The sequence below is a fragment of the Bubalus kerabau genome, chromosome 3 (genome assembly GCF_029407905.1).
Source record: "Bubalus kerabau isolate K-KA32 ecotype Philippines breed swamp buffalo chromosome 3, PCC_UOA_SB_1v2, whole genome shotgun sequence".
Taxonomy (NCBI): domain Eukaryota; kingdom Metazoa; phylum Chordata; class Mammalia; order Artiodactyla; family Bovidae; genus Bubalus; species Bubalus kerabau.
In genome coordinates this window covers 160,463,481-160,698,782 of record NC_073626.1, presented here as the reverse complement: position 1 = coordinate 160,698,782, position 235,302 = coordinate 160,463,481, and the positions used below count along the sequence as shown (strand labels likewise).

Genomic DNA, 235,302 nt, shown 5'->3' with positions numbered 1-235,302 from the left:
AAGATTAGGAGGCACTAAAGTTTAAACTGTGCTGATTTCATATCTTACTTCATAGAGGCTGTTTCCCATGCTTGTCTTATTCTTCTGTTTCCACTCCTCCAACGTTGTCCTGTCCTTATTTTTCCATACTAGCCCTTCCACACTCCCCTTCTACACTCCAGGATTTTTTTTTTTTAATTTGGCTACTTTGGGTCCTAGTTGCAGCCTGGGAGATCTTTGCTGCATCATGTGGGATATCTCATGGATTCTCATGATCATAATCTCATGATCAGCTCATGGACTCTCTGGTTGTGGCACATGGGCTTAGCTGCTCCATAGCACATGGGATCTTAGTTCCCTGACTAAGGATCGAACCCAAGTACCCTGCATTGCAAGGCAAATTCTTTTTCTTTTTCTAAAAAATTATTTATTTTTATCTTTGGTTGTGCTGGGTCTTTGTGGATGTGCACGGGCTTTCTCTAGTTGCAAAGAGCAGAGCCTACTCTTGGTTGTGGTGTGTGGGCTTCTCATGGTGGTGGCTTCTCTCGTTGTGGAGCACAGGCTCCAGGCGGGCAGGCTTCAGTGGTTTCAGTTCACAGGCTCTAGAACATGTGGGTTGAGTAGTTGTGGTGCAGGGGCCTAGTTGCCCCGCAGCAGGTGGGATCTTCCCAGACCAGAGATTGAACCCATGTCCCCTGCATTGACAGGTGGTTTTTTATCCACTGAACCACCAGGGAAGTCCATACACTCCAGGAGTATACATATGGTTTGCCTCTCTGAGTCACTATTTGCCTCACCTAGTTGCAGCACAACCTCATACTCTTCTGGGTGTTCTGTGAGAGGTGTTATCACTCCTCCTGGATTTTCTGATGGAGTTCAAATCTCAAACATTCTGTTTCAGTGTTCTTATAAGCACCCCAGATTATGTATTCTGATTTTGGGGAAAGCCATTAGAAAACCTTCACAAGGTTACTGTGGCTCCAAGGAATGACTTAGAAGACAGGTCCACTGCAGGATCTCCTTCAGATCCAGGACAGAAGCAGGCAGACAGGGCCCTGAGCACAGGAGCTGTCCATCTGGTTTAGTTGCTCCTCTTTCCATAATGATCCTGTCCCATCCCCACACTCTTGTCTATTATTAACAGATGCAGAAACCTGATCAGGGCAGCAGCAGCAGCAGAGGGATTTTCTGGGAACCATGCCCAGGAAAGGCCTAGAAGCCCTAAATTGAAATGAAGGGGCAGCTGGCAAAGAGGAAGACCTAAACAGTGTACCCTGACACTGCTGCACAGGCAAGCCTAGGCTCTCCTCCTGACTCCCAGAGGAGACGCCTTAAACTTCTCTGCTTCAGGGCTGGGGTTTCAGAGACTTACTTCCCAGACCATCCAATCTAACTTCTCACACTTCTGAAATAAAACTCCCCTTTCTCATTGGTCAAAAAGGAATACTTAAAGTATTGTTTCACCTAAAAAATAATCTGTGAGACCACTTGTTGATTTGGACTTCCCAGGTGGCACTAGTGGTAAAGAACTCACCTGCCAATGCAGGAGACACAAGAGACTTGGGTTCAATCCCTGGGTTGGGAAGATCCCCTGGAGGACAGCATGGCAACCCACTCCGGTATCCTTAGCTGGAGAATCCTATGGACAGAGGAGCCTGGCAGGCTACAGTCCATGGGGTCATGAAGAGTCGGACATGATTGAAGTGACTAAGCACACCTGTTAACTTAAAAGCCAGGATATATAACTTTGAAAGATAAGAGAATATACAGACACTTCCATTCCAGAGAAAACACTCACAAAAACCTCCAAAATAACCCCCCTTCCCCAAAAAAATCAAGGTGGGGGGGGGGGGCAAGGAGGTATAAGAGAAACAAGAGATCAGATGATAGAGATTAGAATTTAAAATGCAAAAGCCAGGGCTTCAGTGGTGGCTCAGTAGTAAAGAATCTGCCTACCAATGCAAGAGACATGTGTTTGATCGCTGGTCCAGGGAGATCCCACAAGCCTCAGAGCAGCTAAGCCTGTGCACCACAAGAGAAGCCATAATGAGAAGTTAGCGTGTTGCAACTAGAGAGTAGGCCCCACTCACAACTAGAGAAAAGCCTATGCAGCAGTAAAGACCCAGCACAGCCAAAAAGAAAATCTACAATGCAAAGGGTATAATATACCACTGTGAGAGATAAAAGTTTCAGAAAAGTTCACAAAATAAAATACAACTGTATGCTATTTATAAGTCATGTCTCAGGAAGGTGGGTCTAAAAGGTTAAAGGAGGGTATCTGGGTGTGGAAGGACTCCAATCTCATTTTTCTGTCTTGGCTGTTTTGGCACTATCCATTTCCATGAAATAAAAAAAAAGTTAATTTTATTTATTCACTTATTTTTGGCTGAGCTGGGTCTTCATTGCTTTGCTCGGGCTTTTCTCTAGTTCCATGCAAATTTTAGAATCACCTTGTCAATCTTCACAAAAATAAACCTGCTGGGATTTTACTTAGAAGAAGTCTTGAACTCCGGAAGGAAATGGATATTAAAGTTGGTGGTAAAATGTTTCAAGTTTTATCTCTTCATTTATGGAAGCCTCTCCCACACCAGTACTAGGTTCTGGCCACTACAGCCAGGAGTGAAGTTCTGTTAAGCAAGACACTTTATCAGAAAAAAGATGCCACCCCAGCCTCCCAAACAGTTTTTACACATCAGTAAGACTCTTCCAAAGGACTTAGCCACAGAGGAACCATCACTGCCCTCTCGGCAGGACAGTGCATGTGTGTAGGTGCACAGAGGTAGAGAGGCAAGGTTGACGAGGATCATCTGACCAAAGTGCCTAGATACCTCCACATTGACAAAATCCAATCTCCATAGTTTAAAGGAAAAACTATTGTTACAAAAACAGAAGCATTTTTATTTCAGTCCTGTTGAGAGAGTGAGAGGGACAGAACACACAAAGTGAGGGGAGGGGGTCTCTTTATTCACACACGACATCAGGACCAACTACAAGGAACAATACCCATTTCCACCCCTCCCCCCAACTCCTACGTGGGGTCCAAGGCCCGCTGAGATTAGATGGTACAAGAATTAAGACACTATTGGCACAGTACAATGGCCAATGCACCGAAAGATGGAGAAGAGAATTTCTCAGGGAGCATGGCCTGGGGCCTGGGGCCTCAACTGCTTCCCCAAAGGAGAGGGAATGAGAAAACTTTGGCTCAGCAGGAAGGCGGTTGGCAAAAACCAGGGTTAACCTAGCTGGAGTCTGCAGGAAACTGTGGGCTGAAGGGAGTCAAGACGTTTATCTAGTCCATGCTGCTCTCTGCTTTCTCCAAGGCTTCTTCTCCTCAGGCTTGAGCTTAGTGAGAGCTGGTCTGGTTCTCCTCTTCATTTTTGAAAGCTGCGGAGTAAGTGCTTATTCTACCCTTCCTACATCTAGGCTACTTCATTACTACTTTCTTGGCTCTAGAGAGACAGAAGCCAACTAATAAGGCCGGCTCCCTTTGTGAAAGTCGGCTTGAAAGAGCCCTTGGGTTGGCAAAACTGCCCCTGCAAAGGTTTTTCTGAGCCTGCCCCCTGTAACTCTCCTCAAATGTGTTCAGACTCACCTTCAACTGTGTAAGATGTGGACTGAAAATATTTGGTCTCTCTAGTTGGGTTATAAATTCCATCTCTGATTGCAGATGGGGATTAGAGAGACAGTAGGTAATGGTAGGTGGAAGGACTGGGGGAAAGCAAGGCAATTTAATTTACATTGGACTGCAGATTCAAACCTCTAGATTATGAACAGAGTCATTTAAAGATCCACAGAAGAAACGGAGAGTCTCTGACACAGTACGAAAAAGTGAAAAATATTAGAGAGACAATCTCATAATTCCCACAGACAATAAGGGAATGTGTCCAAAACAAAAGAAAAAAACCAAAAAAAACAAAAAACCCAACAAGACTGAGCAAGCCGAGTCCAGTGCTCTAGCTTAAATCTGAATAAAATTAACTCATTCAGTTAATACTGCTTCAAGTACAATCATGAAGACACTTGGAATTGTAGATTCACACCAAAGCAAAGAATAGGATCAAGGAGCCTATCATCGTAAGCCCAGATAACCTTCCTTTTAAAAGTCATCCAGGAAATGTCTCTGAGGACTTGAACTGAAGGTGACATTCATCATCTCCTCTCAATACAATATCCTTCCAGGACAGTCTGGTGAATTAAGACGCCTGTTTTAAGTTTAGGAAAGTGAACAAGGGAAGAGCACTGAGATTTGGAAAAGCTAGCAGCGAAAGCCAGAAGCAAGGTTAAGGTCCTTGTGGCATCCAGAACTGGGGGTAGAAGAATGGAGAAGGGAAGGGAAATAGGTGGTGGGTTCCTGCTGTCCTTTGGCTTCATATTCTTCCCCTGCCTCCCATTCCCCCCAACAGCTCACGCAGCTATTGGCCTCCTAGAGGGGATGTAATGCCCAGACCAACTTTTTATTGAGCTTATGCAGCTAACAGACTTGTAAACAGTGCCAACTGACAAAGGTTTGCTGAATATTACAGCTTGTGTCCACTAAACACACCTCTCTCTAAGATTAAAAACAAAAAACCAAAGTAAACAAATACTGAGAGAGAGGATGAAGTGACACATCTTGAGTCTTCCAGGAAGGCAAAATAAGAAAACGCCACATGGTTTGGTCCCAGGCGTTCACCGTGCCTAGAGCGCTGCTGCTGCCACCAGTCTTCCCTCCCGCCAGTGGCTGGGTAGAGGTGAGGGAGAAGGGTCATCGTGGGCCTGCTGCAAATACAGCATTTGCTGGTGTTGACACCCTCCTTGGCTATGGTGGCAGACTGCTGTGTCAGGAACCCGTTTCCTGGGAGTAGCAGAGGGAGCCCAGGTCCTCAAGGCAGCCTGAGATGGCAGCTCATACACCTCAGCGGGGGTACCGTGCCCCTTTTCTCCAGTGCAGTTCAGCATTGAGGTCGTCTATTCCCAGTCGGCGATAAAACCTGAGCTGTTTTCCTTGCAGGTTTCCCCTCCCTCCCCCAACTTGGGGGGAGTAGTGGGAGGGGATGGGGGAGGATCACTGAGGGGGCAGGGGAATCCCCCGGGGATCAGTGACCTGACCCTCTTGCAGGTTCTTCACCAGTTGTGCAAGCCAGCGTTTGGTGGTGGTGTCATCTTTTAGCACCTGGGCGAAGGTCGTATCCTTCAGCTGGTCAGGGAGGCACTGCCTGAGTGCTTCACGTGCCCTACATCAAAAACAAACCAACCAACCAGGGAGACCAAACAAATAAACCCATATTGGGGGACAGGGAAGAGCCCTTTTCTTAGATATAAATATAAAGAATCCCGGGAATCTATGGCTCTGTCAAGTACTTTAATAAGCCATTAAAATTATCTAAAGCTTATATTAGACATAGGCTTAGAGACCTCCAGGATCTGTTGTCTGTAAACATTTTCAGAATGTTTCCCCTACATTGAACTTTGTGACAAAGCAAATAGAATAAAATGATGCAACAATTTACCTCAATTCAAACTACTTTCTGATTTATTACAGTTGTCAAAATACTCATGTTAAAAATACATGGGTGATAGTAAATGAAACATTCCAAAATCAGAACAATAACAGGGGATATGACCTGATTCATAGTAGGATAAGTTAATGAACTTTTAACTCTAAACTGATAAAAATTTGTGTCTTTCCAAAAACAGCTTCAGTTTTATGTTAAAACTCTTAAGAGATGAGCAGTAAAACTATCATAAAGTTATTATCAGATGAACTTTCCAATATTTCATTTTCTTTAAAATATTACCAGTAAAAGTCAAATCTGAAAACTCATTAAGGTAAATTAACTATTTATAAGGCTGTTTTTTTTTTTTTTTTTTTTAAAGTTATGGCTTTTGTACTTAGCCTAGTTTCTTTTACAAGGAGAGTTTTAAATAAACGTATTTTCAAACTTGGTGAAATCAGGAACCACTAAAGAACAGGAGAAAATGGTCAAAGAAATACTTAGGGCTTAAATAACCTCAGTGGCAGGAGTTCACATTAATCAAGTTATCCCCATTCCTAGGAACACAGAAATCATCCCATTATGTGGTTTAGCAGAATATGAGCAAGTGGCTTTCAGCATGAATTATGGATTTACAAAGCAAAAGGTCAAATTTTTCTAAAATGCACTGTATCTACAATGTATGATTTCTGGCAGAAAGAAATACGGAGGTAAAATAATTAGCTAAAGGACTTTACAGGAATCAAGAGGAGAACTAGAGATACAATTCAAGAGCCCTCTGGGCTTGTTCCTTTCTTAAGAGATCTTTGAAAATATACTTTTCTTTCTGACTGCCTAGAGTAGAACAGAAAGCTCAAACCACAGGAGTAATGGATCATGAGATTCACTATCTGAACTCTCGGGAATTTTAGAGTAGGGTACAGAGTTTTGGTGGGGAGACAACACTGATGGATTTTTAAATTTAGCATTTCAGATTTTAAAAGAAATTAATCAAGGTCTGTCTCAGACGACCTGAAGTTTTATCCCTTCCCTGTCCTAAAGATACAGAAGCCATGACATGAAATGGGGCAGACGCTCATCAGAGTATTTCCCCAAAGTCCTCTAAATTCTATAAATGTTTACCTGGGGTTATCTGAGAGTCGAAGGTAACATCTTACTACATGCTTCAGCAAACGGGCGGAAGGTTCTTTGGATAGCTGCAGGACCATCTTACCCTGTTTTCCGCAAAACAAGGTGGGGTAGGAGAGAACATACAAAACACAACATAATCCTAGTTGGTATCAGAGACCAGATATTGCAAGAACTGTTATACAAGGTTTCATGGTTGTTGTTTCCTGTTGGGAGACTGAAGTAGCTCAATGTCGACTGCAAAGAAACTAAGTTGTGTGATCAGAAGCCCTGGTGGTCCAGTGGTTAAGAATCCTCCTTGCAATGCAGGGGAACTCGGATTCAATCCCTGGTTGGGGAACTAAGATCCCACATGTCCTGGGGCAACTAAGCCTACACAACTACTGAGCCTGTGAGCTCTAAAGCCCGGGTGTCACAACTAGAAAGAAGCCTACGCGCCGCAACAGAGGATCCCCCATGCCACAACTAAGACCCAACATGGCCAAATAAATAAAAAAGGTAAAGGAAAGAACTCACCAAGATCATGGCGACATGGGAGAAACGCTCATATGTCTGACATATATAAGCCAAACCAGTGTCATCTAAAAGGATCTTCTGGAGGATAAATGTGGCAACCTGGAGTAAAACAAAATTAAGGAGTCTAAAACATTGTTCAGACTTGTCTTCCAACTGTCTACTCCTCTCCTAGGAATAACCATGAAGCAGAAAACTAAGAAAATACCCCTGCATTCTAGATAACTTAATTATGACAACTTATGCACAGTACAAAAAAATTAATAAATGTTACCATATTCAACTTTATGTGCCAGAATTTTTCCTAAAGCTGTAACATGTCTTATCTTATTTTCACAACAAACCTATGAGGTAGGTACCATTGTTCTTTTACTTAAAAAGAGCAGGTAATCATCAGAGTCTAAAAACAGAGAGGTTTTCTTAGTTATTGAACACCTATGTGCCAGGTATAACTGTTAATCAATCAATAACTTGCCAGGTTAAGATCCCAAGCAACAAAGTGACTAAATCAGAGTTGAGATCCAAACCTAGTTAAACACAGAGCTTCCCAGTTTTCCATGGGCCAAGATGATTTCAGAAATGCAGCCATGCCTCATCTCTTCCAAATGAGTTAGGTAAGATTTTTCCTATTCTTAAAAGACCATTAAGAAAATAAGATTTTTAAGCCTCCCTTCAAAAACTTCCAACAGTAATAAAGAGTACACTCAATTTAAGCTTGATTTAAGCTCATTAACTCTTACACAGATGGGGTTAAAAAAGTTTTAATTCAAGTCAAATGATTATTATAATGATTCTCTTCCTTAGCTGCTCATCAGAATCAACTGTGGGAATTATTTGTTTTATTTTACTATTTTACTGGTGTATAACATTGTGGTCAGCTAAATAATGGCCCCCGAACATATCCAGGTTGTAATCACTAAACCCTGGGGATGCTACTTCATAAGGCAAAAGGTACTTTGCAGATGTGATTGTTAAGAATCTTGGGGGGATTAACCATCTTGGATGATCCAGGTGGGCCCTAAAGGTCATTATCACAAGGGTTCTTATAAAAGGCAAGTGGAGGGAGATGTGACCATAGAGAAGGTGATATGACAGATGCAGAGATTTGAACATGCTACACTGCTGGCTGTCAAGATGGAAGAGGGAGGAATAGCCAAGATGTGCAATTCTAAAAGCCGAAAAAGGCAATTCACCTGCCAATGCAGGAGACACGGGTTTGATCCTTGATCTGGGAAGATCCCACATTTCTCAGAGCAACTGGGCCAATGTACAACTACTGAGCCTGTGCTCTGAAGCCCAGGAGCCTCAACTATGGAAGCCTAAGCCCTAGAGTCCATGCTCTGCAACAAGAGAAACCACTGCAATGAGAAGCCTACACACTAAAACTAAAGAGGAGTCCCCACTCGCCGCAATTAGAGAAAGCCCGTGTGTAGCAACAAAGACCCAGCACAGCAAAAAATAAACAAATAAAATCATATACATATATATATATAGAAAGAAAGAAAGAAAGCTGAAAAAAAGCAAGGGAAGAGATTCACTCCTAGAGTCTCTAGAGGCAATGCCATCCTTACGGGCGCCCTGACTTAAGCTGGTTAAACTGAATTTATGGTTTCTGGCTTCCATAAACTGGTGGTGTTTTAAGCCACCGAGCTTGTGACAATCTTTTATAGCACCAATAAGAAAATCAAACAAACATATACACAGTAAAATGTGTTAAGCGTACTAATCTTAAGTGTATTTTGATTTTTACTTATTCCACATCTGTGAACCACAACCAGATTAAAATACAGAACATTAGGAAGTTGGGATTTACATATACACAATACTATAAGCTGACTCATTAGAAAAGACCCTGATGCTGGGAAAGATTGAAGGCAGAAGGAAAAGGGGACTACAGAGGATGAGATGGTTGGATGGCGTCACCGACTCAATGGACATGAGTTTGAGCAAGCTGTGGGAGATGGAAGCCTAGTGTGCTGCAGTCCATGGAGTTGCAAAGAGTCAGACACAACTGAGTGACTGAACAACAACAATATAAACAGAGAACCAACAAGGACCAATTGTATAGCATAGGGAACTATACTTAGTATTTTGTAATAATCTACAGTGGAAGAGAATATATATCTATATATTCTATATATAGAGATATATAAAGAATATATATATATGAATCACTTTGCTGTACACCTGAAACTAACACAATATTGTATAAGTCAACTATAAACTATACTTTAATAAAAATAAAATAAAAATTTTAAATATAGAACATTTTCAGCACTCCAGAAGATCCCCGTGTGCCTTTCCCCAGTCATATCCTTCCCTGAGAGGGAGTCACTATTCTGATTTATCCTCACTGACTGGTTTTGACCACTCTGGACTTTCACATACATGGTCATACAGTATGAACTCATATGTGCCTGGGTTCTTTCATCTGATGTAATATCACCTATGCTGCATATATCAGCAGTTCATTCTTCTTAACTACTGTGTAGTTTATTTTGTAATATACTACAGTTCTATCTTTCATGAGCAAAAGTGCCATAAACACTCCTATACATGTTCTGATGGCCCATAAGAGCTCATTTTTTGGGTGTGTGTGTGTGCCACGTGCCTTGTGGGACTTTAGTTTCTCGACCAGGGATTGAATCTGGGCCCTTGGCAGTGAAGGCATGGAGTCCTAAACGCCAGGGAACTCTGTAGAGCTCATTTTTCTTGGGTATATATGCAGGAGTGGGACTGCTGAGTCACAGGGTAGACTTATGTTTATAGTGGGTACCACTAAACAGCTTTCCAAAATAACTTACATACTATACACTTATCCAGAGGGATTTAAAAAAACAACAAAAAAAAAACACAAAAATGTCCATACTTTATCACTCTGGACAATGGTTCAGTAGGTCAGAGATGGAACCTGGACACTGATGTTTTTAAAACACTTGACAGGTGATCATGTCACACAGCCTTGATTGAGAACCTCTGTTTCACCTGATGCCTACTATGACAAGGCCTGAGACTAAGGATTTGTACATGAAAAGTTAACACGACAAGGTCTTTACTTGCATGGACCAAAAGAAGACAGACATGCCAGGAACTGACTACAAACCATGTTATAAGGCAGGATAGGAGAAGCATTCTAGTTGAAGTGTAAAGGTTGATGGGAACTTCTAAACATCAAGGATGAGTTAATTTTAGTAATGGGCAAGGAATGAAAACGGAGGGATTGTTAGGATGGGGGCTCCTGGAAGAAATGTCACAAAAGAAGAAAACTGTCCCAGCCATAAGAAGCCAACTTGAAAAACACCTATTCACAGGCAACTACGAATTTAAAAACAACAGAATACAGTTGTACCCATTCCAATCCTGTCCCAGAAATCCACTGAAATTAACAAAATAAATAAAATTAAGGAAGAAATGAGAAAAGAAAAGCATGAACACAGATCACATGTCACTTATCCTTTGTGTGTTTAGTAGAAAGTTGAAGGCAGAGGTATAAATCCTCCCTAAAACACACACCCTAGACTGGCAGGCTGGGTGGAAAAGTATTCAGAGGCAAAACACTTGACTTAAAAACTGCCAACTTCAGCTCACAACATCTCTCTTTCCATCCATTATTTTTAAACAAATAGCAATCCTGGATAGAAAGACTCCCACAGGGAAACTTTTATAGAGATATAACCCAAGAAACGGTAGCAAGTAATACTTATCTGCATTTTCAAGGAAACTGAAGCTAATATGAACTTTAAAAAAACATTTTTAAAAAGTTAAAAGAAAATACAAAATTCAAAGAAGAGCTGAAACAGGAGAAGTGAGAAGCACAGACTAGAGGAAAAAAATTAATACAAAAATTAATACAATACAATTTGTATTAATACAAAAATTAACACAAAATTAATACAAATTAATAAAAATTAATACAAAATTAAACTGCTACATGTATACATAAAATATTTATGGAAAGATTCTACAAGAAAGTAGTAATACTGGCTACTACTGAGAAGAACTGAGAGGTAAGGTAGAAGACTTACATTTATTTGCTTGTATACCTATTTGTAGTAGCATATGAATTTTTACTTTATTTGTATTGCATATTCACAACAAACAAACTTTAAATCATTACATCTGCTTATATCCAACTCAGCAATACTTACCTAATTAAAAATTAAAGTGAATAGTCAATATGACCAGATATACTTTAGAAGCAGAGGTTAGATATTGCTAAAAATAGCAACATGGAAAAGTAGCCTTGAGAAAAATCACATTATATGAAATTAAAGATAGAAAGTAATTAGAGGGTAAGAAGAGACACATGAAAAATAGACAATACAGCATAACTGATGTTGCTTAAGCAAGAGGCCAAAACAAAGAGGAAACTATAAAAATTAACAACAACAAAAAAGACACAATGAGTAGGCTCTTTCAGAAAAAAATCTGACAAAGAAAATATCAGGCTGACTCAAGATTTCACTACAACATTCAGTACCAGAAGACAACATGGCTATGATAATAGAGTTCTGAGAGGGAAGACAGAGGTGAGAATTCTATAACCAGTTACATTATCATCCATGGTTAAAATACAAAGCAGGCAGAAGCTTAAGTATATATATATATATATACATACTTGATTATGTATAAAGAATGTCTGGAAAAATATACCTGTGGAGTCAGAAGGGGGTTCAGATAAAAGGGAGAAATTTAATATTTAACTTAATATATTCTTCTGATGGTTCTAGGTTCTTAAATCATCATTATATAACAATTTTTATTCAAAAGAGAAAAAAACATTCACGAAAGTTTCAAAACCTTGAAGGTAGGCAGAAAAAGATAACTCAACCACGAAGTAGTCCAACAGTCAACACAACATAGAATCTAAGATAAAAACACACACCGTTTTAGAAAGTTCACTTCCAGATTCCATAATTCGCAAACACAAAGGGATAATTTCTGTTGTCAATAGAAAGTTGATTACTTCCTGCTCATCTGTTTTCACCAGAGCCCCTAAAGAAAATATGGACAAACGAAATTACTTCAGAGTCAGGGTTTCCAACTAAAATTGTTCATCCGTCTAGTTGTGGAACTTAATAACATACAACACAAACTGTGGTTTATATGTCAGAGAATCAGATTCAAACCCTGGCTTAAAAAAAAAAAAAAGGGAGCAAGAAAAGCACAGGTTGACTGTTGACACTAAAAGATCAGGTACAAAGTTTGGTCCATCACATAGTTAGCATCAGTTCAGCTACTTAAGTAATTATTCTATCACTTTGGTAGACAATCACACAATAATATCACCATCTCTTCTCCATGTACTTTAGGTAAGAGAGAATTCTTGTCATCATTGTTGTCTTAGTTTCTTAATCATGTTGGACTCTGCGACCCCGTGGACCACAGCCCACCAGGCTCCTCTGTCCATGTGATTTCCCAGGCAAGAATATTGGAGTGGGTTGCCACTTCCTTCTCCAGGGGATCTTCCTGATCCAGGGATCATATCTGCATCTCCTGCATTGGCAGGTGGATTCTGTGCCCCTGAGCCACCAGGGCAAAGTAGTGAAGTATTAGTCGCTCAGTCATGTCCAACCCTTTGTGACCCCGTGGACTGTACAGCCTGCCAGGCTCCTCTGTCCATGGAGTTCTTCAGGCAAGAAAACTGGAGGGGGTTGTTATTCCTTTCTCCAGGGGATCTTTCCACCCCAGGGATCGAACCCAGGTCTCCTGCATTGCAGGCAGATTCTTTACAGTCTGAGCCACCAGGGAAGCCCTGGTGAGAGAAGTTCTATATCAGTATTAAAGCATACTCTCAGGTACAAAGAAACAATGCCCTCTGAATCCTACTCACAATATGTATAAATGACTTCCTGGTTATTTAATTGCCCCTCTTTCCCCAAAAAGCAAAACACTGTAGGGCATACCTAAACAAGAAACACATACCTAGATTCTAATTCTGGTTCCACCGAAGTTTGATAAAGTTACCTTCACTTTGCAAGCCTCTGCTATTTTAATAAACAAGAGCTGCTGCTGCTGCTGCTAAGTCGCTTCAGTCGTGTCGGACTCTGTGCGACCCCATAGACGGCAGCCCACCAGGCTTCCCCGTCCCTGGGATTCTCCAGGCAAGAACACTGGAGTGGGTTGCCATTTCCTTCTCCAATGCATGAAAGTGAAAAGTGAAAGTGAAGTCGCTCAGTCGTTCCCGACTCTTAGTGACCCCATGGACTGCAGCCTACCAGGCTTCTCTGTCCATGGATTTTCCAGGCAAGAGTACTGGAGTGGGGTGCCATTGCCTTCTCCGAAATAAGAGCTAGACAAATAATTTCCAAAATTATCCCAATTCTACTACTCTGCTGGTTTCTAAACTGACACCACTGACCAGATGACAGACACAGTTCAGTGATATCCTCTTCATTCTGTATACAGGGAGTCAAAGTCCCATTAAACAAATGACTGTTCCCTGAGTGGTCCAATGCTTTGCTAGCTTTTGTATCAAAGGCCTTAGTTAACTCGACCTGTAATAACTATAGTCAATTACTTCAAAAGAGAGTGGTATCATTTGCTTTAATCAGAACTGGCAATCTACAAATACTACATCTTTAAACAGCACAAACCAAAACTAACTAACATGGCCTACAACAGATGTCAAATTACTATCTCATTTAGACTTTCTACATGTGGGTCTAAAATCCATCTTGAATTAATTTTTATAGAGTACAAGATATGGGTCATGGTTCATTGCTTTACATATGAATATCCAATTGTTCTACCACCATTTATTGAAAAGACTATCCTTTCTTCACTAAATTCTCTTTGTGCCTTTGTCAAAAATCCAATTGACCTTATTTGTGTGGGTTTATTTCTGTACTCTCCACTCTGCTCTGTAAGTCCTTATTTTCTCCAACACCACAATATCTTGACTTTTGTAGTTTCCCAGTAGATCTGGAAATTAGGTAGACTATATCTTCCAAGTTTATATCCTTCTTTTTAAAAAATGGATATTCTAGTTCATTTGCCTTTTCAGATACAATCTTAGGATCACCAAGGGCTTCTCTTGTGGCTCAGCTGGTAAAGAATCTGCCTGTAATGCGGGAGACCTGGGTTTGATTCCTGGGTTGGAAAAATCCCCTGGAGAAGGGAAAGGCTACCCACTCCAGTATTCAGCCTGGAGAATTCCATGGCTCACATAGACTCGGACACGACTGAGAGACTTTCACTAGGATCACCAATTTCTATTAAAAACTTCTACTGGAATTTTGTTAGAATTGCTCTAAAACTATACATCATTTGTGGGCAGAATGACATCGTAATATTGAATCACTGATATACCAACTGATAAACATGGTTTATCTCTACATTTATTTAGGTTTTCTTTGATTTATTTTATCACTGCTTTATAGTTTGTAACTACAGACTTTGCACATATTTTGTAAAATTTACACCCAAGTTTTTCAAATATTTTGGTAAAATTTCAATTTCTATTTAGCTCAAGCATACCAAAATATGACTAACTTTTATGTACTAACTCTGTATCCTACAACCTTATTAAGTTCACCAGTACTAGTAGCTTTTTTCTGTCGATTCTTCAACACAGGCTGTCTATGAATAGATAATCTTATTCTTGCTTCTTTTAAAAAAATTTTAACTGAAGTTTTCATTATCAGAGTATTGCTGTCTTCATCAAGAGTTGAGAAGCCCCCTCTGCACGTTCTGGAAAAGTCTTAAACATTTTTTCTTTTTAAGTGCACTTTAGAAGACTGTATTTTTCAAAGAATTTGTCATTTCACCTAGGTGGTCAAATTTATGGACAGAGAGTTATTAGCAGTATTATCTTATTATCCTTTTGTCTGAGGAGTCTTACACAATGTATCCCCTTCCATTTATCACATTTGCCAATTTGTGTCCTTTTTTTTCCTCGTCTGTCTGGTTAGAGGTTTATTAATTTCATTGTTTTTTTCAACAAAAAATTGGGGATGGATGAAATGGGTGAAGGTGGTCAGAAGGTATAAACTTTCAGTTACAGGGTAAGTAAGATCCAGAGATATAATGTATCGCATGGTGACTACAGTAACAACACTGTAGTGTATGTCTGAAGGCTGCTAAGAGAAATCTTCAGTTCAGTTCAGTTCAGTCGCTCAGTCGCATCTGACTCTTCGCGACCTCATGAATCACAGCACGCCAGGCCTCCCTGTCCATCTCCAACTCCCGGAGTTCACCCAGACCCACGTCCATCGAGTCAGTGATGCCATCCAGCCATCTCATCCTCTGTCGTCCCCTTCTCCTCCTGCCTTCAGTCTTTCCCAGCATCAGGGTCTTTTCAAATGAGTCAGCTCTTCGCATGAGGTGGCCAAAATACTGGAGTTTCAGCTTCAGCATCATTCCTTCCAAAGAAATCCCAGGGCTGATCTCCTTCAGAATGGACTGGTTGGATCTCCTTGCAGTCCAAGGGACTCTCAAGAGTCTTCTCCAACACCACAGTTCCAAAGCATCAATTCTTCGGCACTCAGCCTTCTTCACAGTCCAACTCTCACATCCATACATGACCACAGGAAAAACCATAGCCTTGACTAGACGGACCTTTGTTAGCAAAGTAATGTCTCTGCTTTTGAATATGCTATCTAGGTTGGTCATAACTTTCCTTCCAAGGAGTAAGCGTCTTTTAATTTCATGGCTGCAGTCACCATCTGCAGTGATTTTGGAGCCCAGAAGAATAAAGTCTGACACTGTTTCCACTGTTTCCCCATCTATTTCCCATGAAGTGAAGGGACTGGATGCCATGACTTCGTTTTCTCAATGGTGAGCTTTAAGCCAACTTTTTCACTCTCCTCTTTCACTTTCATCAAGAGGCTTTTTAGTTCCTCTTCACTTTCTGCCATAAGGGTGGTGTCATCTGCATATCTCAGGTTATTGAGATTTCTCCCGGCAATCTTGATTCCAGCTTGTGTTTCTTCCAGTCCAGCGTTTCTCATGATGTACTCTGCATATAAGTTAAATAAATAGAATGATAATATACAGCCTTGACGTACTCCTTTTCCTATTTGGAACCAGTATGTTGTTCCATGTCCAGTTCTAACTGTTGCTTCCTGACCTGCATACAGGTGGTCTGGTATTCCCATCTCTTGAAGAATTTTCCACAGCTTATTGTGATCCACACAGTCAAAGGCTTTGGCATAGTCAATAAGCAGAAATACATGTTTTTCTGGAACTCTCTTGCTTTTTCCATGATCCAGCAGATGTTGGCAATTTGATCTCTGGTTCCTCTGCCTTTTCTAAAACCAGCTTGAACATCAGGAAGCTCACGGTTCACGTATTGCTAAAGCCTGGCTTGGAGAATTTTGAGTATTACTATACTAGCATGTGAGATGAATGCAATTGTGTGGTAGTTTGAGCATTCTCTGGCATTGCCTTTCTTTGGGATTGGAATGAAAACTGACCTTTTCCAGTCCTGTGGCCACTGCTGAGTTTTCCAAATGTGCTGGCATATTGAGTGCAACACTTTCACAGCATCATCTTTCAGGATTTGGAATAGCTCAACTGGAATTCCATCACCTCCACTAGTTTTGTTCGTAGTGATGCTTTCTAAGGCCCACTTGACTTCACATTCCAGGATGTCTGGCTCTAGGTCAGTGATCACATCATCGTGATTATCTGGGTCATGAAGATCTTTTTTGTATAGTTCTTCTGTGTATTCTTGCCACCTCTTCTTAATATCTTCTGCTTCTGTTAGGTCCATACCATTTCTGTCCTTTATCGAGCCCATCTTTGCATGAAATGTTCCCTTGGTATCTCTAATTTTCTTGAAGAGATCTCTAGTCTTTCCCATTCTGTTGTTTTCCTCTATTTCTTTGCACTGATCACTGAGGAAGGCTTTCTTATCTCTTCTTGCTATTCTTTGGAACTCGGCATTCAGATGCTTATATCTTTCCTTTTCTCCTTTGCTTTTCGCTTCTCTTCTTTTCACAGCTATTTGTAAGGCCTCCCCAGACAGCCATTTTGCTTTTTTGCATTTCATTTCCATGGGGATGGTCTCGATCCCTGTCTCCTGTACAATGTCACGAACCTCAGTCCATAGTTCATCAGGCACTCTATCTATCAGATCTAGGCCCTTAAATCTATTTCTCACTTCCACTGTATAATCATAAGGGATTTGATTTAGGTCATACCTGAATGGTCTCATGGTTTTCCCTACTTTCTTCAATTTCAGTCTGAATTTGGTAATAAGGAGTTCATGATCGGAGCCACAGTCAGCTCCTGGTCTTGTTTTTGTTGACTGTATAGAGCTTCTCCATCTTTGGCTGCAAAGAATATAATCAATCTGATTTCGGTGTTGACCATCTGGTGATGTCCATGTGCAGAGTCTTCTCTTGTGTTGTTGGAAAAGGGTGTTTGCTATGACCAGTGCATTTTCTTGGCAAAACTCGATTAGTCTTTGCCCTGCTTCATTCCATATTCCAAGTTCTTATCACAAGGGGAAAACAAGTTTTTACTATGTAATGACGGATGTTAACCAAACTTACTGTAGTGGTCACTCTGCAATATATACATATACCAAATCATCATATTGTATACCAAAAACTAATACAGTGTTTTTGTCATGTCTCAATAAAAAAACACCTGCTATTGGTTTCACTGATGTCATCTATTGATTTTCTGTTCCCATTTTTATTGATAGCTAGTCTTTATTATTTCCTTCCTTTTGTTTGCTCTGGTTAAATTTGCTCCTTTTTCTAATTTCTTAAAGAAAAGCTTAGCTCACTGATTGAAGACCTCTTTCTTTCTAGTATAAGCATTTAATGATACAAATTTTCCTCTAAGCTCTGCTTAAATCTGGATGCTACAAATTTTGATGTTTTATTTTTATTTTTACTCAGTTTCAGGTATTCTCTAATTTATGCTATTTATCACTTCATTTATATTCAAACTGATCTGATAAGCCTTGAATTGTAGGAAAGAGTCTAGGCACAAACATTCACCTTCTGCTTGTTCTTTCAAATGACTTGGGAGAAACTGAGTTTCTAAAAATATATGCAAGGATAGACAACTAACTTAATACCATCCAACTATTTTTTCCCACACCTCCCCACTATCAACCTTTATCCTAACATAAATGCAGCATCCAACCATAGCAGTAGGATGATCTGAATTAGAATAATGAACATAAATGTTTCCTTTGGCTAGAATCATGCTGATGTTTCAAAGCCTACATGAGAAGCTTTTATATCTTAAAAGCAGAAAAGAATATACTGGGAAAAAAGTTTCTAATTAGAGGACTTCTTAGGAGAAGATGTAAAAAACCATAACATTCATAACAGATACTCCTTCAAAGTAGAATAAAATGTTTTTGAGAAATACCAAACTTTCAAATTATACCTCCTGATTCATGGTTTACAATCATAAGGATGAAAGACAGGTTCAATATAAAAATAATAATTTAACAAAACAAAGCTTCTATAATTGATGTTCTTATTACTTGGTTATTATGTCAAGCAAAAACTATGAGAAAAAGACACTGAAAAAAGGAAGGGCCAATTTAAGAAAGAAATTTTCCTGACTGTATTTACATTTCACAAATCTACTGATTTTACTATCGAGGAGCCTGAGATATGAAATAGCTAATATATAATTTGCTTGAGTAAAAAATATTTTAGATACATGTCCAATAATAAATGCATATGAAAACATTAACTTGAACATGCAAAAATTCAACAAGGTAAAATAGAAGGTAAATCCCTGGAATTAGGGGAGAACAGCCTAGAAGTGAGAAAGATGAAAAATCAAATGAAAATAACAAACTAAAACTCTTATTCCTGTAACAATATTCTTTGTTGATTAATGCTCTTTTATGTTACTTTTCCTACAATTAATAAACATTTCTACATATACACTGAATTTAATCCCAAATGTTGGGCCTCATAGCCTTACACTCAGAATGGTACTTGGTAAGAACGACCATGTTCCTGATATTCATTAGTAAAAACTTTTATTAGACTCAACCCCAAAGACAAAAATAAACAATAGGTAAACAAAAGCTATAAAAGACCAGACAAAACACCTAAGCCAGGACCACTATTATGAATGATGATGATTCCAGGCTTGCAGAATGATCCTAATAACTTACCAATAACTCCAAGACTGGTTAGCCGAAGATACTCAAAGGGTCGTGTTTTGCTGACAGTGTGCAAAAAGGGGTACAAAAAAAGTGGGATGTGTGCTGCAAGAAATGCTGACCTGAAAGAAAAAAAGAATTGCATTCTGAGCTTAGAGCTAATTTATAAGGATTCTGAACATTCAAATTTCCAGGTGGTTAATTTTGTAAGGCCTTTAATATTGCTTGACCGAGAAATCTCTAGGGAAGACCATTACTGGTTTTTAATTTAGCCCAGTGGTTCTCAGCTGGGGTAATTTTGACCCCCTGGGTCATGTGGCAGTATCTGGAGATATTTTTAGTTGTCACAGCTGAAGCGACTGACATCCACTGGGCAGACACTGGGATACTGCTAAAAAATTTTTACAGTGCACAGGACAGTCCCATTTTCCCCCTCCTCCTACCACAAAGACTTAATCCAGCCCAAAATGTCAACAGTGTCAAGGCTGAAAAACCCTAGCCTAGGCCAATGGTTAAAAGAACACAAAATTTCCCCTGAAACCAGTACCAAGTACTTAAAAACTGATAAAATATCCAATTGCAAATTTTAAAAATAGGTCATAAAATGTACTTAAGTGCACAAGAGATTCTCCTATATGTCTTCTCTCACCTAATTTATGAGTGAATAACAATATTAATAATATTCACAGGTACAAGCTGACAAAGCCTTATAAACCAAGACAACAAAATAAAGCAGCCACTATCAAGGTTTTATCTGTTACACTTAAATATACTTCTTTGTTAGAGCTTTCAGATAAACCAAGTATCCTAGAAACACTTTTATCTGCAGCTGGACTGCAAGGAGATCCAACCAGTCCATTCTGAAGGAGATCAGCCCTGGGATTTCTTTGGAGGGAATGATGCTGAAGCTGAAACTCCAGTACTTTGGCTACCTCATGCAAAGAGTTGATTGATTGGAAAAGACTCTGATGCTGGGAGGGATTGGGGGCAGGAGGAGAAGGGGACGACAGAGGATGAGATGGCTGGATGGCATCACTGACTCGATAGACGTGAGTCTGAGTGAACTCCGGGAGTTGGTGATGGACAGAGAGGCCTGGCGTGCTGCGATTCATTGGGCTGCGAAGAGTCGGACACGACTGAGCGACTGAACTGAACTGAGAATGTTCAGCAACTAATATGGAATCAGTGTATTACTTTATATAATTTATAACTGTTACACCTTACAGGAGAGTCAATACTCCAAAATTTTAACCAAATACTCTTGTATTTTTCTTAAGTACTTAAAAGTAATTTTCTTAGCAAAGTTTCTAACGTTCCAAAAGGTCAGTGCTAATCCAGCACTCAGATTTTATAAGGAAAACCTGACAAAGAGAGGAAAGGCTTTAATAAGATGACTATTAAGCACCTTAAGTCCATAAAAGCCACAGAGCAGATTTCTGAACAGAATCTCCCCTTTCTTGTCAGATATAGCAGCAAGGCAAAAATTTCTCAACTTGCGTATCAGTTCTCATTTATGACAGAGGTTGACTAGAATCCTGTGTTCAAAAAGGTTCTGAAGCCAAATCTGGCTTACTATGTGAGAAAAAGTGCTGAGTACAGACACTGAATTCCTACTAAATACAATGCACTGTGCCTCATGCATGGCATAGTGATGCCTACCATGGATTCAGGAGCAAGTAGTAGCTGTATACTTGACTTCCTGAGAGGTGATCACCACTGCTTTAAAGTTACTTACTAATAACAGGCAAAAAGTAAATGAGACAATGGAATATTATTCAGCCTTAAAAAGGAAGGAAATTCTGACATATTCAACAGTACTGATGAACCTTGAGGACATTAAGTGAAATAAGCCAATCACAAAAAGGCAAATACTATATGACTCCATTTATAATGAGGTATTCAGAATAGTCAAAATCATAGACAGAAAGCAGGACAGTGGTTGCCAGGAGCTAGGGGACAGGGGGATGGGAAGTTATTGTTTAATGGGTATAGAGTTTCAGTTTTACAGGATGAATAGAATTACAGAAATGGATGCTGGTGATAGTGGCACATTATTAACGTATTTAAAACTACTGAACTGAACACTTAAAATCGGGACTTCCCTAGTGGTCCAGTGGTTAAGAATCTGCCTTGCAATACAGGGGATGTGGGTTTGATTCCTGGTTGGGGAAGTAAGATACCACATGCTGCAGGACAATTGGGCTCATGTGCCACAACTATTGAGCCCATATGCCACAACTAGAGAGAAGCCTGCAAGCCACAATGAAAATCTTGCATGTTGCAACTAAACCCAACACAGCCAAAAACAGATGAATAAATAAAAATAAAATGGTTCAAATGATATATTTTATGTTATTTATATTTTTTTACCACAATTTAAAAAATCAATTGTAAAAGAACATGTTACTATGGTTGATTCATGTTGATGTTAGGCAGAAACCAACACAATACTGTAAAGCAATTATCCTTCAAGTAAAAAAAGAAACACACAACATGTTAAACAATACCATATTGCCACTACACCAAAATTTGGTGAAATTAGAAACCAGAAATTCTTCAGGAAAAAAAAAGTAGGAATCCTGAAGATCCATACCCACACAGGTGCACCCTCCTGCAAGCCCCTCCTCTCATCATTCAGAAGTTTTAGGACCACATTCAATACAAACCTCTACCCACACATCCATCCAAAGTATTTACCTGGTTTCTGGGTGTGACGCCACACATTGCAGTAATGCTAGAGCATTGCAAACTCTGTTAGACTGGTGTGCTGTCAAGGTGGGTGGGTTGATAGATGGATAAATATTTACAATTTCCTAAAAAATGGAAATCAACACCCTATGAGCACGGAATAACTTTAATTCCCATGGTATGAAAGCCAACAATTTTAACTCTGTATACCCAATAAGAACAGAACCATCAAAGAGGGGGCAGAAATAAACAATATTCCTTTCATCACAAATATACCTGACTGAGACTATTTGAAACATATATTATCCCTAGGAAGATTTCTAAGGAGGTAACTATGGTTACCCATACTTTTCCCTATATTCTGTATCATCTGTTGAGGCTTTCACTTGAGGGACTCCCCTTCCCCCACCTTTGTCAACACCCTATTTAGGTTGTAGTGATGAGACACTTGGCCAGAAAATGTCAGTAAATCAACCACTTTAACTCATAAAGTTTCTGTTTGGTCATGCAGCAAGTGCAAAAAGGGGGAGATAAGAAAGTGCGTATATGTGTGGGGATATGTACAAACAGCAGAGAACATACGTATTCTCTGTCAAAAGGTGATGATTTGCTGAACACAATTCCATTTATCTTAACTGTAAAATTTTTACACATAAGAAAGACTAGTTTCCTGGGTACATGCAGTATACATAGAATATGAATTTACTCAACAGATTTTAAAAATTAATCTAATTATTAGGAATGTGGACAATACTTTAGAAGATGATCACATCTTGGTTCTTAGGACTACATCATATCAATTTATTCCCCGGAAATGACTGTTCTAGTCAGAATCAAATATTAGTTATTTATTCTTTAATGTACAAGAATACCCACCTTTACTCCTATGGCTGTTATGTCTTTACCCTAGCATTTTCTTTACCCAGAATATACCTTTCAGTTCTTATACCTCTCTCCCCACCACCATCCCCAGTCCACCTTGTCATGCAGTATTATTTTACAGTACTCCTAAAGCTGTGTTTCTCAAAGTGCAGTTCTTACATCACCTACATCAAAATCATCTGGGAGTAGGAGCTGCTTGTTAAAAATACAGATTTTTCATTTTAGACTAAATAAATCAAATCTCCTGGGTAGAATCCAAGAATTTCATTTTAATGAGTATCTTAGATTTTTCTAAAACAAGATTCTTACAAATGTTAACACTTAAAAAAAAAATACTTACCAAAGTTTTCAAAATCATTTGTACAAAGGCAGAGAGATACAATTGCGATAATTAGGAATGAAATGCAACTCATGGATATATACACCCACCTGTAAAAGTGCTGCAATAGTACCAAATGAATGCCACAGCATGGGTGCAAGGTCAGGAACAGATTCTCGCTTCTTACTTAACTCCAGCAACGCATTTTCCCTCGTCTCAGGACTGGACAGCTCGTTGATCCACTGATAGATCTTTTCTCTATCCACCTGAGCCAGTGCAGTAGGCACAGGCTGCAAGTGAAAGTAAGAAAAGTAAAAGGAAACATGTGCGTTTCATTAGCATCAAACCAAGTCTAACTCTGCTGTAGCCTTTAGAGGGAATATATTTTTTGTAAATAAGAGGGCATCTTTTCTAGAAACATATATTTGATGTAAACTAATTCAATAAAACACACACACTCCTTAATAATACCATATTTAGACATTTACCCTACAGGTATACTTGGGTTGTACTGAAGACATATCAGAATGTTTACTGTTGTACTATTTTAAAAGCAGAAAACTTGAAATCTATAAACATCTATCAAAAAAGAACTGGTTAAATATTATGGGTACATCTTTATTTGGAATACTACATAGCCCTTTAAAAAAGTTATCTCTATACTGTGCTGATACTAAATAAGAAGCAAAAAAAACAAAGAGTATAAAATAGCTTACGTGCTTCCATTAACACACACATGTATTCCTATATATTTACATACAACATTTCTAGAAGGACACATAAAAAACTGCTAACAGTAGTTACCTTTAAGGTTAGAATCTATATGGGAGACTTATTTTTATTGTACACAATAAAATCTTTTACATACAGTTTAAATTTTTTTAACCATGTGACTATCATGGTGTTTGAAAAAAAAAGTCACCCCCCAACTGCTCTTCATTCCCCAGTAACTCCAGCATCCCCCTCCATTAAGGAGAAAACTTTCATAATTTGGAAAAGCTCCCTCCTCTAATGATTCTTATACAGACTCTACCTCCATCCCTTGGAGATTTACTCACTTCTTACTCATGTATAAACTATATAAAGAATCTTTCATTACTGTGCTATAAAGAATCTCAATATTCCAATAAAAATTTGAGCACTTCTATAATTCTTCACATTTTCAAATAGGCTTGGTTAAGTTCCTTAATTATTCTTACCTGGAAAGTAAGATGAAACACTAGAAAAATGATTACCATTGCTACTTCAGGCTCTGAAGTCCTAACAAATTCATAGCTATTTCTATCCCTAGCCCAATATTGTTTCACTTCATTCCCCGCACCCCCCAACCATGAGGATTAACAGAGTAGGTAGATAGAAAAGAGATCTACACTTGTAGATTAGACTACGAATGCTCAGAGGAATCAACTTGCTCAGTTCACACAAGTACAAAGTTGCATATTCTCATCTTTCTTGAACCATATTACACAGCTTCTTATAGTATTTATTTGTTCCCATAACACCTTAGTGTGATAGAATAATGATCGACCCATCCCACATGATATAAAGATGAGGAACAAAAAGCACAACTGTCTTCGCTGAAAAACAGAATGAAGTCTAAGGTGGACTTTGAGGAGTACTCACATTTACTCTACTCAAGCTGAACAATCGCCTTCTATAATTAGAAGCTCAATTAGAAGCTTTCAGCTTAATGTTTATCATTTCTCTTGTGTGCTAGAGTGAACCACAAAGTGTTCTGCTAAATGGACTATATACCCTGCAACTTAAGTCCTCCTTAAGTGTCTCAGAGTAATCTGCTAAAAGCTGTTTTGTAATTCCCATCACTGATGCTCAAGAAAACATGAGGTTCCTAAATGATGTAGAAGGAATAGGGTAGTTTTCTGATCCCCATTCCCAATAGCAATAACAGTATGTTCCATGCATCTGCCTTTTCTATGCTGCCACAGATAGGCCTTCAACTTTAAAAATTATTTTTGGAAATGTAATTCCGCAAGAAGATAGGGTATATTTATTTAGAGTATTACATCACCTTAAAAGCTCAGTGAAAACAAGGGCTAAAATTGTAGCTTTGGGTTTCCTGCCCAGAATCCCTTGGATGACCTACAATCCTAAAGAGGGCCCCACGACAATGTTCTAGCGATATAGCATCTATCCTGATTAGTCATTACTCACTCTTAGAGGCCTGCCATCCAGATACTACCATCAGTAAGCTCCACCATCCTCTCCAGAGTCAACCTATGACTTGTATCCAGCACTCCTATACCCTATCCCATCCCAGGGAACTCTAGGTGAACACCACCAGGCTGCAGTGGTAGGTACCAGCTAGCATATAATGGATTTGGGACTGTAGGCCTGGTCTCCACATATTCCCATTTCCAGAGCTGGTTTGACTCCAACAGAGAAGACTGTGCCCCTGGAGTGATATTGGCACTCTAAAGGGCCAGTGTCTGGTGCTCCCTACGGCCATGACCACTGGCTGCTAGTAATACTCCACCTTTTGAAACTACTCGTGGAAATTTTAGCCTCTATGAGACTTTGGTTCTAAGAGAGCTAGGGAGGTCAGTGAGTTCAGTTGCTCAGTCATGTCCAACTCTTTGTGACCCCATGGACTGCAGCACACCAGGCTTCCCTGGACATCACCAATTCCCAGGGCTTGCTCAAACTCATGTCCACTGAGTCAGTGATGTCATCCAACCATCTCATCCTCTGTCGTCCCCTTCTCCTCCTGCATTCAATCTCTCCCAGCATCAGTCTTTTCCAATGAGTCAGTTCTTCACATCAGGTGGCCAAAGTATTCGAGTTTCAGCTTCAGCAACAGTCCTTCCAATGAATATTCAGGATTGATTTCCTTTAGGATGGACGGGTTGGATCTCCTTGCAGTCCAAGGGACTCTCAAGAGTCCTCTTCAACACCACAGTTTAAAAGCATCAATTCTTCAGTGCTCAGCTTTCTTCACAGGCCAGCTCTCACATCCATACATTACTGGAAAAACCATAGATTTGACTAGATGGACCTTTGTTGGCCAAGTTATGTCTCTGCTTTTTAATATGCTCTCTAGGTTGGTCATAGCTTTTCTTCCGAGGAGCAAGTGTCTTAATTTCATGGCTGCAGTTACCATTTGCAGTGATTTTGGAGCTCCCCCCCAAAATAAAGTCTGTCACTGTTTCCATTGTTTCCCCATCTATTTGCCATGAAGCGATGGGACTGGATGCCATGAACTTCGTTTTCTGAATGTTGAGTTTTAAGCCAGCTTTTTCACTCTCTTCTGTCACTATCATCAAGAGGCTCTTTAAGTTCCTCTTCACTTTCTACCATAAGGGTGGGGTCATCTGCATATCTGAGATTATTGATATTTCTCCCAGCAATCTTCATTCCAGCTTGTGCTTCATCCAGCCCGGCATTTCGCATGATGTACTCTGCACATAAGTTAGATAAGCAGGGTGACAATATGCAGTCTTGACGTACTCCTTTCCCAATTTGGAATCAGTCTGTTGTTCCATGTCCGGTTCTAACTGTTGCTTCTTGGCCTGCATATAGATTTCTCAAGAGGCAGGTCAGGTGGTCTGGTATTTCCATCTCTTTCAGAATTTTCCACAGTTTGTTGTAATCCACACAGTCAAAGGCTTTGGCGTAATCAATAAAGCAGTAGATGTTTTTCTGGAACTCTACTGCTTTATCTATGATCCAACAGATGTTGACAATTTGATCTCTGGTTCCTCTGTCTTTTCTAAATCCAGCTTGAACATGTGGAAGCTCACACACAGTTCACATACTGTTGAAGCCTGGCTTGGAGAATTTTGAGCATTACTTTGCTAGCATGTGAGATGAGTGCAATTGTGGGGTAGTTTGAACATTCTTTGCAATTGCCCTTTTTCGGGACTGGAATATGAAAACTGACCTTTTCCAGTCCTGTGGCCACTGCTGAGTTGTCCAAATTTGCTGGCATATTGAGTACAGCACTTTGACAGCATCATCATTTAGGATTTGAAATAGCTCAACTGGAATTCTGTCACCTCCACTAGCTTTGTTTGTAGTGATGCTTCCCAAGGCCCACCTGACTTTGCATTCCAGGATGTCTGGCTCTAGGTGAGTGATCACACCACTGTGGTTATCTGGATCATGAAGATCTTTTTTTAATAGTTCTTCTGTGTATTCTTGCCACCTCTTAATATCTCCTGCTTCTGTTAGGTCCATACCATTTCTGTCCTTTATTGTGCCCATCTTTCCATGAAATGTTCCCTGGTATCTCTACTTTTCTTGAAGAAATCTCTAGTCTTTCCCATTCTATTGTTTTCCTTTATTTCTTTGCACTGATAACCAAGGAAGGCTTTCTTATCTCTCCTTGCTATTCTTTGGAACTCTGCATTCAGATGCTTTATCTTTCCTTTTCTCCTTTTCCTTTCACGTCTCTTCTTTCCTCAGCTATTTATAAGGTCTCCTCAGACAACCATTTTGCCTTTTTCCATTTCTTTTTCTTGAGGGTGGTCTTGATCACTGCCTCCTGTACAGTGTTACGAACCTCTGTCCATAGTTCTTCAGGCACTCTATCAGATTTAATCCCTTGAATCTATTTCTCACTTCCACTGTATAATCATAAGGGATTTGATTTAGGTCATACCTGAATAGTCTAGTGGTTTTCCCTACCTTCTTCAATTTAAGTCTGAATTTTGCAATAAGGAGTTCATGATCTGTGCCACAGTCAGCTCCAGGTCTTGTTTTTGCTGACTGTATAGAGCTTCTTCATCTTTGGCTGCAAAGAATATAATCAATCTGATTTCGTTATTGACCATGTGTAGAGTCTTCTCTTGTGTTGTTGGAAGAGGGTGTTTGCTATGACCAGTGCATTCTCTTGGCTTCATTCTGTACTCCAAGGTCAAATCTGCCTGTTACTCCAGGTGTCTCTTGCTTTCCTACTTTTGCATTCTAGTGCCCTATGATGAAAAGGACATATCTTTTGGGGATTAGTTCTAGAAGGTCTTGGGGGGTCAGGTGGGTAGTAATGTGGCCCTCAGGTACAAGCTTAGAGAGGAGTTCTGCACCCACTCTAACAAGGAGAAGGAGGCAGTGAGGGCAGTTTGGTACCAGAAAATAGCTGAGGTAGGGACTTTCTTTTTCATCACCCCTGGTGAATTCTGCCCCAGATTTTAACAGCAGAAGTTAGTTTAAACCCACTGAATACCTATTTGTTATGGGATGAATAGTTATTTTTTAAAAGTGGGAGTTCACATACATAGCGCTTACTCTATTAGGCACTTTCTTAAATAAATGTTTATTATCACAGTCATTTTTTAGATGAAGAAACTGAGAAGTTACTTAAAGGTTAAGTGGCAAAGCTCAGGATTTGAGTTCAGGTGGTCGGGCATCAAAGTCCATACTCTTAACTGCTTTGCGAATGCTGCTTCTTACTTCCTTAAAGATCAGGTCTAATCTAAAAACAACTTTCCAAAAAAACTACTTCCTGTGACCCTGTGACGATAGAAATAGGGAATACATAAAAATCGCAAACAAAAATGAAAATACTACTGTTGTTAGTTCAGCAGAATCTGATAAACAACCAGCACCCAATATCACTGATCCCAATATCAAAATTGAGAAATTTTCTTCTTAATGAGATTTGAGGTACTTAATAACCATCATTGTAATGGGAAGGGTCAATTAAATCGTTTGACATAATTCCCTGTATCAAATCAAGGCTCAGATGGGCATAATTTAGCTAGTGCTAGCCACCAACACCCACCCACACACAAACATACATACCCCTTCCCTACTTCTACCAATATATCAACAAATAATTTTGTAACAAACAAGGAAATTTAGGTTTTTGGAGAATAAAAATATTACAACCCTTTTTTTTTTGACCCTGAGGCTTGCAGGATCTTTAGTTCTCTGACCAGGGATTGAATCTAGGACCTGGAAGTGAAATTGCTGGGTTCCAATCACTGGACTGCCAGGGCATTCCCTACTTTTTACATTTTGAACTATGCACTGATTTCCATATTAATTTATATTACTGGACAATTGATAAAATACTTTGTACATCATCCCTGAATAAAACCCCAAGGCACAACTCTAGCATCTCACTAGATCTTTAATTTTATTTATTTTTGGCTGCACTGGGTCTTTGTTGCTTTGAAGGGCTTCCCCTAGTTACAGTGAGTAGGGGCTACTCTTTGTTGCAGTGGGCAGGCTTCTCATTGCAGTGGAGCTCTAGGTGTGTGGGCTTCAGAAGCTGTAGTATGCGGGCTTGGTAGCTGTGGCTCACAGGCGCAGTCCCTTCACAGCACGTGGAATCCTTCAGGACCAGGGATCAAACCAGTTTCCTTTGCACTGGCAGGCAGATTCCCATCCACTGTGCCACCAGGGAAGTCCTCACTTGATCTTGATGGCCATATTAACTAAAAGCCCGATGCATCTGCCTCTTCTTCTGAAGTCCAAAGACTATTTAGGTACACCTTTCACAAAAATACTAGAATCTGAAAATTGATGACTTCCTAAAAGGGAATGGGATGTAAAAGAGAAGGTAGGGTAGATGAGGAAAGAGAGGGTAACTGTATTGTACTTTTATTTATTTTTTAATTAATTTATGTACTTAGCCTGTGCTGGGTCTTTGTTGGCTGTTCGTGAGCTTTCTCTAGTTATAGGGTGGGGGCTTCTCATTGCCATGGCTTCTGTTTCAGAACACAATGTCTAAGGCACTTGGGTTTCAGTAGTTTCAGCATGTGGGCTCAGGACTTGTGGTACCTGGGCTCTAGAGCACAGGCTCAACAGTTGTGGCACACTAGCTGTGGGCCTAGCTGCTCCTTGGCATGTGAGATACTCCTGGATCAGTTATCAAACCTGGGTCTTCTGCATTGGCAGGCGGATTCTTTACCAGTGAACCACGAGGAAAGCCCTGAATTGTACTCTTTAAAACATGGTTTCACTGAATGATCACAGCATCATGGTATCACCCTCATTTTACAGCTGATGGAACTATGAGTAAACAGTGGGCAGATTTCTGCCCTCTTCCAGTTCTCTATTTAAAGATCACCTCTAAAGATTCTTAGTTCAGTTGCTACAATTCTAATTTATAATTTACTAATATACCTCTGAGGCTGTGGCTGATACAAACTCAATCTACTTGCACATACCATCCAGTGACAAAGAAGCAAATTCATCTAATTTACCTTTTGGAAACTGAGGCTTCCCTGGTGGCTCAGATGGTAAAGAATCTGCCTGCAATGCAGGAGACCCAGGTTCAATCTCTGGGTTGGGAAGATCCCCTGGAGAAGGGAATGGTTACCCACTCCAGTACTCTTGCCTGGAGAATTCCATGGATATGGGAGCCTGGCAGGCCACAGTCCATGGGAACACAAAGAGTTGGACACCACTGAGCGACTTTCACTTTCACCTTTTGGAAACCACCTAACTTAAACACACTAACAGCAGAACACTACCACATGAGCAGAGGTTAGCAATTTCTGAATCAAATGAAATTTCTAGATCATTTCCTCAGAAAAATAAACAACTGTAAACTGTCTTGCATGTAATTTACATTTACCCTAAAATTTACAAATAATTCCAGGGAATTCATAGAGTCTACCTGTAATCCATTAATAGACCCAGGATTAAGAAACTGTTTATCAGGTTTAAGAATAGGAAAGACCCTGGGACTTCCCTGGTGGTCCAGTAGTTAGAGGACTCTGCACTTCCACTACAGGGGGCCCAGGTTCAATTGTTGGTTGGATTGAGTCTTGTGTGTGGCCAAAAAAAGTTAAAAAAAAAAAAAAAATCAGAAAGACCTCAATTAGCAAGTAACAACACAAGTACCTAACTGGAATGCACACTAGATTGGGAGCTAGAAGTGGTTTCAAAACGGTTTTGCCATTTCTATAATTGCGCAACCTAGAATAAACCATTTACTTTTCTGAGCCTCAATATTCACTGGTTAGATGAGAGAACTATATTAAATAATTAAGTTTTAGTTGCTTCTAAAATCTCAGAACTTTCTTTCTTTAGTTAAAAGTGAGAGACTAAATGGCTACCAAACAATTTTATTGAGGCATAATTTGCATACAATAAAACTTTTACATGTACTCATTTAAGTATACATGTCAATGAATTTTGAGATATCTATATACCAGAGTAACCACCACTACAATCAAGATACATTACTGGACACTCCATTATCCCCCCAAATTCTCTATACTTCTTTCAGTAAACCCCACATTCAGCCCTCCATAGACTAGGTTTGACTTTTCTAGGAACTTTTAATAGGAGGCAATATTTACTGAACATACTAAGTGCCAGTCCCTGTTGCTGCTGCTGCTAAGTCGCTTCAGTCGTGTCCGACTCTGTGCAACCCCATAGACGGCAGCCTACCAGGCTCCCCCGTCCCTGGGATTCTCCAGGCAAGAACACTGGAGTGGGTTGCCATTTCCTTCTCCAATGCATGAAAGTGAAAAGTGAAAGTGAAGTCGCTCAGTTGTGTCTGACTCTTCGTGACCCCATGGACTGCAGTCTACCAGGCTCCTCCATCCATGGGATTTTCCAGGCAAGAGTACTGGAGTGGGGTGCCATTGTGAATACAAAATAGAATTTTGTATTCTAGACTGTATCCTGACTGAAATAGAGATTATTTTCCAAAGTCTGGAGAAGGCTCAACACATGGCTTTCAGTGTCCATATAATGATGATACAATAAGAAAACTCACTTTCTTAACAGCGCCAAAGGGAAATATCAAATTAGCTTAATATTTTTATCTTCATAAAAGACGGGCCAGAACGTTCTTCAAAATAACTTTTTAAAAATGGAAGTGAATAAACAAAGAAAATTTGGTCAACTTGCTTAAAACTTCAAAAGGAGACAAAGAAGGAGATAGTGTCTAAATTAGATACTTCAGAGTGCATAATGTTCTTTTTACTTGCCAAAGAGGAGGGTATCTGGGAGTCCAGCACTGCTTCAACAGAGATATGAAATAACTAATGCAGCTGCTAGTTACATAGTGAGGGAAAAACAAGGGTTTAAGGATGTTAGAACTGCCACTGGAAATTTTTAAAAAAGCATATACAGTGCATTTCCTAAAGGCTTACCTTTGGCTGTTTTAGATCACTAGCATAACATTTGTTACAGAAGATCCATGGTATATGTGAAAATTTGTGGTTCTATTAAGCTGAAGCAAACTTCAAGGTCCATAGTAAGTGATTTGCTACTTTGCTGATGCAAGAATTAAGAGTCCGAAGGCTAAATTCTGGGAGTAAGTCATTTAACCAGTGAATGAACCCAGTCAACCACTTAGCACTTTCTTATTCTTATTTAATACAATCCTGTGTGGTACTTCTGTTTTTATTTGTTAGATTTGAGAACGTAACTATATTCTGTGATGGCAATAATGAAGACGTTAGGACGAAGTATTCTGTAAAGAATGAAAAGAGTCTGATCTACTTGAAATTATTGGCATAATAAAATATTAAAAGAGTGAAAATTTAAGATATCCCAAATGATCTCAATTCCTCCAGTGAATAACATACTGCATTCATATGCGATCACATTCTCCTTTGATACTACTGTCTCCCTAGATGAAGTCATTATTTATTTGCAATTTAAAAAAGAAATAAAGGTATACACAAATACAAATTTTCATCATTAGACAAAAAGTAAGCATCTTCTCAAGCAGTTTAGATTATTGCAGGCACTGTTGCATGTCTTATTGACACAATTTTTAGTGAGGAATATACACCATCAGAGGATGAGATGGCTGGATGGCATCACCGACTCAATGGACACGAGTTTGAGTAAGCTCAGGAGTTGGTGATGGACAGTGAGGCCTGGCGTGCGGCAGTCCATGGGGTCGCAGAGTCAGACATGACTGAGCGACTGAACTGAACTGATACACCATCAGTGTCCCTTTACCCAGATGAGAACAATACAGTCAGTTTAGCCTAAAGGAAGGCACTAAGGATTGGGAAAGGGGTGGCTCAACCTTTTTTCGCTTCAGTCTCTTCATTAACCAAATATTCCAGTGAATAAATGGTACAAATGAACTTAGAGCTTTTGTGTAGTCCAAACAGAAAAATGGGTGAAAAAAACACCAAAAGTTCAATTTCCTAATAAAGGTAATTCACTGTAAATCTAATTGAAGAAACATGCATTGAATATTTTAAGTAATGAACCAGAGCTCTAATGGCTGTTTCAAAGATGTATTAGGGAGCAACTGCAAAGAAAAGTTGAATAGGTAGAGACTGAGGAGGCACAGGGGAAACAGCAGCTTGGTATCAAAACCTAGAGAAGTCACAATCAGATTCTGAGACATAGACAAGCCAACCTTAGAATTCTTTGTTTAAACTGTCCCCTCCAACCAGCAGCAACCTCATTTTCTGACTGGCTTCTTCTCATGTTAGTCACTGAGTCCTGTCCAACTCTTTGCAACCTCTCTGTTCATGGAATTATCCAGGCAAGAATACTGGAATGGGTAACCATTCTCTTCTACAAGGGGTCTGACCCAGGGATCAAACCCAGGTCTCCTGCACTGCAGGCAGATTCTTTACTGTCATATTACATGTAGAACGTGGAATAAACAAAAAAGCTGGAGAAACTGCAGTCACCGAGTTAAGAGATTATATAAAAAGTACCTCACCCCGTGAAGTTTCAAACATTTTAGAAAGAAGGTGCCAGGAGGCAGAGATGCCACTAACCCGGGAAATGACAAGGCTGTCTGTAACCTAGTCACACCCAACTCACTTTTAAACTTTAAATTTAACTTTTGTCCTCTACTGAGGATTTATGTCATTTTATCTGGTAATGCAACTTCAGTATATTATTCTCTCTTTAAGCCACTTCGCCTTGATGCAACTGAAAAAAGTTGGATGAGCATTCAGAAGAGTATGCTCAAATCACATGATACTGTCTGCCCATCACGGCTATTTGCTCTCAGTGGTCACCGCCCTCATCAATACCCCGGCATTCAGCAAAAATATTTGAGCTCTTACTTGGTGCCAGGAACGGTCCTGGCACTGAAGTAATCATGTAAACAGGATCTACATGATCCCTGTCTCTGACCTCAAAAGGGGGACAAATAAGAAACAAGTAAATGAACCAAAACTTGGGAAAAGCTTAAGCAGAAAAGATGGAACGGCGGCCAGTTGTAGCTGGAGCCTGCAAAGCAATGTGATAGAAGACGAGACTGAAAACAGGGGTAAGGAACATTAACGCTCAGGGAGGGCCTTGTAGGCAATGCAAAGTGTTTGGGTTTTACCTCAACAAAACGGGAAACCGCAGGATTACTTTAGCTAGGTTGTGTGTGTGTTTGTCGCTCAGTCGTGTCCGCCACTGTGCGACCCCACGGACTGTAGCCTGCCAGGCTCCTCCGTCCATGGGATTTTCCAGGCAAGAATACTGGAGTGGGTTGTCATCTCCTTCTCCAGGGGATCTTCCCGACCCAGGGATCGAACCCAGGTCTCCCGCATTGCAGGCAGACTCTACCCTCTGAGCCACAGTGGATGGTTATTAGGAGTTTACACTGTTTTTCTTGGTCAAAAATCACGCTGGTAAAACGAGATGTATGAAAAAAGGTTTTAAACGCAGAGAACCGTAAGCCAGACATCCTAACTAGTCACTTGTTTAGGTTTCGGATTTTGTATCTTTGTAAAGCAAGTGGTTTGAGCTAGAAGCCATTTCCTCCCCGCCGCGATGTGGCTAGGCAGGGAGGGTCAGATGCACCTCGGAAGTCCCCTCGCCCCCGCCAACGCCAAGCACGCAAACGGCGGCCTAAAACTGTTGGTAGAGCAATGAATCAATGAATGGACCCTCTGGGCCGCAAGGGAGGCGGTCCAGCCGCGCGACCAGGCCCCGGGGCCGGAAAAGTACGCGCTACACGGAGCCAGAGGCCGCGAGAGCCGGCCGGCGGGGAGAGTGGGGGCCGGCTCTGTCACAGCCAAGCTCAGCGAGGAGCGGGGCCGGGTGCTCGCAGGTTGAGGGCTGGAGGACTCTCAGCCTGCCACAGGGAGCTAGGAGAGAAGGCCGAAACGCGGGGCTGAGAAGAGGTTTGGGGCCCAAGCCGGGGGCCCAGTCACTTACCGCAGCCGTCGCCAGACTGTGCATGTTGGGAGCGGACGCCGCTCTCCTCCCACTGCCGGACGCACCAAGCCGCGTCCCAGCTTCAGCACCTCAGCTGCCGAAGATGATGACACGCCGCAGCCGCCATCCGCCTCCGGCTCGCTCCGCCCCCTCCGCAGCCCTCTGACCTTTCACCTCTGACACCGCCCACACAACCTCTTCCCGCCCCCGCCCCCCCCCCACAGCTTCTGGAGTTAATCCTCGAGTCTGTTTTGTCCCATAAGTTTCAGGACCGGAAGGACACCCGCCTCCTGCTAGTCTTCCCCATCCCCGGCTTGGAGCAGGTATCTCCAGAGAGGGGCGTGAACTCTGACCTTCCTCCGGAGGCCAGTGAAGGGCGGGAAAAACCAGGCAGTCCGGGAGGACAACTAGTGCGCATGCCCAACTGGACTCTGTAGGAGGGAAATGGTAGGAAAGCGAAAAAGGGCGTGAAGTAGAAAGTGCGCGTGCGTACTACGGTCAGGGCAGGGGCGGGGCTACCTCGGCGTGATTTCGCCCGGTACTGGGGCGGGGAGAGGGCGTAGAGGGGGCGGAGTTTCCAGGATTGCGCGCACGCGCTTCTCCTGGTCGCGTCGGGTGTGCGTGCGTGCGTGCGTGTTTGCGTGTGGTCACAGTTCCCGCCATCAGCCGCTCTCCCTAACTGGGGGAGTGAGCGGCCCCTCTCCGTACCCGGTATCCCTTCCTTCGTGACCCCCAGCTCCTCCCCCTCCACGCGGACTCCGTGCTTCCGGCAGGCCTGTCCAAAGCTCCGACTCGCAGGTACAGGTAAGGCGGGCCCGGCGAGCGTCTCAACGGAGCCGTTTTACCCTGCCCCCCCCCCCCCCCCCGCCCCTCACTTCTCGCCCCGTGCGGTCCGCCCACTCGGCGTTCACTCTTCTGGAGTTCACCGGCTGCGGTTCAGCCCGCCCCCATTCCCGCGACGCCGTCTGTCGCCGCACAGGTACTCCACTTGGGTGTTCCCCCAGGCTTTTCCTCTTCTTTGACCGGGTCTTTACTGTCACTCGCTCCCCCCGTGACCCGAACCTGGCCCCTCTTTGCTGGGGGTTGTCGTTGTCCGTCACTCGCACCTTAGCGAGGCCTGCTATCTCTTCAGGTGACTTCCGTTGCCGCATGTCCATCGGGCCTTGGGATATGATACTGTTTCACTTTCTTGGCTCTTCTTCACCTCTATCCTAGTCATCTTTCACTCTAAGGCATGGATTATATAGTTTTTTCGTGCCTTTGGTTGTTCCCCATCTCTAGCCATCAAATCAGGTTGTCACGTTTACCTATTTTAGGTCATGATCTGTGAAAGGAAATAATAATTGATGACAAAATCCTCTGTCTAGAAAGTTGGTCTGTGGGTGGTTTTGTAATCCTTTCAAAATTTAGGCTCTGTGTAAATGCCTCTTGGGGGTGGCAGTGTCTGACATGACTCTAACTGGAAGAGCTGTCTGAACAGAGGATGTCAAGTAGGCAATTGGATTATACTGGGGTTGGAGCTTAGTTGTAAGCTGGATGCATAGATAAATATGTGTGTGTGTGTGTGTGTGTGTATATATATAGACATCATCTGCCATGTTGATAGTAATTGAAGCCATGGATGTGGATGAAATTGCCTGAGGAGAGTGCATTGCTAAAAAGGAAAGGGACCTAGGATGGAGCGCTGAGAGATTCTTGGTGTTTAGTACCTGATAGAGGAGTACAAGTTTTGCAGAAAAGGTGAAAGAAGTTGTCAATAATGTTGAATTCTGTTGAAAGATAAATGAGGACTGAAAAGCCTGTTGACATCAAAGTAATCGATGATGATAGTGAGAGATGTTTGATGGAATAAAATGGATATCTGGGTGCAGTCTTGTTCTCCTTTTACTGTTCCCTTCCACCCTAAGCTTTAGATTCTACCTGTATGTTGATGGTGAAGGACAGGGAAGCCCAGTGTGCTGCAGTCCATGGAATCGCAAAGAGTTGGACACAGACTTAGTGACTTAACAATAATAGATGACTTGAGAAGTTTTATTTCCAGTGTGTTTCCTCTGTTTTCAGCTCAAAGTCTAAATAGCTAACTGTCTGCTGGACATCTTAATTTGATTTTTTTTTCCTTAGGAGTTTCAGAAGAACAAACCTGAAACCAGTCTCCTCTCCATACCTAAATGTGTTATCTTCCAGTATCCCATTTTATTAAGTGGTATTTCCATTTACGTAGTCTAGAACCTTGAAAACCATTCTTGACTTCTCGTCATCCCATGTATCTATACCCTCTTCAGGTTCCCTTTATTGTATTTCCATTATGTGTCTTGGATCTATTTCTGTACATTTTCATTATCACTTTTGTAATTCAAGCCACAACACTTTTTCACCTGGACTTAATGTTCCTTATATTCTCATTTGTAAAATGGGAATGATCACCTTGTTGGACTGCTATAAGGATTAAATGAAATAACCATGGTAAGCACATTACATAAAGTAAATAGCCAGTGAGTATTAACTATTATTGTAATTGTTGTTATAAGCGGAATCACTTCAATACTGTCCTGTCTGGTTCTAATTTCTTTCATTCTTGCTTCTGTCACTCTCCTTCCCAAACCCAAGCAAAACACATCACTTTTCCATTTAGCAGTAACATGTAATTTGTCTGCTTAAAAACCTTCAGTGGATTTCCCATGACTAAATATTTATTACATTAGGGTAAAATTCAAAATGTTTACTACAGTGTGTAAGATTCTGCATAACCTGATTCTTTCCCACTTCATCTTGCACCATTCTCTTTTCCCTCACTAAACTCCAGCCACAATGTTTTTCATTTGCTTAGTTACACAAAGTTATTTCCCACTACAGAACCTTTGCATGTTGGTTATGGACTGTTCCAGAATGACTATCTCTCAATTAACTCATTTTTCAATTTTCATCTGAAGTGGTACTTCCTTAGAGAAGCCTACTCTTGATACTCTTTAACCTGTATCCCCCTGCTGCTGCTAAGTTGCTTCAGTCGTGTCCAACTCTGTGGGACCCCATAGATGGCAGCCCACCAGGCTCCCCCGTCCCTGGGATTCTCCAGGCAAGAACACTGGAGTGGGTTGCCATTTCCTTCTCCAGTGCATGAAAGTGAAAAGTGAAAGTGAAGTCGCTCAGTCGTGTCAGACTCTTCGAAACCCCATGGACTGCAGCCCACCAGGTCCTCCATCCATGGGATTTTCCAGGCAAGAGTATTGGAGTGGGGTGCCATTGCATTCTCCGTGTATCCCCCTACCCAATCCTAAATTAGGTACCCTGTGATAATTTCTCACGATGCCCTGAACTTTATACCATATTCAGTACTTTTAATTATATATTTACTTGTGTGATTATTTAAAGTCTATCTTCTAGAATATGGGTTAGAAATTATTTCATTTCTATTTCTCAAGAATTTGTTGAAATGAATAAATAAATTGGAGCTTGCTAGAAGAACCATCATGTCTTTAGGAAACACCAGCTTACTGATATTTTTGTCATCTGATGACAAGCACCTTTTTTCACTCCACAGACAAAAGATGCAAAAAGACAAAGTTTACCTCTTTGGGCAATATTACCTGTTCCTAGATCATAGAATCATTCAGGTTTTAGATTCTTTGAATTGAAGAAAAATTTCATTAAGGTCAGCTTCTCTTTTTATTTTCAGCCACCACACAATTTTATCTCTTTGTGCATTAGTTTTATGGCTCATTTTAGGAAAGAAAGCCCTTAAAAATCAAAGCAGTGATTTGCATATTTTAACAACAGGTTAAACTGCGAGACCAGTAAAGAAGTTTCCAAAAATACATAAAGGAAAATTTCATGTTTAAGTAAGTGGCTGGTGGTGGCTATGGAAGAGAATACCAAAATTTAATAAGTTGTGTGTGTAGAATCGGAGAAGGCAATGGCACCCCACTCCAGTACTCTTGCCTGGAAAATCCCATGGATGGAGGAGCCTGGTGGGCTGCAGTCCATGGGGTCGCTAAGAGTCGGACACGACTGAGCAACTTCGCTTTCAGTTTTCACTTTCATGCATTGGAGAAGGAAATGGCAACCCACTCCAGTATTCTTGCCTGGAGAATCCCAGGGACGGGGGAGCCTGGTGGGCTGCCGTCTATGGGGTCGCACAGAGTTGGACACGACTGAAGCGACTTAGCAGCAGCAGCAGTGTGTAGAACAAAATTTGTGTAGAGAAATAGAAAATTAAAAAAAGGAGTGCCAAACACAGAAGCATTTGGATTTGATAGGTAGTGATGAGCTGTTAAAATGTTTGAGAGAAAGTTTCAATTAGCAAGACGAATAAGTTCTAAAGATAAGCTGTACAACATTGTACCTATAGTTAACAATACTGTATTGTACGCTTAAATGTTAAGAGGGTAGATCTCATGTTAAATATTCTTACCACAATAAGATTAAAAAAATTTTTTAATGTTTGGGAGGGGAATTAGCCTCAGTAGCAAGTATTTTAGGATTTACTAAGTACCCATTGTTTTGTTGGAGTTAAAAAGAAAATAAGACAGGTCCCCTCCATCTCCCCCTTCCCCTTGAGAGAGAAAGTTGAGAGAACTTGCGCACGCTTTAGTTTGTGTGCTAAGTCAATTCAGTCTTGTCTGACTCTTTGCCACCCCATGGACTGTAGCCTGCCAGGCTCCTCTGTCCATAGGATTTTCCAGGCAAAGATGCCAGAGTGGGTTGCCATTTCCTCCTCCAGGGGATCTTCCCAACACAGGGATCAAACCCACGTCTCTTATGTCCCCTGCATTGGCAGGTGGGTTTTTTACCACTAGCACCACCTGAGTTGGTAAGAGATTTTTCAAAAGTCCTTAGAAAAGGTTATTATAGAATAAAGGATTTGTTGGATAGAAAAATCTTGAGAGAATGAAGACTGGAAAGTGGTTGTTACAAACCTTTGAGGATGTAGTATGGTAGCAGTTAAAAACAGGAGATCTGGTATGTCTCTTACTGACTCTTAAGTAACCATGGATAAATTACGTAATCTAAGCCTCAGTTTCCTCATTTGTAAATTAGTGATATTAATAATCCCTGTTCTTCGGGATTATTGTAAGGATTATGAAATATTGCATGTGTGGTGCTTCATACTGTGCTTAGTAAACGTTGCATAATAAATAATAGGTGGGAAGGATTAGCAAAGTGATGTGTTTCTGAATTAGGGTGGTAGTGATGAATGACTGTTTGAAATAAATAAGAACAAGGCTAAATCTGATGCAGAGATTTTTTTTTTTTTGCCTAAATGACAGTGGAAAGACAAATGCAGGAAAGTCTGGGGAATCTCTTAAGAGGACTTGGACTGTGTCATGTTCACATTTGTGTCCCTACCATAGTGCCATCAAATTGGAGTAACTCAATAAATGATTTTTTACCAAGTGAACAAAGGAGTTTAGAGTTGATGTTGTAACAGTTAATAAGATAGTGAGAAAAGTTTGGGTAAAAGAACTTCAGGGAAAGTTGAGGCTTTTAAGAGGCCTAAATTTGAGAAACAAGCCCATGAATTTAGTTTTAAAAGAAAAGTAAAAACCAAGTTTACCCACCTTTTGAAATTTGTATCAACATCTTTTGGAAGTGGTGTTTTAAGATTTAAAACCATGATATGTAACAATGTTTGTAAAGTTAATAAAAGGAATACTGCCTTTTTAGTTTCAAAATGTAACAGGAATAAATAAACCAAATAGGTGCAGGCTCTGGGAGTCCCTTATTTTGCACAGCAGATATATTCCTAAAGTTGTTGAGTTTGTGTCTGTGTGTGTGTGTGTGTGTGTGTGTGTGTGTGGTATGTGTACAAGTGTATCTTGAGCATTATACTTTAAATGTTTTTAGTAGTTTGTGAGTTTTAAATAGAAGGTTAATCCTCGTTGTGTAAATGAGCACTTTTTGAAAATTGTAATTTTGTAAATGAGATTTTTTTTTAAAAAGGCACACTTATATTTCCTTTAGCTGAGTTGATGGCACCTGGAGAACTGGCATAGCTGCAGAATATGAGTAGTTCCCCAAGAAGAGTGCATTGCCTTTGGCACAAGGATCAGAATAAAGGTGAACTGTTATTACATAGGGTTTTTCAGTAAAAGTCTCTGAAAAGTAAGTAATGTTTTTATTTTGGATATATATGTTTCCAAGAGTATGCTAACTAGCAAGAACTGACCATTTTCTTCTATTTTGTAGCAGTATTTTTTGTGTTTTCGCATGCTTTCTTAAACCACAGAATACCCTCTGCATAAGAATATTTTCAAAGCAGTACCTGAAATAAGAGCATTTAAATAACTGTAAAGGGTATAAAAACATTTTTGCCAATGTTATTGAGCTTTCACAGATGGCTCAGAATTGAAGAGTGATTTCAAAAATGATGAAGAAATTTAGGGAAAAGCAAATCTCTTTGGATATACCTAAAGAATACTTGGTTTTTCTTGTACTTTGTCTTCCTAATATCACTTTGACAGTGAATTAGCATTACAGAGTTTAATGAAACCTTGTCTTTGTTAGGTTCATAGAAAGTTGAACTGTTACTGGATCATGCTAGATACTTGATGGGAAACTTAGTGTTTTTTTCTCTTAACCAAATAGGGCAAACTGATAATATGATCAGTGTACAAAAGTAAATGCAGTTAACTCATTTAGTGCAAGAGCAGACAATGGACTGGATTGAGAGAGACATTAAGAAAAAATTGTATTGATTCTGCCAATTTTATGTCTTGTACCTTTTAGGTTTTTCTCTTAGAAGAAAGAGATTACTAGTAGAAATGGTTAAGAAAATGTTCAATATCTGAAGTAAAATTTTATGCACTTAACCAAAACTCATCATCAGAATATTTGAGAATTATATCTAGAGAAATCATGTATTACATGTAGAGAGAATTATAGAGGGAAACAGAAGTAACCAATAAAGTTTTTTCTTACATACTTTATTGAACTTTGAAATCTTTATCTCCAAATCTTGTTAAATAATCTAATTTTTAAAAATATGTTTTTGTTGGAGGAATTCAAGGTCAATGTCCTTTATTTACTTTTTGGTCTGTAAGGAAAACACTGAGACAATGGGGTTTTAACTATTCCCTTATAATTTGGCATCCTAAATGTATAAGAAAAGATGAGATAATTTGATAAGTCTCTTAAAGTATAGTTTCTTCATTGAGCAGTAGATTATGTGAATCCCAGTTTAGACAAGTTTGCTAATGTTTTTTGTTTTAATAATGCATTCTGTAACTGCATATTCTTGTTTTTCTCATTGATATGTGGACAGCTTTGCATTTAGGAGAAATTCAGATGCACATAGAAAAAGCCTGGAAGTAGTTTTCAAAGAATGAGATATACCGTACAGAATGATGCTCCCATAAAGAGCTTAATAAATTTAATCCTATACTGGCCATATAAAAGGGATTTATGGTTCTAGTATCTGCTGCTGTATATTTTAACTGGAAAATGATAAAATTGATTGTGCCGATTTATTATTCTTGAATAATGACGTGGTTTCTTATGTGCCAGACACTGTCCTAGTGGGGATGCAAAGATAAAGAACATATTCCCTGTCTTCAAATAACAGAGTTTTCCATTTTCATTTGGCGGCTCTCTGTAGGGAGCACTGGGGTGAGCTTCTCAACATCCATCATACCCCAACTGATAAGTCTAGGACAGTTGGGCCTGTCTTCTATCCCACATAGAAGAGAGAGACAAAGAGGTAAATAGATAGTTTATAATACAATGTGATGAACGCTCTACTAGAGGTAAGTGCAGGGTACAGCAGAAGAGCAAAGCATTAAATGCTCTCCGTGTGTATATGGGATGAGAGAATAATTGAAAGATAGCTAGAAAGGGCTTCTTAGAGAAGATAGTATCTAAATTGAGTTTTGATTTTATAGCCAGGAGAATTTAAAAGGGGAGGATGGGGAGAGTAGGTAAAAAATCCTCCAGATGTAGACCACAGTGTGTGCAAAGGTATAGTGGCATGAGAATATATGCCTTTTTAAGGAAAATTGTAAATAGTTTAGATGGCTGAATTTGGAGTTTATTGGGGTTAGAGAGGTAAGCAGGGCTTGAATCATGAAGGGTGTTTATGTCATGTGAATGAGTAGACTTTATTGTGAAGGCATGTGCTGTGTTGTGCTCAGTTGCTCAGTCATGTCCAACTCTTTGTGACCCGATGGACTGCAGCCCGCATGGGGAGCTGTTGAATGATTTTGTGGATAGTGATGTGAGTTGATCTGAAGTTCATTATGAAGATGTCTGGAAGGTATATAGAGGTTAAATTGACAACTTTACCTTGCATTTCCAGTCCAGTACTAATAATCATAAAGAGAGGTGTTAAAGATAACTCATGTTTCTGGCATGGACAACTGGAGTAGGAGAGGGATCACATATTCTTGGCAGTGCTATGAGACAGAGTGGAAAAAATCTCAAGGTTATATCCAAGCAGTAAAGCATTAAATTATTAATTGTAAAAAAAAAAAAGGCATTACAAACACATTGCTGATTTTGTAGTTACTAGTTGGAACAAAATGTCACATTAACAAACAGGTCTGTGAACAATAGTGGCCTCTATTACTTTGATGGATTCATACACCCAGCTAATTAGAGTATATAAATCTGGCCACAGTTAGGCACTCAAAAAGTTCAATCACTGAATAATACTAGAGGACTTTCGATGTAAAACACCTTAAACAATTCAAAGTGTTTTCATTATCTCTCTTTAAATTTATTCCTAGTTGTTTGATATATAGCACCTAGGGGCCTTGAACTAGGGTTCTCCAGTCTATATCTTACCTCTAGGTGGGTTTTGTTTGATTTGAAATTTTGAATTCATTGTCCAGAATTTAAAATGGGCAGTTTGACATAAAAATTTGATTGCATTTTCTTGAAGAATTAGATGATCTGGTAATGCTGGGTTCATGGCAAAGCTGGCTAGCTTTGAATAGAAGTGTTCATATTTTGCCTGTCGAAATCATTTGTGTCACCTGTTTAGCCTCTATAGACAGTGAGTTGGTGACCGTTGTTATTTGTCTGCGATCTTTGGAGAAAGATGTGTTGCAAACAAGGAATAAATTCAGAAAGTGGACACTAATTTCATTCATATTGAAGCTGCTGTCTATTGAGTGCCTAATGAGTTTTAGCAATATTTCATTTAATTCTGCAACACTGTAGCATTGCTGTTTTACAACTGAGAAAACTAGTGGTGAGGAAAGGTAAGTTAAAAGTTAGTAAGTGACGGAGCTGGCTCCTGATACCTAGATCTAGTATGTTTTTCCTTTGTACATATATTACTGTTTTTATCTTTTCTAGTTGAGTTGTTCAGGCAGAGGCAAAGTTTAATGGTTTTTAACTTATTAAATTATAAACAAGAATCTGTATTAGAGGCCATGTTTCTAGAGATTTGAAGGCTGTAGTGTAAATTTTGTTTTAATTTTATTTGATTGCGTATATGTGTATCACACACTATTTGATAATCATTTTCTGCTGTTTAATTGTATTTACTTGCTGACATCTGTTAAGCTAGTTTTAAGAGTCATAGACATTATGTCATATCTATAAGTATCAGAAGTTCACTTGGGAAATTTGAATATTTGTGAAAGATAAAATTGGTAAAAATTCTTTCCAAGAATGGTAGAGTTAAACATAAATGGTAGGTGGATCTTAGGGAGAGGGGTTTTTTGGTTAGTTTTCCCTAGAGAATAAATGATTTTCTCAATGTAGTTGTTGAGGTTAAATTAATTTGATTATTCTCACAATTATTTATTCATATAATATGTTTTATACATGTGGATATGCTTAGGTGATATGATTTGATGTTTCAATAGGAACTCAATTCTAAAGAATGGAATCAGCTGACTGAATTATTTTTTTTACTTATATTTGAAATTCAAGATCCTTTAGAATCATGAAGGAAGGTAAAAGTTGGCCATATTGCCATGGGCACTCACATTGAGAATGGAACCTTTAGTATTCCTGATTGTCATGGTTGGTAATGCTGCAAAATGCAAAATTTAGACACTAAATGGACTCAGGTACATGGCTAAGGAGAGAGCATGTACAGAAAAAATAAAAGGTGGGTAAATTCAGTCACTGAACATCAGTGACTCCTTCATTTGTTCTTCTTACCAGTGCTATCCAGCTAATCAGAGCCTTTAAGGGTTAATAAAAGGTAGTTTATTGAAAATGGAGAAAAAGACGTATGATGGTTCATTAAATCTTCTCTTTCAAACTCTTGTTTTAATCACTAGTAAGTTGTAACTTATTATTTTATTTTATTTTTCTTCCTTAGACTCTGTCAGGTGAAGGTGTATTTTTTCTTTTTAATTTGGCTAGAAGCAATTTATTTTTAAAGAAAATATGTCTCCTCTGAAGATACATGGCCCTATCAGAATTCGAAGTATGCAGACTGGGATTACAAAATGGAAAGAAGGATCCTTTGAAGTTGTGGAAAAAGAGAATAAAGTCAGCCTAGTAGTTCACTACAATACTGGAGGGATTCCAAGGATATTTCAGGTATTACCAAATTTTGATTTGGAATAGACCTTCAAATCACATCCTTTAGTGAACAGCTATTCTCTGCCACACTAAGTATCATAGTACCCCTACTAGATTACTATTTGTTTAATTTTCAGGTCACTAATACTGTTAAAAATTATTCAGCAGAATTGTTGATGGTGTATAATAAAGAGTAGGAAGTAGTCACCATTGTTGAAAAGAAACTGGTGGGAACAGGAAGCTGGGAGAAACTGAGTCTGGATACTGTCTAAGCTATTTTTAAAACCACATTAGGATAACTTCAGTTATGTAGTTATGTCCCCACCCCCCGGCAACCAACATATGTGATAAATTCATCACTATTTAGTATTAGCTTTTAATAGGATTCATTAGTGTCTTTTTAATTTCGTCTTCCTAATTAATCCTGCCAAAGGTTGTGGTATGGACCATTCAGGGATGATATTCAGGGTCATCCTTACAGCCGTTTTCTTCTGTTAACTTTTTTTAAAAAATTATTTGTTTATTTGGCAGCATTGGGTCTTAATTGCAGCACAAGATCTTCTTTGCATCATGCAGGGTCTTTTGTTGCAGTGCAGAGATTCTTTGGTTTTGGTGTGCAGACTTAGTTTGCTTTGCGGCATGTGGGATCATAGTTCCCTGACCAGGGATCAAACCCGAGTCCCCTGCATTATAAGGCAGATTCTTAACCTTTGGACTACCAGGGAAGTCCCTCTTCTGTTAACTTTTGAAGGACCTCGTTATTTTATCACTGTAAAAAATAATTTTGTTTTCAATTTTATCTTGTACAGCCAAGAATTACTTCTGTTGATATGAGTTGAATTTAATGCCTTACATTTTCTACACTTAAAAATGCTATGTTTGTTAATTAGATTATATAAAAGTGTAATATTCTAAAGTACTCTTTTGAAGATTAATTTATAAAACTTTATGCTTGAGAACTTGAGCTGAAGTAAAGTTTCTATTAATTTTTGCTTTTAAACTATTGAAAATAAATTGGTTATGATTTTATGTATCAAAAGTATTCTTAAATAGATTGTAGGTGGTGACATGGGTAATAGAAACAATAGTTTCTACCACATTCATATACATATGACCATCTCAATGAAAGATTTTTTTAAAACAGAGATTCAGTCTTTCAGTCCTCAACTCAAATTAGCATTCAGTAAATATTTAAATACTTAAGCAAACATAGATCTTTAGAAGCATGATGAGTCTACCTGTGATTAAACTTTTCATCTTGGTTCTAGATCAGTTTTGCATTCAGCATTCATTTGTTAACCACCTGTAGATTACTGTGATGGGTACTGGGCTAAGAATACAGAGCTGAGTGAGGCACTTTTCCTCTCAAACTTAAGAGTAACCAAATGCATTCTCATCTGTAAAGATACCTCAGAGATACTGATGTAACATAAAGAAGGAAGTGTTTTGTGCTCTGAGGATTTAAAGGATAGGTAAGAATTTGCTAGACACAGTGAAGTTAAGGTGAAGATGATTTCTATAATGTACAGACACATGCTAGTGTGAATCAACATTCAGGAAACCAGAAAATTATTTTAAAGTAAATGCACAGTGGAGAGTGAATGGCAGTAGTAGAGGCTAAGAGCTACATAGAAACCAGATCTTGAAATATCCAGATCTTCTTTGTCATACTAAAGGGAACTCAGTTACTAGGGAGCCAAGAATCTTAAGTTTAAATTCCTTTGGCAGCTAGGCAGATGACTTTCAAGAGGTAGTGGGAGAATAAGGACATGTAAGAGGTTATTGTGGGAGTTAGATGAGAAATGAAAATCTTGAGCAAAGGATAAGACAGTGAAAGAAGCAAAAGGAAGAAACTACAGATTTCAAGAGATTTCAAGATTTAACTCTAATATTAGATTTGGGAGGTGAGGGAAAGACCTGCTTGAGTCTAAAACCTGTTTAAATTTGAAATATAAATTAAGTCTGGTAAATTGTTTTTTCATCTTTATCTAAAAATTGTCGTAAGGTCGGTTCAGTTTAGTTCAGTCGCTCAGTTGTGTCCGATTCTTTGCGACCCCATGAACCGCAGCACGCCAGGCCTCCCTGTCAATCACCAACTCCTGGAGTTTACCCAGATTCATGTCCATTGTATTGGTGATGCCATCCAGCCATCTCATCCTCTGTGGTCCCCTTCTCCTCCTGCCTTCAGTCTTTCCCAGCATCAGGGTCTTTTTAAATGAGTCAGTTCTTCGCATCAGGTGGCCAAAGTATTGGAGTTTCAGCTTCAACATCAGTCCTTCCAGTGAACACCCAGTACTGATCTCCTTTAGGATGGACTGGTTGGATCTCCTTGGAGTCCAAGGGACTCTCAGGAGTCTTCTCCGACACCACAGTTCAGAAGCATCATCAATTCTTCTGCCCTCAGCTTTCTTTATAGTCCAACTCTCACATCCATATATGACCACTAGAAAAACTATAGCCTTGACTAGACGGACCTTTGTTGACAAAGTAATGTCACAAGGTCACTTATCCCTAATTTTAAAAATTGTGAGATGCTTTTACTTCTTTCTTTATGCTGTTCAGAGGGTATGTCTTCAGCAAAAGGCAACTTTAGAAACCTCTGTATATGCCTGCTGAGGGAGAATGTTAGAAAATAAGGATGACTGGTTGTGAGAATTATTAAGATAAAGTTCAAGATTTATTGATTTAGTCTTGGAAAAATTTCATTCAAGAAAAAATAAAAGTTATCACTTAATAGCATATATCCAGAGTCTGGAAGAGTATAAGAGAAGTACTGAACCAGTTCTGGGGAGTGGGAGAAGCAAGCTAAGAGAGTTCCAGAGAACTTATGAGCTTTGTGATTGAAAGTTAAGTGAGCCTGCTTAGATAGTTTAAAAAAAAAAAAAAGATGTTCTAATGTAGGTAAAGGTTTATGTTGATGTGTTTTTGAGAAATAGAATTCTTTTCAGGATTATAGTTTGGATCAGAATATCCTTTTTCATTGCAACTACATAAACCACTTCCTAGATATTTTATAAGCTTTTGTTTAAAAAGAAAAAAAACCTCTAATCCAATATGACTTTCTAAACTGGTGATGGTATAACCATCAAGGCTTAGAAAATTAACTTCTTTGTTTTTGTAACTATACCTGAAAATATGCAGTTTCTACCAAAAAAGTCAAGAGTGTTAGGATTACTCTGTAAAATTTTAATAGTGTTTGCCTCTCCTAGAAATGAAATCTTTGATTTAAATGTATCAAGAAATGGAAACTCTTTTTGATTGGATAAAGAAAAAAAAACTAAATTAATATGGGAAAGAGTAAGAAATGTATCTTAGAACGTATAAACTTTAGTATTCATTATACAACTTATTATGCTTCATTATAATTCATTTTTAATGGTACTCTTCTTTTGTGTTGATCAGCTAAGTCATAACATTAAAAATGTGGTGCTTCGACCCAGTGGAGCAAAGCAAAGCCGCTTAATGTTAACTCTACAAGATAACAGCTTCTTGTCTATTGATAAAGTACCAAGTAAGGATGCAGAGGAAATGAGGTTGTTTCTAGATGCAGTCCATCAAAACAGGCTTAATGCAGGTAAGCACTAATCATCCGAGGGTCTAACATTAGCAGTTATAAAAAATATTACTAGATTGTAGGCCAGTATCCCTCTTGAATATTGATGCAAAAATTTCAACACAATACTGCTGCTAAGTCACTTCAGTCGTGTCCGACTCTGTGTGACCCCATAGTCGGCAGCCCACCAGGCTCCCGCGTCCCTGGGACTCTCCAGGCAAGAACACTGGAGTGGGTTGCCATTTCCTTCTCCAATGCATGAAAGTGAAAAGTGAAAGTGAAGTCGCTCAGTCGTGTCCAACCCTCAGCGACCCCATGGACTGCAGCCTACCAGGCTCCTCCGTCCATGGGATTTTCCAGGCAAGAGTACTGGAGTGGGGTGCCATTGCCTTCTCCCAACAACACAATACTAGGAGACCTAATTCAACATCACACTGAAGGGAGTATACACCATGACCAAGTGGGATTTATTTCTGGAATGCAAGAATAGTTTAAGATATGGGAAAAATCTGGCAGTGTGATACATCAAATTTAACAGAATGATGGACAAAAACCACATGATCATCTTGATGCATTAAAAGCATTTGATAAAATTTAACTTTGTTTCATGATGGAAACACTCAACAAAGTTGGAATTTAAGGAATCTATCTTACCTCAACATATAAGTGCCTTATATGAAAAGCCAGTAGCTCAGTGATAGAAAACTGAAAGGTTTTCCAAAATCAGAATCAAGGCAAGGATGACCTCTTTTACCCCTTCTATTCAACATAATTCCGGAAGTCCTAGGCAGAGCACTTAAGCAAGAAAAAGAAATGAAAAGAATCCAAATTGAAAAGGAAGAAGTAAATTTGTCTTTGTTGTCAGATGATATGATTGTTTATGTAGAACACCCTAAGGATTCCACAAAAGAGTGTGTGTCTAAGGAAGGAGTAGGATTTAAATTACATTTGGGAAAACTTAACTTGTTACATAAATGTTATATAGTTGCTTTTTTATATGAAACTTTTTCTGAGGTTTTATTTTTCTATAAAAACAGAAGGTACCATAGAAATTCAAGTAGTGTGATCAGATTCCCCTACTTCCTCCAACCCCTTTCATGTAAAATGTTTTGATTTTAAAGAACACATATTTATAAGCATCATTTTAGGAGTAATCTGTTGCTCAAAATGAGTTTTTCACTCTTATTTTTATTACTCTCCAGCTCTGTCATCATCAGTAACTTTGTTATTACTGGTATTTTATAGTTAAAAAACTGCTGAGTTTTTTTTTAACAAATATAACACATTAAAAACATTTAGAAAATAAAGATGTAGCAGTGCCTCTTTGCTTGAATTTAATCACTATTTGATAAACTATTGTTTAAAAAAATTTTTTTATGGTTGTTTGCCATTTGGTTCATATTCATCATGTGTTCATGTTACCAAATCTGAATGAACCATGTCAGTTTTCTAAATACTGAATTTTAGAATTGAGTTGAGTGCCATTTAAAAGCTTTAGAATATGTTAGGGATTATGTCTACATTTCTGTTTTATTTTTCTTTTCTTTTTATTTTATTATTTTATTTTCTGTTTTATTTTCTGTTTACATTTTTGTTTTATTCCATCATATTAATTGAACCACTGTTTTAAAAATTGACATATGTAAGAAAGTATGTCTCTGAATGTATTAGAGTGGAAAGCACAGCAGACTGGGGCCCAGATTTGAGTCTGAACAACATGGTGTAATGGAAAAACACTTTAGACCTAAACAGATTTGGGTTTGAATCCTAGCCCTGCTCATTATATCCTGTGCAATTTTGGGCAGTTCCTTTAATAAATGAGTTTCAGTTTCCTCATCTCTAAAATGAATGTTTTCTTACCTTAATTTCAGTGCTTAATAAAAAATTAGAGTTCATTAATGTAAGTCACAACCGATATTTGATAGGTACACAGTAAGTCATTGTGGCTTTTAGAGTGACTAGCTGTGGACTTAACTTATTCTGTACCCTTAGGCAAGTTGTTTTAATCTTTTAGGTTTAAGTTGCCGTAACTGCCCCAAAGTGTAAGTTAATGAATATAAGAACACTTTGAAACATTTAAAGTATAATGTGTGGTGTTTGAAATCAATGGGAAAAAGACTAATGGTTGATGAACAGTGTTGTCTATAAATAGGACAACTAGCTAACGTTTAAGAAGATAGTAAAACTGAGTCCTTATCTTACTCCTTCATCTAAATAGATTTTACACTGATCAAAGATTTCAGTGTTAAAAAAAAGTGATAAAAGTATTATTAGAAGAGTAGAATGGATTTTAACATATTATGTGAATGGGAATGACCTTTCTGAGTAAGACATAAAACCAGAATCAATAAAGGAAAAGATTAATAACTTGGACTGTGTAAAAAATTTAAATGATCTCTGTGACAAGGAAAGAAGAAAAGATGAAAGTATTAGTCACAGTGATAGAGTTAATATTGCTAAATTTTACTGTGTACCTATCAAATACCGGTTGTGACTTACATTAATGAACTCTAATATTGCTAAATACTGACTTTCGAAATCAGTAAGAAAAAGACAGTTCAGTAGAGAAATAGACATATAGGAAAACTCAGGAAGAAAAACAAGTGTCTCATAAATGTGAAAAAATTCTCAGCTTCACCAATAATTAAACAAATCAAATTCTTATCACCTTGGCAGTAGTGTGAGGGGAGGCAAGATATTCTAATATACTTGGTAGGAGCTTGGAGATTTTTTTTTTTTTGAGGAATAGTGGTAGTATCAATTTAGTTTAAAATTGTACATCCTTTACCCCAACTATTCTTTTTTTTTTTTTTTTCCAACAATTCTTATTCTAAGGAATTTTATCCTATGAAAATTGTTGCAGTAGTGCAAGAAGATATGTAAAAAGATGTTTGGCATTATTTGCAATGTTTCTAAATTAAAACATTCTAAATGATCTTCAGTGGGAAATTAACAAAATTAAAATATAGACTACTGGGAGTTTTTTTTGGCCACCTGCAGCTTATGAGATCTTGAGTTCCCCAGCCAGGGCCACTGGCAATGGAAGCACGGAGTCCTAACCACTGAATTGCCAGGAAATTTCCTTGAAATACTTTCTAAAGTATATAAAAATCCATATTTATACATTACCTTGCATGTCCTTTAAACTAGCATTGATTTCTTTAGAAAAAAAGCCACTTACTCTCTTTGCTGAACTTTGAAAGTTTTGGGGTATGCATTATTAAAAGTATGTCGGTCACTGGTTCTGACATGTGCTTAGCATCCAGTGTCCAAAGTTAGTTCACTGACTGACTTTGCTGTAGTGTTAATTAGCAAATGTTTATACAGGAGAATCTTTGGCATTCAAAAATTTATCCTTCCATTACATACTTCCAAGTTTTTGCATTGTTACTTAATTTTTTGCTTGATCCTAGCTCTAAATTGTCACTGTACATGTCAGAATTATTTTCTGCTAGATAAGCACTTAGATTTGTTTTATTTTTCCTGTTTCTGTTTCCTTAGTATTAAATAATAATAATGACAAATCTCTTAGTAAAGTAATTGATTGGATTTTTTTTCCCCCCTACCAGCCATGAAACCTTCTCAGGGTTCTGGTAGTTTTGGAGCTATTCTGGGCAGCAGGACCTCACAGAAGGAAACCAACAGGCAGCTTTCTTATTCAGACAATCAGGTATGTTCATTTGAATCTTTCTAGGTTTTTTTTTTAAAGATGATAATTTTAGACATTGTATAAGGTAGTTGCAGGAAGTAGAATTTAGATTGTAATGTCTAATAATTCTGGCATTATCACAAGGATACTTTCCACATACCTGAAATTTATCACAGTGTAGTTTTTGAAAACATAGCTTTGAAGTTAGATGTGGGTTTGAGATTCGGTGCTGCCTCTTACTAGTTATAGGCCATTGGAGAAGCTCCTTCTTAAGTATCTCAAGCCTTAGTACCCATCTGTAAAATTGAGACAGCAAAAATACTTTAAGCATTGCTGTGAAATAATGTGTATTATAAAAATGCTTAGCCCCCAATACCACTAACAAGCCTGTAAATATTTGCTGTTGCTATTTCTTTGATGCTTTTTTGAGTCTGTTCTACATTATGAACTTTACCTATACTATATGATATTAGACTGATTTGTTGGGTCTTCTATTTGCTTTTTAATAGTTTTTCTTTCATAAATATTCAGCCAGTCCTGAGACTTACGTTGCATTATTGCACCTTAGCAGTCCTATGTCTCTCTTAATTTGTCTTACAAAGGTAAACCAGGTGTATAGAGAAACTTTGAAACTCTCCTGTAAGTAATGAATTCTGTTTGACTGTGTAGAGATGGGTTGATTACTTAAACCATTTCCTGGACTAAGCAATCAGTGAATAAGATTTCTTTTTGTTAGCTTCTTTTTACAAGTTGAGTGTTTTTTGTTTTTGTTTTTTTAACATTTTAATTGAGGTATGATTGATATCCAGTAAATTGCACATATTTAAAGTGTGCGGTTTGATATGTTTTGATTTATGTACGTACCTGCAAAATCATCACCATAATCAACCTAGTGAACATAGCCATAGCCCTTGAAAGCTTCTTCACCCCCCTTTGTAATCCTTCTCTCCAGCTCCCTGTCTGGCCCCATCCCTAAGCCATTACTGAATTGCTCTCTGTCACTCTAGATTACTTTGCATTTTCTAGAGTTTTATATAAGTGGAATCAGTGTATAATTTTTTGTTTGGGTTTTTCACTCATAATTACTTTGAGGTTCATCCACTTACAGGTAGAAATTTTAAGTGTTAGAATATTTAAATTGTAAGTGTTAATGTATCTAGCAGAAGCAAATATTTATACTTTCACAAATAATGATTTCTATTAATAGTGGGATTATAAAATCAATTTTGTGGGTTGTGACTACCATTAAATAAAATAGAATAGAAAATAATAGAGAACATATTCTACACAGTAAGGATAAGTACTGATTTTTGAAATTTTCTGTTTTATTTGTATGTATGTATAATGGATTGCGTTGTAGAATATTTCTTACTGTGGGGTCATGGTCAAAAAAGGTTGAAAAATATGCAAAACAGTATGCATATAGCATGCTACCATTTGTGTAACTAGAAAAATAAAATACTGATTTTCATTTCCTTAAAAATGTAGAATACTTACAAGGTGTAGGAGGATGGGAAGTAGAAGAACTGAGTGAATGACATTGGGGTGATAAAAGAGACTTCTCAGTATATGGCTTTTAAAATAGTGTTTTTTTTTTTTTAATCTTGAGAATCAATTATTCATTTGAAAATCAGCTTTTTAAATCATTCATCCAGATGACCTCAGATTCTTTTTTTTTATTCTAAGATTGTAATTCTGTGGAAAGTAATTAGAAATTTTCCATAGAGTTAAAGTGTGTATTCTCTCTGAATATTTTTGCTGTGTTTTGGGGTAGACTTTTTGATTCATCTTCTGCCAGTAGGTTCTGTCTCACCTTCAATCTCCCCATCATTATATGTATTTGTTTCATTTCTCCATACTAGAACCCCCTCAAAAATCATATGCTGTACATGTGACTTGGCTTTTAAATTGTGGCAACCAAATGTCATTGTTGCTCCTTTTTCTCACATTTATGTCACTTTGATGTAATGTGCTGTGCTTAGTCGCTCAATCGTGTCCAGCTCTTTGTGACCCCATGGACTGTAGCCCTCCAGGCTCCTCTGTATATGGGGATTCTCCAGGCAAGAATACTGAAGTGGGTTGCCATGTACTTCTGCAAGGGATCTTCCTAACCCAGGGATTGAACCCAGGTCTCACATATTGCAGGCAGATTCTTTAACAGCTGAGCCACCAGAGAAGCTCACTTTAAATTACTCATAATTGGATTTTCTTTCTTACAGATCTACTTTCATGTGGCTCTTATGTCTGTGAAGTTATTTTCTTTGTTTTTTTAATCAGTAATTCAGAGCAAATTCTTTTCTGCTTCTAGGTATGCTGTGGAATTTCTAAGCTTACAAGAGTACTATAGGAAAATACATGTCAAGCTCAATATCTGACACTGATTAGAATCACCTAATGTTCTTTAAAAAAAGAAGTACTGATGAATGGAGCTTACCCCCAGACCAGATAGGCTAGAATCTCTGGAGATGGGTCTCCAGTTGTGGATATTTTTTTTAAAATTCCATATATGAGGATCACTGGTCTAAACATATGCCAATTAATGTGAAAAATTAGCTATGTTAAACTTTATTCTTATAGGTCTCTTCAAAAAGAGGAAGTTTGGAAACTAAAGATGATACTCCATTTCGAAAAGTTCTTGGTAATCCAAGTAGAGGATCGATTAAGGCTGCAGCAGGAAATGGAGTAACTCCTGCCCGGACAATTCCCTCTTTGACATCTACATCCACACCTCTTAGATCAGGGTTATTAGAAAATAGGTATGAAAGATTTTTTTTTTCTTTCTTAGTCATTAACTCTGCCTATTTAGAAATGTCTTTTAGGCCTTTTAGAAAGTCCAATAACTTGGGGAAAAGAAGGAGACTTCTAGTTAAAAAACAACTTGTAAAGCGCATTTTTTGGAGATAATATTTGTCTTTTGTGATTTATGTTAGTGACATGTATAGAGCTTGCAGACACACAGTATATTTAAATGTGGTGTATAGAGTTAGATAGCAGTAGTCACAGTTCTTGTTCTTGAGTATGTTGGTTTATACTTTTTTAATAATGTGAAATAACCGTTTTTCTCTATTCTCTGTAGGACTGAAAAGAGAAAAAGAATGCTGTCATCTGGCTCAGAGTTGAATGAAGATTACCCTAAGGAAAATGATTCATCATCGTAAGTTTTAAGAACTTATATAACATTTGATCGGTATTTCTTCCATTAATAATTACAACCACTAGAGAAAATTGGGATGGTCTTCAGTTTATGGGAATCGCAAAGACAGAACAGGATTTAGAGTATTTTGGTAACAGTACACTGTAGGCTCAATAGAGAGAGGATTTGGCCATTAGTATTGCTTTGGTCATTTTGGTGCACTTCTCCCATCTTAGCTTTATTTGTTTGCAACACTTATAATAAGGATAGAGCTGAAGAACTCTATGTAAGTGTTTTTTTGTTTGCTGCTCTTTTAATATGAACCCCCTTCCTTCCTTCTTCCCTTTACCTGTAAAAAAAAAAAAAAAGTACAATTTTTACCTTATTTGTGTGAAAAGTTAACTTAGGGGTAAAAGGGTATTAAAACCAGCATAGGTTCTAGGCAAGGAGCATCAGTCTTTTTAGAGCTACTTTTGGGGTTGAACAAAAGAGCACACCTGCAGTAGGACAAAGAGCATGCCTGCAGTAGGACAGTCACTAGCTCACAATCCTCTTCCTCATAATGGGAGACTTGTGGATTTTGTTTTTTTGTCTCTGTCTTCTGAGAGAGAAAACTTATTACACAGTTGCCAGTTAATACCTAAACAGAAGTCGGTTGGTAGTCAGTTAACTGGTGTTGAAGGCCAAAGGGTCACCAGAAAGAAGTTGGGAAAAAAGCTAAAGAAACGTTTTATAGTTTGAGTTCTTGATTCTATTGCTGTAACAGATACAAAAATCTAGGTAGCTGATAAGACTGGTGTGTTCTCTTAAACTACAATCACCATAGTCTCAGGTTCCTTTGTCTTCTATCTGCCATTCTTAATAAGTATATTCCCTTTGATGAACCAAGTTAGCTTCAGCCTCCACTCTCATATCTATATTCCTACTGGGAAGGAGGAAAGGAGCAAAGGGAGGGCATACAGCTTTTGTGTAGGCTGAAAATTTGTATACATAACTTTTATGCATATTACATTGGCCAAAACTTGGTCATGTGGTTATATCAAGTTACGAGGAGATCTGGGAAGTATGCCTCGCCCAAATTCTACTGTTATGACAAAGGAGTACAGTGGTTATTTGGGGACAACAGTCTGCCATAGTTTACCCTTCTAGCTAAAGATTTACCTTTGTTAATCATTCTTCCCATATGCAGAGTACCCCTACCTTCACCCTGATGGAGACAGCCTTTAAATCTCATTTAGTCATTATATCCAGCTCAGAGTCCAGGATCTCTGGGTTATGTGCAGTTCTCTCCATAAGGTCCAGCTGTGCCTTGGATTATACACCTCATGGTCTTGTTCACTTTAGTTCAGTTGCTCATTTGTGTCTGACTCCTTGCAACCCCCTTGCCTGCAGCACACCAGGCTTGCCTGTCCATCACCAACTCCTGGAGCTTGCTCAAACTCATGTCCATCAAGTTGATGATGCCATCCAACCATGTCATCCTCTCGTCTCTTTCTCCTGCCTTCAATCTTTTCCATCATCAGGGTCTTTTCCAATGAGTCAGTTCTTTCATATCAGGTGGCCAAAGTATTGGAACTTCAGGTTCAGCATTAGTCCTTCCAATGAATATTCAGGGTTGATTTCTTTTAGGATTGACTGGTTTGATCTTCTTGCCATCCAAGGGTCTCTCAAGAGTCTTCTCCAGCACCACAGTTCAAAAGCATTAATTCCTCTGTGCTCAGCTTTCTTTATGGTCCAACCCTCACATCCATACATGACTACTGGAAAAACCATAGCTTTGACTATAGGAACCTTTGTTGGCAAAGTGGTGTTGTACCAAAAAACTAAAAAGCAAGTTAATCTGCATTCCTCACTCCTGTCTCCACACACATAGCATTTATTATACATTGCTGGAGTAAGCAAAGGATAACCACAGCAAAAATTTCCATTTAGAAAAGACAAGGATTGGGAACTGAGGAGTCACTGGTCTATAGTAGAGATAAAATCTTGTTAGGCAGAAATTGTGAAGACAGTGAAAGCAGTGGAATAAGTTCTTAATTAACCCCTGTAACAGTCTGTCCGATCCTCTGGGAGGAACCCTTGCTCATTGTACTTCATATGACTCGTGGCTTTGCCCTTTAACAGATTCCCTTTGTCTGTTATCTTTCAAGGCCATAGCTGAAGGGGGTTTTGAAGACTCTGTTCTTTGGAGCCATGCAGCTTTGTAGCCTAGTTGATGCCGATGTAGTCCTGGAAGTTTAGAAAAGTCTAGAAATGTAAAAGTTTTAGAAGTTTTTTTAAAGGTAGAACATGCAGGGTTTTATAGGCTTGAGAAATAATTAGGGCCAGTATTTTTGTTATTATTTTGATTCTTTTAATTAATTATTATTTTGATTCTTTTAAATTTTGGAATAATTTTAGATTTACAGAAAAGTTGCAAAGATAATATTGAGATGTGCCTATATACCCCTCATCCAGTTTTCCCTAATATTAACATCAGTTTTTCACAAACTACTTCTCTAGTTACCTCTTAGCATTGCCTTAGTTTGAGAATCAGAAGCAATTGGATTTTTTTAGTCCCATATGACCTCCACTTACCACACAATTTTAATTCTAGGACATTGGCACAGAGAGATGTATTCATTTTCAACCTTGATTGCAAACCTGCTAGTTCTAACCCAGATTTATCTGTCTTGGATAGAACTTGCTGAGAGCAGTAAAAAGCACTAACACAGACCAGTGTTCTTAATTGTCTCAGTCTTTTCCTTTGAGTTCTGCCTCCTAAGACATTACAGGTAACAGTTCTATGACTATTTTGCTGAGATATAACAGTGCTCACCAGCTTTCCAGTCAGTAATATCTGTGTTTTTACCCTCTGTCTTACTACTGAGCTAGTTCTTCCCAGAACAGGGATCGAACCCATGTTACCTGCATTGGCAGGCTGATTCTTTACACGACCACCAGGAAAGCCCCACCATCTTATTATAGGTTCTTCACATTGATGCTTTTCAATTTCTGGGTGAGAATATTTAAAAAGGAGGATTAGTGGGATGAGCTGTAGCTCTTTTTGTCCTTACTGCTACAAATAGCCTTGAGGCTATAACTTAGATTATCTACTTCTAGGATCCATTCTGGATTTGCTGCTTTTTTCATTAACACTTCTAATGGTGTTGATGACTTTCCTGGTGGTATGACTGATATCTTCTTCCCTGAGGGATCTGAGCCCATGGTCACTGTGCACTTGTCAGGCTGTGGTTGCTGCAATTACCCATTCAGAGTTAAAACTGAGCTTGAAAGCACCAAGAGATTCCCTGGTGAATCTCCTTTATACCAGACATATTCTTCTTGCCCTTATCATGTAGCAGCTACCCTGCTGTTTTATAATAATTTAAGTCAGTTACAGTTTGGTAACTCCTTTCCTTGGCTGTTGCTCTGCCAGCATGAGAAGCCCAAAATGAGTAGCAGCCATCGCTTTAGATTAAATGGGATTCTTCTTGTCCTCTCTTGTGAAAAATTTCCTCCTCTGGAAACCAGAACCACTAGATCCACAAAATCTAAATTGAAGGAACAAGAAGCACAAATTCTCCAAGTGTGTTGTTAAGACTGATAGTGGAGGCATTCCTACTTCTTGGTTTCCAGACCCATGTATTCTCTATAAATGTAATGGCCTGTTGGTTTATGTTATATATTGTATCTTGAAGGGCACCCAGTTCCTAACGAGATCATCTCTAATCTACACCTTTAAAAGGCTGTGGCCGTCAGCTTTGAGGTAAATGTGATCTGCAGTAGGGCCAGTGGATCCTTTGGTCCATATGCCCTTACTCTATTTTCCTCCTTTTCTTTTGTGTAAAGTGGATTCCTCATTCCACAATGATGTTATGTGAGATTTCATGTTAATAAATCATATACTCTTATAAAGCCCTCAGATAGCAGTGTAGCCAAGGCACTGTGGATAGGAAAGGCAATAGCAAACCTTAAATAATATGCCAGTCCCAGCCAGAATTAATTGCTACCCTTTCTGGGATGGAAGGAATCTAATGTAATCAACTTATCACCAAATGTCTGGTTGGTTTCCTTAGGGGATAGTATTCATTCAAGGGCCAGGGATCAGCCTCTAGAGTAGCTGAACAATTGGACATTGAGCAGCATAAGTTGCTAAACCAGACTTATTAAAAGGGATCCCCTATTTTAGGGTGCACTTGGAGCTTTTACCTCTACCACCATGCCTATTACTCATGGGCCCTTTGTGGAAGTATTTGGATGGCTGAGTACAGAGATTGACTGGCATCCACTAGACAAGTTACCATGGGTGATTGTTTAATGTCTCTTCAGTGAAGTTCTCTGGTGAGCATTAACATGTGAAACAGATCTTCACCCTTTGTACATACTGTGCATAAACCTCTTTCATAAATCTTTTTTCCCTGATTTTCCAGGCTTACTCCTAGGCCCCTGATCATCCATCTAGACCATTTACCACCATCCAGGGTTCCTCTGGCCCACGTTTCTCTCCATACAAAATGGACAGTGAGGTGCACTTCTCAAACTCTGTACAGTGGAGGATTTCATCTTAGTCCTGTGTTCCAGGGCAGTCCCTTAGTGGAGCTACAATGCAGCAACAGTTCATTTTCAGCTTGTATCAATGTACCGAGACGATCCATCCATGAATCAGGCACAGGTTTTTTTCTTCTTCTGTCTGGTCACCAGAATCCTCATAGATCTGTTTTCATTATCTATTCTTGTTTACTCGGATATACCACTTGCATTTTATGATGGATTACTGCTGTAACTTCCTGATCTTACAACTTCATGGGTATGATAGCACCCAGCTTATGATGGCTTGCTCTGGTTGCATAGTTCCTTGATGACCCATAGTCTTTATGATTATTATTTAACCCATATCACTATATCAGTTATCTAGTGCTGTATAACAATATACTTGGAGAAGGCAATGGCTCCCCACTCCAGTACTCCTGCCTGGAAAATCCCATGGACGGAGGAGCCTAGAAGGCTGCGGTTGATGGGATCGCTGAGGGTCGGACACGACTGAGCGACTTCACTTTCACTTTTCACTTTCATGCATTGGAGAAGGAAATGGCAACCCATTGCAGTGTTCTTGCCTGGAGAATCCCAGGGACGGGGGAGCCTGGTGGGCTGCCGTCTATGGGTTCACACACAGTTGGACACGACTGAATGACTTAGCAGTAGCAATAACGATATACTTAAAATAGTAACTGTTTACTATTGCTTATAAGTCAGTGGTCACTTAAGTGGTTCTGTATATCTAGGCCTGTCTTGGCCAGTTGTGACTGGATTCTCTAATTTTCTCATACATGCATGGTCATTTGGTAAGTTGGCTCGGGATTAGCTGGTCCACAGTGGCATTCCTTGTATGACTGGCCATTGGCTGTCTAGTGGTTGGGGTGATGCAGGAGACTAGCCATGTTTTTTTTTTCACCTGGTAGGATTACCCTGGAGTTAAGCACATGGCAGTGGTAGGGTTCCAAAAGAATGAGTGAAAATTTGCAAGGTGCCTGTAGCCTTAGAATCAGGACTCAGGTACTGTTGTGTCTGTTAGAGTCTTTTGGGAAAAGGAAATCACAAGGCCAGCCTCATTAAGGGATAGGGAAACAGATGGCATTTCATAATAGAGGGCTTGGATACAAGGAAGGAAATAATTTGGGATTTTTTTTTTCAACAGCTTTATTGAGGTACAGTTTATACACCATAAAATTCACCTGTTTTAAATGTATAATTCTGTATTTTTGGTAAATTTTTTGAGTTGTGCAACCATCACCATAATCCAGTTTTAGAACATTTCTATGTTCTACCGCATTTTTCAAACGCTGTCTACCACATTTTTCAGACGATGGAAAGATTGCATGAGCTATATCCTCTTCTACTTTGTCCCAGCGCAGTTCACTACAAATGAAAAGTCTTGGTGGTATTACACTTTAGGATACCAAAGATTTTACCACCAGCCAATGGTATTTCTGCTACCATTGCCGAACAATTGATCCAGTTCCAGAATCTTGTCCTTAGAGTGTGCTTCCTAGACCCTTTTCTAGCACTAACTGTTGTTCAAGTTTCTCAGAAACAAACCCTGAAATGGAGAGTAGTGTCCAGGTGATTTAGTTAGGAATTATTCCCAGGGGATACCAGGAAGGGACTGGGGGAAGCAAGATACTGCAGTGCAGGAGAAAATGAGTGAGTGTGATCTCAGACAGAAATCTGATCTCTGACCAGAAAAATGCAGAGTTCAGACTTCATCCTAATCCCAGAGAGAAAATCTGTTACATGCATTTCACCTTAAAACTATTCTAATCCAAGGCAGGGGAGCTTGACTTCTATCCTTTAGCACCTGACCTTACTTTTGACTCTGAGAGTTCAGGCAAAGGCTCTAGTAGCTTGAGGACAATCTTGTGAAGAGGAACCCTAGGTACTGGCTATCAAAAAAATTTAAAAAACAACCCAAATAGAAGAACTTGAAAAAGAATAGATACATGTATATGCATAACTAAATCACTTTGCAGTACACCTGAAAGTAACAAAGCATTGTTAATCACCTATACTCTAATATTAAAAAAAAAAAAATTGGGAGGAAAAAAACTTTAATTGGTGTGAAGGAGAAGATACAAAAATAAAATCAGAGGGAATCTGGGTGGAGCATCTACATTGTCTGCTTGTAGGCTTTATTCATGATGGATCTCCTAAAATAAGCACTTTTAATCAAAGCATGAGCATGTTTCTCAATGGACCCTCTTTACTTAATATAGGTTCAGGTATTTGGGAATAATAGATCAGGGGAAAGGGGCTTAAGAAATTTTAACTTTATGTTCATGAACTTAAAGTAGTTTAGTCACTGTGAACTGAAATGTTGACATTTAGTAAATAACATTTCAAATTACATAGACTATAAGAACATTTTGGATTTTGTTTATTTTACTTTTTAGAGCTATTCATTATCAAGCTTGAATGGTTTGCTTCTTTTTATTTACTTATTTTCAATGTTTTTTTACTTTTAATTTTTTCACTTTAGTTCTTAATTGATTCTTTTGGTCTTAGTAGCTGAGTCATTTCAGCTGGGCTTGCTTTTGGCAAAGAAAACCTATATATTCTTGCTGTCTCTGATTTGACTTTTTTATAAAGGAACTGCTCCTTCATTTTTGCCTAATAACCAGGGTTTTGAATTGGATTGACTTTTGACTAGGTAATGAAAAGCTTGTTTTTATGATTCTCATTTGCATAAGGTTTTAACACCTTGTAGCGTAACTTCTAAGCACATCAATTAATTCAGCAATTGAAATGTAAATTCTAATGACAACTGTTTAAAATTAAGAATTATATCTTTATACATATATGTTTTGAATTAAATTATTAACTATAGGAACAACAAGGCTATGACAGATCCCTCAAGAAAGTATTTAACCAGCAGTAGAGAGAAGCAACTGAGTTTGAAACAGTCAGAAGAGAATAGGACATCAGGTAAGTATTTGGTCTTTGCATAATTTACTCATTTATGATATGATATATAGTATTAGACTAGGAATAGAAATGTAAACTGAGGCATATTTCTCACATATTTAGGAACACTGCATAAATTTTGTACTAGTTATTGGGTGTCAATTTATATCCTGTTGTTGCTGTTTATTCACTCGGTTGTGTTCAACTCTTTGTGACCCCATGGACTGTAGCCCACCAGGCTTCTCTGTCCATGGGATTTCCCAGGCAGAAATCCTGGAGTTGGTTACCGTTTCCTTCTCCAGGGGATCTTCACAACCCAGGGATCAAATCCATGTCCCCTGCTTGGCAGGTTAGGGTTAGTTACCACTGAGTCCCCTGGGAAGTCCTAATTTGTATCCTAGTACTTAGCTAAAATATTTTTTAAAATATTAGAACTATAAGGGAATTTTTATTTTGCTTACAAGGAATTTAAGCTTTACGTCTCCCTATTCAACTACCTAGAATTAAGTTCTTTCATTGTCAAAGTACCTGGACCATGGAATGAATCCAAGGAGTTAAAGTTATTGAAATTAAAACTTATCAGTGTTGCTGGTTATTAGAAGTTCCAGAAGATCTTGTAATTATCGCATAAAGCAGTTGTATAAGCTCACCTTGTTTTTAACAAAAACTAAAAGATTGTCTCTGAATTTTTATTGCTGCTTCCTATACTTAGCATCACTCTGGTCCTCTGAACTTCTTAGAGACTCATGTATCTAGTATTGATTTGAATATTGTGTTTAACTTGAAATTGAAGAAAGCTAAAATACGGCATGATTTTGATAAATTGGGAGTTGGAGAGAATTCATTTCATCTGAACTCTAGAGACTCTGACAGAAAGAGAAAGCTCTAATATAATTATCACTTCTGAAGTAATAATTCATTATATAAATTCTGTTTTTTGGTTTTCAGCTTTTACAATCAACCTATGGTTAGAAAGGACTTCCCTGGTAGCTCAAACAGTAAAGTGTCTGCCTACAATGCGGGAGACCCAGGTTCAATCCCTGGGTCGGGAAGATCCTCTGGAGAAGGAAATGGCACCCCACTCCAGTACTCTTGCCTGGAAAATCCCATGGACAGAGGAGCGTGGTAGGCTACAGTCCATGGGGTCGCAAAGAGTCGGACACGACTGAGCAACGTCACTTTCACTTTCACAATAGTTAGAAAACAGAATACTTAAAGATGTATTAATACTTAATAGATGCATTAATACTTAATACTGTTGAAGTTATGGTACATCTTACAAGTGTTGATGTGGAAGAGGAGAGAGAGAGGAAAGTATAAGGGGTCAGGTGGTAAAAAGTTTCATGGAACAAAATGTAGAGAGTTTTAAGTGTGTTAACATTGCAAAGTTCATCAGTAGAACTCAAATAACACAACTGATGGGGAGTTCCCAAGTAATCCAGTGGTCAGGACCTGGTGATTTCACTGTCATTGGCCGGAGTTCAATCCCTGGTCGAGGAACTAAGATCTCACAAGCCACAGACAAAAAATAAATAAAATAATAAAATAACACAACTGATAATTGGTTGGAGAGAAGAGAAGAAGAGTAGAGATGATATAAATGAGAAATTCTAATTTTTCTTGAGGGAGCCAGCTGATGCTGTTTAAAATTAATAAATTGAGAAATTATACAAATGTTATATAAATTATACCTAATGTTATGGAGGAAATCAGAGAAACTGAATTGCAAAAACTGGTTAGAAATTGGGAGAAAAATTTGTGGAGCTTTAGGACTAGAGAATATTCTTTTGTAACCTCTTATAAACTTTTTCACAGCATTTGCTCTTCAGACATGCATATGTATGTATTACTTTGATGAAAAGAAAGGGGAAAATAGAGTTAAATGTAAACAAGCCCAATGCGTAATTTTATTATTAAATGAACTTGAATGGTTGATTTAGGAGTTAAATTTTTCCTGTGTCTGTTCATTTTTTTAGGGCTTCTACCTTTGCAGTCGTCATCTTTTTATGGTAGCAGAACTGCAGCCAAGGACTATTCTCCTGGCAGCACTAACTTAGACAGGTATGCACTGACTATATGCCTTGTGAGAACTTAAAGAGTTTTCTTCAGAATATTAAATGATGGGAGGATCTATGTGTTGTGCTCTAAATGAATACCAGTGTATTTAACAACATAGATGAAAATTACAGATTCATGACATTTTACTTACAGGGTACTCTAGAAGTGTTTTAGTTCAAACTATTACCTTTTATGTTTTTCAACACGTGTATAAACCTGATGTCTAGGAAGACTTGTCCTGAGGCCACAGGTTGTGACTGGCAGTGTGATCAGATTCTAGACCAGTGTATTTTCCATCATCCCAAGTAAAGTAATTCCCCACTGAGACATTTTAAAATTGCCTTTATTGCTTGCATGTTTGTTAAGCTACCTACCAGAATTTAAGGTGTTTTCCTAAAAGAGCAAAAAGTTTAACCTTAGTATCTTTTACTGGAAAAGGCTAGTCAGAAATTTAATTTGGTGATTCTAGAAATATAGCTCAGATGGAAAAGAATCTGCCTGCAATGCAGGAGACCCGGGTTTGATCCTGGGTCAGGAAGGTCCCCTGGAGAAGGAAATGGCAACCCATTCCAGTGTTCTTGCCTGTAGAATTCCATGGACAGAGGAGCCTAGTGGGCTACAGTCCGTGGAGTTGCAGAGTCGGACACAGCTGAGCGACTGACACACAGAGATGTAGGTTAAATTTTTGAGGTTTATTGAGTATGAATATATAAGACAACTGCTAAGCACTTGTCAAAGAGATGTGTTCATAGATTGCCACACAGAAGGGCAGTTGTAAAAAGTGAGAGTATAAATATGCTATTATATAGCATAATGACCACTCATAGATAATGACCAGTTAAGTCATAATTTATTTTTTGCTGGAATTTAATTCAAAGTGGTAAAAACACCTAGATTATTTGTGTTAAATGATTAAGGTGAGTTAAAGAATTTGATATTAGATATACTCAGCCTTGGGTGGAATCTTTCGAGCACTTTATGAATGCAATGGTTAACTCTTTGAATTTAAAAGAGGAAGCTTAATATATTTCTGCTTATTAGAAGAATCTTAAAGGAATCCAAGTTGAAAAAAAACTAAATTTGGTTTTCAGCTATTTAAATACAATACAGATTTCTTTTCAAAGTAATAGAATGAGCATATTCATTGCACACAGGAATTATTGAAGAAATAAAAATTTCTTTTAATACAAAACTGCCCTCAAAGAGACGATGAAAATTTTCAGACTGGTAAGAAAAATAGTGCTGAGTAAAGGCTGAAGCCATAAAGCACGTATAAAACCCAGACTGGAGTCAAGTATTTAGGGCTGGGTCTTCAAAACCAACATGAGGTTGGAAACTGAACATGACCCCCAATCAGAACCTGATTTCTTATCTGAAGATACATGAAGCTGGATATCTCGAACTGCCCTCTGTGCTGGTAAGTAAGTGTTAGTCGCCCAGTCATGCCCGACTCTTTGCGACCCCATGGACTGCAGCCCACCAGGTTCCCCCATCCATGAGATTCTCCAGGCAAGGATACTGGAGTGGGTTGCCATTTCCCTCTCCATTGTACTAGTAAACCAAGCCCAGACACTTCTGTGTAACTGCCTACGTTTGGAACCTTAAATATGCTGCTTACCTGATGCTCCCTCTACTTGTGCTCAGTCACTTCAGTTGTGTCCAACTCTTTGCAAACCCTATGGACTGTAGCGCACCAGGCTCGTTTGTCCATGGGATTTTCCCAGCAAAAATGCTGGAGTGGGTTGCCATTCCCTCCTTCAGGAGCTCTTCCTGACCCAGGGATCAAACCCACGTCTCCCACATTGCAGGCAGTTTCTTTACCACTGAGCCACTGGGGAAGCCTGATAGAAAGCAAATATCCAAAAATGGGGTTTGCACTAATTGGTATCTGCTTTAATGTTCCCTATGTAGGGGCAAAAATTCTGAACCCCTGATACAAAGTCCTGTGCAGATTAGAGGTCCAGACTGAGACAGCTACTAAACAAGCAAAAATGCATGATCATAGGATGTAGCATAGATAAAGATTGTAAATGTAAATGAATTTTATTTAAAAAGATTTATGGAAAATTTATTTCAAATTCATTAAAAATCTATGAATTTATAAAAAAGAGATTTATGTAGGGCTTCTTGGTCTACCCTCCATTTTTTTCTTTTTTTATGCTGGGAAAGATTGAGGGCAGGAGAAGAAGGGGACAACAGAGGATGAGATGGTTGGATGGCATCACCAACTCAATGGACATGGGTTTGGGTGAACTCCGGGGAGTTGGTGATGGCCAGGGAGGCCTGGCGTGCTGAGGTTCATGGGGTCGCAAAGAGTCGTACACAACTGAGCGACTGAACTTAACTATGTCTTAATAGCATTTTGGAAGAAAAAAAATAGACTAAGGAGAATAAAGGAAGGAAATTTGTCAAAGAAGTACTGGATGAAAATGATGAAAGTCCACACTGAAAAGCCTCAACAAATGCCAAACAGCGGATACATATTTTTTAAATCTACATTGTGGAAGATGATGGGTAAAGAAATTTTTAAAAGCTGCCAGAAACAAAAATATCATCTATAAAACGAAAACAGACTGACATCAGCAACAGTAGGGACAGATGATATCAAAGAATTACACATCCAGTTAAATTTTCATTCAAAAATGCAAGGACAGAATTTATTTAGCAAGAAGAAAAGTGAACAAAGGAAGGAGTAGAAGTAAGAAAAATCAGTGAGCAAAAAAAATTTTAAGCATATTTAAAAATTAAGTACCTTTAAAATTTATTCTTTTGTAGAAGTAATAGGGGCATATGGTAGAAACTTCAGAAGCTACAGAGTGCATGCAGTGAAAAGTAAATCTCTCCTAACTCCTACTTGTTCATTTTCTTTCAGGAGGCAACTGCTATTACTAATATCTTTCCAGACTTATTATGCATCTAAATATATTTTAATAGTTTTTATAAAAATGATTAGGATTGAAAACAAAAGATTAACAGAATAGTATACTAATAAGAGGTTACAATAAATGAGTGGAGAAGAGTATGGGAAATTAAAACATTTTAAGTTCCTTATTTTGTTTGAGAGGAGGCCACAGTTAACTTTGTTGTTGTTCAGTCTCTCATTTGTGTCCAACTCTTTGCAGCCCCTGTGGACTGCAGCACACCAGGCCTCCCTCAACATTTCCTGGAGCGTATGCAAACTCATGTGCCTTGAGTCCATGATGCCATCCAACCATCTTGTCCTCTGTCGTCCCCTTCTCCTGCCTTCAATCTTTCCCAGCATCAGGGTCTTTTCTAATGAGTTGGCTCTTTGTCTCAGGTGGCCAAAATATTGGAGTTTAAGCATTAGTCCTTCCGATGAATATTCAGAATTGATTTTCCTGCAAAAATCATAGCTTTGATGACACAGACCTTTTCAGCAAAGTAATGGCTCTGCTTTTTAATATGCTCTCTCAGTTGGTCATACCTTTTCTTCCAAGGATCAAGCATCTTTTTAAATTTCATGGCTACATTCACCATCTGCAGTGATTTTGAAGTCCAAGAAAATAAAGTCTGTCACAGTTTCCATTGTTTCCCCATCTGTTTGCTGTGAGGTGATGGGACTGAATACCATTATCTTAGTTCTTTGAATGCTGAGTTTTAAGCCAACTTTTTCATGCTCCTCTTTCATCTTTATCAAGAGGCTCTTTAGGTCGTCTTTGCTTTCTGCCATAAGAGTGGTGTCATTTGTGTATTGCTATTTCTCCTGGCAATCTTGATTTCACCTTATGGTTCATCCAGCCCAGCATTTCGCATGATGTACTCTGCATATAAGTTAAATAAGCAGGGTGACAATATACAGCCTTGACGTACTCCTTTCCCAATTTGGAACCAGTCTGTTGTTCCATGTCCAGTTCTAACTGTTGCTTCTTGACCTGCATATAGATTTCTCAGGAGGTAGGTAAGGTGGTCTGATATTCCCATCTCTTGAAGAATTTTCCACAGTTTGTTGTGATCTACATAGTCAAAAGCTTTGGCAACATCAGTAAAACAGAAGGAGATGTTTTTCTGGAACTCTCTTGCTTTTTCGATGATCCAACGGATGTTGGCAATTTGATCTCTGTTTCTTCTGCCTTTTCTACATCCATCTTGAACATCTGGAAGTTCTTGGTTCATGTACTGTTGAAGCCTGGCTTGGAGACTTTTGAGCATTACTTTGCTAGCATGTGAAATAAGTCCAATTGTGCAGTAGTTTGAACATTCTTTGGCATTGCTCTTCTTTGGGATTTTAATGAAAACTGACCTTTTCCAGTCCTGTGGCTACTGCTGAGTTTTCCAAATTTGCTGGCATATTGAGTGCAGCACTTTCACAGCATCATCTTTTAGGATTTGAATTAGCTCAACTGGAATTCCTTCACCTCCACTTGCTTTGTTTGTAGTGATGCTTCTTAAAGGCCTCTTGATTTCACATTCCAAGATGTCTGGCTCTAGGTGAGAGATCACACCATCGTGGTTATCTGGGTCATGAAGATCTTTTTTGTATAGTTCTTCTGTGTATTCTTGCCACTTCTTAGTATATTCTGCTTCTGTTAGGTCCATACCTTTTCTGTCCCTTACTATGCCCATCTTTGCATGAAATGTTCCCTTGGTATATCTGACTCTCTTGAAGAGATCTCTAGTCTTTCCCTTTCTGTTGTTTTCCTCTAGTTCTTTGCATTGTTCACTTGGGAGGGCTTTCTTATCTCTCCTTGCTATTCTTTGGAACTCTATTCAGATGCTTATATATTTCCTTTTCTCCTTTGCCTTTCACTTCTCTTTTTTTCTCAGCTATGTGTAAGGCCTCCTAAGACAACCATTTTGCCTTTTTGCATTTCTTTTCTTGGAGATGGTTTTGATCACCACCTCTTGTACAATGTCACGAACCTCCGTCTTCTATAGTTCTTCAGGTACTCTGTCCGTCAGATCTAATCCCTGGAATCTATTTGTCATTTCCACTGTATAATCGTAAGGGATTTGATTTCGGTCATACCTGAATGATCTAGTGATTTTCCCTACTTTCATTAATTTAAGTCTGAATTTGGCAATAAGGAGTTCATGATCTGAACCACTCAACCTCCCATTCTTGTTTTGCTGACTGTATAGAGCTCCTCCATCTTCTGCTGCCAAGAATATAATCAATCTGATTTCAGTATTGACCATCTGGTGGTGTCCATGTGTAGAGTCATCTTTTGTGTTGTTGGAAGAGGATGTTTTCTATGACCAGTGCATTCTCTTGGCAAAACTCTGTTAGACTTTGCCCTGCTTCATTTTGTACTCCAAGGCCAAACGTTACTCTAGGTATCTTTTGACTTCTTACTTTTGCTTTCCAGTCCCCTATGATGAAAAGGACATTTTTGGCATTAACTTAGACATTAAAAAGTTAAAGATGACTTCCACTTCTGTCCAAGATGGACTGTCAAGGACCACATTATCCTCCTTCCTTAAACAACCAAGAACCTGGACAAACTATGTGAAACATTGCATCTCAAGACATTGGACATGAATCAGTGAAGGACAGTGATCCCTGAGAGATGGGAAACAAATTAGCCTTATGACTATGTTAGCTTGCTTGCTAGTGAAAGTTTCTAGGTTGCCACACAGGGAGGGGGAACCAGGCAGAGCCAGTCCTGGGCTCTTCCTGAGTTGAGGAAGCAGAGCTAGGAAACTAGGGAATGCAAGGTGGCTAGAATTCACAGAGCAGAGTACTAGAAGGGAAAGCTACACAAAGAAGGAATTGTAGAGATCTGCAGAGTCCCCCTTGAGTATTCATTTTGAGTGCTGAGCAGCATATGCAGGTGAGGAGACTGGTAAAGGCCAGGGAAAGAACCACCCTAAAGGATCTAAGTGGATGATACTTAGAATATACATAAAGCCAGGCATAGTTCCTGTTCCCTAATGACAGTTTGAATGCCTACAAAAAGACTTGTCTCATTAATGAGGAAAAACTTACCCTAGACGAATTGCTGCTCTGCTTCCAGATAACAGACCTTAAATCCAACATTGTACTGTTTCTGGGTAACCTAACCACATCCCAGAACAAAATTTGAGAATGTTTATAGAAATAAAAAGTATCCAATACCCCACAAGATAAAATTCACAGTGTCTGGCATCCAAGAAAATATTATAAAGTGTACAAAGAAACAGGAAAAAACAACTCATAAGGAAGAGAAAAATTAATAAATACTGACTCAGAAATGACACATGATTGAATTAGTAGACCAAGGGTATTAGGTTATTAACCTACATCAGTAATGGCAGTAAGTATAAATACACTAAATGTTTCAGTAAAAGACTGGATTTTAAAGGAAGAATAATAATCTATATGCTATGTAAAAGAGAACTGCAGTATAAAGATGGAGAAAGGTTGAAAACAGAAGGATGAAAAAATATACATTTGTCTTGTCCAAACTATAGTGTACAGGAGTACATAGTAAGGAATAAAGCTGATAGAAAGCTAATGATAACTTCAGGGTTATGATTGGGAAGGGGCACTTGGAGGTTTTTGACATTAATAGTTGTTACTTATGTGTTTGCTTTATAAAAATATGTTAAGCTCCACACTTTAAACAACTGTGCTACACATTGGACTTTTCTATTCTATTTCACAATTTTCTTTTTTAAGTAAAAAACTAAGCAGTGGCTAACAGATGTCCTTGGCACATAGTAAGTTGTTCGAGTACAGTTGGTTTTTCCTTATAAAAAAGTGTATCATATTCCTGCTTTATAGGATGCAAAAAGTAAATGTCCAGGCAGATTAAAGACCTGAATAGGAGGGAAAACAAGATTTTAAATTGTTAAAAGCATATAGGAAACCATTTCTCTGACCTTACTTTATAGAATGATTCCTAAGACAGAAATTGAAACCATAAAGAAAGACTGATATGTTCAACTTAGGTAATAATGAGGAAATTATAAAATAACAATGAAATCATGTTCCATTCATTAGAGGGATAATACTGTAACGGAGACTATGTGAAAAGGGGAAATTCTCTATTGGGGGAAATTCTTTATTGGTGGAAATATAAATTGGTACAGCATTTTTGGGAAACAGTCATTAGCTAGGAAAATTTTAAATGAAAATTAGAAATATTCCTAACATTTTCACTGCTAAGCATATAAATTAGAGTAAGTTCTCAAGGAGATTGGGTAAGAATATATGTTGCATAATAGTGAAAAGAGTTCACTGCCTAAAGGTTTTCAAGACTAGGTAAACTGATGTATGATAGCCATCGAGTGGATAAAAGTGAATAAAAAGTAAAACTATTTTTTCTCAAGCCATTAATTTGGCTTATTTTGATTGTACATTACCATATTATTTGCCTCTTCAGCTCCCTATCACCAGATTTGCTAGTTTACATTTGTGAAATTTTTTTCCCAAGTGATCATTATTACTGATATTTCCTCAAATTTAGGATATTTACTTTCCCCTAGACATTGACTTCTCTGAATCTAGTAGGGGAAGAAAGCAGTATTCAAATTTGTTTTGTTTCTTCATTATTTTTTCTTTTTCATAGGACTAATATTTCAAGCCAAACTCCATCTGCCAAAAGAAGTTTGGGATTTCTTCCTCAGCCAGCTCCTCTTTCTGTTAAAAAACTGAGGTGTAACCAGGATTACACTGGCTGGAACAAGCCAAGAGTGCCCCTTTCCTCTCACCAACAGCAGCAACTGCAGGGGTAGGTAAATTATTTTATTTTGCTTTCTTTTTATAAAGTGATTCAACTGAAGTATGTTTTACTTGGTATGTGTGCATGCTAAATCTCTTCAGTTGTGTCCGACTCTTTGTGTCCCCATGGACTGTAGCCCACCAGGCTCCTTTGTCCATGGGGATTCTCCAGGCAAGAATACTGGAGTGGGTTGCCATGCCCTCCTCCAGGGGATCTTCCTGACCCAGAGATCAAACCCACATCTCTTACATTTGCTATATTGGTCTCTTACATCTGCTGTATTGGCAGACCAGTTCTTTACCACTAGCACCACCTGGGAAGCCCTTTTACTTGGTATTAAAAATGATTAAAAGAGTCATAAATTATAGTTCTCAAATATTTTTTCACTTATTAAAGATTTATCACGTCCATGAAGTTCCGTTCATTATCTGGTCTCTGATTTTTGGACCTTGAAAACAAAATACACGTGTGTGTGTTTCTTTGTAAATGTATGCTGCTGCTGCTGCCAAGTCGCTTCAGTCGTGTCCGACTGTGCGACCCCATAGACAGCAGCCCACCAGGCTTCCCCGTCCTTGGGATTCTCCAGGCAAGAACACTGGAGTGGGTTGCCATTTCCTTCTCCAGTGCATGAAAGTGAAAAGTGAAAATGAAGTCGCTCAGTTGTGTTCGACTCTTAGCGACCCCATGGACTGTAGCCCACCAGGCTCCTCCAAATGTGTATATATATATGAAACATCATAAAGCAGAAAATGCGTATTCTTAAATCTCATATACTTCATCCATCTCCTTAGATACTTCAGTATTTATTTTATTTTTCTCTTTCCCAGCCCCTTCATGCTTTTATTTTTATTAACCATAAAAAATGAGATCATGGTATAATAGCTATAATAATAATATCAATCATAGCTAAAGTGTTTGTTATGTGCCAGAAACTGTGTTTCAATGAATTTTGTCTTTAAATCCTCACAGTAGCTCTCTGAGCTAGATGTATTTAAAAATCTGTTTTTGTAGATTAAGGGAGGAAGGCTTGTGCTTCCCTGGTAGCTCAGCTGGCAAAGACTCCACCTGCAATGCAGGAGACCCTGGCTCAATTACTGGGTCGGGGAAATTCCCTGGAGAAGGGATAGGAGACCCATTCCTGTATTCTTGGTCTTCCCTGGTGACTCAGATGGTAAAGAATCTGCCTACAGGGTGGGAGACCTGGGTTCGAGACCTGAGTTCGATCCCTTGGTTGAAAGATCCCCTGGAGGAGGGCATGACAACCCTCTCCAGTATTCTTACCTGGAGAATCCCATGGACAGAGGAGCCTGGCGGGCTACAGTCCATGGGGTTACAAAGAGTCAGATGTGACTGAGCGCCTACACACAGTGCAGCACAACTAAGGCTTAGAGGAATTCATTAACTTACTTGAGGTGTTGTAATACACTAATAGTGAATCTAGGCAGTTGGAGCCCTCTTGCATTTTTTTCCTTCCAGCTTTATTGCAGTATAATTGACATACAGCACTGTATAAGTTTAAATTGGACAGCATAATAATTTGACTCATATACATCATGAAATGATTACCACAGTAAGTTTAGTGACTATCAGTCATCTTACATAAATAGAAAAAGAAAAATTTTAATTGAAGTATAGTTGATTTACAGTGTTGTGTTAATTTCTGCTATACAGCATAATGATTCAGTTATACATATTTAAAATTTTCTTTTCCATATGGTTTATCATAGGATATTGAATATAGCTCCCTGTGCTATACAGTAGGACTTTGCTGTTCATCCTTTCTGTATATAATAGCTTAGATCTGCTGACCCCAACTTCCAACTCTATCCTTCCCCTTGGCAACCACCAGATGTTGTTTATGACCATGACTCTGTTTCATAGGTAGGTTAATTTGTGATGTATTTTCGATTCCATATATGAGTGATATCATATGGCATTTGTCTTTCCCTTTCTGATTTACTTCACTTAGTGTGATAATCTCTGGTTGTATCTGTGTTGCTGCATATGGCATTATTTCATTCTTTTTTATGGCCGAGTAGTAGTCATATATATACATACACACAGCACATTTTCTTTATCCATTCATCTGTCAGTGGACATTGGGTTTGTTTCCATGTCTTGGCTACTGTGAATAGTGCTGCTGTGAACATAGGGCTGCATGTGTCTTTTTTAATTATAGTTTTGTCTAGATACATGCCCATGTGTAAGACTGCTGGATCATCTGGTAATTCTTCTACTACCACCACCACCCATTAAGGAAAGTGCACTTTGTTAAACTAACAGAAGAGGATGTGCTTGAATTAGTCACCAGATCCACAAAATGAATACAAATGTTAAAAAACAGGCCACCTCTATATAGACTAGAAGTGAAAAACAGAAATATGAATCAAAATATTTAGTCCAGTAAAAATTCTGCCCCCAAAACCAATATGAACTGCAAGAAAATTGTCATATAGCACTCAAAACTGAATTAAATATCTTCAAATAAGCATTTGAAGATATGAAAAAAAGCACCATAAATCAATAATTCTAACCCACAATCAGAATGGGCAAGCAGGAAGAAATGACAGTTGCTTGAACACAAAAGAGAGAGAGGAAGAAAGACAACATCATATCAAAAATTAAGTCTAAATGAAAGTTCCCCAAGGGAAAATAAGTTCAAATGAAAATTTAATAAGGGACTTTGAAGGAAAAAACAAGGAGGAAAATAAGATAAAGAAGTATAAGCGGTCAGTGAGGAAGTGGTTGAATTAGAAAACAGACAAGGAAGGTCCCATGGCACATAAAATTAGAATCGCTGAAGAAAAAAAAATCCTGACAGTGAAACAGAACTAGTATTTACAACCATAACCCAAGAAAACTTTGAAATAAAATTTTCAGAAATAAAATTACTGAATTTATACATTCAAAAAGCCCTCCAAGTACCTGGAATATTGAATGAATAAGACACATCTTAGTACAAGTATAAGACTTTAAAGATGAGGAAAAATCCTCAGTGCCTTGAGTCAGAAGATGAAATAATTTGTGAGGGAAAGAGGAATAGACTTCTCAGTCATCATTAAAAGCAGATGAAAAAAGAACATCATTTTCAAGAAACTTGATGAAAGAAAGGATAAACAGATATGCCAATCTAAGCTGTCAGGTATGTGGGCTAGGAAAAAATAAGTTTTAAAGTGGAAGAACTTGGAATAATGTACACATAAGCTCTTCCTTAGGTCTCTATAGGGTATGAGCTTCATCCAGCCAAGAGGTAATGAAGGAGATACTGGCAAAAGATAGATGGTGAATATTTCATATATTCAGTTATAGAGATAAGACTAAAACAATAGTGGAAACACCAATATATAAGGATGACATATAGATATTATCTCTTCTGACAAAGGAGTATGATTGTAACTAAAAATGGAAGCAGAAAAGTAGAATAACTAAATTGACTGTCATCAGTAATAAGTGCAAGTCAAAAAGTACTATTTAAAATGGACAGATTAGTTAAAAAAAAAAAATTAACGAGCACTATAAAAAAGTACAAATACAGGTATAACCACTTTTTAAAAAAACCTTTTTTAAAATCAAGATATCTCTAAAACACCAGATGAATAAGTAAAATATACCAATGTGACACAGTTGAGTCCAAATGTATTTGTCACATCAAGAAATGTAAATGGGCTGACACATCTAATAGAAAAATATTTTCAAATTAGCTCAGAAAGCAAAACCAACTCTATGCTGTATACTAGAGATATACCTAGAACAGTGATTTTTAAAGTTGTAAGATAAAGGGAGGGAAAGCAATTTGGCCGTCTGATGGAAACAGTTAAGAAAGCAGAGGTTGCAGTCCTAATAGCTGATAACATAGAATATTTAAGGACATAAAAGATAAAAAACATCATCAGATAGATCTGCGGAAAATAGTAAATGCCATACTCTGATCATAGAGTATAGACCTTTTCAAGCACATATGGAGCACTCGCAAAAAGTAATCATATGTCAGGGCACAAAGGAAAAATCAGGAGACCCCATAAAGTAGAAATGGGACAGCCACCATCTTTTGATCACAGTGAAATGAAACTGGATAATAAACATGAAACTAAATATTAAAAATGTAACTTCCAACTAGAAATTCTAAAAACCCTATTAAGTGATCCTTGCTGCTACTGCTGCTGCTAAGTAGCTTCAGTCGTGTCCGACTCTGTGCTACCCCGTAGATGGCAACCCACCAGGCTCCCCTGTCCCTGGGATTCTCCAGGCAAGAACACTGGGGTGAGTTGCCATTTCCTTCTCCAATGCATGGAAGTGAAAAGTGAAAGTCAAGCCGCTCAGTTGTGTCCGACTCTTTCTGACCCCACGGACTGCAGCCTACCAGGCTCCTCCATCCATGGGATTTTCCAGGCAAGAGTACTGGAGTGGGGTGCCATCACCTTCTCCATTGAAAATAGTATGACAGTTCTTCAAAGAATTAAGAATAGATTTACCATACGATCCAGCACATATATCTGAAATAATTAAGAGCCGTGATGTGAACATATGTTTGTACACCCATATTAATAACAGCATTATAAACAATAGTCAAAAGGTGGAAGCAGCCTAAGTGTCTACCAATGAATGAGTAGGTAAACAAAATGTGTTATTAATATATACATACAATGGAATACTGTTCATCCTTAAAAAGGAAAGAAATTCTGACACATGCTACAGTGTGAATGAACCGTGAACCTACTCATTATGCTAGGTGAAACCAGTCACCACAGGACAAATACTATATGATTCCACTTAAATGAATTACCTAGAGTAGACAAATTTGTAGGGTCAGAAAGTAGAATGGTGGTTGCCAAAGAAAGGGGAATGAAGAATTATTGTTTAATAGGTACAGAATTTCAGTTTGGGAAGATGAAAAAATTCTAGAGATGAATGGTGGTGAATGTACTTAATGCCTTGTAAGCTGTACACTTAATGGGTTTTTTGGTAAATTTTGTGTTTTATGTATTTTACTATGATTTTTTTTTAATGACCTCAAATTAATAACCTAACTTTACACTTTGAGGAACTAGAAAAAGAGTAACAAATGAAGCCCAAATTTAGCTGAAGAAAGAGAATAATAAAAATTAGAGCAGAGATCAACAGCCTGGAGAGTAGAAAAATAATAGAGAAAACCGAAAGTTACCTCCTTGAAAAGATCCACAAAATTGACAGATCTTTAGATAAACAGGCAAAGAAAAAAGAATGAAGACTCAAATCACTAAAATAAAAAAATAAAAGTACATTGCACCAACATTACTAAGATAAAAAGGATTATAAGAGAATATCCAACAAATTTGATAACTAGGTGAAAGGGTCAAATTCCTGTAAGGAATGGAAAATTGTGAGGTTGTAGGAAAAAAAAATGTAAAGAAAGTAAGAAGTAGGTGTATGAAATTAAAAGCAAAGTGAGATACCACTTTATACCCACTAGTATGGCTGTAATTTAGAAAGAAACAGAAAAAAACCCCTGAATAACAAAGGGTGTTTTGGTAAGTTAAAAAAAAAAAACCACATTGCTGAATAGTATATAGTAGTATACTACCTTTGTGTAAGAAAGAAGGGGAAATAAGAAAAGACATGTATCTTTGCTTATGTATGTATATATATATAGATTTAAAATACTATATAAAATATAGTTATACGATATATTCAGTATTTTAAGTATAGAAATTATTTTAAATTATAAAAGTAATATTTTATATTAAATATAAGGTAAGTAGATACTTCTTTATTGATATTTCATGTTGCTGTATCTTCAGATTCACTGTTTCCTTCCTCAGTGTTTAATTTGCTATTAATTTCATTCGATAAAATTTCATTTCAAATATTTTTTTCATTTCTTGAAATTCAGTTTTTAATATCTTCATTTCTTTCCTAGTGTTTTTGTTTTACTTCACATCCTTGATCATGTACTTGATCACATACATCCTGATCACATACTTCACATCCTTGAAGCATATTTATAATAGCTGTTTTAATATCCCTGTCTGCTGTTGGGTTTGTTTTGAGACTTGTGTTTAAGCTCTTTGGGGTCGAATCTTAAATGGCCTTTATTCTAAGGCTGATTTAATTCCTTTCTTGAAGCATGGGCCCTCTGTGGTCTCTACTAATGCTCCATGAATTCATCTACATCTCTCTACTCTGACTGTTGGGAACCTAAAAACTTAGATTCTGCATGAGCTCTGGAAAGTGTTTGGCTAATAGCTTTCCAGTAATCATTCTTTTCCTTGAAGTTCTTCTTGCATGCTATCTTGGGGTTTCACCTTATGCATACACAAGTTGGTTTTTCAATCTAATGCTCAAGCAGACCCCTGTGCAGATTTCTGTAGCTCCTCCTTTGTACAGTTTCTTTCTCCCAGATTCTCTGTCCCAGAAACTTTAACAACTTCAGCATCTCAAACTCCAGTTTCTTTCAACTCAACTCAGCAAGATTTCTGGGCTCTGTTTGGGTACCACTCCCTGAACTCCCCTGAACTCTAGTTTACAAATTGCTTCCAGGCTGAAACCCTGCGTAAATGGTAGGGCTGATAGTATTTGCTTGCCTTCTCTTAAGGATTGCAGTCCTGTGCTGCCTGTTGTCCAGTTTTTCTTTGTGTCATATTCCAGATCCTGATACTTTCTCACAGTCTGAAGTGGAAGTTTTTAAGGGTATTTAAAGTTGATGTCACTGATGAGCAACACAGAAATATGTGCCTCTGAAGGTGATGCCCTTGGAAGGACATAGTAGCATTATGTATCACTATGTGGACTTCAGTCTGAGCTGACTTATCATAAGGAAATATCAAACCCAATATGAGGAACATTCCATTAACCAGGATGGATGGGGCGCATGGTGTGGGGAGCAGAGGGGTGTGCTGCATTCTGCACAAATTGTCAGTGTCTTGAAAGTGAAAGCTGAAGAATTGTTTCAGATTAAAGAAAACTAAAGAGACATGAAAACTAAATTTTGCATTATGTTATCCTGGACTGAATTTTGTGCTTAGGGAGAAACAGTACATAAAGACATTGGGTCAGTTGAGAAAATTGGATTAAAGAAAGTATATTCAGTTCAGTTCAGTTGCTCAGTCGTGTCCGACTCTGCGACCCCATGAATCGCAGCACGCCAGGCTTCCCTGTCTATCACCAACTCCCGGAGTTCACTCAAACTCACATCCATCGAGTCAGTGATGCCATCCAGCCATCTCATCCTCTGTCATCTCCTTCTCCTCCTGCCCCCAATCCCTCCCAGCATCAGAGTCTTTTCCAGTGAGTCAACTCTTCACATGAGGTGGCCAAAGTACTGGAGTTTCAGCTTCAGCATCATTCCTTCCAAAGAACACCCAGGACTGATCTCCTTTAGAATGGACTGGTCAGATCTCCTTGCAGTCCAGGGGACTTTCAAGAGTCTTCTCCAACACCACAGTTCAAAAGCATCAATTCTTCGGCACTTGGCTTTCTTCACAGTCCAACTCTCACATCCATACATGACTAGAGGAAAAACCATAGCCTTGACTAGATGGACCTTTGTTGGCAAAGTAATGTCTCTGCTTTTTAATATGCTTTCTAGGTTGGTCATAACTTTCCTTGCAAGGAGTAAGCATCTTTTAATTTCATGGCTGCAATCACCATCTGCAGTGATTTTGGAGCCCAAAAAAATAAGATCTGACACTGTTTCCACTGTTTCCCCATCTATTTCCCATGAAGTGATGGGACCGGATGCCATGATCTTAGTTTTCTGAAGGTTGAGCTTTAAGCCAACTTCTTCACTCTCCTCTTCACTTTCATCAAGAGGCTTTTTAGTATATTAGGTATTATGTTAGCATTAAATTTTATAATGTTTGTAACTGTACTCTAGCTATATAAGCGAATATTCTTATTCTTGTGAGATATATCCTGAAGTATTTAGAGCTAAATGGCTATGATCTGTGCAACTTATTCTCAGATCGGTCAGGAAAAATATATAGGGAGAGATGTTTAAATGATAAAGCATATAGTAACAAAAGGGTTAACAAATTAGTGAGTCTGGGTAAAAAATATTTTTCTGTGCAACTTTTCTGAAAGTTAGAGAATGTTTACAAATAAACATTTTTTTCAAACTTTGGGAAAAAACAGTGTACTTTGGAATAATATTTGACAGTACCCATTAAGCATACATATGTTCTGACTAAGTCCCCAATCCTGTTTTAGCATTCATTTGAAAACAGAATTTTCCTTGAGTTGAAACTAAAGTGTAATCATGTTATACTGTGGTGGTTCTCTAAGTGTGGTCTCCATACCAGCAGCATCAGCATCAACTGAGACCCTTTTAGACACGCACATTTTAGCTCGTTTCCTGTCCAGACCTACAGAATCGGAAATTCTGGAGTTGGGGCCCAGCAGTATGTACTTTAACAAGCCTTCCAGGTGATTCTGATGCATACTATAGTGGAGGACCCCTGCTCAAGTGCATACTTTAGGAAGTACTGTTGTCTTCAAAAGTACCATTTCTTTCATTTTCAGCTTCTCCAATTTGGGAAATACCTGCTATATGAATGCTATTTTACAATCTCTATTTTCACTCCAATCATTTGCAAATGACTTGCTCAAACAAGGTATCCCATGGAAGAAAATTCCACTCAATGCACTTATCAGGTAATTGTTATATACTTACTGAGTAACCTCTTAACTATCGATTATAGAATAAATGGCGTTTTAGAGACTTAAAATTTTATGTGCCATTGTTAGCAGTCCTTAAAATACACCTTCCAGTGTTCTATAAAACCTGCTAAACTTGTCTCTTTTGTTTTATCAGACGCTTTGCACACTTGCTTGTTAAAAAAGATATCTGTAATTCAGAGACCAAAAAAGACTTACTCAAGAAGGTTAAAAATGCCATTTCAGCTACAGCAGAGAGATTCTCTGGTTATATGCAGAATGTGAGTACTAATTGTTTTTAAACACCTTAGAGATCAGGAAAATGGAGATGATTTTACTCACCCAATTTAGTTTATCTTATTATTTTATTATTTATCTACTTTTGGCTGTGTTGGGTGTCTGTTATGGTGCATAGGTTCTTTGTTGCTGCGAATGGGCTTTCTCTAGTTATGGTAAACAGAGGCTACTCTGTAGTTGAGGTGCGCAGGCTTCCCATTGTGATGGCTTCTCTTATTGCGGAGCACTGGCTCTCTAGCACAGGCTCTCTATCATGGGCTCAATAGATGTGATGCATGGACTTAAGTTGCCCCACAGCATGTGGGATCTTAGTTCCCCAGGCCAGGGATTGAACCAATCTCCCCTGCATTGGCAGGCAGATTCTTAACCCCGGGACCACCAAGGAAATCGCAATTTTATTTTAAAATGAGATTTGTATACATGTGTTCATTACAGGTTGGAGGACTTCCATTAAGGCTCAATATGATTCTGTGTATTTTATCATTTTAATAATATAGATGTGATTTGCCCCATTTTAGGACCTTAGACTATTTTAGTTACAAAGCCTGTTTTAGAAAAATCACTCTTTTTTAAAAAACAAATGAAGGAACAATTCACTTATTAGTCATGCTAATCTAACTTATAATTAGGAGCGTAAAATCTGTCATTGTTGTCGTTTTTCACAAAATATGTACCCTAAAGCACTAGAGTAAATCTGACCTTTTCCACATGTTATTGACTTCCAAGTGCTTTAGTTTTATAGATCACAATGTTACTAACCTATTATTGTAGCAAGAAATGGTTTGATCTGATTAAGGATATTATACCTTCTTAGGATGCTCATGAATTTTTAAGTCAGTGCTTAGACCAGCTGAAAGAAGATATGGAAAAATTAAATAAAACTTGGAAGATTGAACCTATTCCTGGAGAAGAAAATTCACCAGATATTTCAGCTACTAGAGTATACACTTGCCCTGTTATTACTAATTTGGAGTTTGAAGTTCAGCACTCCATCATCTGTAAAATGTAAGTAATCTCTTTAAAAAAAACAACAACAACACCTTTTTTCCTTTTAATTCTTTATGGCAAGTGACTAAAACTCTTCTCTGAGAGTATTAGTTGCTCAGTCATGTCCTACTCTTGGCGACCCCATGGACTGGGACTGTAGCCCACTAGACTTCTCTGTCCAAACTGTTCTAGAAGGGTATAATTCTTATCTTCATTCCTGTGTCATGGGGAAACATGAGTATAAATATCTTTGTTCATTATCTCTATCCTCTATGAAGATGCGTGATGGGGTGAGAACTAAAGCGAACTTAAATAGTTGTTAAATGCTTTAGTGCTGACTGAATGGTTAATTTTGCTCTACTTTTTGTGTGTGCCCATGCCCTGAAAATACCCCCTCCTATTAGTTGTTTATTTTGTTGAACCAAATTGTTTTTATTAAAAATGTGTTTTTTATAAAATACTTTAAAATATAAATTATTTTTAATTTTTGCAATGCTTTTTAATCTTGTTTATATATGGGGGTTTCCCTGGTGGCTCAGTCAGTAAAGAATCCGCCTGCAATGCAAGAGATGTGGGTTCAATCCCTCCAGATCCCCTGGAGGAGGGCATGGCAACCCACTGTAGTATTCTTGCCTAGAAAATCCCATGGACAGAGGAGCCTGGTGGGCTACAGTCCATAGGGTCGCAAAGAGTCGGACACGACTGAAGCAACTGAACACACAAGCACAGTTCCAAGATCTGAACCAGAGAACCAACGGAGTAAGTACCAATCCCAGGATAGGAGACTACTGATGTCCGGCTCAAGTAGTTAGGCAGAGGGAGCAAATTCTCTCTTTCTGTTTATATTAATTATTTTAAAAATAATTTTATTTATTTATTTTTGACTGTGCTCGGTCTTCATTGCCACACAGACTTTTTTGTAGTTGTAGAGAGTAGGGATTATTCTCCAGTTGCGATGCATGGGCTTCTCATTGCAGTGACTTCTCTTGTTGTGGAGCATGAGCTGTAGAGTGCGTGGGCTTCAGTAGCTGGGGCATAAGAACTCAAGTCATTGTGGCTCCTGGGCTCTAGAGCACAGGCTCAATAGTTGGGGCACACTGGCTTAGGGGCATGTGGGGTTTGGGAAAATAAAAAAATCTAAAATTTAGCGTTTATCTCTCATGCCTCCATACACTTGCTCAGTCACTTTAATCATGTCCAACTCTTTGTGACCCTGTGGACTGTAGCCACCAGGCTCCTCTGTCCATGGGATTCTCCAGGCAAGAATACTGGAGTGGGTTGCCATGCCCTCCTCCAGGGGATCTTCCCAACCCAGTCTCTTATGTCTCCTGCATTGGCAGGTAGGTTCTTTACCACTGGCGCCACACTTTAAGCCCCTTCTTATGCCTAGTCATGAGAAATTCTTTGGGGGAACAGTGTTTCTGAAGTATATTTTTATTTAGTATTGCACACTTAGGCTTCTGAATTCTTACATTTATCTTCTTTTATTCTTGCAGATGTGGAGAGATTATTCCCAAAAGAGAACAGTTTAATGACCTCTCCATTGACCTTCCTCGAAGGAAAAAGCCACTCCCTCCTCGTTCAATTCAAGATTCCCTTGATCTTTTCTTTAGAGTAAATACTGTTTTTTGGTATTTTCACATAACTAAATTTTATATATCATAGATAATTGTATTTGAAGTTGCTTCCTTGAGTTTGACAAAATACTTGCAGAGGAAACAAATGAGAAATATTTATAAATAGTATTTATTTTTAAAAGTTTAATAGATATGGTTGTTAACTGAGTGTAGAAGAAAATCCATTGCTCAAGTGGATTATACATCTAACTCAACAGCAAGTGTTTTAGGCAACCTTAGAAACTAATAATACAGAGTGATACATGCTAAAATTGGGTAATGCAAATCAGAATTGGAGGCACAGAGTTAGTATACTAAGATCTGAGTAATGAAAAAATACTCTGCTTTTCTTTAGGTTATATGTGCCTTGTTAGAAAGGGGGAGTCGTGTTTGTTTTAGAGCTGTAGAGCTATAGATGAATATTTGCATATGTGATTCAGTGCTATAGATATTCTGAAATTTTCTGGGACATAATTGAACTGTTGTGTAGTAGTCCTTATAATTGATGGAAATGTGCCAGGATCACCTTTAGTCTATATAATAGTGTTTCTTGTTTTGTTGTAGTAGATAGGCAGGGTTATCACTCTAAGATTCAAAAATAAAAAAACCTCTGTTCTTAAAATGATGAAAATTCAGCTCCACTCAGAGATGAATACTCTGCTTTTCTTTTTTTTTAATCATTCCTTACTATTCCTGTTGTTATCATAGAATTTGTAGCTTTTCCTGTGTATCTTTACCCCCATTTTTTAAGGATTTCTTGTTTCAGTTTTCTCTAGGTAATGATATCTGCCCCAAACTTTGGTCCTTTTAGAGCAGTTGTTCTTAGTGGGCTGTCACCAGAAGATTGAGTTCCATTATAAGAAAGGGGTAGAGTTACACCTAACAGACCAGGAACTCCGCCTAACCTGAAGGTGATCTTATCTCTGCTATGGCCAAATGTTAAAATCTGGATATACTCTAGCAGTGGTTCTTGTGTATCCATGGGGAAAAGGTATCCATGGGGAATCTGCTACTGTGGTTACTACTATAAATTGAGCTGTTTCCATGGTTAAAAAAAGGAAATTAGAAATTGTGAAACAGGGCATATGTTACACTATATTTTGAGTATTAGGTCTTAATTTAATAAGGCTTGTGCTTCTGGACACAAAATTTAAACTGGGTGGAGTTGTGGCAGTGCTAATTCATCTTCATACTTCTTTATTTTTCCCTCTTGTCTTTTTAACAGGCAGAAGAACTTGAGTATTCCTGTGAGAAATGTGGTGGGAAATGTGCTCTTGTCAGGCACAAATTTAACAGGCTACCCAGGTAAGATTAATTGTCTCTTCATTTTTTCTTCTTTAAAGTACTGAAAAATATTAGTGAATAAATGAGGCTTATCAGATGGATTGATAAAGAAGGTTAGCAAAGCTAAGATACGAAGAGGATAGAGAATGGAAGGCTAGAATTCCCTTGTATAAGAAAGGAAGAGAATTTGGAATGTTGAAAAAGAGAGGGAACCTGAGAGCCCCAAGAAGTTGGCAACAAGAGGATGAGGCTGATGAGATTTTGGAATAATGATAGAAACTAGATAGTAAAGTAAAATTTTAATTCAATAATGTGTACCACTTAGTTAAAATCTGTCATGCTGTAATTTCCCTCTCTTACCCAAACCTTCAATAAAAATATGCTACAGACACATACACATGTGCATGTGAAAATAAAAGTTATTTTTTTTGCAATTTGTGCTTTCTTTTTTTTCAGAGGGTAAGTTGGTAAGTTTCATAAGAATTCTTTCATAACAATGGTAGTCATAAGAATTCTGAATTAGGAAGGAAATTAATTTATATTGTATTAATCTGTATAAACAAACATAAAGCCAAACTAGTTTTAAAAAATGTCATATGATTGTAGAACAGCTTTCAGTTCTTTCCAAGAATAGATCTCAACCACAAACAAGATTATTATTAACATTAAGTATTTATGTGGCACTTTGCCTTCAGATTGCCTTACTTTCTTTTAGAAGCTTCAGTTTTCTGTGAGTGAATATGGAGTTTCTGGAACCAGCCCCTAGGGACTAGTTCTTTTACATTCTGTATCTGTGCCTTTCTAGAAAATGAATTTCTTTGAAAGAAATGGCTTTCTAAATCATAGCAGTATTCTGTTGACCATAGTCTGTCTTTTTTTCCTTAAGAGACTTATTCTTTCCTATTTGTGAGTGTTTTAAGGCAAGAGAACATTAGTCACTCAGTCATGTCTGAATCTCTGCAACCCCGTAGACTGTAGCCTGCCAGGCTCCTCTGTCCATGGAATTCTCCAGGCAAGAATGCTGGAGGGGGTAGCCATTCCCTTCTTCAGGGAATCTTCCCAACCCAGGGATTGAACCTGCGTCTCCCGCGTTGCAGGCAACTCTTTACTGTCTGAGTCACCAGGGAAGCCCAAGCCATCAGGGAAGGCAAGAGAGTCGGGGGAATAAATCTTAAGGAAAAGGATTGATTGTTACCAGCTGTCACTAACTAAGGAAATCAGTCAAGCCTTTGTGTCATAAATCCTAATTACTGGACTTGCTCTATTTTGTTCATTTCAGTATTAAATCAGTTTGTTTTATTCTTGAAGGCCCTGATATCTTTATCAAAACTGTTCATTTGTAGTCCACCTCACCTTTACAGATGAGTGATAATTTGACTGTATCATATTACCCTTTATTTTGGTGGGATCATTTGAAAGTTTAGTCAAAATATTTGACATTTGACATTCATCTTAGTCTCTTCACATCAGTTGGATTCTTGTACTCTCTCAAGTTGTGATTTTGAAGGCTATGAATTCTTGCGTACTTTTTAACAGAAATACAGTCAGTAACTTCTACAAATTTTTGACTTTGTGGTTTTTTGGTGAAGGTATATATAGTAAGAAAGGAAACAGTTTTCCATAAACATTATTCCCATAAGTGTTCTGAAATTCAATTTTGAAAGTGTTCTTGTGGGCTATGAAATATGTTTAGTCTATTAAACAGATTATATTCTTTATTAGAGGTAAAATGGTTGCTACAGTAGTAATTTTAAAAAACTACAGAGCTAAAAGCCTTTTCAGATCCACAAACCAGATTGGGCATGTACATTTTATAGAACTTTTTTTGAATGTGGAGAAAACTTTTTGTTTTCTCTGTTTTCTCTAGAGAAGAGATAAGAATAGTTCTCATCAAAAGTCATCTTAAAAATTTTTCACTATCAAATATAAGGGCTGTTTAACACTTAAATTACCATCTATGGTTATATAGTAGTAGTGTTAGTCACTCAGTCGTGTCTGACTGTTTGCGATCCCATGGACTGTAGCCTGCCAGGCTCCTATGTCCATGGGATTCTCCAGGCAAGAATACTGAAGTGGACTGCCATTCCCTTCTCCAGGGGATCTTCTTGACCCAGGGATCAAACACGGGTCTCCGGTGTTGCAGGCAGATTCTTTACCATTTGAGCTGCAGGGTAGACCCTGATGGTTATATAACACCCATTTTTTTTTATAAACTATATAACACTGAAATAAATAAGGATTTGACCCAGTATCAATACAGTATTTTAAAATTCAGTTTTCTTGTCTGATATCTTTTGGTTTAAAAGATGCTTGCTCCTTGGAAGAAAAGTTATGACCAACCTAGACAGCATATTAAAAAGCAGAGACATTACTTTGCCAACAAAGGTCTGTCTAGTCAAAGCTATGGTTTTTCCAGTAGTCATATATGGATGTGAGAGTTGGACTATAAAGAAAGCTCAGCGCTAAAGAATTGATGCTTTTGAACTAAGATGTTGGAGAAGACTATTGAGAGTCCCTTGAACTCCAAGCAGATCCAAGCAGTACATCCTAAAGGAAATCAGTTCTGAATATTCATTAGAAGGACTGGTGCTGAAGCTGAAACTCCAATACTTTGGCTACCTGATGTGTAGAACTGACTCATTTGAAAAGACCCTTATGCTGGGAAAGATTGAAGGCAGGAGGAGAAGGGGACGACAGAGGATGAGATGGCTGGATGGCATCACCGACTCAATGGACATGAGTTTGAGTGAACTCCAGGAGTTCGTGATACACAGGGAAGCCTGGCGTGCTGCAGTCCATGGGGTCTTAAAGAGTCGGACATGACTGAGGGACTGAACTGAACTGATGTTTTGGTTTTTTTCTAGTAACATTATTTTACCCAAACCTCGCAATTAATAGTATCTACCCAGTGTCTGTGTTGTATTTTTATTTGTGTTCTTAGTATCTAGCACAATGCCTAGTGCATGGCAGGTATTCAGTAAATGTTCCTTGACAGATCTTTAGTTTGGCCTATTGTAGTCTTTAAATCAAAAGCTGTCTAACATGGTTAGTTAAGTGATCTCTTCTTAGCTGTAAAAGAGCTATCTCTGTTATATTCGAACTAGTAGTGTCATCATCTTGTTTTTCAGAATCCTCATACTTCATTTGAAACGATACAGCTTCAATGTTGCTCTCTCACTTAACAACAAGATTGGGCAGCAAGTCATCATTCCAAGATACCTGACCCTCTCATCTCATTGCACTGAAAATACGAAACCACCCTTTAACCTTGGTTGGAGTGCACAGATGGCAGTGTAAGTCCTTGAGAATTTCTTTCCCTTTTGAAGTAGAAAGACTTCTACTATCTGATCAGAAGAATGACTGAATTAGATAACACGACTGCAGGTAAAATCATACCAAGAAGATTTTAATTTTGCTTTATTTGAGGATTCTGTGCTAAATTACGATGTGATTTAAGTAATTGAAAAAATGCTTTAATAACAATTTTCAATGTGCATTAATTGCCTTTCATAATAAATTACCTTTTTAGGGAGTACTCCTTACTCTTTTAGATCACTGGAAGACAGTTTTATACATTTGAGGAATACAAACCAAATTTACATGGTCTTAAGAGTCCCCTGAACACTAAAAATACCAATTCCTGTGTTTGTTCCCTAGAAGTTCTGTTTCAGCAAATCTGATATAGGACTGGGGAATCAGTATTTTTAATGAATGTCTTTGCTGACTCTTTGAAGTATGCAAACTTGAGAAACAGTATATTAAATATTATGCTGGGACCTTTAAAATAGATTGTGTCTTCATAAAAGTATTTCCAGTTTGAGCAAAGAACTTCAATGGTGCCTTACAATTTTTCCATGAGAAAAGAAGTAACTTTTTATTTTATCATCATGAATCCTGGGAAAACCTTAAGATTTCTTCAGATGTTTCTGCATACTTGCATTACTTTGAGCCATATGTTGTAGTTCCATTTTATACCTACACACTAAGTGATAAACATTTGCTAAAATGAATTGATGAAGTTTTGTAAAAATTATTTCCCTTTTGGATTAATATTTGAAATATATTCTACATCGTATAGGTTTACACTGAACGCCTCACTGAGTCAATAACATGTTCCAGAGAGTCAGTGTTTCTGGATGTTCTCTGATGGCCTTTCTGTAGAATGGATGTTTTTGCTTGATGCAAACTGCCCTCTACTGGTAGAGCTAGTACTCTTTGTGGAAATATTACCATTTCATACGAGTAGCCAAGGCTCTTTACGATCACAGGCCTGAAACTGGGCTCTCTGACTGTACAATTTAATACCTTGGAGACTTTGGACAAATTCCTTGACCTGTCTGTAGAGAAAATAACAGAGTAGTTGTGAACTTTAAATGAGATATGTATGAGTTCTTATTATAGTGCCTGACATCTAGTAAGTCCTCAATAAATGAGAGCTGTTACTATTTTATTGCATAAAAGAACTGAGACAAAGAGAATTTCCCAAGTTGTTCTTTTCCTGTTGTATCAGTATTTGACTTCATTTCCAGTATTATTTATTTAGATCATTAGATAAGGCAAAGCCTAGAGAAAGTATTTTGTTTTCTCTTTTGGCCTCTATTATTAGTTGAAAAGTATAATTGTTTGCTTTTCAAGAGGATATAAGGGACTGTAATACAGGATAATTCATTTTATAAGTTAAGTGTATATTTTTTTAGTAATGTAATTATATACATTATATATTTTCTAATTTTCTGATAGTTCTAGACCATTGAAAGCCTCTCAAATGGTGAATTCCTGCATCACCAGCCCTTCTACACCTTCAAAGTGAGTTATATTTCTTGTGTACCCAAAATTTGTATTTTTAAGGATTTGGCTTACCCTAATTTCCAAGATTATCCCCTTCCCTTTTCATATTGTTTCTCTTTTTGCATGATAACTGCTCTGCATTACTGTATTTTGGAATTTTCCTAAATCTGCTTTGAACTGTAATTAGGGTATATCAAGTTTTAACACTGAAGCAAGTTCTGATGATCCTCTCAAAATTTTGCTTTAAAACTTCTTAGATCATCTTTTGTATGTAATATTTTCATCCTACAACTCTAGAAATTGACTGATGACAAGGAATTTTTAGGATTGAAGAGTTAAAGTAACCCTTACTGGTATAAAAAGCACCATTCTTCAAATACACGCATGGAGATCTCAAAATATCTTTTCACCTATAGCTAACTAGTGTGGGACTTTTTATCTTAGACACTGAACTGGAGCCATTCTGAAAGGGGACAGGAAAACAAATACATACTAGAATGTAGCTATTCTACAAATATTTTATATATTTTTGCTTCAGACCAGAAGTTTGTCCAAGAAGGAGACAAATACTATTTTTTTTAATATACCTCCTCAATGATTTGACTAGAACTACAGTTCCTGATTAGACATTTCTAAATGACTTGGTTGTCATTTGACTTTAAAACTAATTTTTCTAAAGATTTGATGTCCCAAAGTACTTTTAGAAAAGAGACACTTTTGTTGTTTAAGGGCTTTTGGGGTGCTTATATAACCATAAAATGACATTTGGGAACTGCTGTTTTCTTTTCCTCCTGTTAATTATTTTTCAGTGCAATTAGAACCAGATGACTAACTGACTAGAAATCTGAAATGGTACCGATATGAATACTCTTGCCCGTTCTCAAGATACAAATGAGCAATACCACTTGGCTGCTTAGAAAGTGAGCAAGTGATGCCTTTACAGGATGAATATTTTTCCTTACTACAGGCAAGCTGCCTTCTGTGAATATAGTAACTATTAATGGAATGCACTCTTTATGTACCAAATCACTATAGTTTCAAGAAAGAGATGGTTTCATTGGGCATCATTATACTTGGCATGGTCAATCTGTTCTCCAGGGTCTTACTGGTATGAGAATTTGAGAGTTGGTCAATAAAGATGACTAGGCCCTAGAAGACCTGTCATGCCGATCAAACTTAAAAGAGGCTGAATTATGAACCAAAATACCATTGGTTCTTCTGTAATATTCTTTGTCACATTTGACCCTGGTATATTAGTAGCCAGGTGTCACCCTCCTTCAGCAAAGTATTTACACAGATAAATAAATAAATGGTATGTTCAGTTTTGCTTGGTGAGCATGGAATCAGAAATGAAGAATTAAGATGGCTAATTGGCTTTTTTGAAGTTATATTAAAAACTTTTTAAATACATATTGGGAGGCTATTCAAGTGTTCAGGCTGAAGTGCAGTGATACCCTGACTGCTCTCAGCCAAAGACCATGGTTGGGCTTATCGCTGACCACTTGCCTCTTTTCTTTGATCTACATTGCTATACATTCTCCTGGTTTCCACTGTGGCCTCTTATTTCTTGATGACATCATTCTATATGTTTATTTATAGTTTTCACATTTAGATTATTGCATTTTCTAACTTCCATTTGACTTTTTTTTTTAGTATAGCATATGAATTTATGTTAACCTTCATCAAAGAAAGTTTGTGCTTTTTTACCTTTACCACTTTTTCCTTTAGTTTATTTTTGGCTCACTTAGAAGACAACACAGTAACACCTTACTTATCTAGTATCATGGAAAAATAATATTTCATATTCCAAATAAATAAATTTTTATATGATTGAAGCTTGCCTTTTAAAACATTGCCTTTTTAATTTTAATCTTTAAAATGTTTTAACCATTTTAGATGGTTATATCTCTGTAACCTTGCAGAATTCCTTATGTTATTAAATGAAACACACTGAAGATAATTTAAATATATTGTAATGACTTAGAACCAGCATTGTAAGTATCCATTATTACACTGTGTTTTAATATGGTAATGCCCTCAGAGGCTCTTAATTCTTATGAGACAGTTTGCCTTTACATTAAATTACTTTATAGCTCTTTATTGTCCTTTTGGTGGTTATTCTCTCTCATTTCTTAGCTCTCATTTCTTGATGAACTTGCTACATTATTTTGCTCACCATTTCCTGGGGAGGAAGGGTCCCTGTCTAAACAGTAAAGTTCATGAGCTTTGAAACTACTGCCTTCCTCAGAAGCCTTTTTTTTTTAACCTTTTGAGTCTCTGTGTTCTAGAAGGTAGAGGTTGCCAGAAGTTGGACGTGCATATAAATGGATAAGTGGAATGTTACTGTTAATTTCAAAGTACATGGATCATAATTTTAAAGAGCAAAAATTAGTCCTCATACACTCTGTTGTCAAAAACATATTCATTGCTATGTCTGCATGCATTCAGTAGAGTACTTGCTTTATAAAGACAGTAACAAACTTCTTTGGAGTTGATCATTAAAAGAAAAAAGGCACGAAGTGATTGGTTTACTGATAATATAAAATAGCATAAGAGTTGTCTGATTTTCAAAGCATGGCTCTTTTGGAGTAGGGCAAAGGTAATGCTTAAATATACCTCTTTTGATATATTTTTTTTTTCTCTGTTAAATCATTCTCCATAATGGAAAAACTTTTATTTTGATATTTATACTTCAAAGAAATAACAAGGACAGATATTTACTTATCACTTACATAGAGTTGTCTGTTTGTTTGTTTCTCTTAAATAATAGGAATTTCACCTTCAAATCCAAGACCTCCTTGGCTTTATCCCTTGATTCAGACAGTGAAGATGAGCTTAAACGCTCTGTGGCCCTTAGCCATAGGCTTTGTGAAATGTCAGGCAGTGAACAGCAGCAGGAGGACCTGGAAAAGGTAAGTGGTTTCTTACCAAAATATCTGACTATGGAAACCAATGCCTTTCATAAGCAACATCGGCAAACTTAATAAATACATACAATAGATCGTAAACTTAATGCACCTGTTCAAACAATTTTAAGAGTCTGCTGTTTGTAGCTACAAAACTTGTGTGTTTAAACGTGGATTGAGACTTTTTTTTAAATTGAGGTATAATTGACATAAAACATGAGATTAATTTCAACTGTATAACATGATATATTTGTGTATATTTATTGCAAAATGATCACCACAAGAAATCTATTTAACATTATCACTATACCTGGTTACCAAAAAAATTTTTTTTCTTGTGAGTGAGAACTTTTCAGACGTACTTAGCAACTTTCAAATATGCAATGCAATATTATTAACTGTAAATTACATCCCCATGACTTATTTTATAACTGGAAATTTGTACCTTTTTGCCCCCTCACCGATTTCATTGACTCCCTAGTCCTCACCTCTGGAAGCCACCGTCTGTTCTCTGTATCTGTGGGCTTAGTTTTTTTGTTTGTTTTTTTAGATTATACATGTAAGTGAAATCATACAGTATTTATCTTTCTCTCTATGTAACTTATTTCCCTCAGGGTCCTTCAGTGATGTCACAAATGGCAAAATTTCATTGTTTTCCATAGTTTTTTCATGGTTGAATAATGTTCCATCATGTGTGTGTGCACGCACTTAAACACACACTCATTTCACGTCTTGTTTATCCATTCATCCATCAGTAGAAACTTAGGTTGCTTCCAAGATTGATACATTAAGAAATGAAAGTTGTTGTAAATAAATAGCTTCCTCCTATTAATATTAATCTTCAGAGCTACTCTTACATGTGCTGTGTGTGCTTAATCACTCAGTCATGTGCAACTCTTTGTGACCCCTTTTGTAGCCTGCCTGGCTCCTCTGTCCATGGGGAGTTTCCAGGCAAGAATACTGGAATGGGTTGCCATGCCCTTCTCCAGGGGATCTTAGACCCAGGGATTGAACCCAGGTCTCCCACATTACAGGCAGATTCTTTACCGTCTGAGCCACCAGGTCCTCAGATAATTACTTGCATTATTTTGATACTAATTATTAATACGAGGGAACCATAGTAAATATTTTACATTAACAGGCCAACTAGGTAGTCTAAACGTTTGATGGGTGTGAAGGCACAACTTTCAGCATCTTCAGTCTTGACACATAATAATGATAGTTAACATTTTTGAAGATACAAGGTTTTTTAGGAGTTTGCATCATCTCATGAAACTGATTTTAAACCTCATTTCAGTAAAATAACAATTATTTCAGTAGTTACTTTTTGTTCAGACTGTTTCCTGTCTTTAAAGTTGGAGGTAGTTTGTGGTTGCTGACCTTGAGTGAGAAATGACAAAGTGAAAAATTCTCCCAGAAATCAGAGAAATTTATTCAGAAAATAACTTCTAAATATTTATAAAATCTTGATAGTTTTTATTTTTTTCATCTATTCAAAAAAAAGGAATGAGAGCTACCCACATTTTAAAAAGAATGTTAGGTATAGTGACAGAATATTTACAGTGTGATCCATGTATATCTGGAAAAAATATACCAAAAACACTTAAATATCTCTGAGTGGTGGATTTTTGAATGAGTTTATTTTATTATTTTTATGTGTTTTCCAAATGTATACAAAGAGTATACTTAACATTTATTATAATCAAGCAAGTAAACATGTATCTTTATATGTAGTTAATACATAAAAAATTAAAAGAAAATTAGGCTTCCCAGTGACTATTTATTCGTTATTAGTTGTTAAATAACCCAAAACATCAAAGAAAGGAAATTTAGGCAATTCCCTGGCAGATGAGTGGTTAGGTTTCCACGCTTCCACTGCAGAGGGCATGGAACTGAGATCCCACATGCCACGTGGTGCAGCCAGAAAAAGAAAAAGGAAAGGAAACTTCTTAGAAATGAACATATCACTTTAAACTCTAAGATTGCTGTATTTGTAGGCATTCTGTTTTCTTCTAAAAGGAGTTCTATTCTTTAGGATTCAAAATCATGCAGAATAGAACCTGATAAATCTGAATTGGAAAACTCTGGATTTGACGGAATGAGTGAAGAGGAGCTTCTAGCAGCTGTTTTAGAGATAAGTAAAAGAGAAGCTTCACCATCTCTCAGTCATGAAGATGATGAGAAACCAACTAGCAGCCCTGATACTGGATTTGCAGAAGATGATATTCAAGAAATGCCTGAAAATCCAGACTCTGTGGAAACTGAGAAGCCGAAGACAATCACAGAGCCTGGTAGGTTTAAAGATAAACATCTGGTAAATAAGACACAACTGTTTTAAAAGCTTTGTAATAGCAAATGACTTCTACATAATGGGAGATGAGATGGATCTGTATAATAGAGCTATAATATTTTTGTGCTCTTTCTCTTCTTTTTCTAACAGAAATAAGTGAATATTGTGAGTTAGTGTCAGAGGCTAGTGGTAGAGTATTCCTTGTCCCTTTAGGTGTCAGTTCAGTTCAGTCGCCCAGTTGTGTCCAACTCTTTGCGACCCCATGAACCGAAGCACGCCAGGCCTCCCTGTCCATCACCAACTCCCGGAGTTCACCCAAACCCATGTCCATTGAGTCAGTGATGCCATCCAACTATCTCATCCTCTGTCGTCCCCTTCTCCTCCTGCCTTCAGTCTTTCCCAGCATCAGGGTCTTTTCAAATGAGTCAGCTCTTCGCATCAGGTGGCCAAAGTATTGGAGTTGCAGTTTCAAAATCAGTCCTACCAATGAACACCCAGGACTGATCTCCTTTAGGATGAACTGGTTGGATCTCCTTGCAGTCCAAGGGACTCTTAAGAGTCTTCTCCAACACCACAGTTCAAAAGCATCAATGCTTCGGCACTCAGCTTTCTTTATAGTCCAACTCTCACATCCATACATGACTAGAGGAAAAACCATAGCCTTGACTAGATGGACCTGTGTTGACAAAGTAATGTCTCTGCTTTTTAATATGCTGTCTAGGTTGGTCATAACTTTCCTTCCAAGGAGTAAACGTCTTTTAATTTCATGGCTACGATCACCATCTGCAGTGATTATAGAGCCCCCAAAAATAAAGTCAGCCACTGTTTCCCCGTCTATTTGCCATGAAGTGATGGGACCGGATGCCATGATCTTCGTTTTCTGATTGTTGAGCTTTAAGCCAACTTTTTCACTCTCCTCTTTCACTTTCATCAAAAGGCTCTTTAGTTCTTCACTTTCTGCCATAAGGGTGGTGTCATCTGCTTATCTGAGGTTACTGATATTTCTCCCGGCAGTTTTGATTCCAGCTTGTGCTTCTTTCAGCCCAGCATTTCTCATGATGTACTCTGCATATAAGTTAAATAAGCAGGATGACAATATACAGCCTTGATGTACTCCTTTTCCTGTTTGGAACCAGTCTGTTGTTCCATGTACAGTTCTAACTATTGCTTCCTGACCTGCGTACAGGTTTCTCAAGAGGCAGGTCAGGTGGCCTGGTATTCCCATCTCTTTCAGAATTTTCCACAGTTTATTGTGATCCACATAGTCAAAGGCTTTGACATAATCAATAAGGCAGAAATAGATGTTTTTCTGGAACTCTCTTGCTTTTTCCATGATCCAGCGGATGTAGGTGTACATCAAAAGAAATGTTGGTATTCCTGCATTTAAAAATTGTTTGTGTCAATTTTTGGTCACTTTTTTCTTACCACTTCTCTCAGAAATTTGTATAATTATTTCTTTATTTTTTCATATCTGAACTTATACCAAGTTCTAATGTATAAATCAAGTTCTCCATTCTTCTTTGGGTTCATCCCTTTAAAATGGTGGAAAAACCACTGAACTAAGAGAGCAGGTCTTGGGTGTCTAGTCTTAGCTATACCACCTACTAGTTATAAATTTTTAAATAAGTGATTTAACCCCTTGATAGCTATGAGACATACTTCAGATGGTTGGGGTAAAATGTTAAATAATACATACGTATTATGTTAAGTGCTATACAGATACAAATATTTTTGTGGTAATTATTACTCACATTTTGTTGTTTCTCAAGCTATCACTGCAAACAACAGAACTGAACCTCCTTGCCTTGCGCTACAGGTGTCTTAAGATTTTTAAGTAAAGAATTTTCACTGCCTCTCCTTCTGGCCATGTCTGACTTTTTTCTGCTGGTACTAAATACTAAGGATTTAGTATCTATATCTATATAGCTAGCTAATGTGTGTCAGTATGTCAAGCCTAGGATTTTGGAAGTGAAGACAATACTAGTATATGATAGAATTTTTTTATCTCTTGATGGTAAATATCCTTATGAAGTCCCCTTCTCTTACTAAACTAACAATCACTGCCTTTGGAAGTGAATCAGGATTTCAGTATCACTAAAAGATAAGAACTCTTTTCAAAATAACATATCCTCCATATCATTATCATACGTTAAAAAGTAATAATAATTCTAAGGAATGATCAAATATGATCAAACCCTCCATAAGGTTTTTATTTTGAAAATTTCAAATCCAGAGAGAAGTTGAAAAATAAAATACACACTTTTATACCCTTCACCTAGATTCATTAACATTTTGTAACTTTCTTTTTCTTCTCCCTTCCACACCACCCCCATGTATATATGTAGTTGTGCAATAGTTACCCCAAAATTAGTGCTTTAAAACAGCTATTTTAATATGTCATAATTCTATAGATTGACTGGTCTTTGATGGTAGTTCTTCTGCTCCCTGTATTGTTGACTGGGCAGTAACATTCAAGAAGGCTCACCTTGGCGCCTTGGTGGTATTGGTGAGAAGGATCAGCTGGGATGCCTAGATAGCCTCTCTGTTCTTCTGGTCCCCTTTCCCTGGCCATGTCTCTCCTCCTCTTCTCTTCATCTTTTCCATCCCTTCATATAATCTCAGGGACTCTCCCTTTCCATGTGGTCTCTTCAGTATGGTAGCCAAATGTCTTACACGATAGCTCAGGGCTCCCCAGAACACAAAAGAGGCATCTGCCAGGTCCTTAATGTATGAAGTGAAGTGAAGTCTCTCAGTCGTGTCCAACTCTTTGCTACCCCATGGACTATAGTCTACCAGGCTCCTCCATCCATGGGATTTTCTAGGCAAGAGTACTGGAATGAGTTGCCATTTCCTTCTCCAGGGGATCTTCCTGACCCAGGGATTGAACCCCAGTCTCCCGCATTGCAGGCATATGCTTTACCCTCTAAGCCACCAGGGAAGCCCTTAATGTATAGGCTCAAAATTAGGACAGAATCAGTTCTGTCACATTTTCTTAAAGCACTCACAGGATCTGCAAGTGTTCACTGTGAGTTGGACTACACAGAGTTAGAATACCTATATGCATGGTTCATTGGATGCCATCTTTGGAGAATGAGCATGCACACACTCTTCTTTTTAATAGAACTATTTGAAATTGCAAGTATCATAACACTTTACCCTGAAACACTTCAACCTGACTCTCCTAAGAACATGCAAATTTTCTTATGTAACAGTTAGCATACCTAAGAATGTTAAGAGTGATTCCATATATAATTCCATATATAGAGATCCCACATATACGTTTTCCCATTGATCTGTAACGTATTTTTTACACTTTGAAAAAAAAACTCAAATCCAAAGCTTACCCATTGCATTTTGTTGTTAGGTCCCTTTAGTCTCTAGTCAAGGCCAATTTTTCTTTGAAAAGCTCCCATTATGAATTGTCCTACTATTCTTTAACAGCTGTTTTGGATTCTTCCGCACCCCCCTCCACCCCCCCCCCCCCCACTTCATACCCTGAAACATCAGAGCATGGAGATGGGATCATTTTTCTCCTTGTTTCCCATTGCCAATTCCAACTGCTTGTCTCCTTTCATCCTAAAAAACATTCCTGCTCGTTTGAAGCATGTAACTTCTGACTTTGCCATATTATCTCTTTCTATAGCTATCTTTTACCTTCCAATCATTCCACTCCCATCAGCATTCTTAGGGCTTTCAGCACCCTCCTAAACGTCCCTATCAACCACCTGGTTTCTCAGTTCCTAATCTGAATTCCAAAGAACTTTTCTTTTTCCCCATCTTGACAACTGACGAAACTCAAACCAGTAGTTCTCACAGTATATCTCCAGGCTATCAGTATCATGTAGGAACTTGCTGGAAATGCCATTCTTGATCCCCACCCCTCACCTAATGAATGAGAAACTCTGGATGTTGGGGCTCAGCATTCTGTCTTTTGATTCCAGTTGATTCTGATGCCAAAGTTTGAGAACTATCTCCCTAGATTTTGTCATCATCAGTAACTGTATCACCTTTGAAATACTAATTTCAAATATCTTTCTCTAACCCATTTCTCCTCCTAGCTCAAGTAATGTCATTCTTCTATTCTCTTTATTTCTTGGCAAAGAATGTTCAAATTACCACACAGTTGCACTCATTTCACGTTAGCAAAGTAATGCTCAAAATTCTCCAAGCTAGGCTTCAACAGTACGTGAACTGAGAACTTCCAAATGTTCAAACTGGATTTCGAAATGGTAGAGGAACCAGACTTCAAATTGCCAACATCTGTTGAATCATAGAAAACGCAAGAGAATTCCAGAAAAAACATCTGCTTCATTGACTATGCTAAAGCCTTTGACTGTGGATGACAACAAACTGTGGAAAATTCTTAAAGAGATGAGAATACCAGACTACCTTACCTGCCTCCTGGGGAACCTGTATGCAGGTCAAGAAGCAACAGTTAGAACCTGACATGGAACAACAGACTGGTTCCAAACTGAGGAGAGTATATCAAGGCTGTATTGTATATTGTCACCCTGCTTATTTAACTTCTGTGCAGAGTACATCATGCAAAATGCCAGACTGGATGAAGCACAAGCTAGAATCAAGGTTGCCAAGAGAAATATCAATAACCTCAGATATGCAGGTGATAACACCCTTATGGCAGAAAGCAAAGAGGAGCTAAAGACCCTTGAAAGTCAAAGAGGAGAGTGAAAAAGTTGGCTTAAAACTCAACATTCAGAAAACTAAGATCATGGCATCTGGTCCCATCTCTTCATGGCAAATAGATGGGGAAACAGTGGAAACAGTGACAGACTTTATTTTCTTGGGTTCCAGAATCACTGCAGATGGTGACTGCAGCCATGAAGTTTTAAAAATGCTTGCTCCTTGGAAGAAAAGCTATGACAAACCTAGATAGCATGTTAAAAAGCAGAGATACTACTTTGCCAAAAAGGTCTGTATAGTCAAAGGTATGGTTTTTCTACTAGTCATGTATGGATGTGAGAGTTGGACCATAAGGAAGGCTAAACGCCAAAGAATTGATGCTTTTGAACTGTAATGTTGGAGAAGACTCTTGGGAGTCCCAGTCCATCCTAAAGGAAATCAGTCCTGAATATTTACTGAAAGGACTGATGTTGAAGCTGCAACTCCAATACTTTGGCCACCTGATGTGAAGAGCTGACTTATTTGAAAAGACCCTGATGCTGGGAAAGATTGAAGGCAGGAGGAGAAGGGGACAACAGAAGATCAGATGGTTGGATGGCATCACTGACTCAATGGACATGAGTTTGAGCAGACTCTGGGAGATGGTGAAGGACAAGGAAGCCTGGCATGCTGCAGTCCATGAGGTCACAAAGAGGTCCAAGTCATGTCACAAAGGACACGACTGAGTGACTGAACAACAAAAACTTACTTCAACAATTACCTGATCTCATTAAGACTTCCAGTCTGTTGTCTTCTACTTTTTGGCTCTTCATCACCTCCCTTTTGTTATCACTTCCCTCCCCAGCCTATATGCCATATTCTGATTCTCTTCTCTCTTTCCTCTGTTTGTTCCTCTGTTGCCTAATGAAATCCCATTTCGCAGCTCAACCATCTTTTTACTCCATACCTTCACCCAAGCAGCTAAAGATTGCTGGAGAAAAATCACAAAACTGTGATGACTATACTTTCCTCAAATTTACAGCCACATTGTAACATGGGCACTAAATTCTACTTGTCAGTTCTGTTATAGTTCCTTAGTAAATTTCTTTTCTTGGTCTCCATAATGTCTTAAATCTATAGTTCTCCTTCCACATATGATCTGGGCTCACAACTTAGCTGTAGGTCTTTCAAAGAAAATAGATGCAATCAGATGAAAGCTGTGCCTTCATCTTTGTTATGGAGGAAATGTCCTTATTCTTATTTAAGGCCAGTCCCTTCATTCATTCATATCCAGGATCTCATCTACTTGTGCCTTCTAAAGACTGTGTTGAAATTATACTGTTATGTTATACTGTTTCTCTTATGCATCTTTTCTAAATCACTCTGTTGTTTCTTAATATTACCCATTTTAAAGAACCTTATTATGACCTTGTGTTTCCCTATAGCTGTTGCCCCTTTTGTTTGCTCCCCTCCCGGAAAAATCCTTTGAAAGAGTCGTTTTAACCATTCTCTCTTTTTTCTTACCATCTCCCATTCTCTTGTCTACGCTCTCAAAATGGGCTTTAAAACTCCACAACTCCACTAAAATGTATCAAGTTTATAGTAGCAATATTTCATAAACTCCACCACTCCCTCCTTAACATTTAAAGCTTTATAAACTTTTTTCTATAAACTACTCTTGCCTGGTTTTTTCTTCCTACTAAACCAACCATTCATCCTAGGGTTTTTTTGGTTTTGATTTTGCTTTCCTCATCAGAACTGTAACTGTTGGAATATTCCCAGAACACTATCCTTAGCTATCTTTTTTTCTAAAGCTCTCTCTCTAAGTGATCTTACATGTTCCCATAACCTCACATACTGATGGAATATCAAATTCATATCCTTGCCTAGATCTCTCCCCTAAGCTTTAAACTTACATATTTAAATGCCTACTTGAAATGTCCATTTGGTTGACTGATTTTTAGCTGCCACCCCCACCCCAGTAACCTTGTACCATATCAGCAAGTGGTATCACCATCCACCGTTTTTTGGTTCAAGCCAAAAATATATCTCCCTTGGTTTTTTTTGTTGGTTTGTTTATACCTCATATTCAGTCCGTCAATAGGTCTAGTCTACTATACCTCCAAAATATATCCTGAATCGAGTCACTTATCAACATCTTCATAACTATAACTCTAGTCTTCCAACTCTCACTTGGGCCACTACAGTTGATTCCTAATGTCTCTTCCTTCACTCTCACCCCACTACAGACCTTCTTTCATGAGCAGAGCTGCCAGCGTAATCTTTCTGAAGCTTAAATCATACATTACCCTTCTGCCTTGAACTTACTGTGATTTCCCATTACACTTAATCCAGGCTTCTCACTATGGCCTGTCTTCACCTTTGCCCCTCTTTCACTCTGCTGTTTTAGCCATACTAATATTCTCTCTGTGTGTCCCTCATGCTAAGCTCATTTTCATCTCCAAGCCTTTGCACTTTAGCTCCTTCAGGGAAAGGGTCATCTTGCCTTAATTATCACTATATCCTCAGCTTCTTTAGCAGTACCTGGCACCTAGCTTGATTCTCAGTAAATATTTGGAGTGCGTCACATTGCTCATCTCTTGAATCAACTGAAGAGGGAAAGAAAGACTGGTTAAGTAAGATTTCACTGTTAACCAAAGACGGGGGGAAGAGTGTGTGTGCCAAGGTCCAGATGTGAGAAAGGCCATGGTAAGTTAATGAACCTTAAAAGTTCAGAATGATCTGCATGGCTAGAACATTAGTGTTGAGGGGGAAAAAGCAAAAGATGAGCCCAGAGAGTTACACAGACTCCAGTTTTTACCTGGCCTAAAATCATGTTTAGAAGTTTGGACTTTTATTTCAAAAGCATTAGGAAGTTATTGAATAATTTTAAGCAAAAGGTATTTGATAAAGATTTGTATTTGAAAAAGATAATTCACTGCAGTGTAGTGCATAATTTAAAGAAGAACCAAAGCATCCTGTGAGAACTGTTAGAAAGTTACTACAGTAGCCCAAACCAAAAGTTAATGTACCCTGAAGCAACATTTGGCATTGGAAAAAAAATAACAGTTGATGGATTTGAGAGAGAGATGGGAAATAACACTTTATCTAATATGAGTGGGTAAATGAGAAGTCAGAATGACTCCCAGATTTCTGTCTTAAAAAAAAAACTGGGTGGACACTTATCCCTTGACTGAAATACAGAATGTAGAAAAGAAGCAGCAGCTTTCATTTGGGATGGGAGAAGCAGCAGATGATCTACTTAGTATAAGAATGTTGAGTTTTTATCACATGCACCCCCTCTGATCCACTGTGCCAGTTCCTTTAAAGTGTGTTTTTTATCTCATAGTCTTATTTGTTTCTAGATCTAAACTGTTTTTTGTATCCATCTGATAATCTTGTTCTGAAGACAGATGTATATTGAGCTTTTTAGCATCTCAAAGTTTCTTACACCTGTTTGCTATCACATGCATTAATTGCTAGTGTAATTCTAGGATTGTATGAGATATATTGGTACATTGAGTGCTGAAAATTATTGGTTAAGAATTGTGCCTCTGTCACCTATTTTTATGAGTATGTTTTGAATAAAAGTAATAATGTTCATCTTATTTCCTAAAATAGCAGCCTCAACTCCCAAATCTTTTTTCCACTTGAAGTGCTTAACATCAACTAACTTTGAATGTCTCGGTTCCAAATTTCCAGAATTTAACTCTCTGGTTAACTCTCTCAGATATTCATTCCTGGTCCAGTAAGCTAAGGCCAAAGGGACAGGCAGGATTTTATATGCTTCAGAGCCACCCCTTCTAGGCTTTGGAAATGATTGTTTCTCCAAAAATGGAGGAGTTAAAAAAATTTTTTTTAATTGGAATCATACTGCTTTTTGCACTTAATATATCCTGAGTTTCTTTTAATGAATATTCAGAATTAGTTTTAATGGTAAATATTCAGTCACTTGCTGCTGTTGCTAAGTCACTTCAGTCGTGTCCGACCCTGTGCGACCCCATAGACGGCAGCCCACCAGGCTCCTCTGTCCCTGGGATTCTCCAGGCAAGAACACTGGAGTGGGTTGCCATTTCCTTCTCCAATGCATGCATGCATGCTAAGTCGCTGCAGTTGTGTCCAACTCTTTGTGACCCTATGGACAGCAGCCCACCAGGCTCCTCTGTCCCCAGGATTCTCTAGGCAAGAATGCTGGATTGGGTTGCTATTTCTTTCTCTAATTCAGTCAGTAAGTCAGTTCAACTAAAAAATGACTAGTTGCTGATTTAGTCTAAAACCAAGATGTTGTAAGCTTCTGAGTTGTCTGTATTATGGAAAAGTATTTACCATTTCCAATGGTTCCAATGCAGTATTGGGGCAGGTAAAGAGCACACACTAATTTTAAAACAGTCTATATGAAATAAGCCTGTAAAGTCAAAATTCTTACTGACTGGCTAAACTTTTTTTTATGAGAACTTCCTTAACTTGTTGAGGTGAAAGTTTTTGCTTTGGTAAAATGTTTGAGAAGGGAAAGAGGGAAGGAGGTTCCTTGCTTTTCTCCCCACTCTTACCTGTATTAAAAATTACAATGAAATTTCAGGTAACCAGAATAAAATTATACCTATACTGTTTATTCTGGCTAACACTAGAATAAGGAGAAAGTATATAATAGATGCTAATTGTCCAGTGGTGATGAATGGGTGCTCTACTGGCTATCCTCCAATCCATGTAAGTGTAAGGAGTTCTGCTACTAGAACTCAGAACATGCACTGACTGAATGGTCGGAACATCATACTTCGTTGTTTGGACGTATGAGGCAGTGGCATTAGCGATGCTGCTGCTGCTAAGTCACTTCAGTCGTGTCCAATTCTGTGCGACCCCATAGATGGCAGCCCACCAGGCTCCCCTGTCCCTCGGATTCTCCAGGCAAGAACACTGGAGTGGGTTGCCATTTCTTTCTCCAATACATGAAAGTGAAAAGTGAAAGTGAAGTCGCTCAGTAGTATCCGACTCTTCATGACCCCATGGACTGCAGCCTGCCAGGCTCCTCCATCCATGGGATTTTCCAGGCAAGAGTACTGGAGTGGGGTGCCATTGCCTTATCTGGGTATTAGCACTAGGAGGCTCTAATCTAGAAATTGAGAATGAACAGAAAAAAATGAAGGATTAATCTTTTTCTTATCTCCATGGGTAAATGTTTTAAACATAATATGTTGTCATATACTTGTATGGTACATGAACTGTTTATTACGTATTTTATGTAGCTCTTTTATTTAGAATATGCACAAGGCTCATACGATTGTTAATGTAAAAACACTCATGATATACAATGTAGTAAGGGAAAATCTCAATAATTAGCCTAATCATTCTATCCTAATTCTTACTTTATTTACCCTAAACAATACTTTATTTCTAGTAATTTGTCATGTGACATAACCTATGAATATGGCTATTTTTTGTCTCTATCCTTAACCACGGTGCTTCTAATGATTGGTTAAGGTTCAGAACCATTACTGTAGGTCACTGGTTCTCAACTGAGGGCAGTTTTGTTCCCCAGGGGACATTTAACAGTGTTACTTTTGGTTGTCACAACTAGGGAGGGTGGGGTTGCTACTGGCATCTAGTAGGTAGAGGTCAAGGATATTGCTAAATATTATACAGCATACAGGGGAGCCCTCTCCCCATCCAGACAAAAATCCCACCCAAAGTGCCAATAGTACTGAGATAGGGAAGCCCTGATCTAGATATAGCAAGGGGAGATTGTATGTCCCAAGCAAGTTATGTCTGGGGTTAGGATACATTACTCTGAATAATACATATTACTCTAGTGCAGAGATTTCAGCTTATAAGAGAATTTCCCAGTGATGTTCTGTTCTGCTTCCTCAGATCCTGCCAGTTTTACTGAGATAACTAAAGACTGTGATGAAAATAAAGAGAACAAAACTCCAGAAGGATCTCAAGGAGAGGTTGATTGGCTCCAGCAGTATGATATGGAGCGTGAGAGGGAGGAACAAGAGCTTCAGCAGGCATTGGCTCAGAGCCTCCAGGAGCAAGTAAGAAATATCTCCATATCTGTCTTTTCCAAGAGATAGAGCAATAATAATAGTAAAAAACATTTGTTAAGCACTTTATGTCAGGCATTGTTCCAGGTGATTTACATACAGTAAATCACTGAGCCACCTAAACAAACTAAACTTGCTTTGGGCCTTTTCCTTAGGTTTGAAACAATTACTGATTTTTTTTTTCTTTTAATCCAAGTGGCAACAAAATGTCTTGTTGGTTACCTTCTATTACAATGACTTGTTGCGTGCTAAAGCAAGATGGATTATTGGAGATCATTCCTAATCCAGTTTTATTTTGTAAGCAGTTAAAACAGCCAATATGCGATCATGATTTTATCATTAATATTTTAAGGCAAAGAATATCGGGTCTTAATTTTAACTGCATTTTATCTGGGGAGCTTTAAAAAGAATACTGATGCCGGGGTTGTTCTTTCCCTCAGAAATTCTGATATAATTGATCTCAGATGTGGTCTGGGTGATTAGATTTCTTTCTTCTTTTTTATTTTCCTAAACTTCCAGCAATGATTCTAATGTGCAGGCAGTGTGGAGAACTGCTGCTTTAAAAACTGTTTCAGAACCAGCTGTTCTGTATCCTTTTATTTATAAAAAGTACCTCCCTAATTGCCTTGTCATCAAAAATATATATATATGTCAAACTGTTTTACAGATTGTGAATAGTAATCATTTCTTTCAGAAAACTTACTTTCAGTGGAAAAGAAATTTTATTTCTTAGCAATAGTTCCTCATAGGGCATGCGTGCGTGCTCAGGCATGTCCAACTCTGCAACCCTGTGGACAGTAGCCCCCCAGGCTCCTATGTCCATAGGATTCCCCAGGCAAGAATACTGGGGTGGGTTGCCCTTTGCAGAAAAGGAGAAAAGAAGGAAAAAGAAAATATTTTAGCAACCTTCCTTTTCACAAAGACATACTTTTCTTGTCAACTGACCTGGTTAAAATTGTCTTCTTTTTCTCAGATGTGAGGATTAGGAGATGAAGGTTTCTTTAGTTGGCACACCTTCTTGTTTAGTTGCTAAGTTGTGCACACAACTTTCTGCAACCCCTGGACTGTAGCTCCCGGGACTCCTCTGTCCATGGGATATCCCAGGCTAAAACACTGGAATGAGTTGCCATTCCCTTCTCCAGGGGATATTCCCAACCCAGGGGTTGAACCTATGTCTCCTGTGTTGGCAGGCAGATTCTTTACTGCTGAGCCACCAGGGAAGCCCTGCATAATTCTATTAATTACTAAAAGAGAGTCCTTTACCATCTTGTCTCAATGTAGACTTTATATACTTGGATAAATTTAAGTAATCATATTTCCTCTTAGAGAACACCTCTGTGACTTTCTTGAACACAGTATTATTGCTCCTAGGACTATAATGCAGAATAGCTCATTCTAAGCTTCTTACATATTTAGCTTTAAAAACAAGTCTAGAATTGACAAAAGTATAAAAACAGTTTTATACTTTTTTCATTAATCATGCATCCTTTGTAAATGATCTTTTCTCTCAAGATGAAAGGGAAAATTTGTAGTCAACATTTTCCTATTCCTTTTTATAATTAGTATCTAGTTGAGACATTTTCAGAGGTAATTTTTTTTTTCTTTAAAGAAAACCTCAGATATATTAGAAAAGCATAGAAATCTATTAATAGTATTTTGTGGAAATTTTGTTTTACCTTGTTGTCATAGATGTAGGCTCAGTGATGTGGTAGAGCCAGCTCCCTGTCAGCCTAAGAGAGCCCACTATACATAGCTCTTCCCAAATCTGCAGAGTTACATTGGTAGCTTAAAACTGGCCATAGTAGGAAGACGGTTTTGGAAAAAGTAAAGAACTTCTCCATCTCTCTCAAGAGGTCATATTCTAAACATTCATAATTTTATAGAAAGCATTATTAGCAAATACGTTCAGAGCAGCTGACTTTATCCTTATTAAGTAAGTTTAATCAGTACTTCTTTAAATACCTTAGTTTTGTCCTTGTTCCTTTAGGAGGCTTGGGAACAGAAAGAAGATGATGACCTCAAAAGAGCTACAGAGTTAAGTCTTCAAGGTATGGAGATTACTTTAATTACATTTTTTTTTTTTTTTTTGGTATGATGAAATGTATCACACACAGGAGTATATCAAATGTTTTTGTCATTTTTAATAACAATAACAAATTTGAACACCTCCCAGGTAAAGAAATAGAACCTTAGAAGTTACTTGTATACCCCTTCCCTCCCTCCCGGAGGAAACCAAACACTCAAACATAATTTTCTCATCTCTTTAGTTTTCCATCTTTTTATTATTTTTCTCTACTCTGTGGAAAGTTTCTCCAACATTATCACCAACTTCAAACTTTTTTTTAGTATTTTATGTCTATTATATTTCTAATTTTCAAGAACTGGTTTGTGATTGCTACTTTTTATAAGATTTTGGGGTAGGGTGGTTCATGAAAGCAATACCATCTCAACTCTGAGGATATTAAACATAGTTCATTTTTTGTGTGTATTTGATGTTTTCATCTCCCTGAGTAGATCTCTTTTCTCCATTTTGCTCTGTCCTATGTGTTTATTTTTGTCTTTATATTCCGTGTTAGAGCCTTTCCTCAGTTATCTAGTAATCCTCAGTCTCTAGTGATCCTTGGCTGTCAATTCATGATTAAGAGTAGGGAACTAAAGACTTCCTGGTGGTCCATTGGTTAAGATTCTGCCTGCCAATACAGGGGACACAGGTTCAATCCCTGGTCCAGGGAGATCCCACATGTTATGGAGGAACTAAGCCTGTGCACCACACCTACTGAGCCTACACTATAGCCTGAGAGCCGTGAACAAGAGAAGCCACTGCAGTGAGAAGCCCATGCACCACAACAAAGAATAGCCCCAGCTCACCGCAGCTAGAGAAAGCCCACGCACAGCAGTGAAGACTCAGCACAGCCAAAAAATAAATAAATAAATCTTTTTTATTAAAAAAAGGGTAAGGGACTAAAAAGATTATTGGAAGCTCTGAGTATATGAATAGCTAGAGCTTGTCAACTTTGAGTTTTATAGGATTTTGCTATTTAGGGGATGGTATTAATATTTTAGGCCTCCTCTTGGGCTGGTTAGATTCCTAAAGAAAGTGTTCTAGTTTTATGCCTTTGCCTAAAGGTAAAAGATGTTGCTGCCAGAGTTCTGGAAGCAAAGTATAGGAATAGGGCCTGCTGCGGGTCAGGGTGGGAGTTACATCTTTGAATATGCACACTGTGGACTCCTCCCATTTTCGGTATGGTAGTCCCTTGTGTCTGGAATCCCCCAATCCAGAGACTGTTTTACCAACTCTCCAGAGAGCAAAGCTCTAGACTTCTGTCATTGGCTAGCAGCATAAAGTAGGGCGCAGGGGTGGCTCTAGGAGTCTGTAACTCAAACAGCTTTTCCCTAATCCTTATTTTTATCCTCTTCTTAGCCTCCAATTTCAGAGGTACCTGGTATTTCCAAGTTGTGTCTTTTGAAGACCCTGTGATATAAATTGGATTGGTTCTCAACTTTTGCATTACTGACTTAGGTTTTGGCTTTGACTATCTTAGGTCTGCTAAGTCTGTCACCCCTGTACATTCCAGCTTCCAGAATTTTGATGCTATAATCTCTTCCTGTTCTTCCCATTCTTAAGTATTCATGACTTTTAAACAAGCATAAAACAAGCCTTTGTTTCTGTACAAATGCTCCTGGGAATTTTTATTTGAAGCCATTAGTAAAGATGGATTCTTCCAGTGCAAGCACATCATTAAGGAGGGAAAAAAAAATGGATCTTGGATTTATTTATCTATTTAGTGTATTTTAGGTAAAACTTAGTTCAATGTTGAATTTCCATTATTTTTGTTCAAAGTATGATTTAATATTGAAGAAAATGAAAGGATGTTGATTTTTTTATGGTCTCTTTTCTATGAGATATTTTATGTTTGCTGGTGGCACCTATAATATGCAACAGATGTGTTAAATCTAACATATACATATGGGTATTCAGTGAATCTGAATGGTCTAACATATTTTTATTATATGTTAGAACAAATTATATTCTAGACAAATAATTTATATATGTCTGACTCTACACATGGACATCACCAGATGGTCAACACTGAAATCAGATTGATTATATTCTTTGCAGCCAAAGATGGAGAAGCTCTATACAGTCAGCAAAAACAAGACCAGGAGCTGACTGTGGCTCAGATCATGAACTCCTTATTGCCAAATTCAGACTTAAATTGAAGAAAGTAGGGAAAACCACTAGACCATTCAGGCATGACCTAAATCAAATTCCTTATGATTATACAGTGGAAATGAGAAATAGATTTAAGGGACTAGATCTGATAGATAGAGTGCCTGATCTATGGATGGAGATTTGTGACATTGTACAGGAGACAGGGATCAAGACCATCCCCATGGAAAAGAAATGCAAAAAAGCAAAATGGCTGTTTGAGGAGGCCTTACAAATAGCTGTGAAAAGAAGAGAAGCAAAAAGCAAAGGAGAAAAGGAAAGATATAAGCATCTGAATGCAGAGTTCCAAAGAATAGCAAGGAGAGATAAGAAAGCATTCCTCAGTGATCAATGCAAAGAAATAGAGGAAAACAACAGAATGGGAAAGACTAGAGATCTCTTCAAGAAAATTAGAGATACCAAGGGAACATTTCATGCAAAGATGGTCTTGATAGAGGACAGAAATGGTATGGACCTAACAGAAGCAGAAGATACTAAGAAAAGGTGGCAAGAATACACAGAAGAACTGCACAAAAAAGATCTTCATGACCAAGATAATCATGGTGGTGTGATCACTCACCTAGAGCCAGACATCCTGGAATGTGAAGTCAAGTGGGCCTTAGAAAGCATCACTGTGAACAAAGCTAGTGGAGGTGATGGAATTCCAGTTGAGCTATTTCATATCCTGGAAGATGATGCTGTGAAAGTGTTGCACTCAATATGCCAGCACATTTGGAAAACTCAGCAGTGGCCACAGGACTGGAAAAGGTCAGTTTTCATTCCAATCCCAAAGAAAGGCAATGCCAAAGAATGCTCAAACTACCGCACAATTGTACTCATCTCACACGCTAGTAAAGTAATACTCAAAATTCTCCAAGCCAGGCTTCAGCAATATGTGAACTGTGAACTTCCAGATATTCAAGCTGGTTTTAGAAAAGACAGAGGAACCAGAGATCAAATTGCCAACATGCGCTGGATCATGGAAAAAGCAAGAGAGTTCCAGAAAAACATCTATTTCTGCTTTATTGATTATGCCAAAGTCTTTGACTGTGTGGATCACAATAAACTGTGGAAAATTCTGAAAGAGATGGGGATACCAGGCCACCTGACCTGCCTCTTGAGAAACCTATATGCAGGTCAGGAAGCAATAGTTAGAACTGGACATGGAACAACAGACTGGTTCCAAATAGGAAAAGGAGTACGTCAAGGCTGTATATTGTCACCCTGCTTAATTAACTTCTCTAAAGAGTACATCATGAAAAACACTGGGCTGGAAGAAGCACAAGCTGGAATCAAGATTGCCAGGAGAAATATCAATAACCTGAGATATGTAGATGACACCACCCTTATGGCAGAAAGGGAAGAGGAACTAAAAAGCCTCTTGATGAAAGTGAAAGAGGAGAGTGAAAAAGTTGGCTTAAAGCTCAACATTCAGAAAATGAAGATCATGGCATCCGGTCCCATCACTTCATGGGAAATAGATGGGGAAACAGTGGAAACAGTGTCAGACGTTATTTTTTGGGGGGCTCCAAAATCACTGCAGATGGTGATTGCAGCCATGAAATTAAAAGATGCTTACTCCTTGGAAGGAAAGTTATGACCAACCTAGATAGCATATTGAAAAGCAGAGACGTTACTTTGCCAGCAAAGGTCTGTCTAGTCAAGGCTATGGTTTTTCCAGTGGTCATGTATGGATGTGAGAGTTGGACTATAAAGAAAGCTGAGCGCCGAAGAATTGATGCTTTTGAACTGTGGTGTTGGAGGAGACTCTAGAGTCCCTTGGACTGCAAGGAGATCCAACCAGTCCATCCTAAAGGAGATCAGCCCTGGGTGTTCTTTGGAAGGAATGATGCTAAAGCTGAAACTCCAGTACTTTGGCCACCTCATGCGAAGAGATGACTCATTGGAAAAGACTCTGATGCTGGGAGGGATTGGGGGCAGGAGGAGAAGGGGATGACAGAGGATGAGATGGCTGGATGGCATCACCGACTCGATGCACGTGAATTTGGGTGAACTCTGGGAGTTGGTGATGGACAGGGAGGCCTGGCGTGCTGCGATTCATGGGGTCGCAAAGAGTCAGACACGACTGAGTGACTGAACTGAACTGAACAAATTATATTCTCTTTTTCAGTTTCATTCCTTTCTTAAGAGTATTGTCCTCTTTGATATACATATGTTTAAAACAAAGGGAAACATTTCTTTTACAGATAACTGGTGCCTGAATTGTTATTCCCTAGAGTAGGCTGGGTGAGTTGGAACCCTAATAATAATATGTCTTTTGTTTCTTAGGATAATAAAATATGTACTTCCAGATGTATTTCCTTTTCCCAACTGTCTCTCTTTGTGTCTATTCTGAGAGCTTTTACAAGACTTTGTCTTTGTGTTCTTTAGAGTTTAACAACTCTTTTGTGGATTCATTGGGCTCTGATGAGGACTCTGGAAATGAAGATGTTTTAGATATGGAGTACACAGAAGCTGAAGCTGAGGAACTGAAAAGAAATGCTGAGGTGAGTGACATATTCCTTTTGTAAAACAACTGGTCACGTTATCAATACTCCTCCTCCTGCTCCTTATCTTCAAAGGACTCGGTCATTGTCCATTGCAGGTTCATTTCTGCCCCTTTGGCAGCCATCAAATGGTCCTCACTTTTCTCTTGAGCTTTACTTCTCATTACTTACACAGAATATTCAAAACAAAATGAAAGAGAAAAACAAACAAAAAAAACAGAAATACATCCTTGACAGCCTTATGTACATGTTCCGTTCAGTTGAGTCGCTCAGTCATGTCCGACTCTTTGCTACCCCATGAATTGCAGCACACCAGGCCTCCCTGTCCATTACCAACTCCCGGAGTTCACTCAAACTCATGTCCATCGAGTTGGTGTTGCCATCCAGCCATTTAGGTAATAACTTAGTAATAGCTCTCAAAGTTACATATATGTTAAATCACCTTCAGTTTTACCAAAACTATTTTTTTTTTAATTTAATTTTATTTTTAAACTTTACATAATTGTATTGGTTTTGCCACATATCAAAATGAATCCGCCACAGGTATACATGTGTTACCCATCCTGAACCCTCCTCCCTCCTCCCTCCCCGTACCATCCCTCTGGGTCGTCCCAGTGAAGGTTAAATACTAAAACTAGTTGTTACTCAGTGAAACCTGTTGAATTAATAACTTTTAACTAGAGCACTTGGAATCTTTTTTTAACCCTTTTTCCCCTAAATAATTGCTCTTTTCCCATTTTCCAATTTTTTTTAATAATTTTAATTACCCAGATCCCACTGTTCTTACTTCTGTTTATTTTATTTAATTTTTAGCTAACACTGAGCATTTAAATTTTCTTTTTTCATTATAATATCAAGGAACTGTGTATGATTATAATGTTTTCTATATTTAGGATTTTCTTCTTTAAGGAAATCCTCAGAAATAAATTACTGCATCAGAGTATTTGAACATTTTAATTGTTTCTGTCTTCAGTTCAGTTCAGTTGCTCAGTCGTGTTCAACTCTTTATGACCCCATGAATTGCAGCACGCCAGTCCTCCCTATCCATCACCAACTCCCGGAGTTCACTCAAACTCATGTCCATTGAGCCGGTGATGTCATCCAGCCATCTCATCCTCTGTCATCCCCTTCTCCTCCTGCCCCCAATCCCTCCCAGCATCAAAGTCTTTTCCAATGAGTCATCTCTTCGCATGAGGTGGCCAAAGTACTGGAGTTTCAGCTTTAGCATCATTCCTTCCAAAGAACACCCAGGACTGATCTCCTTCAGAATGGACTGGTTGGATCTCCTTGCAGTCCAAGGGACTCTCAAGAGTTTTCTCCAGTACCACAGTTCAAAAGCATCAGTTCTTCAGCGTTCAGCTTTCTTCACAGTCCAATTCTCACATCCATACTTGACTACCTATAGCTATATTTCTTTCCAATTTTTTCCCAAAATTATGTTGTATAGTAATGCCTAAAGTGCATGAATATCACTTTTCAGTTTTATTTTCTTTTCCTTAAAATATTTAAAATGTAAAAGTTTATAATCCCTACAACAATATAGCAACTCTTTTCATTATTTTCATTCTGTTTTTTAGTACTTAACCATTAACATTATCTATTCATAGAGATCTGTAGTTATATTGTGTATGCTCATGTAGGTTTTAAAAACAAGTTAACATTTTGCTGAACCATGGTTTTTTTTTTTTCTTTAAATAACTGAATAATATTGAACTGTGTTGAAATACCTGTAACCTTTATTACTGGATGTATTTTTAGTTCCAGTTATTCATTATTATAGATAATACTACAGTGAATAGTTTTATACATATATACATTTTCTTCTTTTTAATTATTTTCTTAGAATAAATTCTTAGTTGGGAGTATAATTCTTGGGTCAAAGGACATGAACAGTACCAACCACTGAGTTTTTTATTGAATCTAACCCCTCACACATTGAAACTTCCCCATGTCAGCTCTGATAATAAATTGTGTTTTGCTTTTATACAAATTAAGAGTTAAAAGTCATGCCCACTTCTGTTTTCCAGACAGGAAATCTTCCTCATTCCTATCGGCTCATCAGTGTTGTCAGTCACATTGGTAGCACTTCGTCTTCAGGTAAACGGACATTAGGATTTCAGCATTTTATAAATGGACCAGTTAGCATTTACTCCTTATTGAGTTTCTCTGAGCCTAGCTTTGTGAGGTGTGAGTTGAATGCATCACAGAAAACTTTGAACCCTGGGGGCCCCTTCTCAGAGCCTTAGCCAAGAGGCAGACTGCTGAGGAGGAAAGAACGCCAGCTTTGAGATTGGGCCCAAGTCCACATAAGTGACCCCAGCCCAGGGTCATCCTGGGGTGCCATGAGGCACCAGAGCAAAGGTGTGTCACTTGCAGGAGGTGCGCAATAAATCAATCTTTTGAGAAAAAAGAAAAACTTTGAAATATTTTCTTTTATCACATTGTATGTGTTAATAGGTGCAGCTGTTCTGATTTCTCTATTCACAAATGACCCAGATTTTCCTAAGCAAAATACATGTATCAAAAAAGTTGTCCTGGCATAGCATATTTGCCCCTTTCTGTTTAGTCGCTCAGTCGTGTCTGCCTCTTTGCAACCCCATGGACTATAGCTCGTCAGACTCCTCTGTCCATAGGATTCTCCAGGCAAGAATACTGGAGTGGGTTGCCATTTCCTTCTCCAGTATTCCCCCCTTAAATTTCTGTAATTTTTTAATGGGTTTTAGAAATATTGTTGGAAGTAAGGTGAAATGAGGTTGACTGTTTCTGCCATTTCCTATACCTGAGAATAATTCAATATTTTATTTTTAAAAATTTAATTTTTATTTCTTTCAGGTCACTACATTAGTGATGTGTACGACATTAAGAAGCAGGCATGGTTTACATATAATGACCTAGAGGTATCTAAAATCCAAGAGGCTTCTGTGCAGAGCGATCGAGATCGGAGTGGCTACATCTTCTTTTATATGCACAAGTAAGAAGCGTTGCCCAGTCTGAAGTTTTTGGCTAAAAATCTCCTAAACTCTTTTCTTTTTCCTTTAAGGATAAAATGTACCCATCAGTTAAATTGGTTGACAATTTATTATTTTTATTAGGGCTCATATCTTGATATTTCCAAAATGATGTTTCTCTTAACTCAGCATTTATTACTCATCTCACAGTAAAATGTAGATATAGAGCTTAAGAGCTTATTATGATGGAAGCTGTCCTGTTATTGTCTTGCATTATATCAGCTAGAAGATCTGAGTTCCATAGATGGGAAATACATAGCCTTTCTATCAAAGCTAGCTGTTGCCATTCCCCCCTAAGTATTTTCAAGAATCAGCACATGGGGTTAAGATGATAATAAAATGAATGAGCTGCTTATGTAATACAATTTAGGCATCAAATGGGATAATGCAGGCTTTATCTATGTCTATTTTTCTGTCTGTCCTTGTATTTGCTCATTGAATTTCCTGTTTAATTTTTTTTGTTTTATTTTAAGGGAGATATTTGATGAGCTGCTGGAAACAGAAAAGAACTCTCAGGCACTTAACCTGGAAGTGGGGAAGACCACTCGTCAGGTTTCATGAGGAACAAACCCCTGGGTTGGCAGTGTGCACTGCATATTCTTTCTTACTGCCACCCACTTCTCTTTCCTCTGCCTGAGAAGAATTTGGAACTCTACTTGATGCGGGAGCAACAAACAGCTCAGGGCCAAACCAAAAGACGAGAACTGCAATTATGCGGAACGCTCCATATTAATTGTTTTATGGAAACTGGTCTCACATCTGTAGCTGATTATCCTTTTTTTTCTCCTACAAGAGTGGCACTTCCTTTTGTCTTAGGAATACATGTTGTAAATATATATATATATGTACATACACACATATTTGTGGAATGAATGGAGCCTTAAACAGTTAGAATAGGCCACCAGAGTATGCCTGCTCAAAATTAATAGCACAGCAGTTTAGAAAAGAAAAGTTGTCAAAGAGTCCATTCACCTGAGAAATGTATGCAGATATACATATCATTTGGCATTTAGCTTTTATGTTCCTTCAGTGATTTCACTCAAGTCTGATCTTTCATGTGTGTTTCTTATTAGTAAAGTTCACTGGAAAGCCAGCTCCCCATGTTACACTAATGACAGTTTGTCCTCCTGGCAAAGGAGGGGCATTTCTGCCATCTGACTTGAGGAGCTTTTATAAAAAAATATATATTTCATGGATTTGTAATGCTTTTGCTGTTTACATGCAGTCCCAAGAAATGGATTTTTGGTGCTTTGGAATGTGCTGTGTTGCCACATTTGATATTCATTGTACACTTTGTTTTCTTTCAAAAGAATCTTCACACAGTATGTTCATTGTGTATCATCTGTATTATTGTGGTGAAGATAGAATCTTTTGTTTTTCTTCTGTGTCATTCTTCCATGGAGCAAGCATTACCCTAACAGACTGAAGAAAAACTGTAAGAGGTAGGAAAGTGATGTCCCAGTTGGGACTCCCCAACAAGAATACCTAAGGAAAATGAAGAATACTAGCATCTCTGTCTCCCAGACATAGAGAGGTCAGGAGGAGTATTCTTGTGTTCAAGCTGAAACTCTGGACCACTAAAGCTGAAAGCCCTGCTGCAAAGGTGAAATTGAGCGCGTGAGCTGCGGGAAAAGCTTAACCATTAATCATTTGCCTTGCTATTCAAACAGGGTGGGAATTAAAATGTGATAGGTTTAGGTAATTCCAGAAGCTAACGAATAACAAAGGTGCATAATAGATTTATTACTTTTTAGGTGCTTTGAGTTGAGGTCAAATAGGGGTGCAACATTTAAGTGAGTTATATCACTCAGCTGACATAACCTGCTTGGTTAAGCAGCTTGTGAAACCATATAAAGAATGAGTTTGAGAGTAGAATTCTCTGTTCCTAAAATAATTTTGTGAGCCCAGGAATCATTAGGATCACACAGAGTTAAGTATAGCAAAATGAAACCTTCAACATTTTCTTTCATTTTTAAGCCCATCATCACAGAAAATGTAACATCTTTTCTAGAAGATTGCCTTAAGAGAGCTCCAGCCCTACTCCTGAAACTTGGATATGGGAAAAAAAAAAAAAAGAAACTTGGATATGTTCTGACATAGTAACCTGTTCTAAAATGCTGAATCTTTCTATTGTAAGTGGCCCCAGCACTTTTGCTTAACTACTGATGAAAGCTTTGTCTCCTACCTGTCAATGTAGTGAATGTTGCTGAATGGTGTGGTGGTAGGATATGCAGGAGCAGTATAGAGCAGGGGAAAATACTTGTTTAAAAAGCTAGCTTTTAAAATTTTGTTTCCACTAGGGAGGCTTTTTTTTTCCCCTTGGGGAAAAAACTGTTTTCTCATATATGAGTGAAGTGGTAATCAAATTCTTTAGTTATTTATTACTTCTCTGTGTCTATACTTGAGAGTTTGAGAGAGGTGCTTTTAAAAATGGGAATGATTTGACGTTAGTGGGTGCATTTAGGGCATTTAAACAAATAGAAGTGATGCCGTAAGCCCAGGTTGCCCGTGAAGTATCTTTGTTTGACTTGCTTTTCGTAGCTTGTGTGTATGGTTTTGAAGTACACTTGGCTTAAACCTAATTTAATTTGCTCTTCATGTCTCGGGCAGGACTTATTAGATCAAACTAGGAGATGAGTTATCTCACTGCTCGTATACTTGCATGTTTGGGACTTGAAGTTTCCTTGATACATCTGTTGTTTTGGCCTGGTCAGCCTTCCTTTCTCCCTTCACTCCTTCAACTATTACCCCTTTCACTACTAAGTTAATTTCTCATTTTGGTTCCGTGAAGGGTTAATGACTACAGATGGAAAGCTCAGCCAGACCATATTGATGGGGTTTGTTTTTTGTTTTTTTGAGCTGACAGTATTTATTTTAAAATTACCGGTAGATTATATTTTTTGTGCAGTTTGCTCAGAATCAGGAGATGGGGCACTTGACATGTTAGTGCCAGAAAGGGACAAAGTAGATAAGGACAGAGTGCTTCAGTTCCAGGCAGCTTGCACAATAACTAATATTCTATTGAAAATACCAAATACGGTTACATTACTTTAAATGACTTTGAATTGAAACTTGACAGTACTTAATTTTACACACAGTTCATCTTAATTGGAATATTTTGAACGGGAAAATGAAACTAAAATTCAAACATTAATTCTTACCACCTAGTATTACTACAAAGGATTGGGAAGTTGCATGTGGCCAGATGTTACTATCATTTTAGAAGTCCAAACTATAATTTAGGCCTACAGGAAGATAGATTCTGTTGTGTTGGGAATATGTATGTGTGTACAAACTCTGAAGTTTTGTCTCAGCAAAATAGAATAAGAAGCAAATCCATGAATTATTCTTCTATTTGTATTTTGATTCCAAGAGCTACTTGTTTACTTGCCGTGGTCTGTTAATTTCAGACCTAACTTAATGGCTCAATAACAAATGTAAATATGTTTACATTTTAAGAAGTATACAGTGATACTTAAAGATCAGTTCATTAACTCTGGGAGGCAAGTACTAGATATTTATTTCTCTCCTTGATCAAGTGTAAAATTCTTCTAAAAGAAAAACTTGTAAGACCTCAGCAAGTGAATTCATGAATTTACTTATTCTTCCATACTGCAGTTACCATTATGTATCTATATAAATACAGCTCTACACATGTACAGCTGAATATGTAGTTATATAATGAAAACTATTTGGAAACACCTAAATTAAAGAGATTCTTGGCAGTTTCTCATATGTAATTGAGCATGACGAGTGTAGAGAGAGCATGGGGGTTGGAGACAGGGAAAGAAAAGGTACTTTGTAAACTCATTTGTGATCTACTAGAAAGAGATTATACTAAATAAAAATTACCCTTCTTCCCCTTTCTTCTCTGTCCTCTGGAGTAACTATAGTGGATGCTCTTAGTACTTTTTGCCTTGTTTAAGTGATTCCCCTGAAGTGGTCTTTTATTTTAAGTCAGGGAAGCAGAGCTGGATCTCCAAGTGGATCCTGTATACACATGGAGATTTTCAGAAAAGTCACCAGCAACCCAATACTAGATGCAAGTCACATAAAAGTATCCCCCCCAAAACAGATACATCTTTTTCTTTCTCCCCATCTTGCTTTACACCAAATAATGATCTTTAAATTGTGTACAAAAACTAAACAGATTTCTTCCCTCTTAACATCTTTCTGATGTGTTACTTCAGAATTCTAATTTTGTCTCTATCCGTGTCTTATTAACATCTGAAAAATATATATATATATATTTTATTGGAAGACAATAGTTTGTTAGGCCTTGAGAATTTTGTGACAGATTTCTTTTGCTGTGTCTCACCACGACCACTGACTCCTTTATGGCATGCTTTGATTACTAAACTTCAGACAGACTCTTTTGTTGTATCACATATATTTATACACAGTAAATTTTCCTTTCCGTGTGTGCTATGTATCTGAGGTTTTGAAGTTTAAAAAATGTGCCAGTATGGATATAAGCAGTTGATTTCAGTCATTTGGACTTAAGAAGTGCAGGGGTTTGAAGTAGATGTCCACTGCTGTCTGAATAGAGTAGATGAGGGTCTGGATCAGGGTCCAATGCCAAAACGAGCAGTCATCTGAACTGGTCTGTCTCAAGAACAGAGGGGTGGAAGAGAGACACACCTCGTCTTTAGGTTTACCCCCACTCTTTTTTCCTTCCATCTCCAACTTCTCTGACCTATCTCAGTGTTGTTTATGCTACGGAGAGGAGAACAGAAGTAAGCTTCTTCATCTTTATCTAGTTGAGCCACTACCAGGCAAACCTGGCAGCTTTGGCCACATTATTTGTGAGGTGATTTTCTTTGTGTTCAGAGTGACTTTTGATTCTGATTCATTATTTTGTATGGAGCGGCACTTTATCTGTGTTTTAGCAGAACTGTTCCTCTGTACCCCTTACGGTTTTTTCTTATTTTTTTGTTTACCTTTTAAATTATGCATAGAGTTTTTTTGTGTGTGAAATTAAAGCCTTTATTAACCTTGTGTTGTTCGACTGTTTATTTCTGAGGACACATTCTTGCAGACACCTAACCAGTTGTTGAAGTTGTGAAAATCACATTCTATTGGTCTTCTGACTTGGACTTTGAAGCAACACTGTTGTACCTTAAAGGGAGTGGGACCGCACACCGAGTATGGCTGAGTCAGCACCAACCTTCTCTGAGGAGCCTGTGAAGCTCTGCAGAGGTTGTGCATAACAGTTTTTAAATCCAACATTGGCCTAAACTCTGTTCTTCCTTTGCCTTACTATTAAGAGTATCAGGGAGAAGGTGAAATAGTGTTGGCGTTTCATACTTGCTGTTAGACCCCTAGCCCAGGCCCAGTGGGTATGTGTTTCTCACTGGGTACTGGTTAGTGAGTGTTGTGGAACCTCCTAAATAGGGCCATCACCTGGACCATTCAGCTCTTCCAAAGAACAAGTCCCTTTAACTTATAACCTGAGGAAGGCAGTAATAAAATACATGTGAAAAGGAAAAGCTATTACTCTGGGAAATATGTAAAACTGAAAAATGCTTCAGCCCACCTGCTGTAATTAAAGATGAGCCATGATAAAGCCCTAGGGGAGGCACTCCATAACTGAGGTTCCATGGAGTGCTGGGTTGCTCGTCTCAGAAGGGAAAGCACTAGAGCAGAAGGCATTGAAAGTGATGCAACACCCCTGGATAAAAACAATGCAGCCAACTTCCTGAGAGCTGAAATTGGGACCACAGTCTCCTTATAGAGGAATCATCTTTCTGGAGGAACAGGTAGATACTAAACAAGCGGCATCACCAGACTGGATTTTCACTTCAGTTGACTGACTTCAATTTACTGATACCATTAATAACAAAACAAAGCTCTGCAAGCAGGGTAGGGTACTACTTTAAACTACAAGCTACTTTTGCTTCTCAAAACAGTCCTTTTTCTTTCTTGAGGTTTTGTTGCTTCCATCGAGGCAGAGCCCAGAAGGCAGAAGGAGTCATCCCCAAAGCCCGGGTGAAATCCTCAATGGACAGGTGTTCCTGGAAGAGGAGAGGGACCAGAGGGTCAGCTTCTTGCTTAGAGTTAGCTCTGATGAGTCACAGAGGTGTAGCACAGAAATCAGATGATGAGCAAAAAGAGGCAACATGGTGAGGGTCAGGAAAGGGACAGGGAGGGGGGAGGTGGCATTTCTTTTCAATCTGGGGCTGTTCTGCTCTGTAGGATTGCCCTGGAGAAAGTTTCTTTGACTCCTGCAGAGAGCCCTGAATTGAACAGCTGCTTTACGGTTAACACCTGTAGGTGGAGTTCAAGCCCAGGTTGCACAGAACAGCTTCTTAGTAAACACCTTTAGATGAAGTTCAAACTCAGGTGGATCTGAAGCTCCGGTTTTCTAACCTGTTATCCTTTGCCTCCCACCTCTGGGCATTTTCTGCTCAATGCTCCTGGAGCCTTGAGCTCCCCAATCCCCCAGGCAGGGTGGTGGAGCACTTTGTTTTGGAAGAAGGTCCCTGACAGCTATGGTGGTTGTGTCCATGGTCTGCAAATGCTTTAAGGTGCCCTCTGTCCCACCCAAGCTGGCTTTGCAGCTTGGTTGAGACTTCTGGACTCTGACCCCCCAGGCAAGATAGCAGGGACTGCCCATCCCAGTGGACTTGTATCTTTCCACTGGTCCTGTTCTTGAACCCTGCGGTCCTGCCAGCTGATTACTAGCCTCACCCATGCCCACATCCGCCTCTCTGTGGTTTACTCATGGGTACTCGGATTGCCCTTCTTGCTACTGCCTGCAGCGAGACCCACCAGCCCACTGTTCACTGTTACTGGCCCTCCCTTCTGAGTTTGGAGCAGCCAGAGAGTGTGTGCACTCTCCCAACTTAGCCTGGAACCCTCAACTCTTCTATAAGAATGCACACTACTCCCACAATTCAATCATCGATGACAAAATTTTTAAAAGAATCTAAGCCTTTCAGTCCATCCTAAAGGAGATCAGTCCTGGGTGTTCATTGGAAGGACTGATGCTGAAGCTGAAACTCCAATACTTTGGCCACCTCATGCAAAGAGTTGACTCATTGGAAAAGACCCTGATGCTGGGAGGGATTGGGGGCAAAAGGAGAAGGGGACCACAGAGGATGAGATGGTTGCATGGCATCACCGACTCGATGGACATGAGTTTGGGTAAACTCCGGGAGTTGGTGATGGACAGGGAGGCCTGGCGTGCTGCTGTGCTGTGATCCATGGGGTTACAAAGAGTTGGACAAGACTGAGCGACTGAACTGAACTGAAGCCTTTCAGACCGCTTCTACCATGGTGAGGTTGTCTTGACTCTGTTTCTTATATTCAAAATTAGTGATCTATTTACCTTTTTTTAAAAAAAAAGGGCTAATGTATATTTTATTAGATATTGCAAAATTCCCCTCTACAGGGGTAGTAACATTCTGCCCTCACAGCAAAATAATATATGTTGTTCCACAGCCTTACCAACAAAGTACATTGTCATTATTTAGCCTCCTTTAAATCACCTGGCCCAATAATATTGGCTACCCTTCCCTTTAGAAATACTTTCTGTGTGTTATGTGATATGACAGTAAGAGTGGGACTCAGAAGACCTGATTCTTGCTCTGACTTGACTACTAACTGGGAAAGTCACTTCCCTGCTCTGGATCTGAGTTTTCTGAGGTGTAAAACAAGCAATGACAATCACAGCTTACACATACAGAACACTTCCTATGGACCAAGGCTGGGGAAATAATATTTGTAATATTTTTAAGAATAATATATGCTATTAGGATCATCCCAATATTACAGTGAAGACACAGGTAATGCATAAAGGGGTCTAAAGGTGACAAGGAGGATGCAAATGTTCTAGAAACAATACACTTATGTGCATATTGGGCCCAAACCCATAACAGACTCAGATGTTCCTGGAGGAAATAGCCAACTCACATCTATAGGTTCCTTAATTCATTTCTGAGGCTTCTTTATGGTTTATTGTACACTGGGGAAATTTTCTCTCAATAGCCTCTCAAGCTAGATTTGAAGTCTACTTTGGATCTTCATGAAGAGAGAGTGAATATTAGAAATGTGTTTTTTAAAACATGCCCTTCTTGCCAAACTCTCTCCTCCAAAACCACACAGACAGCAGCTGCTCTCCCTGAGGGACCCTGTGCTGACTCGTCTCCTCCCTGGCACGCCTCTGAATTGCCGGCCTACCATACACATAGTGATATTCCAACCTGGGTGTCCCCCCGGTGCCACTAAACTCATGATTGTCCCTGTCTTAAGCTGGATCTGACCCAGGGTATTTTTTAATCTCAGAAAATGACACAATTACCCCCCCTCTCATGACATTTATCCAGTCATTACCAAGTGTTGCTGATTTAACCTAAATACTTCTCGAAACCATCTCCACCCATCCCCACCCATTCTTGGGCTTCCCAGATGGGGCTAGTGGAAAAGAACCTGCCTGCCAGTGCAGGAGGTATAAGAGACATAGGTTCAATCCCTGGGTCAGGAAGATCCCCTGGAGGAGGGCATGGCAACCCACTCCAGTATTCTTGCCTGGAGAATCCCAAGAACAGAGGAGCCTGACGGGCTACAGTCCATAGGGTCACAAAGAGTCAGACATGACTAAAGGAGACTTAGCAAGTCCATTCTTCACTGAGCAACTAGAGTGGGCTTTGAAAAATGTAAACCTGACGGCCATTCCCTTGCTTCACCCATAATAGTTCCCCTTGACTTTTAGGGTGGACACCACCCTCCCCAGCCTGACTAAAAAGGTGCTGCCCAGTGCCCCCCTCCACCCAGCAGCTGCCTCTCCCCAGCTCCACCCACCCCTTGCTCTGGCCACCTTGCCCTTTCACCCAAGCTGTGTTTACATCCTACTTCTGGGCTTCCATGTATACTGTTCCCTTCTCCAAGAATATCCCACTCTGCCTGAATAATTGCCATTCATCTTTCAAGAAAAAATCTCTGACTAAATCAGGCCCTGACCCACCTCCCTTCGGCTGGGATCCACGCCCTCAGGAAGCTCCTCTGTGGGCTTGTTCACCAGCTGCTCCAGGGGAAAGATGGGTAGAGGTCCAGAACTGAGGTTGCTGTTAGCATTGAACGCCTCCGGTTTAGAGCTTGTGAGCTCCTGGGGAAGAAACAGAAAACGTTACTTCAGCTGGTTTGTGGCTGCCTCCCAGGCTGCATTTTTCTCTGAAGTCATCAATGACCCTAGGGAACCTTCAAGAAGCCCTCTGTGGAGTTCCTTGGCAGTCAAGGGGTGAGGACCCAGCACGTTCGCTGCTGAGGGCCCACATTCAATCCTGGTCAGGGAACTATGATCCCTCAAGCTGTGCAGTGTGACCAAAAAAATATAAGCCTTCCATGACCCCTGCCTCCCACTGTCCACATACATATACACACACTCTTCATAAGAATATGGCATACTGGACAGGATCCACAAGCTAAAGTTTGGAGGTCTACATTCAACCAAAGCTGGTTGGCTCTATGACCAGCTTTGAAAAACACGTAAACAACACTGTTTTGTTTTATGACTTATAAACTTCTCTATGGCTACCCCTAATGTTCGAGGTCTACCTTGGACATTTATGACCTTTCTCTTATCTGATATGAAACTGTCAACCATAAATTCTCTTAGCCTTGACCTAACTACCTATGCTTTCCTGCCTGCACCATCAGTCAACCAAGAAGGGTTAATAGTGCCATGGGATTCCCAGGCTGTGGGTGGGTCTGAGGAATTCACATGTTATCTGCTGATAACCCCGGTGTGCTTGGGAAATTGTTCTCATGTACTGGCCACAGTTCTGCAGAGTCTACTTGGTCTTATCTCCCCTGCAAGCCTGTGAACATCTTTGACTTCATATTTCCACATTCTAAGCCTGCAGGCTGAACATATCTCTATGAACTAACTGAAAGATCGAAGGAGAAGGTTTTTCTACCTGAAGAAGGGTGATGATAGTAGAGAAATCATTACTTCTCCAAGCATGGTCTGAGGACTAACTGGATCAAATTACCTGGGCCCTTTGTGAAAAACACATATTAACAGGTCTCAACCCAATTCTACAAACCAGAATTTCAGGAAATGGGACTTTGGGATTTCCTTCTTTGTGGATGGGGGTGCACACGGCTTGTGGGATCTTAGTTCCCTGACCAGGGATCGAACCTGTGCCTCCTGCAGTGGAAGCACGGAGTCCTAACCACTGTACCACCAGGGAAGTCCCAGAATCTTCATTTCAATAAGCTTCCCCCACCCCCAAGTTCCCCATCACCCAGACTCTTACACATGATAAAATTTGGGGACCATTTCACTAGGGAATGGAGGAGACAAATCCACGCGAGACACTGAAGTTAAATAACAAGAAGAACTTCCAGGAGAAGAGGGAGAAAATGGTGGAAAGAAAGCAGAAGACCCTGGCACCTTCTCTGGAGCTTTCTCAGCTTTTGTGGGTCTGACCACTGTCAGTGGACACTGTGGGGGCCCCTGCCACCTGCCCCGTACTCACAGCAGTGATCTGGCTCCAGTCCCCAGAGTTTCCAAGCTCCGCCTTCAGGTCCTCATAGGATTTGGAGTTCTGCATATAAAGTAAGTGACAAATTAGACCTGGGTTTCAGCAGAGGAGACAGGACCATTTTCCTTCAGGCATTGAAAGAAGGCTGCTCTAGGGCCGAGGGGCGATGAGAAGGGGAAGGGGGAATCAGGGGGAGGCTGGAGGCTGTCCCTGAAAAATCAGGTTGGATGGTAAGGATGAGCATGAAGGGCTGACAGGTAACTGGCTGGGGCAAGGGACTATTTGCCTCGCTCAGCCCACCACGGAGATGGAGAGTATGATCTTTCCCCACCCTCTGAGTTTAAGAAGCTACACGCAGCCTTGGAAACCCTACCCACACTGTGGGGGACTCAGCGGTCCTGGGGAACTGGGGAGCTCCCCTCAGAGCCTGGAGGGGACACTGTCACAGAGGAATGAAAGGAATAGAGGGGACCTTGGCTCCATGGGGAGCCCCATCTCCACATCCCAGGACTTGGCAGCAAGCATGGCACATTATGAGTTCCAGCTATGCTGACAGCATGAACTAGTGAGTACATGAATGAGTCTGAGAAAGAAACCCGCACAGATCTGGGTGGGGGAAGACCTGCCAGAGTTGTTGATGTGGGACACTGACCTGGGTTTGAGAAGTTCTGGACACATCTAGGTGTGCAGACTTGAGATTTGTTGGGCTCCCTCATCAAGACTTAACTTAGCTCATCAAACACTGATTCTTTTTAATGCATTTGAGGAAATTAAGCTCTCAGTTTCCCTAATCTCATCTGTTGTGCCAATTTTGTGTACCCAAAGCCACCAGGGTAACACTCATTCTACCTTAGCTTTCCTTCTTCCTGCAGAAAACCTTCACTGTGATTTGTGGTTTAATCACTAAGTCGTGTCCTACTCTTTGCGACCCCATGGACTGTAGCCTGCCAGGCTCTTCTGTCCATGGGATTTTCCAGGCAATAATACTGGAGTGGGTTGCCATTTCCTTTTCCATTTTGAGGACCTGCCCTCTGCTTCTCTCTGGGGCCTGTTTAGGAAAATTCTGTGGAAGTCTACTTCATTGTTCCTCAGGTCAGGATCACGTATAGGACCCATTTTGCTTAGAATTTAGTGCTAGAAGACACATATTTAGACATGTAGAACTGATGTGTTTGGAGGACCCATCAATGCCATCTCATAGAAGTTTCCACAATGATTATGGACGTTCTTTTTCTGTGCTGTCCAGTATGGCAACTACCAGCCACACATGACTAGTGAGAAATGTGAGAAATCAGTTCTTTGATTTTGCTTAATTTCAATTCATTTGCATTTAAATAATCAGTACAGCTCTTCCCAATAATGTCCAGGAGCTTTGAGCTAAATCTAGTGTACAAGCAAGACACTGTCATTAGCCTAAATTTTTGATGGACTTCCTTCCCTCTCCCTTACTAGGGGGCCTCATAGTCTTCCTTCAGCCTTACTGTCCATTCTCAGTCTCTTCAAGCCCCTTTACAAATACATCACAGGTCATCTATCCCAATGAACAGAAAAACCCAGGAGTCTACCCTGGCCTCCTCATATGTGCTATGAAGCATGTGCGGGGGTGGGAGGACCAGGTGGGCCGGGGCCACTCACATTCCACTTGAAGGGATCCCAAGCCAGGAACCAGCCTGTGAAGGTGGGGGGCTCGTGCCCTTGCTTCACCACAATTATGGGGGTCTCAAGGTCCCGGCCGCTGGGGTGGGTCTTGAGATATTCCTGCACTGTAGTGGCTGCAGCTTTCTTCTCATCTTCATTGGCATTCTTCCCAATCCAGAAAAAGACCTGTAGAGCATCCCAGAGTCAGTCTCCCCTGCCCTCCCTCGGCTCACCCAGGCTCAGACATCCTGCTGTGGACCCTGACCTTGGGCAAGCCCCATCTGGCCTTGATTTTGCCTCTGGAAATTGGGGTTGGACAGATGCCCTCTACTTCGATATTCTGTAGATGTGTGACTCCCAGCCTCTTCAGAGCCAAAGACCCCCAGAAACACTCCTCTGCCTCATGAAATCAATTGGACTTTGGGAGAAGTACACGTCGTGCCCTGCAGCCCCACTGGGCATCCTCCTCTCCGACCTGCCTTCTTCTTTCTTATACTCCTGCTGTTCGTAACACCAATCTCAGAGAGAATGTATATGGAAGCCAAGAAAACATCAAACCTTACCTATCCTTAGAGCCACTATTTCTTGGCCCTGGGGATTAGGGTGGTCGGAAGGGAGGTCCCCAGGCCTCAAAACTACCTGGTCCCAGACATCTAGCAGGAAAACATCATCCTCTTCCAAGTCATCCTGATTGAAGTCAGGGATCTCTGTGGCCAGGAAGCGCCCGGTCTGGTTGGAACATTCAAAGAGCCGGGGAGTGATGACCAAGTTTTCCTCCTGCAGCCTGCAAGACGGCAAGGAAATTGTGTCGGAAAGCTCATCTCCTAGGAAAATGCTCTTTCTTCTGATCACACCAAAAGTCCCCCATCCTACCAAAAGTCCAGGAGCCCTCCAAAGGAGAAATTCCCACTACTCTCCCAGGACAAGCATTTCAGTGGGCTCTTCTATAGTCCTGTTAGGAAGTTCTTCCCAATATCTTTCCTCTATCGCTCTTGCTGCTAATATTGTACATGCCCTTTTGCTTTTGAACTGAGGAAATGGTGGATCATGGACCTTCTTCAGAAAACTAGGCTTACAACTTGTGTTCCTCAGCATCTGGTCCTGTGGCAGCATGGAAGGACAGTGGCTGATGGGACCCTGGAATCTTCCTCCCAAAGGGCACACCTAGAGTCCCGCCCCTCTCTTTGAGCTGCCTCCTCTGGGTATGCACTCCCTTTACAGGAAATATCCACCCCAGGCCCTGGGAATTCCACAGTAAGTATCACAGACACAGCCCCTGTGCCAAGAGGCTCCCAGAGCCTCGGCTGCCCCTTCCTCATCTGGTAGCCCTGTGAGCCAGACACACCGAGTCCTCAATCCACGCCTGCTGCAGGCTCTGGGTGATGCGGGTAGAGGTGCTGGGAGGCTCTCCAGCCTCAGAAGGAGGTCGAGGGACCTGGGAGTTACCTCTTGGTGCTGGCATAGGGGGCCTTCCCGCCCAGCGCCATCCAGAAGTTGGCCGGCTCCTGCCCCTCCACCACCACTTGCTTCTCAGTCCGGGAGACAGTGTCAGCAACCATCTTGGCCATCTCCCGCTCATCCCCACTGCAACCCTGGAAAAAGGAGGCGTGGCTGTGCTGGGGGGGTCCACCTCCAGTGCCCCGCCTCCCCCTCCTTCCACCACATTCAATGGCCTAGAGCTCCTGGGCCTGAGAGGCTCTCCTGGATCAAGGCCCTGTGCACACAGCCCAGCGTCCTTGATGCTCCAAAGGATGGCAGAGGAGACAAGGGAGACTGCCCTCCCAGTGGACAGGCGGAGGCCTCCAAGAGACTGAGTCCTCATGACAGAGATAAAGGGGGAGGCAGCAACAGGCACACACAGGGAGAGTCAGAGAGCCCAAGACATAAAGACGGGGGACTTCCCTGGTGGTCCAGTGGCTAAGACTCTGTGCTCAAAATGCAGGGGGCCTGGGTTTGATCCCTGATCAAGGACCTAGAGCCCACATGTTGCAACTAAGATCCAGCATAGTCAAATAAGTAAATAAATATTTTTTTTAAATGTTCTTCCTTGGTGGCATCGTGGATAAGAATCTGCCTGTCAATGCAGGGACCGCGGATTCGAATCCTGATCCAGGAAGATCCCACATGCCACGAAGCAAATTTGACTTGTGCACCACAACTACTGAGCTTGAGCTCTAGAGCCCAAGAGACACAACTAATGATCCTCTGTGCCACAACTACTGAAGCCCTCAAGCCCTAGAGCCAGCAGGTCACAACTGCTGAGCCCCAGTGTTGCAACTGCTGAAGCCCGTGTGCCTAGAGCCTGTGCAAGAGAAGCCACTGCAATGGGAAGCCTGCGCACCACGACCAGACAGCAGCCCGCATGCGGCAATGAAGATCCAGCGCAGCCATAAATAAATACAGCATTGTGCACGTGTTGATCTCAGGCTAGGGTTAAAAAAAAACCATGAAGACGGACCAACACAGGGACAGACAGGAGTCACCAGAGACAAACAGAATGAGAAAGACCTACTCAGACACAGGGGCAGAGAGTAGGGATCCAGATCCAGTGTTGAGGAGGCGGGAGGCGGGGCCAGAGGCAGCTGGGAAACCAGGAGGCGGGGCCTATGGGGGGCCGGGGAAGTTGGAGGGGGAGGCCACTCAACTCTGCACACACCTTCCCACACCACAAGTAGCAGCAGGACTGAGTCTTGAGGATGAAGACGTCGTTGGAGTTGAGGGAGGTGGCCCGGGGTGAGACCTCAAAGGCCTTGGTGTTGTTGGCGCTGGTTCCTCGGACCTGGAATAGCCGGGTGGAGGGCACAGGCTCCACGCTGTTGGCCCGGGATGTGCCTCCCTGCAGGGAGAGACAGGCAGGAGTAACTTACCAAAGGTGGTCCTCTGATACACCATCACCTGACTGGTCTTCCCAAAACATTGCTTTGGTCACGGGCACTCCCCTGCCTGACAGCTTGGTTCAGACTAGAACCATTCTAGGTCTACAGACCGGAACCCAGCTTTCAGGGGGTCATTTGAGGCCTCACATGAGGAGGCAACCTGCCTTTCCAGGGTCACTCTCAGCTCTCCAAACCCTCCTTTTAGCTCAGCCAAGCTTCTCATGATTCCCCACAGGGCCTTTCCCCTGGGCCTTCATCCTGGCTATGCCTCTGCATCACCCTCATTTGACCCCTGCGGAGCTCTGACCCCTGCCCCCCCCCAGTGTCAAAATCTCCTCCCAACCCTCTTTCCACCATGGACTCGGCCTGTTCACTGATCACTGTATTCACGAGCCCCTTTGAATGAAACGTATTTCTGGCATTTAAGCACACGTGGAACAACAGACTGGTTTCAAATCGGGAAAGGAGTACGTCAAGTCTGTATATTGTCACCCTGCTTATTTAACTTATATGCAGAATACATCATGAGAAATTCTGGACTAGATGAAGCACAAGCTGGAATCAAAATTACCAGGAGAAATATCAATAACCTCAGATATGCAGATGACACCATCCTTATGGCAGAAAGCGAAGAAGAATTAAAGAGCCTCTTAATGAATTGAAAGAGGAGAGTGAAAAAGTTGGCTTAAAACTCAACATTCAGAAAACTAAGATCATGGCATCCAGTTCCATCACTTCATGGCAAATAGATGGGGAAACAGTGGAAAAAAATGACAAAAAAAAAAAAAATGACAGACTTTATTTTGGGTGGGGGGGCTCCAAAATCACTGCAGATGGTGACTGCAGCCATGAAATTAAAAGATGCTTGCTCCTTGGAAGAAAAGCTATGACCAACCTAGACAGCCTATTATAAAGCAGAGACATTACTTTGCCAACAAAGGTCCGTCTAGTCAAAGCTATGGTTTTTCCAGTGGTCATGTATGGATGTGAGAGTTGGACTATAAAGAAAGCTGTGCACTGAAGAATTGATGCTTTTGAACTGGGGTGTTGGAGAAGACTCTTGAGAGTCCCTTGGACAGCACGGAGATCAAACCAATCAATCCTAAAGGAAATCAGTCCTGAATCTTCATTGGAAGGACTGATGCTGAAATTGAAGCTCCAATATTTTGGCTACTTGATACAAAGAACTGACTCATTTGAGAAGACCCTGATGCTGGGAAAGATTGAAGGAAGGAGGAGAAGGGGACGACAGAGGATGAGATGGTTGTATGGCATCACCCACTCAATGGACATGAGTTTGAGTAAACGCCAGGATCTGGTGATGGACAGGGAGGCCTGGCATGCTGCAGTCCATGGGGTGGCAAAGAGTCGGACATGACTGAGCAACTGAACTGAACTGAACTGAACTGATGTACACACTGCCTTGGACTGTTGATTCACTGCTCGTTCAGCAAGATGGTAAGCAGCATTAGCATGGCATTCTTCTCCCCCTCGGTCTTTGCAGAGGGCTGTGTACTTAGTAAGTGTTCAATAAATAGGTTATTGCTAAAGGAATGCAAGAGATGGCTATTTCAACAGGGACATCTGCTCCATGTTATTTGACAGCCTGGATGGGAGGGGAGTTTGGGGAAGAATGGATACATGTATATGTATGGCTGAGTCCCTTTGCTGTTCACCTGAAACTATCACAACATTGTTAACTGGCTACACGCCGATACAAAATAAAAAGTAAAAAAAAAAGGTGCCAGTGCACCTTAGGTTCATCAATCGGCAAATCTATCCAAAATAACTTCTTTTTTTAATCTAAAGAGGAGTTGGGGTGTAGAGAGTAATAGTCTTATATATGTTAAATGTTTATTAAATGGATTTTTTAAAATATTGAGTAGTTGTTTCTATTTCCATTGCACATCAGTGATGGAGCCTCAAACAGTCCCCTCCCAGGAAGAGTGGGCTGCCCCCTAGCCCTGTCCCCCACCCCACGTCCTCTCCCCTGTTTCCTGGAGCCCACCCCACCTCACTGCCGCACCTGGTAGACCACCATGCATCCCTTGAAGATGGACATGAGGTGAGGTGGCTCCTTGCCCATCGGGACCCGGATCTGGACCGGTTCATTGTTGTACTCCTGGTCCAAGATGACGGCTTGATAGGCAGAGGCTGTGATTTCATCCTGACTGGCCTGGCTGCCCTGGGGATGTGCAGGGTGGGAGGGGTGAGGTGAGGCCAGCTCCCAGTTCTAACTTCATATCCAATTCTGACTGGCCCTAAACCCAACTGTCTTCCCCACCAAACCCCACCCTGAACAAAACCAAAATCCACCCCCCCACAATCCAGACCTCAGCTGTGATCCCAGCCCCACACCTAATCTTTCTCCAGCCTCAGTCCACCCCAACCCACCTTGACCCCCAACCTCCTCTCCCACTTACTGCACCTTTCTTGAGGAAACACCACAACAACCCCCCACTCACCCCCCAGCACCACCAAACATCTCCCGCTCCCTCACATCTGGACATAGAAACCCACAGTCAGAGCGGGTGAAGAGAAGGCACAGGAAGCCATGGAAGTTGGAAAGGAGACTCAGAGAGCCAAAGGGGAAGGGTTGTGAGTGGGGGTACCCATTGTCAGGGGGATCTCCCAGCCAAAGCAGTTCCAAAATGGAAAGGGGGTAAGATACCCACACCAGAGGTATTCAACTCAAGGGCGATGGCCGCTTGGCAGGGGTATAGTGAAGTGGGGTTGAGCAGCTGTGCTCTAAACAGGGTGGTGGGGCCTGACCTGCCAGATGTAGAGCAAGTAGTGCGGCTTCTCACTGATGAAGTAGGTGTAGAGCAGCAGGTAGCAGTCGCCCCCAAAGAAGTGACCAAGCCACTTGGTATTCACAGGCACCAGCTCTAGGTTCTCGATGCGCCACATCTGGGGCCGGTACCAGGCTAGTGTGAGGTCCAGGACAGACTCCACCAACCCCACCCCCCCGGCCCGGGCCTCTCTCCCCCCATCATACCTGCACCTCCCCACTCCCATCGTCCACCATCTTCTGCTGGGCAGCCACCTGAGGCTGGACATGCATGGACGTGGCATCAAACTTCACCTGTTCCACCTTGGCTGGAGTGAGGGGGGAAATCATGACACCCAGTGTCACCAGCTAAGTTCCCCCAGGTTCTCACAACAGCCCTGAGTGGGAGCTGCAATTCTTAGACCCATTTTACAGATGAGGCAACTGAGGCTAGAGAGATTCGGTAGCTTATCCCAGGTCACACAGCTAGCCAGTGGCAGAGCTATAACACAGAACCCTATCTCCTTCCGGTAAGACTCACGTTTCGTCAGGGCTTCCCAGAGCAGCCACGGGAGGGACATTTTCTCCTCCCCCGGGTGCGTGGCATGGAGCTTGTCCTTAGCAAATATTGTCTGGAAGACTGGAGATGTTTGGGTTTGGGTTCTGAGGAGACCTAACACTACTCCAAATGAAAGGTGAGTTGTTCTCAGCTTCCTTTTTGTGACAACTCTTAAGTTTATCCAAGTCCCTTTGTGTCCACGCCCCTCCACCTGGGGAGCCCAGAGTCAGGGTGAAGTGTGCACGAGAGGAGTGTTCAAGGAGTGTGGGAGGCAGGTCTAGCGCTCTCCCGGCCCCACTGCCCGCTTCCGGCCCCACACCACCTCAGGCCAGCCCTCACCCACAGAGCCCACGGTGTGGGTTTTGCCTAGGCCGGTGGTCCGGTTGGGTACTGTCCACTTCTGGAAGAGCTGCTGAAAGACAGCTGACTCGGCCCCGTCGTTCTGCAGCTCCACCTGTGTGCTCGGTGGGTACTGCTTCGCTTTGATAAAGTTCTGGGAAGAGAAGGAGGAGGCTGGGATGTGTCCCTCCCCCAGCCTCCACCCCTCAACAGGAGCCAAAGCCTGGCTGTAACCCCAATCAGAACCCACCTCTAACCTGCCCTGGCCCCAAGCCCAAACCAGACTCTATTCACTGTCCCAGTGCTGACCTCAAACCTAACCCAGCTGACTCCCACCCCAGGTCACACCAGACTCCACCTCAAACCTAACTCTGACCTCAACCCTGAATCTAACGCTAACCCCCAAACCCACTTCAGACCTCTCACTCCAAGGCCATATCTGACCCAAACCTGACCCCAGCCTCCATCTCCAAACTTGAGCCCAACCCCCAATCCAACGTTGACCCCCAGCCAGTTCAGGGTTATTGACTCCAGCTCCTACAATGATCCCAAACTCTGACTTGGCCTCAGCCCCATGCTGACCCACCCCGCTTCTTGTAAGGAGGCTGGCCTCCATTTCTTCCTCCCTTTTCAGAGCCAAGCTCAAGGTGCAAGCCCTGAGGAGGCTCCCTTTTTGTGACGATTCTTGAGGTCGCTGGGTGGTTGGCTTCCTGGGGTGCAGAGAACCCTCAAGATGACCCCCCAGAGCTAAGTCAGCCCCAGAGCCACCACTGGTCTTTGGCCCCCACTGCCCTGTCCCTGCTGGGTGGCCTTCTCTGCCCCTCCTCCAAGTTCTCCTCCTCGACGCCCAGACCCACCAGTGCCTGGTTCATGGCTTCCTTCTTCTCCTGAGCGTTGGCATTCTTCCCCTTCCACACATAGATCTTTAGGCCTCCCTGGTCCAGGATGTAACAGTCCTGGAGGCGGGAAAGAAAGCACAGGGCAAGAGCCTGAGGGCGCAGGCTGGGGGGGGCTGCAGACACAGAAGTTTGCCTCTTGCGACCCTACCCCAACCACCCCAGGCCACTGGTGGAGAGTGGACAGGGGGCTGGTGGGTGATGGGGAGCTGGGGCTGGGGGCACCCCGGACCCTCTCACCTCGTGACTGAGCAGGTCTTGTGTGAGTGGCCGCGTGGCGATCTCTCTGACCACCACCTTTCCCTCTGAGTCAGACACACTGCAAGACAAAAATGCGGCATAGACAAGGAAGATGCTGGACACTCGCCCCGGGGTCTCCTCCCCCAGGGGGTACCCCCTGTGCCAGGAGGAGCCCCACGCAGCCGGGCACTCACTGGTACAACTTGAGGGCAGCCTTGAGGGCCGGCTCCACCACCGTGTCGGCCACGGCGGCCTTCAGCTCCTTCCGCTGGCCCAGCACGTGGTTCATGATCTCCATCAGCTGTGGTGAGGCCTTCTCGTCCTCCCCGTCCACCACGCCCACGTAGGTGCGCCCACCCCGCTCCTGGTCGCGGATCTCCTTGGCCAGGTTCATGCCCTGCAGGGAGGCCCCAGGACGCATGAAGTCTGGCTAGGGGGCGGGGAGGGTGGCGGTGGACAGGGCAGCATCCGCCACCCCAGACCTGGAGAGCCCAGCAGCCCCAAAGGGGGAGGCACCTGCCTGGCGCTTCCCTTTCAAGGAGGGGACCAGTCTTTGAAGATGTGTGTCAGGAAGCCAAGCTAAAACCTCAGGAAGAGCAGTCTTCTTCATGATCAAGAGGGGGTCTGGTGAGGGGGCAGAACTTGCCAGGCCTTCGGTTTTGACATTGTTTGAAATATGTGATTTTGCTTCAAAGTTTTGCATGAGAGGTGAGCCCTGAAGATCACAGTCCTGTCTCTTTGTCCCAAAGCCGTGTACACACACCCTCACACACTCACACACACACAAAGCCTCACATGGGCTCACACACATGTGCACACACACACACACACACACACACACACACACACAGCCTGGCTCACTCTCTCAGCCCAGCGTCTCCTACCCAGTTCCCGGCCTTTCCACTCCGGCCCCCTCCCCTCTCCACTGCTCCCTTCACCCCACTGTCCCCCTTGCCAGGCCCACATTTCTGTTTCCAGCCTAGCCCTATTTATCCAGCTCCCAAGACAGCCCCATTTTAAGATGCCCCAAACCCAACCTTGATTTTCTCCCCAACTCTGTTGCTCCCTGATCTTTCCATTTCAGAAAATGGGACCCTACCATCCCCACAAAAAGCACAACCTTTGACTTCTGTCTCTTTCCTCTCTTGTCACCCCCAACCTGACATACGTCCTGTGATTCCACCTTCCCAGCCCCCTCCTCACCTAGGCATGTGCCCTCAGCTCCTCCGCTCCCCTTGCCCCTCAGAAGTCAGGGTGCCCTTCAACGGCATCCCAGGCACTGAGAACAAACCTCAGCCCTCTCACATGGCTTCCTGACCACACAGCACATCCTTTGAGACACCCCCACCCTTCTTTCCAAACTCCCCAAAGTCCCCGTCTCGGGCTTCATCTGAGCTGGAAGGTTGTCTGCCATACACCTCTCTCCTGCCTTAGGGCCCGCTCCTCCCCACCTGCCCTCCTCCCAGAAGCCTTCTTAGACCCCTCCGAACCCTGAGAGCCACACTCCCCACCCCTCACTTCTCCAATATTCCCTTCACATCTGTCTCCCCTCCTGGATGGCCCACTGGACGCCAGAGCTAGGGCAGGGCTCTGCCCATTTCATTGACCACCGGCTCCTAGTGCTGGGCACAGCGTCTGCCACAAGCAGGGACTCATCAGACGTTAGTGGATCCACCACAGTGCATGCATGTGGACTCCTGCACGCATACCTCACTGCATACACATGGAGACTCAGATCCACCTTCAAACATAGCACCCTGGACAGTCAGGGAAGAGAGCGCTGAGGAAATGGGGGCTGGTGGAGGCGTGGCAGCAGTCTGGCAAGTTTGGGAGGGAGGCCAGGTGCTGGAGGCAGGAGCAGGGAGGAGCAACGTGCGATTTGGGGGTGGGCACAGCGCAGGGTTACCCTGAGTCTCTCCATGTGGTTACTCTCCGGCCCATTCCACTGTATGATGAGCTTCCCAAGGTCCAGGAGGAAAACATCCCCACGGTTGAAACTCTTCCAGGACATCTCCACCTGGGGAGCCATGGGGCAGGCACAGACCCCACTCAGACCCTGTCCATCATCCATCAATCTCTCCCCCACCCCTTCCCTGCCCCTCACCCCTCCTCAGCTTCTGCCCTCCGCCCAGACAGGGCAGTGGATAGGAGGAGAGGAGGCTGTGCCCCCTGAGCCCTGGTTGATGCCCACCTCTCCGGCCACCACATTCCTCTTGCCCTTTACGTGGAGCAGCCGCTGGATGTCATAGGAGTTTGTCTCGACTTGCTTCATGCCAGAAGCCACGCCCCCTTTCCGGATCCTGTGAAGAGATGTGAACTGACCCAAGGGAGTGGGCTGGGAGGTGTGACAGACCCCCCGTCCTCCCAGATCCTGGGGATGTGGTTGCCACAGGGCCCATTTGAGGGCTGGGGCTGGGAGTAAAGGGGTGCCTGAGGCCTTGGGGTCACAAACCCCAAAAAGGCACTCACTCTCAGGGCCATGCAAGTGCAAGGTCACTCTATCACCTCCGTTTGCATGACCCTGGCCGTGAGTGCCTCCTTGGACTTTGTACCCTAGGTGCCTCGCTTGCCTCACCCTAGTCCTAGCCCTGCTGAGAGGCCTGCAAAAGGTGGGTGCATGGTAATGGGGCCATGTGGAAGGATAGGACAGGGGGGCTGAAGCAAAGGGAAGAGGGGAAATGCTGAAGACAGAATTGTGTCTCCTCCCAAACTCAAGGCTGAAGACCAAGGACAGGGCAGCAGGAGAGATGGGGGTGGGGAATGGAAAGGTGAACAAAAATTACCTTCATGGGCTCCCTGCAGAGCCTCAGGCTCCCTTTCCAGCCCCAGGTCTGCCCCCCAGCCTCAGGTGTCCCTCCCAGCCCTGGCTCCATTCCCGAGCCTGTAGCGTGCACCTCCGTACACAATGCCCTGCTTGAAGTAGCCTCGGAAGGTGTCACTCTCGTTGCCCTGGACCTCACGGTGCTGGACGGCCCGGCCCTTCAGAAAGTCATCCATCTGCGTGGTGTAGATGGCAGCCGCCCCTTGCTCATCCTGGGACGAGGCCTGGCCGATCCAGTAATGAATGTCATAGGACAGGTTGCTGCCTGTCTTGTGGATCTAGGGAGAGAACACGTCCAGTGGACCCAAGGCCCTGGGCTCCCACAGCCCTCTCCCTGCCTCCCTGCTTTACATGGTCTCCTGAACATGTGGGGCCAGCACCACAGGGGAGCTTGGCATGGAGAAGTTCATGGGACGAGTGGTCAGGAGCCCTGCGTTGTTGTAGTTCCTCAGACCCTCTGAGACATGGGGCAGGTGTCTTCCCCTGGGCCTTGGAAATAACTTGGTTGGACTACGGCAGCATTTTCCAAAGTTATGTGCACAGACCATCAGAGGTCTAGGAGGTGACTTGGTAGTATACAGTGAGATGACTTTGGAAATTTTTTTTTGTCCACCCCTCTCAGCATAGGGGATCTTAGTTCCCTAACCAGGGATAGAACCCACGTCCGCTGCAGTGGAAGTGTGGAGTCTTAACCAGCGGTCCTCCAGGAAATCCCTGATTATGGAAATATTTTATAGCTACTTTCTGTTTGTGAAACGGGATACTGCTTTCCATTTGTGATAATGACACTGAGTTAAGTTTTTTTTATATGAAACTTTTAGTATTTTATTCATTTTCATAGTTTTACGGTATTAGTAAAAATAATGGCCATTATAAATAAGTACAAAATGGAAGTTGATGAAAAAATAATCCCAAGTCTTCCTTGACTCCCACCCTCCCACCAAAAAACTAGCTAGTATATGGCAAATATTCTTTTCACATATTATCTTTAGGCATATATTCACTTTGTAGTGGTGGATGGTTTAGTCGCTAAGTCGTGTCTGACTCTTGTGATCCCACGGACTGTAGCCTGCCAGGCTCCTCTGTCCATGGTGTTTTCCAGGTAAGATTACTAGAGTGGGTTGCCATTTCCTTCTCCATGAGTTAAGTTTTTAAATAAATAGATTTAAATTTTAAAAGTGAATCAGTAAAAGTACAAATGCATTAATGATACAGGATGCAGAAGAAACCAAGACAGTCAAATGAAGTTGACTGAAGATTTTGGGAACATGGACTCAAAGTAGGGTGACAACCCCCCAGTTCAGAAGCTCGCCCAAGACTGTAAATCCACAGAGAGTCACCCCAGCTGGGAGCTCAGTGGTTCAAGGGCAGCAATTGGCTCTTAGATCTCTGACCCTCTGGTGCTACGGCTAGGCTGGGAACGCCCACTGAACACTATCTTGGGATGAAGCTGGGCAGCAGTCCCCATTGCCCCCAGCTTCACAGTTCCTCCTGCTGCTGCCCTAAGCTTTGCTCTCTGCTGCACCCCCTCCCCTGCCCGTTCCCCACTTACAGCCAGGATTACATAGCAGTCACCATCGAAGAAGCTGCCAAAGGAGTTGCAAGGAACAGGCACCATCTGCATGGCCTAAGGAGAGAAGGGAAGTCAGAGCTTTTGACCACCCAGGACCCCCAGCTTCCCTGCCTCCCTTTAACCAAACGGAGAGTTGGGAAAGGAAGAGCCAGGAAGAGAGCACGAGAAAACCGACCAAGAGGGTGGATGTGAGGAGGGCGGGCCGGGAAAGGAAGGAGCTGGAGGAGGGGTCGATGCCTGAGGACAGGGCGGGGATGGCACCAGGGGCTCACAGGCCAGGAGGGCAGGGTGGAGGACAGTCAAGCCTTCCTCGCCTCAGTACATCCCCAGCCTGCAGTGCCCGCCCTATGACCAGGCAGTATCCTCACCTCGATCCTCCATATCTGCACCCCGGGCGTGGTGATGTTGAGGGAGCCTTTGACTTGGGCGCTCAGTTTGGTCATGGCGGATGAGCCTAGGGGAGAAGTGGTGTGGGAGCAAGAAGAAGACCTGGGAACCCTGGCTTTCAGGAGCCACTCTTCCAGCCCAGCCCTGGAGAGCTCCTCTCTCTCCAGGGCTCAGGGCTCTGAGAGAAGGTCCCCACCCTGAGCCCTGACTGGCCAGGGGGGTCCCACCTGGCTCTGATCTTGTCATTCTTGTTCAAACACCCTTCCTGACTCCCTATCACCTACTGAAAAAAGGTCCCACTCCTAAGCCTGGCACGCAAGGTCCTTCTTGATGCAGACCCAAACAATTTTTCTGCCTAAAAATTTTTGATCAAAGTCATGCCTGGCTAAAAAATATATATCATACAGAGTTGTTTTTTTTTTTTTTTTTAAGCAAAGAATAAACAAGGGTTGAAAAGTATACATGCTCAAAAGAATTGAAGAAAAACAGGTGTTCAAACAAAACTTGTACATGAAGTTTCATAGCAGCTCTATTCACAAGAGCCAAAAGGTGGAAAGAACCCAAATGTTCATCAACAGATGACTAAATCAACAAACGGTGGTCTGTCCACACAATGGAATAGTACTCAGCCATAAGAAGAAATTAAGCACCATACGCCCTGCATCGTGGGTGAACCTTGACCAAGATGCCGAGTGAAAGAAGCCAGACACAATGGCCCCATTTTGTGTGACTGCATTTACATGAAGTGTCCAGAACAGGCAAATCAATAGAGACAGCATGTGGTTGTCAGGGGCTGCGGGGAAGGGAGGAATGAGAAGTAACCCCTTGTGGGTGTGGCGTTTCCATTTGGGATGATGAAAATATTCTGAAACTAGACAGCGGTGACGGCTGCACAGAATTTTGAATGTCTTGAATGCCCCCTAATTGTATGCTTTCAAGTGGTTCAAATGGTAAGTCTTATGTTCTGTGTATTTTATCACAATAGAAAAGTGTGTGCAGCAGTTTCCTATTTCTTGCTACCCCCAACTCTCAAGTGAAAGTGTAAGTCGCTCAGTCATGTCCGACTCTTTGCGACCCCATGGACATTAAATTCCATGGAATTCTCTAGGCCAGAATACTGGAATGGGTAGCCTTTTCCTTCTCCAGGGGATCTTCCCAACCCAGATCTCTTGCATTGCAGGTGGATTCTTTACCAGCTGAGCCACAAGGGAAGTCCCAAACCCTCAAACACCTCTCAATTACTGTTCTGGTGGCCCACAAGATGTGGACCCCACCAGGGTAGGGCCCTGTTTGTTCAGTGCTGAATCCCCAGCTTCCAGCTCTGCTGGAACTTTGTTGAATGGGTGTGTGGGTAGATGGTCAGGTGGTTGGGTGGTTGGCTGAGTTTGTGGGTAAAAGTGATTAAGTGGATGGATGAGGAAATAAATGAGTGAATGAATGAATGAATGAACCTTTCCCACTGGGAACCGCCCTCCACCCACTGAGCTTGAAGAAATCTCTCCCCTATCTTCTTTCATGCTCTCTTTTATGGCTCTTTTCCTTTGACCTCTAGCTATATTCTCTACTCCAAGTGCTCATCAGAATCGCCTAGGGAGCTTTAAACAACATTGGTGCTCTGATGCTCAAGCTATCTCATACCCCCAAGGATTCTGATTTAATTAGGCCAGGGTGGGGCCCAGGCTTGGGCACTTTATTTTCTGCCTTTGGGGAGGCAAGCCAGAGGTGCTTTCAAAACTCCCCAGTGATTCTGATAAGCTAGGGAGGAGAGTCACTTGTCCCCAGTAATTTTTGTCCCGGGTTTCCTGCCCCTCCCTCCCAGTCTGGAGGGCATCCCATTCCCCATGGAGTCTACCACCCAGCCTGGCTTGGAGTTGCCCTCCATGAATGCTCCTTGAACCGATGAATAATGAATGAAAGATCATGTGGCCCCCACCACCGTGCTCTGACAGCTGGAACCTACCTAATCTCTCCTTGCACCTGGACTCTGAGTCACCCCTTGGAACAATGACCTGGTCTTTTACTGCTGATAAACTCCCTCTTCCGACTCCTGAAGGGTGACCACCCTCTCCCTGGCATTGTGGAATTTGGGGACAACGTCTTCCTTCCCAGTCTCTGATTAGCGCCCCCTCCAGCAAATTAGGGCCACCTGCTGATGGCCAGCATTGCACCTGTAGGAGCCCCTAATGCCTGGGTCCTGTCTGATATCCCTGTGGGTCAGGGCCTCCTCCATGAGATATTTCTCAATCCATGGAGACCTCAGGGTTCCCAGGACTCCTTGTTCAGTTGAACCAATTTGGGTACAAATGAAGAAAATGTTTCCTCTTATTTCAATCACCACTTTTGCCCATATCCCTCTTTTTGCCAAAACAGACCGACCCTCACTAGCTGTGTGAACATGGTGTGTATCTTCACCTATGAGGTTGGCAGTCGACGACCAGGTGATCCCTAAAGTCCCACTGGGGGAATTCCCTGGTGGTCGAGGGGTTGAGACTGAACTTCCACTGCAGGGGGTACAGGTTCAATCCTTGGTTGGGGAACTAAGATCCCAGGTGCCATGCAGTGTGGCACAAAATAAATAAATGAAAAATTAAAAAAAAAAGTCCCATCAGGAATGTGTTCTGAATCTAGGAGGGACCAGCAAAAGCAAAAAAGGGCAGACAAGATGAGGCCCTTCTTGTCCATCAAAACAGTGGAGACTCAGGGGAGCAGGGGTTTGAAAAAGTTGGCGCTCTGCCTCCCTAGAGAGAAATCAGGATTGGGGACCTCCAGCAGCCTGAAGAGGGCAGAGGTGGGCAAGGAGATTCTGGGAGAGCCGCCCCAAGAGGTGGACTCACACTGCAAGAGTACCCCATGGATACTCACCAGCTGCTCCTGCCTCGTAGATGCTGGTTAGAGCAGATGCCTCTGTCCCACAGTGCCCCCACTCCAATGGACCCTCTCCAGCCTTGCATCTCCTGAACTGCTGGGAGGAGTAGGGGGCCCATGCCGACCCCCCGTTGCCCATAGCACAGCCCTGCCCTGGGTTTGAATATGTGATGTCTTCTCCCTCAACTTGAATTCACTGGCTCCCCCCTCACTCCTGGTCCCTGCGCTCCTCTGTCCCCACCTCAACGAAGTGCACAATCACTCCCGGACCCCGAAGTCAGCCATTGGTGCACACCCCGAAACCTTCCCTCTCCTGCCCTCCAACACACCCCCATCCCTCTCTGCTTCTGGTAACAGCATACCATTCACTGGCCCTGGCTACACCCACCCGCCCCATGCTGCTTCTCACTCTCCCCTCATGTCCCTTCTTTTTTCCTTTCCAATGCACTCCCCACCATTCTTCACTTGGCCAACACTCCCAAGCTCTTCTGGTCTCAACTTAGGTCTCATTTATTCCAAGATGCCTTCCTAGAATCCTCAAGTTAGACGAGAGACCTGTCCTCAGGGACCCCAAGCCATCCTGGCCAAAAAATGCCTCTCTTGGTCCTCTCGCCACAGGATGGTGATAGGCTCTGTTTGTAAGTATGAGGCTCCCAAGGTCAAGGACCCAGACGCGTTTGTCTATGTAACCCCTAGCTCCTAGTACACATGCATGCTAAGTCGTTTCAGTCATGTTCAGGTCTTGGCAGACCGTATGGACTGTAGCCCACCAGGCTTCTCTGTCCATGGAATTTTCCAGTCAAGAATACTGGAGTGGGTTGCCATGCCCTCCTCCAGGGGATCTTCTCAACCCAGGGATCAAACCTGTGTCTCTTAAGTCTCCTGCATTGCCTGGCAGGTTCTTTACCCTAGCGCCATTTGGGAAGCCCCCCAGCACATACTAGGTGCTCAATAAATATTCTTGAAGCAGAAATACTGAACTGTAGAATGAAAGGAGTGGCCCTTCTTAGGGCCATGGAAGAATTAGGGTTCCTGCTGTCCCCTGGGTCCCATCTTCCCTTTATAACTGCTGCCCCATGGTCCTGGGAGTTCGGGCTCCAAAGAGCTCCAGAGTGCTCCCACTGCTCTCTGTCCCTAGTCACGCAGTTCTGAGCAGAACAAGGATGTGGCAGTATTCGAAACGAAGGACACACTCTTGCTTTGTTAGGCCAGTGAGAGCAGAGCGAGTGACATATCCCAGCCCTCCAGCCTGCAGACTCAGCCTCACCCCCACCGAAGAGCACCTGAACAGGCTTCCTGGGAAGCGGGTGGTCAGTATGTCCCAAGATCCTACCTGGACTTGCCCCCACTCCCCTGCCCCACCTCCTTTCAGCTGAATGGGGCTACAGGGCCTGGTGAGACTGAGGGGATGGGTCCGGGGGAGGAGAGATGGGATAGCATGCCTGCAAGGGCGGCCGAGGGTAGACGGGGGCCCGGGCCCTGCCACCACCAGCCCCCTGCCCCTGCTTCTGTCTTTGCCCATTCCATCCCTGATGCCTGTTGCTCACACTTTGGTATCCAGGAGACAAGAGTGCTGAGGTCCCAGGAGTGACAAGGAAATGGAGATGCAGAGAAAAAAACCATCTCAGATGAGGAAGAAATGAGCAAAAAGATGGTGGGAGCCAGGGGAGGGGGAGAGGGAGGTCAGGGTGACCAGCTGCTCCCCGATGGCCCAGGACTGGCGGGTTTTACATCTACAAGTCCTCAGATTCTTCTCTGTCCAGGGCGATCCGGGCCAGGTGGCACCCAACACAGGGTGGGGACCGATGGCAGGCAGTGGGGTAGGAAAGGGCTGTTGTCTGGGGTGGAAGCTCCACTGTCCTTCTTTTGGAGGCCTGGGAGGCCACCCTGTGCTCCCTGCCCTTCCCAGACTCTCCAGAGAGCCAAGCCTCTCCCTCACCCCTGCGCCAAGAAACTGCAGGAGGCCCCAGGCTGCCCGCGGCCGGAAGCAGCCGACCCTGTCCTGCCCTCTCCCACCACCTACGGTGCTGGGTCCCCGCAGGGTGGCCTTACCTGTCTGGGGGAGGCAGCTGCCACCTGGGAGATCTCAGGGAGTTGTGGCAAGCTGGCTGGAGGAGAGCGACCTTTGTCCCCACCCCCCCCCACCCCCAGGAACTGCCTTCACCATATAAGGGAAGATAGGGCCCCAGGGAGAGAGGGAATGGGTGAGGGGGCGGGGAGGCAGGTGGCCTCCGTGTCCCTGGGAGCCAGAAGCCCAGTGACTGCCAGACACCCACAGCCGAGGGGCCCCACCCCTGGTTCCCCGGCAAGCACCCAGGGATGGGATACGTTTCTGCCCGGGGCCCAGATGCTCGCTGCAGGTGGACAGCACCTGCCAGGAAAGGTAGGGGCGCCTGGACCCTTCATCCTACCAAACCAGAGGAGCATTCTCCTCCGTCCTCCTTCCTCCCCTTGGGGGAGTGACCCAGGGGTGGGGGAACAAGAATTTAGGGCCCTTCAGGACTGACGGGACCCTAGCACCCCTAGAGGTCGCTCGCTCGCTCCAAGGGGCACAGAGCTTTTCTTGTCTGCCCCTCCAGAGGCGCTGGCTCCTCCTCCAGCTTTTATGAGCTGCAATAAACCGGTTCCTTTGGACTCTGCTCTGCCGTTCTCCCCTGAAGCCACGTCTTGCATTTCTGAACCCTGATCCTAGGGGGCTTCTCGCTCAAGATGGGAAAGGAACCAGTCTCACTCAGCAATCAGCATCACCCCCAAACTCAGCCCCCTGGGCAGCTGTCCCTCAAGCTCCACCCCTGCAGAGATTCTCCTGTCACCTCTGCACGGTGGTCCTTAGGGAGGTGAGCTGAAGTGGGCGGGGTGAGGCCAGCTGCTACTTCTGGCCATACCTTCCCAAGAGTTCTCAAGACCAGATGTACACATATGTGAACATCTGTGCATGTGTGTGCAGGTGTGCGTGTGTGAACTCATGCAGTCTGGTAAGAGGAGTAAATGCAGTTCAGGTGCTATCTGGTTTCTTTAAAAGCACCTTTTTTGTGTGAATAAAAAGTATATGTTCAGGACTTCCCTGATGGCCCAGTGGTTAAGACTCCACACTTCTACAGGGGGTTTGATCCCTGGTTGGATCAAATCTGCCTCACCCTTATGGCAGAAAGCGAGGAACTAAAGAGCCTCTTGATGAAAGTGAAAGAGGAGGGTGAAAAAAGTTGGCTTAAAACTCAACATTCGGAAAACTAAGATCATGGCATCCAGTCCTATCACTTCGTGGCAAATAGATGGTGAAACAATGGAAACAGTGAGAGACTTTATTTTTAGGGGCTCCAAAATCACTGCAGATGGTGACTGCAGCCATGAAATTAAAAGATGCTTGCTCCTTGGAAGAAAAGCTATGACCAGCCTAGACAGCATATTATAAAGCAGAGACATTACTTTGCCAACAAAGGTCCGTCTAGTCAAAGCTATGGTTTTTCCAGTAGTCATGTATGGATGTGAGTGTTGGACTATAGAGAAAGCTGAGCACTGAAGAATTGATGCTTTTGACCTGTGGTGTTGGAGAAGACTCTTGAGGTTCCCTTGGACAGCAAGGAGATCCAACCAGTTCATGCTAAAGGAAATCAGTCCTGAATCTTCATTGGAAGGACTGAAACTAAAGCTGAAATTCCAATACTTTGGCTACCTAATGCAAAGAATCAACTCATTTGAAAAGATCCTTATGCTGGGAAAGATTGAAGGTGGGAGGAGAAGGGGACGACAGAGGATGAGATGGTTGTATTGCATCACCGAAGCAATGGACATGAGTTTGAGTAGACTCCAGGAGTTGGTGATGGACAGGGAAGCCTGGCATGCTGCAGTCCAAGGGGTTGCAAAGAGTTGGACATGACTGAGCGACTGAACTGAACTGAACTGGGGAACTAAGATCCCACATGCCCAGCAGTGCAACCAATATGTGTGTGTGTGTGTGTGTGTGTGTGCGCTAAGTTGCTTCAGTCATGTCTGACTTTGAGACCCTCTGGATTATAACCCACCAGGCTCTCTGTCCATGGGATTCTCCAGGCAAGAATACTGAAGTGGGTTACCATTTCGTCCTCCAGGGAACATATATATTCGCTTAATTATATGGGCTTCCCTGGTGGCCCAGATGGTAAAGAATCTGCCTGCAACACAGGAGACATGAGTTGGATCCCTGGCTTAGGAAGATGCCCTGGAGAAGGCAATGGCTACCCACTCCCAGTATTCTTGCCTGGAGAATTCCATGGACAGAGGAGTCTGATGGCCTCTAGTCCTTAATTATACAGACAGGAAAAAGGAAAGAAAAAACTCCTAATTCCACTACAGAGATAAATCTGAGTAATGTATTTTTGTATTTTGGAGTATTTCTTTCAAGGTACTGCCCAGTACATATGCTGGGGGTGTATACTCTATGTATATATGTATACCATATTTATATATGTGTACTACATGTATATACTATAAGTATACTATATGTATATAGTATCTGTCATCTATCTTTTAACTGTCTCATGGTAATCCATTAGATAGATGGCATAGTTTATGTAACCAATATCTCAAATTATATCCAATTATTTGAAATTACTAAGAATGCCTTGGTAAGTATTATTACTAAACTTTTGCCAATAGATTGCATCTATTATCATTTATTTAGCATAAGCTCCCTAAAAGTGGCATTGCTGGGTCAAAGATATGACTAGTCAAGTTGTCCCCCAGAAAAGTCACATTAATTTATAGCCACATCTGTATTAGTGGCACCTGCCTGGTTTCCGCAGCATTGAACTCCAGCTTTTAAGAAAATTTCTGTCAGTGTTAATTGTCATTGTGTCAATTTATATTTCTTTGATTACCAGCGAGATAGACCATTAAAAATATATTTATTGGGGGATTCCCTGGCAATCCAGTGGTTCGGTGGGAAGGGCATGGCATAAATATATATATTATATTATGTGTGTGTGTATATATACATATATGTAGGCTATGTCTTTTGTGAATTTTTAATTGATTTGTTGGAGTTGTTTATATATTTAATGTATCAAGGTTTGTAACCCGCCTGTCATTTAGGGCATACTTTTCTCTAATTTAGTTGCTAAACTTTTAATTTAGCCTCAGAATTTTGGGTGAAAACATATGTGTTTTGTGGTTTTGTGTGTGTGTGTGTGAGATCTTCGTTCTCCAAGCAGGGATCAAAGCTGTGCCCTGTGGAAACACGGAGTCTTAACAATTGGATCACCAGGGAAGTCCAGAGAACGTATGTTTCTAAAAATTATTCCCAATTTCTTAATTTTGATAAATGTCAAACATATTGAAAAGTATAAATATGTAAGTATGATAGTATAATAAACAGCCACGGACTCAAGAATTAAGATCTGCAACATATACATATTTGGAAGTAAGCTGCTGATACTATTGTACTTTAGCTCAAAATATTTGTCATTCATCTCCTAAGAGCGAGGACAGTCTCCTTCATAACTGTAATAAGATTTTCACAACTGAGAACATTAATAATTATGTCTAATATCATCTTCTACTCAATCCAGTCAGTTCCTCCCAGGAGGACTGTAATATCTGGTTTCATTGATTCTTGATCAAATCATGCACTTTCTTTGACTGTTACATCTCTTCAGTATCTTTTAAATCTAGAATAGCCCCGACTTTTTCCTGAAGCTGACTTACCCGCATCAAGGGCAGTGTGTAGTAGAATGTTCACATTGGGATTTCTCTAAGTCTTTCTTTGTGTACTATTTAATTTGTTCCTCTTCCTCCTGTATTTCCCACAAACTGAAAGCACCTCTGAAGGTTTGGTTAGGTTCTGGTTTAACAGTTTTTTTTCAAGAATATGTAAAAAGGAGCCATGTTTCTCCAGCTATAATATCTTAAGAGTCAATGGGGAATCTATTTGAAGTGCAGATTCTGATTCCATAGGTCTGGGGTGGGGTCCGAAACTGCGTTACTAACGAGCTCCCAGGTGGTGCTGATGTTCCAGTCCTTGGACCACACTGTGAGCAACATGGTCAAAGGTGTTGCTATGCACTTCATTCTGCCCAGCATCAAGACATCTCAGCATGAGTGATGTGAAGTTTGATCCCTTGATTATGGCAGTTATTGCCAGAGATTGCCACCCTAAAGGCACCCTTCCCCTTTACAATTAGAAGTCATCTTGGAGTAATCTTTGGCCAATACTTTGGCCATCTGATGCGAAGAACTGACTCATTGGAAAAGAACCTGATGATGGGAAAGATTGAAGGCAGGAGGAGAAGGGGATGACAGAGGATGAGATGGTTGGATGACATCATCGACTCAAAGGACATGAATTTGAGCAAGCTCCGGGAGTTGGTAATGGACAGGGAAGCCTGGCATGCTGCAGGGGGTCAGGCATGCAGCCTGACCATGGGGTCACAAAGAGTCAGACACAACTGAGTGACTGAACTGAACTGGAGTAATCTTGGGGCAATTTGAAGTCATCCCAGGGCACTTGCAGCACAAGTTTCCAATTATTTACCACTCTCTACTTCTCCTTTTGTGAAGGAAATGACAACCCACTCCAGTATTCTTGCCTAGAAACTTCCAAGGACAGAGGAGCCTGGTGGGCTACAGTTGGTCCATGGGATCACAAAGAGTTGGGCATGACTGAGCACACACGCACTTCTCCTTTTGTAATATTATTATGTAATTACTTGTTAATACCTGTTTTTTTTCCCCCCACAGTGTCCGTTTTGCTCACTGCTATACTGTGGCGCCTGGTATGGAGCAGGCATGCAATGACTGAAAAAAGAAATGAAATTTGTGATCTCTATCTTTGATAATATATTTAGAAAGCTGTTTTTAACTTAAGCTAATTTTTATTTTTAAAAATTAATAAGTGGACCTGATAAAATAATTCCCAATATAAACAGATATATAATATAATGTGTTATATTACATGGGATCAAACTTTGCATCACTCACGCTGAGACAACTGCTCCCATCTTAAATGACTCCCATCCAGTCTGCCATCTCTGCTACCCACAGTTAGCCACAATTTCCATTTCTTGTGTACCATACAGGAGTATACAAAATTATATACATGTATTTGTATCTACTTTTATATTTCTCTTTAGTGGAAAACCACCATCACCATTGTTAGGAAGCTTGCTTTGTTGATTGGTTTATCTTGGAGATCATTCTGTATCTGTAGACAGACATGGAACGGTCTATGTCTATCTGTAGATAGATAGTTCCACCTCATTGTTTTTCATCACTATATAGTATTCTCTGGTATAGATACAGCGACATGTATTTAACTAGTTCCTTATTCTTGGACACTGAAGTTATTTCAAGTGCTTTGCTGCTCAGTTCAGTTCAGTCACTCAGTCGTGTCTGACTCTTTGCGACCCCATGGACCCCATGGAGTACGCCAGGCCTCCCTGTCCGTCACCAACTCTCAGAGTTTACTGAAACTCATGTCCATTGAGTCAGTTATGCCATCCAACCATCTCATCCTCTGTTGTCCCCTTCTCCTCCTGCCTTCAATCTTTCCCAGCATCAGGGTCTTTTCAAATGAGTCAGCTCTTCGCATCAGGTATTACCAACAAAATTAATACCCATATGCATACAGTTACATGAATATACATTTTATCTACCACATAAACTCCTAAAAATCCAACTGCCAGATGAAAAAGTATCTGCATTTTAAAAATATTTTCAACGGTCAAATTATTCTCCAAAGAGGCTGCAGCAAATGTACACTCCTGTCAGCAGTGGTGTATCCATGATTCTATGAGTAACAAGCAAACAGTAAGTAACTAAGCCCCTCAGGTAGAGACATTTTCACAGTCTCCAAAGCCAGAAGTCAGGTTGCCTTCCTCCTTCCCCTCCACCCCTGTCCCAAGAGCCAACCAGCCGCAGCTTCCTGCCAAGTTCATCTCCTGTGTCACATCCATCACTTTGTCCTTCCCTCTTCACTGTCTTGGCTGCAGTTCAGGTCTTCATCCTCTGTCTTTGAAACCATTTCTGTGGTCTCCCCTTAGGGAGAGACTTAGGTCCCTAACCAGGTAGCTCAGTGGTAAAGAATCTGTTTGCCAACATACTAGACAAAGATGCGGGTTTGATCCCTGGGTTGGGAAGATTCCCCTGGAGCAGGAAATGGCAACCCGCTCCAGTATTCTTGCCTGGAAAATTCCATGGACAGAGGAGCCTGGTGGACTACAGTCCATTGGGTTGCAAAGAATTGGACAGAACAGCACACACACACACACACACACACACACACCCCAATGCAGCTTCCAACGGGTGGCTGCCAGGCTTGCATGTGCCTCTCTCCCGCTCAGCGTCCCTCTGTGGCACCCCCCTCCCTGCAAGGAAAAGGCCACCCCCTTGGTCTGGCTACAGATCTGCATTATCTCGCTCCTGCTTTTCTGCAGTGTCATTTCCCCTCCTTCCCCTCTTGTGTGCAATTTCGAAACTGTCACTTCCCACGCTCCCTAGTGTGTCCCTTGAGGCTTTGGCTTCCTTTCCCTTTGGACCTCTCTGCACTGACCACCTTCCCCTGAACCTTGCCTCCTTCCCAAATCCTTGGCAAGGATTTCCAGGCTCCCCATGTACCCCCAGGGGAGGTTACCGTGTCCCCTGTGCTCCTCCCCCATGTTATCTCTTGCCTCCCGCCCCCTCCCCTCCCCCCGCCCCCGACCCATTTGCAGCATTTCCGGTTTGGACAGCATGTTCAGAAGTCTGTTCTCCACACTAGCATGTGAGTTCCTTGAGAGCAGAAGCGCATCCTAGTCATGGCGTATCCCCAGGTCCTGGCCCAGTGCCTGGCACCACAATCCACGTTGTCGCGTTGAATTCTGTGGATGAAGAGTGTGTGTGTGTTTGTGTGTGGAAGGCTGGCTGAGGTCTCAAAGTTGGGAGCGGTGGTGACTCTCTGCAGTGACAGGCCCTTCAGGATGCAAATCTGGCGGGGGGCGAGTGTTTGCATGGAGAGCAGGAAATAGAGCAGGACCCCGAGGAGGGCCGGGCAGGAGGCAGGGAGGGATCGGTGTTGACCCGGCCAAGGGCTCTCGGGCTTCGGCTCAGACTGGGACTGGAGCTCAGGGTGCCGAGCGAGGGTTCTGCGGGCTCTCCTCCCGGGTGATGGCTTCGTGACGCTTTTCTACCAGGAAAAGTAGTGGGGAGAGAGAGGGGGGAGGGGGCAGCATCACACACACGCTGCAGAGACCTGGGGGGACACGGCAGCGTCTGGAGCGCCAGGAGGCTGAAGTCACAAGGTGAGGGGATGAGGGCTGGGAGAGGCAGAGGGTGGAGATGGGGGGAGCGGAGCCCCGGAATCAGATCTGAGAGGGGCAGATCTTCCTTCTCCCCAGTGCATGGGGGGTTGGGGGAAAAGCTACCCACCCCCGGGAGAGGGCCTCGTTCTAGGCCGGCCCTCATCCTTCCAGCCCCAGGGAGAGGGTCTGCGCCCAGGCAGGGGGCCGGCGGGAGAGGCCCGGCGCAGGGGAGCCCGGGCTTCCGCGAGGACAGAGAGGCCTCTAGCGGCCAGCAGGCGACGGCGAGCCCGGAGGGCACTTCCTGCCAAGGCCCGGGGCAGCCCAGTTTCGCAAAGGAAGTTCTGCCAGGGCCGCAGGGGCGGAGGCAGGAAGTGGGCCGGAGGCTCGCGCTAGGGTGCGGCCGGCGGGTAGTGAGAGGCCGCGGCCGGGAGCGGGGGAGGGCCACGGAGGTGAACCAGACCGAGGCCGCGACCCCACCCATCCCCCGCGGGGCCCCGCAGCCGGGTCCGGCGGCGCAGCACTGCCAGCGACGCCTCGGCCGTCCGCGCGCGGCCTGGGTCAGCCGCGTTCCAAGTTCTTCCGTTTGGAGCTGAACTTGGCTTCCCTCTAGCTCGCCCCATTCCCCTCCACCCTCAGGGGCCTCACGGGTCCCTCCCCTCCACTCCGTGGCGGAGACCACACCCCTCCAGTCTCCAAATACCTTCCAGGGGCCTCTCCTAGGGACGCATTTCAGTTCGCCTCAGAGCTAATACTTATGGAGTCTTCCCGATGCAGGCATTATTTAATCACTTCTGCAAAGAGGGCCTAGCTCCATTTTGCTGATCAGATAACTGAGGCCAAAACGGGTAGAATTAAATAACACTCAGATGAACTCGGGCTTCCCTGGTGCCTCAGCGGTCAAGAATCCGCCTGCGAATGCACACGATACAGGAGACACAGGTTCGACCCCCGGGTGGGAGGGAAGATCCCTGGAGAAGGAAATGGCAACCCACTCCAGTATGCTTGCCTGGGAAACCCCATGGAAAGAGGAGCCTGGTGGGCTGTAGTCCACAGGGCTTCAGAAGAGTTGGACACGAGTTAGTGACTAAACAGCAAACGGTACAGATGCACTCGGACCCATTCAAAGTTTGCATTTTCAGGCTTGATGCCCCTGGAAGGGTGAGGGCAGCCCTTCCCTCCACAGGGTTTGCTGAAGCAGGTGTGGCTTCACTGGACATCCCCCCAACTTCAACAGCCCCCTTCCCATCAATAACCACACAGCCAGGACTGGGGGAGTGGGGTCTGGCTTTAGCTTTAGTTCTTATCAAACTGTGGGGTTCTCCGTTACAGAGAAGGCACTTAGATGGGAGGGTCACCTGAGTCAGACCAACTTTGTCCTCCCTCCCATCCCCAGCTCTCTGGGGTGGAGGGTAATGACACATCCACCTGATATCCCCCTTGGCACTGGTATGTGGGTCCCCTTAACCGTTAGGCCTTTGGGAGAGCCCAAGGCCCTGGCCTCCAGACTCAGCATTTGGGGGAGGGATTCCAGATAAAGGACTGAAAGCTGGAAGGCAGGACGTCCTGGGAGCTGCCCCCAGCCAGCAGGGGGCAAAGCAGAGGGGCTGCAGGGGTGGGGTTGGCACAGGGGCCGGGGGACAGCTTGGCCAGGTTTCCTGGAGACCCCCAAACCCCACAAGAAGGGTCCCACCTCCTACAGATCCCCTAAAGGCACCGGTGAAGTATGGGGTGGGGTGGGGAGGCACCAGTTAGGTGGTCTATAGAGACCCACACACAAACTCCGCTGGTGGGCCTGGCACAGCACTGGGCACAGAAAAGGTGCTCAATACATTTTTCTTGAATGAATGAATGAACGGAGCATAGAGGGTGTGAGGGACAAAGGACAGGGCCTGGGGCCCCTTGGGCCAGCCTGCTTCATTCAGAAAATAGTAGTTTAAAAAATGTAAAAATCCTTTCCCTCCTCCCCCCCTTGTTTATGGGCCCAGGAAAGGGCGAGGGAAGGGTGTCTCTACCTGGATCCTTCCCTCTCCCCCTCCCCTAAAAGTCTATATACACATATACATATTTATACGGCACCGCAGGATACTGCCTGGGCCCCCACACGGAGCTGGGGGCACCAAGCCCCAGGGCCTCCAGGGCGGCCAAGGCAGAGGTGAGAGGTTGGAACTTGGGGCAGTGTGGGAAGTAGCCCACAGCAGCTGGTGAGCCCAGAGCAGCTGGATTCTGGGGTCCTGAACAACAGACCCCTGCTCCCTTCACAAGTGAAAACAGATCAACCCTCCCCGCCCTAGGCAGAGGTGGGGTGAGGGGGGCCTGCAGCAGTCCCCAGGGAAGAGGTGGGGAGACTGAGTCCTGCCCCACCAGCCTAGATTGCAGCAACCTGAAGGCTGTTCCGGGCAGAGCTGACCCAGATTGTGGCCCTGGGAAAATCGGCTGGGAAGAGGGCTCTGTGCAAGGCACTTGGTGTCCACTGTTCCCAGGTTGGGGGGCGGGGAGGGGGGTCCAAGGCAGAGGGCAGCTCAAACCCTGCCCCTCCCCCAAACAGAACCGGAAGGGCCTGAGGGGCCCAATTTGGCAGCAGAGAAACATGGCGGTGCAAAGAGACAGAGGAAGGAAGGGGGAGTGGCATGCAGAGCCCCACAGGTCCCCCGAGGAGGAGGTTCTAAGGCACTGACTCAGGGACCCAGGGGCTCATCGCCCTCCGGGCAGCCTGCTGCCCCCTCCAGAGCCTGGCCAGGCTGGTGGGGGGGCTGGTGGGGGGAGACCCCGCTTCCCCATGGCACTGAGTTTTCTTAAGGCAGAGTCCGAGTGAGAGGGGTGCGGGTGTGGTCAGGGGCAGGTCCGAGCCCCGTGGCGCCTAACTAGCTGCCCGGCCGAGGCTGCCTGAGCACTGAGTACACGTCGTCCACACGGCTGAGCTGCTCGAAGAAGGGCAGAAGGTCGTGGAGCTCTGTGTCACTCATGTTGTCGAACCATGAGGCCACTGGTACCTGGAAGATGGGTGTGGGGCAATGAGGGGGGCAGGGGGCCCTGGGCACAGAGCGTCCACATCAGCCCCGAGCACCGTCACTTACAGTTTCCCAGTAAGTTGCACTGACCACACAAGTCAGAGCAGAAGTTTTAGGGAACCATACTCAACCCTGCATGTTTGAGTTCAGTCTCTTCAGTCGTGTCCAACTTTTAGGGAGCCCATGGACTGTGGCCCGCCAGGCTCCTCTGTCCATGGGATTCTCCAGGCAAGAATACTGGAGTGGGTTGCCATTCCCTTCTCCAGAGGATCTTCCTGACCCAAGGATCCAACCCACGTCTCTTATGTCTCCCGCTTTGGCAGGAGGGTTCTTTACCGCTAGTGCCACCTGGGAAGCCCTTACCCTATTGTGTGCTAAGCACTTGGACAGTTTCGGTTCATTTTTTAAAAAAGTTAATTCTGGGATCCACTAACAGTTCACAACTGTTAGGATGAAGTGGAAACTGCTCTAGTGCCCAGCAAGGGACCCAAACCCATGGCAGGCCCCCTGTCCATGCAGGCAGAATGGGCTGAGTGACTGAAAAGAGACCTGGGGCAGCTGTGGATGGACAAGGTGAGCAGGCAGCAGCCAGGGGCCACCGAGGAGAGAAAAGAGGGAGGAACGGGAGGGACCAGACCCCCGCAGGGCCCCAACCCCCATCCTGCTGGGCACTCACGGCGTTATCTGGATGGAAGACGTAGGAGGCGGGCGAGTTGTCCAGGATGAGCACCCGACGCAGGTCTCGGCCCAGTCGGCTCAGGTCCTTCACATAGTTCCCCCGGTGGAAGACACACGACTCCCGAAACAGCCGCGCCCGGAAGGCCCCCCACTTGTCCAACAGGTCAGCTACCGGGTCTGCGTACTGGGGGGTGGGAGGTGGGTCATCGGGGGCGGGGAGGGCGCCAAGAGGGACCCAGAGACCTCTGCCCAGTGGTTGTGTGTTGGAGGCAGACAGGAAGCAGAGGTGCCCAGGGAGCCTTGCGGAAGGTGGAAGGCTCACCTTGGCCAGGCTGGCGGTGAACAGCACGCATTCGAAGAGCTCCCCCATCCGCTGCAGGAACTCATCAACGTGGGGCCGCTTCAGCACGTAGACCTGGGGGGTGGGCCAGTGAGGGGACTGCTGGCCCATGGGCCTGGGCAGGGTGGGGCAGGGTGGGGTGGCCGGGGGGCTGTGCAGGAGTTAGGTGCAGGAGGTAGAGGAGCACAGGAGGGCAGCTGGTCCCAGGGCCCGTGGGCTCCACTTGGCCAGCCACCCCCACCACCGCCAGGTAAACCACCCACTGTCCCCGAAGAGGATCAAATAACCTCCGACTCCTGTCTTTGGGCCCTACCTCAGAGGGAATCACTAATTCCCACCCCTTCCTCCGCCAGGGCCTCGGCCGGATGTGGGGGCCTGGGGCAACCCCCTCACCCCAAGGCTGCAGGGCACCGGCCCCCGAGCCAAGTAATGGAGAACAGGCTGGACAGCACACAACCTATCCTGAATTACTTGAACTGGGTCCCGGGCAGGGTGGGGGCGAGGGGGCACCGAGGAAGACCCCCCACCCCACTCCCTGCAGGCCTTGGAGCTGGGCCAAGTCCCTGAGGGTCTGTGTGACCTCAGGCAAGTCTCACACCCTCTCTGGGCCCCGGACATTCCACATTTATCAAAATCCCATCTAGGGCTCTCAGGACTGGTGGGAGGAACCTGGGGTCTGGAAGACAGATGCCAACCCTACCACCTCCCCCCCACCCCCAGCCCCTCACCTGGTGGACCACCCCATCAATCTCCACAGGAATGATGAAGTCAGCATTGTTCACTGGCTGCAGAGGGAAGAGAGCTGCTGGAGCTGGGGCGAGGCCCGCCAGGACCACCCTCCCAGGCCAGGCCAGGGTCTGTGTGACCTCAGCCAAGTCTCACATCCTCTCTGGACTTCTGACAATTCCACATTTATCAAAATCCCATCTAGGGCTCAGAGACCGGGGCCTGAGGGCTGCTGGGCGGGGGCCCACCTTGAAGGAACTGTGCACCAGGGTCTCATCCAGGTCGATGACCACGCATATCTTGTCCGAGTCCTGGGCTTTGGCCTCAGGGAGCAGGTACTGGACTGGGGTCTGCTGTGGGGACAAGGGGGGAGCTGGTTATTGCCACCTCTCTCAAGCCCCAGTCATTTCTCCTACCCCAGCCCTCTTCCTGGAGAGCCCCAAGGACAGAGTGGAAACACCAGCCCCTTCCCAGCTTTGCCCCTGCCAACCCTGGAGCCTGGGGGTAGGCTGCCTGGCTCTCGGGGCTTCACTTCCTGACCTGGGAAACCAACGCAGAGGAAAGCCTCCACTTCTGAAGGGGAAATTCAGAATCCTTGGGGCTGGGGGCCCTTAGGAGGCAGTCAGGGTTGGGAAGGCCTGGGAGGGTGGAGGGCTTGGTGGGGGGTAGGGGGAGCTTCACCCTCCTCCACAGGGCCTAGCAGCACGTCATGAAGAGCCCCCTTCCCCTACACCCCCCAAAGGGCTGAGTCCAGGTGCCCCCATAGCCCCCACTTGGCCAGCACGCACCTTGGGGACGGCACCATTCTCCTCCACGAGCAGGGGTGCCCCGCTATGGGCGGGCAGGGCCTCCCCGTCATCCCGGCAGACACAGCAGAAGAGTGAGTGGAGGATCCCCCGGCTCCGGGGCTTCTGAGAGGCTGCTGACTTCTGGTCACCTGAAGCAGGGAGGCCCAAGGTGGGGCATGCACACTGCCTGGCCTGCAGGGCTGTGCCTATATGCCCAGCTGCCAACCCCTGGGCTGAGAGGATCTGGCCATGGTTCCTTCATTGAGGGAGACACACTAAGGTGGCAGCCTGACAGTCTTGGCTCCAGGCCACCCCTCCGCTCCCCACAAGTTCTTCTAATGTGGCTACAACGTCACCCACATTAGGGAGTGGGCTGGTTGGAGGCTGGGACAGGAGGTGTTTTCTCTTCCCAATAGTTTCCATCTCTGCCGGGGGAGCAGTGCATAGGGGCACCTCCTGACACCCACCGGACCTGAGCAGCCCCTGGTCAGTGGGGCCCCTACCAAAGAGGGCTGGGGCCTGGGGCCCTGGGGCCCACTCCCGCCTTCCTTCCATCCTCCACCTCCAAAGGTCCAAAGTCCTTCCTGAAGCTGGGCCCAGACACAGGGGGTGGGGGCTTGAAGCTAGCGTCCTGCAGCCATCTACTGGCCCCTCCTTCTCCTCCTCCTCCGCCCCCGCCCGGACCTCCAACCTAGATCCCGCTGATAGACTGGCCCACCCTCCACCCGACCCCCTATCCAACCCCCCACCCCCGATCCCGGGCGGACCTAGGTCCCGGCCACAAGTGGACAGACCTGGAGGGACTTCCTAGCCTCTTAAGTCCACACGAGGACAGGGAGGGGCAGACCCCCTAGACCAGAACCATCAGTCCCGGGGTGCCCGGCCCAAGCTGGCGGCATCTCGGGTCTCTGCTTGTATGCACAGACACGGCGCCCACCGGCTCCGGGAGCCAAGTGCGCGGTCCGATCACGCGTCTTCTGCGGGCGCGCGGGCGATCCTTAGAAGTGGTTGTCTCTCTCCGCGCCTCCACGCGGGACGCGGAAGTTTGTGGGGAACGTGGCCCTGTGTTAGCGGGAGATCTTTCCAACCCTCACCAGCCCGCTGTCACCTCTGCGCCCCCTCCCGCGACCCAGCCAGACCGCGGCCCGGAGGGGGTGGAGTCTCAGCTGGTGGCCTGAAGGCGCCCTCTTCAGCCCCCCCATCTCCCAGCCCCCTTGGCGCCAATGGGGGAGTGGGGGGGGGGGGAACGACTCTTCGGCCTCGCGCACACCCAGTCTGGGAAACCTGGAGGGCGCCCCGTGCTCCACCCCTGCCTCAGTTTCCCCACCTCGAGCAGACCGAAGCGCCCCAAAACGCGCCAGGCCCCGCCCCAGGTCTCCGAGTCTCTGCAAGTTCAAACTCTCACCCAGCTTCCCCTCCAGTTGGAAGCTCCGGGTCCCGCCAAGGCGGGCGCCCCGGGCGGTGGCGGCAACTGTCGCCCTCGAGAGGGTCTCGGCTCCCTCCTCTTTGCGGCGCCGGGTCTAAGCTCCCCTCCGCGCGCCCCAGTACCTTTGCTCCGTAGCGGGCTCCGCGCTTCCTCCTTGCTGATCTGAGTAATGACGGCCGAGCTGTCCATGGGGCCGGGCGCGCTCCGCTCCGGCCGGACTCTGGCCCGGGAGCCCGGCCTCCCCCCCGGCTCGGGCCGGAATCGGGGCGCGGGGGGGAGGGGAGGGGTGGGAGGGAGGGATCCCCGCGAGCTTCGGAGGGGAGGGGAGCCAGGTTCTAAGGGGGAGGGGGAGGGAGGGGGCACGGAGGAAACTTTGTTACAACATGGAGTTTCCTCCCCGCGAGGCGGATGCAAACATGGAACCCGGGCGCCGTTTCAAGGCTCCCCCTTAAAAGGGCAACGGCTTCAGCGTGACCTGGACTCGGCCGGGGCTTTCATCACTTGAGGGGCCGGCGCTGCTCGGCGGGCAAGGAGGCGGGCCCGGCCAGGTTCCTGCCGCGCTCCCGGGGGCGCCGCCTCCTTTCCCGCCGCCCGCCCGCCAGCCAGCCAGGCCAAGCCTCTGCGGCTGCGTGGCAGGGCCGGCACCCCGGCCCACGCTTCTCCGCGCTAAGCGGCCCGGGACCAGGGCCCGCCCGGGGCGCCCGCGCCCGGGAGTGCCCCGAGGCAGCGCGACTCCACCTCTGAACATTCCAAAGGTCGGGGACTGGCAGCTTCTCGGTCTTCTCATCTGGGAAATGGGGATAACACCATCTGGTCTGAAAAGTGGGTCTTCTCTCCGGTGGTCGCAGGGGAAGTCTTGAGTGTGCAAAGCCTCTGCTGCACCTCCCAACGACTATGCAGATCCACACAATTAGGTCCCTAACCAGACCGTGACCTACCCTCAGTCTCGGCTCCTTTTCTCTAAACCCGGAGCTGTAGAAATTCCAGCTGTCTGCCCCGGGGTGCCCCCTGCCGACTTCTCCTCACCGGGCGCCCGGCCACGTCCACTCCCCATACCCACTGCAGCCACCTGGTTTTCTTGCCTGAAGCCAAGGGCCTCCACGTCTCATGGCCTTTATACGTGCTGTTCGTCCTGCCTGAATGCACTTCCTACCGCTTCGCATAGACAAATCCTACCGACCTCGAAGAAATGAAACCCTCCTTTTCCCCAGGCCCCCTCCTCTGCTTCCCACCCGCCGGCCCCTCTGTGGGGAGGGGAAATCAGGCCGCGGCCCCACACAGTGGGATTCGATGCCGGACCGTGGGGACCACGGACATCCACTGGCACACCCGCTCCACTCAGGTCCGTGCAGACTCGCCCCGGGCGCGGGGCTCGCGTTTCCACGCGGATTCTTCGCGAGCAAAACTCCCGTGTGCTTCGCGGTGAGGTTTGCGGGCGGGGTTGGTTTGTTTTCCTGTCTATGAAGTTCCTTATATTTGTCGTTACTGTTTTGTGTTCACATTTTAAAAATATTAATAACGCCAAGGCTTGATAAACACGCCCCAGCACTTCCTTCCCCCGCCGGGCGGGACGGGGCGGGGCGGGCGCGTCGTGTCCCGTCCGGCAGCCCGGTGTGAGCGCGGCGCGCTTTCTCCCGGCCAGGCGGAGAGGGCGCCCTGGAGGGAGAGGCCCCGCGCGGGCGACGGGTCGTGAGCAGAGCTGGCCCCAGGGCGCGTTCGCTTCGGGCCTGGGGTCTAGGGCGGGGTGGGGAGGTGGTCGGGGTCTGTGGATCCTCTGGACAGCACGACTCGCTTTCTGCTTTTAGTCACAATAATCGCCAACGTGCTGCGAGCACTTACTTCTGGGTCCGGCTGTGGCTGCGCCCCTCATCTCATTTAACGACTCCTTTAAAAACCCGTTTTACAGATAAAGAAACTGAGTCCCCACTAGTGAGCGATTCAGCCAGCCCTGCGGCAGGAACAGAGGTGGGATTCCGGCTGCCGGGCGGAGTCCCCTCCCCTACGGTGCGGCCCCGGGGCGGCGCCTCGACTTTATCTCTGGATGCCCAGCCGGTGCTGACCCCAAAAGGAAATGGGCGACGGAGGGCTGAGCGAAACCCTGGCCTCGTCTCTAGTCTGACCGGCTCGCCTTCCTTCCCCTCCCCTCCCCTTCTCTGGAGGCTGGAACCTGGCCGGCTGTCCCTACGACGGTCAGAGGAGCGGGGATAGGGCGGGCAGGACCGCGCCCCCCCGCCCGCCCAGTCGATATTCTCTTCACCTCTGGCCCCTAAGACACACCCCCATCGTCCCTTCCAAGACTTCGAGATTGTTGACTCCTCCCAGGAGACCTGCCCTACCCCGCTTACCCCGCCCACCCCTCCCCACCACCATCCCCCGGCTTCGGGGCTCGCCGAGGTGCCCCCTCCGCGCGGACGGGGTGGATGCAGACCGAGTCCTGACACCCGGGCAGTGCGGGCTCTAGGGGTCTGTGGGGAGTGAGTTGCCGGTGGAAGCGTTCTGGAGGGTGGGGCGGGTTCTTCGGGTTTCCCCGGGAAAGGAAACCCACACCCAGCTGCTGTCTCCCTTACCCTCTCTGCTACAGCAGGTGGGGTTCGCTGTGCAGTTTAGTTTTGTGTTTCGTTGGTTTGCACTCCAGGAGAAATCAAGTCATGGGGACTGTGAGTCAAGAAACACTGGGACTCAGCCAGGCTCGGTCTGGCAACTCGGGACATCATCCAGCATCTCAGCTTCCCCCATCTGACAGCTGAGGTCCCACCCGGGCAAGTGGGTAGGCAGCATGTGGAGAGAAAGACTGGAGGCCCTGCCCGAGGCACACCTGGTGCACCTTCCCACAGGGCAGCGTGGATGCCGAGTGAGTCAGGAGGTCTGGGGGTGTGTAGTGATAAGAGTTGTGGGTGGAAGTTTTGGGGGAGAGTTAAGGTGTCAGGCCACTCCCAGCTGGAGGGGCTGGAAGATTCTCTAGTTAGATCTGAACATGGCAAGAGGGTGGGGAAAAGCTAGGAGGACCAGAGCTACTGGGGAAGGGGCAGCCTTTTGGGTAGGGAAGGGTCCAGGCAGGGGAATGACTGGCCTTGGCCTGACCTCATGGCTAACCCCTTAGCTGGCCCTTTGGTCCCCTCCCCCTTCTTTTCCCCCCAAGTTCTAAGTTCCAAGCTTGACTACTCATGTGACCAGCCGGCCTGTTTCTCTGGGGAACTCCCAACAAGGTTGCATGTCTCTAGCTTTTGCACACACCAATACACAACCCCAGCTCCTGGCATGCTCACCTCCCCCTTGAGGGTTCCCCCTCCATCTGTTCAGTTTTCAAAATACTGTCTAGTACTTGATCTCTGGACCTTGCCTCGTTTTTTGCAGGTGTGCTGTCACATCGGTGAGTTGTGGTTTACTTATCCTCCACCGCCCCCCGCCCCCGCCCCAACTCCGCCAGGTAGTCTTTATTTAGAGACTGTGCCTCCCTCCCCCATGTCCAGCACAGGCCTGGTGCCAAACTAATGCCTCGAGAATTGTTTAAAGAGGTGGACAGGGGGTACAGCTGGGACACCTCCAGGAAGTAGGAAAAAGGGTCTCGACCCCTTTCTCGGCTACCTGGCCCCCATTCATCCCCTCTTCCAGTTCCCGTGGGCCCCATCTTCTCCAGGGCCAAGCCAGGAGAAGAGGGTTGGGCAGCTTTCTAGTCTGGGTACCTCTCCACTATTGTGTGGGGTGAGCCAGACCTGTCCCATCCCGGTCCTCTCAGAGGGCCCCACTTGTTTTGTTGCCCTTTTAAGAAAGAGGAAATTCTTCTCATAAACAAGCGCCTCAACCTGAGTGCGGAGCCCGACTGCCTGCCCCGCCGCATCCCCGGGAAATCAGGGGTGCTTCCAGGCACACCGCCCACTCCAAGCTCAATCTAGGGGGAAAGATTGGCAGCCCCTCCACGCCGCTGCTCGCCACCGGGGCTGGGAGCGGGGTGGAGGCGGGGTGGGGGGGCTCCCAAAGACTTGAAGAGGCTGGAGGAGGGACTTGGGGGAGCCTAGAAACAGCTCAGGGAACGTCTGTAAAGTGCAGTCCCTGTAAGGGGCGAAGGGGCGCCGGGCCGCTCCCTACGGCCAAGGGGGTTCCCAGCCCACGAAGCTCACCCCTACCCTCCAGCTTGGGCGGATTCCGAGGCCCCCGGGCGCGAGGCCGGAGTGTCCGCCTCCTCTTTGGAGGCGGAGAGTACCGGCGCTCGGGACCGTCCCTTGCCCCTAGGGGGAGCTGGGAGACAGCGCCCTGGGGGCGTCTACTGCGCGGCGTGGGAGTCTCGGCCGCCTGGTCCCCTGGGGAGATGGCAAATGAATTGGGCCTCGGAGGCATGGACTCTTGGGTTCTTTGTGACCTGGTGCCCGAAGGGAGGAGAATCACGCCTCCGTTTTACTGCCTGGAAAATGGGTTTCGGGTGGAACCGAAAGGCTGAGGCCACTCCATTGAGAGTAGGAGCGAGAGGCAGACATTCGAGGACGGGGGACACTTGATAGTTCAGGGATCTTGTGCTTGCCTGTCTCCATTTCCTTCTCTTTTGGTTTAAGCGGTTGTTGTTGTTGCTGCTGCTGCTGCTAAGTCCCTTCAGTCGTGTCCGACTCTGTGCGACCCCATAGACCGCAGCCCACCAGGCTCTCTCGTCCCTGGGATTCTCCAGGCAAGAACACCGGAGTGGGTTGCCATTTCCTTTTCCAATGCATGAAAGCGAAAAGTGAAAGTGAAGTCGCTCAGTCGTGTCCGACTCCTAGCGACCCCATGGACTACAGCCCACTAGGCTCCTCCGTCCATGGGATTTTCCAGGCAAGAGTACTGGAGTGGGGTGCCATTAGCATTTATTTGGGCTTCTCCAGTGGCTCAGCGGTAAAGAATCCGCCTGCATTGCAGGAGATGCAGGAGATGGCGGTTCCCTGAGTGGAGAAGATCCCCTGGAGGAGGGCATGACAACCCACTCCAGTATTCTTGTCTAGAGAATCTGATGGGCAGAGGAGCCTGGTGGGCTGCGGTTCATGGGGAAGCAGAGTCTGACATGACTGAAGAGACTAAGCACAACAGCATTTATTTAGCATTTTCAGACTCTTATTTTAAGTCAGTTTGGAGCCTGGGTCCCACCCTGGACTGGGTGGGTCTGTCAGGTCACTCCTGTGATAGTTAGTGCTCAGTAACTTTTGGAATTATGATTCTTTTGTTTTTAAATCTGAAGTGCTAGGCTCTGCGTTCAAGTGTCTTATTTACAACCATTCCAAGGTAGGTGTCCCCATTTTATAGTCAAGAACACTGAGATCTGAGCTAGGAAATAGCAGGTCCCTATGGAACTCACGTTGGCTGGCTTCCAGAACTCCCTCTCCGTCTTGCTGTGCGTACACACACACACACACACACACACACACACCCTTGTCTGGCAGGCCAGTGTGTCACACACACACACATAGGTCCCTCTGGAACTCACGTTGGCCAACTTCCAGAACTCCCTCTCCGTCTTGCTGCCTTCACACACACACACACACACACACACACCCCCTTGTCTGACAGGCCACTATGCCCACTCATCACAGCCGTGACCAGGCCCTGGTGGGAGCTCATCCCGAGGTCCTCCCCTTCTCCTGATCCTCTTCAGGAAGCCCATACAGGAAGCGTTGGTGGGAATTGTGGGCCAGAAAAGTGGCTCCCTGGGTGATGAGACAGGTCCAGACCTGAGGGAGGGGTGGCTATGAGGAGGGGAGAAGACCTACGAGGGCGGGTGCATCCCCGCTACGCCCCCCATCTGTGGTCTCCTCTCCTTGCCTCCCCATCCCCCAGGCACCCACCCACCCAGCAGTACCAGGTAAGTGGTGAGGCCCAGGTAGGCTGCGGCCAGCAGTGTTACAAGGCTGAAGTAGGCAGGGTGGGGGAGGCTGGGCACGTAGCTGATCACAAAGTAAAGGTTGACAGCGCAGACCAGCACCATGATGGAGGAAGTGATAACTTTGCTCACCCTTGGGAATGAGAGAGAGATTCAGGATCGGCTGCATCTCCCTCAGGGCCCACAGTCAGCCTGGAGGTAACTAGGGCTTCCCTGGGCTGTGCGGTCTGGTGTAGACCCCTGGCCATTTTCTGCCTCCTGGGCCGGCCAGGCACCACACCAGCAGGACTTGGCAAGAGTACAGGCTGAGGTGAGGGGGAGGAGCTCAAGCTCTAGAAATAGCCCCTGGCTCAGGATTCCAGTCCTGGCTCCTCCCCTTGCTAGCTGTGTGACCCTAGGCAGGTTTCTTAACCTCTCTGATCTTATCAGATATTCCTTATCTAGAATAGTGAGAATTCCTACCTCTTGGTGGTTGTGAGGATCAAGTGCGATAAGCCCAGTGCTGGGGTTGGGGAGTACTCACAGGCCATTGGCAAACTCCTGCATCAGGGCGGGCATGCTGGTGAAGGTGAGGATGGGCAGCACAGCGAAGGGAAGCTGGGGAGAGTTGGAAGGAAGGGGCTGAAGGACCCTGCCGTTAGAAAACAGTGAGGAGGGGAGGAGCAGGCCAGGGCTCCAGTCACCCTCTGCTTCACTGTGCAACCTTGGGAAAGTCCCCTAACCACTCTGAACCTGTTTCTCCACATCCATTGCTTCCACTGTGTGTGCTAGCCACTCAGTTGTGTCTGACTCTTTGGAACCCCACAAACGATGGCCCACCAGGCTTCTCTGTCCATGGGATTTCCCAGGCAAAAATCAATTCAGTTCAGTCACTCAGTCGTGTCCGACTCTTTGTGACCCCATGGACTGCAGCACACCAGGCTTCCCTGTCCATCACCAACTCCCGGAGCTTACTCAAACTCGTGTCCATCGACTCAGTGATGCCATCCTAATCATCTCATCCTGTCATCCCATTCTCCTGCCTTCAACCTTTCCCAGCATCAGAGTTTTTTCCAGTCGATTCTTCGCATCAGGTGGCCAAAGTATTGGAGCTTCAGCTTCAGCAATAGTCCTTCCAATGAATATTCAGGACTAATTTCCTTTAGGATGGACTGGTTGGATCTCCTTGCAGCCCAAGGGACTCTCAAGAGTCTTCTCCAATACCACGCAGTTCAAAAGCGTCAATTCTTTAGCGCTGAGCTTTCTTTATAGTCCAGCTCTCACATCCATATATGACTACTGGAAAAACCATAGCTTTGACTAGACAGACCTTTGTTGGCAAAGTAATGTCTCTGCTTTTTAGTATGCTATCTAGGTTGGTCATAGCTTTTCTTCCAAGGAGCAAGCATCTTTTAATTTCATGGCTGCGGTCACCACCTGCAGTGATTTTGGAGGAATACTGGAGTGGATTGCCATTTCCTTCTCCAGGAGATCTTCCCAGCCCAGGGATCGAAGCCAGATCTCCCACTGCAGACAGATTCTTTACCATCTGAGCCACCAAGGAAGCCCCAAGGTTGTGGGGGCTCCAAAGCAGGAGGAAGTGTTTGGGGGCTTTGGCCCCAGACTATCTGAGTGTGCATCCTAGCTCTGCTGTGCTGTGCTTAGTCACTCAGTTGTGTCCGACTCTTTGTGACCCCATAAACTGTAGCCCACCAGGCTCCTCTGTCCATGGGGATTGTCCAGGCAAGAATACTGGAGTGGGTTGCCATGCCCTCCTCCAAGGGATCTTCCCAACCCAGAGATCAAACCCATGTCTCCCGCATTGCAGGCAGATTCTTTACTATCTGAGCCACCAGGGAAGCCCCCTGGCTCTGCTACTGGTCACTTAATTGCATGCATCAGTTTTTCCATCTGCAAAATGGGGCTAATGGTGGTTCCTACACCCTGGGGCAGCTATGGGTAGTACCAGAAACTTGTAGGTAAAGTGTGTTTAGAATAGTGCCTGGGAGGTGGGGGAGTCTAGGGAGGTAGGGGATTGCTGTGGTTCCTGTTTGGCCCCACAGGGTGGAGGGGGTGATAGGGCCCGCAGGCTCACCAGCAGGCTCTGCAGCACATTGAGCAGGTCGTTGAGGCCTGACAGGTCCCGCAGGTCCCTGAAGACAGCCAGGAGCACAGTGGGCAGGATGGCACAGGAGCGAGTGAGCAGGACTCGGGCGAAGCGTGACCACCGCAGCTTCAGGAAGCCCTGGGGCATGCAGGGGGAACTCGGTGGTGGGATGCAGGACTGGGGTTCCAGGGGACGAATCCTCCATCCTCCCTCAGCCCATCTGATACCTGCAGGAACCCTCTATTTTTCCATCATTGAAATGGGGGCAGCTCTGTCTATAGTTGGTGGTGAAGGGATAGATGGGGGGAAATTGGGGGCGAGGTTTTCCCCCCTACAGCTGATTGCTGAAGCCTAAACGGTTTTGGAGAAAAGGCTCCTATTAGTCCTGGGTGAGTCTCAGGCCTCACCTCCCTAAATCTCAGTTTTCTCATCTGTATAGTAGGGCTTATAAGGGTACCCATTGGGCTGCCTTAAGGATCAAGGAGGCCCATGTCCGAGTCCTGAGTGGTCTGCCTTGTGATCAGACACCAGCCCGGCCCAGCCACACCTCCATCACAAACTGTCCCGCGTAGGTGCCGGTCATGGTGGAGCTCTGCCCAGCAGCCAGGAGACCCACGGCCCAGATGTACAGGGCTGCAGGACCAAAGAGGCAGCCCAAGATCACGCCCTGGGAGGAGGGGTGTGGTCAGGCCATGGACCCACCCCCTTCTCACGCAGGCTCCGCCCCTGGAGTGGGCGTGGCGAGGGGGGGTTCCTGCTGGATGGAGCCCTTCCTCGCCCAGCCCCAGCCTTGCCGTTCGCTTGCTTACTCCTTGGTAAATGTCCACTGCCACGGTCAGGTTGTTCCTGGGAAAGATCGGCGCGTAGTCGTGGAGGCTGCTCTTGGCACAGATGTTGAACTGCGGGCACCGGGCAGTAGGAAGGAGATGTGAAGCACACACTCAATACTGGAAAATCAGACCTCCAAGCCTTGACCAAGGGTTGAAAACTGGTGGCCCACAGTCTGAATCCAGCACGACATATTTCGCTTGGCCAACAAATGTTTTTCTTTAATGTGAATTTGTTAACAACATTTACAATTGAGATGCATTAACAAGCCTGGTTTCTAGCTTCTCTTTGATGGTGAGAGCTGGCATTACCACAGAGACGCAACTGGCTGGCAGTGACTCAAGCAGACCCACAGGCCCTGGGACTTCCCACAGCTCTGTGACTCGGTTGGTCTCGAAGACAATGTGTGACTATAGTTTGCCATCCTGTTTAGATCTCTCTCCTTGTGCTAAGGAGTAGAGACTCACAGAGAGGTATGACCTCACAAGGTCACACAGCAAGGCACACAACAGTGCCTGTGTGCTCGGAGTCCTGACTAGTCTGTTCTGACCCCATCAACCCCCTTTAGTGCCTCTGGATAGAGATCTACCCAAAAACTGAGACAGACCCAGGTCCCAAATCCCAGAAAGCCAGGGAGGAGCTGGTTGGTTCCTTCTCTTTCAGAGTCTACTCAAATGCCATCTCGTCCTAGAGGCCTCTCCTGCCACCTGGGCTAATGTAGAAGCCCCTCCCCCACCACACCCCCAATTATGTTTCATCACCCCCTTTATTTTCTTTACAACATTGTTCATATTTTCCTTTGAAATCAGTCAACTGATTGGTTGATTTTTTTCCAGTTTGCTCACTGCCTTCAAAGTTAATCTACAAGAGGGCAAAGCCTTTGTATCATTGGCTGTTGTATTCCCATGGTCTAAGACACTGGCTGATACATAACAAATGCTCAATAAATATTTGCTGAATGAATGATGGTTTATCTGCCAGTAATGAAGACTATCACTAGAAATTCAGGAGAAGAAACTGCTTGCATATTCCCAACCCCATGCTCATCCTTAGGCAGGACCCCCTCCCAGAGGTTTCTCGCCACAGCTGGCTGGGCAAATCCTGCCCATTCTTCAGGTGCAGCTGGAATGCTGAGTCCTCCAAGACTCAGCTCCTCGCCCCCCGCCATCACCTCCCCTGGATGTGTGTGCCTTGGAGCCCCTGATGTGGGGGTTGACCCTCTACAAGCCTACAGGGGGCAGCTGTGTCTCTCCAGTGGGGTGGGAAAGGGGCTCCCAGACAGAGGCCAGTGTCAAGACTCCCTGCCCTACCAGTGCCTGTAGTGCAAGACAGCGACTCAAAGGGCTTAGCTGCACTCTTTGGAGTCCCCTGCAGAACTTGAGGGGCATGAATATATGGGGTGTGCCTCACCGCAGCCTGGTTGGTTTGCTTGTAGAAGGCTTGCCCAAAGACAGCCATGACAAAGAGGTTGATGAGGAAGGATACAGACAGGGCGATGGTGGCTTCAATCAGGAAGTACATGTTGGCTTCTCGGATGTCCGCCCGCCGGGACCGGTCTACCTCTCGAGACTACGAAGGTAAAAGGACGGAAGCATCGAAGTCCCTTAGCATTGTCCCAGAACTCTCTACCCTCACAGTCTGCTTACGTTCCCCCAAACCCTGCTCTCTCTAAAGCCCCCTTGCATGATAGTCTAGGATAGTCCTTTGTTTCTGTCTCAGGACCTTTGCACTTGCTGGTCCTTCTGCTTAGAATATCTTCTCCCCTAATCTTCCTTCCCATCCTTCATGTTTCAAAAGCCACTGCCTTAGAAAGGCCTTTGCTGGCTACTTTTTCTAGGGGAGCCCCCTGCTCAGTCATCCTCCATCATGCTGCTCTGTTTCGTTTCCTTCAGAGCATCTTTCACAATCCACTTCTTTCCTTTACTGTTGACTTGCTCATGGTCTGCCTCCCCTACTAGAAATGCATGCTCTAAGAAGTCAGAAGACTTATCTTTTCCCTCACTGATCCTCAGCTCCCAGCACACAGTAGACCCTCTCTATTATTGTATAGTGAATAGTGATTCACTTCCCTCCTCAATTCAGAGGCAGGAGTCGAGGGGGCGTGGCTTCAGCCTTGGGGGCGGGGCCAGCATGGCTCTAAGGGAGAGAGCATGTCTCCCTCCCCTCCAGTCTACTCACCTTGACCAGGGAGGAATGCAGGTAGATGTTGTGGGGCATGATGATGGCGCCAATGATGCCCACGGCCTGCAGCAGCTCGGGCTGGCCACAGCCTCGGCACGAGGGCAGGAACAGGCCCTGAAGCAATGCTCCCTGAGCAGGCTGAGCCACCACGTACTGTGGGGTGAGTGAAAGTCGCTCAGTCATGTCCCATTCTTTGTGACCCCATGGACTGTAGTCCATGGAATTCTCCAGGCCAGAATACTGGAGTGGGTAGCCTTTCCCTTCTCCAGGGGATCTTCCTGTGCTGTGGGGAGGAGCCTCCTTAGGCCCCACTCCACCCCGAGCCTCCGTTCTTACCCTCCAGTCCACTTCCGGAGGCTGGAGTAGGGGAGAGGGACTAGTGGGGTGGGGGGTGCGGGAATGGGGGGTGAGGTGGGGCGGGGGTAGGGCATAGCTAAGGTCCTCTCCCCTGTCCTGTTGGGCTCTGCATGGGGCAGAATAGGGTGGCTATGGTGCAGGGCCCTGTTATGGCTCTGGCTTCCCACCTCATAGCCGAAGGTCAAGGCCATTATGGTAATAAGAAATCCAAAAAAGGCTTCCAGCTTCCGCAACCCTAGGGTGAGAGCAAAGGGGCTGAACAACAACAATAAAAACCACCCAAAACCAAAATTGTAACTTAAGCAATTATTAATGGCTGATATCCTGAGCACTTGTTCCAGGCACTGTGCCCCGGACTTGACCAGTGTTACCGCAGTGAATCCTCCCCACAGCCCTGTGACCTCTGTGCTAGTATCTGCGTGTTGTAGATGAAGAAACACTAGTCTAAGTTGCTCAAGGCTGTGCAGAGCAAGGTTGCTCAGAGCCCTTCTCCCAGTTCACCAAAGTACCATTACATTCATTGCCAGCCCCCTCCTCGCCCGAGTCCCGCTGGGGATGAGGGGCACACACCCACCGTAGTTATCGAGGAAGAGGAAGAAGAAAGTGTCCACGACGGTGATGAGGACACCACCCCAGAGTGGGATTCTGAAACCAGAGTGGCCTGGGTCAGCCTAGCCCAGTTCAGGAGTCTGGATCTCCCACCCTCAGGGCTGGAGCCGTGGAATGGGGCCTCCAGGGAGCAGGCACTCAAGGGGCCCCAGACAGCTGAGGGAGAGGGGAGCCAGGGTGCTGGAGACCTAAAATGGCACCTCCATGCTGGGCAGGGGACCAGCGTGGTAGGGAGCTTGAGGCTGCAGTATTGAAGCCTGCAAGATGACCAACATCTGTCTGATTTGCAGCAAGTCGCTTTACATATCTGGGTCTCTGTTTCCCCATCTGGTAGATTGGGCAATAACTGAGTCAGAGATGACTGCAGGATGAAGTGGCCAGGGGGAAATAGAAGGCCTGGGGAGGAAGCGGCAGTTGTTCCCAGCCCTGGGCTGAAGAACTAGGGCCCCTCTGGAGTACCGTCCGGCGGAGAGCAGACTGAATGCAATAGCTGTGCCGATGACTTCCTGCATGTCTGAGCCCACGATGGCTAGCTCGATGGTCAGCCAGAGGAGAATGCGGGGCACCTACGGGGAGGACGTAGTCCCGTCAGCAAGGCTGTCTCTTGTCTCAGTCCTGGACTCACCTGTCTGCAGCTGGCACCTATATGCCTGGAAGCCTGCAAACTACATTTGCAAGTTGGCCTTGCCAGTTGGCTTCATGGTGCCATGGTGGTTTCACATGTAAAATTAGTTACAGAAACTTCAATTAAATAGAGTCGGGAGATAAGAAGGGGAAGCTTCCACACCCTTCAAAGATAGCACAGCCCAAGAGAAAGAAGACTCTTCTTTCCTGGAAAGGACTTAGGCACTGAAAAGTCATGGACTCTTTGTTTGCTATCAGCCTCCCACCTTCCCTTTTCCCTCCATAAAAGCGTTCTTCTTCCCTTGCTGTGTAGAGACCTTGCAGGTGGCTCCCCATGGCTACAAGACCCTGAATTATCATTCTCTGCTGTTTCTGAATAAACCCATCTTTGCTGGACAAATATCTGACCTAAAATATATGTTTTAGGTCAACAGTAAGAAATATTTAAGGAAAATTAAAAAACAGGTAGAGATCTTTTCCCTCTGCTTTTGGAGCTGGCCCCAGCAAGGGCACTACATAGTCTGGGCTCCAATCAGCAGTGGTGGCAATGTTTCTAGAAGCTCGACAGCAAATTATGGTCCTCGGGTTTCTGTCCAGCAGCTTTCTGATCTCTGGGTAACACCTCCTTCTCTTGCTCCTTCAACTCTGTCAACACCTTTGGGACTACATCCTGTATTAGATGCCTTTGACCGATCCAGTGGTATAATTTCTGTTTGCTTGCCTGGACGCTGACAACAGCCTAGTCCCCAATGTCCACCCCAGCCAATGGTTATTTCACACCAATTTTGCGCCTCCCCCTCCAACCATTTTTCCGCTTAGGCAAGTCACTTCTCCAGGTTTCAATGTCCTTTTCGGTAAAAAGAACAAGATACCTCTAGTGTCCCTCTCATTATGCGTTCTATTCGTTTGAGCCTCAGCCTTATTTATCACGTGGACTTGCAATGCTCCACTTGAGATGATATTTTTATTTGATCATCGAAGCTTTCAATGGCTGTTTGGGATTTCAAGGCTACAGATGCTTCCTGTCCAGGGGCACCAAGCTCACCTTAGGGTAGTAGAGATGGCAGACCTCGCCCAAGTCCTTGCCTGTCACCACACCCAGCCGGGCAGCCAGTCGCTGGCAGAGCAAGCCCAACACTGTGGCCCACAGCAGCACCCAGAGCAGCTGCGAGAATTTAGGGAGAGGCCATCAGCCAGAGGGGCTAGTTTCTGATAACCCCCGAATTGCTGGGACCTTCTAACCTAGGACACTCACTGGGGAGAGGATGGGGGAGACAAAGCTGGAAGACAATGCCCCCTACACCCCACATTCTGGCACGGCTGCCTTGGAGACCCTTTTCTGGCCCATTTGAACTTAACACCTGTTCCCAGCAACACTGGCCAGGCAGGCGACTCTGGGGAGTTGTGGCAAAGCTGGGGGTCTCCACCCACTAAGCCTGGTCACCGCCCTCCCCATGGTGCCCCGACTCCGTCACTTTGAATCCAGCCACAGCCCCAGCCTGAAGATCCGACTCAATGTTTCCTGGGTCCAGGAATGCGATGCTCATGAGGAATCCAGGCCCCGTGAAGGCCCACAGCTTCCGCAGGCTGAATGCACCCTGTGGAGGGGAGTGGAATGAGGGGTCTTGGGTGGGTCCAGCTGGCTTTGGCCAGCCCCCAGTTGACACCTTCCCAGGCTCAGGAGCCCAGGCTGGCCAGCCCTGCCCTGATTCCCCCTTCCTGGAGCTATCACCTGGAGGGTTAGTGGAGCACATGGGGTGGGAAGGATTTAGGATTTGCTGAGTCACGGCAGATCGGCTGTCTGGATGGGTCAGTTCTGCAGTCTGCACCTGATTGGCCCGCTTCATGCAGGCCCTGACTCAGCAGATCCTCAGAGCCCAAAGGGGAGCTTTCCTGGGTCAGACCTCCCTGGTCCAACTCCTCCCTCTGCAGCCCCTTCTCAGACCACAGGGCCTCCTCTCTGGAGTCCACCAAGCGGAGGGTCTCCCCACCCCCATTCCGGGGAGCCTGAGTCTTTCTGAAGACTCTGGAAATGCAGGATGATGTGTCCTAGGCTTCCCTGGTTGCTCAGACTGGAAAGAATTTGTCTGCAGTTCAGGAGACCTGGGTTCGATGCCTGGGTCAGGAAGATCCCCTGGAGAAGGGAATGGCTATCCATTCCAGTATTCTTGCCTGGAGAATCCCATGGACAGAGGAGCCTGGTGGGCTACAGTCCATGGGGTCGCTGAGAGTCCGACATGACTGAGCAACTAACACACACACTGTCCCAGAAGCCAGCCCGCCAGCTTCACCTCTCCCCATGCCCTTGTCTGCTTCCTTTCCTTAAATATTACAACAAATCCCTGAGGCTGCAACCCAAACGCATCCCAGGTCCTTTCCCCTTCCTAGGAGAGCTGAGAGTCATTTAAAAAGCCACTTGGTAATTTTTAGACAAATATTAAGCGCCCCAGCTAAGCACTTGGGGACAGAAGCAGGAGGGCGCCAGTTCCCGTTGTCTGTCACAGCTGTTCAGAGCCCAGAGGGACTGGCCCTGATCTTCAGGAGACCTCCCTCCCTCCCCAGGCTTGTGAGATCCCGCATGATCCGGTGCATCCTAAAAGACCCCAGGAAGTCTCCAGCGTTCTCACCGATTCTGTATCCGGAATGGGGATCTTCTCACTTAGGTAGGTCCCTCCGGGAGGCGCTTGCTGTGGCCCTGGACTGGGTGGGCTGGAGATGGAGCCATATCTGGTCCCTCCCTGCTTTGAGGGGCCTGTGTCACCTGCGAAGGGCCCCATGAGCCTTGGTGAGTGACCTGCCTCTTTCTGCTGGCCCAGGGTTAAAGCCATCTGTCCTCTTCCCCACCTCCTCCCGGCAGACAGGAGAAATGAAGGCCCCACCGAATAAGAGCCCTTCATTCCCATCTTGGGTCCATCACCTCCACCCATGGAACAGACACTCCAGTAGACGTGTGAGAAGTGGAGCCTTCAGGGTTCCCTCCTTCCATGGGAGGGCAGAGATTCCCAGATCTACTTCTCTCTCCACGGAGGATGTGGAGAGGGACGTGGGTTCCGAGTAGGCAATATTGACACCACTGCGTGCTGTATCCCTGCCGCCTGCAGGAGCCAAGGAAGCTGCAAGGGCTCCGGGTTCACAGAGACGAGGCTCTGCCCTTGGAGGTGTGAAGAGCCCAGCCCCAGGCTGGTGTCTGGATTGTGGTTGAGATCCAGACCCCCACGCTGCAGCAGGGACTTCCCTTGCCCGCCCTGACTCTCCCCATCACGTCCCCACTCAGGCTCTGTCCCTGGAGGGGGCTGCTCACCTGACATGAGGACCGCAGGCTCGGGCACTCTCTGTGCGAGTGGCTGGCGTGCCGGGCAGCCCCCCACGGGCATGGCAAGCCTGTGCTTCCTCTCTAGGCAGTGGCGATTGTGTGGGTCCACGCCCTCTTACCCATCCTCAGCTGTCCTCACACGCAGGCACGTTGTGAAACACTTTCCAAAGGCAGAAGTGGCCAGTTCTGGAGGAAGGGTCTGGGTGGCCACAGTAAGGACATTTGTTCCCCTCCTGGCCTGAGCCCCACAACACCTCTGGCTCCCTTCCAGGCACCCCGAGTTCTGCACCTCTCCCAAGTTAGCTCTGATTTTGGACAACTTCCTGCCACTTGGGCATGCATGTCTAGATCACGTGACTGCCCGCTAGCCCACCCTCACCCTGTACAAGCAGTCAGGTCCTTCTCCTTTTTAATCTTGGGTCCCATGGCCACTGGGAGGAAGGGAGTTCTGATGGCTGTCTAGGTCTCAGTGTCCCACTGAGTGCCTTAGAGGGAAAGATCTTCCGGCCACTGCCACGGGGACATACATTGAAGATTCAGGCCAAAGAGATCCCCAGAAGAAAGAGGCACTGGAATTCTGGTCTTGGTTCTGCCACCGATCCACTTGACATTGTCACCAGATCACGTCTTGTCTCTGACCTTGTTCCTTCTGTTAAGAAGGGTTCAGTCTAGCTAAAAGGTCAAAAGGTACCCAAGGAGGCCAGGCAGGTAAGATAAACTATGAGACAGGCTGGGAATGAGAAGAACAGTGCTGGCTCAGTGCTCAATGACAAACGATGCTCAGCCTCAGTATCGGGGGAAGTAATAGGGAGTGGTGGTGGTTTAGTCACTAAGTCGTGTCCAACACTTGCGACCTCATGGACGTAGCCCGCCAGGCTCCTCTGTCCATGGGATTTTCCAGGCAAGAATACTGGAGTGGGTTGCCATTTCCTTCTCCAGGGGATCTTCCCAACCCAGAAATCGAACCCAGGTCTCCTGCATTGCAGGCAGATTCTTTACCAACAGAGCTATGAGGGAGGGAGGGAGGGAATGATGGAGACAAAGGTCATAAACTCTGTCTGAAGAGGGCAGTGCTCACAGAGTTCCAGCCAGTTGTCATGTGAGGATGTGGGTCCACTGTCACTAAGTCGTCTGTTTTGTCAAGGATGCTGGAAAATTTATGCAACATATGCTGTTTGAATACTGGGCTCAAATGTTTTGCAAATATTGGGTGACCTAAGCAAGCGTTTCTATGGGCCAGATTCCACTTTAGGATGATCAATCTGTTAGCTCTAGACCCTTCCAGCTCCCAATCTCTTCTCCTTGCCAGCTGCCAGCTCCTTTATCCCCCTACTTACCTCCCTCGGAGTCTTCTCCCTGCCATGCCCACTCATGTCCTCTATCCTGTATCCTTTCTTTTCTGCCAAGAAGATTCAAAACTAGAATTGTCATGGTGTTTCCAACTCCAAAGTCTGGACCTCCAGACACACAGAAAATCAGGGCTTGTTCCCAAGCCCAGGCTTGATCTGGGATGTGATGTTTCCCCAGGTTGAGTCAAAAACTTGAGCCAAAGCTTGGAACCCCAGGATGGGGGGAGGCAGCCGATTTCCTGGCTCCTCGTTGATGAGAGAGGCTGGAGGGACAGGAGAGGCAGGGGTAAAGGGGTGAAAGGTTGAGTCACGAATGAGAGAGCAGCACTGTGGTTTGTCGCTGTGCAATCCCGTTGCTCAAGTCACCAGCCTTGACCTCTAGGGTTTACACAGGTTTGCAATCACTACTTTGGACTCACATGGGGTGGCTGGGGGATAGGGCTGGGGTAGGAGGCTGTGATGGTTTAATTTTTGTATGTCAATTTGAGCCATGGGGAGCCCAGTAATTTGGTCAAACATTCTAGGTGTGTCTGTGAGGGTGTTTTTGGAGGACATTAATATTTTAATTGCAAGCCTAGTAGGCTATAGTCCATGGGGTCACTAAGAGTCGGACATGACTGAGTGACTTCACTTTCACTTTTCACTTTCATGCATTGGAGAAGGAAATGGCAACCCACTCAGGTGTTCTTGCCTGGAGAATCCCAGGGATGGAGAAGCCTGGTGGGCTGCTGTCTATGGGGTCGCACAGAGTTGGACACGACTGAAGCAACTTAGCAGCAGCAGTAGACTAAGTAAATCAGATTTCTCTCCCTAATGTGGGTATCATCCGATGAATTTGACAAGAACAAAAGGCTGAGTAATGGAGAATTCTCTCTCTCGATGAGTGCCTTTGAACTGGAACACTAGTCTTCTCCAGTCTTCAGACTTAGTTTGGACTAGAACTTATATATCATCAGCCCTCCTGTTTCTCAGACCTTCAGACTCAGATTGGAATTGTATATGCCCTTGACTCCAGGGTTTTCAGCTTGCAGATCTTGGGACTTCTTTACCTCTATACTCTCATGGGCCAGTTCCTTATTATCTATCTATCTGCCTATCTATTTATATTTTCTGTTGGTTTTGTTTCTCTGGAGACCCTAAGACAGAGGTCTTCCTCTTTGCATTTTTTGAGGCCTGCCCTATAGTTAGGAACTTGGTGAGTGTAACTTAATGACTGATTAAATCCAGCACAAACTCTGCTTTACACAAGAAGCAGTATGTGTAATGGTTAAGAGCAGGGCTTTCTGGCCAGTGTCTCCATGAGCCAGAGCTCTGGAAATCTGCATAGTGGTCCCCTCAGAACTGGAGTTGTTGCTGAATACTAAGCCCTACATGCATAGAATGAAACTGCATGAAGCCCAATTCGATCAAAATGGATCACAGACTTAAACGTAAATTTAAAACTATAAAACTTTTAGAAAAAAAGTAAGGGAGGGAATTCCCTGGCAGTCCAGTGGTTAGGATTCTGCATTTTCACTGCTGTGACTCGGGTTCCATCCCTGGTGGAGGGACTTAAGATCTGTAAGCCGCAGAGCATGGCCCAAAACAAAAAAGAAAAAAAAAAGTAGGAGAAAATCTTCAGGATCTAGGACTAGATGAAGACTTGTTAGACTTGACACCAAAAGCGTGACTGATAAAGGGGAAAAGGATGAATTGGACTTTATCACAATGAAAACTTTTGCTCTGTGAACAACCATGTTAAGAGAAAAGCTAAAAATTCAGAGAAAATATTTACAAACCACATATCTGACAAAACACCAGTATCTAGAAATAGGGAACTCTCTTAAAACTCGAGAGTGAAAACACAAACAGCCCAGTTAGAAATGGGCAGGGAGTTCCCTGGTGGTCCAGTGGCTGGACTTCGGTGCTTTCACTGTTGTGACCAGGGATTCAATCCCTGGTTGGGGAACTGAGATCGCACAAGTCTCGTGGTGTGGCCAACAAAAAAAAAAAAGAAAAAGAAATGGGCAGAAGTCATGAACACACACTACACCAAACAGGACATACAGATGGCAAACAAATAAATGAAAAGATGTTCGGTGTTGTTAGCCATTCAGTTCAGTTCACTTCAGTTCAGTCACTCAGTTGTGTCCGACTCTTTGCGACCACATGAATTGCAGCACACCAGGCCTCCCTGTCCATCACCAACTCCCGGAGTTCTCTCAAACTCACGTCCATTGAGTCAGTGATGCCATCCAACCATCTCATCCTCTGTCGTCCCTTTCTCCTTCTGCCCCCAATCCCTCCCAGCATCAGAGTCGTTTCCAATGAGAGTTGACTCATTGGAAAAGTCAACTCTTCGCATGAGGTGGCCAAAGTAGCCATTAGGAAAATACAAATGAAATCATAATGAGATATGACTACATCCCAATCAGAGTGGATAAAATAAAAAGTAGTCACAATATCAAATATTGATGAGGATGTGGAGAAACTAGGTCAATCACTCATGTATTGCTTGTGGGAATATAAAATGGTATAACCACTCTGGAGATACTTTGGAAATTTCTTTAAAAATCAAAGATGTGGTCTTCCCTGGTGACTCAGTGGTAAAGAATCCGCTTGCCAATATAGGAGACATGAGTTCGATCCCTAATCTTAGAGGATTCCAGTGCGGTGGAGCAGCTAAGCCGGAGCTCCACGCGATTGAGCCTGTGCTCTGGAGCCTGGCAGCCTGCATACTGCACCTTCTGAAGCCCGTGCTCAGGGACAGAGAAGCCACTGCAACGAGAAGCCCCCACTTGCCACAGCTGGAGAGGGCCCAGGCACAACAATGAAGACCCAGCACAGCCAAAAATAAATAAAATTATAACTCCCCCCCAAAATTAAAAATGCAACTACTATATGATTTAGCAACTGCACTCGTGGGCATTTTTTTTTAAACTGGAGAAATGATCATTTATGTTCACACAGAAATCTGTACACAAATTTTTATAGCAGCTTTAATTATAAGAGCTCAAACTAGAAACAATCCATACCATTCTTCAACAGGTGAATGGTTAACCAAAGTACAGTACATCCATACCATAGACTGTACTGTGATATTCATACTATACTATGGTATACATGTATCCCAGAGAGGTTAAAACTTATGTTCATACTAAAACCTGTATATGAATGTTGATAACAGCTTTATCTCTAATAGCCCCAAACTAAAATTAGCCTAGCTGTCATTCAACAGGAGAATGGTTAAACTAAGTGCAGTAAAACCATTGATTCCTATTTAGCTGTGAAAGGAACAAACTACTGATACAGTAACTTGGAAGAATCTCCAAGAAATCATGCTAAATGAAAAAAATCAATTTGTAAAGTTTTCATGTTTTACTCTTTCATTATGTAACATCTGTACATAAGTAAGAGTAAAACTAGGGACATCTGAAAAAAAGAGCTGTGGGTTGTGTCAAGGTCAATATCCTGGTTGATTCAAAGCAGAGATTCAAACAGATACTTGTACAGTTGTGTTCAGAGCAACGTTTTTCACAGTAGCCAAAAGGAGGAAATAATTCAATTACCTATCAAGAGGAATAAAGTGCTATATCTATCCAATGGAATATTATTCAGCCTTAAAGAGAAATGAAATTCTGATAAATGCTACCATGTGGATGAACCTTGAAAACATTATGCTAAGTGAAATAAGCCAGTCGCAAAAGGACAAATATTGTATGATTCCACTTACACAAGGCAAATTTACAGGGGCAGAAAATAGGACAATGATTACTACAGGCTGTGGGATGGGGAAAAAAGGGAGCTATTATTTAATGGGTACAAAGATTTTGTCTGGGATGACAAAAATGTTCCAGAAACAGATGGTGATGGTTGTACAACAATGTGAATGTACTTAATGCCAGTGAATTGTGCACCTAAAAATGGTTAAAAGGGTACCGTATATTTTGGGCTTCCCTGGTGGCTCACACAGTATAGAATTTGTCTGCAGTGCAGGAGACCCAGGTTCGATGCCTGGGTCAGGAAGATCCCCTGGAGAAGGGAATGGCAACCCTCTCCAGTATTCTGGCCTGGAGAATTCCATGGACAGAGGAGCCTGGCAAGCTACAGTCCATAGGGGTCACAAAGAGTCAGACACGACTGAATGACTATCACTTTCACTTTATGGAATTCTCCAGGCCAGAATACTGGAATGGGTACCTTTCCCTTCTCCAGGGGATCTTCCCAACCCAGGAATTGAAACCAGGTCTCCCACAATGCTGGCGAATTCTTTACCAGCCGAATCACAGGGAAGCCCCTTTATGTATATATTACCACCAAAAAAAAAAAAAAAATGTGGAAAAAATCCTGGTTGTGATATTGTCTTTTAGTTTTTTAATTAGTTATTTTTGGTTGCGCTGGGTTTTTGTTGCTGCATGCAGGCTTTCTCTAGGTGCAGTGACTGGTGGCTACCCTTCCTTGTGGTGCTTGGGCTTCTCTTGTTGCGGAGCACGGTTCTCTAGAGCTTAGGCTCAGTAATTGTGGCATGTGGGCTTAGTTGCTCCATGTGAGATCTTCCTGGATCAGGGTTCGAACCCGTGTCCCCACATTGACAGGTAGATTCTTAACCACTGGACCACCAGGGACGTTCCATATTGTATTATAGTTTTCCGTATGTTCAGAGATATATATAGCTTAGGAGTATGGAGTAAGAAGAGGGAGTCATAGAAGTTCTGGGGACAAATGATACAATCTAAAAACAAACTGGTCTTGGAATGGGAGAGAAGGTAGGGAAGTGGCAGACCCCTTCCCAAGTCACCTGATGCTCTGCAGAGGAAGGATGTCTGTGGGCTGGACGTTACTGCCCTCCCTTCCCTCTGACCACAGCAAAGCATCAGGCACTTGAGGGAGCCCTCAAGGTCTCTGCAGGAACATTCTGGGTGCACTGGGCTGGGTCAACCTTGGTTTCAGTTCTCCACGGATGGGAACTCGCAGTGCTTAGGAGGCTCTTCAAGACCCAGCTGTCCCTACCTCACCATGACTGAGCACTTTCACACCAGCTTCTCCCTCCTGCCCCACCCCCATTGTGGATCAGCCTTGCTGGCCTTCTGACACCAACTTGCCATGCTCAGAGCCTTTGCACTTGCCATTCCTCTGGCTTGCTATTCCCACAGCTCTTCACAGGTCTGACTCCTGATCATTCAGATCCCAACTCAGCTGAGACATCAGAGAAACCCTCCCTTAAGCCTCCACGCATGAATCCCTTTCTGTCCATGACTCGGCCATAATTGTTTCCATAAAAATATCTGAAATTTCACATAATAAATGATCTTTTGTGTTTGCTGTCTGTCTCCTCATGCTATCTGCAAGTGCCGTGAGGACAGAAGCTTGGTCTTGTCCCTGCTGATCTCCAAGTGTTCAGAACACTCCTGGAGCATGGAAGGAACCCGATATTTGTTGAGCTGATTGCCTGACTGAACGAAAGACCTCATCCTCTATAGCTGTTGCTATCCAGGCTGATAGCCGCTAGCCACGTGTGGCTATTTAAATGGAAATTAATTAAAATTAAAGTAGAACTTCAGTTCCTCAGTCATATTAATCACATTTCTAGTACTCAGTGGCCACATGTGACTTGTGGCTACCCTACTGGACATTGGCAGGTAGAGAACATTTCTATCATTACAGTCTTGTAGATATTGGTCCCTCTTGTCCACTGGAGTGCAAAGCTCTGGGACCCTTGTCTCTTAGCTGGTGGGAGGAATGAACAGATGGAAGGATGGAGTCTATGTACCGATTACTAGCTGCCACATTGGGGGTGGCCCCCTATTTGTTACTGAGTTGTATTGGGCAGAAACAAGTCACTGGCCAGAACTGTCATTAACCAAGGAGCCAAAAAGAGGTGATTATCGCCTGCCTACCCTTTGTAACTGGGGACTCTCCATGCAGTTTAGGGGTTCCTATGTGTAGTGGAGACTGGGGGGAAGAAGGTAAGCTGGTGGCATGGGGTGGGAGGGAGGGTTGGAAAGCTTCCGGAGTGTTGTTGAGCAAGGCTGCTGGTGAACACACTGACTTCTTTGTTTCTTTGATGGTAGCCGGCAATTATGCTGAGTGGGCTCTATTAATTATTCTGTTTGCCAAAAGCCCCGCCCCTCTATCCTGACTAACCTAGGGACTAAAAATGTGGGGTTTTCTTATTTTGTTTATTTCGCTGCATCAGGTCTTAGTTGCAGCCTGTGGGATCTTTATTTGCAGCATGCAAATTGTTAATTGGGTTAGGGTTAGGGGAATCTTAAGGGCTTTCCTGGAGGCTAAGCAGTAAAGAATATCCCTCTACCGATGCAGGAGCCCTAGATGCTGGTTATATCCCTGGGTTGAGAAGATCCCCTGGTGAAGGGAATGGCAACCAGCTCCAATATTCTTGCCTGGAAAATTCCATGGACAGAGGAACCTGGTACTCCATGAGATGGCAAAGATTTCCTGTTGAAAAGAGTCCCACATGACTGAGCTATATTGAACACAAACACACACAGTGGGATCTAGTTCCCTCAGCAGGGATCCAACCAGACCTGCAATGGGAGTTTGGAATCTTAGCCAATGGGCCACCAGAGAAATTCCTAAAATGTCCATTTTGGGGATCCAACGTCCAGGTTTGAATCCTATTTCCCACGTGTTAACTCTGTTAACATTTTCGTGCCTCTATTTTCTTATTTGTAAAATAGGGATGGTGGCGGTGTAGTCGCTCAGTCGTGTCGGACTTTTGCAACCCCATGGACTGTAGCGCCAGGCTCGCCTGTCCATGGAATTCTCCAGGCAAGAAAACTGAAGTGGGTTGACATTTCCTTCTCCAAGGGATCTTCCCGACCCAGGGACCGAACCTGGGTCTCCTGCATTGCAGGCAGATTCTTTAGTGACTGAGCCCCCAGGGAAGCCCAAAATAGGGATATTGATCATAATAAAAATCTAGGAAGAAGGGCTGAAAATCGCTCGATAAACCCTGTTCACGTTTCCTATGTTTAGCCCCAGACGCTGACCAGAGAAGGATCCGGGTCACAGCAGAGGCTGGGGAGCGCCCCGTTTATTCCCATTAGAAACCGCAGGCAGGAAATGGTGCCTCCGGGGTGCGTCCCGCCCGCGTCCCGTCCCAGCCCAGCCCTGACGCCCCCGCTTCCCGTCCAGTGCCCGCCAGGGAGGCCCCGGGCCCGCCGTGCTTCCCGCCTAGGCCTCGCTTCGCTCCGGCTCCAGCTCGCGAAAAGGGCTGGGCCGGTTGGAGGAGCGCAAGGCTGGGGTGGGCGAGCGTCTCTTGGCGAAGGGGCCGAAGTACTCGGCGGCGAAGGTGACCACGTCGACCGGCTGGCGCAGCAGCAGGAAGAGCAGGAAGTCGGAGATGAGCGCCTGGGCCTCGGGGTGCTGCCGTAGATAGCTGTTGTGGCTGAGACGGAGCTCCTCCTGGTGGTGCCGTGACGAGCCTGAGCTGGACCCGGACTCCCGCTCCCCTGGGGCGCACCCCTCTCCTTTGACCCATGGAGGGATTAGGAACGCTGGGGTCCCCAACCCCTCGGGGTGCAGTATTTCAACCGGGCAGGAAAAGTGATGACCAAGGGTGGAATATATGCCCAGGGCGGGGGTAGGGGGTTAAGGGGGTTGGGAGGGGTGGGGACCATAGGCTGCCTGCAGCCGCTCCTCACCTTTCGGTCCAGGAACCGCGAGTAGAGCTCCAGGTCCTCCTCCCACACCAGGGGCTTCTTCGTAAATACTGGGCGAGGCTCAATATCATCTGAAGGAGTCCCGTGGGAGGAAGGTGGTAGTGGTTTAGTCGCTAAGTCGTGTCTGACTCTTTGCGACTCCCACGGACTGTAGCTCGCCAGGTTCCTCTGTCCATGGGATTTTCCAGGCAAGAATAATGGAGTGGGTTGCCATTCCCTTCTCCAGGGGAATCATCCCGACCCAGGGATAGAACCTGGGTCTCCTGCGTTGCAGGAAGATTCTTTACCGACTGAGCCACCAGGGAAGCCCCTGGGTGGGAGGAAGGCTGCATGCCTATTCCGACCCCAGAACCTTCCTCAGATATAAAGGGATGACTGGAGGACACCTGTTCTAGGCAGGCTCAGGGAAAACCTCAGGGTTCTGGCTGCCCATAAGGGCAGAGTTCCCAGCAAAGTGATCCTCTCCTAATTAGGGACAGGGACTGGAAAACAAGGGCTTCTCTCGTGGCTCAGATGGTAAAGAATCCGCCTGTAATGCAGGAGACCTGAGCTCCATCCCTGGGTTGAGAAGATCCCCTGGAGAAGGAAATGGCAACCCACTCCAGTATTCTTGCCTGGAGAATCCCCATGGACAGAGGAGCCTGGCGGGCTACAGTCCATAGGGTTGCAAAGAGTCAGACATGACTGAGGGACCAAGCACTTATTGGAAAGCAAAGCCTCTGTGTCTCATTTGGCCTCCCACCCCAGAGATGGCGCACTAAAGGCAGCCCCTGCACCCTGGGAGGCTCGGCGGCTTCACTCACCCTCTTCCCTCAATACAGGCACCTTGGTGATCATGCAGCACCCCGGGGAGCCCACCTGGATCCTCTTGGCCAGGTGCCTGGAGTGCAACACGGAAAAGGTGTGAGTCTTCCTATACCAGCCGGCTCCTTTGAAGGGTGTCCTGGGGGCCTCCCTTTACTGCCGTCCTCTCCCCCTCCCCCACTTGTCTTTGAGTTCCAGGGTGCTGTTCATGTCTAGATCCCCAGATAATGGGGACTGTGTCTACTTTGAAGATGTGTGCACATGTGCAAGACCTTTATAGGTGTGTGTGCTAATAGAACCACGAAAGAGTTCCCTGGCACACCAGTGGGACTCCACACTTTCACTGCCAAGGGACTGGGTTCAATCCCTGGTTGGGGAACTAAGATCCCACAAGCCATGAAGTACAGCCAAAAAAAAAAAGAGAAATGGAAAGCCAATTTATGAAATAAGGAAAGCCAACAAAGTTCTAATTTGTTTGTTTGTTTGCTTTTCCCAGTTGGTGATTCTGTCAGTACCTCCGTGGAAATTTCAAGAAACAAAGCTCTTCTCCCTTCCCGAATTTTCTCAGGATTTCGGTGCCTGTGCTTTGCTGGTGACAGCTTGGCAGTGTATTAAGATGCTTCCTCCAACCTGATGATCTTATCGAGTGAAAAGCTGTTCAAACTTTTGTGTTTTTCAATATTACATCCACACCTGTGGCAGCTACTTTAGCTATCCCCTGTGAAGTTGACCTTGACTCCCTCAGCTGTTCAGGGCTCTTTGATGAGATTTGGGAGGCATTGTGAAGATCAGGAAAATGAGTGAGTATATGGAAAAAGGTGAATGAGTGGGTAACGCTGGGGGCACTCCGATCTCAACAACAAGTCTCCCTGGTAGTGAAGGAAGACTTGGCCCTTCTCCGCCCAGGTGACTGAGCTCCCATGTTTGTGCTCAGTACTGCCCCCTTGGCCTCACCGACAGTAGCTCACCCATCAGAGAGCAGGTAGAACTGGCAGGACATGGGGATGCCTTGTTCTGAGTGTACCATCTGCTCCACAATGAACACTTCCACCTGCTGATGGCCCACCTGGATTGTCTGGGAGCCCAGGGCTTGCTGGCAGCAACAGAAATGAAGGGAGGGAGGTGAGGCGGATGCCCACCAGGACCTCCCCCTGCATCTCACCCTGCCCCTCTCTCCATCTTGTAGCTTCATTGCTTGTTCACTGGTGATAAGCAACCCTTGGCTGTCCAGACCCTTAGGCTCCACAAGATTTGGGTTGAAGCCCCGGGTTAAGTTGAGGTCCTCTCATAGAGAGCCAGCTCCACCCTGCTCCTGCCTCAACCCCTGTCCATGCCAGCTCCATGACCAACTGCTTCTAGCTGGCAGATTCTGTAACACCAACTAGGTGTGAGTGTGGGAGAGGGCAGGGGTTGGGTTACTGGGGGGATAGAAGGTAGTGAGGCTCTAGAGAGGGACTTTTTTATTGTTCAGTTTCTAAGTCGTGTCTGACACTTTGCAGCTTTATGGACTGCAGCATGCCAGGCTTCCCTGTCCTTCAATATCTCCCAGAGTTTGCTCCAATTCATGTCCATTGAACCAGTGATGCCATCCAACCATCTCATCCTCTGTTGCCCCCTTCTCCTCCTGCCTTCAATCTTTCCCAGCATCAGGGTCTTTTCCAATGTATTGGAGGCTCTTCACATCAGGTGGCCAAAGTATTGGAGCTTCAGCTTCAGCAACAGTCCTTCCAATGAATATTCAAGATTGATTTCTTTTAGGATTGACTGGTTTGATCTCCTTGCTGTCCAAGGGATTCTCAAGAGTCTTCTCTAGCACCATAGTTCAAAAGCATCAATTCTTCCGTGCTCAGCCTTTTTTATGGTCCAAGTCGCACATCTGCACATGACTACTGGAAAAACCAGTTTTAACTATATGGAGATTTGTTGGCAAAGCGCTATCTCTGCTTTTAACATGTGGTCTAGGTTTGTCATAGCTTTTCTTCCAAGGAGAAAGAATTGAGACTGAGATTTGGGGCTGTCTCAGACCCATGCAAACTACCTGTTGTAATTAAAACTTAAATCCCTATTACAGCTATGGCTGCGAGGAGAAAAGTGCTAACATAAAAACATTTCAGAGAAAATTGGGGGGACATGGTATGTGCCTGTTTGTGCAAACTTATTGCTGTTTGTCATGTTTGTGACAGAAGAGACTCCCGTGTCATTTACAAAGCTGGTCAAATCAGCCCCCAAAGTGTATGTCCACAGACACAGCTTCAAAATCACATACTGCAGGAAGTCCTAGGTAGGTTGGTGATGAAAGTTTAGCCAAAATAAAGAAGCACCCTTCGGGGCTGAGACATAATAAAATAAAATTCAAGTGAAGTTGGAGATTTAAATTTCCTGATGTTTAAAAAAAGTCTCTAAAAGTGGCCCCACACTATGTTTTTTTTTCCTGTATTGACTTTTGTGCAAAAAGCATCACTTTCTTCCGTTGCTCCCACCTTTTTAGTCCCTATCTTCCTCACGCCACTTGCCTTGGTCTTCTCTCTAACAAATGCAATCTTGTTTTCTCCTGCCCTTGGAAGTTTCACCCCCACACGCCGGGGTTTATCCCGACCCCACCTGCTCTTCCACTCCACAGCTGCCTTTTCTCCCAAATCAGCTCTGCCCCTCTAGTTTGCCCGCAGACCAAGTCCCCACCCAGGGAGATGGCTCACGTAAGTAGAACAGCAGAGTTTGCCTTCAGTGTCCAAGGCCAGGAAACGGGCGTTGCTGGGCACCGTATGCCGCCAGGCCATCACCCTCAGCAACACCAGGTTAGCGGCCTGGGAGACGAAGCCCTCAATGGAGGGCCTGGGGAAGAAAGTCACTTCGGTCTTCACTTCCTGTTCAGGACAAATCTGGGTCAGGGACCTTGAGCTGGGAAGTAGGGGGAGGTTGGGCAAGCCAGATGTTGAGCATCCGGTCCAGTCCCTATGGTTCCCAGGGCAGGCTCCTGGCCTGACACCATCTGTCCCCTGTTTGTGGTTCCAAAGAGGATGTTGAGTTATGGCTCCCACCTGGCTCTCACCTTACCTCACCCTCCTTGACCATTCTGGTCATGGCCAGCTGATCATCCTGCTTCAGCAAACTCATCTTCTGTTCCATGGGGAGAATGTGGAACTAGGGGCCAGAGCAGGAGGGGAGAATCAGGGACTCACCGACTGTATATGAGTGAGATCCCCCGGAGGCCACCTTGTCCGTCCTCCATAAATGAGAAAACCGAGGAGAGATGTGGATAGAAAACCTTCCATCTGTGGTCAAGGCTGGGGGCCCAGGAGGTACCTTGATGAACTCCTGACTCTGTTGTTCCACAACCTCCAGTTTCCACGAGAGATAGGCTGGGGGGAGGGAGGTGGAGACAGGGCTGGAGACTGTGGGAAGGGCAGGTGGTGGCCTGGGCTGGACAACTCAGGGGTAGGGTGGCCACAGGTCAAAACTAAGACTGTGATTATCTTGCTGTCACCCCACAACCCATGCTTTCTCTTTGCCTCGTTCTAGTCCCAAGGTGAAATCAAAGGGTTGGTACTGAGTGAACGTCTTGGGAGTTAGGGGCTGGGAGTGGGGGGCAGGGTAGGACGGTAGGGGTTGGGGGGGGTGGCGGTGGTCAGGAACTCTACCCAGAAGGGAGCTTCCGCAGAGTGTTTTGTCCACGAAGCCTCGGCTGGAGGCATGCACGAAGGGGAAGTACGTTATGACACCAGATTGGTCTTTGTATTTCCCTCTCTGCACCTCAATGGTCAGCTCTCCCTGAGGCTCCCCTGTGTCCGAGACCATGACCAGAGTCTCCGAGAAGAACAGCAGCAGCAGCTCTTCCTGCCCTGCGGAGTGAGGGTCCCGTGGGAACAGTTAAAGCCCCAGCTCCTAGCCCTCAACTCTCTGACCCCCTGGCCAGCAGTGCCCCCATGGTCTCCACCCACCCTCTCCTCATCTCACGTCTCCCAGGCAGCCCTTGCCTCCCCTCCATTGGCCTCTGCAGGGGTCAGAGGTGAAGACACACCCACCCCTCCTCACACACACACATGCACAGCGATCCCCACCCCCACTGTGTCCCTGGGGTCTTCCATTAGTTGAAGACTATCAACCAATATGCTTCAGGCCCTTTCTGAGTCCCTGGAGATTCAAGGCTGAGAGAGGGGTGGCCATGTCTGGGCTTTCTCTCCTCCCTCTGGTCCACAGTTTTGTCCACCCCCTCCACCCTCACCGCCCAGGCTCACGGAGGGAGTTGAGGAAGTGGATGGCCTCAGCATTGGCCTCTGGGGGTGGCAGATTCTCCTGGGTTGAGGGTTGGTGGTCCTTGGCTTTGGAGCCTATGGAGAGAGGAGAGGCTGAGATGGCAGATGGTGGGCCCTGAGAAAGACAGTGATGGGGCCAGAGTCCCAAGAGTAGAATCTTCCAAGGCCACCCCAAGGGGGATGATGAGGGAGAGATGCCCCCCTCACTTTCCAGGCCCCCACCCCCCAACTCCTCAGCCCCCTTCTCACCTTTGGATTGAACTTTAGAGGACATGCTGCCTGCTGCTACCCGCTTTGTATCCAGATGTCTCCATGGCAACTGGGAGCTCCCTACCGCCTCTTAAAGGGCCATCAACCCATTTCACTAAACACCCAGAACTTCGAGTAGCTGGTTGGAACTGTGACTTCTGGGCTAAGCCCAAACTTGAGGTACTGTCCAGCAGAGGGAGTATTTGACATTCTTAGGTGGCAGAGGGGATGACATGAGCATTTACAATGACCTTGGAAGCTGTAACATACAACTGTACTTTGGAGTTCAGTTCTTACTGGGATTGTAAATAGAACCAATACTTTAAAAAAAACTTTAAATTTTACTGTATTTATATGTATACTTTTATTAGATTGCATTAAAAGTACTTGGGAAGCTGGTTTATCAATTTGTTAAAAAAAATTGAGAATTATTTTTCCTTTATTTTTTCCAACGTTACCAGGATATGTTGTTCAGTTGCTTAGTTGTGCCTGACTCTTTGCAACCCTACAGACTGAAGCATGCCAGACTTCCCTGTCCTTCACTGTCCTTTGAGTTGATGATGCCACTCAACCATCTCATCCTCTGTTGCTCCCTTCTCCTCCTGCCCTCCATCTTTCCCAGCATCAGGGTCTTTTCCAATGAGTCAGCTCTTTGCATCAGGTGGCCGAAGTATTGGAGCTTCAGCTTCAGCAGCAGTCCTTCCAATGAATATTCAGGGTTGCTTTCCTTTAAGTATTGACTGGTTTGGTCTCCTTGCAGTCCAAGGGACTCTCTAGAGTCTTCTCCAGCACTGTGGTTTGAAAGCATCAATTCTTTGATGCTCAGCCTTCCTTATGGTCCAACTCTCACATCCACACATGACTACTGGAAAAACCATAGCTTTGACTATACAGACCTTTGTTAGCAAAGTGATGTCTCTGCTTTTTATAATTGGCATATAACAATCAGTTGCTTTTAAAAAAGTAGTAGAATATATGGAATGAATAAATAAGGCACAAACTGCCTAAAGCAGTTTTAATTTTGTAAAGAGGACATATTGTTAATTGAAGTCCCCTTAAAAGTTAATATTAGCTAGGACGTCCTTGGTGGTACAGTGACTAGGAATCCAACGCATGGAACATGGGTTTGATCCCTGGTCCAGGAAGATTCCACACACTGAGGAGCAACTAAGCCCGTACACCAGAAGTACTGAGCCCAAGCTTTAGAGCCCACAGGTTGCAACTGCTGATGCCTGAGCACCTAGAGCCTGTGCTCTGCGACAGAAGAAGCCACTGCAATGAGAAGACCATGCACACAACAAATAGCCAGCGCTCACTGCAACTAGAGAAAGCCTGAGCACCGACAAAGGCCCAGCACAGCCAAAAATAGATAAATACATTTAAAAAGCATTAGCTAGGTTTATAATTAGAATGATGTGACAAAATTGAACTTAGACGTTTTAAAAATACTTATGTTTTAAAATTTGCATTTTAAAACATCGAGCACTAATTTTTAAAAGCCCAAGTGAATTCTGAATAAGTCTTTCTCTGCACATGAGCCACCACCGGTGGCATTAAGAAAATTCACAGCTGCTTTGGGAAGTGGTTTGTTAGTTCCTCAAAATATTAAATGTGAAGTTACTATATGACAATTCCACTCTGAGGTGTATACACAAGAGAGCTGAAAACATCTGTCCACATAAAAACGTACACACAGATATTCATAGCATCATTATGCAGAATACACAAAAAGTGGAAACAACCCAATTGTTCATCAACTGGTGAATGCATAAACAAAATGTGAGATAGATAGATAGATATAATGGAATATTGTCCAGCCGTAAAAAGGGGTGAAGTACTGACACATGCCATAATATGCTTTAACCTTGAAAATGTATTGAGTGAAAGAAGCCAGTCACAAAAGACCACATATTGTATGATTCCATTTATATGATTAAATGCCCAGAACAGGCAAATCTATAGAGACAGAAAATAAATCAGTGGTTGCTTGGTGTGGGGGAAGGGTGGGGCGTGGAGGCAGGCAGGCACCTGACACCAGAAGGTCCCAGGGTTTCTTCTGGGAGTGTTGAAAATGTTCTAAAATTAGATTGTTGGCAGTAGCTGCAAAACTGCACATATATTAAAACCCACTGAATTGTATACTTTAAAAGGGTGTCATTTGTATTATATAAATTGTATCTCAATAAAAATAATAAAAAGATGATTTAAAACAAACCTATTGCTTTCATGTGTGAATTACATAAAGTTTGACAAAATCTTTTCTATTAGGCAAAGTTTAAAAAAAAAAGAAGAAGAAGCAGGGACTTCCACAACAGTCCAGTGGTTAAGACTCCACTGCAAGGGGCATGGGTTCACTTTCTAGTCCAGGAACTAAGGTTCCACATGCCATGCAGCAAGGTCAAAAAAAGGGCAAACTGCTATTTTTTGTTCCTTAAGGGATGCTCACTGAACTGAACTGAACACAGTCCCCCTCCTTATTGCACCCCGTATCCCTGCTGTTCTGGACTCCTGGCCTGAGGGAAAATTTGCTCCCTGAGCCCTCTATCCCTTAGAGTTTTTCTCCTGTCACTCCAGCTCTCCTTCACCTCCCCTTGCTCAGGCTCTCCAGTTGCACAGAATCCCCCAGTTACCTGTCCTGACAGGCTCCCGCCTCCTGTGGGGAGCTCTCTCACTTCCCCCAATTCCCTTCCCCTGGGTTCTGGCTGTTTCCTCCTGGTCGCTTAGGGGAAAGAGCAAGTTGGCAAGGTGGATCACAGAAGGATCAGACGAGATCGGGCGCGTTCAGGGTGGTATGGCCGTAGACTCACAGAAGGATCAACATCCAGTTTCTTGTCTATTTTCTTAGTCATCTGTTAGGGACCCTTGTTACCACTGCTGCTTAGGGCCTGATAGACCAGTGGAAGGATGCTCTGGAGAAGTTGACGTACTAGCTGTGCAGCTGTGTTGGACAGGTTGGCCTCTCTGAGCCTGTAGCGTGGATGGCCAGTGCCCTCCCAGTGGCTGGGGTGGGCATCTACTGAACAACAGCCACTGCTGCAGAGAGGGTGCCCTATGTGCCCGGCTCTACAGGGTGTAACTCATTTAATCCTTCCAATCAGCTTCTCAGGTGGTGTGAGCATCAACCCCATTGGACAGATGAAGAGTGGAGGCACAGAAAGGTTAAGTAACTTGCCCAAGGTCACCCAGTTAATAAATGGAAGACGTGGACTTCACCCCAGATGGGCTGGCTTAAGTCCATGTTCTTAATCACTTTGCCCTATTGTCCCTGATAGACTGTGGGTGTGTGATAAGTTGCTTCAGTAGTGTCCGACTCTGTGATCCCCCGCAAGGCTACTCTTCCATGAGATTCTCCAGGCAAGAATACTGGAGTAGCTTACCATGCCCTCCTCCAGGGGCGACCGAGGGATTGAACCCATGTCGTGTCTCTGAGGTCTCCTGCATTGGCAGGCGGGTTCTTTACCACTAGCATCACCTGGGAAGTCCTCTTGTCCCTGATAGACTAGCACTAAGTGCACCCCACTCCAGTACTCTTGCCTGGAAAATCCCATGGACAGAGGAGCCTAGTAGGCTGCAGTCCATGGGGTCACTAGGAGTTGGACACGACTGAGCAAGTTCACTTTCACCTTTCACTTTCATGCATTGGAGAAGGAAATGGCAACCCACTCCAGTGTTCTTGCCTGGAGAATCCCAGGGACAGGAGAGCCTGGTGGGCTGCCGTCTATGGGGTCACACAGAGTCGGACACGACTGAAGCGACTTAGCAGCAGCAGCAAGTTTTTTAAGAACAGTAAGAGGAAGAAGAGACTACTGTTCATGGAACACCTATGTGCATCTCATTTGGCTCCCCAGCCACTCCAGAAGAAGGCTAAGAGACAGAAGTCCCCTGTCTGGTGCTACCCATGGTTGGTCAGAGTCTGTATTCAAATCCAGACCAGTCCAAGTCCTCTCTCTCCCACATTGTCCCTGCTTTGGCCCAAGCCTAGGGTTTACTGACCATCAGGGTTAGCTTTCCACCTGCTTCCAAAGACTCCATTTGTGGCCAGGGCCTTGGAGGACTAGGATGACCCCCTCCCCCAATACACACAAGTGTACACACAGGGCTTTTCAAGTTCACATCTACAACTTATCCTGTTCTCTGTCCTTCCCTGGAACTTCTAAGGCTGCCCACTTAACATACCCCTCCCTTTTTCTTTTTCTGTGATTTAGAAAGAAAGAGACTATTATTTAGGGGAAAAAAGATGGAGGTGCTTACAGGTTATTTTTAAAATTATGCAGTATTCAAATACCTGTGAGACCACGAGTCTACCTCTATTTCTTCTCATATAATGAATCACAGCACCAGAAATCAGACGTAGCATTTTCCAAAGTGACTTTATATGCCTTTCTCATCTAACTCTTCTAATAGCCTCCAAATAAGTGGACTTGTTGGTGATTGTTTATGATTTTGCTTTGCATCATTTCTGATATCAGACCCCCTATTCCTCTGAGGAACTCTTTCCCCACTCCCAGTACACTGTTTTTCAACTGAGTCTGACATTGGCTTTCCAGGTGTGGTCATGTCATTGAACCTGGCCAGTCAGAGAAGCCCATTCCCCTAACTCCTGTGATAGATTAGGGTTGGGCACATGATCCAAACCGAACCAATGAAACTCAGTCCCTGGGACTATTAGAGGTTCTGCTATTAACTTGTAAACCTAGTTGATGAACTAGTAGCCTGTAAACCTGGAACTTCTAGAGAAAATCTTTCCATTATGGGGAAAAAGACTGATAGAGAATGGTATCAATGTAGAAGAAAGCAGAGCTGAATGACGAAACTGCTTTTGAATCCCTGGATCCAGCCATGCCTGAAGTTACCATGATGTAATCCCACACTTCTCAACTTCATGAGCTGATAAATTTCCCCTTTGGTTTGAGCCCCTTTCTATCGAGCATTTGTCACTTGCACTTGAAAGTACATACACAGTAAAGGTTCTGTCTCATTCAAAGTTGTCTCCATTGGAAGATGAAGAAACTGAGATGAAGGTCCTTGGATGTTGAGTGACAGAGCTGGGACTAGAAATCAGATCTCTTAACACGAGTTGTCACTGTTGCTGTTCTGCAAAGAGCAGGTGTCCTAGTTGTTGCTGGTCAGTGCTGGTTCCAGCTGAAGCACGTGCCGTCATTCAGGACGGGTGCCCCAGTGGGAGGATTGGCCAAGGCTGCGGAAAATGCTTCACTAAGCCCTAGAGAACCGTCACCATCTGTCCTTCAAAACTGGGCACACCCAGAGTGACCTGGCCCTGGGGCTTGGCCCGTCAAGAGACAGTTACAGAGCAGAGACTCGCCCTTCTTCAGGAAGGTAAGGACTACCGCTTCTTCCCTCAATCCCACCCTGGTGCAACCCTGAGCCAGGGTGGGGTCGGGAGCCAGTGCCAAGGTCCTTGGCTCAGGGTGAGGGACACCAAGATGGGAGGCCGAGGTACTACCAGGGGTGGGAAAACTCGGACTTGGGCCCAAGGAAATATGGAGCTAAACCAGTGTTTCCCAGTCTTCAGCCACAACAAGGTCACCTTCAAGAATTCTGCTAAAGCCAAGTGTCACCTTTATTTCATATTTTCCTGTTTCAATAACGCAAGCGCACCTCTGAGATAGTGCAGATTCAGCTATAGACCACCAAAATAAAATGAATGTCGCAATAAAGAGTCACATAAAAAATGTTTTTCCCAGTGCACACACAGTTTTATTACACTCTGTGCTGTGCTTAGTCGCTCAGTTGTGTCTGACTCTTTGTGACTCCATGGACTCTGGCCCACCAGGTTCCTCTGACCATGGGGATTCTCCAGGAAAGAATACTGGAGTGGCTTGCCATGCCCTCCTTCAGGGGAATTTTCCCAACCTAGGGACTGAACAAAGGTCTCCTTCATTGCAAGTGGATTCTTTACCATTGGAGCCACCAAGAAAACACATGTTACACTATACTGTAGTCTGTTAAGTGTGCAACAGCATTATGTCTAAAAAATGGTACATACCTTAATTAAAAGTATAATTAAAAATATTTTATTGATCAAAATACTAACCATCATCTGACAATGCAGGGTTGTCACAAACCTTCAATTTGTAAAAGAAAAATGCAATTATCAGAAAAGCACCCTAAAGTGAAGCACAGTAAAATGAGATATGCCTGTACCTTTAATCACCTACATGAATTGAAAACTGGTGTCACTTGTCAAAAATATTGACCCTGAGGATAAATACAAGGAACACAAAATTATGTTGTTAAAGTTTAACTCAAGATAGCTGCCAGGCTTGACAGCCGACCTGTTTAACAATTAACAGACGAGTCCGGCTGTTAATTGCAGAGGCCTTAAAGGGCCTTAAAGAGGGGTCAGCGCCCAGGCCTTGTCCCTGAAACATGGGTGGTGACCCTGCAGCTAGCGGTGCATCTGTGCATCTCAAGCTTTGGAAAACACCAAGGTAAGCAAATCATAAACCCTGAACAAATTCTCATGAGCCATGGAAGGATATATTTATAGCTTTGTTTTTGCCCAGAGTTCTAGAAGTGCAGTCCTTCTGAGTAAGCAAGAACTGTAACCCAGAGAGGGAAACAGAGCTACCAATAAAGACAAGCCCACTGAGGGACCAAGCTTCAGTTAAATCATTCATTCATTCAACATTTATTGAGCGCCTACTGTGTGCCAGGCACCGTGCTAGGCGCAAAAATACAGAGATGCATAAGATACAGTCCATGCCCTGAAGGGTTCACAGTCAAGAAGGGGGAGACAAATGTGTAAACAAGTAAAATACAGTGTGATAAGTGCCGCAAGAGAAGCATTGACAAAGAGCAGAGGTAGCCTGGAGGGGGAGGGGCATGGGAGGAGGAGGGGGGACTTCCTGGAGGAGGGGGACCTTGAGGGGGATTGGTGAGATGACTAGGTGTTTGCCAGGCAGACAAGGCAGAAGGAGCAAGGGAAAGGCATTCCATTCTGAGGAACAGCAGGAGCGAAGGCACAGAGGCAGGAACTGCAGGTCTGGAGGGGCGGGGAGCTCTGACTATCCTGGCGGTATTGCTAGAGTTGGTACCAGTGGCTGTGGCCGAAGAGGGAGGCAGAGGCAGGATGATGAGGGAAACTGAGGGCAGGGGCATCTCGGGGGCTCCCCAGTGGGGAGCAGAGCCTGAGGGAAGGCTTCCACCCAGGAAGAGAAGGCTCCTGGCTGACCCCAGGTACGCCTGCTTGAGGACCATCGTTGTCCTCACTGTGGCCCCAAAGGGACCTGGACCCAAGGCCAGAGGAGGAGCTGAGCTGAGGGAGGGCTGAGCAGAGCGGAAGGGCCCGGACCGGGGGTCCTAGAAGCTGCCACTCACTCGAGAGCTGTCCACTCCTGGACTTCTGATTTCTGCTCTCTGCTGTGTAGACCCCCTGCTCCTGCCAGGATGGGGCCAAGGGCAAATGAGAAATGACAAGGCGATGTTGTTGGCCAATTGCAAAGGGCCAGATGAATGGCTTCACTAAGTGAAAGGGGCAAGGGTTGAAGATGAAGCAGGAGTTTCTAAGAATAAGGGCCACAATGAGAAAACCACAGTGGACCTGGTGGACAATGGCTCTCTGGTCCCCAGGGAAGGAGGGGCCCTGCTGGCCCAGGGCAAGGGCAGAGGCCAGCGGGCAGGACCAGGCCAGCTGTGCAGGGAGCATGTGTGACCTACATGACCGTGGGCCTCCAGTCCCAGCCTCCTGGTGTCTCCTTGGCAACCGGGACTTTCCCCCTTCCAGGCAGCAGGGGAGTCACAGAGGCAGATTGTCCACAGCCAGGCTTCCAGCCCTTTCCTCTTTCTCAGAAATGGCTCTGTTTAAAAAAAATGCCCTTGTGGGGGCGGGGGTGGCCTTGCTCTTGTGGGTGCCTTGCTCTTGTGCAAAAATGCCTAGGGGAGGAGGGGCGGAGGCTCAGAAAACCAGAGCCCAGGTGCCCCTCTGAGTGACTGCTTTTCCAAAGCACCTCACCTCAGGCCAGTCTGGGGGAGCGAGTTTCTTTCCCAGCCGTGGATGGGAGGAAGGGGAAGATGGACTCACCCTGTTTGGGACTCCTGCTGCCCTGAGTTCAGAGGCTGCAGCGAGAGCAAGGGCTCTGCGTCCTCACTGCCATGGCAGGAACAGGGGGAACTAACTCCCAGTGTCAGCTCTGCCCTTGGTGACTCAGCCTCACCCCGTGGAGTCCCCAAGCCTTCCGTAAGCTGGCCTCCTCTCGGTCTCAGGGTCTCCTCGCCTGTCCCTCCTCTGCCCTTGACCAGTGTCCGGGTGGTGCCCGCTGACGAGCTGATGGAGGTGGGGTGGTAGCAGAGAGAGGGATGGTGTGGTGTGGGCGATGATGGGCGGTCTCCCCACCGCGGCATGTGGGCTGGGCCGGGCCAGGGTGGGGTCACTTGCTCTTGTGCAGGTCCTTCAGCTGGCGGAGCCTCTCCAGGAGCTGGGCCCGGGAGCAGCCATCGTCGCCTGTGGGGCCGGGGCTTGGCCCCAGAGCCTCCTGCAGCACCAGGCAGTGTGTCCTTAGGAATGGGTTATAGGAGCGCTCCTCCCCCAGGGTGGACGGGCACTGTGGGAGGAGAGACACGGGGTTTGGTGGGGAGGATCTGGAAAACGGATCTGACCAGGGAAACCTCCCCACCTCCTGCCCCATCCTGGGGTTCAGGAGTTCTCACTGGAAGGCCCTTGTGCCAAACAGGCCAGAGCTCTGGGGAGGGGCCTGCAGGGCCTGGCTCAGCAGAGATGGGATCCCTCTGGGGAGTGCCCCCGGCCCCTCCTGGACCCCAGCCCCGCACCGTGCTCTTGCGTTCCATCCGCTGCCTCTGCACCCACTGCATCTTCCTCTCCCGGGCCAGGTTCTCGGGCTCCACCACGCCTGCAAAGCCCAGGTTCTCCTCTGCATACTCGTGGCCTAAGGATGGCCATGGGGGCCGAGACACAGGGCAGAGTGAGACAGGTTATGGTTAGGAAAAGTCCTCCCATTCCCAGGCCAATGGGTAACCTAACAACTGAGGAGGAGGGACAGTGCTTCTAGAAAAAGCCCAACCACAAGGAGCTGCTTCTATAAACACAAGTCAGCCACGAGTGACGCTGCAGAAGCAATTGAGGGGGGAAAACCACAGACCTGGAGCCAGAAGACCTGCATTCTAGTGTTGCTGGTTCTGCCCAGCTGTGCAACCTCAGTCAGGTCATGGCCCCTCTCTGAGCCAGCGTTTTCTCCTTTGCAAGTGGGGAAAATAATAATGCTGCTAGAACGTTATGTGTCCCTGGGGCTGGGATCAGGACCTGGTGCACGTTAGGTGCTCAACAAAGTATTTGTTGAATGGAATGAATGGATGAATATATGTTCTGAGGACTGACTGAGATATTAGTAGATGTGTTTTAGAAACTACAGATATGCAATGTACCCATGCACGTATGTATGGATGGATGGATATTCCACATACATGCATATGGATGATGGGTGTGCCGTGTGGGTGTGATGGACACAGGTAATGATCCATTCAGAGTGGATTTAAGGCGCCTCATTAAGCAAAGGCTATTTTCTGTTCTAGGCTCTGGCTATGAGAAATCAGCCATCCCATGGGGACACTCTGGGGCTTACAGGGCTCCCCAGAGGCTGCGGGCTGGCTGCCAGGGGCAGCTGACATAAGAGGCCTTACACAGCCAGTGCTCCAGAAAGAAGGGAGTGTGCCCCACTGCTGGAGATGGCTCCCAGGAGCACTGGAGGTAGAGCTGTATCACCTCTGGGTCAGGAACTGGGTAGGCTGGGACTCTGGGTGTGTGAGGGGCTGGGAAGAGATGGAGGGGAACCTCACCAGGCCACAGAAGAGTGTCGTCTCCCAGCCCGAGCACGGTGTCCAGTGAGCTCAGCATGGTCTCTGCAGTACCCTCAAAGGTCCGTCCTGGTAGGGTCAGCGGGTATGTGTGAGGAACAAGGATCACACAGCAGGGTAAGGTCCATGGAGAGGGGTGGGGACCCCCCTGTATAGCTGGGGCTGACCACCAGCCCTCACCCGTGCCCCTGCCATGCCCATTTGTCTGGCATGGATCCCTCCCTTCCCCTGAGAGCTGGACCCAAACATTCAGCCCTAGCTGGGCCTGTCTGAGGGCACAGACTGACACGTGGCGGGAGAGGGGGTGTGGAGCCTCCAGGCTGAGTTCTGTGGCTCCAGGCCCACTCCAGGCAAGGTTGTGCTTTTGCACACAGCACCGCCTTCTTTGCCTGCACTGCCTGGGACTGGTGATCCCCCACCCACAGGATCAGCCTGTCACTCAGGGGTTCTCAGGTTTTTGTAACTGGTCTTGCCAGTCACTCTATCAGAGAACCCGGCTCCACCCAATGGAAACAAATGCTCTTTGAGGTCGGTACTCAGTTATAGGCTTCACCTCATTCCATCCATCCCCTTTGGGATGTCATGAGGATATGAAAGAAAAATCGAGGTAACAAAGGTGGAAATAACTGCTAAGGCAACACGTGTGCGGAAACCAACGTTTCCATGCATTGCGTAGGGCTGCGGCTGTCCTCAGGCCCCTGCCCTGGCCTCTCTTCCTCCCTCTCATCCCCGCACTCCCCCTTCCCTTTTGGGGGACTCACCACAGCCAGAGAGGAAGAGCAGATCCCCTGAGAAGAGGCAGGAGGGACCCTCATAGGGCTCCCCATCCAGCAAGTAGACCAGATGGCCTTGTGTATGGCCCGGGGTGGCCAGAGCCCGGATCTGAAGCCGTCCCACGCTAACCACATCTTGATGACACAGGGGACTGAGGAGGGAGGCAACAGTGGAGAGAAGGCACTAGAACTTGGGCCACATTCCTCTTCCCTCCCCTGCACTGCCCAGGCCCAAGGGGATAGGTGATGTGCAAGGGCAGGGCTTCCCCACCAGAGAAAGATGGGCCCCCTCAGTGCCCAGGGCTTCAGATTCAAGCCCTTCTGCTTCCTCTTTGGGGGACTATGGCTGGATCAGTTGTGGGGTGGACAGTGTTATGCTTCAGATGGGCTGTGATCTGCCCTTGAAGGGCCAGGAAGGGCATCAGCAAAGATCCAACTGCTGATAGCCCTGAAACACATAACTGAAGGATGAGGGTGAAGGACAGGGCCATCCCACCCCTGGGTCAGGGACTTACTGGGTGAGGTAGGGAATGCTGTCCTGAGGGCTCCCATATACCCGACAGTCCTGGTGCCGCCGACTGAGGTCGCGGTTCCCTCCGCTGTGGTCCCTGTAGGATGGCACAGACAGGCAGGGGCTTTAAGGGGCAGCTGCACTGGGCCTCCTAGCCTCTTTCTTCCCAAAGCATCTCCAGGGCTTTGAGCCCTGCGACTCCTGGCTCCTGGACTGAACCAAGCCATCCGCTCCGCTTCAGACCTTTGTTCAAGCTGTCATCCTGCCCTCTAATTCCTCCACGTGGATCTCATCATACCCACCCAGTGCCCCTGCCCCCCAAACCCTGTGTTGGCTGCCACAGTTGTGATTGTTTGTATACTTTCACACAGGGCTGTCTTCCCTATTGGACTAAAACCTCCCTGGATGAAAGAGATGACAAGGTTTGCCCATGCCCAGCAGACATGCCCATGGAATGAAAGATAAATGCCTGCCCTGTCCTCCTCTGGTGCTTCAGGAGCCTGGTAAGTAGAAGACGGGGAGACCCGTCCCTCCCTCTTCCCCCCCTCCCCTGGTGCCCCAGTGACTTCATGAGGATGGTGCCCCCCCAGCCTGATCCCTGACCCGCAGCCCAGTGTGTTCTCATGGGTCCCAGTCCTGGAAAGCCCAGCGGAGCCAGGGCCGGCCAAGGGAAGATGATCTGCACTCAGACCTCCCACCTCAGCCCCTTACCAGTGTTTGTGGGTGCAGAGAATGGCAACCAAGTTAACACCTTCCTTTTCAATGGAAGCCTGGGGGAGAGAGGAGGTAGTCAGACTGGGGATCGGGATGCTGGGTAGAGAGGAGAGCAGGGAGAGATGTGGGGAAGGCGATGGAGCCAGAGAATGGGAAGGGGGTAGGGAAGAGGGGGTTGGATAAAGGGGGGCACCTGAGCCCCAGCACGGGCACAGGGTGGAGGGAGACTGGCAGAGCAGGTGGATACACAGGTACATGTACACAGAGACATAAGAAATGGAGAGAATGATGAAGGGACCCAAACACAACAGACAGAGGCAAGGTTCAGAGAGGGGGCCACAGAGAGGAAGAGGCAGAAGGAAGCCGGCTAGACCCACAGCCCCGGGTCAGCACCACTCTCCCTCCAGCTCTGATTCTCCCACTGCTGTCCTCCCCTCCTCCCCCGGCCACACCCTGCACACTGACCCTTCCCCAGTGGGTCACGTGTGTTTGTGGCGGTCAGGGTGTGCTGTGTGAGTGCACATGGAGGGGGCACCTCCCACTGGCAGAGAGCAAGGTCAGCCTCTCTCTAACAAGAAGCTGCCAGCCCCCCAGGTGAGCCCAGGTCCCACTGCCCTCGTCCTCCCCTCACCTGGACAGCCTGAGGGTCTGACGGGTCCACAGCCACAGCCAGCCGGGCCTGGGTGTCAATGATGAGGTAGCTGTAGTTGTCCGAGAGGACGGGGATGGGGAGCACCTTCACTCCTGGGGAATAGAGATGTGGGTTGGGGGGCAGGGCAGGTAGCCCATCCACTGGGGGAAGAGATGGGGTGGGTGGGCACAGCCTGGGGCGGTTGCTGGCCTGGGGCGGCCAGAGCTCACCATTGAAGAGGCGGGGCTGGGTTCTGGAGTGGCCTTTGGGGTAGCGATTCCGAGCCCTGCGCAGCTGCTGGCGGTAGAAGAGGTACCCGAGCCGGGTGCGCGTGTAGAGGCTGTACCTGCGGGGCGGGACGTCTGCTCAGCCCAGGCCCCACGTCTCCACGGCCTCGGTCACCCCCTGCGCCAGTGCAACTCCACCGCCACTTGTCGCGTGCCGACTGTCTGCCTTGCTCAGGACTCAGGACAAGATGCAAAATGAAACAGACAGACCCCAAGCTCAAAGCTCATCAGGCCAGATGTGAACTGAGGAATTCACAGAAGAGATCTGAGGATGAGGGCTTTATTCAGTGAAGGCAGTACAGGAGTTAGGAAGCCGCTAGGAGGTGGGAACCCTATTTCAGGCAGAGCAGCAGTGCATCGCAGTCACGCGTGGGACCTACTGAAGGCCAGATTCCTCAGCCCCATCCCAGCGTTTTGAGTCTTAGGCAGTTTGAGTGGGGCCCAGGAATCTGCATTTCTAACAAGCTCTGGGTGATGTTGATGCTATTGGCCCAGAGACCACAAGGCTGAGAACCCCTAGGGTAGAGGAAACAACAGGCCCAGGCCCAGGGACAGCAGACAGCAGGGTTCACTGAGGGAAATGATAGAAAGCTCTGCTTGGCTCTTTAGTGGAGGAAGCCAGCAGAAGTGAGGCTGGATGGTTTGACCACACTCCCTCCCTCCACCTGCCACGTTCTAGGCTACACAGTGAAAAGGGGGCACGTGGAACAGAGGGGACTCATGAGTGACAGAGTCCCCCAACACAGGATTCTGGCACACAGGGCGGCTTTACAGATGCGCGACCCAGCAGTCACCGAGGGCCCCACACTGGGCATGACGCTCTGCTGCCACCATCCTGAAATCCTTAAGGATTTTCTCTTTGAACTTGTGTCTTGAACATGAAGTCTGATGGGACAACGGAACGTGCACATGGGCAGAGGTGATGCACATATCATCACGTCACATCACACGTGTCTGCTCGGTCCCTGCTGCCCTGACCCTGCTTCACACACCGTGTTCACCATGGCCATGAGCACAGAATTCTGGTGGACCCTCTATGTGTGGGAATTCAAGACCCAAGGTGAAGACAAGTGAGTGTACCTCTATGAGTAAAGGGCTGGAGGGCACTAGCTGACCCCACTCCAGTACTCTTGCTTGGAAAATCCCATGGACGGAGGAGCCTGTTAGGCTGCAGTCCATGGGGTCGCTAAGAGTCGGACAGGACTGAGCGACTTCACTTTCACTTTTCACTTTCATGCATTGGAGAAGGAAATGGTAACCCACTCCAGTGTTCTTGCCTGGAGAATCCCAGGGACGGGGGAGCCTGGTGGGCTGCCGTCTATGGGGTCGCACAGAGTCGGACACGACTGAAGTGACTTAGCATAGCTGACCTGTGAGCCACACTTTGGGTTCAAACTAGAATTTGCTTGTGGGATGTCCCTGGTGGTCCAGTGGTTAAAATTTTGCTTTCTAATGCAGGCGTTGTGAGTTCGATTCCTGGTTGGGAGGCAAAGATCCCATGCACCTCGTGGCCAAAATACCAAATCACAAAATAGAAGCAATATTGTAACAAACTCAATAAAGACTTTTAAAATGGTCCACATTAAAAAAAAAATCTTATATAAAAAAAGGAATTTGCTTAAAATGCATCAAGAGGCAATGGTGTTCTAAGAGACACAGGAACCCTACCACATCCTTTCTTATGTATAATCCTACCATTAGTGCTGCAAATGATGCTGTTACAGAAAGGAAGGGAAAGAGGCCACGGATCTGTCCTTTTCCTTCCAGCTATTCCTCATTCATCAGAAAGCTGAAAGCAGAGAGAGCTGAGAATGCAATGCATCAAGAAGTGAAACAAAAACAGCTGAGTTAGGTCTGCTGCCACACTTCCACTGTTCTGGTAAGAACATAACACATATCTGTGTACAAGCTAAGAAATGTGAGTTACGTAGTTTCAGTGATCCCACGTATAAGTTAAATGTTCTTATTGTTGCTGTTGGTGTTGTTTAGTCGCTAAGCCAGGTCCAGCTCTTTTGCGATCCCATGGACTGTAGCCCACCAGGTTCCTCTGTCCATGGGATTTCCCTGGCAAGAATACTGGAGTGGGTAGCCATTTCCTTCAGGGGATCTTCCTGATCCAGGGATTGAACTCTCATCTCCTGCTTAGCAGGTGGATTCATTTGCCACTGAGCCACCTGGGAAGCCCCAAGTGTTCTTATATTTGCATTTAAAATTGACATTGCATGATATATAATGAATGGCACAATTCATGCTAATAATTAACATTTTAAATGTTCCCCTACTCAAATGACATTAAGTAGCAAATTAAAAACATCATGGCAAGTCAAGAGAGAGAGATTGTAGAACAAAGGAAAGTCTTCATAATTTCGTATCGGATGTGGCACCTCTTTCTTGCTTTTTGAGCAAGAGGGTCCAAATGCCATTTTATACTGGGCCCTGTGAAGAATGAGCCATCTCGGGCCCTGGGGTCGCAGGAGGGTGACAGGCTAGGCTGTGGGTGGGTTTGGTCAGTGTTTAGGTTTACACAGCAAGGCAGGAGGTAATGGGGGTGGGATTCTGGCTGATCAAGCCTGAGACAGAAAAGTAGAAGTTGGGATGCTGGATGAAGGACCCCAAATCCCTACAGAGGTTTACTGTGTCTGTGGGGGGCAGGGGTAGGGGGAGGGCCCTTTGGGAAGGGCAAGCTGATTTGATCAAAACCAAGCAGTTTCCATGGAGAAGGCAATGGCACCCCACTCCAGTACTCTTGCCTGGAAAATCCCATGGACGGAGGAGCCTGGTAGGCTGCGGTCCATGGAGTGGCTAAGAGTTGGACACAACTGAGCGACTTCACTTTCACTTTTCACTTTCATACATTGGAGCAGGAAATGGCAACCCACTCCAGTGTTCTTGCCTGGAGAATCCCAGGGACGGGGGAGCCTGGTGGGCTGCTGTCTATGGGGTCGCACAGAGTCGGACAGGACTGAAGCGACTTAGCAGCAGCAGCAAGCATGTTTCCATAACAGTTTGCTGAAGGTGAATCACTGCTGTCCCAGCTCTGTGTGCCTGAGCACTTGTTTTAGTTGGGAAATTGAATGCGCTGTGGAGGGGTTCTACCATCCTTTAGGAGTCTTCATGACTGTTTTTTATGGGTCCTGTTTTTGTTTTATTTTAAAATTAATTTCGACCACTTCCTACTTTCACTCATTCCACAATATTTAGTGAGGCCTTGCTATTAGCCTGCTCTGGGCACACAGCGGTAAGGCAGAGTCCCGGCTTTCTTGCAGCTTCTACTCTAGCAGGACAGACAGGACAGTAAACATACTGTCAAGGGACTTTCCTGTGGGCCAGTGGTTAAGAATCTGCCTTGCAAAGCAGGGAACTCTGGTTTGATCCCTGGTTGGGGAACTAAGATCCCACACGCTATGGAGCAACTAGGCCCACAGGCCACAACTTCTGAGCCCTCACACCACAACAACTGAGTCCTTGCACCGCAGTGAAAGATCCCACAAGATGCAATGAAGACCTTGTGCAACACAACTAAGACCCGAGGCAGCCAAATAAATAAATAAATAAACACACTGTTCCCCGATAGCTCAGTTGGTAAAGAATCCGCCTGCAATGCAGGAGACCCTGGTTCAATTCCTGGGTAGGGAAGATCTGCTGGAGAAGGGATAGGCTACCCGCTCCAGTATTCTTGGGCTTCCCTTGTGGCTCAGCTGGTAAGGAATCTGCCTGCAATGCAGGAGACCTGGTTTCAATCCCTGGGTTGGGAAGATCCCCTGGAAAAGGGAAAGGCTACCCATTCCAGTATTCTGGCCTGGAGAATTCCATGGACTGTGTAGTCCATGGGGTTGCAAAGAGTAGGACACGACTGAGTGACTTTCATTTTCACTTTCACTGTCAAGAGAAGATGACAAAATAAACAAGGCGAAAGGATAGAGAAGGAGGACAAGAGCTACTATTCTAGATCTGATGGTCAGTCATGGAAGGCCTCTTTGAGGAGGTGACACTTCCAAGAAGGAAAGGGGACAGGACGTGTGAGAACCTGGGGAAGGCACACCAAGACTGGGTGAGCGCTGGTGGGAGCTGCTGGTTCTTGCCTTTCCGCCTGCTGTGCCGCTGGGACAACAAACACTCGGCACAGCACAGAGGGGACTGGCTGGATCAACCCACATATCCTGGACTGGACGGTAGACCAGAAAAGGAACGTTTGGGAGATGATGCATGGAATTTCACTGGAGTCTGGAGAGTGGTTTGGATGGATGTTAATTTCTTGGTTTTCATGACTGTACCATGGTTATGGAAGATGTTAACATTTCGGAGAACTGGGTGAGGGGGTATATGGGAATTCTTTGCACAAATTTTGCAAATCTGAGATGATTTCAAAATGAAAATTTTAAAAATAATAAAGAAGAAAAGAAAATCACCCTTGCCTCTGTACCCAGCCACCACCTGGCATCTAGGCCCTATTCCTGACTTCATTTCTTCCTATTTAGGCTTACAGGAAGCGCAGGACCCCTGGCAACAGGAAGCTCTGGGTTCTCATCACGGCTTGGGCTGTCCTTGGTCTGAGACCTTGAGCTAGTCAATGGTCTCACAGATCAGACTTCTCATCTATGAAATAGCGATACCACGACTTACCCCTGCAGGACTGTGTAGGGATTAAGTGACATAAAACAAGATGACAAATGTTAGCCTTTTCCAGGGGCTGAAGGGTGGAAGGAGTTTAGCAACTGCTGTTTCCTTCCCAAATTCAGCAGGACACCCTTCACAGCTGCTAGAACAAGGCTGTGCACAATCTGGGAGGGACTGGTAAACATTCCCCGTCTTCCCTTATTGGATACTTAGTACACGTACTTTGTCCTCCAACAAAGATCAAGATGTACAAGGGCAGGGACTATGCAGTAAGAAGCTGCAGTAAACCAGGCTCTGCTCTTCCATTGGCTTTAACCAGCAAATATTTACTGCACGTGCTGGACCGGGTACAGAAGGCAGAGAACAAGGCAGATGGCTCCCTGCCAACATAATGAGAGGAGCAGCCAACAGACACTGAACCGGAAAACAAAACAATCAACAAGCAAGCGCTTAACTGTGGTGGGAAAGGAAGATGGTTTCCCAGTAGACTGGGTGGTTGGAAAAGGCTCCTTCTCTGAGGGCGACCCTTGAGCAGGGAACAGACAGATGGGGCAGCCAGCGGTGCTGACTGACTGTGGGGGGCGCAGCACCAACGTCCCTATACAGGCACTAGTGGGGCACATTCGAGGAGCTGCCAAGAGACCTCGAAGCCTGTAGGCAGAGAAAGGGTCAGCGAGGTGCGCAGGGGTCAGGCCATGGAGAGGGGGTGGAAAACTGCTGGTGGGTTTGAAAGAGGGGAAGCGTATGTTCTAACTTCCTTTTTAAGAGCTTGCTCAGCTGCTGTGTGGAGGGTAGAATGAACTGGAGCGGAGGGGAAGGGGGATGGGGAGTCACGCAGTGAGGGACACGACGAGGGCCTGGACTAGAGGAGGTGTTGCAGGTGGAGAAGGGTGGTGGTGGGATGGCTGTCAGACCCAAGATCTGTGCTGGCCAGGGTGGCCCCTGTGGCCCTGAGGTCTGGATCGCAGCACAGAGCAGGGGGGAGGGGCCTGAGGACCCGGTTGCATGGGGCCTGGTTCTTTGCAGACAAAGGATTCCTCGTGCTTCTCTCCAGTCCCTGAGCTCTGTTCCCCCTCCACTGGCGGGCTGGCTGCATCACCAGGGTCTATAACCATGCCTGTCAGCTCTTCCCCTTGCTGCCTCTCTTTCTGGGAAAGGCGCTGTCACCCTCCTAGTTTCACAACTCAAGCATCCATTTAACCCTTTCCTCGGTGACTCGGACAGAATTCCTCTCCATTTCTCACTTCCCTTCATGGGCTCACCCCTGCAAAGAGAAACTGTTGGCGAGGCCCTAACGAAAGCCTCCTCTAGTCAGCTCTCTGACTCACTGAACCAAACTGCAAACCACTGGCAGATGCTCATACTCCCAAAGCACCACTTTTGACTGCATCCTGTTCTTGCTCAACAGCCTTCAGTGGCTCCCCAGGGCTGGTGGGAGAGTGTCCAACCCCCAGGCAGGCCCTCTGTGGACCGGGAGGAGGCAAGCCTCTGTCCCCTCCCCAATATGGCCCCATGGAAACCCCGTGTCCCAAGAGTGAACAAGTGGACATCCCAAATGTCCATTGATAGCACAATGGACAAATAAATTATGACATATTCCGACCATGGAAAACTACACGTCAGGGGAGTGAATGATTTAGGCTACCCGTTCTCAGCCTGCACAGAGCTCAAACGTAACACTGAGCTAACAGACGGGCCACAGAAAACAGACAACCTGACAATATTTCCCTAAAATGCCAAAGAAGGACTTCCCTGGTGGTCCAGTGGGTGCAGGTCAATCCCTGGTCAGGGAACCAAGATCCCACATGTCGCGTGGTGTGGCTAGGAGAAAAAAAAAAGGCCAAAGCAAGCAAAACCATCATTGGTATGCAGACGTAAATAGTAAAAGAATAAAGTAAATAGTAAAAGAATAAAGGCAGCCGAGGGGAAGGCATGGTCAGCATGGTTAGTAGGGTTTCCTCTGGGAGAGGGGGAAGGTGGGCTGGGGAGGTGGGCGCCGAGCTTCACAGGGTCTGTAACATTGTCTTTCTTAAGCTGGGAGTATTATTTTATCTGTCTTCTGAATGCCTGAAATAGCTCATTAAAATTTCAGAACTACAGTCCTGCCTGGCTCCCACAGGTCTCAGGCTGGAATAGCCTCCAGGCCTAACTTACTGGACCACTACCCACTCCCTAATCAGCACCATGCAGGAACCCCAAGCATCCTTCACGGCTTCCCTGGTGGCTCAGATGGTAAAGAATCTGCCTGCCAAACAGGAGACCCAGGTTCGATCCCTGAGTTGGGAAAATGCCCTGGAGAAGGGAATGACACCCCACTCCAATATTCTTGCCTGGGAAATTCCATGAACAGAGGATCCTGGCGGACTACAGTCCATGCAGTCACCAAGAGTTGGACACGACTGAGTGACTAACACACACACATACAAGCATTTTTCAGGGCTGGGCTCAACCCCAGGGCCTGATTATCCTGGTAGAAAGCTGCCATCCCCTGCTCCATCTGGGGCGCTCAGGAGCAGCTGAGCCCCGGGGCAGCGGCTGCACCTTATCAACTTCTACCTGGTGCCCTAATCAGCGCCATGCAGTGCCATGCAGCGCCCGCAAGGGGTGGGCTGTCACCAGCCTGTTTCTCGTGGCTCCTCTGCAATCCCCTAGCAGTGGCCCAGCACAGAACCGGGACTCACAAAACCCTGGCTAAGTGAGCAGGAAAGGCAGCACAGGACCAGGCATGTAAGTATAAAAGTGACGGGCATAGAAAGCGGACTGTCAGCACTGACTGCGGCTCCACCTAACTGGCCCCAGGCCAGGCTGTGATGCCCAGTGAGGGTATCGGAGGCCCGAATTACAGCCACCCCTGCCCTGGCTCTTCCTTCCCACCTCACCCACCTGCTTCCAAGTCCCTCCCCTCTCCTGGTGGGACCCACAAGGTGGAGCAGGGTGCTCTGATAAGCAGGTCATCTAGACCCAAGGGCCTGGGTGAGGCTGTGTCAATGGGGCACAAAATCTCAACTTCCCCGGCCTAGGGTCTGGACCCAGGGCCTCTAAAGTGGAGGAGATGGGGGAGCAGAGGAAAGGGGGTCTGAAGACAAGTCCGCAGTCCTGGCTTTGCCCCACAGGTTAGAACATCTCTCCGGAGCCCACTGGCCTCATCTTTAATAAGAATGACCTTTCCCTCAGCTTTCCCAGACCCCACCAGTGGGCTCAGTGCCTCTCGTTGGTTATCTCCTGTCATCCTCCAAGCAACCCCGAGTCAGGTATCATTATTTCCTCCACTTTACAGATAAGGCCAACGGAGCCCAGAGAGGTGGACTGAGTGGTTGGGCAGCCTGACCCCGGAGCCCACACTCTTCTTTTTTTTTTTTTTTAAATGGCATGTGGTTCCCTGACCAGGGATCAAACCCACGCCCTCTGCAGTGGAAGCGCGAAGTTTTAATCACTGGATGACCAGGAAAGTTCCTGGAGTTCATTTACACTTTTAACCATTGCAACCCCCTAATAATTTATTAGCAGGTAGGATGAGATGAGTGGGCCTGAACCATTTGGGGTCAGACTCAATTCCTTTGAGGGCCTTTGCTGGGAAAACATATTTGTCGGGGTAATTACAGTGTTCAGACACAGCCGGGCATCTGGCCTCTGGGACCTCCTGGAGCACTAGTTTCAGTCTCTATGAGACACAAGCCTTTGAACCCTGTGAACTCTCTCCCCAGACCACCTCCTCACATGCGCAGTTTTCCTGAGGACTGCAGAGGGTCTGAGACCCCAGCAGCTCTCAGGAGAAGGTACCTTGAGTGGAGAATCCTGGAGACCTCTTTCAGTCTAGGCTCTGCCACTCTCTACCCTGAACCATGACTGGGTGGATGGTTCCACAGGGAGCAGCGCAAGCCAGATGGACAACAGAATTTAGGAAAAAAAGATGGGGAAATGCAAAAGTGAATGAGTCCCTGGGAAGAACCTGCCTCCCATCTCCTAGCCCCGCATCTTGCTAGGATGTCGCCGTCCCCTGTAACGGGGCTCACAGCTCCCTTTCTTCTGCTGCCCGAGGTAAGAAGCAGAAACTCACTCTCCAAGCCTCAGTTTCCCACTCTGTAAAACCAAGTGCTCTTCCCCTCTGAATGAGCAGCTGAGCCCAGAAAGTTCAGGTGACTTACACAATGACATGGATCTCTGCAGGGCCTGATGTGGGATTCAAACTCCCTGCAGCATGAGAATGTGCCAGAGTGCCTCAGTATGATCTGGGGGTGCTGGTGGAACCCGAAGATGCTGACCTTTTCCTCTTCTGTTTACCACCCACTCGTGGACTCTGATTCAGCAGTTCTGGGGCCCGGAACTACCCACCATCACCTCACCAAAAAGAAAAGCAAGTTTCCTAATTGGTCCTCTGGGACCCAGGTGGGCGACAGAAAAAACACTCTACTGGGTGGGGCTGGGGTGGGGGTAGCCGGCCTGGGGCAGCCTTGCAGGGGCCTGAGGGGCCCTCTGCCTGGGGTCAGGGCTGCAGGATGAAGCACCTGCCATCCCCACTGGGGGCCACAGGCATACCTTTCACTCCTCGCCTCACTGAACCAGAGCGTGGCTTCTCTGGTATCAGTTTGAGCCTCTGGCCCCATGGGAGGCCCCAAGGGACAGCTGGGGAGAGCGACACACTGCCCTCCCCCCACCCCCTTCTCTTGGCACACAGTGGAGAGCACACAATGAAGCTCTTCTTTTCCCCCCTCCTCCCGAGAGCAGTCTCGCCATCCCGGGCAGCCCTGAGACAGGCCTGGGGGCTGCCTGTCCCAGCTGGGCCCTGGCCCCAGACTCCACCAGCTGGACAACAAGCCCAGGCTGAGAGGACTCTGGTCAGGGGTGCTATTGGCTTCTCCTCTCCTGCCCACCTCCCCTACCGGCCTCCACCCGGGACCCAGCTTTTCCCAGGCTTTTCATCTGATCAGCAACAGGCAATCTTTATGAAAGCAAACAGGAAATGCCTGTCTGCGGACCTAGGGACCTGGACTCCACCAGGACACACAGTCCTGCTGGAGCACAGCCCGCTCGGAGGCCCCTCAGGAACAAACTGAGCCACGAGATGTTTTGCACTTTCCCCAAATTGAGGAAACTGAAGAAGATAACAAGACAGCGAAAAAGGCCCTAGAGGGTGAAGAGTTTCCTGAAGCTGCCAGCAAGGCCTTGAGGGGTCGGGGGACAACTTCCCCATGACCAGGAGAGGGGCAGTGCCTGCAACATGTCAAGACACAGGCCCGACTGGGAGACCACAGGCCCCATCTTCATACCCATCCCCTCATCCGGTTCGGTCCTCTGCTGACTTTGCAGCCCTCTCCAGCCTTCAGCATCTTTCCCAAGGGGAGGAGGAGTGGCTCCTGAGGGCTCCCGGGGAGGACCAGAGGTAGTCAAATCTCAGTCCTGGGCAGGAGGCCTGGACTATTTGTGTCTCCTTGCCTGAAATCCCAGGCCACCTGCCCAGCCAAGGCCCTAGGGTTTTGTTTGGTGTGGGTCTGTTTCTTGGCCCTCCCTCCCGCCTCCATCCCTCCCCTCCTCACCCCAACCCCAGGCCCTCCTGATTCAGCCCTGTTCCCTGAGCTTGGCCTGTGGGAGTCCAGTGAGGAAATCACACCTATGAACACCTGACGCAGGAACAAGCAAGAATACACAATGAAAGCTCTAGGAGGGGAGACAATGCCACGGGTCAGTCTGGAGTCAGTGACGAACTTTGACTGAAGAGGCTGGACAAGCTTTGTGGAGGAGATAGCATTTGGGCCAAGCTTTTTATTAACTCCAAAGCCCTTTAATGAGGGCAACTCTGTGCCAGCCACTGTTCTAGAAGTTGGGATACAGTAGTAAAAGAAGTTTCTTCCCTCATCTGGCTCATATTCTGGTTGAGGGAGAAAGCCAGTAAACAACAGGCAAGTCGATATATAGGATGTCATATGGTGATATGTACTGTGGAGAATGGGCTTCCCAGGTGGTTCAGAGGTAAAGAATCTGCCCGCCAATGCAGGAAATGCAGGAGACCCAGGTTCAATCCCTGGGTCGGGAAGATCCTGGAGGAGGAATGGCAACCCACTCCAGTGTTCTTGCCTAGAGAATCCTATGGACAGAGGAGCCTGGCAGGCTGCAGTCCATGGGGTTGCAGAGTTGGACGTGACTGAGCAACTGAGCACGCACGTGAGCATGCTGTAGAGTAAGACTGCAGGCATTGGGACCCTGCTATTTTTACACAGGGTGGTCAGGGTAGGCCTCTTTAACACAGTGAAATCTGAGCAGAGACCTGAAGGAAGCCAGGCACAGCCACGTGGCCATCTGGGGGAAGAAGGGTCTAGTGAGAGAGAACAGCGACAAAAGAGCTTGGAGGTGAGACTATCTCAGAATGCTTGAGGAACAGCAAAGTGGCCTGTGGCTGAAATCCAATGAGCAAGGTGAAGGGCATACAAAAAACCACCAAAAACAGTGAGGTGGAGGATGGGCAGGTCCAGAGGGAGCCATTCTGGAGGGTTCTAAGCAGAGGAGTGGCACATTTCTGACTTAAATCTTAAAGGTTTGATTCTGGTTGCCTTGCTGAGAGTGCTCTTGTGGGTACAAAGGCTGAAGGGAGCTGTCAATTTAGGAGATCAGGTGCGAGGCGACCTGGGGTTGGCCCAGGGTCGTAGCAGTGGAAGTGGGGTGAGTGTTCAGATATTGGGCATAGTTTGAGGATGAGCTTCGAGGAAATGATATTTGATGTAGGGAGGAAGGTCTGGCAGACCCCAGAGAGAAGTACAGCAAGAGCACAGGGCCTAGGGAAGATAGGATTGGGCAGCTCTGGAGGGGGTGTGGGAGGGCCCCAAAGGCCTGGGCGAGGGGTGTGGACTCCATTCTGCAGGCAGCATGGCCTGGGGAAGGGCACACCTACAGGGACATACGGCAGAGGAGCCACTATGGGTGCTGGTGCTGTGGCTCTCCAGGGCTCCAAGGCCTGCAGAAGAGGACCCTCCCTGCTTCCCTCCTGAAGGCTGTGTTGTGGATGGCCCAGCCCACTGCCTCTGTGTGGCCTTGGCCACAAGCAAGTGGGCCATTCACTCTAGGGTCCTCAGCTCAGGACTCCTGCCCCCTCTTTGAAATCAAACCATTGGTCCTCACTGGCCCCAGAGAAGGGCTTTTCTCTTGCAGAAGTGGAGCAAGCAAGGTTTGTCCTGGGACAGCTTTTCACTTGGGTCAGGAGATTCAAGAAAGATCCTCTATGCCTAGGAATGAAGAGGGGACTTGGTCAGGGAGGGTGGGAGGGTTTTGTCTGCCGGACTGTCCATTTCAGAGGCTGGCTGCCTTCCACTTTCTCAGCTCTGAAAGACGGTTCTCGTCCCTGCATGCAGGAACCCAGCCTAATTCCCATTCACTGCTCCCTCTGCAGACAGGCCCTGCTCAGGGTTCTGTTCTCTAACCAAACCTCCTCAACTACCACTGAGAAGACAAAGGGGCAAAAGGGAAACTGAGGCATGAGGCAGGGGGCACACAGAGGGGAGCACACACTCCCAATCCTAGCCTCCCCAGGCACACCCTGTCACTCTTGGGGAATCTATCATGCCCTGTGTCTCTGGCCAGTTAGGGTCCCTGTTCCTCTCTCTGACTCCTTGAGAACAGCTCCTATCAGTGATCCCGCAATCCTGACCCAGGGCAGTAAGGAGGGGTGGGGGTCACTGAATGAATGAAGGGATGTGGGATTTCCTGAGAGTAAGTGAGCAGGATACACTTGGAAGACAATAGAAGCATGTGTGTGTGCTCAGTCACTCAGTTGCATCCGACTCTTTGGGACCCCCATGGACTGTAGCCTACCAGGCTCCTCTCTCCATGGGATTTTCTGGGGAAGAATCCTGGAGTGGGTTGCCATTTCCTCCTCTAGGGGATCTTCCCGACCCAGGGATTGAACCTGCAGCTCCTGCGTTGGCAGGTGGATTCCTTATTACTGAGCCACCTGGGAAGAAGCACGTAAGGAAGCTTAAAAAAAAAAAAAAAGAAATTGAGGGACTTCCCTGGTGGCCCAGTGATTAAGACTGTGCCTCCACTGCAGGGGGCATGGGTTCGAGCCCTGCTCAGAGAACTAAGATCCCATATGCCACATGGTGTGGCCAAAAAAAAAAAAAAAAAAAAAAGGAAGCTCCAGAAGGAGCCACGGCTGGCCTAATGCCATGTATCTTCCCTCTCCACATCCCCCATAATTTAGAAAGAATAATTGCTAACATTTCCTGAGCACTTACTACAAGCCAGATTCTGTGTACAATTTCATTTGATCCCCATAGGAGCCCTCTGAGGTAGGCACTATCACCAGGCCCATTTTACAGATGCCAACAACTGAGGCACAGAGAGGCGGAGTTATTTGTCCAAGGTCACACAGCTACTGAGCAATAAAGCTGGGATTCCAAAGCAGATTTATCTGACCCCAGTGCTATGCGCTTAACTACCGCACATTGCCTCCCAGGCCCTGCAGAGTCTTGAATGCGTGTGTCCACGTCAGGTTAGCTCAGATCGACCCTCTGCTGTGCCCAGTTATCGCCATCCCAAGACAATGGTGGTTATGTTTGAAGAAAGCCCTTTATAACACTTTATAACATCAAATACCAGTGAGTACTGTTACTACTGATAACATCAGCAAGGACTCCTCTCCCAGTACAGCTTCCCATCTCCACTGTCCACTTTCCAGCCCCCCAGTACAGCCCTCTCCTTGTGATCCTCAGCCACACATTCAGGGTGGAGTGTTCCATGCGCTCTGCCCCTCCCCTCACGTCACGCCCCATCCCAGCCCCTCCCTCTCCATCCTTCCTGGAGGCGCCCTCACAGCATCAACACCTGCCCATTTCCCTCAGACCAGTTTCCTGCTGACACCCTCAGTCCCTCCCAGCAGCCAGCAGCCTCTCCCCCGAGGGACTGGACTGATTGTTTCCCAGATCCTGGACAGGCAGGATCTGGGACTCTGATTCCAGGCACGCCCTCCTGCTCTGCAAATTTGGGGAGCTGATTCCAAGGCAACCTTGAAATCCAGCCACAGAAAAGCTCATGGATTACTGAATTCCTGAGAAGCTCTCAGACAATTCCAGGTTTGAGTATTTGGAAACACCCAGATCCCATGTTCTAGGAATACCCAAACCTTCCAGATTCTGAGTTGGCAATCTTGGAAATTTTGACCTCAGGACTTCTGATTCCAGTCACTTGTGGAGACTTTTTCACTTCCTCTGGCTATTTGTATGACTTTAATGTTACCGATGTTGAAAGCTAGAAATAGATTTAAAAATCTTTCCCCAAATAGAGCTATAAAATTCTCAGAAATTTTGTGAGGAGCAATATATTTTTTTAATCTCACATATGGAAATATTTAACTATTTGTGAATCTTATTATTTTAATGCTGTTTGCAGCAATGGTGACTTAGCTGGAGCATTATTGAGAATGTGACCATTGTGTGGGTTATTAGAGATGTGAATGCCCCCATAAGGCACACACACAGGATTCCTCCTCACCCCTTGTTTTTTCCGTTTTTCCCCCACTGGGCCCTTACATCTCTTTGTCTTAGACTGAGTGAGGATAATCCTAGGGATAAAGTTTCTGGGCTATCTGGGGTGATCACGAGAGGAGGGGTGAATTGTACAACCTCTTCTCTGAAACTCAGGAAATTCCCCAGCTTCGGCTCGCCTGAACCTGGCCTTGGGCCAGGGCTCCCACAGTTCCTAGGCCAACTTCACTGGCCTTCAAGTGTGGCCTGAGGGCCTGCCCCCTGGCCCTGCTGGTCCTGGGAAGGGGATGGAGACCCTAGGAAGCCTTCCTCTTGTGACTCCTACCCTGACTCTTACTGCCTATAAGGCAGAACAGGGCTGGTTACCATCCTGACTCAGTCCTGTCAGGAGAAGTAGGGGTAAGAGAAGAGTGAAGACTGGGGTTAAGGGGTGGGGGTCAGAAAGGAATAAGTCACTGGAGGTCAGTGAACCTTCAACAAGTCAGGCTGAGTGATTAGGGTTGGATTTCACAGCCTGGGGCTTATGACAAGGGCGGTGGGGGAGACAGGGATGTCGAAAGAAAGGGACAGACTGACCTACAGAGTGGGAGTGGGGAATCCCGCTTGGGACAGAAGTGCTTGCATTGAGTGGTGGGAAGCTGAGTGATGGGGAGAGGACCAGGGACACACGGAAAGAGTTAGCGGTTTCAGGTGAGACTCAGTCGTCTGACATTCCTTCTCTCCAGCACCTGCCCACCGGAGGGAACTTGGGGAGTGGGCGGAGCCCGGGATCCTGCACCTGTTCTCTTTTCCCAGCTCCCTTGTCTCCAACCCCTCATCTGGCTCTTTTCTCTAGAGGTCCTCTCAAAGCCCCCTTCTCTGGCTACCCCGGCTTGCTTCCCCCAGCAAACTGCTTTCCCCAGCCCAACCCAATTTTCCATTCACCCCCAGTTTCTTCACTTCGTCAGCCCACGCCGCCCCCTCGCCAAATCAGTAGCTTCTCTAGCCTGCCTCTTCGATCGTTCTTAGCTCCGGCCCTGGATCCCCCAGCCCTAGCCCTGTCAGAACCCCTAAGCCCTCCCCCGGCACCCCTCCTCTAGTCCCTTTTCCAGCACGCCAGCTTTCCTAATCCCCGCAGCCCACCGGAGCCCCGCACGAACCCGATTCGGAAGAGCAGCCTCTTGCTACGCGCCATGAACAGGCCGCGGAGGGTCCGCCGCGCTCGGCAACTGCGGGGACTCAAGAGCAGGACGAAGACTAGGAGCAGCAGCCCGCAGCTGGCGACCCACAGCCACGACGCAGGCCAGCCTCGCCAGGCCATGCTGGGGGCAGGCGCCCGCGACCCAGGGGGCGGGGCGGGGCGTTGCTAGGCGACGGCTCGGCCCAGGCCCCCACGTGGCGAACCTGAGGTCTTGGGGCCCCGCCCCCTGCACCAGCCAGCGGGGAGACTGGGGGCGTTCTGGCGCCGGCCCTCCATTGACTCGAGTTCGAACCCGCCCACTCGCCACCCTGGGTACTGTCGACGCCCCGAATACCACCCGGCTGGAGGCGGCCTGGCCCCGCCCCGGGCTGGCCGGCCGGAAGGCGGGGCCGCGCCGGAGCCAGCATCCGACCTGCGCTATTCCCGGTGTACAACTGCCAGAGCCCAGGGCTCGGCCCTACACCCCACCTTGCCCCATTAGGGAGCTCTGGGAGAGGTCCTGGGGACGTCTTCTTGGCAGGAAACCTTAGCCTCATAAATTTTTTCAGCTGGAAGGAACCTGGGGGATAACGTAGGTCAGCTGCCGTTCATTCATTTATTCATTAACTAAATGAATTTTCTGTGTCCTCCTTTGTGCCAGGCTCCGTGCCAGGATCTGAGGATGCAAGGGTCAAAGACACACATTCTCGGCACTCCTGGAGCCTAGAATCTCTCGGAGAAACAAACCAAATAAGCAAACAATTATCTGTGCACTTACTATACTTACATATACACGTGTGTATATATACACACATATATATACATATACATATGTGTGTATATATACACATACATACCTACCTGCTGTGTGATTATAACACTGTGGTTTATGGAGGTCAGAGAGGGCCAATTTAGATGTGGAAGGGCTTCCCTGAGCAAGTGAAATGTAAGCCATGCCCCGAATGGTAAGTCACAGAGGCTGAGAGGGAGTGATTCCACCAAGATTATACAAAAATGATGGCAGAAACTGGAATAGGACCCAAAATAGCCCAAGCCGGTGGGATTTCCACATCACTGACCCCTCCACCCCCACCATACTGCCTTCCAGATGACTTCCAGAGGTTAAGATCAGTGGGCTGGAAGAAAATGTGAAGACAGGCATGGTGATCTTTATAAATGTGGGCAAACTGGAACTGGGGCTGGACTCCTTCCAGCTGCAACCCTAGCCTTAGCCCTGCAGAGGGAGGGAAGGAAATCTGCAAGCAGTGAAGGCAGTGATCTCTCCTGCAGGAAGATGGCTGGGGAGGGAGCGGGGGAGGCAGGGCTCTTGTTTTCTTCTGTTTCTTTGCTTCCGCCTGTGCTCTGGCTTGAGAGAGGCTGAATAACCTGACCCCCAAACCACACATTTTCTCTTCCCCTCTGATGTACTCTGAGTAGATCACTGGATCTAAAGATTGAGTGAGTTCCCAGTATGGAGAGCATCCAGGTATAGGCTCATTATGCACAATGAATTGGAGGCCTCACTCCTCACCCACCTCTGAAGAAAAAGCCAAGATACATGTTAAATTATCCCCAAACTGAATTATAATCCCAACACCCAATCCTGGGTTTCATTCTGTAACTCCAGACAGTTAAGTTTCTCTTATCTTAAAGGTCAGAACTATAGCCTTCTCCCTTCCTGTCTCCATACCCATAATTCAGCTTCTTCTCAGTGCCTGGCACATAAAGGGCTCCCAATAAACAAGAATCAGATCGAAAAGAATTAAACCCCTGTGTATGCTGCAAAAGAGGCGGGGCTGAGAACACTAACAAGCTAGTTTGTAGAAGGCCCTTCTGGGCCAAGGGAGCTTGTGTGTCTCTAAGTCCGTGTCTATACATGCAAAGTGAAGAATTATGGAGCCTGGTCAAAAGTCACTGTGAACACACCTTTCTGCAGGTATGGCTGTGCCAGGCATGATATTGAGAAATCAAAACACAGTCCCTGACATCTGAAACAGGAAATGCAGGCTCAAGCATGAGCTTGCAGATACAGAAATGATTGAAGGCTAAATCTATCTCATGCTATACACACATTTACAAGATTGTAGCTAATCATCCAACATACATTTTATGAAATGCAAGGAGCTGGACAAAGCTGGGGATAAGCAGTGAGAGTGGGTGTTTTGGAGAATTCACACAGGGCCAGGAAACTACCCTCCCCTCTTGAACTATTCTGGAAGATGTTCAATATTCACTCCAAATCCACTTTGGTTTCACCTCAGGTGGCATTAGTGGTAAAGAACCCATCAGCTAATGCAGGAGACTAAAGAGACATGGGTTCAATCTCTGGGTTAGCAAGATCCCTTGAAGTAGGAAATGGGAACCCACTCTGGTATTTCATGGACAGAGGAGCCTGACAAGCTACAATCCATGGGGCTGCAAACAGCTGGACACAACCTCACCACTGAGCGCACACACACCTCTCCCATGAGAATCTTTTGTCCTAGCCAGATTGATGCTTCATTATTCACCCTGTCCTGCACTTTATACCTGGTAATACCTCACTGCTTGCAGACATTTGGCTTGGGGGGCACTGCTAAAATGAAGATCAGCCTGCGCTTGGCAGAGCTTTTATTTTGCTGAGATCTCCTCTCATTATCCACAGTTATTATTGAAAAACTCAGGCCCAGCTCCAGTTCCTTTGCTTTCAGCCAATATGCTTCTTAGAAGAAGTAATTTCCCTGCCCAGCCAGCCTTCTACAAATTTTGCGACTTACATACGAAATTTTTAGAGGAAATGCTATTAGCTCTTCTTATTCATATTGTCAAGCAGTGTTTCTCCTGGCCTCCACTTTTTCTCACTCTATAAGCAAACTCAAGTATCTCCTTGCCTTAAAAACTTCCCTTGGGAATTCCCTAGCAGTCTAGTGGTTGGCTTCCCTGGTGGCTCAGTTGGTAAAGAAGCCGCCTGCAATGCGGGAGACCTGAGTTCGATCCCTGGGTTGGGAAGATCCCCTGGAGAAGGGAAAGGCTACCCACTCCAGTATTCAGGCCTGGAGAATTCCATGGACAGTATAGTCCTTGGGGTTGCAAAGAGTTGGACATGACTGAGCAACTTTCACTTTCCAGTGTTTGGGACTCTGAACTTCTACTGCACAGAGCAGGGTTCAATCCCTGGTTAAGATCCTACAAGCCATGTAGTGGAACCAAAACAAAACAAAACAAAATCTGGCCTTGACCTTGGGTCCATATCTAATTTATGTTCTGCCTTTATCTTACTTAACACAACCTAGTTTCCTGAAAGGCTCTCTCCTTGTGTGTGGTATTAATAGATTGCATTTTGGTTCTCAATTCTTCATCTCTCCCTGAAAATATACATTTCACCATGTGACTACACAGCATTTCCATGGAGGTGAAATATATTTCTCCCACACCACTGATGTTGGACTTGGTCTTGTGACTTGCTTTTACCAATGGAATGTTAGCAGACATGATACAAAAGAGGTCTTAAATATGCTGTAACGGTTAACTTGGACTCTAGCCACAACTTTCACTGTGAGAACATCCCGGGTAGTCAGTTGCTGGACTAAGGAGAGTCAAAGACATATAGAGGCGACCTGGACCCACTCACAGCTGGAAGTCAGCCCAGCCCAGTAGTTGTTCAGTCGCTCAGTCCTGTCCAACTCTTTGCGACCCATGGACTGCAGCACTCCAGGCTTCTCTGTCCTTCACAATCACCCAGAGTTTGCTCAAACTCAAGTCCATTGAGTTGGTGATGCCATCCAACCATCTCATCCTCTGTCACCCCCTGCTCCTCCTGCCCTCAATCTTTCCCAGCATCGGGGTCTTTTGCAATGAGTCAGCTCTTCGTATCAGGTGGCCAAAGTATTGGAGCATCAGTTTCAGCATCAGTCCTTCCAGTGAACATTCAGGGTTGATTTCCTTTAGGATAGACTGGTTTGATCTCCTTGCTATCCAAGAAACTGAAGAGTTTTCTCCAGCACCACAATTCAAAAGCATAAATTCCTTGGCACTCAGCCATCTTTATGACCTAAGTCTCCCATCTGTACATGACTACTGGAAAAACCATAGCTTTGAGTAGATAAACTTTTGTCCGCAAAGTGATACTTTTTATCATGCTGTCTAGGTTTGTCATAGCTTTCTTTCCAAGGGGCAAGCGTCTTTCATGGCTGCAGTCACCATCAGCAGTGATTTTGGAACCCAAGAAAATAAAATCTGTCACTGTTTCCACTTTTCCCCCATTTACTTGCCATGAAGTGATGCGACTGGATGTCATGATCTTAGTTTTTTGAATGGTGAGTTTTAAGCCAGCTTTTTCAGTCTCCTCTTTCTCCCTCATCAAGAGGCTCTCTAGTTCCTCTTCAATTTATGCCATTAAAGTGGTATTATCTGCATATCTGAGGTTGTTGATATTTCTCCTGGCAATCTTGGTCCAGCTTGGGATTCATCCAGCATGGCATTTCGCATGATGTACTCTGCACAGAAGTTAAATAAGCAGGGTGACAATATACAGCCTTAACATACTCCTTTCCCAATTTGGAACAAGTCTGTTGTTCCATGTCCGGGTCTAACTGTTGCTTCTTGACCTGTATTCAGGTTTCTCAGGAGGCAGGTAAGGTGGTCTGGCATTCCTACCTCTTTCAGAATTTTCCACAGTTTGTTGTGATCCACTCTGTCAAAAGCTTCATACATTGAGTATTCATACATTGGTATGAATTGTATGATTCATACAGATTGGGTATCAACTTGTACAATTTTCTAGACAACAATTCCAATATGCATCAAGGTTTTAAAAAATATACATCCTTTGACTCAATAATTCCTTTTTAGCAACCTGCAAAAGATCTGCCCCTAATGTACACAATGGTGAGGCTGTAAACAGCCAAGAAGTCAGGCAGTAAGGGAAGAGTTGAGGTTCTATGATCCTCTGTGTGGCTTTAAAATGTTTATTTTTTATTCTATTTCGTTTAAAGATGATGTGTGAGTCATCACTTTTCTTTTATTATTTTTATTTATTTATTAATTTATTTATGTGGCTGTTCCAGGTCTTAGTTGTGGCATGCAGGGTCTTTTTTTTTTTTAAGTTGTGGCATGTGGAATCTAGTTCCCTGACCAGGGACAGAAGCCCGGTCCCCTGCACTGGGAGGGTGGATTCTTAGCCACTGGACCACCAAAGAAGTCCCTAAAATGGTGTTTATAGTTAGAACCGGTGGTATGATTGATCCTGGATTGGATCCTGGACCAGAAAAAGAACACTGGGGGACAACTGCCAAAATTTGAATAATGATTGTAGAGAGGTTTTTAGATTTGTATCAATGTTAATTTCCTGGTTTTGATTCTAACACTGTAGTTAAAAGTAAGAAGTGAACATTTAGGGAAGCTAGATGGCAGGTGTATGGGACCGCCTTGTATTTTTTGCAAATATTTTCTAAGCCTGAAGTAATTTCAAAATAAAAAGTTTTTTTTAAAGAACAGAATACACACAAACAGAACAGAGTTCATATGTCAATAAACATCGTTTTTAAAAAACAGTACCGGTGTGGTTGATCCTGCTGCTTGATTGATACCCATTCTCCAACCCTCCCTGCTTTCCTTATTAACCCCTGTTGAGCCTGTGAACAGCTAGGGCTCCCATGTGAGCCCCTCCTCCCGATTGGTGCAAGCCAACTGGTGGCCCTGCCAAGTGATTGGTTAGACTCAGGAATATGAGACAGTTCTTGCCATTAGATAATAATAGCAAATATTTATATAGCACAAATCATGTGCCAGGCACTATTGTAAGTGCTTGACAGAGTTAAACTGTCATTTCTCTCGACAACCCTATGAATCAAACATGGATATAATTCCCATTAGCACAGATAAAACATGGGCACCGAAATACCAAGTCAGTCCCTCCAGGTCACACGGTGATTTGCTCCAGGCTGAGATGGGGAGGGAAATAGGCTGGAAAGTGAAGGTGTTAGTTGCTCAGTCATGTCTGACTCTTTGCGATCCCATGGACTGTAGTCCCCTAGGCTTCTCTGTCCCTGGGATTTTCCAGGCAAGAACACTGGAGTGGATTGCCATTCCTTTTCCAGGGGATCTTCCCGACCCAGGGATCGAACCCAGGTCTCCCACATTGCAGGTAGTTTCTTTATCATCTGAGCCAAATAGGCTTTTCATAGTTGTCAAAACAGAATATAATAGGGCTCTGCTCTTTTCTTTTTCTGGGATGCTATTGCCTGCCTGTGATGCCTGGAACTATGGCAGCCGTTTTAGGTCTATGAGGGAGCAGCCCAAGAGGCAATTCCAATAGCTAAAGATGGCAGAGCAAAAGTGTGGATGGAACTAGCATCCTTGAAGACAGTACCAAGCCCCTGAATTAACCTGTCTGGATTAGCCCCTGAATTTCTTGTTATGCGAGCTAAATATTATTGTTACTGTCTAAGCCACTTCTAATTTTTTTTTTGATACTTGCAGCCAAAACACCCAAACTAGTCCTATAGATAAATTTTACATTTTAATCTAAAATGAAGGGGAGGGGAAACAAGATACAAAATTGTAGAAATTTTGTGTAATTGATATGATGGCTATAAACAAAAATGCATGGAAAAATATTCAAAATGCTATAATGATGATCTTTAATTGATTGACTAATGGGGTATCACTTGTTTTCTTTTTTATGCTTTAAAAATATTTTCTAAACTTCTATAATAAGAAGGAATTACTACTTTAATTAAAAAGTATTATTTTATTAAAACAAAGAAAGTAGTCCTCCTTGCTGCCTCATTTTCAGTTCCCATCAATTCCTGGGTCCCTCTCCTGAGCCTCTGCCCTCATCATTCAATCCTAATTTGACTCTGACCACAGGAACCTCCAACAAATTTGTCACTGTTCTGTCCTTTAACCTCTGAGCAGAGCCTTCAGCTTCCATGTCATGGTGTCCTCTGGGTCTTTTTGTGTGTGTGTGAAGAAATAAAACATATTTTATTTATCAAAAAAAAAAAGGATTCTAAGACTTCCCTAGTGATCCAGTGGCTAAGACTCTGAACTTCCAGTGCAGGGGCCCAGGTTCAGAGATGCCCAATCAGGGAACTAGATCCCACATGCTGCAACTAAGAGTTTGAACGTCACAACTATAGATTCCACATGCCACAACTAAGACCAGGCGCAGCCAAATAAATAATATGATGAATAAAAAAGAATTCTTACAAGGCTCTGCTTTCCGATCGAAAACATGTGTCCCATGATGTGTGGAACAGTATTTAAGCAATGAAATAAATTTCCAGTGGTCATGACAGTGCCTTGTTCTTTTTTTAAATTGGAGTACAGTTCCTTTATCAACGTTGTGTTTGTCCTCTGGTTCCCTTCTCACACCCCCTACAGCTTCCCCTTCTGCTGTCATCCCTCACATTTACTGCTTCCCCTGACTTCAATCACTTGCTATCACTCGTCACTCCCAAAGAGAAGTGTCCACTCCAGCTTCCCCCTCTAGTTCCAAACCTAAAGGCCCATCCTCTTTCTGGTCATCTCCAGGTGTGGTGGGGCAGGGGGAGGGGATGGGGAGGGCTCAGTCTCCTCTGTAAAAAGAACAGATAGTTTGCACCAAGTATTTATTAAGGATTAACTATAATTACCCTTGGAGAAGGCAATGGCACCCCACTCCAGTACTTTTGCCTAGAAAATCCCATGGACGGAGGAGCCTGGTAGGCTGCAGTCCATGGGGTCGCTAGAGTCGGACACGACTGAGGGACTTCACTTTCACTTTTCACTTTCATGCGTTGGAGAAGGAAATGGCAACCCAGTCCAGTGTTCTTGCCTGGAGAATCCTAGGGACGGGGGAGCCTGGTGGGCTGCCGTCTATGGGGTCGCACAGAGTCGGACACGACTGAAGTGACTTAGCAGCAGCAGCAGCAGCAGCATAATTACCCAAGTAAAGGATATAGTGCCAAGCTTGTTGTGGGTACTCACTAAACGTTCGTTGAAGTTATTGCACCTTGTATCATTCTTGCAACATCAAGGTCTGGTCCCTGTGAGTGCTCCGTCATCACCCGAATTTGGGCCCTGAGTCCCAACACATGGTCCGTTGTGGTTACCTCCCCGTCCCTGTCCACTTTACATAGGTTATCAGACAAAGGCTTTGAAAGCCCAGGTCTGAATCAGATCTGCCTCCTGCTCAAAGCCAGTATCTACAGCGTTACATTCGTTTGACTTGGTTTAGCAATACAGTCTCAACCCAGTTTTCCAGTGTTGTGTGCTCACATCACTGCCTTCCATGTCCCTGGCTTTCAGGCAGCCTGCAGCAGTCATTTTCCTATACTTTTGCCCCCTTACCCCTGCCCCACCACCTGGAGAAATCCTTTAGGGCTCACCTTCTGCCCCAGCACACTGGATATGATCTAAAGCTTTCCAGGATAACTGCAACCAATTAAGGGCCAGGTTCTCTTGGTCTGGGAAGTTTTGCAGGTTCTCCCAAGAGGAGGGAGGGAGGAGGCCCTTCCTGAAGGAGAGTTCAAGCCCAGAGAGACTGAGATGCCCCCACCTTTGACTAACAGTTCCTTGAAAGTCGAACATCCTCTTTGAAGCCCCTGTGATCACCATAACTCTTTGCAGTGCCTGGTCACTACTCTTCCTCCAGACTCTGGAAAACTGCCTGCCACCTGGTAGTCAAAAAGAAATGAATAGTTTGAAATGTAAGCCTTATTGCTTTCCACTTTGAACTATGGGGAGTCCAGCTCAGGGGTGGTGGTGGGGGGTGCCACCGTGGCTTCCTTGTGGGCAGAAATGATGCCCTGTGCTTCCTGGTCTGCTCCTCATCCAGCACCTAGCACCTAGTATCACAGAGGCCTAAGTGTTTCCTTGGGTACGGGGCAAGGAAGACTAGAACCAGCGAGTCTGATTGTCCGTTAAGCCCTAGACATGTACATACAAGTCTTCACATGTATTATTTAATCACCCTAGCCGTATCCTCAATTAAGGTGAACGCCCTGGCTCAGAGGGGCTGCGGAGTACCTCATCACAGAGCTCATAAGTGACAGAGCCAGATCCGGTCCTGGTTTTATCTGACCCCAGAGTCCAAGCTCTTGGAGAAGGCAATGGCACCCTACTCCAGTACTCTCGCCTGGAGAATCCCATGGACGGAGGAGCCTGGTGGGCTGCAGTCCATGGGGTCGCTAAGAGTCGGACACGACTGAGCGACTTCACTTTCACTTTTCACTTTCATGCATTGGAGAAGGAAATGGCAACCCACTCCAGTGTTCTTGCCTGGAGAGTCCCAGGGACGGGGGAGCCTGGTGGGCTGCCATCTATGGGGTCACACAGAGTCGGACACGACTGAAGTGACTTAGAGAGAGAGAGAGTCCAAGCTCTATCCACTGATGCCATGTTGCCAGTTGGGGTAGGGAGTAAGGTAGGGGGTGGTTAGGTCAGATTCAGCCAGGAAACAGATGACTTCCTCAAACTGGTAACCAGAGGAGAGCTTTACAGGCGTCGGGCAGGGGACACGTGGCTCTCCAGGGCTAGGGGCAGTGGGGCTGTCACTGCCTGTAGGCCTGACAGGCGAGGCAGGGAGCAGTTATGGAACTTGGAGGGAGAGAATTGCTGGGACAGGCCACCTGACTGCCGCTGTGACCTTTGGTTGTGGAATAAGCCAGTCCTTGGTGACCCTTTGGGAGGAAGAACAAATATCCCAGCTCCACTGGCTCCCGGCCACCCCTCTCCTGTGGGGCTCTCCACTGGCCAAACCTAGCTGAGGCTGGAGGTCAAAGGGCTCCCTGCCATGTCCACCCAGGCCAGCCCTGAGCCCAGTGGGAGGAGGGTGGAGATGGGTGTGGGGGGCAGATGGAAGGGAGCTAGCCAAACGAGGCCAGAGAAGACACATGGGTTTCGGGCGGGTGACTGTGGGTGGGGCGTACTGGCCCTTTAGAGGTGAAGGCCAGACACCACCTTTCATCCACTGACTGAGACAGCTCTGAACTGACCCCTCATCCTATCCACTGCTCAGAACCAGGGGATTTTCTTAAAATACAGAGCAGATCATGTCCTTCCCCTACTCGAAACCAGTCAGTGGCTTCCCTATACAGTGAAACTCCAAATCCTTAACAAGGCCCCGGAGGTTCTGCAGACCAGGCCCTGCTCATGTCCTCAGTCAGCCTCCTCTTAGGCCATGCCCAGTGCTCCCCGCTCTTTAGGCACACAGCTCTCCTGGAAGTTTCTGGAATATCCCAAGCCCTTTCAGTTCTGAGTAGCCTCCACCACCTTTACATAGCTTGTCACTTAGAGAATAGTAACAGCATGCCTGCCACCGCACACACAGACACACACTCACCACACACCCATATCTGTAAGGATGTTATCTGTAGACAAGGGAAATTAGAGTGATTTTAAGGCTTGTTTGGCCTTGACTCACAGTAAGAAAGACATTTTAAATGAAGACCCATATACAATACATACAGAAATAAGACTGAATCAAAGTTCCACAAAACAATAACAATGCCTATATTCTCATTTTTTTCTAGTCCTTTTTTTTAATGTTGGCATTATCCATTTAATTGACGTTACTAATGGGTCACGACCAGCAGTATGAAAAACGCTACATTGCAACCATCTTCCACCTAGAAAAACGTTGTGCGGCCGGGGGGTTGGGGCGGGGGGCCCTTTCCTTGCCAATGATAGTCAGATCCTGCCCCCTAGTGGTCGCGTTTGGAAACTGGTCGTGTCTTAGAGGAATACAAGGTGGGGAATACATTCTTTTCCAGTAATAAGTTCTGAGTGCAGGCCATGGATCTGAAGCCTTGGGGTCTGAGAAGAATTACAGCATAGACCTCGACCCAAAGAATATTCTCCCAACTGATGACCACATCGTAATTGCTCTAGGTCTGTGCTGTCCAATGTGGCCAGCAGCTACATTTGGCTACTAAATATTTCAATACGGCTAGCAATGGCACCCCACTCCAGTACTCTTGCCTGGAAAATCCCATGGACAGAGGAGCCTGGTAGGCTGCAGTCCATTGGGTCTCTAGAGTCGGACACGACTGAGGGACTTCACTATCACTTTTCACTTTCATGCATTGGAGAAGGAAATGGCAACCCACTCCAGTGTTCTTGCCTGGAGAATTCCAGGGATGGCGGAGCCTGGTGGGCTGCCGTCTTTGGGGTCGCACAGAGTTGGACATGACTGAAGGGACTTAGCAGCAGCAGCAGCAGTGCAACTAACAAATTTACTATTAATTTAATTGTATTTTAAATGTTTTCAGTTATTGGAAAACACTCAAATATGTTTGGAACAAACTTGATATGTGAATTCACTTTTTCAACTGTACATTTAATAAAAACTAAAGATTCCATATTTTTGATGAAAATTTCAAATCCAGATATGCTATAAGTGTACACGGCATACTGGACATCAGAGACTTAGCATGAGGGAATTCCCTGGTGATCCAGTGGTTGGGACCCTGTGTTTCCACTACAGGGGAAGTGACGTAGGAAGTAAGATCCTGCGTGCTTTGCACAGACCCCCCCCCCCTCCCCCAACAAAAAAATCAAAGACTTAGCATGGAAAAAATTCCCATTAATAATTTTTATACTGATTAAGTGTTGAAATACTATTTTTAGATATGCTGGGTTAAACAAATATATTACTAAAATTAAATGAATCTGTTTCTTTTTACTTTTTATTTTATTTTTTGGCCACACTGCACAGTATATGGGATCTCAGGTCCCTAACCAGGGATCGAACCTGAGCCCCATATATCCCTGTACTGGAAGCTTGGACTCTTAACCACTGGACTGCCTGGGAAATCCCTCCTTTCACTTTTTAAATGTGCTTAATGAAACATTTTGAATTACTCATGTAGCTCACACTGTATTTCTGTTGGACAGCACTCACAAAGCTGAAGCTCCTTCTCATGTCCCTTCCTCCAGCCCCTCCTGTGCATTTTGCATCCCTGATGGAGAAAGGATGGAGGAAGTTGCAAGAATCCTCATTCAGACTGGGCTTTGGATAGGTGGAGGAATTAGGAATTAAATGGTGGACCTATTAAGGTTGAGATGCCCATGACCTCACCACTAAGAGTGTGGGCCTCCCACCCACAGCCCAGCACAACATGGAACACATTAGAAATGTGGACTCTCAGGCCCCAAGCCCCTACTGAAGTGGAATCTGCATTTTAACAAGATCTCCACATGATTTATGGGCTTCTGAGGTCAAAGCTATGGTTTTACCAGTAGACATGTATGGACGTGAGAGTTGAACCATAAAGAAAGCTGAGCATCGAAGAACTGATACTTTTGAACTATAGTGTTGGGGAAGACTCTTAAGAGTCTCTTGGACTGCAAGGAGATCAAACCAGTCAACCCTAAAGGAAATTAACCCTCATTGGAATGACTGATGCTGAAGCTCCAATACTTTGGCCACTAGATGCAAAGAGCCAACTCATTGAAAAAGACCCTGATGCTGGGAAAGATTGAAGGCAGGAAAAGGGGATGACAGAGGATGATATGGTTGGATGGCATCACTGACTCAGTGGACATTAGCTTGAGCAAGTTCCTGGAGATGATGAAGAACAAGGAAGCCTGGTGTGCTACAGTCCATGGAGTCCCAGAGTCGGACATGACTAAGTGATTGAACAACAGCAACAACAGGTAGTGCTAGGGGTAAAGAATCCCCCTGCTAATGCAGGAGACATAAGAGATACGGGTTCAGTCCCTGGGTCGGGAAGATACCCTGGAGACGGGAATGGCAAACCACTCCAGTATTCTTGACTGGAGAATCCCCACGGACAGAGGAGCCTGGCAGGCTACAGTCCATGGGGTCATGAAGTCAGACACAACTGAAGCGACTTAGCATGCACACAACACATGTTTTGTTTGCACCAAAAATTTGAGAAGCAGTCACCTATTCGATAGCCAAGTGGAGATACAGGGGGCAGTTCTCTCTCTGTTTTTTTTTCTTTGCTCAGTGACAAAGGAAGTGTTGCAGTGAAAAGGAAAAAAGAAGAGGAATGAGGCTCTTTTCTTTCCCTTTCCCGATAACAAAGAATATAAAGAGAACAGTGAGCAGGCCTGAACATTCCTAGTCTTTTTTACTTTAACTGCTCCTAACTCTGCATGTCTGTAACTATCTTTGCTTTTCTGCCCCTAACTCTGCAAGAGCTACATTTCACACCTATTTTCCTTTGACTCTATGCTAAATACATCATGTATCTGGTGTTTACCCCTTCAACATCCTTCCCCTTGTAGTTACATATCAGAAAGAAGGCTAAAGAATTCAATTACTAGGCTACGGTCTTTGAAACAATGCAAGAGGAAGAAATTAAGGTCCTAACTCCTTTGTTCCTCATCACTGACTCCTGACAGAGAGCCTTCATGTTACATAAGCCCCTAGGAATCAACCCTGAATATTCCTTCATTGGAAGGACTGATGCTGAAGCTTCAATACTTTGGCCACCCGATGCAAAGAGCTGACTCACTGGAAAAAGATTCTGATGCTGAGAAAGATTGGAGGCAAGAGAAGAAGCAGACGAGACAGAGGATGAGATGGTTGGATGGCATCACTGACTCAATGGACATGAGTTCAAGCAAACTCCAGGAAATAATGAAGGACAGGGAAGCCTGGCGTGCTGCAGTCCATGGGGTCATAAAAAGTCAGACACAATTTAGTGACAGAACAACAGCTCTATCTGGCACCAATGCTGGCTGATAATTGGATTTGCCTTCAGGCATTCATTACTATATTCCCTAAAGATTCTGATTCAGAGCCAAGGGAATCTATATATTATATTCATAAGCTCCTCAGGGGATTCTGATAGTCAGGAGAGACTGAAAAACATTTTGCCCTCCACCCTGGCTAACCACTGTGGTGCCCCAGGTGGATGTCAGGCTGATTCTGTGGCTCTTCCTCACATAGCAACATTTCCTTGTAGGAAGGAGAAGCTCTAATCTAACCTGATGTAAGAAATAAAAGTTCAGTTTGGTTCAGTCGCTCAGTCGTGTCCAACTCTTTGCGACCCCATGAATTGAAGCATGCCAGGGCTCCCTGTCCATCACCAACTCCCAGAGTTCACACAAACTCATGTGCATCGAGTCTGTGATGCCATCCAGCCATCTCATCCTCTGTTGTCCCCTTCTCTTGCCCCCAATCCCTCCCAGCATCAGAGTCTTTTCCAATGAGTCAACTCTTCACATGAGGTAGCCAAAGTATTGGAGTTTCAGCTTTAGCATCAGTCCTTCCAATGAACACCCAGGACTGATCTCCTTTAGGATGGACTGGTTGGATCTCCTTGCAGTCCAAGAGACTCTCAAGAGTCTTCTCCAACACCACAGTTCAAAAGCATCAATTCTTCGATGCTCAGCTTTCTTCACAGTCCAACTCTCACATCCATACATGACCAGTAGAAAAACCATAGCCTTGACTAGACGGACCTTTGTTGGCAAAGTATTGTCTCTGCTTTTCAATATGCTGTCTACGTTGGTCATAACTTTCCTTCCAAGGAGTAAGCATCTTTTAATTTCATGGCTGCAGTCACCATCTGCAGTGATTTTGGAGCTCCCCCAAAAATAGTCTGACAATGTTTCCACTGTTTCCCCATCTATTTCCCATGAAGTGATGGGACAAGATGCCATTCGTTTTCTGAATGTTGAGCTTTAAGCCAACTTTTTCACTCTCTTCTTTCACTTTCATCAAGAGGCTTTTTAGTTCCTCTTCACTTTTTGCCATAAGGGTGGTGTCATCTGCATATCTGAGGTTACTGAGATTTCTCCTGGCAATCTTGATTCCAGCTTGTGCTTCTTCCAGCCCAGCATTTCTCATGATGTACTCTGCATAGAAGTTAAATAAGCAGGGTGACAATATACAGCCTTGATGTACTCCTTTTCCTATTTGGAACCAGTCTGTTGTTCCATGTCCAGTTCTAACTGTTGCCTCCTGACCTGCATATAGGTTTCTCAAGAGGCAGGTCAGGTGGGTATTCCCATCTCTTTCAGAATTTTCTACAGTTTATTGTGGTCCACAGAGTCAAAGGCTTTCACATAGTCAATAAAGCAGAAATAGATGTTTTTCTGGAACTCTCTTGCTTTTTCCATGATCCAGCGCATGTTGGCAATTTGATCTCTGGTTCTTCTGCCTTTTCTAAAACCAGCTTGAACATCAGGAAGTTCACGGTTCACATATTGCTGAAGCCTGGCTTGGAGAATTTTGAGCATTACTTTACTAGCATGTGAGATGAGTGCAATTGTGTGGTAGTTTGAGCATTCTTTGGCATTGCCTTTCTTTGGGATTGGAATGAAATCGGACCTTTTCCAGTCCTGTGGCCATGGCTGAGTGTTCCAAATTTGCTGGCATATTGAGTGCAGCACTTTCACAGCATCATCTTCCAGGATTTGGAATAGCTCAACTGGAATTTTATCACCTCCACTAGCTTTGTTTGTAGTGATGCTTTCTAAGGCCCACTTGACTTCACATTCCAGGATGTCTGGCTCTAGGTGAGTGATCACATCATCATAATTATCTGGGTCGTGAAGATCTTTTTTGTACAGTTCTTCTGTGTATTCTTGCCACCTCTTAATATCTTCTGCTCCTGTTAGGTCCATACCATTTCTGCACTTTATTGAGCCCATCTTTGCATGAAATGTTCCCTTGGTATCTCTAATTTTCTTGAAGAGATCTCTAGTCTTTCCCATTCTGTTGTTTTTCTCTATTTCTTTGCATTGATCGCTGAAGTGAAGTCTCTCAGTCGTGTCCGACTCTTTGCGACCCCATGGACTGTGGCCTACTACGCTCCTCCGTCCATGGGATTTTCCAGGCAAGAGTACTGGAGTGAGCTGCCCGCTGAGGAAGGCTTAAAAGTTACAGTGGTCCATTTTCAAGAACAGCCAGCTTTGATGATGTAATAGCGGATAGCTGTAAGGATTACAAATGCGTCCTCGGTGGCTCAGTCGATAAAGAATCTGCCTGCAATGCTCGAGACTCAGGTTCAGTCCTTGGGTCAGGAAGATCCCCTGTAGAAGGGCATGGCAACCCACTCCAGTATTCTTGCCTGGAGACTTCCATGGACAGAGGAGCCTGGTGGGCTACATTCCATGGTGTCACAAAGAATGGGACACAGCTGAGTGACTAACAGCTTCACTTTCATAAGGGTTATAAAACTGGAAAATCCAGACGAACAAATGGAGGGTGGGATGCCTAGGATTTTCACAAAGGTTCATTCTATTGGTAAATTCAAAACATCAGAACAGGAATAGGTCCGCAGGAAAGGAGGAAAGATGATGTCAGGGAAGGGCCAGCCCATAAAGAGGGTGGGAACAAACCTTGGTGATTGTTCACCCCAGAGTAGTCAGTCAGTGAGGAACGAGGGGAGGGAACCTGCGTGTTAAGGACAAGTGTAAGAGCTCTGGGTGTGCCGGCCCACCAGACATCTGCAAGACTGTCATTAAAGGCTTGCTTCCCGCTGCAACTTGTGTTTCCAAGTCCATCTTTGAGTTTGGGCTGGTGAGCATATTTCTCACACCTGATTCCAGTTCTCTTTCATCTAAGAATTGTTCAGTGGCTCAGTCATGTCTGACTCTTGGAGACTCATCTAGTAGAGTCACTAACAACATCACAATGTGTAAGTCATAGGAGGTAGGAAAGAGCAGTAGGATTAGATCCACTAAACCCATTATAGGAAAAGAGCTGGGCCCAGGTCTCACAGCCCCTCTGTGGCAAAGCTGGGATACACCCTTGCTCCTGGGATGTTGAATCTGCCATTCTTTCTATTCCCTATTACTTCTTCTTTAATTGGAGTATAATCACTTTACAGTGTTGTGTTTCTGCTGTACCACAAAGTGGATCAACTGTATGTATACATGTATAAGTATATCCCCTCCTTCTTGAGCCTCCCTCCCTCCACCCACCCCTCTAGGTCATCACAGATCACCCAGCTGAGCTCCTTGTGCTATACAGCAGCTTCCAACTAGCTATCTATTCCTATTTCTTTATGAAAGTGCTAAGTACTGTTAAAGTGCTGTACTCAATGTGCCATCAAATTTGGAAAACTCAGACGTGGCCACAGGAATGAAAAAGGTCAGTTTTCACTCCAATCCCAAAGAAAGGCAATGCCAAAGAATGTTCAAATTATAGTACAATTGCGCTCATTTCACATGCTAGCAGATTATGCTTAAAATCCATCAAGCTAGGCTTCAGCAGTATGTGAACTGAGAACTTCCAAATGTACAAGCTGGATTTAGAAA

At 44.7% G+C, this 235,302-nt stretch overlaps 7 protein-coding genes and 1 long non-coding RNA gene across 22 annotated transcripts; 2 read left to right on the top strand and 6 right to left on the bottom strand.

The window, feature by feature from the left end:
* Positions 1–2,853: 2,853 nt before the first annotated feature.
* Positions 2,854–35,305, bottom strand: CNOT9 (CCR4-NOT transcription complex subunit 9). 2 transcript variants are annotated; one of them, XM_055573461.1, is made up of 8 exons: positions 35,126–35,305; positions 23,182–23,361; positions 21,880–21,995; positions 19,195–19,304; positions 11,980–12,089; positions 7,098–7,196; positions 6,576–6,667; positions 2,854–5,192 (listed from the first exon to the last, which is right to left on the bottom strand). In XM_055573461.1, exons 1-8 carry the CDS (start codon positions 35,147–35,149, stop codon positions 5,024–5,026), a joined length of 900 nt encoding a protein of 299 aa, XP_055429436.1. In that variant the 5' UTR covers positions 35,150–35,305; the 3' UTR covers positions 2,854–5,023. The 2 variants fall into 2 exon arrangements, with proteins under 2 accessions (XP_055429436.1, XP_055429437.1); XM_055573462.1 differs by lacking the exon at positions 2,854–5,192 and adding an exon at positions 5,470–5,920.
* A 40-nt stretch (positions 35,306–35,345) lies between these two features.
* On the top strand, positions 35,346–121,281 carry USP37 (ubiquitin specific peptidase 37). Of its 10 annotated transcripts, XM_055573451.1 has the most exons (26): positions 35,656–35,929; positions 41,084–41,224; positions 44,999–45,179; positions 45,396–45,619; positions 49,004–49,175; positions 52,724–52,824; positions 55,381–55,559; positions 55,880–55,957; positions 63,300–63,397; positions 65,353–65,437; positions 72,946–73,107; positions 81,595–81,726; positions 81,887–82,010; positions 82,841–83,031; positions 84,510–84,627; positions 85,855–85,934; positions 89,042–89,206; positions 90,654–90,719; positions 93,472–93,613; positions 95,643–95,898; positions 106,383–106,549; positions 108,546–108,606; positions 113,160–113,275; positions 115,303–115,372; positions 116,108–116,246; positions 116,757–121,281. In XM_055573451.1, the coding sequence occupies exons 4-26, from the start codon at positions 45,464–45,466 to the stop codon at positions 116,842–116,844; spliced, it is 2,946 nt and encodes a 981-aa protein (XP_055429426.1). In that variant the 5' UTR covers positions 35,656–35,929; positions 41,084–41,224; positions 44,999–45,179; positions 45,396–45,463; the 3' UTR covers positions 116,845–121,281. The 10 variants fall into 10 exon arrangements, with proteins under 10 accessions (XP_055429429.1, XP_055429426.1, XP_055429428.1 ...); XM_055573454.1 differs by lacking the exons at positions 35,656–35,929; positions 44,999–45,179 and adding an exon at positions 35,346–35,448; XM_055573453.1 differs by lacking the exon at positions 44,999–45,179 and having other exon boundaries at positions 35,656–35,923.
* A 791-nt stretch (positions 121,282–122,072) lies between these two features.
* Positions 122,073–140,925, bottom strand: VIL1 (villin 1). Its single transcript, XM_055574462.1, has 19 exons — positions 140,851–140,925; positions 140,462–140,536; positions 138,991–139,187; positions 138,280–138,388; positions 137,995–138,105; positions 136,283–136,485; positions 136,089–136,167; positions 135,810–135,908; positions 134,953–135,106; positions 134,283–134,383; positions 134,057–134,194; positions 133,311–133,469; positions 131,065–131,244; positions 129,855–130,000; positions 129,048–129,192; positions 128,406–128,594; positions 126,765–126,833; positions 125,249–125,389; positions 122,073–122,297 (listed from the first exon to the last, which is right to left on the bottom strand). The coding sequence occupies exons 1-19, from the start codon at positions 140,923–140,925 to the stop codon at positions 122,184–122,186; spliced, it is 2,484 nt and encodes an 827-aa protein (XP_055430437.1). The 3' UTR covers positions 122,073–122,183.
* An 11,482-nt stretch (positions 140,926–152,407) lies between these two features.
* On the bottom strand, positions 152,408–160,310 carry CTDSP1 (CTD small phosphatase 1). 3 transcript variants are annotated; one of them, XM_055573449.1, is made up of 7 exons: positions 160,074–160,310; positions 158,526–158,674; positions 157,986–158,090; positions 157,740–157,796; positions 156,994–157,086; positions 156,670–156,855; positions 152,408–152,565 (listed from the first exon to the last, which is right to left on the bottom strand). In XM_055573449.1, the coding sequence occupies exons 1-7, from the start codon at positions 160,138–160,140 to the stop codon at positions 152,497–152,499; spliced, it is 726 nt and encodes a 241-aa protein (XP_055429424.1). In that variant the 5' UTR covers positions 160,141–160,310; the 3' UTR covers positions 152,408–152,496. The 3 variants fall into 3 exon arrangements, with proteins under 3 accessions (XP_055429424.1, XP_055429423.1, XP_055429422.1); XM_055573448.1 differs by lacking the exon at positions 152,408–152,565 and adding an exon at positions 153,815–155,975 and having other exon boundaries at positions 157,986–158,087; positions 160,074–160,307; XM_055573447.1 differs by lacking the exon at positions 152,408–152,565 and adding an exon at positions 153,815–155,975 and having other exon boundaries at positions 160,074–160,305.
* A 4,637-nt stretch (positions 160,311–164,947) lies between these two features.
* On the bottom strand, positions 164,948–175,863 carry SLC11A1 (solute carrier family 11 member 1). Its single transcript, XM_055574796.1, has 15 exons — positions 175,777–175,863; positions 175,103–175,236; positions 173,951–174,073; positions 173,521–173,640; positions 172,311–172,417; positions 171,817–171,887; positions 171,410–171,477; positions 170,883–171,038; positions 170,115–170,273; positions 168,686–168,775; positions 168,424–168,543; positions 167,865–168,014; positions 166,314–166,387; positions 165,770–165,923; positions 164,948–165,641 (listed from the first exon to the last, which is right to left on the bottom strand). The coding sequence occupies exons 1-15, from the start codon at positions 175,847–175,849 to the stop codon at positions 165,528–165,530; spliced, it is 1,713 nt and encodes a 570-aa protein (XP_055430771.1). The 5' UTR covers positions 175,850–175,863; the 3' UTR covers positions 164,948–165,527.
* An 8,444-nt stretch (positions 175,864–184,307) lies between these two features.
* LOC129647844 (uncharacterized) lies at positions 184,308–188,019 on the top strand. Of its 2 annotated transcripts, none has more exons than XR_008712538.1 (3): positions 184,308–184,655; positions 185,620–185,699; positions 186,099–188,019. It is a non-coding gene; the product is annotated as an uncharacterized LOC129647844 (long non-coding RNA). The 2 variants fall into 2 exon arrangements; XR_008712539.1 differs by lacking the exon at positions 184,308–184,655 and adding an exon at positions 184,789–185,314.
* Positions 184,308–190,129, bottom strand: CATIP (ciliogenesis associated TTC17 interacting protein). 2 transcript variants are annotated; one of them, XM_055574794.1, is made up of 10 exons: positions 190,104–190,129; positions 189,838–189,962; positions 189,241–189,441; positions 188,906–188,961; positions 188,657–188,743; positions 188,299–188,466; positions 186,571–186,695; positions 185,602–185,678; positions 184,781–184,869; positions 184,308–184,541 (listed from the first exon to the last, which is right to left on the bottom strand). In XM_055574794.1, exons 1-10 carry the CDS (start codon positions 190,127–190,129, stop codon positions 184,311–184,313), a joined length of 1,185 nt encoding a protein of 394 aa, XP_055430769.1. In that variant the 3' UTR covers positions 184,308–184,310. The 2 variants fall into 2 exon arrangements, with proteins under 2 accessions (XP_055430769.1, XP_055430770.1); XM_055574795.1 differs by having other exon boundaries at positions 189,838–189,930; positions 190,105–190,129.
* A 5,670-nt stretch (positions 190,130–195,799) lies between these two features.
* On the bottom strand, positions 195,800–218,391 carry LOC129646756 (probable hydrolase PNKD). The gene is made up of 9 exons (XM_055573443.1): positions 218,078–218,391; positions 202,795–202,910; positions 202,565–202,677; positions 201,931–201,989; positions 201,224–201,316; positions 200,697–200,860; positions 199,918–200,004; positions 198,895–199,010; positions 195,800–198,668 (listed from the first exon to the last, which is right to left on the bottom strand). The coding sequence occupies exons 1-9, from the start codon at positions 218,236–218,238 to the stop codon at positions 198,495–198,497; spliced, it is 1,083 nt and encodes a 360-aa protein (XP_055429418.1). The 5' UTR covers positions 218,239–218,391; the 3' UTR covers positions 195,800–198,494.
* Positions 218,392–235,302: the final 16,911 nt, after the last annotated feature.

Excerpts from the sequence above, each read along its gene's own strand:
- CNOT9 (XM_055573461.1), bottom strand. The coding sequence starts at position 35,149 with ATGCACAGTCTGGCGACGGCTGCG. Across the intron at positions 23,362-35,125 it reads ACAGTCTGGCGACGGCTGCG|CCTGTGCCTACTGCACTGGC; the intron begins GTAAGTGACTGG and ends TTTCACTTGCAG. Across the intron at positions 6,668-7,097 it reads CCCATGTCGCCATGATCTTG|GGTAAGATGGTCCTGCAGCT; the intron begins GTGAGTTCTTTC and ends TGCGGAAAACAG.
- SLC11A1 (XM_055574796.1), bottom strand. The coding sequence starts at position 175,849 with ATGCCCGTGGGGGGCTGCCCGGCACGCCAGCCACTCGCACAGAGAGTG. Across the intron at positions 175,237-175,776 it reads GCCTGCGGTCCTCATGTCAG|GTGACACAGGCCCCTCAAAG; the intron begins GTGAGCAGCCCC and ends GGCCCTTCGCAG. Across the intron at positions 168,776-170,114 it reads AGCAAACCAACCAGGCTGCG|TTCAACATCTGTGCCAAGAG; the intron begins GTGAGGCACACC and ends CGGTGCCCGCAG.
- USP37 (XM_055573454.1), top strand. The coding sequence starts at position 45,464 with ATGTCTCCTCTGAAGATACATGGCCCTATCAGAATTCGAAGTATGCAG. Across the intron at positions 55,958-63,299 it reads AAGGAAAATGATTCATCATC|GAACAACAAGGCTATGACAG; the intron begins GTAAGTTTTAAG and ends TATTAACTATAG. Across the intron at positions 106,550-108,545 it reads CTCAGAGCCTCCAGGAGCAA|GAGGCTTGGGAACAGAAAGA; the intron begins GTAAGAAATATC and ends TTGTTCCTTTAG.
- CATIP (XM_055574794.1), bottom strand. The coding sequence starts at position 190,129 with ATGTCCTCTAAAGTTCAATCCAAAGG. Across the intron at positions 189,963-190,103 it reads TCTAAAGTTCAATCCAAAGG|ATCTGCCATCTCAGCCTCTC; the intron begins TGAGAAGGGGGC and ends TCAGGGCCCACC. Across the intron at positions 188,962-189,240 it reads CTGCGGAAGCTCCCTTCTGG|CCTATCTCTCGTGGAAACTG; the intron begins GTAGAGTTCCTG and ends CCCTCCCCCCAG.
- VIL1 (XM_055574462.1), bottom strand. The coding sequence starts at position 140,925 with ATGACCAAACTGAGCGCCCAAGTCAAAGGCTCCCTCAACATCACCACG. Across the intron at positions 135,909-136,088 it reads AAGACCTGCTCAGTCACGAG|GACTGTTACATCCTGGACCA; the intron begins GTGAGAGGGTCC and ends TCCCGCCTCCAG. Across the intron at positions 126,834-128,405 it reads GGGATCCCTTCAAGTGGAAT|AACTCCAAATCCTATGAGGA; the intron begins GTGAGTGGCCCC and ends CTTTATATGCAG.
- CTDSP1 (XM_055573447.1), bottom strand. The coding sequence starts at position 160,140 with ATGGACAGCTCGGCCGTCATTACTCAGATCAGCAAGGAGGAAGCGCGG. Across the intron at positions 156,856-156,993 it reads TCACCGCCAGCCTGGCCAAG|TACGCAGACCCGGTAGCTGA; the intron begins GTGAGCCTTCCA and ends CCCACCCCCCAG. Across the intron at positions 155,976-156,669 it reads TCTTCCATCCAGATAACGCC|GTACCAGTGGCCTCATGGTT; the intron begins GTGAGTGCCCAG and ends CCCATCTTCCAG.
- LOC129646756 (XM_055573443.1), bottom strand. The coding sequence starts at position 218,238 with ATGGCCTGGCGAGGCTGGCCTGCGTCGTGGCTGTGGGTCGCCAGCTGC. Across the intron at positions 202,911-218,077 it reads AGGCTGCTCTTCCGAATCGG|GTACAGCCTCTACACGCGCA; the intron begins GTTCGTGCGGGG and ends CCCGCCCCGCAG. Across the intron at positions 199,011-199,917 it reads CGACACTCTTCTGTGGCCTG|GCCACGAGTATGCAGAGGAG; the intron begins GTGAGGTTCCCC and ends GGCCATCCTTAG.